This window comes from Amphiura filiformis, chromosome 4, assembly GCF_039555335.1.
Source record: "Amphiura filiformis chromosome 4, Afil_fr2py, whole genome shotgun sequence".
In the NCBI taxonomy this organism is placed as follows: Eukaryota; Metazoa; Echinodermata; class Ophiuroidea; order Amphilepidida; family Amphiuridae; genus Amphiura; species Amphiura filiformis.
In genome coordinates, this window is record NC_092631.1 from 28,255,250 (window position 1) to 28,543,607 (window position 288,358).

The window sequence follows — 288,358 nt, forward strand, 5'->3', positions numbered from 1 at the left end:
TACATGCCGGTGTAACTTTGTGTATCGGAAGCCCCGATTTTAGATACGAAGGATTAGCCACGAATGCTCGAGGCATTCGTGGCTAGTGTTTCTCGAGCAAGCCGATACCGATCTGTGAATCGGAGATCGGTGCCGATATGGACTGCATCGGCCTTGAATCTGAATCGGCAGATGAGCTATCAGCTGCCGATCTAGCTTACCGATCTCTGAACTTGACAGTAATAAAAATAAAAGTACACAACAATTCTTTAAGCTTACCATTACTTTCTTATGTAATATTACTACTATTTAATGCCAATATATTTCCAAAAAACGTTGTTACCACCGCAAGAATCATGTCGTTTCATACTGTATTTTATAATATTATCCACTCAGTGACAACACTCCCGACTGTACAGTGCGTCCCTGGGAAAAATTTGTAAACACTTTAACACTCGACACGCATGCCCTTCAATGTCGGGTTTCCCAAGGTGAATTTGAGGGCATGTTATTTTTAGAATCGCGCACATTAAGCGCTTATTCCTCCTCACACGGACGATTTCATCTCTTAATCTCCGAACACGTGAATTCTTTCTGTAAACAACTCTGCACAACCAATCAGGATGGGAATTCCGCGGTATTCCCCAATACGTCATGCATAAATTATTATAATATCGATGGAGCTGATTTAGCTGCAGGGTCATCGAATCAATTCGCGCAGTGATTCGCCTAACTTGGTACACACGCAAATCAAAGTTGATTCGCGGAGAAGAAAGAAGAATAAAACAATCAAGAGAAATGGATTAATGATTAAACTTCCGACAATCGGAGGCACTGAGTGAGTAACGCTGGGACTTGGGGTGTAAAATGGTATTTTATTTGGGTTGATATTGACATGAAAACCTCTAAAACGGTCATCATATTACATAGTTACAGGTTTGGGGAATTAAGCTTTGACCGTTAACATTACTGGGGCCCGACTTGAATGAACTTGTACTGGTTGTAGAATAACATTTCTGAATCGATCGGATCGGCCCGATCTGCTAATTTTCAGATCGGAGATCGGCAGATCCGATCTTGGGTTGGATCGGCCAACACTAAAACTTACAATAACAAACTTCAATATGTACTTCAATACAGCAGACCAGCTGTTAATTATTACCGATCCTGTAGAATCACTTGCATAATCGTCTATTTCATGGAATCCCGTTGCTCAGAATTGCCAATTTCATTTTTATCTGTCAAATGCGCTGTGGACGTGCTCCATTAAATCACAGGTGTGAAACTGACTTTATAGTACCATTCGCCGCTTTTCGCGAAAAAGCCAGCCTCATGACGCCATCGTGGACGATGCAAAATTTCCGACGGGCGCTTATAACCCGTACAGATTGGTTGCAAAAGCCATTCTTTGAAAACTGTCACGACTGTCACTCTGCTGTGATACTGACTTGACCTGGACCGGTCAAGCACCCTCACATAGCACATACCCGAACGTAAAAATTAAAGGAAGCCATCCATAAGGCTGTATAAAATTAATGTTTTGGTTCTCGTCCAGAAGATTTTCATGAATTATGATGAGGGAGGGAGGTGTTTTTTTTTTTTTTTTTTTTTTTTTTTCAATGTAAAATTAGCATTGTCAGTAGTTTTCGGTCTTCTCCAACAGTGCTCGAGGTGTCGTTGAGGCCCTTTTTTTTTTTTTCAAATGTGAGATTATGAGGATAAACCCCCTAGAGTACCACAAAAAAAGACTTGGAAGTGATGCTTGTTCTCTAATAAACTTATTTATATGTATGAAGATTTCATAAATCATTCCAAAGTCTAAAAAATTGAAAAATCTAAAAAAAAAAAAAAATCTGACAAATCCCAGAAATTGAGGAGGAGGGGCGAGAACCAAAATATTAATTTTACACGGCCTAAATTAGGGTAGTCCGAATAATCAGACCCAGAACAGAATATTAATTTCTGACATGATCGTGTTCTGGGTCTGAAATTTTTCCATTTGAAATCTTGATGCCAAATTGGACAAAAGAAGCACATGGTCCTACTTCACAGTGTTTTAATCCTTTATTCATTATGTTGCGTGAATCACTCTATTGTGGACCATCCTTTTGATACTTTTGACAGGCCTTTTGTCTACCTCTCTGTTTGTAAACAAACAAGGAGGTTGAAATTGTCCTCCTCGGCGAATACGAAAGTCTGCGTAATACTAGTACGGCACTAAAATTAGGGGTTCATTCATATATTTTCATGACTAAACGGTTGTTTATGCCCGAGGGGGCCACTTGCGGCCCGGGGGCATAAACAACCGTTTAGTCATGAAAATATATGAATGAACCGTGTTCATACATATGATACCTGAACATTATGTGATTCTTATTTCATCAAATATAACAAGTAACATCATTAAAAACCATGAATTTCCTCGTTTTCCATACCCCGCAATCGCACATACGGGTCTCCGGGCATAAATGTTGTTTATGCCCCACTCTCGACCAATCATGTGTGCCGTTATATAGCGTGTATGTATGAATGTACGATTTCTGTCAAATATTTATTTTGTTATAAATTGTTTATTTAAAATGTTGTCAAAGTAATAACTGCCAGGAAGGGTTGCTGTCCATTTTAAGCTGAAATAACATGGTAAAGTGAAAGAAATCACACTGGTTATTTTGGCCATTTAACAATAACATGTATGGGAGGACATAAAGTCATATTAAAATAAACGAATGGATTGGCTTGCATCCGGGCCTATCAATTTAAGTAGGGATGACCAATGAACCATCAACTTGATTAGAACACTCCCATAGACATGCATGGAGCTCAACTGTGCACTGCTTGCACAGACATTTCTAAATTGATCTCATTCTTTTATTTTTCAATATTATTCTGTAAAAATTGGGGAAGTTAATGCCAATTATATTTTGTAAAGTTCTATCTTGCAAATTACAGCAACATAACTTATTTCATTTTCCTGTAAGTGCGAGTCAAAATTGGTCCATCGCCACAGTGCGCTTAATTGCCAGTGGCTGAGTTCAGCACTGCTCAAGATAAATGGCACAAAATGAAGATCAATAAGATCAGGTGAAAAACGTGGCCTACTGAGCCAGTACACCTCTATCATACCCTCTGTAAAAAGGTTAAAAAATTGAACAAGTAGATCTCAAGTTACAAATTAAATCACCAGTTTCCCTTTGGAATTTCCATACTCCTTTCGAATCATGTTAAGAAGACACCCTTCTGAACATAAATGTGAAGTTTCGTGCTCATTCGATGTATTTTCTTATATTTAGGCCTATACCATCTACAACTTGCTGCTGGCTATACCTTGTTTAGAACTTTCAAAAGAAGTACCTGAATGTGCAACCATAACTGTTTCAAAATAGCCCGAGAAAGTCATGCAGGTAACTCCGAGTCCAAAGGTCACAAAATGTGCATTGAATTGGTTTGAATGAGGAATACTACGGGAACCAGCGCCTTTTGTTAGAAGTCACACATGAGTGTGGATAACCTCTATTGTTGTGAATGAGTCAATGACCTTCCATGGCACTTAAGATTTTGTTTGCATACACCTGCTAATTGGTCATATTAAACCCAATAACATTGAAATTTTTGGTTGTGAAACAAAAGTTCACTGGACTTAGTGCAATTTTGATTTTGTGCCATATCGGCCATCTTGGATGATTTATGGCAAATGTTCTCTAAATGCATGATTTCAATGCCTCTGTTTCAAAGAATAATTTATGCCATTGACTAAAGTGCCATTTCATAAGAAACCCCTTTGATATACTTTCACATTATGCTTGTTTCATGTTTGCATATATTAAAATAAAGTAATATATAAAGGTAAATATATGTTTATGCCAATTTTGCTCCCAATTGCTATTTTTGGACCTTGTCATTTTATTTCGTTCCAATGACGGGTCAGAATGGGAAACTTTGAAAATTCATAATTCAAAAGTTTTGACCGATTTTGACCATTTAACCACCAAAATACTTCTGTTGATGAGTTCTATCCAGAAAACAATCTTTCGTAGCAATAGGGGCAACATGAAATTTTGATGGTTATCCCTAATTTAAGCTTCCTGAAAACACTAAATGTAACCTTACATAATAATATTAATGAAACCACAAATTTACAAAGTTCAATATCCACTGACATACAAAAAAGGATAGCTGTTAATCTTTACCAATCCTTCAGAAAATTTCACTCTTGCGGCTGTTTAATGCAAAATGTGACTTCCATCTCCGATTTTCTTTTGGGTCCTTTTAAGGTTAAACTACTTAATTGATATTAGCGTCTCAAATATTTTGTGCTTTACTGTATCTACCAAAAAAACGTTGACAACGTAAAGAAATCAGAAAAAAAAAAAAACTCACCTCGGCTCACTTTTTGAAACTTGGTCCCATTTTGTAAAAGGTATTGATTTAAACTTTATCATATTTATATAAATTTAAAACATTTCCAGAAGTGTAGTAGGCTTGTAATCTTGTTGGAAACGCTGTATTCTGTTGAAATAAAATAAAAACACTGATTTGCTGTTGGTATTCAAAATGGGACCAAGTTTCAAAAAGTGAGCCGAGGTGAGTTTTTTAAACTTGTTGATTTCTTTTACGTTGTCAACGCTTTTTTGGTAGATTTCTTTTCTTTTATGAATGTAGCCAAGCAGCCCCCAGCTTGGAAAGTCACCAGGTTACAAAGTGCTCCATAAAACGAATAAAACGAAAAATAGATGTTTGAAGTTGCTGTTATTGATTTATGACAATAAATAATTAAACAAAACTTTATCAGTCGTTTATTTTTAAAACTTGCTCGTCACACGTGACTGAGGCGTACACAATGATCAATATATATTTTAATATACTTTAATTATTCAAGGCAACGTAAATATGCAAAGAAAATGTAAATATGAACAACACACACCCAATGATGACAATGCCAGAGAGACACAGAGAGTAAGTCCGATTACTTCAAGTTGGAACTGGTAAATGCGCATATACATATTTAAGCCTATGCTACGGAAGCGGCTAAATGCCCCGACTGGGTAGGATAATCGTGTTTTAATGTTTGTGGTTCTTTGTAGCCCTGCGGGGCAATCTACTTGGCTATCCCAATTTCATGCGGTTTGTGGTTCTTTGTAGTTCTTCGGGCAACCTAGTTGGATATTCCTATTAAGCGGCGGTTTCGGCGATCTTTCGTGGTTTGTGGTTTTCACCAAGCCCTGCCCTCTATCGGGAGCTCATTTATAGTTTAAGCTTGTTGGATATCCATATTTCGTGGTTTGTGGTTCTTTATAATCTATAGGCCTGCGGGCAATCTAGTGGGATATCCAAATTTCGCCGTTGGTGGTTCTTGGTAGCCCTCCGGGCCAACCTAGTTGGATATGCCTATTAAGCGGCGGTTATCTGCGATCTTTCGTGGTTTGTGGTTTTAATTTCCACTACCAATCGGGAGCTAATTTATAGTTTAAGCTTGTTGAATATCCATATTTTGTGGTTTGTGGTTCTTTGTAGCCCTGTGGGGCAATCTAGTTGCATATCCAAATTTCGCGGTTTGTGGCTCTTCATTTCATTTCATTTCATTTTATCGCGTTTTGTGGTCTTAATTTGTTGGATATCCATATTTCGCGGTTTGTGGTTCTTTATAATCTATAGGCCTGCGGGCAATCTAGTTGAATATACAAATTTCGCGGTTTGTGGTCCTTTGTGGCCCTGCGGGGCAATCTAGTTGGATATCCCTATTAAGCGGCGGTTGTCAGCGATCTTTCGCGGTTTGTGATTTTAATTTCCCTTATCAAGTCCTGCCCTCTATCGGGAGCTATTTTATAGTTTAAGCTTGTTGGATGTCCATATTTCGTGGTGTGTGATTCTTTGTAGCCCTGCGGATATCCACATTTCATGTTTGTGGTTCTTTATAGCCCTGCGGGCTATCTAGTTGGATATAAATATTGAGCGGCAGTTGTTGGCGATCTTTCGCGGTTTGTGATCTTAATTTGTTGGATATCCATATTTCGTGGTTTGTGGTTCTTTATAATCGATAAGCCTGCGGGCAATCCGGTTGGATATCCAAATGTTTGTGGTTCTTTGTAGCCCTGCGGGGTAATCTAGTTGGATATCCCTATTAAGCGGCGGTTGTCATCGATCTTTCGCGGTTTGTGATTTTAATTTCCCTTATCAAGCTAATTTATAGTTTAAGCTTGTTGGATATCCATATTTCGTGGTGTGTGATTTTTTGTAGCCCTGCTGGACAATCTAGTTGGATATCCAAATGTCGCAGTTTGTGGTTCTTTATAGCCCTTCTATTCTTTGTAGCCCTGCGGGATATCCACATTTCGCGGTTTGTGGTTCTTTATAGCCCTGCGGGGCTATCTAGTTGGATATAAATATTGAGCGGCAGTTGTTGGCGATCTTTCGCGGTTTGTGGTCTTAATTTGTTGGATATCCATATTTCGTGGTTTGTGGTTCTTTATAATCGATAAGCCTGCGGGCAATCCGGTTGGATATCCAAATTTCGCGGTTTGTGGTTCTTTGTAGCCCTGCGGGGTAATCTAATTGGATATCCCTATTAAGCGGCGGTTGTCATCGATCTTTCGCGGTTTGTGATTTTAATTTCCCTTATCAAGCTAATTTATAGTTTAAGCTTGTTGGATATCCATATTTCGTGGTGTGTGATTTTTTGTAGCCCTGCTGGACAATCTAGTTGGATATCCAAATGTCGCAGTTTGTGGTTCTTTATAGCCCTGCGGGGGGAAATCTAGTTGATATCAATATTGAGCGGCAGTTGTTGGCGATCTTTCATGTTTGTGATTTTAATTTGTGACAATTTATAATATTTATTACAAATATAATTTCATACAGAGCTGTGAACAGAGCCACTGATAAATGTGTTTTAAATGACGAAGATGTCATGATAGTCAGGCATGGTGAAAGCATCTGGATGGTGAAAGTAGGCCTAGGCCTAAATATGAATAAAAAATCAAACATGTTTGTTTGATGAAAAAAAATATAATATCACAATAGCAATGGATGTTCGAGATGGTGTTATTCTTGATTTATGACAATAAATTGGTTAATAAAACATTAAAAAAGTGGTGGGAAGTTTCAACTTGAGCAAAAAGTCATAAATGGATTAGAAGTCCAGGACCTTCACCGCTTCGCCACGGGACGACATAATGATATAACGACATGTGAAAGTGGAGTATTTATTAATATGAATGTATGCTGTGGTCCGGAAAGAATAAAAGAATTGTGAAAAACTTGATTTTTGGCTTAATGGGATCCAGAATTTGTATGTAGGGTATCCAGGAAAATGCTAGGGTATATTTGAAAGTGAATCTCAAAAAGTAGTGCGACAGTGACAGCCATGTATGGCTGTAGCAGTGACGAAAGATTATGGATATCAGTATGATTAGCTATGATTTTCCACTAATTTTGGCTATGAAATACCGCGTGAAATAAAGCAAGAATGTTTGTTTATTATCAAACAATCGGATTGACTGTAAGATTGGTGTAACTTTTTGAATTAATGAGTTATTAAAATATTACACTTTGGACAGTAAATAAGATTTAGCATGGTTTTAGATATATTTTATACCCAACAAAAAATATCATAGAACAATAGCGTTTTGTTGCGTGTAAATATAGTCCCGCGGTGCATCTGTTTATTCTTCTTTATCAGTCGTTTTTTTAAAAACTTGCTGGTCATGCTACCGTGTGACTCTAATACAAATCAAGAGGTGTGCACTTGGAGGGGGAATATTTGTTATAATTTTTCCTTGCTGACATGTGGGAACCGAGTTTAAGAAATTAGGAAATGGTGAACTAAAATGGGGTTTCTTTGCAATGTGAAGTGAGAATTTGAGCGTTTATTGTTGAAAATTCACTTTTAAAGTACCGTATCATTGGAAATTATATCATTTTGGCTTAAATTCTGACATTTATTATATATTTATCATGTTTGTTATTCTTTTTCCATGTCCAGTTCTTTGTAACATGTGATGTTGTGTCAATCAAAATGCCATCTCAACATGGTAACTTTGTGTGGGGCGAGATAGCATAGGGCGATGCACACACTGTCTCTACACTAAACCAGCACTGGGATCTGAGAAGTCATGGTACTAATGGTAGATTACTGGATTTCAAGCAAGTTACTGCAACCAGGTACAGCGTGTGGGCTATAGGATGTGATCAGAAACTCTATACCTATGTCCACTCTGGAGATGTGCCTATTAGATGCTTGGAATACACTTATGAAAATCAGGTAAGCATCCTTCATTTCATATTTTGTGTTAGAAAATAAATCCTAACATAATCATAACCCTAACCCTAGATCAGGAGCTCTATACATAAACACCTCACATAAAGAAAGTCCCCAGTTATGTAACCTGTCCTACACCAAAACCTGATTTTGCTATGACAATTTGATTGATAAGGTCGTGTGCAGAATCTTGTTAGCTCTATTTGATACCAAATTTGCGACCAAACACTCTAAATTTACAAAGATTGATGCCAGTATATGAAACTTTTCAAAAGTTGCAAATCAAAATGATGTGTCAAGCTTGCTTGCTGGCGATCGGCCCCTGCTGACAGCCTGTAGTCACACTTTAACGACAGGCGATTAGGGACCTAACAAGCGCTCCAAATCGATACCTCTTCATCACACCTAACGCTTTTGGAGAGCCCTCTATTGCCGGATTAGCTGTCACTTAAGTTTATGTTGTATGTAAAACGTTTTTGAAGCTACAATGTGCATGTATATTGAGCACCATAAAATATATAAATTTGTGATTTGACTAGGGGTGGCTATGGGGCATTAAAACAAGCTTAAACTATATATTAGCCCCCCGCCGATAAAGGGCAGGGCCTGAAGAATGAGGGAAATTACGGGGGAAATATTAAGGTTATTAACGGAATATTATAACCCTAATTCCTAACCCAACCCTATAGGCTGAATAGATACCTAATCATCGCTAGCTAACCCTAATAGGCTGAGTAGATACCTACATTATTTGTAATCATCACTAGCTAGCAATAGCCAAGGTGACCTAATGAACGCTAAGAAGCGTTTTTAAGTGTGACAACAGGGTGCTGCTGGGCATCCCAAGTGTTAATTTGAAATGCATGGATGAAGGATGAGAATGAAGGTTTAGCACATCGAAAGGAACAATGCTAGAAAGCAACTTGTTATGATAACGGGGAAAACCCAGTTAAAATAAAGTCCAAGGTAAAGTTTAAATAGCCTTACCCATGTTAGCCAAATTAAAACCATAATGTCCTATAGAAGACATGACCTTGATCTTCCACACAGGGAGTGTGAATTTCAGATAGGGTTACCCGATGAATAGGTGACTCCATTCGAAATTTACCCCCTATGTGTGTGAGATTAGGGCAAGGCATTAGCCAGAGGGGTGTCTTTAAGGTGTCCAAAATGGTCAAAAATACCTTATTCTACAAAATCAGGGTGTCCACTTCCTATTCACTCCATTATAAAAATCAGAATTTTAGGGTGTCCAAATTGAATACAGGGCATCCAAATGACACCCCTCTGGCTAATGCCTTGGATTAGGGTGATGTCTTCCATTAAAGGGGGTGTATGAATTTAAAATAGAATAGCCTTAAAGATCCACTCATAAGTTAACCTCTTACAATGTAACTGTCAACTTGTAAATAATTACCATTTTGACATTTTATGCTGTTCCAGAGGTGGAATCCAGTCCATGGTTTTTCCCACAAATCCCTGCTATTCGCAGACCGTACCCCTTGGAGTGATGAGAAGGGTTTCCATCTCTTCCCCAAGCCTCATGAAATCAAGCTGCCTTCTGAACATTGGGTATGGGAGAGTGACTGGCATGTAGAAGAGAACATTAAAGGACAACCAACTGGAAAAGGTGTAAGTAAACAACACATGTTCATAAGTCCTTGAATAAATTCTTCAGGTCTGTAGTTGATCCATAACATCAAGAATTTTATCACATCAAGACCAGTCAAAACTTATTTTTCTGGATGCTTCATCAACCTTCGATTGATTTCATGAGCAGTGCTACTGTTTTGAAGTGCTGTATGATATTGATCTTGCAACAGGATGGATCAAAGAAGCAATCTGGATCCAGAGGAACAGTGGCAAGCTCCTAAACAGAGATGAGGGGGCTTACCAACTTTCACACCTATACGATCGTGTGTTGTACTGGAACTTTGACGCAGAATGATGCTGTACAAACTCTTGAGGGTTGCTGGATCAATATCACACATCACTTCAAAACAGCAAAACTGCTGTCTGCTGATGTCAACTGATGGTTGATGACTTTTGACTAGTCCTGATCATGTTGATGTGATGAAATTCTTGATGTTTACACATGCTCTTGTTTGGTTAACATTTAACAGAACGTTTCATCAACTGAAGATATATGTTGTAATTAAAAACTTGTCATCTCTTGGATGTTGCGGCCGACATTGCTTTGTGTCGAAAACTGCGCAGTCCGAGAAACGCAAGATTCTTGTTATAATATTCTTGGTATAAGAAATATGACCACTCAAATAAGTGTAGGTGAAACTGGGTGTGGAGACTGACAGAGCACAAGAAAGAAATGGAAAAAGTAACTCATAGTAACGAAACTTTCACTCGCCAAACACGAAAATCGGTCAGTGAACAATCCAAATCGGCGATTGCGGACCATGCCGTTCAACAAAATCATGTTATCAATTGGAAAAGTGCTCAAGAAAGAATGTAATTCAGGATCCCGCCGTATCAGAGAAGCAATCGGGATAAGGAAGAGAGATAAGGAATAGAGCATTGAACACCATGAACAGAGATGAGGGGGCTCCTTATCTTAGTCACATGTGTACAAAAGTTGAATCGAAAGTCATCACTCTGAAGATGTGCTTCGCCCAAGATGGTGGAACTGTCAGGTCAGTAAAATATAATTGGTTTTGACAAGATGAAATTTATATAGTTTGTATAATGATACATGTATATATTTTTGAACATTATTTTTACCCATCAATCAATTCTATTAACAGGGTTGGCAGTACAGTGTTAATTTCAACACAAGAGAAAGCTACACACCAGACAAGAAATGGAACTCTTGTGTGAGGAGAAGGAAATGGATCCGATACAGGAAATATAATGCTACTGATGTCTGGGCTAAGGTAAGCTTATAAAAATGGCCACTCTATGCAGGCAGGGCATTTATATGAAATACGGTACCCATAAACTATTACAGACCATGTATCAACAGTCAAAGTCCCAGTGCATTGTATGCTGTGAATTCTCGCATATTCATGAGGGGGAAGGCCGATTGTTCCATCGTGCAGTGTCTAACAATCACGCCAGTATTGCGTACCTTCGCGTGCGTTGCATGCCTTTGCAATTACGTGATAGACCGTAAAAATATGCAGTAGGTGCATAGCAGTTTCGCCTGTCGCATTTCATGGAAAAGTCGGCCCTCATCGGGTGATGCTGAGACTTTGCCTGCTTGTGCGCAGTCTGTTATATTTTCCATCCATGACTGTACCACATTGAAGCATAATGGCCTCTTCAACATATCACTAAGAATAGCTGCAGGCCAGAAAACTACATTTTTGGTGTGTCCAAAACAGAGCTGTTAGTACTTTAACACCTGTGTGAACGTGTGTCAAAACTTTGCTGTCAGGCAACTTAAATGCCGGACAGGTAGAATTTAAAAAGTACCTCTCAACTGGTGGGTTAAAATTTAATCCTATGGCTGTATTTTTTAGATAACAATTTTTGAAGTGCATTTATGCTACTTTATTTAGAGGATATAGTTTTATAGTAATTAAATAGTTTTAAATAAAAACATTTCTTGAAATTAGGCACACCATACATTGTTTGGCGAAAGAATTTAATTAAATATGATCAAATTCCAGTTGGGCTAGTAACTTTTAACAGTTACCGGCCCAACTGGCTAATACTTAAAAGTTATGGTACCAGTACTGCCCTGTCCATCAGTGTCCAAAAAGTCAATTATGGCCAATAATTCTGGCCATAATTTGTCATATAGTATAGCTATGTGAAGATAATTTAATATTGATTGTTTACAGGTTCCTGGCCTCACTGAAGACCCAATGATGGAACCCTTTATGGACTTGTCTATTGGCGGTTATGAGTTACCGGGGCAACCAGATGGATATCTGTCTGTCTGGGCTATCACAGCACCTGGAAAAGTAAGTTTGGGGTTTTTTTTAGTTTAAAAAAAATTATTTGGATTTGACAACGGGTACATACCGTCAGTCTGAAACACTGTCAGTCCGAACCACCGTCAATCCAAATTTTTAGGGTTAGGGTGCCCTAACCCTAACGCTTACCCTGACCCTAAACCTAACCCTAACCATAACGCTAAAAATTCAAGAAATGAAGGTGTATTGGACAGACGGGGGAGACCCCTTGACACCCCTGGATAACCCAAGAAAGCCTGTACTGAAGCTTATTTCTGTTGGGGTCCATTTGAACACTGTGACAGGTTGGGAACAGTCAGGGGTTTACATCCTACTCTTTTTAAAACTGGCTGCGAGATACCTGTACAGGTTTGGCTCTCTGTACACAGGATCGACATCTTAACATCCCCTCCGATGGACGGAGTACTTTCATGATTCTTTTACCCAATTCTAAATGAACCATGTGAAGAGTGGAAGTTTAAATTTAATCTACAGAGGTTGCCAATTAATTTCAGACATTTTTTCCCAAAGTCAATACCCCAGCAAATCTCCACCGCCGGGAATTGAACCTAGGATCTCATACACTAAAGGCAAGTACCTTAATCATTAGGCCATGCTCACCACTCTGGCATAATTCGGATACCCTGCACACACTTGTGTCCTGATCCCAGTGACCTGTCATTTGTCTATACCTGGTCATGTTGCAAATTGATAGAGTCATGTGCATCAACTTTGTTAGCTCCAATTTACTACCAAAAGCCCTAAATTGACAGAGCTTTATACCAATAAATGAAATTTTGTCCATTATCAAAAGCTAAAGTTGCAAATTATCAGGAACATATAGAAATATTATTGCAGAGCTTGACCATGTCATGACCCGAAACAATCGCTAGGTAATATTGATCGCACCACCAGTCAAGATGATCTATCCTTTCTGCTTTCAAGAAATGTTGGGTTAATCATGCATCTTAAATGAACAATTGAATAAACCATGCTCTGTACGGGCACTTGGGATATTCGACATGGGCTCATAATGGGCAAGCTTGACCACGCCTAGCAGTTTTACGTGATCGTTTTGATGTGCAACTTTTGAAAACACACCCCAATGTCATATACTGGTATCAGTCTTTGTCAATTTAGAGCTTTTGGTAGACTACCCCGTAGTCCACTTGCCCATTGTGCATACTCTGGATATTGTATTTAAGCTTAAAACTCTGATTTAATTAATTTGTGCACAATTGATAGATTTTCACATCTGATCAGTCACCCTACTCCCTCTGTTTGTTAGCTTCCCAAGTGGACTACTGACATTGCCTTGCGGTTAAGATTTTTAACACAGGACTCAATGGATCTGGCCTAACTAAAATTGTCCATGATGTAATGCATCTTTAAATGGATCTGCCTTGTGATTGGTCGCCCATACCTCGCTATGGTTTAAATCGTGTGGGCCCGCGCCATTACCATTAACTACACCGTAAACAACTGTCTGTGGCGCTTTTGTGTTGACGCGAAAGTTAATCTCTCATCAAACATCTAGCGCGTCCATGCTTAGTACTTGTGTTTAATGGACTGATAAACAAGTATGCTTGACAGTGTGTTTTTAGAGAGCAAAGTCCAGGGGGTAAAGTTCTGCTTACAATTCAAAGTTCATAGTCGAATTTTCGGGGTTCGCTCTCAATAAACTGGTAGATTCCAAAATCAGAATTGTTCAGTATTAAAGTGAGCCGTTATAATTATGCAAGATAATGTTGCATTCAATTACTTTTATTGTCACTAATCGTTTTTTTAACTCTTTATGACCATTTTACTATTGAATACTTTAGTTTTAATAAACATCAGTATAATTTTGAGTTCAACGAAATGGGTTCATCATGACTAATAATAACATGTTTTTAATAAAATTCTACTATGGCATAGTCTAAGCTTTTGGTAGTAAAATAATGTGGTATTATTAAAATAGAGCTAACATAATTCTACATATGACCGAATCAGTCAAATTGCTGTCACATGATCTGGTTTAGATTGATGGATCATAGGAGTGAGAACTTTCTTTTTGTGTTGTGTTTAGTTAGTGTGGTGCTCAGGTTTCACCCTTTGTTTTAGGGTTGTAGCTAGTGTAGTGCACAGGGTATTTGCAAATTATTCCAAAAGTTAATTTGATTTTTAATTTGATTTTGCTGATTTGATTATATTTGATTTGATTTGTTTTCCTCAGGTGTATTGTCGAGTTGGTGTTACACGTAAATGCCCCGAGGGCTTGGCATGGAAGAATATGGAAACGCCAGACGGTAAAGCTGTCGTCCAACTATCTGTGGGACCTACAGGAATGGTGTGGACTGTGACATGGGATGGGTGTGTTGCAGTAAGAGCTGGTGTGTCAAGAGATAATCCTGTAGGTATGTTGAAGGAGCTGCATATCGAGGGTTGAGAGTCAGAAATTCCTGAACTCACAAAGGATTCATAAAATACAGGAATGGTAGGCTATGACCAGGGCCGGATTTACCAAAATTGCCTTGTGCATCTTTCTTTTTAGCCCCAAAACACCATGTTTTGGGCCCAAAAAGTATGTTGCAAAAAATGTGCACACTTTGCACGCACTGACTTGCTGACCAGCTTCAATTTGGGCTGAAATAGTCTAAAATTGAAGAAAAAAACCCAATTTGCACGCTTCGCACGCAACTGTCCTAGTCAAATCTATTCTTGTCTCCCTCTAAATTGTAATGCTCCCGCCGACACCGTCCATCTTATACCTAAACCAAAACTTGGCTACTTGAGTGCACATGCCTTCATCACGGTGCGTTGGCCTTCAAATTTTGGCCTGGTCCAGGGCCCCCTTAAAGGTAAATCCGGCCCTGGCTATGACGTTTATTTGATTACTTTAAAGGCCTATTCATTGATTTGTTCATTCAGAAAATTGTAAAAATCATCCAAATTCAGTTTTTTGCACCTTTGTTTAGCATGTAGATGTCCTAATATAGCCTGCTAGTGGTTAAGCCAAAGGTTGTGAATCAAGAAGACAGTTTCGTAATTAGCTACCATGTATTAGAATTGGGCTTCAACTTTGTCAATATTGCTGTTTTCCTTGTCTTTTTGCCAAATTTTTCATATCAAAAATACCTAAAGACAGTTTTAATCCTTCACTTTTAAGCAATTTTTTATACACTTCAACTGGGATCATAGAATGGGCCTTAAAGTTGACTTATTTTATTATCAGTGTTGTAAATGAGTAAATATTTTTTTTTTTTTATTTATTTCACTTTGCAGGTACAGGCTGGGTAGATGTAGAAGCTTTTCCTGGCACTGGACTCAGTAATGTTGTAGTTGGGACTAATGCTGTATGGGCCATCACTAGAAATCACAAGGTGAATAGAATGCTGCAATATCTTATTGGGTGTTAATGCTCTGCATGCTAGCCATAGCCGTCAACATAAAAAGTTCCAAGTTTTGAGATATTTCCTCAAAAAATCAAGAGCTATTTTAAGAACCACTGAACCAATACTAGACTTGTTTGTACTCATTTTGATGCATTTTTCATGCTGATTCCAAATATGGTCATGAAAATGTTCAATTCTGAAATGTTTGAATTTAAAAAAAAATTAAAACTTGTCGTCTGCTTGTTTGTAATCATTTTGATGCATTTTTCATGCAGATTCCAAGTAAGGTCATGGAAATGTTTAATTCTGGAATTTTTGTGTTTAAAAACTTGTTGTCTGCAGTTGACACTCGCGTTGAGAGAGTTCAATTCTTGAATATAATTCTTTTATATCGTTATGAGTTTGGCAGAATGCCGAATATCGATTTGTCATGTTACATATGAATTATCTTGAATTATAGAACAGGGATCAGTCGACGTGGTACCACACCATTGGGCTATTCCAGTTTGAATGCATACACCCCTTATGGAAGACATCACCCTAATCTTCCACATAGGGAGTGTAAATTTCAAATTGGGTTACCTGAATGGTTGATTTCATTTGCAATCTACTTCCCCTGTGTGGAAGATTGAGGTCATGCCTTCCATAGGGGTGTATGGATTCCAACTGGAGTAGTTCAATAACCCTAATGCACAAAGGGCTTTTTGTCAACTGGAAGGGAAGAAGGAAGGAATATAGAGAGAAAACAAAGAAGTTGTTTGCTCTGGGTGGGATTCGAACCTGAGAATCACATACCAAGTACGAGGTTGGGCCAACAAAAGCAGGCCTATATATCACTTGGGGTGATTGCGTCATCACATTTATGTGAGATGCACGCAGGCGCGGTGCATATGCGTGTATGCTGACTTATTTCGCTCATGTCATGCTGAATAATTGATATGCTGCCCTCTGGATCTGTGTCGTCTGCTCCCTGTCCTCAAATACAAGAGAATTATTGCGTAACAAAGCAATGATTCAAAATTCAGCATTTTGTCAAACTCATAACAATTATTTTAGTGTAATGATACCTTTTGCATACCGTATTTCGTCAAATAGTCGCCCCTTCTAATAAACGCCCCCACCACTTTTTTCAACCAAGATGTTTCAAAAATACCGATATTTCCATGCTATCTTGTGTAGTAAGCTTACCAAGTTGCACACATGGTCGATAATAGCATCACTTTTTGGCGAAAATCTGGATTGGAAACCTGGAAGTGAACCAGAAGTCAGTGTTTCTAGTTCATAGTTCGTCATTTTAGCGTGAGTTTTAAGTTTACCTAATAATTTTAATGGGAATTATCGTTCTAAAATTGACCTTGAATAAACGCCCCCCCCCCGGAAAATGTAACGCCCCCGGGGGCGTTTATTTGACGAAATACGGTATATAGGTTAACCCCCTGGAAACAACTGGTCATCTAACAGCATTTCTGATTGGTTAATAACTTGAAATGCTCATTTCAATTGCCAATTATGACTTTGGCTTTAAACTATTTATGGTCAAACTCGCATTTGCAGATGATCTTATTAATACCCTCCGTGATTGGTTCAAAATTGGACCCAATATTCATTTTGGCCAATCGGCAGGTAGTTCTCATAGGGTTTAATGCTTGACAGTGATGAAGGAAAAATTCAGCATTCCATAAGGGACAGACACAGAAAATTATAAATGCTTGTCTTTGCCTGCTGCTGTGACCCAGAGCATAAGTTTTATAGTTTAATTTGGACACAGCTTTGCAGAATCATCTCCCCAGATTTTGTGGGGTAAAGTTTGACACAAAAATCAGTCGGCCAAAAGCTGCTCTTGAGTGACTGAGAATACTAGTCTATTTATGTTGAACCTTTGGCAAATCTTATATCACAGAGTTAACCCCATGAGAACTACCTGCCGATTGGCCAAAAAGAAGTTTTCATTATCAATCGGACCAATCAACAACATTGTTAGAATAATTTCACCATACAAAAAAATCGGGTGAATTATTTGCAAAGCTCCATTCTGATTGGTGATTTGTGAAGATATCATGTAATTGACCAATCAGAGGCAATGTTAGATCGGCAAGTAGTAACAGTTGTGTTTATTGCGCCTTATGTGTCACCATTATGTCATCTTTTATGTCATCATTTGCAGGTTTTATTTCGCAAGGGATTTGAAGCTATCAGAGCATACATAGATGCTAAAGCTTGTACCGGAGAAAGCTGGATTGAAATGATAGGCAAGATGGCAGCTATATCTATAGGTCCTAGTGATCAGGTATAAACAATTATATATGTGGTACACAAATAATAATAATAATAATAATAATGCATTTATAATGCGCCATCTATCTAGACAACCTATTCCGAGGCGCAAACATTGAACAATTAAAAATTAACACACAATTATAAAAAAACAGTCACATATAGAAATCAATTGTCATAAGCAATCTTAAACAGATGAGATTTTAAAGTCTTTTTGAAAATATCAAGTGAATTATATATACGTAGATTTAAAGGAAGCAAGTTCCAAAGAGCAGGTGCACAAGCATAGAAGGCCCGGTCGCCAAATGATGAAGAAGTCCGTGGAACTGAAAGAAGACATTTATCCGATGATCTAAGGTTTCGTGATGGAATATAAAAATTGATAAGTTCACTGATATAAGAAGGTGCCATGTCATGGAGCGCTTTCCAGGTGAGAAGAAGGAGTTTGAAATGAATGCGATACCGAATTGGTAACCAATGCAGACGTTGTAAGACGGGTGAAATATGGTCAAATTTCCTAGTCCTTGTGAGCATGCGTGCAGCAGCATTTTGAGCCTGTTGAAGTTTATTGAGTTGTCGTTCAGTGATTCCATATAATAAAGCATTTCCATTGTCAAGACGTGATGTGACCAAAGCGTGGACAAGTGTTGCAGCAGTATCATAATCGAGCACTTTGCGAATTTCATTAATGTTTCTAATCTGAAAATACGTTGATTTGCACACATTTTTGATGTGGTCGTCCATTGAGAGAATGTTGTCAAATATAATTCCTAGATTGCAGTATTAGAAGAAGCTTGAATGTTGGCAGAATCAATTTGAAGAGAGTTGGAGCGAAGTTTTGATTGATTATATTTGGAGGTGATAATAAGAAGTTCAGTTTTGTCATCATTTAATTTCAATTTATTTACAGTCATCCATGATTTAATGTCCTTGATACATAATTCAATTTATGAACGTGAAGAAAGTTCATCTGATGCACTATCTAAATCAAAAGATAAATAAAGCTGTGTATCGTCATGCGTATGTGAACTTGTAATCCATGATTGCGGGCGATGTTCGCTATTGGAGACGAGTAAATGGTGAAGAATTGAGGTCCTAATACAGATCCTTGGGGACACCGAAAAGGAGTGGAATGAATGATGACAAACAACCATTGATGTTGACAGCCTGCAATCTGTCGGTCAAATAAGAACGGGTCCATTCAAGTGCACTACCTCTAATACCAAAAGAGGAGAGACGCGACAGAAGGACACCATGGTCTATGGTGTCAAGGCAGCAGATAGATCAAGTAATACCAAAAATACACCACGTTTTTTATCCAAATTACATAATATGTCATTTTGAACACGAAGTAATGCTGTTTCACAAACACCCTTCCAAAACCACTATTGGATCCACTTTACATGACCAGAGCTTTTAATATATAATAGTATAGTTTCTGATGAGTGAGGGCCTATTGGCCCTTACGAAACAGCTCTGTAAAACTATGTAGTATCAACCAAATCCAAATTCTTTATGTTTATGCTCCCCTAACGGGTTGAGCACTTTCCTTTTGGATGGTTTCAACTCACCTGAATTTAATTATAACAGATATAGTCTTTTGTTATTTCATTTAGATCCATTTGTGCATTTGGAAGAGGCAGACTTTTTAAAATCTCCAAAAAATGATTGGAGAACAATGCGACTTCTCAGTGCCAGAAGTGGGTAAGTGCAATAGCTGCCCAGTGAACATTTGGCAATTTACACACAGTATATTGTACTCATCTACATATGGCAGCCAAATGGAAGCTATTGTACTTACCAACTTCTGACACTGAGCAGTCAAATCATTTTGATACAGCCTGCACAGTAGTACTGTTCTGAAAGAGGTACATTTGTTTAACCAGTCGGTCCGGGGTGAACACACACTTGGGTCTAGGAACCAGGCTTAAAGGTCCATAAGCGTTGGCCTGGTCAACTGGCAGATTTGTGTGGGAACTAAATACCAACAATTACTAAATGTTTATACTAGGATTTGGGCAGGTAACCTTGTCCTTACATATCACCATGTTCTTTTAGATGGTCAGGACCTTGGCAAGTTAGATACTTTTATTATCATGGATTATGTTATGCCATAAAATGCTGAGCTTGTGTAACACTTTTATGAATAAATCCAGATGTGCTGTTAACCCTTTAAGCAAAATGCTCAAGCCAAGCTTAAAAGCTTATATAAGTATGCTGGCCTGTCTATGAAGCGAAAACTAGAAAGAAACAGATGAAGAAAAAGAGCAAGGGAAAGAAAGTCCACTCCCTCAGCTCTTGGGTCAAGAAAAGAAAATTTTATTTTATTTTGGTTCAATTAGTAGCCGAAGTTCAATAAAACATATCCACTACACCACCATTGCTTCACTTATGACTAAGAAACAAGTAATTTTTTCAACATTGAGTCTCCCAAAAATGTTGGTACTTTGTCCATGGATTATAGGTTAATGCATGCGTATCACTTGTTGGGAGTGAAATTATACAAAATAATGCATACATACTGAGATGTTTAAGCGTCTAATGCTCGAGCCCCGAAGGGGGAGTACATTAGACGTATCAACATCTCAGTACAAGTGCACTATTTTGTACAATTTCTCGAGCAACAAGAGATACGCATTTATTAACCTATTTCATACACAAGAAAAAAATCCTGTGATTGTTGTTATTTTTAAAACAAAATTATCACTAAATATGTTGGAAAATGCATGTAAATATATATGCATCAACCTGCAAGAAAAATGAACACGTACGAAAGCACTGTGTGTACTTCGCTGAATGCGCACCTGTACGTACAATTGTACAACATTTTATGCTCGCCTCATATTTCACTAACGTTTGCTCTGATTGGTTGTCACTATCTGGGCGTATATGAATATGTTTTACTTGAGCTACTAGTTGTAAAACTGTTACCGATCTGACATTGGGCTATACCAGTTGAAATCCATACACCCCCTGTAGAAGACATTCCTTTAATCTTCCACACAGGGGGAGCATACTTCAAATGGAGCCTCGCATTCAGGTAACCCTATTTGAAATTCACACTCCCTGTGGAGGAGATCAAGATTATGTCTTCCACAGGGGGTGTATGGATTTCAACTTGAATAGCCCATATCAGAGTGGCTGATGTCCTTGGGTTGTACACATTACAAAGCTTAGTGTCAATTTATAAATGCACTTCACTCAGCTCCAAGCACTCTAAAAATAGTCCACAATCCTGGAAAAAAATGTTGGCACACTTTGCCCATCTTTTTGTATATCTCTGCCCCACTCCCCCAATTCAATGTTGGACAAATTAAAGCCATGTTGTTGGCAGGTCTGTGAGACCCTCTAACATTGAAAGATGGGGAGTGGGAAGGGTGAAAAACAAAGGGGATTCTGTGCTGCACATATATTCCGTGTCTGTTTTAGACAGTTTTACTCATCTCTCCAATTTTGACAGGGCACACATTTCATTTGTTTAGTATAAGTGTGCCATCTTTTTTTTCCAGGATTGCAGATCTGTGTGTTAATTGACATTTCAAATATTGGACAAATAAATCTGGCATTGTTTTAGTTTGGAACTAGGATTTCGAGTTCTTACACATTTCAATTAATTTCAGGTTTGGGCTATTGGTTACGACGACAGGAAACTATACCTGCGGATCGGCGTGTCGTACATGGAACTGAGTGGTCGAGGCTGGAAACTCATTGATCTACCGAGCAAGAAGCATATAGATGAAGACGTTGAAAGTCTGAGCGAATCACTCTCTAGTATCGAAACAAGTTCAAGTATTCAGCAGAAATCGACTTACGTTACGGACGTTGCAGCCACTTCGCGATCAATAAGAAGCGTGACTATGCCAGGTATGATGCCACCGACTCTCAGGAAGCATAGCGATGATAGCATGGTTGATGATTACGTGCACGAGAGTAACGGAAGAACTATGAGAACTATCGCAATACAGACTGACCCCCCGCAAAGACCGCAATCAGAAATGCCCGCCGGTATGGCGCAGTTACTCTCAGATAGATTAGGAGAATTGAAAGGCTTCCCCACAAATGGAATTAACACGCCAGATATTGTATTAGATGGTAAAAATGCAACTGTACTAGAACCAAATGTACCTGAAGGTAATGGGTTAGATGGTACAGAGAAAACACTACAGAACATAGATACAGAGGGATTGACATTAGAGGAAGTTGAAGCTAATGTAAAAGCGCCCTCTAGATCACGCGAAGGAAGCTGGTCTTCCAATTATTCAGATACTATTGTAAATTTTGTCTTTGATGGCGATGATAGCTTAGAACCAGTGCAATTTTTAGATGCGGAGTGTTGCAAGGGTACACAGACGGACTGGAAGGATGCGGAGCTTCTGCGATGTCAGAAGGAGGAATTGGAACGAATAGCTCAGGAGATTGTGGACAAAAAGAGAAATGAGGATGGACAGGATGCAAGCAATAACCAATGCAATAATAGTAAGCAGGAAAATCTGAACGATAATAATATGCAAAATAACACAACTCAGGACGTCATTGAAACTAGATCCTTGTGTTCGGTAAACAGTAGGATGAACAGCGAGGATAACCTGAGTAGAACTTCTGACGACAGAATAAGAGTTAGCTCTGATCATGTGTCGTTACAATCGGAAGACGACGAAGGTGGTATTGATGACGATGTTTCTTTTTATCAGCATATGACTCTGTGTGATAGTACACCGGTGAGCTACACCAAGCATATACATGGCAATAATACCATCCCTACTACGGGGAATTTGAATAAGTTTAGGATCAGCGGATTATCGGATTCAGGAGTGATCACGTTATCTGATCGCAGATTGAATAGATTGATTGAATCCAGAGTACATAGGAGTGCATCGGAACCTATGATAGGGCCAGAAGAAAGGTAGGTACAGTATTTCCAACATTCAAGATGTTTTAAGGTTGGTCTTAACTCTGGAATTATGGAATTTTTTGTTTGGGCTTCATAACTGCTAAATTGTTGGTCTGAAGTATAGGAAAGTATACATATTTAGAATCACAGGCAGTTTTGGAGAAAATCCTATAAAAATAAAAAATCAATTTTGGACAACATAACAAAATATTCTTCAGGAATCTTTTAATTATTTATTAATCTAGGAACCTGCTTTTGATTTTTCTTAATTTGGACAATTTGGGTGAAAATCATACTTTTTTATGATCTTAACGTCACTGGGCAGGAAAAATCTCACATGTACTTTTTGCCCTTGAACATGGATGAAGCAAACCATTCAATATAAAGTCTACAACTACAAGGCTTTATCCATTTTCAAGGGCCAAAAGTAAATATGAGGCTTTTCCTGCATGTACTTTTGGCCCTTGAACATGGATGAAGCAACCTCCTCAATATAAAGTCTACACCTACAAGGCTTTATCCATGTTCAAGGGTCAAAAGTACATATGTGACATGATCTGGTCCATGGGGGCCAAAGGCGGCAAATTTGAAACAGATAAAGGCAAAAATATGGAGTAAAAAACAATAAAATACATAAGAAAATACACATCACAAAACCTCATAACTTTAGACTCAAGTATGCTAGACCTTTGGTGTTTTCAGTATATGATAGCCTAATGTTACTACGAGGTAATAATTATAGTAACTCAATTTTCAAAATTGCCTCCTTTGGCCCATATGGAGCAGATCATGTCACATATGAGGTTTTCCCGCTCACGTGACGTTAAACAAAATATAGTATTTTTCAACAATTTTTGGTGAATATTTTTCAAAGGTGGTCAAAATTCATACAAATAAAATATGGGTTCCCAGATATTTATATCTAGTTTTTGAGAATTAATAAAACTTCCTTGGGCAGGGAAAAACCTCCTATGTGCTTGTGGCCCCTGAACATGTTTAAAACAAAATTGCCAATGGGTTACATGGGAGGTTTTGCTTTAAACATGTTCAGGGGCCAATGACACATGGAAGGTTTTTCCTGCCCAACAACAAAAAACAAAATGGTGTCTGATTTCAGGTTATCAGCTGAAATGAATACATCCAGTTTAGAGAAGTTAACAGACGAGGAAGGGTTGTCTTCAAGACAGGACAGTGGCATGGAACTCAAGAGTCTTGTAAATGATCCTGAAGAATTGATGTGGCTATCTATTTCAGGGGGAGGATGTAAAGTAAATCCATCAACCTTGCCCAAATGGTTTCATCAAAGTAAGTATATATGTAAAGGGCCTTTGTAAAGAAATGTGAGTCTTTGTAATGAGCTTGAACAATTGATGTGGCTATCAATTTCAGAGGGAGGATGAAGAGTAAATCCATCAACCCTGCCCAAATGATTTTAACAAAGCTGCCTGGTGTCATGTTGTACAAAATAGAATGCGGAAATACTCAATTATAGGTTAATAAACGCGTATAACTTGTTGGGAGTGAAATTGTACAAAGGGGGGAGTGCATTAGATGCATCAACATCTCAGTACAAGTGCATTATTTTGTACAATTTTCTCGAGCAACAAGTGATACGCATTTATTAACCTACTTCTGTCACTAAATATATTGGAAAATGTAAACAAATATAAATGCATCCACCCGCAAGAAAAATGAATGCGTCCGAAAGCATGGCGCGTACTACGCGGAATGCGCCCCCGTGCAATTATACAATATTTATGCATGGCTTGCTCTGATTGGTTCTCACTATCTAGGAGTGTATGAAATGCCTATAATGCAGCTATTCCCTAAGTCCTTAATATGGGTGACGTTGTTTGGTATTGTTATTTAAATTTTTTTACAACATGGCATAACTGGGCATTAACAGCAGAGACAAGAAAGTCATTTAGAAGCTGCTGATGAGAAAGCACCCAGTGGGTGTGGTCTACTTCGCAGACACAAAATCTGATTGGACTAGCACTCGAATTTGGGCGCTATCTATCAGTCCGTAGATGACCCTATGTCATCATAAGTATTGATAACATGTAAGACACTTGTCGAGGCATGCATATGTAGCGCATTGTAGGCATAGTCCTGCATAATACACAAACGTGATCGCTGTACGTAGTGTGTACTGGCTGCACTGGCATCCAATACTCAAAATATTGGACCTGCCTGTTGTCTACCTCACCATAGAGGCCCGGGGGAGGGGGGTACTCAGTACAAATGGCCATATGGGGATGTGCTGCAAACATGGGTAGCATTTTCAGCCTTTTGGTATATCAATGACCTCTAGATCTTTTTCTAGGCCAATTCTGGAATATGGATTGGTCCTTTTATCCAATTTTTTTCAGAAAATGCCCAATTTTGCCTCAATCTAGCCAAAATATTTTTTAATTCGTCCCAATTTTTGGGAAAATGTGCAAAAACTAAGACAATTTGGGTTAAATTCGGCCGAAAATTTCAACTTTTGGTATATAAATGGGTCCAAATTTCTTGAAAACTTGGTATATTGATGGGTCCACTTTCAAATTCTCAGCATCACACCCCTACCAAAACCAAACTTGAGTACACCCCACCCCACGGGTGTAGAACTGATAGAAATACAAAGATTCCTATTGTTTATTCTCTTGTTTTCCACCAGGTACTGTGAATAATAATGTGTCAGCATTGCGGCTTCAGGAAGGCAATTGGAGAGGCATGATTCTTGATCTATTAAAGGAGAGAAGAGAAAGAGAAACAAAGAAATTTGGGCATTATCCTCTTGCTGTTGAAAGGGTAAGCGTAGCCCTAATATGGTAAAATGCTGTCCTTATATGGTGCAAAGGCGTCCTAACATGGTAAAAGGCTGTCCTTATATGGTGCAAAGGTGCCCTAATATGGTAAAATGGTGCCCTAATATGGTAAAATGCTTTCCTTATATTAGGGATGACCATCATAATTTCATGTTGCCCCTTTTGCTACAAAAGATTGTTTTCTGGAAAGAACTCATCAACAGAAGTATTTTGGTGGTTAAATGGTCAAAATCGGTCAAAAACTTTTCGAATTATGAATTTTCAAAGTTTCCCATTCTGCCCGGTCATTGGAACGAAATAAATTGACAAAGTCTAAATATAGCAATGTGAGCAAAATTGGTATAAGCATATATTTACCTTTTATATTTCTTTATTTTAATATTATATGCAAACATGAAACAAGCATATTGTGAAAGTATCAAAGGGTTTCTTATGAAATGGCACTTTACTAGTCAATAGCATTAAGTATTTCTTCAAACCAAGGCACTGAAATCATGCTTTTAGAAAACATTTGCCAAAAATCATCCATAATGGCCAAAGCGGCACAAAATCAAAAGTCCAGGTGAACTTTTTTTCCACAACAATATACACTACACATAAGAAAAATACTAATGTACTACAAGGGATTTTCAACATAGGAATCCAAACAATCAAGTACCAACATGCACAGCTTTATCCTGATATCACTTCTGGGGTTTTAACAAAATGTTTAACCTCTATTGTGATTGGCAGCAGCATAAGGTATCTCTTTGATAGCTGATAATGCCCAGCCATTCAGCAAGTGGCTAATAACAGACCTTGATAGGCTTGAATGAATACTGTCATGTGCTACAAAACCATCACATCCAGGACCCGGTCACTCCATATGCAACAGAGAGCACAGTACTTTAACAATGGAGTGAAAGACTCATTATTGATTAGGCGCGTATTTTAAAAGTACAGCTCCTGTGCGTGTATAGCAGCAAGTCAGTGCAGATGGTATAAATATAAGAAAATGTTTAGGGTTGAGATCAGGTGAATAATACAACAAATGAGCATGAAACTTCACATTTATGTTCAGAAAGGTGTCTATTTAACATGATTCGAAAGGTGTTTGGAAATTCCAAAGGAAAGCTGGTGATTTAATTTTTAACTCGAGATCTACTTGTCCGTTTTTTTCCTTTTTACAGAGGGTATGATAGAGGTAATAACAACAACTCTGCCAAATTACAGCTCACGATCAGTAGGTCAAGGTGTTCACCTGATCTTTTCATCTGAATATTTTGTGCCATTCTGAGCAGTGCTGCACTGGGCCACTGGCAATTAAGCGCACTGTGGCGATTGACCAATTTTGACTCACACTTACAGAAAAACCAAATAAGTTATGATGCTGTAATTTGCAGGATAGTTACAAAACATAATTGGCATTAACATCTCCAATTTTTACAGAAAAATTATGAAAAATAAAGAATGAGCTCAATTTAGAAATGTCTGTGCAAGCAGTGCACAGTTGAGCTCCCTGCATGTCTATGGGAGTGTTCTAATCAAGTTGATGGTTCATTGGTCATCCCTACTTATATGGTGCAAAAGTGCCCTAATATGGTAAAATGGCATCCTTTTATGTGATGCGATCAAGGAAAATCAGTCGGAACTCGGAAATATAAAATATAATATTAAAAAGCATTTACAATGCTGGATTTTGCAGAAAACCATATTTAAATTGAACAACCAGTTTCAAAGATATGAGCAATTAAAGAGTTTCTAAAACAAGGGGAAACAAAAGAAAATATTTCCTTTGTTTGCCCATATCTCAAAATCAATATTGATACTTGTACAATCACACCCCTGTGTATGAATTAGGGGTTCATTCATAGGATTGAGGGCATAAACAGCGATCATGCCCGAAATCCTATGAATGAACCCCGTTCATACATACCCAACATTCTTAGCAATTCAATACAGATGAAAATAACAAGGGTTTACAAGTTTAAATAACATTTCCATACCGTTTTCCTTCATAAATTGGAAGAAAATGAGTAGGCCTACTTGCAGGAAGCAGCTCGGCTCATGAGGTCAACGGCCGGGAGTCAACGTGTTTATCTTTTGCGTCCGCGTGAGATGGGCGCGGTGACATGCGCGTGTACGCAACACTAGCAAATCGTGGATCGTGTTAATTGGGTTCCAACGCTGCGTGACGCAGCTTGTTTATGCCTGCGTACTGGTCATAAATGGTATTTATGACCAGCAAAAAGGGGCCCAAATCCAATCAGAAACATTGTTATATCGTGAGTATGTATGAACGCTGAATATATCTTTTCCCTTCAATTTCAGATGTCCTGGGTGAAGGTTGGTCGTATCCAGTGGTTCTGTGAAGGCAAGAGACGTCAGTGGGTCGACAGCACAGTGGAATTAGAGAAAGGACTGGATAGCAAAGGAATGCATCAAAGTAAATTCACTCTACACTATAGGATGAGTGGAAAACTTAAGGTATGATAGAGTCATTGATAAATTTGTTATCTGCATCACATACTGTTTTATCTCCAAAGGCTGCCTTTTGTGATTATGTTTATTATTGTCATCTAATTGTGTGGAGATAAACTGTAAAATTAATTTTTTATATTAATTTGAAGTATTATCACAATATTACAATCTCCTGTCCATTCATAAAAAGAAGAAGAAGCATGCTGAAATATAAAATAACAATATGAAGGACAACAATGATAATAAAAATCACACAAGGCAGCCTTTTGCGATACGGCATTATGTGATGCAGACAAGGAATTGATATATGAAGAAATCAAGCAAAAGACATCAATAGGTGAATACAGACTGCAAAAGAATTAAGGTACAAGTTATTTTCACCCCTGTATATCCTAAATAAGGAAAGATATGTGATAATTAGAACTATAGAAAAATTATTTAAAGGCCCATTCAGTGATTTGCTCATCCGGACGATCGTAAAAATCATCAAAATTCAGATTTTGGTACCTTTGTAATTGGCATAGATGTGCTAACATAGCCTGCTAGTGGTTCGGTCGAAAGTCGTATTTTAGACAAAATAAAGCATTTGCATGATTCTGGACTTTTGATACTGACAGTACAAAAAGTCTGACTCGAGATCGAAAGAAGCTCACTCTCCACCGTGCACTATGCGCTGCTTGCGTATTGTTTCTACTACTTATTACATCAGTAGCTACTATTTTAAACAAAATACACAATTTTAACTGTTTTTCATATTTGAATTGACCGTTAGTTTGCCTCGATGACCTTTAATTGCTTATTTTGTTTTCTACTACAAAAATTAAGCGTCTGTTACTGTTTTAAATCAATTTAGACTCTACTTCCCCGTGTTAGAAACACTGGACTAGGAAGTTTTTCCAGTCGATTGGTGGCGCACTGTACGAAAATCTCGATTTTCTCGAGTCGATCTGAGTTGAAGTAGAAAACCTTTCTAAAGCTTCTGTTTTTTGACTAATTTGTCGATGCATTCAGGGGAAAAGTGGTTTAATGAAATTCTGTAGACTTATTCTTTATTTCTAAGCAACTCTGACAAATTTCCTTTTTTTTAATGTTCCTGTGAAATCACTGAAAGGGCCTTTAACTTATGTACATCATGGAACATTCAACTACGCTTGTTACTCCGTGACTAATCATGCTAATACACGAGCGTACAACGCTACTCTACGCGTTGCCTTGCAGGGCACTATTCCCAGCAGAGATCTTGAAAGGCATTAATTGACAATAATAATGATCCATGTGATGATGTGACTAGACCTCTCCGTAGTCCACTTGCCCATTATGCATACTCTTAAAACTCTGATTTAATTCATTTGTGCACAATTAATAGATTTTCACATCTGATCTTTTAAGTCACCGTACTCCCTCTGTTTGTTAGCTTCCCAAGTGGACTACTTACTTTCGATTGCGGTTAACATGTTTAACACGGTTGTCTATATGAGATTGTCGGATTTCTGGCCTACTAAAATTGGCCATGATGTAATGTATCTTGGATCTGGCTTGTGATTGGTCGCCCAGATCTCGTTATGGTTTAAATGCTCCGGGCATGTACCATTACCATTGATAACTACATTGTAAACAACTATGCGGCACTTTGTTTACTAGGTGCATGAGCGCGTCTTGTACATACGTGCGGTTAAATTGGATTGATAAACAAGTATGATTGACAGTGTGTGTTAGGGACTAAGTCCCCGGTCAAAGTCCTGTTAAAAGTTCAATGTACATAGTCGATTTTTAACTCGGGCTTTCGCGATTATTAAACTGGTAGATTCTAAAATCAGAACTGTTCAGTATTGAAGTGCCATTATGTTGCAATAAGCCCATTCAATGTTGCATTCAATAAGCCTATGTATACTTTACCCGTACTGTTACTGTCACTAATATAATTATATAAACTTTTTCATAACCAGTATTACTAGTATTTTGATGTAATAAAATAATATCAGTATAATTTTGAGTTCAACTAAATGCGTTCATAATGATCAAATAACATATTTTTTATTTATCAAAAATCGACTATGGTGTAGTCTATGATGTGACATGCCAAAATGATTCACTCCAGATGTTATTATTATTATTTTATTTTTATTATTTTTTATTAGATCTTATTTTGCCTGGGGAACAAACTCAGTGGTCCACACTGATTTCCAGTCTGGCCCAGGGGTCAAACAAAATACATCAAAATACAAATGAAATACATACAAAAGAATTACATACCATGGATTTAACAAATAACATCATATATGAACACACCAAGGAAGCACATCTGTGCAGGTCGGCTGCAGTGCAGCAATGTCGGCAGGCTTCAAAGACAGCCCGCAGACAGAGTCCGCACTGCAGCCGACCATCATGCAACAACCTGAATAATTTAATAATTTAATTGCACATCGCTTTGAAGCGGCCTAGTGTATGAGGTAATGGTACTTTAACCTGGGTTGGCAATGAATTAAAAGAGACCACGCCTCTGGATGTAAATTTTCGCTTAGCCGACCCGCTCTTACTAAGTGGGATGACCAGATTACCTTGTGACCCTGCTCTAGTCAGGTGGTTGTGACTCGAAGCAACTGTGTGGAATATATTGCACAGGGGTGATGGGAGTAGGTTACAAAGGCTTTTGTACACCATTATATTTAGATGGAAATTACGGCGGCAATCCGGTTGATCCCATTTCAGGTTGTTGAGAAGTACTTCGTGGGATATCTGCGTGGGAGCCCCAGAATGATCTTACCAGCTGCATTTTGAAGTTTATCAAGTCTACTGAGGGATGTTTTAGCAGCGCTGCCCTGCACAGTATCACAATAATCAAGTTCTTGCGAATGATGAGCGTTTTATACAAAAGAATGAGAGTTTCCTTGGGCAAGATGTTTCTCAGCCTTCTTAACAAACCATTACGTTTAGAAATGTTATTTTTCCCAAACAGGCTGTACGTGTGCTACTCAGTGAAGTTACATGTGTAATGGTTATTGATAGCCAGGACAAACCCACAATGGGTATCTACACGGCAAAAAGAGTGTTGGAAAGGAAACCTATCAAGCTGAGATATAAACAGGACAACGAACTGTGTGACTGGGTAGGTATAATAGTGTTATCCAATAATAATAATAAAGGGTTCACAAAAAATAACTCCCCCCTAAAATTACAAAACAGTTTTTGGCATAACTTGACATACATTTCGTGGATTTGAAAAATTCAAAAACCTGTGAATAAAGGAATTGGTTTTTTACCCTCCCAATGTTCTTTCGTCTGAAAATCTTTTTGTTTTGGCCAAAAATATTCACGTTTTCTAAAAATGATGCTTTCAGAAAAAGTTGCACTTTTCAACATCCTCATTTATGTCAAAATTAGCTTCAACAAATCATTATTTTGCACTACGTGATGGTTGCATGGGTGACTAAGAGTTGAGAACAAAAAGGTGAAGGAAAAAAACCCAATTAAATCAATCGTAACATTGATACCGAGAAAGTTTGGTACATTACATGTATGGGATGTTGAAAAGCCCAACTTTTTTTTAAGCATCAATTTTGAAAAATGTGATTATTTTTGACCGAAACAAAAAGATTTTGAGAAGGGATAACTTTGGTAGCGTAGCAAAACGATGCCTCTATTCACAGGTTTTTAAATTTTACAAATCAACAAAATGAATGTTAAGTTATGCAAAGAAATGTTTTTTAACTCCTAAATTGATTTTACCATTTTTGAAACACCGGCTCAATAAAATCTTTTAGAAAAACCCTGTACATCTGTACATGTCAATTAGTCATTGTTTTATACTGCAAGATGATTGCATGGGTGACTGGGTAATCGTATACATAAAAATTAAAGAAAACAAAAACACCATTAAATAAATCAAAACATTGATATCGAGAATGTTTTTGTACATTAAATGTATAGGATGTGGAAAAGTGCAACTTTTTCTGAAAGCATCATTTTTGAGAAAATGTGATTATTTTTGGCCAAAACAAACAGATTTTTTAAGGAAAGAACTTTGGGAGGGTAGGAAAATGATTCCTTTATTAACAGGTTTTTAGATTTTTCAATTCAACGAAATGTATGTCAAGTTATGCAAAGAAATGTCTTGTAATTTTAGGGGGGGGGAGTTATTTTTGTGAACCCTTTATAATAATCAAATGGCATTTATTCACGCTTCCTGGATGGTCACATCCCTCAAAGCGCACCACAGGTCAATATGCTGCCAAGCCCCTAAGGGCAGCGCAAGTTGACCTCAATGCTGAGTGTGACAGACAACAGGCCCACCCTAATCCCCTGTTCTTTAACTTGTTCTGCAACTTATACATGTCCAGATATTGCTTGTCTGGTACACGAGACCACCATTTTATGTGACTCTCTGAACCACCTCCCACTGTGGTTTCTCCATGTTTATGGCCACAATGAGTGGGATAGAGGAGAAAATGAGAAGCTGATGATCTTACATGTACAACCTTAGCCTAGCACATCAAACTGCACGACCATCCTCTATCTATACCTCTATCCAAATTCACACTCCCTGTGTGGAAGATTAAGGTCATGTCTTCCATAGGGGGTGTATTGATTTCAACTGGAATAGCCCAATAGCTATTCAGCAAAATCATTAAGATATGACGACACTCCAGATTGAGTAATCCATTTGTGCTAATACCGTGACATTTGTATCTTGCAGATAGCAGCCCTAAGTCTGGCATGCTGTGAAGTAAGGGGCATTTGGGGTGGCCCGTCACCTAGGGCAGCCTGGTGTGTTACTAGTCAAGGGGATGTATTTGTGCATGATGCATCGGCTCACATGGAGACATCTCCATCTTCACAAATGTAAGTAGGTTTATTTCATTTGTCTGTTATAAGTGACCATTTGGGGTGGCCCGTCACCTAGGGCAGCCTGGTGTGTTACTAGTCAAGGGGATGTATTTGTGCATGATGCATCGGCTCACATGGAGACATCTCCATCTTCACAAATGTAAGTAGGTTTATTTCATTTGTCTGTTATAAGTGACCATTTGGCGTGGCCTGTCCCGTAGGACAGCTTGGTGTGTTACTAGTCAAGGGGATGTATTTGTACATGATGCATCGGCTCACATGGAGACCTCCCCATCTTCACAAATGTAAGTAGGTTTATTTCATTTGTCTGTTATAAGTGACCATTTGGCGTGGCCCGTCACCTAGGGCAGCCTGGTGTGTTACTAGTCAAGGGGATGTATTTGTACATGATGCATCGGCTCACATGGAGACATCTCCATCTTCACAAATGTAAGTAGGTTTATTTCATTTGTCTGTTATAAGTGACCATTTGGCGTGGCCTGTCACCTAGGGCAGCCTGGTGTGTTACTAGTCAAGGGGATGTATTTGTACATGATGCATCGGCTCATATGGAGACATCCCCATCATCACAAATGTAAGTAGGTTTATTTCATTTGTCTGTTATAAGTGACCATTTGGGGTGGCCCATCACCTAGGGCAGCCTGGTGTGTTACTAGTCAAGGGGATGTATTTGTACATGATGCATCGGCTCATATGGAGACATCCCCATCATCACAAATGTAAGTAGGTTTATTTCATTTGTCTGTTATAAGTGACCATTTGGGGTGGCCCATCACCTAGGGCAGCCTGGTGTGTTACTAGTCAAGGGGATGTATTTGTACATGATGCATTTGCTCATATGGAGACATCTCCATCTTCACAAATGTAAGTAGGTTTATTTCATTTGTCTGTTATAAGTGACCATTTGGGGTGGCCCGTCCCCTAGGGCAGCCTGGTGTGTTACTAGTCAAGGGGATGTATTTGTACATGATGCATCGGCTCATATGGAGACATCCCCATCATCACAAATGTAAGTAGGTTTATTTCATTTGTCTGTTATAAGGACCATTTGGGGTGGCCCATCCCCTAGGGCAGCCTGGTGTGTTACTAGTCAAGGGGATGTATTTGTACATGATGCATTTGCTCATATGGAGACATCTCCATCTTCACAAATGTAAGTAGGTTTATCTCATTTGTCTGTTATAAGTGACCATTTGGCGTGGCCCATCACCTAGGGCAGCCTGGTGTGTTACTAGTCAAGGGGATGTATTTGTACATGATGCATTTGCTCATATGGAGACATCTCCATCTTCACAAATGTAAGTAGGTTTATTTCATTTGTCTGTTATAAGTGACCATTTGGCGTGGCCTGTCCCCTAGGGCAGCCTGGTGTGTTACTAGTCAAGGGGATGTATTTGTACATGATGCATCGGCTCATATGGAGACATCTCCATCTTCACAGATGTAAGTAGGTTTATTTCATTTGTCTGTTATAAGTGACCATTTGGCGTGGCCCATCCCCTAGGGCAGCCTGGTGTGTTACTAGTCAAGGGGATGTATTTGTACATGATGCATCGGCTCATATGGAGACATCCCCATCATCACAAATGTAAGTAGGTTTATTTCATTTGTCTGTTATAAGTGACCATTTGGCGTGGCCTGTCCCGTAGGACAGCTTATGTTACTGATTAATGGAATGTATACTGTTTACAAAATGTAACCGTACGTTTAAAACAAAAAGCAATTTCTTAAAGACATTAAATCTAAATTACAAAATAAAGTGATTTGGCAAAAAAAAACCTGTTGATGGACGGACTTTTCAAGTAGGGTCAGTCGGTTGTTTGTTTTTTTTGTCGTTTTTCCCTTTTCTGGAGGCTAAAATTACCCTAAAATTTCACCAAAATCTGAAGTTTTTTGAAAACTTTTTTCTAAAAATGTACAGCTAAAATTAATAAATTTTGGCCCAAAAACGACTGATTTGACATGATTTTAGCAAAATTAAAAAAAAATGTAGAACAGGCTTTTTATTTTTTCGTCACCTTATGGAGAATTTTGTTCTGCATACTTTGATACCTCATTTGCCACGATGTGATTTTATTCCACTAAGCTGTACGCATATGAATGGCAAAATTCTACAGCCTAACAGATGAACGCTCACTCCTCTGTGTTCAATATCTGTTTGCTTTGTAATTTTATTAAAGGCATAAAATTGACCAAGGTCTATCCAAGAATACAAAGAAATATTGTTTCTTTCATGATGAGAAATTGCCCCAATTTACATCATAAAGTCCTTGTATGTAAGACTTGGAGGGTCTATATTGTCGTTGGACAGGAAAAACCTCCTATTGCTTGTGGCCCCTGAACATGTTTAAAACAAAACTGCCAATAGGTTACATAAGAGGTTTTACTTTAAACATGTTCAGGGCCAAGGACACATAGAGGTTTTCCTGCCCAACGACGATATATACCATGAATGTTGATCGTGTAGTCATGAGTGCTGGCAACGCAATCTCAGCACCACAGCTACACGATCTCATCACCCAGCACACACCATTGGCAGCCTCCATGCATCAAATTTTGTGATTCGCTGCAGTTTCTTTTCAGGCTCCATAGCGTGCAACTTGGCTGGTCCATGTTTCACAGTCAGGTCTTTGAACTATGAATTTAATTGACTATCTTCTTGAACTTATTTGTGATCATTTCAAAGGAAAAAAGAAAGTTTACAAAGGCTGATTGTAAGTTGCATTGTTTTTTATCTGTTTGATATAGGTACTGGCGTCAAATTGGTGGCCACATGGCAGTAGTAGCTACTTGTCCTGGTGGTATAGTGTGGGGTCTTGGCATGGACCATACACCATGGGTCTATACAGGAGGGTATGGAGGGGGTCTGTTTAAAGGTAAGTCTTATAGACTTCTAGCTAGGGGTGTGTCAGTATGTATGTATGTGTCCTGGGGGTATAGTTTGGGGTTTAGGCATGGACCATACACCATGGGTATATACTGGAGGATATGGAAGAGGGGGGAGGGGGCTCTGTGGACAATGTCTGGATAATTGGGAAGATATGAGCCACTATGATATTTATATGCAAGCATGGGGTGAGGCTGTATGTGTGTATGCTCAATTTCAACGGGACATACACATGAGAAATCACTGTGTAACAATTCGCAAACAGCATAAAAAGGCATTTTAAACAATATCCGCAGTTGAGGTAAAGGGCATGCCCATCCTGGGTTAGATCTTATTCACACTGCCCTCTGTACAAAGGTTTCAATTGAGCTTTCATATCGGCACCGGTACCGTGTATAGAGGTTGTGCATATGACGTATCATACCGTAAATATGGCGGACTACTCAAATGCATTCAACAAAAGCATGATTTCTATTAATATCGACAGTTTGTCTCACACACATAACAAATGCACTACGATCAAAAAGGTTGATGACAACATTTGATTGAATGGACTGCACTGTGCCATGATTACGGTGAAGGACACCGGTTCAAATCCTTGTTTGGAGCCAATCTACAAAAGCATGCAGGGCCTCTATTGTTTATTCCATAACTCTGACCCATCCATGCCCAGACCATCAATTCATTGTTTACCAGCGACCTTACTAAAATCGATACAGTATGCCTTTGCTGCGTGTATACACAGTCTATGTAGGCTTTGCACAGAAGTAGAGGAGACTTGTTTTAATGGTAAATTTGTCAATTTTGTTGCATGATTTCCATTTTTGTTCACTTACATTTTTTTATTTTTTTACTCTATAATTAAACATATATTCGGTAGACATCATAGCATATAGACCCTCTGTATGTATGAATTTACCTAGAAATTAATTGAACTCAAGAAGTTAAAATTTTGAGTTACACTGTTTCGCCATATCAGGACTGATTGATATAATAGGAATGACTAACTTTGCTCATGATTTATACACAGGAATTTATAGCAGTACAACAGGCATCTATCCCCAGACTGACAGCCGTAATATCTACATCTATGAGAACCAAAGATGGAATCCTATTGGTGGATTCAGTGATAGGTAAGAACCAGGAAAATAACTTGTCCTTGGGGGGGGGGGGGTAGCCGTATTATCTACATCTGTGGATTCCTGTGGAGAAATCAGTGTTAGACAAGTCTTGAACCCGGAAAACGACTTGTCCTTTGGAGCCGCATGCCCGTGTGCAAGATTTAATTTGGGGTGCGGGACTTCCAAAAAGTGGACCTTTGTTGAATGATTTTTGTAAAAATGGACCTAAACCCTACTAAAAACTTTATCACCAAAAAGTTGACATTTTGTCAATTATTCTCCTACTTCGGACATTTTTATTGGAAACACATAATAGCAAAATACAAGCATCTGCTGCAAATTACAACTTTTGGTCAATTTTGTCCTGTTTTTTCAAGCCAGGGGGGTCAACTTGCCCCTTGTAGTTATGCCTCTCTGCTACCAGCATGCAGAAGAAAGACAGTGGCAGGCACTACTTTAAAACCTGAGATTGCCATCATTTATAGAAAGAATAGTATGACGATTCCTTATTCTGTATTTCTGTCTTATTATATTCCTAGGCGTTTTCCCATTGATCACTACACATGGACAGATGAGAACGGTAAACAAGAACAAGGCAAGGAAAGTGTTAACCCACCCTCAACTCATTGGCAATGGGTAAGTCTTGTGTGTTTTGGGGTTTTTTTTTGGTAGGGGTGCATGCAGGTGTGGGGTATTTGTCAGGTGTGCTTGCATGTGGAGGTGTTCAGCATTGGGTTTTTTTTGCGTGTGTGTTTGCTGGCAAACGATGACACACACACTTCACATTTAAACCGTGGACCACTCGGCAATGGGGGACCGTGCTTGGTTTCTGGAGGTATGCAAAGGACCGCAAATGCATGTATTTGCGAAATACTTCCTCTGTCGTTATGTTAGATATAACGTTCGCATTCAGTGTTTGTTGTTCTAATCTAGTTAAGAAATGTGTTTCCTTCCTGTAGGTAACTGATTGGCGAATAGATTTCACTGTACACGGCAGTACAGATAAAGATGGCTGGCAGTATGCGAAGGACCATAAGAAGTAAGTATACTGCTCCAAGAAAGCATCCTTACACTTGGAAATATAATCAAAATTTAAAAACTGAACCATATTGGGGTATTATTTTTCCAAGTGTAAGGATACTTTCTTGGTGCAGTATATGTCAAAAATATGTGATGAGATAGGTTCACAAGCAAATTATAGTTCTTGGTAAGGTCCTTTTAGCCAATCAGAACCCTACTAATGTGTTTATGCTGTACCAGGCTATATACATGCTTAACACATGTAGCAAGAAAGCTGCTGGTAAATAGCCTTGTAATAAATGTATAGATTAGATTGTTTTAGATGATTGTTTTACTGTGCTTTATAATTAATATAATTAACCCAATTTTGTGTATGGCACTAACCAGGCCTGCCAACCATTCCGATTTAATCGGATTCGTTCCGATTTTTGAGGTCAAAGGTCACAAAAATCGGGAAAATCCGATTTTTGAAAATGCAAAAAAAAAAAAATTATTTATTTATTTATTTTTTTAAAGTTTTTGGCGACTTTGGCTAACCACAGGACCTATTCTGAAGTGCTACGATCATAAGGATCATTCACAGTTATTTTTGTTTTAAATTGGGAAAAAATTACAGTGTGTTATTTTTAATAAGCAAACCATTAACCAATAGTTACCTCTTCATGTAGCACATATTATAAATGCATGGAAAACCAATGCATCTATAATTATGTGATACATGAAGAGGTAAACACTAGTTAATGGTTTACATATAAAGGATAACAAACTGTAATTTTTTCGGGTTTTTTTTCTTCAAATTACCTGTGAATGATCCTAGCACTTCAGAATAGGTCCAGTGGTTCTCTAAAGTTGCCAAAAACTTTGAATTAAAAAAAAAAAAATTCAAAAAAAAAAAAATTTAATTGTTTTTCCAACCTTGAATAACAAGTAATTTAGGGTCTATAACTTCTTCTGTTTTCCAAAGATCTTGATTTGAAATTGTCTTTTTTTTTTTTTTTTTTATAAACTATACAATATGCAGTGCACTGTTGGAAAAGGTCAATAATTATTGAGGTTGGTCACAGGAGACCATGCACATATATATTAAATTTCACATTTTAACACATTTTGTTCTTCTATTTTTGGAGGTGGGTATTGAGAAAAAATTCTCTAAAGTTGCCAAAAACTTTGAATTAAAAAAAAAAAATTCAAAAAAAAGAAATTCAAAAAAAAAAAAAATTTAATTGTTTTTCCAACCTTGAATAACAAGTAATTTAGGGTCTATAACTTCTTCTGTTTTCCAAAGATCTTGATTTGAAATTGTCTTTTCTATTGAGGAGCCCACAAACTCCACAATATGCAGTGCACTGTTGGAAAAGGTCAATAATTATTGAGGTTGGTCACAGGAGACCATGCACATATATATTAAATTTCACATTTTAACACATTTTGTTCTTCTTTTTTTGGAGGTGGGTATTGAGAAAAAAGAAAATGGCCACAAAAATGCAATAAAAAGATGTTCATTTAAAAAAATTGACTAGTACTTTGCTTTTGTTGCTTTTTTTATGAGACAAACCTTTTAATATGGGGATGGGGATCTGATGTTATATTATAATCCCTATTTAGGACAATGCTTAAGGTCTGATGCTCTTAAACTTGTCCCAAAACTGAAGGATCCTAGGAATAAATAAGCTAAATGCAGTGAAATATTCCTGATTCAGAAATGGCTTGTTTCTTTTTTTAGGTTCCACTTGTTTGACATACCTGTAGTTGTAGCATCATCACTAATGTATGTGGAGGAAAAGAGGAGGATGTATCCACCAAAAAAGTAAATTGTTGTATAACATGGTGGTTGAAGTGCACTAACATTAACTGACTTCTGTCATCATCATTTACTTTGGAGCTCTGCTCCATATATGGCATTGGTTGTACCATATATGGCATTGATTGTACCATATATGGCATTGATTGTACCATATATTATATGGCATTGATTGTGCCATGTGTGGCATTGATTGTGCCATATATGGCATTGATTGTGCCATATATGGCATTGATTGTGCCATGTGTGACAATGATTGTGCCATATATGGCATTGATAGTGCCATATATGGCATTGATTGTGCCATGTGGCATTGATTGTACCATATATGGCATTGATTGTGACATATTGCATTGATTGTGCCATATATTGCATTGATTGTGCCATATATGGAGATTGAAGTGCACTAACTAATAGGATTTCTGTCCTTATCATTTACTTGGGAATTGCATAAGGAGCAACTCTTTTTGTTCTTTGGTGATGGCATTGATGGTGATGTGGTGCAATGGGAAGCTGTTAGGGGTAGTCACAGTCGTACTGATGGACCCTGCGCCACTTGTAGGCTGCAAACGTGGTTCCGACATATTCTAATGACGGCGGAATAAATGTAAAGCGCTTTGAGGCTGTTTACGGCATAAAGCGCTATATAAATTTTTTGATGTTGTCATTGACTACCTGGGTAGGCTGGGTTGCCATTGATATATGGCATTGATTGTGCCATATATGGCATTGATTGTGCCACAGCACTGCACAGCATTGTAGCACCCCACTTACAATATAATAAACATTTCAACTAACTTTCTTAACAAAACTTTAATATATGTTATCTCTGTTGGCCACATTCCATGAAAAATACTTCCATGCTAAAATTGGCTCTAAATTGGGGCAAGCGAGAGATTTCTGCCCCAAGTTTATGGTATGACATTCACATAATTAGGCAACGGCAGGTCTTGGTGGAGTAGTGTGGGTCATCACATTGGGGGGGGGGACACCGACCATGATTGGGAAGCACCAGGTCTGATGGGGAGAGCACAATCCGTTTTTCGGCAATTTTCCTATGGGATTTTAAAAAATTTCAGATCGATTGGGGCGGCACATGCCCCCCCCATACCCCTATGATGCTACGCCACTGGCAGGTCTCGCTATAAAGGTCCTTTGTCACTTGTCAACATTTATGTCCTAATTTTGAGCTTGGAAAGGATGGAGTCAAGCGATGTTACTCGGCTTAATTGCTTCTTAAAATTCAAATAAAAGAAAGTCCGCAGTCATATAACCTGTCCTACACCAAAACCTAATCTTGTTATGACAATTTGTTTGATACGGTCGCGTCCAGAATCTTGTTATTTCCAATTTGATACCAAATTTGCTACCAAACACTCAAAAGTGACAAAGATTGATACCAGTTTATGGTATTTGGTGCATTTTCAAAAGTTGCAAATCAAAACTATGCACACGGTCGAAATTGCTTAGCGTGGCAATGTGGTCAAGCTTGCTTGCCCACGATGGGCCCCTGTCGACTATCCCAAGTGCGCACTTTATTCAATTGTTAATTTAAAACGCATGGATTGCAACAGTGCTTTACTGATGAATACTAGGGCACGATTCGATCGATATAACCTAGCGGTTGTTTCGGGCTATGTCAATGGTTGCGCTCTGCCATTCACCTCTACCAGGTCCGCGTGGTCCGTTTTTTATTTGAACTTTTAAAAATGCACCAAATTTCATATACTGGTATCAATCTCTCTGAATTTAGAGTGTTTGGTAGAAAATTTGGTATCAAATTGGAGCTAACAAAATTCTGCACACGATCTTATCAATTGAATTATCATTACAAGATCAGGTTTTGGTGTAGGACAGGTTACATGACTGCAGACTTTCTTTATTTGAGCAGTTTATATATGACAAGTGTTGGTAATATTTTCAAATTTTGCAAAAAAGCCTGAAAATGTAGTACTTTTCTAGATTTTTAGAGATTTTCGAAAAGTTCCCCCTTCTCTAAACCAGTTTTCTGAAATTTGTGACCCAAATGAAAATGCTACCTGAATCTACTGCACATCCTTGTATCCACCTCCCCCCGCATTATCAGTGGACATTTTCGCGCTACATTTATTTTTGCTCTGTTCACATTCCAAGCAGGTACCGTGAAAATAACAGTGTGTAAATATATTCCTTTTGTGTATAGTTCAATGTATGGCAACTTAGAACTGTGAATTTAAAAATAAGTGAAACAGTTCCAAATTGGCAAAGCACAAAAAAATACAGGCGTGAACATTTCCGACTTTTACAGTATCTGGTACAACCACAGAATTAGAGAAGGAGAACCGGGACTCCCTATACTGCCATATACAATCGCGCCTACAGCTATGGGGAGAAAATTGGGGGTATTCGGGTCCTTGTCGACGGTGTGCGGAGACGAACGAAAAACAATTCTGCGTCTCATCTGAAGCTTCTTGATACTCGCGTGCAGGTCGCATCAAGTGCATCTCTTAAATGCGCCCATTATCCATGTCGCGCTTGCATGACAACGAATGCCTCGAGTGCATTCCGAGGGAAACCGAATACCCCCAATTTTTGCTCCATGCCTGTATCAAGATGGCGGTCGAGTCCTGGTTCTCTGGTTTTAATTCTGTGGGTACAACTTCTTTAACCTCGCACACTTCACAGATGGGCAATGTAATTACCAACTGACCAACTGCATTTGTTTTGATTACAGTAACCAAGCCTTTCATAAGGACAAGAGATGGAATGACTATGTCAGAAGGAGAAGATGGGTCAGGTAAGCCACCACCTTATGCATATAATTAACTCGCTCCATGCGGGGTCGACTGCAGACCGACAAGTTTCAAATTTTGTAAATTGAAAAAATTTCAGAATTGTGCATTTTTATGACTATATTGCCTACATTTTCATTAATCCACTCTGCAGCTTAAACGCAATAACATAGCAACTTCTAATTTGGTATTGTGATAGTATATAGTGGCCTAATGTGCTGTATAGTTTTGTGGCATGTTATTTGCATATTTATGAATATTAATGAGCTTATTTGCATATTATTTTTTATTAACAAACCTTTATTATTTACACACCTTTGTGTGGGGGCCATCTTAATTATGAACTGCGTAATTCTAGTTTGAGAACTCAAAACGTTTTATCTTGAAGCCTATGGCTAGCATGCAGAGCATTAATGACAAATTCTTCTTTCACTATAGGAAATGTCAGTTACTTACCACGGGCCCTTGGAGAGAAGTTCCAAATCTGCCTCTGATAGACTTATCCCTGCAAGTCGACATAGATCAGAAATGGGATGGCCCCATTGCATTGTGGGCCGTAGGTGCTAATGGGGACGTGGTAACTAGAATGGGAGTCACCAGAGACAGTCCGCAGGTAGGTATTTTTTTTTTTAATTTAAAAAAATGTTTAAATTTAAAACAAAAAATTTAAATCCCGAACATGAGACCTTGCAGATTTCATCTGAACTTTACATCAAATTTTAATTGTGATGTTCAGAGTATGGTTTGCAGATTCACTTTTTCAATTCAAGTTTATTACTTGTAGGTTTTACATCATGAAATTTGATTTACATCACCCGAAAATGGGAATTTATTTGATGTGCAGTCTACATGTCAGCGTTATCAAGAACGATTCTGATGATTGGCTGGAGAACCAATATGTGGATATTTACCAATCAAAATGTATTTTACTTTGATGAGTTAGGGATGAGTGTTTCTAAAACTGTCGGTTATTGGATCTTTTACGCATATGATGCCGATATGTTATGATATAGACTTTAAATTTACGTAGTGAATACAGTTGAATCAGACAGTGTAGTGGTATGTCAGGCAGGTCACATTTGTTTTCCTTTTTCAGTCCATTTGTAACCCAAAATTATTTACTTTGATTCTAAAGTGTACATATTGCACTGGGACATATATTTGTGTCCTTTTTTTCTGAAACGGTACTGCATGGATGCAAAAAAGAGCCAAAAATGCACCTCAGAAATTGCTTTTTTAGAGGTTGAGAGAAACTTGTTTACAAATAAAATGCTTTCTATAGGTTCTAAAAGTAATTGCATCACATATGCGCTAACGAGGGCAGTTTATTTTTAAAGAACTTGACATTATTTTTCTTAGTTGCTAAAAAAGGGTAAAAGGTTCATGTCTGCATTTTACAGGCCAGAGTGTCTATCTCTCTTCTGAATCAACTTTGCACTAGACTCCTCTTTGAATAAATTTCTGTGTTTTATATAGCGCTTTTTCCCAGATCTCAGAGGGATTAAAGCACTGTAATTTCGCTGCCATGGTGAATCATTACAATCAGATCGCATCAACTAGGCTGGTTGCAGCCGAACTTGGCGCAAACCTATCCGCACTTAGATTGTAACATCACCAATTATCTATGCAGCTCCCCAAATTCCATTGGGTGAAGGAAGTTTTTGATAACCAAACAACTAATCACCGATTTTTGAAAGTAGGAGGAAACAGGAGATCCTGGAGAAATCTGCAAGAGCGAGCATGGAATCGGGATAAACCAAGTGCATATGAGTCATTGGGCCGCGCCGGGGCTTGAACCTCAGACCTCAGTGGTGCAAGGCGAGGGAATAACCACTGAATAATGTTGTTATCATTAACTCTTCACTTTATTTGAGATCACTAAACAAAATTGTTGAATTTTTTTTTTTTTTGTGACCATATTTGGAATCAGCATGAAAAATGCATTATAATGAGTACAAACAAACCTAATATTGGCTCAGTGGTTCTTGAGATAGCTCATAATATATTGAAAAAATATCTCAAAACTTTGACTTTTTATGTTGAAGCTTATGCCTAACATGCAGAGCATTAATTTGTACCATTTCCTCCAGGGTACATCATGGATTCATGTCCCTACCGACCAGCCATTCATCTCTCTCTCAGTAGGAGGTAATTACCGTGTCTGGGCAATAGCCAAGGACGGATCAGCATTCTATCGTAACGGCGTGTCATCGTGCAACCCCACTGGCGATACATGGTTTCATATAGCGCCACCACCCATTGCGCCTCTCAAGCAGATATCAGCAGGGAAGAATAGTGTATGGGTTATAGATGCATTGTGTAAGTGTGCTTTTTAAATGAAATTATAATCTTAAGACATAATCAAGACAACTATAGTTTGCATCTGACCTCACTGTCAATCAAATTCCCTATGACCCTTGATTGGTTAGCTACGCGTGAAAGGTGCTGATCGGAGAAAAGGAATCGTAGAAAATGTTGAAAAATTACGGTACTTTACAAGGCAAAAAGCAACTTTTCTAAGCATTGTTGACATGGTGCCTTCAAGAATTAAAGTTTCCTATTACTAACAGACCTGAAACTTTTCCTCTTTTTTTATTCCTAAAATGTATGCGTTTTCTTTCATTTTCAGCCCAATTTGAGCCATTTTTACCCCAATTTTATGCTGTTTTACAGCATTTTTTGAGCATTTTCAGCTTTTTTTCCTCTTTTTTTATGAAGACCTTGTTTCAGGTCTGTACTAAGACCTAACTTTAGAGATGGTTATGGAAAGTGTCTTTCTTTAACTATTTGGAAAAGGGTCTTTAACTAATATTGATGCATGATGGGATAATCTATATATTTAGCTGCTGTGGCCTGTACTACTGTTTGTTGTAGCAGTTTTGCAAACAATGATATTGTTTTGGTCATTTCCTTTTTAACAGTAAATCTTTGGATGCGAGAAAACATCACCTCAACTTTTCCAGAAGGAACTAAATGGATTCATGTCAGTCCTAAAGTCAGGAGAGTGTCTGTCGGACCACAGAGTCAGGTATGTACAGGACTTATGTTGTCAATTCTTATGGAATCCTGTCAGTCCTAAAGTCAGGAGTGTCTATTGGACCACTATTGGAGTGTTTATTGGACCTGGGCCTCATGGAAGAACAGAGGATACCTTAAAGGAACACCCCGGCAATCACAACATTAGGCAAAAAAAAAAAGGTTTGTTTGTCCATAGAGGCTTATGAAACAGTTGGGTCGGTAGGTTTGATTTTTTTTTTTTTTACAGATATTGCACTTGAAATTCACAATTTGAAGACTGGTAAATAAGTCAAAACACACGGCACTTTACTGGTTTCACTCTTGAGATGGTTCTGCACGTTATACTGTTCATTTTCTTTACTTTTTCTTTCTTTAAATTTATACTAACGTATAATGTTGTGATTGCCAGACTGTTCCTTTGTAATACATCCACTGCATGAGTAACCCAGGCAAAAGAAGAAATGCAACAAACAAACAACAAACCACAGGGTCAAGTACATACTGGATTTATGTTTGTCTAATTATTACAGTTTGTTTGTCTGTTTCTGTTTTGTTATTTACATGGAGTCCCCCATTCAGATAACCCATTTGAAGTTCACACTCCCTGTGTGGAAGATTAAGGTCATGTCTTCATCAGGGAGTGTATGGATTTTAACTGTAATAACCCATCCAGGATAAATTAATTATCTTTATTTCTTGATTTCTTATTATAGGTGTGGATATTAGCTGAGCATGTTGATGGTGCTAAAGGTGTTATATGCAGACGTGAAGGGATTACATCTAAGAATCCATCAGGAACAGCGTGGGACAAAGGTGCTGGGGTAAGTACAAATTACATTTCCACTACTAGATTGGCGCCATCAGTGGGTCAGCATTGCTGTTGAACGAGGGACAAACTAAATATGTGTAAGGCCAAAAAAATTAAAGGTTTGTCTCAAAGGTCACGAGTGGTTTGAAAACAAATGCGATTATTTTTTTTTTATTCCCGACTTGGTATTTTTATGGTATTTTGAGAAAAAAAAATCTGATTTTTTTTTGAAAAAAAAAAATTCTGCATTTCTTTTTTTTTTTTTTTTCTCGGCGCGATTTTACAAATGCGCGCACAAGCTTTGAGACAAACCTTTTATTCTAATTTCTTTGATGGCCAAAAAGTTAAACTTGTAACTTGTGTCTACATTAGAGGAAGTGTTGATGATGATGATGGCAATGGCACGATGGCAATGATGATGGATGATGGTGATGATAATGATAATGATGATGGTGATGATGATGATGATAATGTTGATGATGATGATGCTAAGGCTGATGGTCATGATGACTATGATGATGATGACAGTGACAGTGATGATTAGGCTGATGATTATGATGATTACAATGATTGATGATGATAATGACATCGACAATGGTGCAGTGATGTTGATGATGACAATGATAATAATGATAAGGCTGGTGATAATAGTGAAGAGGAGGAGGATAGGTGAACAATAACAGTGCTGCCCTTTTATATTGCGATGTTGCCATATTAAATTAACATGGTTTTTTTCCCCACACAGGGTGGAATCATTCATCTGAGTGTCAGGAGCTGTACCAAGGATGAGAATGCTCAGATACCCAAGATGGAGGATGGTGCCATGGCAACCATTCAAGGCAGCACATTCTATGTCAATAGACATGAAGACAATACCACCAACTCACAAGGGAATGCCTTATGTTGACATGACGCATAAGATAAAGGTATCATTGGAATTAATGTGTATTCCCAAAACATTTGGGTGTATTCTCAAGACATCTGGGTGAATTCCTGAGATATTTGGGTGTATTCCCAAAACATTTGGGTGTATTCTCAAAACATTTGGGTGGATTCCTGAGCCATTTTAGGTGTATTTAGAGAAATAAAACTGTATTCTTGTCAAGAGTTCTGAAATTTTGTGATCAAAATTTTATCAACATCGAAAGCTGATGTCTCAAAACTTATTGCAATAACTTATATTAATGTGTTGTATTTTATATGTTGAAACTTTTGATATAATTGGAAGAAACTACTTCCTGAGATTTTAAGCCTCATCCCTAAACCAGTGGACACTATTGCCTTTATTACAGTGCCTGTGATTGATTACTTGCACGATAGAACTATCTGAATGACCAATCAAAATAGATCTCTTAGCACTTTTAAGCTTAATATTCTTCAGCCCTACTGACTATTCTTAGCATATCTCTGATTGGCTCAATATATGATTTTGAGCTCTATTGTAACCTATTAAAATAGTTCTTAGAGGCTGATAAACACCAAGGGTGACTACTGCTTTTTGTACAATGCCCCTGATTGGTTAATTACATGATAGAATCATCTGAATAACCAATCAAAATAGAGGATTTAGATCCCTTAGTTTTTTGGAAGCTTAATCTCCTTCAACCTTACTGGCCATTCTTACCATGTCTCTGATTGGCTCAATATATGATTTACAGCTCATTGTGACCAATCAAAGTAGTTCTTAGAGGATGATAATTTAGCCGGTATCTCCCACTGGGTTAAGAACTTCTGTATATGTTTTCTTGAATGTATTACACATTATCTATGCACTTGTGGTTGGACCAATCTTCATTTTAGTCCATTCCATTCCATGGTCTTTCTCTGATTATACAGGTATATTGTATAAGAATTATTGATACTTTTTCAAAGATATTACTTAATTTGTATTTCTGATGGTCTTCCTATTTTTTGTAGAAATCATTTCAGGAGGAAATACTAATTTGATACAGTAAAACCTCATTATAATGAAATCGGATACAAGAAAAACCCTGTTATAAAGAGGTATTTTTCCAGAACCAAGATACAAAATTCTTTTGTTATTTATTGTTTTTACAACCCTGATATAATGAAATTTGGATATAAAGAACTAATTTCTCTGTCCCTGACAACTTCGTTATAATGAGTTTCCACTGTACCACATAAGGGATTGTATTCACTGATAACTTTATACTGATTACTCAATTATGCTTTACTTCAATATACACATAGGTAGAAATATGCTGAGGATCTGCATTTACTAACCTATTTCATACACAACAAAGAATTGTGCTATTTTTTAAAACAAACAAAATACTAAAAATGTTGGCAAATTTGTCCAATGTTGACCAAGAGAGAGAAATCATAGAACTTAGTAATTCCAGGAAGGTAAGACCTTATAAGGCAAGGTCAGGTCAGAGGTCACAAACAATGATGAGACGAATAACCAACTGGCAACTCTAATATCAGGGCTGGAAAACTATCTAGCATCTGCTGCCAGTTGCAATTGCAGCAAGCAGAATCTTAGACAACTATCCGTTAGACAACTATCCAGTTGCTACCAGACAAAATATAGCAATTCTATCGTGGTAATTTTGTAACTCGGCAAAGATTTGGCTTTCTGCGTTGCAATCACTTGCTGAAACTTACTTGAAAGTAAGTGCAATTTCTGGATCTGATTCAAAGAACTGTGTTTGCCAAATATATTTTTAACATTCACACTATTTTACCATTATGATGCACAAATATATTTATAATGTAATATTTATTTAGTGTATATGCTTGCATAATAATAATGCAGAAGATTTAGTTCTTGTCATACTAAAAAATACAGGTACCGTATTTGTTCCATGCCCCTATAAGCGCCACCCAGTGACTTTAATACAAGCAAATTAGTTTATTAATTGCCCATGCAAATCTGAATCATGGTCTGAAACATGACGCACTGATAATGATAGATGAATATTTTGGGCCTTTTTTACGTCTTGTTGGCCTAAAAAATGTAAAAAATAAGAGCCCACCCAAAATGATTTCGTTAAGCGCCCTGGGCGGTTAATGGAACAAATACGGTAGTATCACCAGGATCCACAACATGTTCATTTATCAGGGCACAGTTCTTTAACCCCAATATATTTGTACATTCATTGAATGACCTTAGAAAATGTGGGTACAAAAACTCATACTCTGCAACTTCAGGTCAAATTTTGCACTATGAGTGTTTAATTGAGGTTATTGAACTATGCCATTGGGTTGAGGCCATTGTGGTCCATAATGTATGATAACTCACTGTTACTCACTGGTTTCTAGTGATTGTGGGGGAGACTACCACATCAGTGATGATATTCAACATGCGCATAACATGCACCTAATATTATTAGGTCATTAAATATGCGCATTGTGGTAATTTCAAAAGGATCGAATGTTGCAGATGGAAAAAGCAGATGTTTCATTAAATTTTGATGTGTACCAATCAGTCTGATACAACTGTTTTACAGTGAGTTAAACTTTATTTGAGATTTTACAAGCAAAACTTGTTTGGTAACTTTTATTATAGCCTAACTATGCTCAATATCATACATATCATACAAAGACTTTTTATTAGGTGCCAAAAAAAGAAACTGTTCTCTGGGCCAGACCAACCCAGATTTTTTTATTTAGCTATATGCAATTGTACTCTGATCAGCTTGTGTAATAGGTAAGACTCATAACATCATGGATTGATATAGAATAGCTTGGCGCACCACCTAAGCGAACCGCACTTTGCGTATTGCTTGACGCAAGCAGTGTTGCCAAAACTTTTCAGCGTCAAGGCGCGGCGCATTGACTCGCCAGGCCGCGGTAAATGATTCTCAAGTAGCCCAATTTTTAAGCATCCAAAAAGCGCCCAATACGGATATTTGGGCGGATTAACCCTAATTTAGAACGCAAAACACCCAATTGGGCGGAAAAGCACTTGACTTTGAAACATCCGGTACTTACTGAGAAGTTACTGACCGATCAATAAATGGTCACAAAACCCATTGTAATTTCAATTTGGAGCTTCAAAGACTCAAAACCTTTATAAATCGGCTAAATCGAAAGGAAAACACATCAAATTAGTGCCGCGGCCTGAGACTGGCAAAAGTAGCCCAATTTTAGACAAGTAGCGGCATGCTTTTTTGAGTAGCGGCAAGTGATCGCCAAGTAGCCCAATTGTGCGCCTAAGGCGCGGCGTTGGCATCACTGGACGCAAGCTTTTGTGATACACACAGGCGTAAGTTGGGACTTTACCTGGGACTTTATTGATGTGCGCAGTTACAAAATCCGAATAATTCTTGCCTATTACAAGCTGTATAAAATCAGTGGGTTGATTTTGCTGAAATATTTTAATTTTTAAGCTTTCAGTGATTTTTTAGGGCCATGATAGCCTCTTCCAGAAAAAAAAATTACCTATTATGAAACTATCCACCAATAGAACAGGTGGTATTGTTGACGCCTTAGTATATACATAGTGTTATGTTAATATTAACTTATATAATATAAATTTTATCCATTTAAGTACAAGTTTTACTAATAACTTTTTATTTATTTTAAACATATTAAGCTTCTAATTAAGTGCAATAATAGACTAAGTGTGCCAAATGTATTTAGAGTAATAATAGGTTGCGCTGTTCCTGTTGAAATCCATACACCCCCTATGGAAGACATGATGTTAATCTTCCACACAGGGAGTGTGAATTTCAAATGGAGCCACAAGGCAATTTCCCAAGCAATGTTGCAGGAACACCCCAGAGCACCTTCTAACGGCAAAATGTGTTTTTAACTTGCAGAGTGAAATTGATACCCTGAGCAAATCTGTTGAAAAGTAGAACATAAGCCTTTTTGAAATATGGCGGGCACAAAAGGAGAGGGCGTGCTTTGAAGTGAGTTATCTTTTGTAAATAAATAGTAAATAAATTTTGGATTTATAAAGCGCCTTTCTCCAGATCTTAGAGGACTCAAAGCGCTGTAATTTTGCTGCAATGGTGAATCATCACAATCAGATCACATCAACTAGGTTGCTGCCGAACGGCGCACACCTATCCGCATTTAGATTGTAATGTAACGTCCACCAATTATCTGTGCAGCTCCCCAAATTCCATTGGGTGAAGGAAGTTTTGATAACCAAACAACTAATCACCGATTTTTTCTGCGATACAGGAGGAAACCAGAGATCCCGGAGAAAACATGTGAGAGCGAGCATGGAATCGGGATAAACCAAGAGTCCTTGGGCCGCACCGGGGCTTGAACCCGGGACCTCAGTGGTGCAAAGCGAGGGAATTACCGCTGCGCTAACTCGCCCTTGTATACTTCTCAGCCGACAAAAGATTACTCACTTCAAAGTACGCCCTCTCCTTTTGTGCCTGCCATATTTCAAAAAGGCTTATTGCTCTACAAATGTACTACCAAGGACTATGAATCTTAATTTAAATTAATGTAAACTGAATAAACAGCACAGCTGAATGTATTATTTATGTCTATCAGTAGGTTCATATGAGCCTGGTCCTATCAACACCCAAGTGTGTCTCCGCACAGAGCGACCGTTTACATAAAGCGCCCTCTATGATTGATGGGCCATGCAAGTTCCAACTGAAATTTCGGAATAACTATAGAATACCCCGCTCAAGGTGCCTAACCCTAACCCTAACCTAACCCTAACCCTGTGTGTTGGGAGGTAGGTGGGTATTCTATAGCTATGCCGAAATCTTTCTTTATGTGAATTGGACAGTAAGTATACCATTGAAAAGGAGGTCAAAAGTTGCATTTTTGTTCTTCAGATAATAATGGATATTGAAATATGAACTTACTGTGTTGGTTCTCACCGTATATAAGGTTTAAACCGAAGAACCACTTGACCTACTGGATTCAGCGTTCATTAGGCCTAGTTGCCGTTTCTTTGATTTGCTCCTAATCAGTATGTCTAATAATTATAGAATTTGGTGTAGATAAAGTTTTTTTTAAATTGAAACACCCTGTATAATTTGAAGAGGAAGCCCCAGCAGAGCAGTTCTTCTGGGGTGAACCAAACCTGCCTGGTTATCATATTAATCAGTGACCAGAGACTTATCTAACGCCTATGTTTATACCATGGAGGTATATAAATCCATGTTTATACCATGTCAGGGTCATTTGTTTGACAACATTTTCTTAACATGATCAAGGACATTTCACTCCCTGAATTTTGGTTCACCCTAGAAGAACTGCTCTGGTGGGACTTCCTCTTTTTAAAAGCTCTGTCAATTGACGAAAAGTAATATATTCATAGTTAGAAACACACAAATCTGTATAACTTTGTCAATAAGATGATGATGCAATAAAGATATATCAACTTATTTATCTTATGGAAATCTTTGAAGTGTGACAATGTAGCTGTTATTGTTCTTACTATTTTCATGAATTGATGAAGGACTTGTTGTTTTTGGGGTTTGTTTGGGTTTTTTTTTTTTGGGGGGTTGTGAGATATGAGGATAACCCCCCCAGTACCTAAAATGACTTGGAAGTGATCCATGTTCTCTAAACTTATTTAAATCTGTATTAAATTTTTTTGGATTGAAAAAATATTGTCCTGTTTTGCCAAATGAAACATAGCTGAACATTAATCCTTTCGTTAGTTCTAACTAGTAATAAAAGGGGATTTCAGGGGAAATGGGGCAAAAGCATGCAATTTTGCATGATTTCTGACAATTTCAGTCACAAAACTCAAAGACTTTGCAGAAGTCTGAGCATTCAAAATTTGTAGTATAGGCTCAAAACTTTAATATTAATTTTCATGGTAATTTTGGTAATTAGTTATAAAAGATAATTATAAGAAAATGTGAATATGAATAGGTTATTGTCCTTTGAGCGCCAGCGAAAGGTATGAGCAATTGAGCATGCCGTGTTGTTGTTGTTGTTGTTATTGGTGTGTTTTTTTTATCATTATTGTTGTTTTTGTTGTCAGTTATATAGTTTACAGGGTTATCATCAACTTATTGTTCAGACATGCGTCATACAACTTGAGCTGATTTGTCATCAGAATGATGTGACTTAGTTGTCATAGCAGCGATACAACTAAACATCCAGTTCAATTTGATTCACCCTTCCCGCGAAAACCTATAAATAAACTTGGTATTTTCTCTAATACACAATGATAATTTAAAGAGCTTGTAACTGTTTCCTATTCGGGAAGCAACTTATTTAAAACAGTCTCAACGCACAGTACTCCCAACATGCTCATCCGTCGCGACAAAGTTGTTTAAACCTAAAATATGTGTACACTCATAGCATGACCTGTGTGAACACGTTGGGTACAAACTAATACTTCACAACTTGAGGTCAAATTTTTCCTAAGCCTTTTAATGCAGGATAACGAACTACGCCGTTGGAATTGACATTGTTGCACAGTGCATGCTTGTGCGATCATTTTTCGTACATCATTTTGTAAAATCGTTTATTTTTAGAAAATCTTTTTTTCCAGTAACTTTTGATTTTTATTTTTGTCCATGTTAAATTACGTAAAACGGAATAAAACAAACATTTACATAAATGGTGCATTTCCGGGGTCTACACTAGCACAGGATAATTAGTAACTTCAAAGATTTTAAACATGGTCATTTTCTTTACAATGAATTATTACAACCTTCCAAAATACAATCCTTCAAATATATCAGAAACAATGTGCAAGCTACCTTAATTCACACTGTTTGCGTGTATCGCTAGCCTACTCTAGGTGTTAAAATTATGCATGATATAAATTGAAATTAATTTTTTGATGACAAATAATGTAAAATGTGTCAAAGCTAAATTAAGACTATAAAAGAGGCCTAATTTTCACTCATTGGTAATTTGAATATGATTAATTGACGACCGTGAGTGCGCTAGTGCTGGTAAAAGCACATTCATCTTCTGGAGATTCTGATAGACCTGTAAGCTGATAAATTATTTGCCATCCCAACAAACAACACGTTTAAAACCTTTTAAACGGTTTATATTTTGGTTTTGGTCAAAACATTTTAAGGGTACATGTAGAGTAGGTATTGTTGGTCGAAGCAGCCAAAAATTGATTTCCATTATCTAAATCTGAATATGTATTTTTGTCATTATCGATCCATTTTGCACTGAATAGCAAAGCCGTATGTGAAGAAATGCATTGTGGGAAATATAAGATATCTACTATGGACCTACTACGTCGCGATGCATGCTGGGCGTAAGTTACTGCTTCCTGTTGAATAAGATAAGTTAATGCTTCCTGAATCAAGCACGGAATAAAAGGAAAGACCAAACTGATAATATTGTTTACTTCTTACTCAGAAAAAACGCATGGTCATACTTTGACACATACAAAATGACCAATAACTATGATAATTGATTGGTTTGTCACGTAATGACGTCAGTTTTAAGCACATCCTATAGTAGTAGACCGACTGAAAACTAAACTATTTCGTATTTGCTTTGGAGAACCACTTTATGGAAGGCTGTTAGCGGTACGTTGAAATGGTGCAGACTGATTTCGTATTTCGGGAGGACCACTTTATGGAAGGCTTATAACGGCACGCTGGTCGTTGAAATGGTGCAGCAGCTCGTGTCATGATGGAGCTGAACTTGTCGCAAACCTGGCGCTTTATTATATTACTATATCATCATTGTCTTCTAAGTTTAATTTTATTTACACACCTCGGATGTTTAGCTCAACATGTGGAGATGTCATATCGTGTAAAACAAACAGAAATATTTGGACCAGTTGTGGAAATTCGTTGTTCATCAGAAATTTTGAGAGGCTTAAATCAAGAAGTTAGATGGGAGTTTGGTGGACGCACATTGGCACAAGGATCTCGGTTGATAGACGCTGATCCTTCTAGATACAATGTGACTCAAGATGGACACATTTTAGTCATTCGCAATGCGATAAAGAACGATGGAGGATTGTACACATGCTACATATATGACAGTACTGACAATACTATTACTAAGTCAATGACAACACATGTTATGGTAGGCACTTATCTACCAGCAACTGACTTTCCTCGGTGTAGCATACATCCAAATTTAACATTCACCAGCGGTGGTAATCTCACGTTTGGTTGTGCTATGGGAGAATCATCTAATGCAGGTATAGAACTGGAGCTTATGCTCAAAAGGAGAGACGGATCATATAAGTCAATTAGTTCTGAAACTCTACAAAGAACAGCTACTCTTGAAGACAGTGGTTCCACTTATATCTGTAAAATGAGGAGTTCAACTTTTCCTACTGCGTTACGTCATTGCATATCTGGTCCCATAATGCTTAAACATAAAAGAAAGGTATCCACTCCGCCAGCGCCTTTACTAAGCAAAATACATGCAGTAGGAACAAGCCACAACGAATCTGAAGATCAATTAGCGTCACCTAAACGGAGCCGGGTTCGTGTATTTTTAACACCAAGACCGCCACAGCCACCGGAGAAAGACCACATGGGTGCTATGTTAGGTGCTGTGTTTGGTGCTATATTTTTGTTTTTCTTAATTATTGTCGTATACTTTTCTGAAGCCGGTGAAATGAAATCTGTCGGGGCTGGACCCAGTGGTGATAACAGGAAGGATGCGCCATTAGAGATAACTATGATATCAGGGTCTAATAATACAGGCTCAAGTGATGGGACACTACTGTATCCGAAAAGTAGTAAAACCAGAAAAACAAATGACAGAACTACAAACACATCTATGGTGTAGGAAGTTATTGATTGAAGGACAACAATTTGATAAAACTCGGTTCTTAGAACTGTAATATTGGGTCATTGTCACGTGACCAACTTGTAATTTGCTTCGTTATTATACCAAGTCAGATCCGAAAAATCACCACTGCAAAAACTGTATTTATAGCCATTGAACATATTCTTGTCTGATTGACTTCACTTTGTAAACCGGCTCCGACTCAAAATCGGAAGGTTGCGGGTTCGAGACCCGGCGACGCCATCGTGTTGTGCCCTTGAGTAAGGCACTTTATCTCGATTACTCCTCTCCACCCAGGTGTATAAATGGGTACCGGCATTCTTAAATGCTGGGATGGTAACAGACTCGCTGTAGAGGAGGTGTAGCGATCCCCCTATAGCAACATTACATGGAGGAGTCTGGCCCAATCGGCAATGAAAGAGAGATGGACACCGCTGTTTATACAGGATCGTCTTCTTTACCTTATTTTAGAGCTAAACATTACGTATCAAATTCCTAAACATCAATTTCAATGGCTAAACATCTTATCCATCAATACTCTAAACAATTTTAGTATTTAAACACGTTTACAACTTGAAGGCAAGAATGTCTTTAGAAAAGTGTTTTTAAAAATGCTAAACACTGTTTTTGCAGTGCATGCTTAGAATTCTAAAGGCAATTGGCAGTTAAGTTATACAGAAATATCAACTTCTAGGCTACGTTTACACCACTACGTACAAACATAATGACATCTTCAATTTGCAACAGGGATGTAGATAATGCTTGTGACATATATGAAGAGTTCTGATTGAAAAACCGATTAATATGCTCTTGCTACTCGATTTTCATTAGCTGAATCAATAAATTATTGAAAAATAACACTCGAAAACTTGCTTAATTTATTGTTGTTAATTAGTTATGTACGTTTTACAAAAGTGTTGTTGTTTCAGCCCTCTTTACAACATAACTCAAGAACCACAGGACCTACAAATGTATATCTGTGATATTTGAATTCTTCTATACGCTCGCTATGAATTGAGCAATGCAATATTTGCTAAAGCTCACTACCATTCGCAAGATGCTGTGAACTACTTTCATGACTGCTTCGACCAACAATACACCGTATACCCTTAACATGGTTATTAAAGGGGATCACGAGCTGTCAGTAATGACAGGAATGAACAAACCAATTAATGCTGTAAGTTGCTGTACTAAGTCTTGATCTATGTGTACTACAACGATGTGTATTTTTATAAAATGTTTCTATTTATGGGCATAAAGGTAATATGTGACTTGCTCCCACAAAATGAGCATAAAGTCGCAAGTTGGAAGTTTCGGGACGTACCAACTGTTGAGTTGATGTTCTTTGCTTGAAGACACCTGTATTGGCAGTGGTATGTCCTTTGTGAATAGGGACAAAATCAAATACATATTATGTCCCCATATTAAGTCACGAAGGGCATACCACTGACTATACAGGTGTCTTCAAGCAAAGAACATCAACTCAACAATTGGAAGGTCTCGAAACCACCAACTTGCGACTATTCGCTCATTTCGTGGGAACATGAAAAAACCTTTGAAATGCAATGACTAATTATCTACACCGGACGAGATTTGAAAATGAATTTGAGAGTATTGACTGATGCGGAAACGTCGTATTTAGGCCTATATGCACTAGAATAACTAGATTGACGACCTTTGCTCGATTATTGCTTGTTTCCAATAACCAAATATAATAAAACACTCCAGTAATGTTGATCTTGATCATTTTTCAATAAGATAAAGGCATGCAGGTATCATGAAACCCGGCATGAAACTTGTGAATGTAAAATGTTTTGTGTAATGAGACACAAACCGGATAACTTCAAATTAATTAAGTTTGGTCTGAACCCTGGAATTATGGAAACTTTCGGGCCTCATAACTTCTAAATTGTTGGTCTAAAGTAAATAAAAGTATACATATTTAAAATGGCAAAGACTTGATAAGTTCATCTGTGAGGTCAAATTTGGGCCAAAATCCCAAAAATAACGGTTTTTGGCCCACTTCTTTTTCGTAAAAAAAAAAAAAAAAATTCTTGGGCCAAATTTTTTTTTTTATTAATTTTTAAAAACTAGATCAAAATATCTAGGACCCGTTTTTTGACCAATGTCACCAAAAATATTTGAAATTTGGGCCAAAATCGGGCTTTAAGATTTTTTTAAAAAAATTCAATAAAAATGAAAAAACGGGTCCTAGATATTTTGATCTAGTTTTTAAAAATTAATTTAAAAAAATCTGACTCAAGAATTTTATTGATACGTGGTACTAAACAATTTGTGCCAATAAACAAAAAAACAAATATGAGCATTTTGGCCCAAATTTGACTTCACAGATGAACTTATCAAGTCTTTGCCACTCTAAATATGTATACTTTTATATACTTTAGACCAACAATTTAGCAGTTATGAGGCCCGAAAGTTTCCATATTTTCAGGGTTCAGACCAACCTTAATATAAATTATTTGGATATAAGTGGTTTAAGGTGGTAGGCCTACTACACCCCCTGATAAAGTATGTGACTAATTTTGCATTTTTCTCAAAAAATAACTACACACTGGTAACAAAAGTTATGTTTATTATAGGGGCAAGGAATCCAATTACCTCACTGAAATTTCAGTGACTCAAGACAAGTGGTTCATTATATATGTTAAGAAATGAGGTACATTCTAGCGGTACCTCTTTTCTTATAAAAAATAACGTACCTCTTATCTTGAGTCACTGAAATTCCAGCGTAGTAACTGAATTCCTAGCCCCTATAATATAAATAACTTTTGTTTCAAGTGTGTTATTGTTTTTTGACAAAAATACAAAAATATTCACAAAGTTGTCAAGGGGTACGTGCCGGTAACTTTATATTATTATTGAATTTAAATTTCTCACAACGCAACATGGATGATTGCCAGTGAAAACAAAATCCACTGATCATCGGTCAGGATTCGAACCCGGGCTTTGATTTACTGGTCAGGAGATATTGTATATTATTCATTCTGGTTTGGAATGATTATTTATGACTGTACCGGGCGTAGTTACTGTGAAGTATTTAATCAGCTAATTAGCACCAACTAAACCTTTTGAATAATTGATTATAGGTCTGATCTGAGGTCTGATGATGAAGTAAATTTTTATTACCCTGTATTATGAAGCTATCATCGAACCCTATATAAAGTATATATTTTCTGGTGGGCCTTTTCAAGCTCTGAATTGTATTGTTGATCTAAGCAGCCAAAAAAAAAATCGATTTTCATTATCTAAATCAATATATTATTGAAAAATATTAATACTTTGATGTTTTGCAAAAGTTCTACAAATCATATACTTTGAAAACTTGCTTGATTTATTGTTGTTAATGAGTTATTTACAAAAGTTTTGTTGTTTCATCAAAAAACTGATTTTCGATAATTACTCATTCAACTAGTAATTAATTCGTCATTAGTCATGCAATTTCTTATTCTTACAAATTTAATATTATAAGTCATGAAAGTATGTTGAAATGATGCAAATTAATGTGAAATGATATTACTGTTAGCATTATAAATACATAATTTCAGCATTATTTTCCTTGAATAAAAAAATTATATCTTGTATGACTAATTTTCAGTTAGTCAAATAAAACCCTTTTTTGACTAATTTATACGTTTACAGTGTACTTATGATTAATATTTTATATGAATTGAAGTAGTGTTTAAGGGGTGGGGTATGAACGTTTGGACAGTATTTATTGTGGGAAATTAGAGCACATCAGACATACCGAATTGCATTCAGAATACGAAGAATGTCCTTCGGATATCAAATAATTTTGATTTTTTGAAATTTGCAATGTAATACACATTTTATGGCAAATGATTAAAAATTGATATTTTGGATATTTAAAAGTACTTGAAGTAAACTTTATAAATCTAATGATTTATACTTAAAATGTATGTAGGTGGGATGAAACGCCGACGATCAATTGAAAATTTTGACCTTTCGTATTGGAGATATGGATTTTTTTTCCCCAAAACACAAAAACATAATTAGGTCTTTTTGGGAAAAAAATCCATATCTTTAATATGAAAGGTCAAAATTTTCAATTGATCGTTGGCTTTTCCTCCCAGCTACATACACTTTAGAATATATCATTAGATTTATAAAATTTACTTCGAGGACTGTTATATATCAAAAATGTGAAAAATATCAAATTTTAATAATTTGTCATAAAATTTGTATTATATATCGTGAATTTCAAAAATTGAAAATTATTTGATATCAGAAAGACATTCTTTGTATTCAGAATGCATTTCGATATGTCTGATGTGCTCTCATGTCCCACAAAAAATACTGTCGAAACGCTCAAAACGCTCATTCCAGATCCCTTAAGAATGAGAAAAAATGTATCGTTTTAGCCGCTGTCGTGCATGTATCGTCTCATATTTCACGAGATATTATTATTTTTTTGCGTAAAACAGCTCGGTTTCGCCTCGATGTTTTACTTAAAATAATGATGTCGCCCGTATAATATGAGACGATAAATGCACGACAGCGGCTAAAAACAATACCTTTATTCTCTAATTGTAGTACATCTCTAAAAAATATGACACCTGATAGCTATTGGGCTATTCCAGAAAATAAGTGCACACCCCCTATTATATTATTATATAGAGGAGTAAATTTTCAATCAAAGAAATGTCCGGATTTCCAAGTCTGCTTTCTGAAAACGACTGGACTTCCAGTTGCCAATGTCACTTGAAAAAAGCTTGGAAATCCAATTAAATGAAGGAAAAATCACGGAAATGTCCAAAATGAGCTCTCAAATTGAGGATTTCTGATTTTGAACTATTTTTCTGCCAGATTTTTTTACCTTTGGACACTTCCTAAAAGTCTAGATTTCCAACAGTCACGATTGGACAAAAAGTCCGGAAATCCGAACTCCTCTTTAGGGGGTGTGCCTCTATTTTCTGGAATAGCCCATTACAGATGTGGGTTTCTTGCACGGACCCTTTGCTAACCTGAAATAAATATTACAGATTGATAATCCATCTTTCGTGTTTTCATTTAGCTGTGTGTAATGTGTATACTGTTTAAAACGCTGTTTAAAACTTTTAAACCATCACAACCATGCACTGAGTACCATGTGAACAACCCGCATGGGTGGGCAGGGCCGGATTTACCATAGGGCCAGATGGGCCCGGGCCCAGGGCCTCCAAATTTTGGGGCCCAAAAAATTGCCCTGTGCAGTGTGCATCTACCATTTTAGTCGAAAAACACCATGTTTTGGGCCAAAATAGGGTACAAAAATTGCAAAATTTTGCGCCCTTCGCGCGCACTAGCCCATTAGGCCTATATGGCAAGATTCAGAGATTCAGTTTGGGCTAAAATATTCTAAAATTGACATTTTTTCGCGCGCTTCGCACACAAGTGTCCTAGTAAATCTAGAAACTTGGCCACTTGAGTGCACATGCTTTCCTCACGGTGCGTTGGGGGGCCTCCAAATTTTGGCCTGGCCCAGGGCCCCAAAAAAGTAAATTCGGCCATGTGGGTGGGTAAGATTTTGGGTAAGAAGTGGACCTGTAAGAGCCCAAATGTTCTTCACAAGAATGAAATCGACTATAACCTTTCGCTCAATATCTCATTACTCCACACATTTTCAACAGGAAGTGATCGCAGATTGGTTATATATGTATATGGCAACCTTCAATATCCGTAAAGAAAGGAGGAAACTCATTACCAAGATAAAAATTCCTTTAAAAAAGGAATGTGGCGCCCAATGTGAACTTGGACGTGATATGGTGAATTCCATGGTGTGTAGATTTGGTATTATAATGATTTTTCAAGGGAAGAGTAGAAGATGATCAAATGCAAGAGAAATGTGTTTGATTGGGGAAGGTGTTCTGACAATCCAAATATAAACTTAGTCCACCTCAATGACCTGTAACAATTTGTGATTGACATTACTTAATTCTCCTCGGATGACTTTGATCTGACATTCAACATTTTCGCGCTTACACCAATCATATCCATAACAATTTAACTCTTACAACTTCCTGTCAACTCTCTAATTTAAAACTCAAAATTTCTGTCCGTTTCCTTTTCTGTCTTATACCATTTAGTACACTACAGTTTGTTACAATTATTAAGATAAGCAAACATTGCTGGGTAGATAACAGGATTTAGTTATTTACTTAATCCAATCATGGAAGTAGTAGCTAGTCAATTTTGGTCTTCAGTGTTTTAAAATACAACAATGTAGAACATGTATAATTAATATGCCGTGTTGTTTGCATACAGTTTGCCGCCCAATTGTGCCACCATATTGCAACTTTGGCAATAACCGGTATATAGATTCTATGGTATAATTAGCAAACAAAAGCCATCAGTTTAAGAGGCCTCGTTAATTGATCTTATCACTATGGACCACAAGAGTCTCATCCCAATGGCACAGTCCAATAACCTCAATTACATAATCATAGTGCAAAATTTGACCTCAAGTTGCAGAGTATGAGTTTGTGTATCCAAATTTTCAAAGGATGAATGTACAAATGTATTAGGGTTTAAGAACTGTTCCCATGATAGATGAGCATGTTGTGGATCCTAGTGTATGGTCAAATGTCACCGTCTATCGGGTTCTAAGGCACACGGTAAACTGGTTGAACGCATACAACTTGAGGTCAGGATTTATTTGGTGTTTTTATAAATCCTAATTTTGTATTTTAAACAAAGAATATACGCTCACCATTTTATCCCGTGCATATCAGAAAACAATAATAAAATAAAATCCAAGCACATTGTGGTTTTATTTCTGAGCTGGGCATAATTTTAGCAAAGCAATTGCGAAGTCAATCTAGCAAGAGTGAAATTAGAAGCTTTTCACAAAGTCATGCCTATATTGTGGCGCCGGCGCGCCTCCGTAGAGGGCGCCACAAAAAAGGTCATCGACTACAAGTTGCAGGAGGAGAAATACATCTTTGAATGGAACTGGAAAACAGATCAGCTGCAAAAAAGAGCTTGCAAAATAGTTCTGGGCAATTTGTATGATGGTTATGATGACGCTCTTAATCTGTGCCAGCCAGACTCTCTAGCTGATAGGAGGGAGGACCATTGTCGTAAGTTGGCCGAAGGGCTTTCTGCTTCTATTCGAACAGAAGATCTCATCCCTCCTACCAGACTGGAGAGTCATGGCAGGGTCATTCGCAATGCAAATCAAATCTCTCAACTTTATGCAAGGACCGATCGTTTCAAAAACAGCGCTATTCCACCTTATCAATTTATTGAATAGCTATTTAGACGCTTTTTATCCTTTTTATAGCGTAAAGATTAGAAGCTGAAAAACATGAAGAGGCTCTTTTTATTTTGTTGTTTTGAGATGTCAACCCCTCTGGTCATCACAAAACACTTCACAAATATACTTCTAATACTATTGTAAAGGCTTATAAGAAGAACTGCAACTTGACAGAAAGATTGCAAAAGAAAAAGAAAAATGCAAAATCTTCAAAAAAGGAAGCGGGAGGGGACGAGAAACATGTTTTTTTGTTTACTTGGCCTTAGTCATTAGGAAAATCAAATCATTCAGAGGAAAGAGGAAGATGGTACCATCATCAATGACAGGGACAGAACAATCAAAAGAGCAGAATTTTACCAAGACTTATATGACAGTAAACCACAGTACTTCATTTATTTATTGCCCGAGAAATGAAAAAAAGTGCCTCGAATTGTCAATATCGGCGCGTTTCAATGATAACACAATTAAATGACCCGAATTCAAATGCATTACTTTTGATTAGTCACCGTGAACGTCGAACGTGGCGATCTTTTGTTTATTTTCTTTCCTTCACACTGAAAACTTACCAATACACCAACATATCATGAGAAAATTGCACACTGAGAAATGGCGATCGCCACGTTGTATCTCCATTTCAGAAACTTCTTACTGTTGTTAATAACATATCTTCTGATTTGTTCCATTTTTGGTTTCATTGACGGTACCACTGCGATTTTTATCAAAGCTGAGCAGCAAAATACAGAATTAGACAATAATATTGGACCAGAGCTGGTCATTAGATGCACAGTTGAATGGCAAACCGTGGAATCCCACAGAGCTCATCGGTGGATCTTCAATGGGAATACAATCAGTGAAAACAACCAATTTGTGCCTGGAATTCCCTCACGGTATCTTTTATCAGGAGACGGTTATAGCCTTAATATTCGAAATATTGTACGATCTGATGAAGGCCAATACAAATGTCAGATTGATTACTCAGAGGGGGCAGGAGTGGTTTTCACTTCAGAAGCAGCAGCTGCAGTCTTAGTATTATTTGAATATCTTCCTCCTCTGAACTACCCACAATGCAGCCTTCTTCCGCCAAGTCCGTTTCTAGTTGGAACTGTACCATTGTTCAGCTGCTCTGTGGAACAGACAAACGCTCAAATCATGACGAGTTTATCTCTTCACAGACAAGATGGGACAGTGATATCTTTGAGCAGTACCTCAGGTTACACTATACCGTTATCGCTAGAAGACAATGGCGCTGAATTCAAGTGTGTTATGAAAAGTCCAACATTTCCTACAGCAATGAGAACATGTTCCGTAGGACCAATTTCAGTTGTGCCGCCACTCACAAGATTTACAACGAATGCAATTGTGATACCTAAAAAGACATCTCCAATAACCAGAACATCACCAGTGAAGACGACATCACCAGTTGTACCTACCACAAGACATACAACGAATGCAATAGTGGTACCTCAAAGAACATCTCCAATAATCAAATCATCACCAGTGAAAACGACATCACCAGTTGTAACTACCACCGAGAAGGTTATTGATAAAAGTCCTGTTTCAACGCCAACTTTATCCAATGATCTACAAACTACTGTTTCAGCAACGTCAAATACACCTATTGTAATTGGAACATCAAGTGCTGGATTTCAAAATTGGCCAATCATTGGCGGCGTTATAGGTGCTTTGTTATTGCTAGTAATGCTCGTAATTGGATTGTTGGTGGTGACTCGACGTCAGCGCAAGACTTCAACACATCAAAAGACTGATATGGGCGGCCAATTGGGTCAAGAGACAATTACAGATAGTCCAAATAAAGTATCGTCACCGCCCAATGTCGGTACCGTGATTGAGATGCGGCGAGATCAGCCGACAGATAATGTCCGCGGATTGTCTTCCAACTACGTGAACATTAACAGGTTGGATGCTCCGACTGAAACGTCATCCGATGATGATAACCTAATCAAGATGCCTCGTATGCCTAAGAATCCACGCTTTGTTTATATAAATGGTGATGATCTTCGTACTGATACATTGTAGACTTGTATAGTATGAAAAGGGCATTCTGTCGAGGGCTCAGAATATGGTTCCAAAGCTTCATCTCCGTGACACTCACTTTCCAAAATTATAAGTTAGTATAACAAAGCCTCACCATCTAAGGTCATGATAAATGTGAGCAAATCTATAAATAATGATATGTTTCTCTAAATTTCAAGGATTTAAAATAAATCCTAAAGGATTGTGATTAGGGATCAATCAAGTATAAATCTTATAGATTTAAAATTAAATCTTTAAAATTTAAAATTAAGTCTTTAAAATTCAAATCTATAAGATTAATTTTAAATCTAAAATTGATTGGTCCCTAATTACAATCCTTGTAATTAGACAGGGCAGCTATGTTGCACTGAGCCCCCGTTGTAATTATCATAACGCGATATCCAGTCTCCCTGCAGAAATACCAGTAATTTCATAATTGTTGCCAAGATGTCGGCATTTTGCCGAAATAAAGTATGGGATGAAATAAAAACTCGACCGGCGGTTGACCGCCGGTTCCGTCCGGTTGCTATTGTCAATGTAAACCGGACAGAACTGGTCAGAGTTGGCCACCCAGAAGTTATTGCCTTTGGCCCATAGAAAACACCAAAATAGGCCAACCTTTTATAACACGTAGCTATGTCACTTCAAAAGACTTGGCTCCCTAGGTATATGTCTTTTGGGGAAAAATGTATAGGCCTATCAACATTTTCAAAAATATCACTTTTTATAATAATTTGCCTTAAAAATGTATTATATTGCGAATTAAAAAAAAATCAAAAATTATTTGATATCATCAGGACATTCCTCGTAGGCCTATTCAGAATGCAGTTTGGTTTGTCTAATGTGCTCTCAGGTCCCACAAAAATACTCTCCAAACGTTGCTACCAGAGCCCTAGACTTCTCCGTAGTCCACTTGCCCATTTTGCATACTCTGGCTATTACAATTAAGTATAAAACTCTGATTTGTATTATTTTGTGTGCAATTGATAGATTTTCACATCTGATATTTTCAGTCACCGTATTCCCTCTGTTTGTTAGCTTCCCAAGGATTTTTAACTCGGGCTTTCGCTATCAATAAACTGGTAGATTCCAAAATATTGACTATTTTACTGTCACTATATAATTTATAAACTCTTTATGAGTATTTTACTATTGAACACATTAATTTGAATAAACATCAGTATAATTTTGAGTTCAACGGAATGCGTTCATCGTGATTAATAATAACATATTTTCATTTATCAAAATTCGACTATGGCATATGTTGCAAGGTTAGGGATTTCTAGTATCCATACTTAGTGATAGATTATCAATATGCTAATGAACCGGCAACACCAATAATAAGGGCTTTTCCAAGATGGCAGCCCGCATGGTTACATGTGTATCACACAGAACATTTAATAAATGTTTATAGTTACAAGATAACACGAACTTGTAAGATGGTGTCAGAAGTGGGATAGTTGTCACACATGCAGTGTATAAAGTTAAGTTGCAGTCCAAGTGTTGAAATTGTTGTTGTTATGTTATTTTTTCTTGAAGAGTCAGAATAATACTCTTCTATCTAGGTGTAGAGCAATCGGATGCACATTGCTCAATCTTCAGAACACAGGATGTGGTTGTCCACCCACATCTCTACATAGCACACATGAAAATGTATTGTAACAGACATAAGAACTTCATAATTTTGTTTTGAATACCAAAATTTTGCGCTAATTAAATGCTGTTGAGGCCTATTGGCTACATTTTATGCTACAAAAGGTAACCCATGAAAGTTCATAATATTGTCTGAAATCAACAAAGCAATTACATGCAACCAAAATGGTGTGTGAAGAAAGAAGATGGAATCAAGCAGTGAGTCACACCATGTAGATCACAAACAAGCTGTGACAAGGGCAGAATAATCCCTTAGCTGTTTGTGCAGATTAAGGAAAGTCTACTCCTTAGTCTGAGAGTTGTAGTTTAAGTTTAAACTCTAATCAGTTAAGAGTTAATGTGTTGTGAGTTACCAAAGTTGAAAGTTTCCAAATTCCAAATTAATCTTAAAGATTTTGAATCTGAAAAGGATACTTAATTTTGGAAATTGTTTTTAGTAAAATTTCAAAGATCATATAGCTATATAGCATATCTTGTAAAGAACATTCAGAGACACTAAAGACAGAGACTATAAAGGAACTCTTTGTTATTTCAATGATGAATCGTTTATTAATCATTTCAAACAAAGTTATAAAAAGGAAAGGATGTTGCAAGGTTAGGGATTTCTAGTATCCATACTTAGTGATAGATTATCAATATGCTAATGAACCGGCAACACCAATAATAAGGGCTTTTCCAAGATGGCAGCCCGCATGGTTACATGTGTATCACACAGAACATTTAATAAATGTTTATAGTTACAAGATAACACGAACTTGTAAGAGCATAGTCTACCAGAGCCCTTAACGACATTACTGTAGTGCATGTATACACGTTTTAAACGTATGCTGAATTCCCTGGGTGATAATTTGGTTCACTAATTCTTTTTATATCATGTTATGAAAGTATAATCATGTAACTTTGACAATCGGTAATAACAATGTTCATGTGTGAATCATATTCTGTTATTGCCTAATAAGGGAAAAAGTGTCTCAAATTGTCATTATCGGCGCGGTTCAATAATATCACAAAATTAAATGACCCGAATCGAAATTTGGGCCATTCCAGTTGCAATTCAAACACCCCATATTGAAGACATGACCTTGATCTCCCACACCGGGGGTGTAGATTTCGAATGGAGTCACCCATTCAGGTAACCCCGTTTGCAATTCACACTCCCTCTGTGGGAGATCAAGGTCATGTCTTCTATACGGGGTGTATGGATTTCATCTGGAATAGCCCAATGCATTCGTTATGGTTATTCACCGTGAACTTGACAATCTTTTGTTTATTTATAGTTTCGTTCACATCGGAAAAGTTACCAAAACATTTATCACTTCATGAGGAAATACAACGAAATTACGATCGCCATGTCGCTCTTTCACCGTCTTAGCTCATTTTCCATCTTATTAACAACTTTTATTCTGGTTTATACAATTTTGGGTTTCATTGACACCACAATTGCAATATTTGTAAGCGCTAAACAGAAATCAACAGAAGTGGACCCTAACATTGGACCAGAACTTGTCGTTGAATGCACAGTTGAATGGCAAATGGTGGAAATACATGTCGCCCACAAGTGGATCTTCGCTGGGATTGTTATCAATGAAAACAACCAACTTCTGAATGGAGTCTCTTCACGGTATGCTCTGGCTTCAGATGGTTATACGCTGAAAGTCCGAAATGTTGTACGATCTGATGAAGGCAGATATACTTGTCAGATTAATTATAATGAAGATGGTGACGCGACACTTTACACAACAGAAGCAGTGGCCGTCGTCTCAGTGTTAGGTGAATATCTTCCTCCTGTAAATTACCCACAATGCGATCTTCTTCCGCCAAGTCCGTTCCTTGTTGGAACAGCACCTTTATTCAGCTGTACTGTGGAACGGAGTCAGACAAATGTTCAAATTGTGACGAGTTTATCTCTTCACAGACAAGATGGGACAGTGATATCTTTAAGCAGTAGGTTACTATACCGTTATCGATAGAAGACAATGGCGCTGAATTCAAGTGTGTTATGAAAAGTCCGACATTTCCTACAGCAATGAGAACATGTTCCGTAGGACCAATTTCAGTTAAGCCCACGTCACCAGCTTTACCACCTACGACGGCGAAGGCTATTGGTAAAAGTCCTTTATCAACGCCAACGTTATCAAATGATCATCAAGTACAAACTACTGTTTCAGCAAATACGTCAATTGTAATTGGAGCATCGAGTGATGGATTTCAAAATTGGCCAATCATTGGCGGCGTTATAGGTGCTTTGTTATTGTTGCTTCTTTTCCTAATTGGAATGTGGATACTGGTAGCACGTCGTAAGCGCAAATCTTCAACAAACCAAGAGGTAGCAGATAATCTTTATGAAAATACGAGATCTTCAACGCCTGATGTAGGTACTGTGATTGAGATGCCACGAGACCAACCAGTTGATAATGTCTACGGATTGTCTCCCAGTTATGTGAACACTAACAGGTCTGATGATCCGGGTGATGCATCATCAGATGATGACTACCCTGTTAAGATGCCGTATATGCCTATGGATCTACGCTTTGGTAATATTAATGGGGCTGGTCCTTCTACTGATACATTGTGATAATGAACTCTCTTGACGCGGGTGTCGACTGCATCAGACGACTATATAGTTTTTTGTTTGTTTTTTAATTAAAAAATTTCAGAATTGTAAATCTTCATGACCATATTTGGAATCTGCATAAAAAAATGCTTTTAAATGAGTACAAACAAGCCATCTCAAAACTTTTTATGTCGAAACCTATTAAAGTTATCACGCAGAATTAAGAAACTGAAACACCCGGTACTCAAATGCTTGCAATTTCAGCTGAACTTCCTTCTGACAAATATCGGTAATTTGTTGAAAATAAAGTTGCCGGCATATGAATGCACACTTTGCTAATAATGGTGCTAGTCCGTCCTGCCGGAATGCCGACACATCTGTATTTTGGTATCTAAATAAATTAAGAGTGTTTTTGATGCAGAAGGACCTGGAATTTAAGTGTTCAAATGGCAACATATTATGTGTTAATTTTCTCAGCTCATCATAGTAAAGATGAATTTATACTCCATCGCTGAGCGATGAGCGATTGGTTTCTAGCCATGAGGTAGGTCCCCCTAGCTCGCTTTTTGTTGTGTTGGGAAAAGCGCGTTACCTCATTGGTCAAATACCAATCGCTCGTCATCAGCGATGGAGTATATAAATTCAGCTTAAGTCGTGATTTAATACTGATTTTTGCTTACTGCTTACTGATGGATACAACATAATATTCGATATCATAACCCGTGCCTCACGCGACTCGCCGGGCGAGGTAGCGACCATAGACAAAAGTGTTTTCACTTCACGTCGCCCTCATTAGCGTTAACTGTCAGTATCATTACATAGGCCGGGTACAAAGGGCGGTTTGTATTTATCTGAGATACGTGAGTATGAAAATAAAACACGCATAGAAATATCTTTTGCCGAAATGCCGAAGATTAACCAAATGCCGGGATTCAGCAGTACCACGAATTCGGCAAATCGTAAATTCGACAACAACTCATTCTCATGGTATTGTTAACGTGTTTAGAACGGATATAAGTGTTTAGGATGCGTTTAGATACTCAAAGTGTGATAACTTGTAAACCAAAATTATTGCTCCAATTCACCGATAATAAACTGCATAACATGGCCATTGTGAAACGCATGTTTAATTTGTAGATATTTGAAAATATTTGAAATTTGAAAGACACTGTTAATTGTGATAACTGAACCGATTTACACAGAGACCAACCATCCCTCTCTGCTTTAGCATTTCAACGGATGGATACTGGTAACTGCGCCGCCAGAGTTTAACGCAAGCATGTGGAAAGTTTGGCAACTCAACTGCAAGCCTAGCCATGCAAGGAAACTGGAACTATATGAGCAGCAAAACAATCCACACTTCTGAGTTTCGGTTTATAATTTTAAGTATTCAATTATTTCTTAGTTTATTTAGTTTATGCTTCCATGGTGTTATGTTGTGTTCAATAATAACAAGCTCACTTATTGGGCTATTCCATTAAATTCCACAGAGGGGCGTTATGTGTGTGGGGGTTGTGGTGGTGGGGTGGGGGGGGGGGGTGGAAGACCACACTTTCGTCCTCATTTGCCGATTTGTTAGTGTGGGGGTGTGTGTGTGACAAAAACCAAGGTTTCGTCCACATTTGTCAATTTTTGTCCCATTTTAAGTCATTTTAATGACACTTGTGACACTTGACATTCCCATTTTATCTTGGAAAATTTTCTGGGGGGGCCTCCCCCCCCCCCCGTAGCTCTGCCCCTGGCTTCGCAACTGAATCCACACTTCACCTGTGGACAATTTAGCTATAGTCTTCCACAGAGGGAGAGTATGGCTTTAAGATAACTAACTCTTGCCAATTTCGTTTCATACACCCTCTATGGAGGATTTTATCCCAATCTTCCACAGGGGGAGAATGGAATTCAAATAGAACAGCCCATTGCGAAGGCGAATGTGGATTTTGATATTGATATGGGCCTTGTTTGGATGTAGTGGTTGGCAGAGATGTGAAATTTGACACGCTATAAGATAAAATAATAAATTTATTATCAAGAAAATGATATTATTTGTGTCAAACATTCTCTTTTTCAAACTTACCCCCTTAATTGTTTCTAAATTGAGACATGTCTTAATTATTGTAGGAATATGAAGGAGGGGTAAGTTGGTGACATGTCTAGCTGCTGAAGGTTGTCATAGGAGGGCAGAGTTTGAAAGACTGGTCTGAATTTATGCGAGGACAAAATATATATTTGAAGATTCAAACTAGTTCTAGATTTCCTAGTATTAAGGCTTCGAATGTGTTAGGGAACAAACCAAAAGTTCGATAATGTCCTATAAATGAAATTCCTTTGGGGGGTCGATTACGTTAAAAAAAACTAGTTAAAATATCGACCAAAGTTGGTCTTTCTGGCTGGAATTGTCTATATTTCATGGGGTCAGGCTCGCCTCCTAATAAAAGCACTTTCGTTTATTGGACGTCATCGAGCTTTTGGTTCGTTCCATTAAGTGATTCGATTGTAGGCCTATAAAGGGCCAAACACTGTGATGTAGGACTACTAGGCCCTAGTAATGTCTAAGGTTTATTGGTGGTATGCACACTCTAAAAAATAAAGGTTCTAAAAGGTTCTAAAGTTGGCCTTCAGGAGACCCCTTAGAGGTTCTCTAAAGAACCAAAAATGGTTCCAAAACCATTGAAAATGGCCTGATGAGATACATTCTCTTTAGAAAACCTTTAAGGGTTCTCCAAAATTTAAAAACAAAAACCTTTTTTAGAGGTTCAAGAGGGAGGGTTCTCATGAGAGGACAAATAAAGGTTCTATCTAGAACCTTTATTTCTTAGAGCGGCAGGTAAAAACACGGGTAATCATGGAGAGTTTGAAACTCTGTAGCTCTGTGAGTTGTACCTTGGCTGACATTGCGAGTTTCAATTTAACCTGTGTTGAACCTATATCCGATTGACCGGACACAGTGAATGAAGATAATATCAGTCTAAAGCATGTTAAAGACAACGCTGGACAATTTATAATGACCATATAATGACTACTTTATCCGCAAAATTCATTACTACAGTCATTATAATCTACTATTGCAGGTCATTAACACTGTAATACCTCACCATTGATCATATTATTAATCTAAGAAATGTTCACTGAAAGACCCAACACGCGCATTTTGTCCAAAGGCGCAAATACATTCTAGATTCGCATAGCGCCTAACTGTACTTTCTGTAAAATTGTAGTGTTGCAGAGGTTGTCCACATTTTATAAGTGCGAACAAACAGTAACACAAAACTACGGAAGCACTGAAGGGACATGTCATGTTGTCATGATGACATGATGATGACATAAATGACGACATAATTGACCACATAATTGCAAGTTGTCACGATAAATGATGACATAATTGACGACATAATTGCGAGTTGTCACGATAATTTACATGATAATTTCGAGTTGTCGAGTTGTCACGATAAATGATGACATAATTGACGATATAATTGCGAGTTGTCACGATAATTTACATGATAATTTCGAGTTGTCGAGTTGTCACGATAAATGACGACATAATTGACGACATAATTGCGAGTTGTCACGATAATTGATGACATAATTGGCGACATAATTGCGAGTTGTCACGATAATTGACATGATAATTTCGAGTTGTCGAGTTGTCACGATAAATGACGACATAATTGACGACATAATTGCGAGTTGTCATGATAATTGATGACATAATTGACGACATAATTGCGAGTTGTCACGATAATTGACATGATAATTTCGAGTTGTCGAGTTGTCACGATAAATGACGACATAATTGACGACATAACTGCGAGTTGTCACGATAAATGATGACATAATTGACGACATAATTGCGAGTTGTCACGATAATTGACATGATAATTTCGAGTTGTCACGATAAATGACGACATAATTGACGACATAATTGCGAGTTGTCACGATAATTGATGACATAATTGACGACATAATTGCGAGTTGTCACGATAATTGACATGATAATTTCGAGTTGTCGAGTTGTCACGATAAATGACGACATAATTGACGACATAACTGCGAGTTGTCACGATAAATGATGACATAATTGGCGACATAATTGCGAGTTGTCACGATAATTGACATGATAATTTCGAGTTGTCGAGTTGTCACGATAAATGACGACATAATTGACAACATAATTGCGAGTTGTCACGATAATTGACATGATAATTTCGAGTTGTCAAGTTGTCACGATAAATGACGACATAATTGACGACATAATTGCGAGTTGTCATGATAAATGATGACATAATTGACGACATAATTGCGAGTTGTCACGATAATTGACATGATAATTTCGAGTTGTCAAGTTGTCACGATAAATGACGACATAATTGACGACATAATTGCGAGTTGTCACGATAATTGATGACATAATTGACGACATAATTGCGAGTTGTCACGATAATTGACATGATAATTTCGAGTTGTCAAGTTGTCACGATAAATGACGACATAATTGACGACATAATTGCGAGTTGTCATGATAAATGATGACATAATTGACGACATAATTGAGAGTTGTCACGATAATTGACATGATAATTTCGAGTTGTCAAGTTGTCACGATAAATGACGACATAATTGACGACATAATTTCGAGTTGAGTTGTCAAGTTGTCACGATAAATGACGACATAATTGACGACATAATTGCGAGTTGTCATGATAAATGATGACATAATTGACGACATAATTGCGAGTTGTCACGATAATTGACATGATAATTTCGAGTTGTCAAGTTGTCACGATAAATGACGACATAATTGACGACATAATTGCGAGTTGTCACGATAATTGACAGATAATTTCGAGTTGTCAAGTTGTCACGATAAATGACGACATAATTGACGACATAATTGCGAGTTGTCATGATAAATGATGACATAATTGACGACATAATTGCGAGTTGTCACGATAATTGACATGATAATTTCGAGTTGTCGAGTTGTCACGATAAATGACGACATAATTGACGACATAATTGCGAGTTGTCACGATAATTGATGACATAATTGACGACATAATTGCGAGTTGTCACGATAATTGACATGATAATTTCGAGTTGTCGAGTTGTCACGATAAATGACGACATAATTGACGACATAATTGCGAGTTGTCACGATAAATGATGACATAATTGACGACATAATTGCGAGTTGTCACGATAATTGACATGATAATTTCGAGTTGTCGAGTTGTCACGATAAATGACGACATAATTGACGACATAATTGCGAGTTGTCACGATAATTGATGACATAATTGACGACATAATTGCGAGTTGTCACGATAATTGACATGATAATTTCGAGTTGTCGAGTTGTCACGATAAATGACGACATAATTGACGACATAACTGCGAGTTGTCACGATAAATGATGACATAATTGACGACATAATTGCGAGTTGTCACGATAATTGACATGATAATTTCGAGTTGTCGAGTTGTCACGATAAATGACGACATAATTGACAACATAATTGCGAGTTGTCACGATAATTGACATGATAATTTCGAGTTGTCAAGTTGTCACGATAAATGACGACATAATTGACGACATAATTGCGAGTTGTCATGATAAATGATGACATAATTGACGACATAATTGCGAGTTGTCACGATAATTGACATGATAATTTCGAGTTGTCAAGTTGTCACGATAAATGACGACATAATTGACGACATAATTGCGAGTTGTCACGATAATTGATGACATAATTGACGACATAATTGCGAGTTGTCACGATAATTGACATGATAATTTCGAGTTGTCAAGTTGTCACGATAAATGACGACATAATTGACGACATAATTGCGAGTTGTCATGATAAATGATGACATAATTGACGACATAATTGCGAGTTGTCACGATAATTGACATGATAATTTCGAGTTGTCAAGTTGTCACGATAAATGACGACATAATTGACGACATAATTGCGAGTTGTCACGATAATTGACATGATAATTTCGAGTTGTCAAGTTGTCACGATAAATGACGACATAATTGACGACATAATTGCGAGTTGTCATGATAAATGATGACATAATTGACGACATAATTGCGAGTTGTCACGATAATTGACATGATAATTTCGAGTTGTCAAGTTGTCACGATAAATGACGACATAATTGACGACATAATTGCGAGTTGTCATGATAAATGATGACATAATTGACGACATAATTGCGAGTTGTCACGATAATTGACATGATAATTTCGAGTTGTCAAGTTGTCACGATAAATGACGACATAATTGACGACATAATTGCGAGTTGTCACGATAATTGATGACATAATTGACGACATAATTGCGAGTTGTCACGATAATTGACATGATAATTTCGAGTTGTCAAGTTGTCACGATAAATGACGACATAATTGACGACATAATTGCGAGTTGTCATGATAAATGATGACATAATTGACGACATAATTGCGAGTTGTCACGATAATTGACATGATAATTTCGAGTTGTCAAGTTGTCACGATAAATGACGACATAATTGACGACATAATTGCGAGTTGTCACGATAATTGACATGATAATTTCGAGTTGTCAAGTTGTCACGATAAATGACGACATAATTGACGACATAATTGCGAGTTGTCATGATAAATGATGACATAATTGACGACATAATTGCGAGTTGTCACGATAATTGACATGATAATTTCGAGTTGTCAAGTTGTCACGATAAATGACGACATAATTGACGACATAATTGCGAGTTGTCACGATAATTGACATGATAATTTCGAGTTGTCAAGTTGTCACGATAAATGACGACATAATTGACGACATAATTGCGAGTTGTCATGATAAATGATGACATAATTGACGACATAATTGCGAGTTGTCACGATAATTGACATGATAATTTCGAGTTGTCGAGTTGTCACGATAAATGACGACATAATTGACGACATAATTGCGAGTTGTCACGATAATTGATGACATAATTGACGACATAATTGCGAGTTGTCACGATAATTGACATGATAATTTCGAGTTGTCGAGTTGTCACGATAAATGACGACATAATTGACGACATAACTGCGAGTTGTCACGATAAATGATGACATAATTGACGACATAATTGCGAGTTGTCACGATAATTGACATGATAATTTCGAGTTGTCGAGTTGTCACGATAAATGACGACATAATTGACGACATAATTGCGAGTTGTCACGATAATTGATGACATAATTGACGACATAATTGCGAGTTGTCACGATAATTGACATGATAATTTCGAGTTGTCGAGTTGTCACGATAAATGACGACATAATTGACGACATAACTGCGAGTTGTCACGATAAATGATGACATAATTGACGACATAATTGCGAGTTGTCACGATAATTGACATGATAATTTCGAGTTGTCGAGTTGTCACGATAAATGACGACATAATTGACAACATAATTGCGAGTTGTCACGATAATTGACATGATAATTTCGAGTTGTCAAGTTGTCACGATAAATGACGACATAATTGACGACATAATTGCGAGTTGTCATGATAAATGATGACATAATTGACGACATAATTGCGAGTTGTCACGATAATTGACATGATAATTTCGAGTTGTCAAGTTGTCACGATAAATGACGACATAATTGACGACATAATTGCGAGTTGTCACGATAATTGATGACATAATTGACGACATAATTGCGAGTTGTCACGATAATTGACATGATAATTTCGAGTTGTCAAGTTGTCACGATAAATGACGACATAATTGACGACATAATTGCGAGTTGTCATGATAAATGATGACATAATTGACGACATAATTGCGAGTTGTCACGATAATTGACATGATAATTTCGAGTTGTCAAGTTGTCACGATAAATGACGACATAATTGACGACATAATTGCGAGTTGTCACGATAATTGACATGATAATTTCGAGTTGTCAAGTTGTCACGATAAATGACGACATAATTGACGACATAATTGCGAGTTGTCATGATAAATGATGACATAATTGACGACATAATTGCGAGTTGTCACGATAATTGACATGATAATTTCGAGTTGTCAAGTTGTCACGATAAATGACGACATAATTGACGACATAATTGCGAGTTGTCACGATAATTGACATGATAATTTCGAGTTGTCAAGTTGTCACGATAAATGACGACATAATTGACGACATAATTGCGAGTTGTCATGATAAATGATGACATAATTGACGACATAATTGCGAGTTGTCACGATAATTGACATGATAATTTCGAGTTGTCAAGTTGTCACGATAAATGACGACATAATTGACGACATAATTGCGAGTTGTCACGATAATTGACATGATAATTTCGAGTTGTCAAGTTGTCACGATAAATGACGACATAATTGACGACATAATTGCGAGTTGTCACGATAAATGATGACATAATTGACGACATAATTGCGAGTTGTCACGATAATTGACATGATAATTTCGAGTTGTCAAGTTGTCACGATAAATGACGACATAATTGACGACATAATTGCGAGTTGTCACGATAAATGATGACATAATTGACGACATAATTGCGAGTTGTCACGATAATTGACATGATAATTTCGAGTTGTCGAGTTGTCACGATAAATGACGACATAATTGACGACATAATTGCGAGTTGTCACGATAAATGATGACATAATTGACGACATAATTGCGAGTTGTCACGATAATTGACATGATAATTTCGAGTTGTCGAGTTGTCACGATACTTGACGATATAATTGCGAGTTGTATGACGAGTTGTCATGATAATTGACGACATAAAGTCATGATAATTTCGTGTTGTCACGATAATTGACATGATAATTTCGAGTTGTCGAGTTGTCACGATACTTGACGATATAATTGCGAGTTGTATGACGAGTTGTCATGATAATTGACGACATAAAGTCATGATAATTTCGTGTTGTCACGATAATTGACATGATAATTTCGAGCTGTCGAGTTGTCACGATACTTGACGATATAATTGCGAGTTGTATGACGAGTTGTCATGATAATTGACGACATAAAGTCATGATAATTTCGTGTTGTCACGATAATTGACATGATAATTTCGAGTTGTCGAGTTGTCACGATACTTGACGATATAATTGCGAGTTGTACCCAGCAAACATTATACAATCGGCCCGATACTGGCTCTATAAAAGCTGCTATAATGGACCAAGAATGGCAGCCTGTATTGGTCCGGTACGGTCGTGCACACGGGCATTCGACTGGCCCAATAGATATTGCCAGCACTGCGCCAAAATGGGTTGAAATTGGCCCAGTACAGGTCCAATTTATTCAATACTGTACTGGGCCAATATAATATTGCCAATATATTCCCATTATGAAACCGTAAGTAAATGGTAATGGTCCAATTTTGGTCCTTTTTATATTATTTTTGGTCCACGTCTAGCTGTGCAGTGTTCTTCTATTCCTCTTTTACCCGGTTCAGGCTTTATTGGTCAGTTTCACCTGTTCAACCAGATATTTCCTTTGAAAAGGAAACTTACTTGCACTCAGCATAATTGAATTTGTATTACCTGATGTGCAAAGTATTAAAGTTTGATAACAAACTAACTTCAAAACTGAGCCATTGATAAATGAAATATATATTCTATGGTGTCATCAGATAACAATTATGCCTTGCTCACGTAGATTCTTTACAAGGCAGTAAATGAAATATTCGGAACAAGCGTAAACTCGCTGCCTCTTCTTTATAATAATAATAACATGTCATTACATGTGGCCCTTCAAAATGAAGATAATAATGATCAAATATTGTATTTTGATAGTAAAAAATGTCAGGGTTTCAAAACCACGCCCACATTAATATAACATTGTGCCAATACAGGGCCGGTACTCTGGGCCTACAAGCCCGGCCAACAAGTTTCTGCCGCAACTGGGCCAGTATGTACATGCCGGCTCGATGCCATATTCAGGTAGTCTTCAATTGGCCCAATAATGGACCAAGTACGGCACAGCTTATCCTAATAAGAAAACGGCGGCCAAACATTAACCAGTATCGGATTTGTACTGGCGTTATTCCGTCAGCCGTGTCCGGTATTGCCAGAAGTAGACCGGTTTAAGCCATTACTGGGCCAATATTACAATGTTTGCTGGGTATGACGAGTTGTCATGATAATTGACGACATAAAGTCATGATAATTTCGTGTTGTCACGATAATTGACATGATAATTTCGAGTTGTCGAGTTGTCACGATACTTGACGATATAATTGCGAGTTGTATGACGTGTTGTCATGATAATTGTCATGATAATTGCGAGTTGTATGACGTGTTGTCATGATACTTGACGACATAAAGTCATGATAATTGACGACATACGCATGATTTATACTACATCGCGAGCGATTTGTTTGACCAATGAGGTGGCGCGTTCTTCCCAACGCAAAAACCCGCTCTATCCCATTGCACGACAGATTTCACCTCTGACCTCGATCAGCTGTGTTTGCGACAGTCATGACAGTAGTGTCCAGTTGCGAAAATCGAATTATTTGCCTCATTTTAACGGCGTGCTTGGATTAGTTTGCAATAGTAATATAAGTATTCAATTCACTTAATATTTAGAGAAGCAAATGACATGATGGATTGAGGACAATTATGTCCACGGACATCGAATAAAACATGACGAGATTTGTCCCATTCACCCGTGCATCACACATGACTGTGCATTGATCATTGCAATACCGTGCAGTGTTTTCCGTGTGTACACCGTCCTCCAGGCTGAGTTGGGTGTGTTGTCTGTACGTACACGACTCTGCAAGGTGAGTTCCTTTTATAACCATTATTTTTTTATGCAAAAGTAAAACTAAACGACACAACATTAATTTTAACTGGCAGTGAGGATTTGTTATTCTGTCGATCGGACATCCGGGCATGAACCGGCTGACAATTTATTTTAGCACTGGACTGAAACAACATTCATACGTACTCGCTATAAACAGCATGCGTGATTGGTCGATAGGCGGGCATAAACAACGTTTATGCCCGGCGTTCGATCATAAACAAGCCGCGCGAGTTGCGCATTTGAGAACTGATGGACGCCGCGAGTAGGATATTACGCGCTTTGTTCGCGAGCTATTTACGCATAAAGCGCGAGTGATGTACGCGATGTTCGCGCGTCCAAGCACGATGGACTAAGCAAGAAAACGTTTTCTTACAATTAGCGTTGGAGAAACTGTTAAAAATGATAAGGAACTGGTAGTTTTTAGTTTAAAATGATGGTATTTTTAGTTTTGGAGGGAAATAACAGCAAGCAGAATGTTGCGTATGTATGAACGGGGTTCATTCATATATTTTCATGACTAAACGTTGTTTATGCCCTCGGCTAAAGCCCTCGGGCACAAACAATCGCTTAGTCATGAAAATATATGAATGAACCCCAATTCGCATTCACTGAACTCGAGACAGCGTCGGAGTGTATCACAAGCTATCACACTATTGTGCCAGGTTCGACTCTCGATCTGCAAATACAAATATGCGATAAGTTGTTTTCACTCCAATGCATGTGATAAATGGATGTGACGTGGCCCCGACCGAGAGAATAGTATAGGAAAACATGATTTGTGACATGATCTGGTCCATGTGGACCAAAGGCGTAAATTTGAAACTGAGATAGGTAAAAATATGGAGTAAAAATAAGAAAATACATAAGAAAATAGACATCAAAAAACTTTAGAACCAAGCATGCTAGACCTTTGTTTATTTCAGTAATGATAGCCTATTGTATGTATAATGTAATGATTACAGTAAAAAAATTTTCAAAATGCCTCCTTTGGCCCCGATGGACCAGATTGTGTCACATTTTCACTTCATCTTCAGTCTCAATCCCAACCCACAGCAAGTGAGCATTAAACATAAAGTTTTGATTTTTGCTGAGTAGGCCTATGTACTATGTTTACAAAGTACATGTACATTGAAATCGTGTAAAAACAGAATTTTGAAAAATATTCAGGGCTTTCTCCTTAGCAAATGTTACAATATATGGCTTTAATTACAATGTCATATTGTTTTGTCTTTCCAGAAACTGGCACAGGATCTAGCAGGAAAAGGTCCATTCTGCAAGGCATATCTTCCAAAAATCTAGACTAACATGCGCTGAAGCAAAGCACCTGCAACCGAACAGCACGGCTTTCCTTAGTGAGGAGGATGTAAGTAATTTCATTTACAAAGTTGTAGCCAAATGGGTGCAGCACACCACACAAAATGCCAATACCTTATTCAGCCTGATCATGACCGAAAATAGTGTAAAATAACAAATTTTTTGCGTACTACGTCCCAATAAAGCCTTTTTAGAAGCTCAAAGACTTTAGACTTGTACCCGAGTCCAGCTCGTCCGAGTCCGAGCCGAGCCGAGTCCGAGCAAAGTCCGAGTCAAACAAAAATATGACCCTAGTCCGGACTCGGTCAGAGTCCATGCCTGGGGTGGGGCACTGAACTTTATATCTAACATGTATGTTTCTATCAGTGAAGTAGGGGCCTAAAAAGTGGGGGTTGGGGCAGTGTTCTTAGTCGGTTAATTAACCTCAATCTTACGGTTAATTAACCGGTTAATTAACCGTTAATTAACCACAGCATCATATTTAACCGGTGGTAAAATAGGTTAATTATGAATCTTGAATTATTCTGACGTTTTTAAGTTTTAACACTTTAATATCACTTCAGTGTTCACTGGAAATATTAAAATAGTATTCTTCTTCTTGCTCTCTAGTCTAGAGTGTCATGCACCACATCATAGACCATATGTGCAGACTATATCATGGTCTATATGTAAAAATCTGTGGAGGGGGTTCTTTGAAAAAATTTGTACGGGATGTGCCCCGCAGACTTTTGGATGCTGACTTCCTCTATACATGTACCTACTTCTAATCAGAATTTGTTTTACAATGTATATCATACGAAAGCTAACACTTTTACTCCCTATACACTTTTCCCCATTACAGTAGGTCAACAGATTTATAATGCAATTCAATGTTATACATTGTAGCAGGTGAATGTGGTAATTACTGGTAATATGTTGAAAACTACCTATCCTTGAAGTCAAAACCTCATGTGTTCCTTATAATATTTTTCAATTTTTATGCCATTTTAAATGAAGAGCACACTATATTGTCCATACATGTATATAGGCCTACTAGCCTCATTTTAATGAGTAATTGCCAATTCTCTTTAAATTTCAAATCTTGTGCAAAAAGTTACTATTTTTGTCTGTTTTGTCATCATACGGTTGTAAATTCAATGATATGACATTGCTAAAGAGTGCCTACAAATTGATATGACCAAAAATGTGCAAATGTTGGCGCTTTTCCCCAAAATTGCTGAAAAGGTACCCCAAAACCGTGGCACATCCCTGTATACCTTCAACCAGGCAGAATGCCCACCACCTGTTGTACAAGTACCCAAAAATCCACAGCAGAGTGAGCAGATTATACCATTTTTGCCCAGGATTGCTTCAATCAATAACTAATGTAAAAAGACAAAGTTGATAAAATTCTAATTGTATAGTCACAGACTTGCGGTATCATTGTGCATCTGTGTCAATGAGTGTAAAATTTTTTAAACAGGTTGAATTGACATTATAAGTTTATATATGAAAATAATTTTTTTTTTTTAATATTTTAAAATGGAATGTTTTAAAGCTAAAGGTGGACAAGAAAACTTCATCTGCTCATGTTAAATGCTTGCGCAGTGTTCTTCAGTATGATGGCATATTGAATTCGAGCTCGGATTTATATATCTTCCAGCCATAATTAACCAATCTTACGGGTTAATTAACGTTAATTAACCGCCGTTTATAATTAACCGGTTAATTAAGAACACTGGGTTGGGGTCATTTACATTTTAAATGATGGGGGTCACAGGTATTAAAAGTTCTCTAGAAACTACATGTATCAGAGAGCAGTAAATGTGGAGATGTTGGCATGTGTGTGTCACATTAGTGACATGTAACTCACAGATGTACACAGGCCACAGGGAATAGGGAAGGGGCACCAGGCTGTGTGCAGCATTTAAATGTACATGGAGAGCAATGTATTCAATGGGGGTGAGATAAATTATAGAAAAATATTATAATGATAACAATATAAATAATAAAATAATAAAATAAATGATAATAATAATCATAATAATAGAAATTCACCCTTCAGAAATATCAAGAAGAAAATTAATGTGTTGAAATGTTTTCCCAGTTTGCCATTTTGATACCAGTATGCAAACAGCTTTACTTTTTACCACATTCATTAAAGCAGGCCTGGAATAACTACACATGTATACAAATCAGTTAGGGGTGGGGTCCATATCCCCCACTTTTAGTCTGACTTCAGTCAGGCAGTGGGGGGATTATGCGTTACCAAACAAAAGTTCAAGTATGTGGTATGCTTTGTACCTGTGATATTAATTTCAAATATCTTTTTAAAACTGAACAAATGTGCAGTGAATAGTGAACACATACAAACTACACATACATGTATTCTCTCGGTCAGGGTTGTTCCATTTAGTGCACTTACCCATTTCTCACATCTGGCAAAGGGGACACCCTTACGACATCCCTACTGGATTGTACAGGGCCTTTGATTTCCAGTCAATTTTCTCCGCATAGAACACATCAATGTGCATTAATTTTCCTTTTGTAATTTATTGGGAGCGTATTCCCCGATAATAAATCAAACTTTTAAATTATTTCACAAAGAGGTATATTTATCATATGACATGTTTTGTGATTTCCCCATTGAGTACAACGATAAGTGTCCCCTGTGTCTGAGGGCGCAAGATGGAACAGCCAAATCTATCGCGAGCGACCAACAGTATGTAAAATACCTATGTAATAACCATACCCATACATGTACATGCATGTAAGGAGCACAAAGTTACTATACACTAGGATGAGCTGCCATGCATACTGCATGGTCCAGTGTGCACTTTTCTCTTTTTCACTGAGTTTCATGAATTAGAAAGTTCCATGAAAGAAGTTTTAGATATTTTTATACAGTATTTATTAAAAAAATTATGCATAATTATTATCAATGCTAACAAGTATGACTATGCTAATTCACAGATATTAACTTAATTAATATGGTGGATATGTAGGATACATGACAGATGACTTATTTGACAGCCCCCAATTTTAGGAAAAAGGGCAAATAAAGTGAAGTCAACAAATTTTAAATCAAATTTTAGATCTATTTTGACATTTTTAGGTATAATCAGTTCACATTTAACATGGAAATTGCATGGACTCGGACCGGACTCGGCTTCGAGTCTTTTTATGTCCGAGTCCGAGCCGAGTCCGAGTCCGACAAAAGTGGACTCGAGTCCGGACTCGAACGATACATCCTGAAAGACATACAATCTCTATGTATTGTATGATGCAACTGTAAGTTTTTTTTTTTTTTTTTTAAGTTTTATTTTGCCCTCCTTACTAAGAAAGATGGATACGCTCATGAAACTATGCACGACAAGTAGACTTAGTAAATTACAGATTAGTGCTTTAAATGTGTCCCCGCTCTCACAGTTCGTAAACATTTTTGTTTAAATTTCAAAATGATTGCAAGTGACTACTTTATGACCTTTGACCTCACACCTATTGAAATAGCAAATCATGACTCTGCTACAATAATTTATCATTTTGGAAGAAAAATCTAAAAATTTAAAAAGATTGTACATTAAGGCTTTAAGGCAAACAAACAGCCTAGATACCATAATCCTGATAATAATGTGTAATAATTAATCATTGGCTATTATTTTATTTTATTTCAATTTCCAGGTGCAGCAGTACTACTGAGGATACTGGTTTTATGGCGCAATTCTTGAAAGACAAAGAGGATCATGGTTTGGAAGTCAACAGCTGGCATCTGTTATCTGGCGCATCACTCGCTAGCCCTACAATATCCGAGAACCGCTAAAACCCACTAACCGCTCCACCCGAAAGGGGGGAATTAGCAGTCTGGGTTTAGCAGTTCTCTGGATATAGCCAGGTTTTCCGATATAGCATGGTTTTGGACCACCACAGTCAAAAGGCCCTATACTAGTAGGGCTATCACTCGCATGCATTGAAAACTTTCCTAAACTAACACATGCATGGTGTACTAGTAAATGTTTGCTCCAATTATCAAAACAATAAGGACCTCAACAAGTGACACTGACATGTGATGTAATCGTAATGCATAGTTCCTTACAGGCTGTAAAAAGTAGCATGGAATTATTGGACATGTTCTAGGCACTTTTCTTTGGTTTGCCTCAAATTCAGCAGTGATATCAATGTCTTTTCATGGCTGCGCCACACGAACCACCTTTTTTTGCTACACAATTAACTATACGCACACAATTCAATACTTCTCCCAACAAAATATGCACCTACGTCACTACTGAACTTGAGGGGAACCAATGTATAGCCAAGGTTCCCTAGTCCAAAAATACGGATCGCTAGTCCGAAAAAATAGGAAATGGTTCACAAGTCCAAAAATAAATAAGGTTTACAAGACCTTAGCAATGGAAAATCTGCAGCCATTAGGACTAGCGACCCTTTTTATCTTGGACTATAGTGACATTTATGACTAGCGCATGTTAGGATTAGCGGATGCAGGATGTAGAATAATTGTAGACCAAATTGTTCAGTAGCTGATCCATAGTGTCAGGGGCACAACAAGGGGGGGTGTACCTCAGGCCCGTAGCCAGCATTGTCAGTCCGGGGGCAAACGTCAGTATCGTCCCTATCTAGTTTTCCCCTCCCCTTCCTCTCCCTCTCCTTCTTTCTTTCTTTTCTCCCAGGCTTCTTCTCGTCCCCGTTTTTCCACTTCTCCATCCCTCCCGCTGGCTACGCTACTGGTTTACCTTCATCCCTGTAAGTATGATGAGTATCCACTAAGCAAGGGTTTAGAACCAAAAGGCCCTAACTGCAATAGCTGTCCCATAGACATCTTGATAATTTATGCATTATGTAGTGTACACATCTCATGAAGATTTTTAAAAATGTCACCTGGCAGCTATTGCAGATAAGGCCCGTTAATGTCTGTTATTTATTAGATAAATAAATAAAAGGTCCTATATACATGTAAACCCTTGACATGAAATTAAAATAAAAGGTCCTACATGTAAACAGGGTTCGCAGGTTTTTGCCACAGGTGGAAAAAACCACGGTTTTAACCGCAATTAAAACCGCTTGGCAAAAACAGTTTTTTAGTGGCAAAAACTAAAAAAGTGATTTATAGTTCAGTTTTTCATCTCAAAACAAATTATTAAGTTACAAAAATAATTTTCTGAGTGTAACAAGGCTAGATTTTGTAATTATAAGTAACATATAAAGAAATTAAAGGTATGCATTTTCATTGCTCAAGTGCATTTAACCCAAATGTGGCGTATATCAAATTTAAAACTTTTTCATTTTAAGGACTTTCATTGAGGCTGTGGCTGTGCATCAATGCATTCACACCAAAGCCTTCAGCAAAGACTAGCCGATGTCAGTCAATGCTAGTCTTTTGTGAAGGCACCATATTAACACACAAGCTGGGCTCGAATTTCAGTCAGGGCCATTGCCTGCAGTTTTTCAGTTTTGGCCGTTGTGCCCCTGATCTTTGTTTAACTTCAAGGTATTCTTCATTCCTTGTTGACAAGTGGTCCCCAATGGCCTTGACAAAGGGTGCCCCCCCCCCCAAAATGAAGGTCTGCACAAAAGCCTTCTCAAAAGACTAGTGGCTGCCAATAGACTGTAAATAAATGGTCTTTTTGCACTCATTATCTCATACTTCATTACTAAATGTATTTTTACACTTGTTTCTCTGGTACATAATTATTAGAAAGACAAGAGTTCATGAAATAAACAAGAATCATTAGAATGCATGGTGAATATGTAGCTTTGATCATTGTTTTATTTTATTTTGAGATCTGTAAGAAAGTGAAGAAATAAAAGCACTATTTTTTCATTAAAAAGTATGAAGAAGGAAGTCCAACAAACCAAAACAGTTGAACACACCTACTTAATAGAGAATAAATGATGGAGATTTTTTTTTACTATGTATGTATCCTCTATTGTGTGATGGAAGATATCCAATATAAAGTCTGTACCAAAAGTAACACAGCTGTTTTAAATACGCCTATAGGTTCAGAACTAGTAATCGTTTCCACAATATTTCTACATAAGAAGGAAGATTTATTTACGCTCATTTGAATACCCCATTTGTCAAATGCCGTTCAATACTGATAACACAGTAGTGCTTTTAAAAAAAAAAACCCAAATTTAAAAGTTGCAATTTACAGCAATCAATGGTTATTATGCAAGCACTGTGACACGTAAAACCCTCCATTTATCTTTGCACTGACTTCAAATCAATACAAATAACTGCAACTTTTCAATTTAGGTATTTTTCTTTAAAAGCACTGCTGTGTTGTTACTATTGAACGAGATTGGACAAATGGGGTATAAAATGCGCGTAGATAAATCATCCTTCTTTCTATGTTGAAATATTGTGAACACAATTATTAGTTCAAACGCTACAGGCGTATTTATAACAGCTAAAGTTACACATTTGTGCAGTCTTTATTTTATAATACAATTCAGCATATTCCTCTAAATTCCTTTAAGATTAAAAATGAGTGATTGTGATCTGGGACAAATCCAAAATTGGATTAAAACATTTAATCAAATTAGATTGAATTCTAATCTATTAGAAATATTCAATCTAATTTGATTTTTAATCTAAAAAATACTTGGATGGATTTAAAAAAATCTTAATTCGAATACATCTACCGGTAATTTGATTTTAATCTAAGGGGTTAAAAATCAATCTAAGCAATTTTAATCCCTTAAATATTAAAATTGAATTAGATTCATTTCTAATCTATTAGATTGAATATTTCTAATAGATCTTAATAATTTTTTACACATTCTGTTACACCTAATTTATGAGTCCCGACTTTCAACACAAGTATTGTTCAATTAGTGATGTTGAAGTGCGTTTCCCGTCATTATTTCAGTCCTTTTATTTCATTTGTTTCATCTGCCTCTGCTGCAAAATGTGACATGAAATGGCTCACAGTGGCATTGGTTAATGGTGACTGGCAGTTGGTTGTTACTTGTACAGTATAGCTCTGATCTTTTAGTAGGCCGGCCTGAAAAAGAAATAGAGGATTTTAGAAAATTTGTCAGGGTACAGCTGGGACAGTGGCACAATCCCCCAGCATGGGGCTGTTACAGCAACTTGGTTTGAAATCCTTGCCGCCCCTTCTCCCAAATGAGCACATGCATCTGTATTCCCCCCAGCACCCCCTCCCTTGGCGGTGGTGGCAGATTTACCCCCAGCTAGCTGTTCCCTTGATTGCAAGTCTAGTTTCGCCACTGGTGCCCCCAAGCTTCTCCCTCATCCGTCGCACACCACAGGCTTCATTTATGTGCCATATTTGGGGCTGTGCAATAATTATGAGCCTGGGGGGTAATAAAATGTCCGAACGACCCACCAAAATCGCTTGCCCCCCCTCTCAGCCTACAAAACATCTCTTTCCTCCCTCTTTTGGCTTGCCAAAAATCTTTGCCCCCCCCACATACACATGCCAAATTTTGGGGATCCCAATTTGCAAACCTTTAAAGGTCTAGATATGTTGCGAGCATGAAAATTTGCATATTTTTTTTACTGTTTTCCTAAGCCTTTTAGAGCGTTTTATTTAAAAGGTGCCCCATATATGTGTGCCAAAATTGCTTGCCCCCCCCCTCGGCTCGCAAAAATTGCTTGCCCCCCCCTTTCGGCTTGCCTATTTTACACTCCTTCCAGGGCTCAAAATTATTGCACAGCTGAGCCCCTTATAGGTATAAGGGGGCTATCATTTTCTTCGGAAGGGGGGGGTCATAGAATTTTGAGACCAAAAATAGGGGGGTTATAATTTTGTAACAATCAAAATAGGGGGGTTATAGAATTATTAAGGACTGACTAAAAAGTTTTGCGCGCCACGCGCATTTTAAACTTTTCTTACACTTTTTTAAAACAAAATGTACACACAATCTTTAGTTATACAATGCAAGATTTTTGCGCTCTCCGTGCGCCTTCTTTACGCTTAGGGCCAAATTTTTAACGCGTTTTGTGCACTCCGCTCTAAAATTTTGATGGAAGGGGGGGGGTCATAAAATTTTTTGACACACGATAGGGGGGTCGTAAAATATTTTAGCCCGCGATGGGGGGGGAGTCATATTCATGACCCCCTGCTGAAGAAAAATGACATCCCCTAAAAGGTGAATTCAAATTTGCCATCAAACACCGCATCATTTTATATCAAATTAAACCCTTGATTAAAGAAAGCCAAATCTGAAAACCGTTTTGTCATAGCACTTTCCGTAGCAAAATTACATCTTGTCAAAGATCCCGGTCAAAGATTGACTTTCATGATCATCAAAACCCGGGTCAAAAACATTCATACTGCAGTTACTGTCCGTTTTCCTATACACAATACACAGTGCTCTTTCCCATTGACGAGTGACCTCTACAAATAGCCCTACGTTAACAGTATGGGGATATGACTAGTTAACGTCGCTGTGTGAAAAATAACCGGCCAATATTAAAAGTACTCTTTTAAGGTTAGCCGAAAGGTTTTTCATGCGCTTGATTTCAGAGGGGCGTAAGTTCATAACAGAAACAGCCATGCAGAAAATGAACAAGCGTACCGGGAGCAAGCCGTTTTCGGCAATTTTCATGAGGATTTTATAAAAATAGAAAATGTGTTGATATTAAATTTATAGAGCCTTGATATCTTTGATGAAATAAATAAATAACATCAACAACAACATCACAAAGCAATTATTATTTGTAAATCGAATTTGGGAATATTCAACAAGACAGACTTAGCAGGCCTACAAATTTCTGAATTATATAAAGTGAAAAACAATCAATCACTGTAGTCAGCGAATTAATCAAATATACAAAAACTATAAAAGAAAGGAGCAAGAAAGAATAAAGAAATAGTGAATAAAAAAAGAAAGAAAGAAAGAAAAAGAGAAAGAAAGAAAAAAGAAATGAAAAAAGAAAAGGAGAAAGAAAAGAGGGAAGAACAGAAGTAAAAATGAGAAAAGAGGAAAAAACGAAATTTCAGCCACACGGGGACTCGAACCCACAAAAATTAATCATAATAGATTCAAAGTCCAACGCTCTATCCGCTCGGCCACACATCACCTTACGCAATTGATTGGCGAAAGGGATATATAATTATAATTTGACGTGATTACAATTGCGTCCGCATAATGGCTCTTAGAATAAACACGCATGTCGCCGCTGAAATTTTGGACAAACCCGATGGAGAAAAACCTCGTTTTTTGCAAAACTAGCTTCAATTTGGAGTGAAAATCAAATGGAATATCAATTGGCAGAATGTTGAGAAATAATGTAGGTATTCAGATGTCTAAATTAACGTCCCGTAATCAAGATATCGATAATTTCACAAACCAGCTTTTTCTCAAGCAAATTCTCCAAAATTTTCCCCAAAAACGGGCTTTTAAAATTTAATCGGTACTGTATTTGGTTCTTCCCCATGGCAACATTATTTCTTTGATCGATTTGTAGTACAATACGAAAAAGAAGAAAACAATCACTCGGCGTGGATTTATACGGGGCGCACATTTGAAAAAAACGTCATGGAACGTGTTTTTGATCTTGTGAACATGGTGCGTAAAAATGCTTTAAACGAAGGATTTTCAAATTTATTCTAAAAATTTGTATATAACACACACAAAAAATGTTAAGCTACATCCAATGCACCAACATTTCACTCGCTGCGACATTTGATTACTGAGAAAACTCTGTTTTAGAGAACAACTTTATACGTCTTTTATACGTTTTTTATACGTTTCTTCGTGTAACCTTAAAGTTCTAGAAAATATAGTTTTTTAACATGTCCTAAATTGTTAGCTAATTTAGATGTTTGGAAATATTCGTACTTTGGTGTTTGTAATAGTACATTGCCTAGTTAACGTCGCTGTGTGAAAAATAACCGGCCAATATTAAAAGTACTCTTCTAAAATTCTAGACAATATAGTTTTGTAACATGTCCTAAATTTTTAGCTAATTTAGGTGTTTGGAGAGGGTCGTACTTTTGTGTTTTAGGAAGGATATGTAAACGACAGATAACACCAAAAATATGAAGAAATTATTTCCAAACCGTGTTAAGTCAACAATCATTATGTTGCTCATTTTCAAGAATGCTGGTTTACAAAAAGCACGCCATTGTCTCATTTCGTGAACAATGGTACACATACCATTGTTTCCTTTCGTTTCCTTTATAATCGGTTACCCAACTGAAGCTTTAATACAAACTTTATTGCGATATCGCACATGAAAACAGTCACATGTGCACAGCCAGAGAAGATCCGATTTAATCAGTTGAGCTGTTTCAATGAGTGTTATCTTGGTTTAATAGCTTTTAATGGGGTTAAGTCCTGCAAAGGTCGAGATGAATTCTACTGTAGACATGACTGCATCATGTCAGCCAACATTAGAAGCATCAATTGCAAAACAAATCAGCATACTCTCATGATAGAGCAGCTTTTCTACGATATAATGTATTGTCCATGTAGAGCCCATTTATTGTCGGATTTCTGTATGTAGAACACGCAGTTAACAACAATTGAGCGCTATTAACACATATTAATGTTTTTAAACAAATAAAATTCCAAAATATGGTACGTTTTCTGTCTTTGCTTGTTACGTGGTAGGCTATGTTGAAGTTGCGATGATATATGTTCAAATAAGTTTCAAGATGGATACCAACAAGTGGCGCTAGGCTCATAGAGTATCCATTGATAGCGGCGCGCCGTGAGTTCGAACCCCACCTCTGCCAAACTTAATTTTTCTTTTTTAAATTTCATATTAGGGAAATGTGGCTGGGAGAATTTATGTATGGAGTGACGAGGAGTGCTGCCCTCATTCGTCAAGCATAACACAGTAGGGTGAAGTGGGGCAATTTGCTTTGCAGATGACACTCGCTAGAAAGCCACAAAAGCTCGGCCCTCTGAAAAGGACTTCTCTAGGGAATATTAAATCCTACTCAAGTTCAAATGTTGTTGAAATGCCTTTACTCTGCATATTCTCAAGCTTTTCGATAGGAATTCATGCCTTTCAGACCAACCAGGCTGCAAAACCTTGCTTATACAATGTGGGTGATTGAAAACCATGGCCGGTTGTGACTGCCACCTTAGTGCAAGAGATTTTAGTTCACATGACTACAATCGTGCAAATCATGTTATAGAGTCGTCATATTTGGCCAATCATGTCAGAGTTGGTATATTTGGCAGAGTAATAGTGCATACAGTGCTGATTAATCTATAGGCCTACATGTAGGCTATGGAGGCATTACAACACTTAGGCCTGTACAAGAGCATACCCCCATTTTAGTGGGAAAAGGTCACTGAACTTTACATAGGGGTCAAGTTCAATTACTCAGACCTGTTCAAAACTCATACCGTCGTGATCCTCTGGCAATGAGGATTCCGAGAAGAAATATACTTTGGTCTAGCTATGGCGTACGGTTATGGAGTTATGGGCAAGAAAGTAACATTGTGACGTCAAAGGTCTATTTTTCTCCCACAGGGGACAAAAAAGAAATTTTTCTTTTGAAAATTATCTCAAAGTAGTTGTCTTGTTGCAAGAAATTAGAAAACTCTATAAGTCTATAACCGTACGTCGGAGATAGGTCAAACTTAACTTTTTCTGAATCCTTATGAGTAGATGAACACATTGTTTGTGTTTTTAACAAAGTCCGAACAATTTTTGAACTTTTTTTCTGTGTAAAAGTTCAACGACCTTTTCCAACCAAATAAGGGTGCTCTTGAAATGCCCCAATAACATATATTATGATTGATTAGCACTTTAAGTACTACATGTATATCTCTGCCCAATACAGCAAATTTAACTAGGATTTGCACGATAGTTACCGGGATTTATTGGACTATCTGGCTTGTTTTTTAGGACGTTTACAGTCTTGATGGTATTAAGATTTACAAGCCCAGCTAAAACTACACCCTGTTGCCAGTTCTCTCAGTCTACTGCAACTTTCCCCGACTTCGGGTCCTGGGAACTTTCGCTCTCCAGCTGCAGTCTCTGTTAAGACATTTTTCTGCTTCTCCATCTAAAGGTTTCTTCAACTACAAAGTTTTCTAAAAGATTCCCTGAATCTCCCAAATATTCTCCCAAAACAGCAAAATAGATTAGCAAGATTTAAGATGGTTACAGATTCTCAGAAATGCAATATATAAAATGGTTATGACTTCTTTTAAAATTATTTATGCAAGATATTCAAAGTAGGCCTATATACCGTATACATTTGGGAGGTGGGAGGGGCACTCAATTGTGCCTGTCAATAGAGGCAAGTTCTTGAGGCAAACTCTACACCCAATAAACCCCATGTAATGTTGCCTTAACTCTAGATAAGGGTCGTAAACCCCAGATAAGGCATCTAAACCCCAGATAAGAGACGTAAACCCCAGATAAGGCAGTCTAAACCCCAGACAAGGCGCCTTAACCCCAGATAAGGAACGTAAACACCAGATAAGGCATCTAAATCCCAGATAAGGTGCCTTAACTTCGGATGAAGGACGTAAACCTAGGATAACACAATCTAAACACCAGATAAGGCATTTATACCCAATATAAGGTGCCTTAACCCCAAATAAGGGGTGTTAACCCTAGATAAGGCAGTCTAAATCCCAGATCTATTCTTTAGGCATCTAAACCCAGATAAGGCACCTTAACCCCAGATAAGGGATGTAAATATAGGATAATGCAGTCTAAACCCCAAATAAGCTGCCTTAACCCCTGATAAGGGACGTTAACTGGGATAACACTGTCTAAACCCCAGATAAGGGACGTAAACCCCAGATAAGACAGTCTAAACTCCAGATAAGACACCTTAACCCCAGATAAGGGATGTAAATATATGATAATGCAGTCTAAACCTCAAATAAGCTGCCTTAACCCCTGATAAGCGCGCAAAATTTTACAATGTTATCATTTTGGAGGCTAAAATAAACATGCATATGGTTAAAATTGGGGGCCCCAAATTTTGGGGGCCCTGGGCCCGGGCCCATCTGGCCCAATGGTAAATCCGGCCCTGGGCTTACGTCTCCTTGCTGGGGCTAAGGCGCCTTGTCTGGGGTTTAGACTGCGTTATCCTTGGTTTACATCCCTTATTTGAGGTTAAGGCACCTTATCTGATGTTAGACTGCCTAATCTGGGGTTTACATTCCTTATCTGCGGTAAAGGTGCCTTATCTTGGGCTTAGATTGTGTTATCATATGTTTACGTCCCTTATCTGGGGTTACGGCGCCTTACCGGGGGTTTAGACTGCGTTATCTCCAGTTAATGTCCTTTATCTGGGCTTAAGCCAGCTTATCTGGGGTTTAGACTGCATTATCCTAGATTCACGTCCCTCATCTGGGGTTAGGGTGCCTTATCTTGGTTTAGTTGCCTTATCTGTGATTTAGACTGCCTTATTTGGGATTTAAACTGCCTTATCTGGAGCTTACGTCCCATATCTGGGGTTTAGATGCCTTATCTGGGGTTTAGACTGTATTTTCCCAGGTTTACGTACATCATCTGAAGTTAAGGCGCCTTATCTGGGATTTAGATGCCTTATCTGGTGTTAACGTTCCTTATCTGGGGTTAAGGCGCCTTATCTGGGGTTTAGACTGCCTTATCTGGGGTTTACGTCTCTTATCTGGGGGTTACGTCTCTTATAGGGTTTAGATGCCTTATCTGGGGTTTACGACCCTTATCTAGAGTTAGGGCACCTTACGTGGGGTTTAGATGCCTTATCTGTGGTTTATGTTCCTTATTTAGGGTTAAGCACCTTATTTGGGGTTTGGCCTGCTTTATCTGGGGTCTACGTCCCCTAATCTGGGGTTACGGCGCCTTATCTGGGGTTTAGATACCTTATCTGGGGTTTAGACTGCGTTATGCTAAGATTAAGGCATCTTAGCCCCAGGTAAGGATCGTAAACCCCTGACAGTGCCGTCTAAACCACAGATAAAGATAAGATATAGGCAAAATTCTGCATTTTAGTGGTGGTTATTTTTCAATTTTGGCGGCCATCTTGGGATTTTAAGGTTCTGTACTGATTATTCTAATGGATTTCTAGACCCTGTAACCATGGGTATAGACACCAGAATCATACTTCTAGGACTTTCTGCACCTGAGATATAGCCAAGTTAAGCGGGCGCAACACTAAATCACTACGCATTTTATGTAAGAACGAAATTCGGGTAATATAGTCCATAGTGAGTACCGTAAAATGGGGTAACTTCGGTAAGCGGGGTAACTTTGGTCGGTCAAATTTTTTTTTTTAAATGGTCATATTTCCGTACAGCAATATAGTTTTTAGTCATATTTGGTCTCAATTTGTAAAGAAATATAATATTTGGAAGAAATAATAGTTGCTCATGTCCAATTTTCTTGAAATTTACGAAAATATCGACATTTTGACCAAAATGAGCATTTTTTACATTTTTTCAGAAAAATTAAAATCGGTATTTGTGAGCAAGGATTTGTGGTTGATTAATTTTGCAAGGGGTTAAATGTCACAAAAACAAAAACTTGCCCATATACAGCGAAGATCAATTTTTAAATTTTTTTTCTTCTTGGAATGTAATACTCTGACCAAAGTTGCCCCAAATGCGGGGTAACATTGGTCAGGCTATTTTTAACCCCTAGGGCACCCTTTCAAAATTATCTAAAAATCTTTTTCAACTTCAAGGTGTAGAAGGGAACCCTAATGTCATAAAAAGAAATAATTAGAAATATAATTGGTTTTGTTTGGAAGCAGTGGTTTAAAAACTCTGAAAAGTGCCCAAAGTTACCCTCATTTTACGGTATGAGATTGTAGCGACCATATCTACCGACATGTTCACTTTAAATCACTCATATGAATTCGACAAGTGTCTTCAATAATAACATGCAGAAAAAACCGGACATTTTATCTCAAAAGCAATTCTCTGTGGCGGATGAAGACAACTTCCGATTTTGAAATGTGAGTGGTGAATTTAGTATATTTTTAGGCCATATTTTTTGCACCGCTAAATAGCGAAAAAGTCAACGGTCATCGATATAATGCCGACAAAAGTTTTGGAATCTACAGAAACAGAGCTTTAATTTGATATACCAAATTTATTTTGCCAAAGTATTGCAGGGACGCCAGGAATGGCGCTCGAAGTAGGCCAAAATCACACGTTAAACTATGGGACGCTGATTTAGTGTTGCGCCCCCTTAATGTTCACTGGCGGCCATTTTGAAATTTTGGCAGCCATCTTGGAATGATAGGTCCTAGGCTGATGTAAATGACTCTATTGGATTCCTTGACCCTGAAAACATGGGTATAGACATCAGAATTGTTCTGTTGGGTGCTTCTCTGACCAAGTTATGGTGATTTTAAGGGAGTTTGGCGGCCATTTTGAAAAACGCCCTCTACCGAGAGTTCCCCACACTTTTAGATGGTACAGACCCCTTCCATTTTATTCAGTGTCCTAAAATCTATTTAAAAAAACACCTTCAAAACGTCTTGTACTCACACCGAGAACGGGACCTCCATTCTGTACCCTACTACAACAACATTTGACAAATTTGGTTAAAATAATTGAAAATATAAATTGCAAAATAGTTTAATCACTTAACAACGTTATGTTAGAATGTTTTGCATCAAGTTTTCTTAATGTTACTAACCTTGGGTAGCATTTTAGGCCTTTAAGTATATCAAGGACCCCTTTTTTTAATGTCAATTTCGGTATTATTTGGATGAGTCTTTTTAGTTCAAGATTTTCTCATTTTTTTAGGAAAATAGCCCAATAGCCAAAAAATGACAGTAGCCAAAATGTTTAAAATTTTTCCACATATTTTGGGACACTGAGTTGTAAAATAAGACAATTTATGCGTTAAGTTTAGCCAAAACGTTTTTCTTTTAAAATTGGCATATATATGGGGTCGCTTTCAAATTCTCCAGCACACCCACGAAACCAAACTTCAGCACCCCTAAATCTCAGTTGGGCCTAAAAGTTCGAATTTTATCATTTGACTGGGTGGCACGGAAAGCAAAGGCCAAGATTGGGGAAATGCGTAATAAATTCAGTATGAAATGGGCCTGCGCATTTATTAATTATTATCACATGTGTCCATATAGTTTAACTGCTAAGCTCCCAAATTTGGTACAATTGTGCACTAAAAGCATGGGAGTTTCCACACATGAAGTACATGGTCCAAAGTTTATTTTAAGATGTCGAAATATTTCAGTTCATTTTAGATGGTAAGTACTAAACAGTATAGTACTTACCATCTAAAATGTACTATTTACTTGTTATTTGCAATGGAATTCAACGATCAACAGGGCCCTTGGCAATGGCATTTGACATTTTTAACCTCTATCTCAGTAGGTTAACACAGTACGATATGCAAAACTATTATTTTTATGATTCATGTCAGCTAAATGGACAATTTGCCATTTCTGTCAAAATCGGAGCAAGTTGAAATTTTACCTTTACTCAAAAATTTGATCAGGCGAATAATTTGGTGATCTGTTGGCAAAATTGGAGCATTTTCATATTTTTACCCCTATGTGACCTCTAGAAGTCACTAGGTGCCAAATCTGAAATGGCTCTACATCTTAAAATAAACTTTGGGCCATGTACTTCCATGTGTGGACACTCTCATGCTTTTATCGCAAAGTGCACAATGATTCAGCTTAGCAGCTATACTGATGCATGATATCACTCAGGGTCCACACCACCCCATACCCAAGTCGGTATATCATTGTGGATGAGTCTTATAAAAATTGATAAGTCTATTGGAATTCAGCAGGCATTCATAGATTTGGACATTTTTTCCAACAACTTGCCCCTCCCCTCATCAGAACTTGAACAAAACTTTCACTGAAAACCAAACTATTTTTGCGAAAATTTTACACCCATTGTTAGTGCAAGGGCTGGGTGAATGTGAAAGATAAAAAAAACATCACAAAAGGAACCAATTAAATTTTGGAGGCAATTTATTAATTCAATTGTTTTTAGCTCAAAAACATGCTCGCTCAACCCTTTCAACTAAAAAAGCTCACCCATTAATTTTGATCAGTCCTTACACCAGTCACCATAAAAACAAACGTATAGATACATTTTAATTCTTATTCATTACCACTTTATTTTTTCTAACACATGGCTGATGACATGATGCACCAGTCATCACAAAAACAAACACATAGATTATATGTAAATTTGTATTTTTATTCATTGTCATTTTATTTTTCTAACACATGACAGGGTGTCAAAACACACACAGTGTATTCCAACATGTGGTCAGCATATGATTCAAACAAAAAATACAATAAGTTGTATGTCACAGTAACACCAACCTAGTAAAACATTTTCACATTTGCTTGGGCCCCTGAACCCCCAGGGCCCATGAATTTGCTATGGATTGTATTGCCACGCCCCTGCTGTCTTTCAAATTACAAGAATTATAATAAAGCAGCCAGCTAAAGCAGGAAATGGCAACATTCAAAGAATTGCACATGTGGCATCATTTTTGAGGGGTCCAATGGCAAATTACAGCAGTGTGTGTGCGTTCATGTGCCATTTTGGCAATTTTCTATAATAAACTTCCAATTTTTTTGTTTAAATCTCTTACTAACATTTCTATAAACAAATTAAAATACCTGAAATTTGGTTCATGACCTTGCAATATTATGAATTTTGCACAAAAATGAGTAAAAAAATCATAATTTTCAGGCGCTTTTTAAGACATATAAAATATGTGTTTATAAAAAAATAAATGCTCATTCCTTCAACATTTTCATTATGTACTTGTTTTTTGCCTCAATTTTCATGTGTACTAAAGATAGATCTTCCATAATAAACTTACTTCTTACATTCAAATTGTATGTTCCCTTCATACCGACTTCATCAAAAATAGGTTTCACCTGTCAACTTTGGTGTCCCCCATTTTCATTTACCATGTGAAATTTCAATTGAATATATTTTCTATAAAATTGGTTGTTTTATTGTTATTTGTTTGTTAAATGTTTGGGCTTTGCATGATTTAAAGGGAAATAAAATAGATTACAAAAATGTGAAGAATTAAAAAATGCATTGGTTTGAAAATTGTTGAAGTGCTTTGGTGTCCCAAAAAATATTTACATTGTGAAAACAAATGTATATATTTCCAAATTAAAGCTCACTGTATTGCTGGAGCAGGGGTTGTAACAGTTACTTTATAAAATTTGGTCAAGTTCTTTCAGAATTTGAGAAAATGCACAAAATGAGCTTGGTGTCCCTTTACGTTGTTCACACAGTAAATATAACTTTCTTAGAATAAAATTCAGTTGAAACAACTGATTCATGATTTATTTGGGTATCTAGATGAGAAAGTGGCCTGGTCACCTGAAATAATAAAATTGACTTAAAACTGCTTTTTAAATTAAATATAGCAATATTCACAATATTTTGCATATGTGTGTAGTTATTTTTTTGTGTTAAAAGTTTCAAAATGTAAAGAGTTTGAAAATAAGCATCTAAATTGAGCTCAAATAAATATAGTTTAAACAGTAAAGACAATTTATGAAATCAGGCCCAAAAAGAACCCACAAAAATGCATGTCCCAAATTATTGGACCACTCACAAATGGAATATGCCAAGTACATTTCACATTCTTAAATTCAGCAAAGGTAGACAAACCTATTACTAGCCAATTTAGGAAATATAAATTCTAAACAAAATTTATTATTTTTCTTGACTAATATTTGACAGGGTCAGTAAGAAAAATATGGACTTTCCACTGATGCTACTGATAAATAAATCTCCATTTTGATGGAGAAAAGTGGAGATGATGCTGTTGATCATACCATCCTCCTTTAATTTCAAGGACTAAAGGAACAAATGAAGATTAAAAAAAATTAAACCATATTAATTTTTTGACCACTATACAAAGGTGAAAAGCATTGGTACTAGTTTAAAACCTATTTCTTAAAAAGTGTGTTCTTAATTTCCAATTACTATAAATTTTGATTTCATTTTCACAATCTACAATTCTGAGCACATTTTCATTAAATTGCCCAATACCGTGCTGATTTACCATTAACAGTGTACACCAGTGGCGTAGATTTCTTTTTTGACATTGGGGGATGGGGTTTGAAAACATTTCTTGAAGTATAGTGAATCCAGCACTTTTAGCAACAGAATAAGTGTATGTTACAAATGTGTATGAAAAAATTTGCCATTTTGAAGCTAAACTGTTGAAATATGGTGCAAAAGTGGAATAAATTTAAGCATAAAGCGCTAATATTTGCACTTTCGGGCCTAAAATGGCCACAAATGAGGTTAATTTGGTCAGAAACCCACATACACCAGCCGTAAACATTGGGGGGGGGGGATGATTGTATGTACCATCCCCACTGGCAAATACCCACATCCCCGGGATCTACGCCTATGGTGTACACTCTTCATAATAGGCACATCATACCTGACCAATAACACTTACATCTCTGCTAGAGCTATAATAGAGGGTATAATTAGAGTTTGTAATAGGTACATACATGTATATAGTTAATAAGGGTAAGGGTGTGGCACAGGTGTGGAGTATTTGTTGACTTTATTTTGTGGTAATATCTGTGGGGGGTTCTTCCTGATTGAAGGTATACATGGATGTACCACGGTAGTTTTTAATGGAGACAAATGTGCACAATTAGGCGCATTTAGGCTAAAATGTCTTAAAACACCTAATTTGGGCAAATTTGGGTGCTTTTTGTGACAAATTAGGTTGCTAAAAAAGTAGACTATAGAGAAAGTCAGCATCCAAGTCTGTGGCACTGGCAGTGGCACATCCCTGTACAAAATGTTTGAAGAATCCCAGCCGGGATAAAAGATCAAATTCTGCAGGTGATGTCTATTGTCTACTAGTGTTCCAAACCTAATTGATAGGTATAAGGTAGGCCCACATGTAGGCCCTACTTGCCATGTTGTTGACAAGTTGCCTTTTTCTATCAATTGCTTTTCCCTCAAATTCAAACTTGATTTACACATCGTCATCACTATCATCATCTCGATCTTTATCTTGCTTTTAGCTTGTTGCTGCAGGTGGTTCCTTCCAGTTCCAGTACAAGTTCAAATTTCATCTGTAAAATAAACCAAAATATCAATTAAAAATATTTAAATTTAATACATTTTTCTTACCAAGATTAAATTGAACAACCTACAGAGCCCACAAAGTGCATGGAAAGAAAGAAATATACTTCGGTCCTGACTTAGTAGTTTGGGCCCTGACTTAGTACCTCGGGCCCTTGGGCCCCAATTTAGTAGAGTAGCACAGGCCCCTGACTTAATAGAGTAGCACGGGCTCCCGACTAAGTAATTAGGGGCCAAGAGTTACTAAGTTGGGACCTGTGTTACTAAATTTGGGCATTGAGTTACTAAGTCGGTGCCCCAAATTACTAAGCCAGGGCCTGTGTAACTAAGTCAGGGCCCTATGTTACTAAATCGAGGCCTAAAGTTATTACCGTACATGTACATGTAAGTCAAGGCCCTGAGTTTCCTGGGATTATTTTTTCTTTCCATGTCACTTCTGGGGCTCTGTAAGAACCTGTGGTAAAAAAGAATGATGAAATTTGAATGCTTTTATGATTCAAAATGTATCATCCAGTAAAGTTGAAATTTGCTCATTTTGTTTTATGCATAGGACTATGTTGAAATGTACACATTTGATTTATGAATTTTAGACCTAAGTACAATCCAGTGCAAGTAGGTAGCTGTAAGTGCAACTTGTGAAAATAAAATTGTTGCGGGGTGGGTGAAAAAATTGAAATGTTCAAAATTGCCCATATTTTCAACCCCTGGAAAAAAAAGCAGCAAATTTAAATCGAAATTGCAGTTACTCCACAGTGTACTGTGCATTCAATGTGATTACATATAGCCTATTATGCTGATGTGTGAATTTTGACTGCCACGGTCCTGCAGCCAGTGGGCTAGTCCAGTTAAAATCCATACACCCCCTAGATGGAGGTCTGACCTCAATCTCGCACACAGGGGTGCAGATATATCAAATGGAGTCACCCATTCAGGTAACTCCATTTGAAATTCACATTCCCTGTGTGGAAGATTAAGGTCATATGTCTTCCATATATGGGGTGTATGGATTTCCCAATGGTTCCTCTCTTGCCCAGTATCAGTATCAAATACAAAATGTCTATGAGGAAATTTGGCTATTTACACTAGCTTCCAGAGAAGTACAGCACTCCCGGGGTTCTTTGAACAATTTTCTACAGGGATTTGCCACGCAGACTATACCGAATTTCCATAAAAAACACCCAAAATGCACTCAAATTTTAAATGGGTCCTTTCAGGTGCCCTTTTGACAAAAAATTGGTCTCCACTGATTGTTTCTTTGACACGTAATCGGCCAATCACCTTACTGGTCTGTTTTATGAAATATCAGATGATTGAATACCAATCACAACCCCACTTCTGTGATTACGCTGTGTGTAAAAATGTAAACAAGTGCCGTTCCTCTCTGCCAGAAAGTGTATTTTACAAGCAAATTAAGGTGCACAAATGCTGAGTGAACATTCCTGCTCACACACTGCCACACTGTAACACATGACTTTTGGCAAGTGGAGCGCGTTAGGGACCGTTCACAAACACTTGTTAGAGGGGGCCTAATGCAAAAAAATTTTATCCTAAAAATTTTTGGGCCCTCCTTTTCAGACCTCAAAATTTCAGGGCCCCCTCTTTTTGACATGAAAATTATGGGTCAACCCCATAGAAAAGCATATAAACTCAATTTTCCCAGGAAAATTTGTGGTCATTATTTTCAGCCACCCCCCACTTAGGAGGTTCAAAACTGTTGAGGACCCATTGTTTGCATCAGACCCCCAACAAGTGTTTGTGAACGGTCCCTTATTAACATCAGTACGACTTCAGTTGAGTGCATCGTGTTGTGCATATTATAATATTAATAAAGTCCATTTGATTTCCTCAAGACAGTAGCGTCCGCGTGTGATATATCGTCAAAGGTACGCATCTGTAGCATGCGCTTTCAGCGAAGTGAACGTGCCGTAGAAATACATCGCCTTTAATTGTGCGTGTACTGTGTACACTACACATGTAGACACTGCTGCCTCCAGCTTGCTAAATGGACTATACCCGGCGTGGGGGGGCACATCAAAAATTTTGGTGGGTATGTTCCCCCGGAACTTTGAGGCGGTGGGTCTTTGGGAGCTGACGGCGTACTGGTAAAAGGGGGTCTTTTGGAGCTGCGAACCGGGCTGCGAACAAGTAAAATGTGGCCTTTTGGAGCTGCGAACAGTCAAAATCAAGGGTCTTTCTTGGCTTTTTGGTTGAAAATCGCCCGAAAATCCAGTCTTTTTAGAGCTGAAATTTCAAAATCAAGGGTCTTTCAGATCTCTATTTTGGTCAAATATTATAGGCCTGTCTTTTGGAGGTGCAAAATCCAAAATGGAGGGTCTTTCGGGAGCATACCCGTATGGTCATTTGTGTTAAGTGCCAGCCCCCGGACTACAGGCCTACATATATCGATCATATTTATAGTTTTCCCCCTGGGGGGGGGGGGGGCACATCATAAACTTTTGGTGAGTATGCTCCCCCGGAATTTTGAGGTGGTGGGTCTTTGGGAGCTGACGGCGTGCACGGTAAAAGGGTCTTTCGGAGCTGCGAACCGGGCTGTGAACAAGTAAAATGGGGTCTTTTGGAGATGCGAAAAGTCAAAATCAAGGGTCTTTCTTGGCTTTTTGGTTGAAAATCGCCTGAAAAAAACAAGAAATATGAGGAATGAGCAATTCTTGGGTCTTTTAGAGCTGAAATTATCAAAATCAAGGGTCTTTCGGAGCTGTATTTTGGTCAAATATAGGGGTCTTTTTCGAGACTGCGAAACCCCAAAACGGGGTCTTTCCGGGGAGCATATCCAGATGGTCATTTGTGTTGAGTGCCCCCGGTTTTCACCATAGAACTTCAGCAGTCTGCCAATTTGGCGCAGTTTATGCCCGAGTTTATGGCGTACATACGGATGTGTGGTTCTGATTGGCTTTATTGAATCACATCATCATCACATCGGGCATTTGCTGGTCAAGCTGTGTAGAAACGCATGACCTAGTTCTTTTTACGCGATAATCAGACAGAGCAGACAAACACCGCTGTAGTAATTTGCTGAATGGTGTAGTAGTACAGCCTTAGGTCTATAGACTCTATACTACGGTATAGCCTGGCCCTGGGAATTCGTTCTGTTCACACTGTCTGTAATGTATGTTGAACTTGAGCGTACGTACATGCAAAGAACACTGACTTAGGGCCTACATTTTATCTTAAAATAAAATGTCATTTCAATATAATAGAAGGCCATGTACATGTGTAATGCGACGTAAATATCAACAACTTACCATGGTGGCATATCATCATGTTGATTAATCATGGCGTCCGAATTCTCAGTGCATACACCAAGGGCAAGGCACTTCTACGTACACGTAGACCTACTTATGTCGCGCTGTTTTACAAACTGCATACATTCAACTTATCATTTGCTATCAATATTTGTTCTGATTGCAGTTTTCATTCAAGCAGTTTGAAAACAGTAGCATATTTTGAATATTAAATTGTGCAATTTCATAAAACCGTAGCCTGATCGAATGTATGGACCAGCTCCAGCTCGTCGTTGTTCGTCGTCTAAACATAGCACTGAATACATCTAAATCTTATACTTATCTACGCTGAGCAAAAGCGATTTGTGTTTAGCTTGTTACCAATGGGATATAGTGCCTTTTGTTGCGTTGGGAAGAACGCGCCACCTCATTGGTCATACAAATCGCTCGCGATGTAGTATAAATCATGCGTATGTCGTCAATTATCATGACTTTATGTCGTCAAGTATCATGACAACACGTCATACAACTCGCAATTATCATGACAATTATCATGACAACACGTCATACAACTCGCAATTATATCGTCAAGTATCGTGACAACTCGACAACTCGAAATTATCATGTCAATTATCGTGACAACACGAAATTATCATGACTTTATGTCGTCAATTATCATGACAACTCGTCATACAACTCGCAATTATATCGTCAAGTATCGTGACAACTCGACAACTCGAAATTATCATGTCAATTATCGTGACAACACGAAATTATCATGACTTTATGTCGTCAATTATCATGACAACTCGTCATACAACTCGCAATTATATCGTCAAGTATCGTGACAACTCGACAACTCGAAATTATCATGTCAATTATCGTGACAACACAAAATTATCATGACTTTATGTCGTCAATTATCATGACAACTCGTCATACAACTCGCAATTATATCATCAAGTATCGTGACAACTCGACAACTCGAAATTATCATGTCAATTATCGTGACAACTCGCAATTATGTCGTCAATTATGTCATCATTTATCGTGACAACTCGCAATTATGTCGTCAATTATGTCGTCATTTATCGTGACAACTTGACAACTCGAAATTATCATGTCAATTATCGTGACAACTCGCAATTATGTCGTCAATTATGTCATCATTTATCGTGACAACTCGCAATTATGTCGTCAATTATGTCGTCATTTATCATGACAACTCGACAACTCGAAATTATCATGTCAATTATCGTGACAACTCGCAATTATGTCGTCAATTATGTCGTCATTTATCGTGACAACTCGACAACTCGAAATTATCATGTCAATTATCGTGACAACTCGCAATTATGTCGTCAATTATGTCATCATTTATCATGACAACTCGCAATTATGTCGTCAATTATGTCGTCATTTATCGTGACAACTTGACAAGTCGAAATTATCATGTCAATTATCGTGACAACTCGCAATTATGTCGTCAATTATGTCGTCATTTATCGTGACAACTTGACAAGTCGAAATTATCATGTCAATTATCGTGACAACTCGCAATTATGTCGTCAATTATGTCATCATTTATCATGACAACTCGCAATTATGTCGTCAATTATGTCGTCATTTATCGTGACAACTCGACAACTCGAAATTATCATGTCAATTATCGTGACAACTCGCAATTATGTCGTCAATTATGTCGTCATTTATCGTGACAACTTGACAAGTCGAAATTATCATGTCAATTATCGTGACAACTCGCAATTATGTCGTCAATTATGTCATCATTTATCATGACAACTCGCAATTATGTCGTCAATTATGTCGTCATTTATCGTGACAACTCGACAACTCGAAATTATCATGTCAATTATCGTGACAACTCGCAATTATGTCGTCAATTATGTCGTCATTTATCGTGACAACTTGACAACTCGAAATTATCATGTCAATTATCGTGACAACTCGCAATTATGTCGTCAATTATGTCATCATTTATCGTGACAACTCGCAATTATGTCGTCAATTATGTCGTCATTTATCGTGACAACTTGACAACTCGAAATTATCATGTCAATTATCGTGACAACTCGCAATTATGTCGTCAATTATGTCGTCATTTATCGTGACAACTTGACAACTCGAAATTATCATGTCAATTATCGTGACAACTCGCAATTATGTCGTCAATTATGTCATCATTTATCGTGACAACTCGCAATTATGTCGTCAATTATGTCGTCATTTATCATGACAACTCGACAACTCGAAATTATCATGTCAATTATCGTGACAACTCGCAATTATGTCGTCAATTATGTCATCATTTATCGTGACAACTCGCAATTATGTCGTCAATTATGTCGTCATTTATCATGACAACTCGACAACTCGAAATTATCATGTCAATTATCGTGACAACTCGCAATTATGTCGTCAATTATGTCGTCATTTATCGTGACAACTCGACAACTCGAAATTATCATGTCAATTATCGTGACAACTCGCAATTATGTCGTCAATTATGTCATCATTTATCATGACAACTCGCAATTATGTCGTCAATTATGTCGTCATTTATCGTGACAACTCGACAACTCGAAATTATCATGTCAATTATCGTGACAACTCGCAATTATGTCGTCAATTATGTCATCATTTATCGTGACAACTCGCAATTATGTCGTCAATTATGTCGTCATTTATCATGACAACTCGACAACTCGAAATTATCATGTCAATTATCGTGACAACTCGCAATTATGTCGTCAATTATGTCGTCATTTATCGTGACAACTCGACAACTCGAAATTATCATGTCAATTATCGTGACAACTCGCAATTATGTCGTCAATTATGTCATCATTTATCATGACAACTCGCAATTATGTCGTCAATTATGTCGTCATTTATCATGACAACTCGACAACTCGAAATTATCATGTCAATTATCGTGACAACTCGCAATTATGTCGTCAATTATGTCATCATTTATCGTGACAACTCGCAATTATGTCGTCAATTATGTCGTCATTTATCATGACAACTCGACAACTCGAAATTATCATGTCAATTATCGTGACAACTCGCAATTATGTCGTCAATTATGTCATCATTTATCGTGACAACTCGCAATTATGTCGTCAATTATGTCGTCATTTATCGTGACAACTTGACAACTCGAAATTATCATGTCAATTATCGTGACAACTCGCAATTATGTCGTCAATTATGTCATCATTTATCGTGACAACTCGCAATTATGTCGTCAATTATGTCGTCATTTATCATGACAACTCGACAACTCGAAATTCTCATGTCAATTATCGTGACAACTCGCAATTATGTCGTCAATTATGTCGTCAATTATGTCGTCATTTATCATGACAACTCGACAACTCGAAATTATCATGTCAATTATCGTGACAACTCGCAATTATGTCGTCAATTATGTCGTCATTTATCGTGACAACTCGACAACTCGAAATTATCATGTCAATTATCGTGACAACTCGCAATTATATCGTCAATTATGTCATCATTTATCGTGACAACTTGCAATTATGTGGTCAATTATGTCGTCATTTATGTCATCATCATGTCATCATGACAACATGACATGTCCCTTCAGTGCTTCCGTACTAAACAGTCTACATCCGCTTGCAAGGCTAGCTTATGGTGCGCTATGGTGCGTCAGTTTACATGAACCTTAACCCTATAGTCCCTACCCCTAATCCGAGCCCTTTACCCTAACACGTCCTACCCTAACTTTCGGACTATAGCGAACCGATAGCGAACCATTTTTATGTAGCGAACTGAAGTATAGTGATGTGGCGTATAGCCAGGGGGGCAGCTGCCCTCTGTAAGAAGTCTTCCCCCCCCTTGCCCAACCCCCTGGGATGCAGCTGCCCTAATATTTAAGATTTGTAGGCCTTTTTGTATCTTTAGCCTATTTTTGACCGTTCCCCCCTTAAAAGTTGTCTTGCCCCCCCCTTTGCCCACCCTCTGAAAAGTGCTGGCTACGCCACTGTGGTCAATGTTATAGAAACCTTTCCGAGTCAGCTGGCGATAGGCTGGGCGATAGGGGATGCCTAAAATGAAATGCTACATGGTACCCATGCAGTTACCTCACTTAACTTAACCTGAAATCCGTGTGAACAATGTGGTCGCTGTATAGCTTACGGGCAAGCGATTTGTTAATTCCGCCCAAAGCAAATGAAGACAAATCTCTCCTAAAGTAAATGATGTATTAAAAGCAGGATTATTTTGTAGAATAATCAATTATAATTCCAGTTCTAAGTGTGATAAAGAAAATGGTATGTTGTCTTAAGGGAATTTGACAAAAAGCGCCGGTATTTGCACTTGCCAATTCCAAATTAAGGTTCATCACTCAAAATTGCAGTTCATTGGATAATTTCATCATTCCAAGAACCATAACAGGATTGATTTGAATATGGTCAATTTAGAAATTATATATCCTTTGCTGCTTTATCCGTGCATACCAACCGTTGTCCAACTTTATTAATTTTAAAGGGGTATGTTCCCCCAGAATTTTGAGGTGGTGGGTCTTTAGGAGCTGATGGCTACCGGTAAGTAAACAAGTAAAATGGGGACTGGATGTTGGAGCAGCGAACAGTCAAAATCAAGGGTCTTTCTTGGCTTTCTGGTTGAAAATCGCCTGAAAAAACCAGACATATGAGGAATGATCAATTTTGGGGGCTTTTAGAGCTGAAATCATCAAAATCATTCGTCTTTTGGAGTTCTGTTTTGGTCAAATATAAAGGGGGTCTTTCGAAGATGCGAAATCCAAAAAAAAAAAAGGGGTCTTTCCGCGGAAATATACCCGTATGGTAATTTGTATTAAGTGCGCGTGTGTGTGTCCTGATCAACAGTCTCATCCCTCAATTTTCTTCATAAAAACTGAGATTTTAGTATCAGAAGAAAGCTCACACTTGTCACATTAACCCAGTAAAATTTAACGCCCGAGATATATTTTGTTACTGAGAATTTGGTATTAGTATGAAGCTCCTATTTTTCTTATTGCCTCATAAAATCTAACGCCCGATAATGTATAATGTATACTCTATCCGACGGGGCATTGTTATTCACGTTTTTGCTTCTCATATCAAAACGGATGAACCAATACCACTCAAAATTTGGAAATAGAGTGTTTATGGTAGGCCTCATTTTACGATAGAAAACAGAATATGAAAAAAATCTGATTACCCACCTTTACGAATTTGTAATTATACCATACCCTTGTTAAAATGTTCAGTACAAAATTAATTCTGATATTAGTGTGGTTCCATTTACAAGTCCATGAAGGTGTTTAATTAAAAAAAAACTTCAATGCAATTTAATCCACCCTATCTAAACACACTTAACATGCTTACAACTACACCATGCTACAGTAACATAAAAAGGTGTTATACAGGATTTAATAACCACAAATTTCCCTTCAGATATTTGCCATGGAAAGTACTGTTCGTATTGTATGTTCGACACAACACAGAAGGTCCTTAAGGCTGTTTTCTCACCACACACCATGATGCTATCACATCCTTATAGAAGATAAAATTTGTGCACATAATTGATATGGCAGTTTCACCCTATTTTATAAAAGTCGTGACTTTTTCCTCCAGCATCATAGGGGTAATTTCGGCTTTATATACCATAATATCTATTGGTCTGCGTATAGCTACTATTATATAGAATTTGATTTAGTAATCATTGCGTTTTGGCTATTTGATGGCCTAGATTTGACCCACTCAGCGCAGTGTCGACTGCAGACGACAAGTTTCAAATATTTTAAAAAATCCAAAAATTTAAAAGTTTTAAATTTTCATGACCATATTTGGAATCAGCATGAAAAATGCATAAAAATGAGTACAAACAAGCCTAGTATTGGTTCAGTGGTTCTTAAAATAGTTCTTGATTTTTATATCACAAATTTGTCTTTTTATGTTGAAGCCTATGGCTAGCACACAGAGTATTAACTCTATCTCGCCCGCGGAACTGAACTCATGAAGCAGATGCTGACGACAGGGCCATTTTCACAGTATTTCAAAAATGTGGTTTTTTAAAATCAATCTACGGTAAATAAAAAATAAGTTAAAACGTGAAAATGAATACAAACACGCCCGTAACCTGATTATTTTGACTCGGAGACGTGTGAGATTGATCTTAGCATTTAAAGGAATTTCGGATGAATGGCAGAATTAGCTCAATTTTTTGAATGATGACGTTTCACCGCAAATTTGCTTCGAACAGGATATTAGAAAGTAAACATATTATGCAGCCTACTGTAAAAGCAAAATTGGAGCTATATATAAGTATGTAATGACTGTTACCCAAACATTTTTATTCAGAACTCCTTTGTTTCAAAAATTCTACAATAAAAAAGGACATACACTCGTTCTTATCCAATAAATGCTGTTTAAAAATCAAACCTCATTAAAAAAATCATTTTCTGCAAGTATTGCATAACAATATGAACCGTATTGTCAGCTGCGGCAGCATTAATGATGTGTTTGCGCAGATAATTGGTTACGGAAGAGAACGTCAGGCAATAAACAGACCGCTGGTAGCCAGCAGCTAAATTATAACATAACATGAAAACACGCTGTAGGTTTTGTGTTCGCCAAGTAATTGCTACTGTGCTCGTAAGGTCCTTATACTCAAATTTCATTTACAGTTTATAATAAAAGGGGGTTCTTACGGGAAATATAGGTACTATGCTGCAGATTTGGGGTGGTATTTTTAAGCTCTTATACTTCAGAAATTTGCTTTTTCGAAATTGTCACCAAAAAGCTGAAAAACCATTTTTCATTTGACATTGGATTTTTTAACAAATTTTCGAAACATTTTTTTGCCAAATTTGGTTTATTTCAGGCCCATGCCTATACGTCCAATCCATAACCAAGAAGCCCGAGAGTTTGTTTCATCTATAATAACCGGCTATGTATTATTATCATAATACCTGTTTGACTATCTAATTATTCTAATACCAAAAATTTGCTTTCAAAATCAAATTTACGTAATAATATGTTCTTGATCATTCATTTACGTTTACATTAATTCATTAGTTTTTCTCATCAGAATGGTAATGCAGAAAAACATGATATTATTATAGCAAAGTGAGTTTTTTTCAGTCGCATCTACATTGTTATAACCAAGAAACAAAAGGTTCGCAGTAATTAATCAACTCGATGCAAACTGATCGCATTCTCACTGATAATATCACATACTATTTTGTATGTGGTTAAACATGTAAGAAAACTGAGAATGGGAAGTTGGAATAGGCCGATATAGGCCTAGTGTTGCTCAAACTTTTCAGTACTAAGGCGCGGCAAAGGTCACGGTGAAATGTTATGATGCAAAATTGAGTTAAGGTCAACCTCGGATCAGCGCTCCTGGAAAACAACTCTAAACTCTAACCCTATGTCTGGCCATACCCCTAAATCCTGGAGCATTAACCATAGCCCTTGTTCCTCAGGAGCGCTATGTGTTTACCAGGCCCGTAGTTAGGATTTATTGGGGGGGGGGTGCTGATTTTGAAAAAAAAAGAACGTTTTTTCTCCAAATTTTGACCTTTTTGGCCTGGGGTAGATATTTAGACATTTTTGGACCAAAAAGGCATACAAAACCTTTTTTTCGAATTTCTCGCTCGCTACGCTCGCAAATGGGACGTTTTGGGTCAAAAATGGGTACCCTTTGGGTCAAAAAACGGGATTTTTTGGCCCTTTTGCATTTGGGGGGAGGGCCCCCTGGCTACGGGCCTGGTGTTTACGATAACTCCGTTTTGTGATGACTCTCATGTAGGCGCGGTAATCGGTCCTCAAGTAGCTCAATTCGGCACCCAAGTCGAGGCGTTGACAACACTGAATGGGATTAATGAATTATTATCCAAATGATTTCTGCTTGCATGCACTTGAAAATGACTCAGACATTTGTCAGATATAATAGGGCCTATATTCCAGTTGAAATTCATACACCCCTTATGGAAGACATGACCTTAAACTCACACACAGGGGGTGTAGATTTCAAACGGAGTCACCCATTCAGGTAGAAATCCATATGCCCTGTGTGGAAGATATTGTCATGTCTTTCATAAGGGGTGTATGGATATCAACTGGTATGGCCCAATAGACCATCCTCCCAACAGCCGACCAACATAATGTATGTCATTAATGTCACAAATGATTCAAATTCATGTTATATTCTACTTCATTATTTCTTTAGATGATTTATAGCGTATTCAGCAGGTCGTAAATACGAAGCGTTAATAATGACATTAAAATCTGACTAGTCGAGTTCGAGCATGAATCATACCTCTTGTTAACACATATAACCGTGGCTTATTATTTGTATATATTATTATACAGCAGATGGTGTTGCCTCATCTTAAAATATCAATTTAGAATATTATTTGGTAATTGTTTATAATTACACCAACTGGCTTGCCATCGTGACATTTACAAATGTTTATTTTTTCATTATATGTAAGTCAAATGCTGCAAAATGGAAGAACGACAGACCGAAAGCTATTTCATCAACACCCATATCAGTAGTAGATAGCTACTTCATCAACACCCATATCAGCAGTAGATAACTACTTCATCAACACCCATATCAGCAGTAGATAACTACTTCATCAACACCCATATAAGCAGTAGATAGCTATTTCATCAACACCGATATCAGCAGTAGATAACTACTTCATCAACACCCATATCAGCAGTAGATAACTACTTCATCAACACCCATATAAGCAGTAGATAGCTACTTCATCAACACCCATATCAGCAGTAGATATCTACTTCATCAACACCCATATCAGCAGTAGATAGCTACTTCATCAACAACCTTATCAGCAGTAGGTAACTACTTCATCAACACCCATATCAGCAGTAGATAGCTACTTCATCAACAACCTTATCAGCAGTAAGTAACTACTTCATCAACACCCATATCAACAATAGATAGCTACTTCATCAACATCCATATCAGCAGTAGATAGCTACTTCATCAACACCCATATCAGCGGTAGATAGCTACTTCATCAACACCCATATCAGCAGTAGGTAACTACTTCATCAACACCCATATCAGCGGTAGATAGCTACTTCATCAACACCCATATCAGCAGTAGGTAACTGCTTCATCAACACCCATATCAGCACTAGATAACTACTTCATCTATATCCGTATCAGCAGTAGATAGCTCCTTCATTCATTATCTGTATCAGCAGTAGATAGCTATTTCATCAACACCCATATCAGCAGTAGATAGCTACTTCATCAACACCCATATCAGCAGTAGGTAAATATTTAATCAACACCCATATCAGCAGTAGATAACTACTTCATTTATATCCGTATTAGCAGTAGATATACTTCATCAACCCTCATATCAGCAGTATAGGTAACTACTTCATCAACACCCATATCAGCGGTAGATAGCTACTTCATCAACACCCATATCAGCAGTAGATAGCTACTTCATCTATATCCGTATCAGCAGTAGATAACTACTTCATTTATATCCGTATCAGCAGTAGATAACTACTTCATCAACACCCATATCAGCAGTAGGTAACTACTTCATCAACACCCATATCAGCAGTAGATAACTACTTCATTTATATCCGTATCAGCAGTAGATAGTTACTTCATCAACACCCATATCAGCAGTAGATAGTTACTTCTTCAACACCCATATCAGCAGTAGATAGCTACTTCATCAACACCCATATCAGCAGTAGATAACTACTTCATCTATATCCTTTTCAGCAGTAGATAGCTACTTCAACAACACTCATATCAGCAGTAGATAACTACTCTATCAATACCTATATCAGCAGTAGATAGCTACTTCAACAACACCCATATCAGCAGTAGATAGCTACTTCATCAACATCCATATCAGCAGTAGATACGGTAGCTACTTCATCAAGACCCATATCAGCAGTAGATAACTACTTCATCAATACCTATATCAGCAGTAGATAGCTACTTCAACAACACTCATATCAGCAGTAGATAACTACTTCATCAATACCCATATCAGCAGTAGATAGCTACTTCATCAACATCCATATCAGCAGTAGATAACTACTTCATCAACATCCATATCAGCAGTAGATAGCTACTTCATCAACACCCATATCAGCAGTAGATAACTACTTCATCAATACCTATATCAGCAGTAGATAGATACTTCAACAACACTCATATCAGCAGTAGATAACTACTTCATCAATACCCATATCAGCAGTAGATAGCTACTTCATCAACACCCATATCAGCAGTAGATAATTACTTCATCAACATCCATATCAGCAGTAGATAACTACTTCATCAACATCCATATCAGCAGTAGATAGCTACTTCATCAACACCCATATCAGCAGTAGATAACTACTTCATCAATACCTTATCAGCAGTAGATAGCTACTTCATCAATACCTTATCAGCAGTAGATAGCTACTTCATCAACACCCATATCAGCAGTAGATAACTACTTCATCAATACCTTATCAGCAGTAGATAGCTACTTCATCAATACCTTATCAGCAGTAGATAGCTACTTCATCAACACCCATATCAGCAGTAGATAACTACTTCATCAATACCTATATCAGCAGTAGATAGATACTTCAACAACACTCATATCAGCAGTAGGTAACTGCTTCATCAACACCCATATCAGCACTAGATAACTACTTCATCTATATCCGTATCAGCAGTAGATAGCTCCTTCATTCATTATCTGTATCAGCAGTAGATAGCTATTTCATCAACACCCATATCAGCAGTAGATAGCTACTTCATCAACACCCATATCAGCAGTAGGTAAATATTTAATCAACACCCATATCAGCAGTAGATAACTACTTCATTTATATCCGTATTAGCAGTAGATATACTTCATCAACCCTCATATCAGCAGTATAGGTAACTACTTCATCAACACCCATATCAGCGGTAGATAGCTACTTCATCAACACCCATATCAGCAGTAGATAGCTACTTCATCTATATCCGTATCAGCAGTAGATAACTACTTCATTTATATCCGTATCAGCAGTAGATAACTACTTCATCAACACCCATATCAGCAGTAGGTAACTACTTCATCAACACCCATATCAGCAGTAGATAACTACTTCATTTATATCCGTATCAGCAGTAGATAGTTACTTCATCAACACCCATATCAGCAGTAGATAACTACTTCATCAACACCCATATCAGCAGTAGATAGTTACTTCTTCAACACCCATATCAGCAGTAGATAGCTACTTCATCAACACCCATATCAGCAGTAGATAACTACTTCATCTATATCCTTTTCAGCAGTAGATAGCTACTTCAACAACACTCATATCAGCAGTAGATAACTACTCTATCAATACCTATATCAGCAGTAGATAGCTACTTCAACAACACCCATATCAGCAGTAGATAGCTACTTCATCAACATCCATATCAGCAGTAGATACGGTAGCTACTTCATCAAGACCCATATCAGCAGTAGATAACTACTTCATCAATACCTATATCAGCAGTAGATAGCTACTTCAACAACACTCATATCAGCAGTAGATAACTACTTCATCAATACCCATATCAGCAGTAGATAGCTACTTCATCAACATCCATATCAGCAGTAGATAACTACTTCATCAACATCCATATCAGCAGTAGATAGCTACTTCATCAACACCCATATCAGCAGTAGATAACTACTTCATCAATACCTATATCAGCAGTAGATAGATACTTCAACAACACTCATATCAGCAGTAGATAACTACTTCATCAATACCCATATCAGCAGTAGATAGCTACTTCATCAACACCCATATCAGCAGTAGATAACTACTTCATCAACATCCATATCAGCAGTAGATAACTACTTCATCAACATCCATATCAGCAGTAGATAGCTACTTCATCAACACCCATATCAGCAGTAGATAACTACTTCATCAATACCTTATCAGCAGTAGATAGCTACTTCATCAATACCTTATCAGCAGTAGATATCTACTTCATCAACACCCATATCAGCAGTAGATAACTACTTCATCAATACCTTATCAGCAGTAGATAGCTACTTCATCAATACCTTATCAGCAGTAGATAGCTACTTCATCAACACCCATATCAGCAGTAGATAGCTACTTCATCCATATCCGTACAGCAGTAGATAGCTGCTTCATAAACATTCATATCATTCCAAAACAAGAAAACCGCCCGGATCAAGTTTTACTTGACTTGATCTCTTGACTGTATCTTTGCTGAAGTAGGTAGGCTTCGGTGTACATGGTGTATGCTACAAAACATATGTTGCACGCTTACGGCAAAATGCGTCATACAGACGAACGGTAAATAATAGGATTATAACTATGTTATTATTCAAATGTCATATTTTAATATGTTATTTGAAGCCAGATAAAGGCAAGTATTACCATATATGGTATGTGATTGTCATTTGGTGAATATTTTAAGAGGTAATAGGTCTTCCAACGAATATAAATGTAAATAATTAGCAGTATTTTGATAAATTGGTTTTTATACGAGTTTTTTCCCGCAAGTATGAAGCCTGTTACGAACCATTCCACTTTCTTACTTCTTAAAACAGATTTTTGAGAATCGTCTATTCTGTTTGGGTCTGTTTGCGATTGATCAATATGTATATTCTTTCTTTTTAATAAAACACAAACTATATTTTTTTAAATAAAGAAAATGTTTGGAAGCAAGTATAATAGATAAACATAAATTATAAATTAATAACGAATTTGAAGAAAAAAAACACTGAAAAACTGTGTCATGGGAAAAGACACAGCTTCATTTAGGTTATGCGTGAACAACAATTATTGTGGGTTTTTTTAATTTAAAAATTATTATTCTTTGTTATAATATCACGACATCTGCTCATTTTTAAATATTATAGGCCTATATCCCATTAATCAGTAGGCTATTGTTTGTATTATTTGAATCGCCTTTCTGGTCTGATGATTATTATTATTCTGTTATTTATTTATTAAATTGGGTTATATTCACACTATTTGACCGAGGTCGTACAAAACCCAATGGTGCAAGAAAGAACGAAACAGAAAAAGAGAACCAAAATGAATTATTCTTATTATGATTATTATTAATATTTTCATTAATATTAGATCATCATCATTATCATCATCATTATCATCATCATCATCATCATCATCATCATCATCATCATCATCATCATCCCCATCATCATCATCATCATCATCATCGTCATCGTCATCGTCATCGTCATCTTCATCATCATCATCATCGTCATCATCATCAACATCATCATCGTCTGACATCATCATCTAGGCTACATCATCATCATCACCATCACATTCATCATCGTCATCATCATCATCGTCGTCATCAGCACCATCATCATCGTCATCGTTGTCGTCATCAGCAGCAGCAACATCGTCGCTATAGTCATCGTTATCTTTACTATGGTTGTTGTTGTTATTGTTATTGTTGTTGTTGTTGTCGTTGTTGTTGTTGTTATTATTGTTGGTGTAGTTGTTCTTATTTTATTCTATTTTATTATGATACAAACTTTTTATGAAAATGTATTACTTTTCATTAAATTATCCACCAAAATATTCACTTTGAATGGAAAGCTTGTATTGGAGAATTCGGTTGTACAATAAATACACGATCTCACATTTTTATGACATGTTTCTTTGTTCATATAAATCTAGCTTGCGTGCAAACTTTGTCATATCATTTGCATTCATTCTTGCATAGGCTACTATTGTTATTCCTGGTTTCCGATTTAAAAAAAACCCGACGCTATAAACATGATAAATTGGCTATTCCCGTTAAAATCCACACACCCCTTATGGAAGACAGGGAGTGTGAATTGCATATGGGGTTATACGTTACCTGAATGGGTGACTCAGTTAATTTTAAAATCTATACCCCCTGTTTGGAAGATTTTAGGTCATGTCTTCCATATAGGGGGGTGATGGATTTCAATTGGAACAGCTCAATGTCAGGATTTTTAAATCCTACCACGCTTTGTCTTGTTTCCCTGTGTGTTGTTTCTAAGCTTGGAGTCAACAAACTATATAGTTCTTAGTCTGGAATTACCCCCATATGATTATTTTTATTGTTGGTAAAATGTTTTGTTTGGTGTTGTTTGCTCATGGAACCGAGACGTAAAGATAAGACCAGAATTATTCTTGCATGTAATACAGCCCAAAGTTACGGAGCCCCCGAAGTGACATGAAAAAAAAAGGTGTTTTTTTTCCTTTCATGTCACTTCGGGGGCTCCGTACAAACTGAACCGAACGGCTTGGTTTTGTCACATATTCACATATTAATTTATCAATGCATCTTTTTTGCTGAACTATGAGGGGTCCATCCTGTACCGAAGCCAGGACATAAAATAATACGAGTCTTACTCGCTTTTTGGTTCTGCACAAAATAGCTTGCAATATAGAAGCTGTATTCTGTTGTTCACTAAATGAGGCAGCCATTTGGATGCTTAAGGTTAGCAACTATTTTGAACTGTTGCGATTTGGTAGTTCACAACATCTTGCGAATGGTAGTGGGCTTTGGCAAAATTTACATTGATCATTTCATAGCAAGCGTGTATAGAATTTAAATATCACTGATATAGGTGTATTTTGTAGGTTCTTTGGTTCTTGAGTTATGTTGTAAAGAGTGCTGAAACAACAACACTTTTGTAAAACGTACATAACTCATTAACAACAATAAATCAAGCAAATTTTCAGAGTATATGATTTGTAGAGAGAACTTTGCAAAATTTCAAAGTATTATTTTTCAATAATATATTGATTTAGATAATAAATTTTTTTGGCTGCTTCGACCAACAGTACCTCGTCTATCCTTAAGGGTAGACTAGGTGTTGTTGGTCGAAGCAGCCAAACACAAAATCGATTTTCATTATCTAAATCAATATGTTATTAAAAAAATAACACTTTGATGTTTTGCAAAAGTTGAACGAAAACATATTATTTTTTGAGAGGTTTTTTTTTTACTTGGATGGTACAAGTAGGCTGTTATTGAAACTTTAACTTGTCGGTCGTTTGATTACTTTTTCAAGCTGATAATTTGCTAAGTTTGCCCAAAGACCTCGCTTAGACAGCTTTAAATAGCATTAGGACCTGAATACGATGCTCGTTTCTCTTTTGTCCAACAAACTGAATTATGATTCATTTGCATGAGAAGGCCTAGCGTTTCTATTCTTTGCTTTTTATCTTCATCTTTATTTTCGCTAACTTTTGCTATTATATCAACATGATTATATCCGGTTTATGTTCATCGCACCGACAATGATAATTCATGATGCTGAACGCTGAACATTGAACATGAATATCTATTATCTATGCCCATACGCTTTCTTGATATTAACTCATTCATCATGTTTTGTTTTGGTAAAATTAATTTGGAATGGTTGAGTGATTCAATTTACACTTCCTGAAAATCCGCATGGTGGAAAGCAGAGCCTCAGAATGTCTATAAAATGTGTTTAAAGGCACGCAACATTCATAATATTGTTTCATGCGAAAAAAAACCACATCACTCTTTCTTTAAATTGAAACACGCCAACAAAGTCATGAATGCATAAAAGAAATATGGCAAAAATATACATGTATGTTCTAATTACTGAAAGGGGGTGTGGCACGTGGACTCTGCCGACTTCTGGCTTTCTCTGTGCCTATTCAGAGGTTTTAACCTCGATATACTTTTAGTCACAAAAAAGCACCCACTTTGGTAAATATTTTGCCCATTTGAGTGGGAAATTGGCAACACCCACATAATTTTTGTACTTTGGGCGCATTAGTCTCTGATGAATAACACACCGTAGGCCTACATTTTCCCGTGAGCTGTACCCAAATTGCTCAAAATGCACCCGAAAATCGTGGTACATGATAAGCTATGATAGTATACCCGTTACGGGGGTACCACACCCCTGTGGCAAATTTGTGACTATTTTTGCATTTTACTCAAAAAATAATAACACACTGGTAACAAAAGTTATGTATATTATTGGGGCAAGGAATCAAATTACTACACTGAAATTTCAGTGACTCAAGACAAGCGGTTCAGTATATATGATAGGAAACGAGGTACATCCTAGCGGTACCTTATTTCTTATCATAAATAACAAACCGCTTGTCTTGGGTCACTGAAATTCCAGTGTAGTAATTGATTCCTTGCCCCTATAATATACATAACTTTTGTTACCACTGTATTATTAGTTTTTGAGAAAAATGCAAAAATAGACACACATTTATCGAGGGGTGTAGTACCCCCTTAAAGCACCATCAAAAGGGAGAATTTGGATTGGCACGATTGAATTACTAGTATTACATGCAACAAACTTGCAGGTGATTAAATTCTAAACCTCAATTATCTTATTATTTACCCTTGTTTTCACCAATTCCGAGACCAATATCGCAACATGCTATGCTACCGATTTTGGGCAACAATGGTGGTAACTACCTCGCCGAATGTATAAACGTTTAATGACAGTTCAAATTCAAAGGCCTCGCTTTGTTAACAAAATGTTAACATTTTGTTAAGTACTTTTCATTATTTGGAGTTATCTCTGGCACAGATCTTGTAAATACAAGATCAAACCAGATAACATCGTATTACATGTATACTGTAAACAACTACCTATAATTTTAATATAAATTTTTCGTGATTTTGTCGGCATTTGTTTCTGACGTTGCCATGTTCATTCACTTTTGCTTAATTGGCCATGGCTAATTACCATCTACCTGTTGAAAAAGATAAATACCGAAAAAGAACGGTCATCATGGTTATACACACGAAGCTGTGAACCTATCGTCCTGGGTTAATGTGGATTGGCATTGGCATTATATGACGCCACACCATGTACCACTATATATGTAGGCTCATGCGCCTGTCACACTACACCGAATAGGTCTTCCGTACAAGAAACGGATGGTATTTTAGTAAATCCGTTGTTGTTCGTCAATGATCGTTTTATGTTCTTTTTATGTCCCGCTATTATCCGCCAAATGCGTTTCGTGTTAGGTGATGTTCGTTAAGTCCGTCGGCAAGTTTTGTGTATGCACAAAACTTGAAACGGAGTGTACCGAATACACATGTTCGGTATTTATCCGATGTGTGTTCGTATGGTGCTGCATATTGCCGGAGTTTGTTTGCTCTCCTTTCGTTCATGTTCGTTCTTTGTTCGTTGCACTCGGCCCGTGTTCGTTGCAAATACGTTCCTGTGAGGCCTTCACCACCGGATAGCATATTTTTGCATTCGGTGATGTACGTTGACCCAGACCGTCTTAGTGTCACACTACACCGGATCGGTCTTCCGTATAAGAAACGGATGGTATTTTAGCAAATCCGTTAGTGTTCGTCAATGTTCGTTTTATGTTCTTCATATGTCCTGCTATTATCCGCCAAATGCGTTTCGTGTTAGGTGATGTTTGTTTAGTCCGTCGACAATACGTTTCAAGTTTTGTGCATGCACAAAACTTGAAACGGAGTGTGCTGAATACACATGTTCGGAAGTTGTCCGATGTGTGTTCGTACTGTTCTGTATATAGGCCCTACCCTGGGTTTGTTCGTTATTCTTTCGTTTATATACCGCAGGTGTTTGCAAGGTTTCGCAGGCGCTTGTGCCGGATGTAGGCCTATGGCGATGTGCATCGATCATGGGGGGGACTTTCTGAAGGGTGACGCAATATCATATTCCCCCAGTACTTTAGTGACTAACAAGTAGAAAAAAGGGGGAAAAGGAGAGAAAAAAGAAAAGAAAGTGAGAACAATTGAAGAGAGAAGAGAAGAGAAAAAGTTAAATTGCACGTAATTTAGTAGGCCTATGCATGTAAGTAGTATTGAGGGAGGGCACTTTCTGAAGGGTAGAGGACGCAATATCAAATTCCTACCAGTTTTAGTGATTGACAAGAAAGAAAAAAGAAGAGAAAACATGGAAAAGGTTAAATTGTACGTTATTGAGTAGGCCCAGGATAGTAGTAAGCCTAAGTATAGGCCTGTGATTATTATAGGCAGTGTTTAAATGTGGTTCCTTGGCCCAAAAGCCTGTGAAAATTACTGCCGGCCCGTCGATATGTAGGGCCCGTGACATTTTGTCACCAAAGTCAGTATTTAAGACGGACTTAGGTCTATTACTGACTTTAACATATCAATCCATGCATGCTAATACCTGAAATAACGAGTCTGAAAAAAAAAATTTGCAAATTCAGTTCGGGCCTTCTTTGTTTTTTGTTTAAGGCAATAATAGTGTAAAAATGATGCACCAAAAACAATTTTCCAAATTTTCCATTTTTAAAACTAAATTTTTACACAATAGGCCTAGGCCTAATAATGTAAATAGGCCCTACAGTCCCCATGCAAATGGCTTCAATTGGACCTTCATTTTGAAAAATGGACAAGTCTTCCTTTTTGCTTCTGCTATGGACATCCACGTGTTATTTTTAAAACAATTGTTTATATTATACAATAATGGTGAAAACTTTTCAATGGCTTCAATTAGGCTTTCGTTTCACCAATTTGCGGCTGTTTCAAACGAAAATAGTACCCAATAATAGTGCTAAAATTGATCCAAAAAATGACAAATGGCTTCAATTGGGCCTTCATTGTCCAAAAGTTTCTCACCTCTATTGCCCCCGGACGCTGGTTGCCCTGATATATCAGATTTGTAGCCCTTTTGTACTTATTAGCCAATATTTGACCATTTTCGTCAAAGTTTTCCCCCTTAAAAGTTGTCTTTCCCCACTTTGTTCACCCTCTGAAAAAGTGCTTGCTACGTCACTGCCTCTAAGGGGTCAAAAACCCTCTCAAACACCCTCTCCTCCCCACTTTTCTGATAGGGTGGACGTCCCTGTTGGTGCCACATGCGACGGATTCGCCGGTCATTTGTTGGACGTTGAACGATTGAATATAAAACGCCTGCAGGATTAATAGCGGCCACAACGCATAGAGAGACGAACGGGAATCGGACCCCCAAATCCGGTCATTTGTCGGACGTTGACCCCCCAAATCCGGTCATTTGTCGGACGTTGAACGATCGAATATAAGACGCCTGCAGGATTATTAGCGGCCACAACGCATAGAGAAACGAACGGGAATCGGACCCCAAATCCGGTCATTTGTCGGACGTTGAACGATCGGATATAAGACGCCTGCAGGATTATTAGCGGCCACAACGCATAGAGAGACGAACGGGAATCGGACCCAAAATCCCACCGAATCTTCTACCGGACTGGTGATTTTTCCACCGAATAAAATATTTTTGTATTCGGTGATGTACGTTGATCCAGTCCGTCGTAGTGTGACAGACCTATCACATGTAAAGTTATATAGCTGACGAAGTGAGAGCAATCGGACCTTTTGAAATTGCCAGCAGTTGCCCAAGTCAAATTGTTGACAAATTTTAGTCTGGCTTGAGCATTTTGTTTGAGCCTGGTCCCATCTGGACTCAAGTGAGTCTCCACACGGAGCGATCCCTTAAACAAACAAACAAACAAACAAACAAACAAACAAACAAACAAACAAACACACAAACAAACAACCAAACAAACAAACAAACGTATAGGGGAATGTAGGCCCTTTATTATGTAGGCCTAAATAGTGGTGTGGACCCACATGCAATCTGTGAAATTCCGACACAGCGACGGTGGCTCATCGGGTCAAAGAGCGTAACGAGTTATAATTATGTCAAAGCCGTGCAAATTCTCTGGTCTAGATTTAAGACAATCTAGATTAAATCTACATTAATATTGTCATGTGGATAGCTATATTTACACTAAACCACGTAACACGTTTCTTGTTTTTCTTATAGATTTCTGCTTGATGACGGCAGAAAGTACATAGGCGATTGTTTTTCTTAAATTGTTAATTGCAAAATAAAGCGGAATTAATTAAATAAATATCAAATTAATAGAAACAATAAGAAAATTTCGAGTCACTGATTTTTAAACAATAAACGGAAGTGATGGTCACAGTGGGTTACAAAGGAATCATTGAACGGGATTCATGCAATTTTTTGCATCGATAGAACAGTCATTTTATGTGCATGATTTCCACAGTGACTCCAAATTTTACCAACTATAGATGTGAATCATTTGGTCAAAATGCACACAATTACGAAATATCTTGAATATTATCAGTTTGTTGCAATTAGCTCTCTCCACAGGGTGTCGACAGACGACAAGATTCAATTTTTCTTTAGAAGTTCATAATTGTACATTTTCATGACCATATTTGGAATCAGCATGAAAAATGCCTTTAAATGAGAACAAACAAGCCTAGTATTGGTTCAGTGGTTCTTGAGATATCTCTTGTCAGCTATTCGTCAGAATGAAAACTTGCGTAAATTCGAAAATATTTTGAGTACGGATTCCTTCTTTTCTTGGGCACCGATATTATCATTAGTAGGCCAGCGCCAACCTACATTTAGCAACTCTGTTCAGAGTTGACAGAGTTGACACGGGGCAACTTAAGAGCTCTTTTCAGAGCCGATATGGGCGCCTTGTTCGAACGGCTCTTTTCAGAGCCACCGTTTCTCAATGGACTATCCCAGTTGAAACCCATACACCCCCATGGAAGACATGACCATAATCTCCCATACAGGGAGTGAAGATTTCAAATGGGGTTACCTCAATTGTGATTCCATTTGAAATACACACTCCCTGTGTGGTAGGACATGTCTCCCATAGGGGGGGGGGTATGGATTTAGAATGGCATATCCCAATCTTATAATTAGACAAGGGGCGGCCAACTATGATCATATGCATGCATAACTCCTGTAATAATTTTGTCCCGAAGAAGTCAGTAATCCTGGCGAAAGCGTAACAGTTTCATACTTATCCAACGCCGAATGGTAAATAAAAGCTGTACAATTGATACTTATACATGAGAAGCAGTCGTCAACAGGTCCATCTGCTGTTGATATTTTGTTCACCGTTTATTTTCCCGCCTTATTACTAAATATAGTTTCTAAATTGGAAGGACCTTGAGTTCAGAATTTTTTCTGCCAGGATAATATCGGACTTAGTTCATTGTACATGTACCTTTATATTCAACCATATTTACCAGCAATAAGTCCAATTATATCAAATATAGTCAATATGTATGACGACAAATTGTCTAAACTCGTTCAAGATATTCCATTCTTTAACACTTAAAATACTTCTACGAGTACAAAGTGTTTCAACTGGTCGGATATTATACTGAAATGTGTAGTTGTGGAAACAATAGATATAAAGGGGATACCCAGTATCAGTTTAATTAAGATATTATATCTATTAGTTTAATTGATATATCTTTTATGTGACTATTAGATGGCATTCCCAGGAGGGGACTATTCTTAGCTTTTGCAGAATGGAACCACTAGGCCCTACAGCTGCGTATTATTTCTGTATTCCCTATCTACCTTAGCTATACCTGACGAACGGACGAAGCTGACTGACGGTCACTCCTCTCTGCGCCAAACTCCAAGTGTTTCTAGAATGCTCATAAAATAAGAAATTTTTAATGCTAATTTATTGCACCTTCTAGGGAAGCTTGATTACCTTTTGGAAATAGCTGAGTGAGGGTTTTCAAGGAAATATTTTGTGTGTGTAAAAACTGAAGTATCCTATGTATAAAAGAATATATGAATATTAACTGTACATCATTTATAACGATTCATGATACCCAAGCGTGCTACAGTTTATGTGGTTTAGGAGGCAAAGATTTTAATTTTAATTTTATTTACACCAAAATATATATTTTCTAAATTAGTGAAAACGAAGACGGAAAATGTTGAAAATTCTATGTAAAAATTACATTAGGCCCCGCCAAAGATTATTGTTTCGTTTTTATGGTAATCTGATCTTTTATTTTCTGTTCTGTATTTGCTGTATCCATGATAGCGGCGCGGCATGGGTTCGAGCCCCACCTCTGCCGTACGTAATTTACTTTTGTTTTTTTAAATTTCATATTAGGGAAATGTGGCTGGGAGAATTTATATATGGCGTAGGAAGGAGTGACTGACGGTATGACCAAAGGCATAATATGTACAAACAAGAAAACAATATACTTGGGTTGCAAAAACACAGTTGATCTGCATCGGGTCGGACGGCACCAGGCCTGCATACACACAGCTATAGAATATCACGTACGATACCATTGACTTTGTTTATTGAAGTGCATGGTACTTTAAATAGACAAATTGTATGGCGTGTGTATGAATAAAAGAAGTATAATATGATATCTTAAAGGAAATACAAGTCATATGACGAGAATAATGGTTTATTGACAATATGATAACCTTGATTTTGGTCACGATATATTTTTTTTGTAGAAAAAGGTAATATTTCATATCGTAAACTTCATAGGCTAATGATAAATCCCGGTATGATAAATACATCAACTAACACAAAAAGTAGGTACTCAATTTTATCAGGCACTATTCTTTGTAAAATTGTAAGTGGTTAAATAAAACAAAAACACAAATGTGCTTTTTATTTAACAGGAATGAAATCAGTAAGTTAACTCCGGGGGAGGGTGGGGCCAGTGGTTCTTCGTAAAATTTTGTACCGGGGTGTGCCACGCAGACTTTCGGATGCTGACTTCTCTATACCTACATTTTGCTGTTTTTGTAACCCATACCAATTTTTCAAAAGCACCCACATTTGCCTAAATTGTGTGCTTTTAAAGATACTTTGTCCAAATGCGCCCAATTGGGCACATTGGTCGCCACTAAAAACCCTATCCATTGATATACCAAAATTGCTGAAAAGGTAACCCAAAACTGTGACACATCCCCGTACACATTCAACCAGGAAGAACCCCCGGGATGATAACCATCTCGTCAAGAGCAACTTTCATATGATTTGGACGGATTTTTCTAGCTCTTAATAATCTCAAATTAAAGAATATATCGTTGGTAACAAAATATATTTCAGATTTTTGTTTTATTGAATGCCTTTCGAGCAATGGCGGTTATACAACGGAGTATTTACTTTTTGTAGGTGTATATGCACGCAAGAAGTCAATTTAGTCAACCTTTACAAAATGTTATGAATCTATTGAATATTCTTGCATTTGTTTGAAAAGGATATGTAAATACCTCACGGATATAGAAGAGAACGCTCAGAGACAGAAAACAATTTCGTCTTGATAAGGGCAACATGTAAAGCATCAAGTACAATTGAAACACATTTCATCATGTTCATTCACAACAATATGTTGTTTGTGGGAGTATACACAAAGTACTCAATTGTCGAAATTTCTTATACAACTGGAATTTTAAAGGAGCATCATTCGCTTCTTATGAGCTATTCCTGTTAAAATCCATACACCCTCAATTGAAGACATGATCTTAATCGTCCACACAGGGGTTATAGATTTCAAGTGGAGTCACATATTCAGGTAACCCCATATGAAATTCACACTCCCTGTGTTGAAGATTAAGGTCACGTCTTCCAAAGAGGGTGTATGGATTTCAACTGGAATAACCCATTTTGGAGCAGACGACACTGAATGGGTGGTTCCGTTTGAAATTCACACTCCCTGTGTTGAAGATTAAGGCCACGTGTTCTAAAGAGGGTGTATGGATCTCAACCGGAATAGCCCAAATAGGTTGTTGCAGCACAAACAATCTACATTGTGCCTTTGGGTTAATACAACGTTCTTGAGTGCCTGCCGAATTTTGAACCACCTAATTTTGAACCCGCCCATCTCTACTTCTCGCCAAAATGAGACCCACCAAAATGCAGTTGGTTTCTCCGTATAAAAGTGCCAAAAATGGTAAAATCATTCACGACGAGCCATAATGGCATCGTTTCCAAGGATATGTTTCATTAGCATCCAACTATGGTAGCTCAAAAGTTAACCTCAAGTGGTAGAGTATGAGTTTTTGTACCCAAAACATTAAAAGGTCATTCTATTATGCACAAATCTATTAGGGTAAAGAACTGTGTTCTGGTGGTGAGGTTGTTTGTTGATTAATCGAGGGATCATCGCTATGATCAAAATGATTGAAAAATGCACCCGTAAGACAAGAGGCATGCCCGCACACATATACTAGAGGGACACCCCGGGGAAGATATAAAGATGCAATTCGGGGATGCAATAGGTATACGCATAAATGAAATGGGTAATTCATTTCTGAAATATCCTGAAATGAATGAATGAAAATGACACAGAGTTAGATTACTTCCAGACCCCAAGCTCTATGTCAACATATATTAATACTCTGTCCCCAGCAGCAGAAACAATCACATTGCTATGAATGATATTGATTGAGGGAAATACGTTTTGAGACTAATTTATCTTCGCTATTTTGATACTGTTTCCCCCTTTCAGTTGAACTAAAAGCTAGCACGCCATTGTGGTACACCCATATCATTTACAACTGCAAGTACAGTATGAAATTATTATACTTAGAATTTAAACTTATACTTAAAAGTAGTTTATCTAGATTTTAAAATAGTAACGTAATATTAAACTGTTTAAATTATTGGGTCAATAAAAATTCCCTTTAAAAGGGAAGGCCAGCCTCAATGCAGAAGAGGTCTTGTAAATAGTTTGGGTCACCGTGAAAGGCATTTTTAGGATCACGCTTACATCCATGTTACATGACAGTTCACCAAACCATCAATGGTGAGAACATGCACACTGAAACAGCAAAAAGCATTAACTCCTATAACTCCTGTCAACTCTTTAATTCATTACTCCAAATTGTTCTGTATTTTTGTCTTTACTGCTTTTTACCCATGCTTATTATTAAAATCAAGAAATTCACTGGAGTTGTTAGTTAATTTGCTATGCAAACTCAACTTACATGCACATTTTATATAAAACTTTAACCTAACAGCCTAATTGTATCAGGATGATCCATAAATGTTGTAAATTGCATACTTTCCAACAAGTACGGTATTTGTATCGCACTAGGATCCACAACATGTTCATCTATCAGGGCACAGTTCTTATCCCAATACATTTGCACATTCATTGAATCACCTCAGAAAATATGGGTACAAAAACTCATACTCTGCAACTTGAGTTCAAAGTTTGCACTCTGAGTGTTTAATTGAGGTTATTGAACTATGTCATTGGGATGAAGCCATTGTGGTCCATAGTGTCAGCACGCTGGCTACAGACTCCTTCATTAATCAACACGGCCACATGTTACCAAAGTTTTGGGGGTAATATAACGCATTCAACCATCGTATAGCCCCAAAATTATTCCAACATGACACCCTTGACACCAACACAGTTGACAACCAATTGCCTCAGAAGAAAGTCACTTTCTGGAGAGCTGGACTGACTAACTGATTCCCCATCTGGACCGACTGGGTCAAAATATGCCATTGGCTGTATGGTAAACTGGTCAATTGTTAACATTTGACAACAAAATGCCTCAGGGAAAGGCACTTTTTGGATAGCTGGACTGACCAACTGATTCCCCATCTGGACCGACTGTGTCATAATGCGCCATTGGTTGTATGGTAAACTGGTCAACTGTTAACATTTGACAACCAAATGCCTCAGGGAAAAGGCACTTTTTGGATAGCTGGACTGACCAACTGATTCCCCATCTGGACCGACTGGGTCATGCAATTGGTTGTATGGTAAATTGGTCAACTGTTAACATTTGACAACCAATTGCCCCAGGGGAAAGTCACTTCCTGGAGAGCTGGACTGACCAACTGATTCCCCATCTGGACCGACTGGGTCATAATGTGTCATTGGCTGTATGGTCAACTGGTCAACTAGAACTGTTAACATTTGACAACTACTTGCCCCAGGGGAAAGTCACTTTCTGGAGAGCTGGACTGACAAATTCCCCATCTGGACCGACTGGGTCATAATGTGTCATTGGCTGTATGGTAAACTGGTCAACTAGAACTGTTAACATTTGACAACTAATTGCCCCAGGGGAAAGTCACTTTCTGGAGAGCTGGCCTGACCAACTGATTCCCCATCTGGACCGACTGGGTCATAATGTGCCATTGGCTGTATGGTAAACTGGTCAACTGTTTTAACCTCTAAGTTCTAACCAATGTTTGATGATGTAAAATCGATAATATATTATACGTAGAATATCTGGTAGAAATACATGATCGATTTTACGTCATCAAACATTCGTTAGAACTTAAATATTACTGGAAATAGAATGGGAATAGCTTTTGAACGTAGATATGTTACATCGAATATTCTACACCCACTAAACAGTAGGGTCATTTTTAAATAGACTACCAATTTGATTGGAACAAAGTTTGTTTAGTTGTTTAAGAATTTACATATCTACGGTAGGTAAAAATCATTACAACTAATACGTGACATGTTTTTTTAATATTTTTCCAAATTCTAAAAACAAAAATCGTTGCAACATGTACATGCCCATATATGATAACCTAATGGATTCTGGTAATGGCATTTCAAAAATACATTGTCTGTTACACTGTGGCTTCTTTTAAAAAATATATATATTTCAACATTAACACTATTACAACACGCTATTACTAAATATTACATAACCTTTTAGTTCAGAAACGGTTTTACACAATGATATTTATTTTTGAGTGCGTAATTTCATGATCTGTACAAGTAGTTTTCATTATCATTTTGTAGCATAATTAATCTGTAGTTTTTGAAATCAGACAAATGCATCTGCAAATGAAATGTGACTTGATTGTAAACGAATTTCAGCAGTTACTATCATGAAATCATATCACGGCCTAGTGGGCTATTCCATTTAAAATCCGCACTCCCCCTGTGTAAGATTTTGGAAATATCTTCCACAGTGGGAGTATGAATTTCAAGTGGAATTAGCACATTCTATTTGAAACTCACCTTCCCTCTGTGGACGATTCAGGTTGAAGCTTTTTCAGAGGGTGTATGCAATTCAAATGGAGCTGCCTAATGTGTTCATTCTATTTGAAATTCATACCCCCCCCCCCCGTGGAAGATATTTCCAAGATCTTCCACAGGGGTGGTTTGGATTTTAAATGGAATAGCCCAATGCTCTGTATGCTTGGCATAGACTTCAAGTTTGAGATATTTTCTTAACATTTCAAGAGCTATCTCAAGAACCACTGAACAAATACTAGGCGTGTTTGTACTCATTTAATGCATTTCTGTAATGTTTGAATTTTTAAATTTTATTTGGTGAGGGTTAAAAAGAAAAGAGAGGCAGAAAGTACATGTATTTTAGAATTGACTACATTGTGCTCGATGTGCTATATCATAACCAAACTCCACTGGAATTCCAATCAAATTCAATACTTTTAGAGATTCCATATCCAACAATCTAACTCCCAACAATAGGGAGCGATGTTACTCTGACTGCAGTCTGAGGGCTAGTAGTAGCATACTCATACTCATATAGCTCATAACTCTCATTTAGCAATCGTAGCTCAAAATATGACCTCCAGTTGTGGAGTAGAGTCGGGAGTAGAGTTCTTTGGTTGTGACATCACCATCTATGTTTTATTTACTGTATACATTGCCCATACTTATTCACAGCTATGTAGAGCCAAGGTGGGGTAGTCACGTGACTTCCATTTGACCTGGGCACTCCCTTTTAAAGGTTTTTTTTTTTTTTATTTCAACCACTGAACTTAAGCTTACCCGCCCTGAAGATACATGTAGTAATCAGCACCGAACATTAATAAGGAACAAAACATTAACAAAATATCACCTACTTGAAGTTTTTTATGTTTAAATCATTCAGATAAAGCTCTGATTGCGTCTGAGAATGTGGGTCAGTTTATGACTTCAGAATCACATTCATGTTTCGTACCCAAATGTAGTCTCAGTTGACCAGCCGTCTATCAATAAGTATAGTTAACACATTCTACGTTCCCGGGAGATTAACATGAACTTGTAAAGCTTTCCAATACATTAAGTATGTCATGTATTTGATAAAACTATTAACGGGTATGTAACACAGCCTTTCAGGTGTTAAATGCGGAGATTTGGGAGCCATTTACTTCTGCTTTGGGGTGATGAATTTGTCATGTTTGTAGAGACGTGATCCGGGGAGGTGATCCGCAACATAATAGAGAGATTGCGATTTCCAAACGCCGTGATCGGACGCACGTCGATCTATTCAAAACCACTCTCTGTATCGAAGCGAGATCGCGTATTTAGCCAGTTTTGAAGATTTTGCCCGTGCGAAATTAATGTAGATACATCGTTGAAAATGCACAGAATTTGTCCATTTTCAAATATGTTAAAGACATGTTAATGAACATAAAACAGGAAAGTCTATCTATAGTATTATGATCCTTTTTGTTTGTAACAAATCATTATAAATAAAGCTGCAGCGATGTGTTAAAAATTGACTCCAGGTGGGAATTGGCCAAAACAAGATGGAAATAATGGATGAAACTAACTCTTCTATTATTAATAAGCTAACTAACTGCAATGGAGGAGTAGACCGGAGTTGAAAAATAGTTCTTTGGATATTTCTCTATTGTGAACACGATTACACCTGTTTAAGTTCATCCATATTTACAAGTCATTATCTGTCAAAACTAATGTTAATGGCTACAAATGTAGACATGAATAAAATGAAATCCCATCGGGCCCACTTACTAAGGATTTATTATGACATGCGAGTTTCGAATTTATTTGCTATCATAGAAATAGATTGACTTTTAACTTCAACAGCATTAATGTAACACAACTAATGAACTACCGTGCACATCATGACCGCCCATTCCACCCTGTTTAATACAATTACACTCTTCATGGTTATTGTACGGTACCCTGGTAATGGCAATGTGACAGAATAAACCTATATATTTGGATCATTTGCGACAATAAAGCTTCATACATCAAACATGTTTTCATGGGTCAATGCAGAGAAAATGCTGCAATGTATAAATAAAATGATCGACACCAATGATGTTGCACCTGTAGTTTAAGTAGCGACTCACAGCTCGGGATGATTGCAATGTTTTTAAGGAGCATACGAACCTATGAAGCACGTGAAAATAGTTAAAATGATGTGTAGTTTTCTAATGAATCCAATCCTTTTGCTCACATGAGTTGCTCATAATGATTCGCTTCAGTAAATGTATCGCAGTTTGCTTCATGATATTCGCTTCAGTAAATTGATCGTATCTTACCTCTGAATTGCAAGTCTGTGTGTGTCTGCTTGTACCCCTGTTACCCCCAGGCTTAAACACCTGTCCCACGCTAGTCCCAATTATCCTATACACTATCGTGAGAACATGAATCGATTTCAGAGTAATGGCCAATAAAGTGGTTCACTGTAGGTTGGATGTGAGCTTGTCAACAAACGGATATACCAAGAGCAAAATAAGAAGCCAACCAAACTTGATATTTGATTTCACAGTTGAGGGCACTCGGATTTGGAAAAGTAAAACAGGGCCAGGTGATTGAAAAATGTATGAAAGGTCATAGAACTATGCCTTCGGGAGATTCGGCAGACGATATTGAAACTTAATAAAGGAAACGAGCAAGATGTTCTTATGTGGTTCCAAATGTGTCACATTATTAAAATATAAACATACATTGTCTGTGTTTGTAACGTCTATATCATATGTGCTTCTATCTTAATAAAAATGACCTTGACAAATTTCTGGCTGAGTATTGTTATTATCGTGGCTTGAAAGATAAAAAATAATGTTCATTAGAATGTCCAATTGCATTTCTAGGGTCTGTCGTCCAATGAGCATACGAGACTCTATTGGTCCACAGACCCTAGAAATGCAATTGGACATTCTAATTGGCATTATTTTTATATTTCAAGCCAAGGTAATAGCAATAATCAGCCAGAAATTCTTCAAGGTCATTTTAATTAAGATAGAAGCACATATGATATCATAGACATATCAAACCCTGACATTGTCTGTTTATGTAATGTGCCACATTTGGGACCACGTTAAAACATCTTTCTTTTTTCTATTATAAAATTTCAATATTGTCTGCCGAATCTCCCGAAGGCAACGTTACGTGACCTCTCATGCATTTGTTAATCATCCTGGCCCTGTTTTATTTTCCAAATCCGAATGCCCTTAAACTGTGAAATCAAATATCAAGTTTGGTTGGCTTCTTATTTTGCTCTTGGTATATCCGTTTGTTGACAAGCTCACATCCAACCTACAGTGAACCACTTTATTGGCCATCACTCTGAAATCGATTCATGTTCTCACGATAGTGTATAGGATAATTTGGACTAGCGTGGGACAGGTGTTAAAGCCTGGGGGTAACAGGGGTACAAGCAAACCCCGGGAAGCAAACACACACAGACTTGCAATTCAGAGGTAAGATACGATCAATTTACTGAAGCGAATATCATGAAGCAAACTGCGATCATTTACTGAAGCGAATCATGTGAGCTAAAAGATTGGATTCATTAGAAAACTACACATCATTTGAACTATTTCACGTTCTTCGTATGCTCCTTAAAAACATTGCAATCATCCCGAGCTGTAAACGGTCGCTACTTAAACTACAGGTGCAACGTCATTGATGTGGTTCATCTTTTTATACATTGCAGCATTTTCTCTGCGTCGACCCATGAAAACATGTTTGATGTATGTAGCTTTATTGTCAAAAATGATCCAAATATATAAGTTTTTCTGTCACATTGCCATTATCAGGGTACCTTACAATAACCAGAAATATTGTAATCGTATTACAAGGGTGGAATGGGCGGTCATAATGTGCACGGTAGTTCCATTAGTTGTGTTACATTAATGCTGTTGAAGTTAAAAGTCAATCCATATCTATGATAGGAAATAAATTCGAAACTTGCATGTCACAATAAATCCTTAGTAAGTGGGCCCGATGGGATTTCATTTTATTCATGTCTATGTTTGCAGCCATTAACATTAGTTTGGACAGATAATGACTTATTATTTTGAACAAGATGAAATAAAAGGGCATGTGTAACACATTTGAGAGTGATTTTGAAAATGTTACGAAACCGTTTTGTGTTGCTGGTATGAACGTTAACATTACTATGTGAATTTAAAGTGTTATAAATTCGCCTCTGTGTGTGTGTCTTCTTGTTTAGTTTTTGCTTGCTTGCCAAAACTAACCAACAAGAACACACACACCCCAGCAGAGTAGCATTCATAATACTTTAAATTCTCATAGCAATGTAAAATTACATTCCCAGCAAATGTCTACATTTGTACCATTTCAAATGGCGCATTAAGTGCCAGAAAATTATTAATTGTCGAGGTATAAAACGTTGTCAAACATTTATGTCTTAGACAAAGTTTGCTCTAGACAAAAGATTTTTTTAATTGTTAGAATTTGTGTAAAGAAATATTTTACAATAATATTTTTAAAACATAAACATCTCTGATAAGAGATATTAACCTGAGATTTGATAACAATACTTTTAAATGTTTCAAACATTATTTTGTTTGTTGGGTAATAACACTCAATAAGAATAGAGGCCGTCAGCGTGACGTCATATGCCGCCATCTTGTGGGTACACGCTGTGATGGTCGTTCGATCTCCATGCGTGAGCAGCAAAATCACCGTGTTGATGCGCGATAACAGCTGCGTGGCAATCTGCGCCCTGCGCGTAGTGTCCGACGCATGAACACACAAATCATTTGTACCCACAAGATGACGATAGGCTGACGGCTTTTATTATGAGTTTTACAACACTCAAATAAGAATATTGAGAAAACATTTAAAAATCTACAAGAAATATTTGTCCCTGTTTTAGGTGCAAACGACCGTGAAGATTATATTTTTCATGACTATCCGAAATTGTATTTTTAATAAGTATGAGATGAACTGAGATGATACTGCAGATTGTAACATCTCCATCATGCCAACATCATGATGAGTCTGTTTTAATCCACGGAATTCATAGAACTAAATAGATAAACATTATGATAAAACTCCAATCCAATGATCTCAATTTTCATAATCTCATTAAATCTAGAAATACCTCAGTGCGCACTGGGTGTAAAATCTAATGATACTATGCTCCAATGCAAAAACTTACTGTGAATGGTTTAGCAAGAAAATGCCATGCCACCATGTTCATACAATCCATACAAGAAGAATATGCTTGGTTTACCTAAGTTAGCTCAGTATTCCTAATGTTTGGAATTGAGATCAGTGTTGCACAAAATTATCCGCCCAAATAGCGGAACAAATCACTGCAAAGTCGCCCAAATCTATCTCTTATCTATTGGTTTATATAGGATATGAAATGAACATGATTAATTCCCTGAGTAGCCTACACTTATGTGATATTTAGTCCGCACCAAACAGTCGTGCGATGCACTCTTTTCATGCTCATTCACCTGTGTAGAAACGGCCTTGAACACGCGAAATTGGGAAAGGTTCTAGCATATAACAAAGAGCAAGCCCTGATATCTAAGTTAAAAGCTACGGAGCGTAACCTGTCTCATTTGCATGACAAGGAACAACTTAAATAAGAGCCAACGCCCTTTTAAGCCATTTAGTTGATACCTGGTTTCTCATGACCGCAAATCGGGGGAGTCAATGTTGAAAACTCGCCAAATATTGAGACACAAAGTTGCAGGAAAAATCTAAAAAGTCGCCCAACTTTGGCTACCATATCGTGGTTTTGTGATAGAGGAATTTAATAGGTGAATAGAGTGTCAGTTGAATGACTCAAAAGTCGAGGGTTTGGGGGCAAAAAGGCCCTAATTGCAGTAGCTCCTCTATAGGCATTTGACCATTTCTGCATTTTATATTGTACACATATGACACATGGCAGCTATAGCAGATGGGACGTTCTTGCCCTTAACCCTGATGATATTCCAAACCACGTCATGTAAACTTAATACCAAGTATCTAATGGTTCATCCGCACATAATGGAATGATGGTAAACATTAATCAGGGCTGTAGCCGAAGCTGTTAAAATGTCGTACATTAAATGACCTTTCTATGGCGCGTAAATGGATTTCAAACTTTCAAATTGCCGCAAAATTTATGACTATTTCACACTTGCAATATTTTATTGACGTTTTCTTTCAAGATATATTAATATAATAGGCTAGGTTGATGTATACGACCTATAATTTCAACATCTCGAGGTATCTCATTTCAGAAATAGGGCCTAAGTGATGTTTTTGTCAATAAATCTGTTATACGAGTATTCGAACTGATAACCTACATGTAGGTATAGATGTGTCGAACATTAATGAGGTATTGAGACATTTTTACACCATTTGACCCGGTTCTTTTTCTAGTTCATTTAGATACACAATATACACGCTGATGGCGGTTGTTTGATGTCATCTTTTCCTGCTTTGTAAAAATTACATTAGGCCCCGCCAAAGATTATTGTTTCGTTTTTATGGTAATCTGATCTTTTATTTTCTGTTCTGTATTTGCTGTATCCATGATAGCGGCGCGGCATGGGTTCGAGCCCCACCTCTGCCGTACGTAATTTACTTTTGTTTTTTAAAATTTCATATTAGGGAAATGTGGCTGGGAGAATTTATGTATGGCGTAGGGTGGAGTGACTAACGGTATGACCAAAGGCATAATAATGTACAAACAAGAAAACAATATACTTGGGTTGCAAAAACACAGTTGATCTGCATCGGGTCGGACGGCACCAGGCCTGCATACACACAGCTATAGAATATCACGTACGATATACCATTGACTTTGTTTATTGAAGTGCATGGTACTTTAAATAGACAAATTGTATGGCGTGTGTATGAATAAAAGAAGTATAATATGCTATCTTAAAGGGAATACAAGTCATATGACGACAATAATGGTTTATTGACAATATGATAGCCTTGATTTTGGTCACGATATTTTTTGAAAAAGGGTAATATTCCTACATATCGTAAACTTCTTGTTATGATAAATTCCGGTGATAGGCTTACAACTAACACAAAAAGTAGGTACTCTATTTTATCAGGCACTATTCTTTGTAAATGGTTAAATAAAACAAAACCCCGAATGTGCATTTTATTTTAATAACAGGAATAATCAGTAAGTTAACTCTGGGGAGGGTGGTGGCCAGTGGTTCGTCGTAAAATTTTGTACGGGGATGTGCCACGCAGACTTTCGGATGCTGACTTTCTCCATACATCTACATTTTGCTGTTTTTGTAACCCATACCAATTTTTCACAACAAGCACAAAGCACCCAACCAAATTTGCCCAAATTGGGTGTTTTTAAAGATTACTTTGCCCAAAATGCGCCCAATTGGGCACATTGGTTGCCACTAAAAACCCTATCCATTGATATATCAAAATTGCTGAAAAGGTAACCCAAAACCGTGACACATCCCCGTACACATTCAACCAGGAAGAACCCCCGGGATGATAACCATCTCGTCAAGAGCAACTTTGATTTGGACGGCTTTTTCTAGCCCTTGATAATCTCAAATTAAAGAATATATCGTTGGTAACAAAATATATTTCAGATTTTTATTTTATTAAATGCCTTTCAAGCAATGGCGGCTTATACAACGGAGTATTTACTTTTTGTAGGTATATATATGCACGCAAGAAGTCAATTTAGTCAACCTTTACAAAATGTTATGAATCTATTGAATATTCTTGCATTTGTTTGAAAAAGAAATGTAAATACCTCACGGATATAGAAGAGAACGCTCCGAGACAGTAAACAATTTCGTCTTGATAAGGGCAACTTGTAAAGCATCAAGTACAATTGAAACACGTTTCATCATGTTCATTCACAACAATATGTTGTTTGTGGGAGTATACACAAAGTACTCAATTGTCGAAATTTCTTATCACGACTGGGTTCTTAAAGGAGCATCATTCGCTTCTTACGAAATGAGCTATTCCTGTTAAAATTCATACACCCCCAATTGAAGACATGATTTTTATTTTCTATATACAGGGTGTATAGATAGCAAATGGAGTCACATATTCAGGTAACCACATATGAAATTCACACTCCCTGTGTTGAAGATTAAGGTTACGTCTTCCAAAGAGGGTGTATGGATTTCAACTGGAATAACCCATTTTGGAGCAGACGACACTGAATGGGTGGTTCCGTTTGAAATTCACACTCCCTGTGTGGAAGATTAAGGCCACGTCTTCTAAAGAGGGTGTATGGATCTCAACCGGAATAGCCCAAATAGGTTGTTGCAGCACAAACAATCTACATTGTGCCTTTGGGTTAATACAACGTTCTTGAGTGCCTGCCGAATTTTGAACCACCGAATTTCGAGCCACCCATCTCAACTTCTCTTCAAAATGAGACCTATCAAAATGCATTTGGTTTCTCCGAATAAAAGTGCCAAAAATGGTAAAATCATTCACGACGAGCCATAATGGCATCGTTTCCAAGGATACAGGCTGAGTCAAAAAGAAGTAAACTCATCTTTGAGGGGCTGTAACTCGAGATCTTTAAGGAATCTGCTAAAAATGAAAACACCACTGGAAAGAGAAAATTCTACACGTCTAAATAAAAACAAGAATTGTTGCAATTACTCACAGCAAACTCAAGTTATACTCATTTGAATACAACCACCCATTTTTGTAGCTGCACACGGTTTCACTTCCCAAGTAGGGGTCTACCTATTATATTGATTGGTAAGGCGCGATATTCAAATGCAAATAAAGTTCTGTGGCAAGTGTGGTTTAGATCAATAATAAAGGGCTCTTTTCAATATGAATTTTACCTCATTGCACTACATTATAATAAAACGGGCCAAATGACAACATGGCACCACAATTTACCGCACGGGAGCGCACGTTTCTGTCGACGAAGTATCATGAAACTAAGAGTCCCACTGAAGTTCAGCATTTTTCGTCTCCAATTTCCTACAGCTAACCGGGTTTCATGTAAGGGAGCAGTATATAAGAATGTGAACAAGCTCAATATGCATGGGACACTATGGAACAGAGTCAACAGACAGCCGGGAGCTTCAGGCAGACCACGAACTGCTAGATCACAAGTGAACATTGCTAGAGTTAGACATGCGTTACAGCAAGACCAAAGATTCTTTACCCAACATTCCCCAATCAAGCTTCTGCTGGATCGTTCGTAAAGACTTGAATTGGTATCCATACAAACTATAGTACCGTCATGGACGTTGTTTAATATTAATTAAAAGCAAAAGTTGTCTTTTCAACAATAAATCCTGTTAGCACTTTGCTGATTCGTCGAAATTTAAATGGATGAAAATCAATCAGCCGTGTGCAGCTACAAAAATGTGTGGTTGTATTCAAACGAGTATAACTTTAGTTTGCTGTGAGCAATTGCAACAATTCCTGTTTTTATTTAGACGTGTTGAATTTGCTCTTTCCAGCGGTATTTTCATTTTTAGCAGATTCCTTGCAGATCTCGAGTTACAGCCCCTCAAACATGAGTTTACTTCTTTTTGACTCAGCCTGTATGTTTCATTAGCATCCAACTATGGTAGCTCAAAAGTTAACCTCAAGTGGTAGAGTATGAGTTTTTGTACCCAAAACATTAAAAGGTCATTCTATTATGCACACATCTATTAGGGTAAAGAACTGTGTTCTGGTGGTGAGGTTGTTTGTTGATTAATCGAGGGATCATCGCTATGATCAAAATGATTGAAAAATGCACCCGTAAGACAAGAGGCATGCCCGCACACATATACTAGAGGGACACCCGGGGAAGATATAAAGATGCAATTCGGGGATGCAATAGGTATACGCATAAATGAAATGGGTAATTCATTTCTGAAATATCCTGAATTGAATGAATGAAAATGACACAGAGTTAGATTACTTCCAGACCCCCAAGCTCTATGTCAACATATATTAATACTCTGTCCCCAGCAGCAGAAACAATCACATTGCTATGAATGATATTGATTGAGGGAAATACGTTTTGAGACTAATTTATCTTCGCTATTTTGATACTGTTTTCATCCTTTCAGTTGAACTAAAAGCTAGCACGCCGTTGTGGTACACCCGTATCATTTACAACTGTAAGTACAGAACGTTATCAACAGTATGAGATTATATATTATTATTATTTAGAATTTAAACTTATACTTAAAATAGTCTATCTGTATCGCACTAGGATCCACAACATGTTCATCTATCAGGTCATAATTCTTTAATCCCGATACATTTGTACATTCATTGAATCACCTCAGAAAATATGGGTACAAAAACTCATACTCTGCAACTTGAGTTCAAAATGTGCACTATGAGTGTTTAATTGAGGTTATTGAACTATGTCATTGGGATGAAGCCATTGTGGTCCATATAGTGTCAGCCATTTACTGTCAGCACGCTGGCTACAGACTCCTTCATTAATCAACACGGCCACATGTTACCAAAGTTTTGGGGGGTAATATAACGCATTCAACCATCGTATAGCCCCAAAATTATTCCAACATGACACCCTTGACACCAACACAGTTGACAACCAATTGCCTCAGACGAAAGTCACTTTCTGGAGAGCTGGACTGACTAACTGATTTCCCATCTGGACCGACTGGGTCAAAATGTGCCAATGTTGGCTGTATGGTAAACTGGTCAACTGTTAACATTTGACAACCAAATGCCTCAGGGAAAAGGCACTTTTTGGATAGCTGGACTGACCAACTGATTCCCCATCTGGACCGACTGTGTCATAATGCGCCATTGGTTGTATGGTAAACTGGTAAACTGGTCAACTGTTAACATTTGACAACCAAATGCCTCAGGGAAAAGGCACTTTTTGGATAGCTGGACTGACCAACTGATTCCCCATCTGGACCGACTGGGTCATGCAATTGGTTGTATGGTAAATTGGTCAACTGTTAACATTTGGCAACCAAATGCCTCAGGGAAAAGGCACTTTCTGGACAGCTGGACAGACCAACAGATTCCCAATCTGGACCGACTGGGTCACAATGTGCCATTGGTTGTATGGTAAATTGGTCAACTGATAACATTTGACAACCAATTGCCCCAGGGGAAAGTCACTTCCTGGAGAGCTGGACTGACCAACTGATTCCCCATCTGGACCGACTGGGTCATAATGTGTCATTGGCTGTATGGTAAACTGGTCAACTAGAACTGTTAACATTTGACAACCAATTGCCCCAGGGGAAAGTCACTTCCTGGAGAGCTGGACTGACCAAATGATTCCCCATCTGGACCGACTGGGTCATAATGTGTCATTGGCTGTATGGTAAACTGGTCAACTAGAACTGTTAACATTTGACAACTAATTGCCCCAGGGGAAAGTCATTCTCTGGAGAGCTGGACTGACTAATTCCCCATCTGGACCGACTGGGTCATAATGTGTCATTGGCTGTATGGTAAACTGGTCAACTAGAACTGTTAACATTTGACAACTAATTGCCCCAGGGGAAAGTCACTTTCTGGAGAGCTGGCCTGACCAACTGATTCCCCATCTGGACCGACTGGGTCATAATGTGCCATTGGCTGTATGGTAAACTGGTCAACTGTTTTAACCTCTAAGTTCTAACCAATGTTTGATGATGTAAAATCGATAATATATTATACGTAGAATATCTGGTAGAAATACATGATCGATTTTACGTCATCAAACATTCGTTAGAACTTAAATATTACTGGAAATAGAATGGGAATAGCTTTTGAACGTAGATATGTTACATCGAATATTCTACACCCACTAAACAGTAGGGTCATTTTTGAATAGACTACCAATTTGATTGGAACAAAGTTTGTTTAGTTGTTTAAGAATTTACATATCTACGGTAGGTAAAAATCATTACAACTAATACGTGACATGTTTTTTAAATATTTTTCCAAATTCTAAAAACAAAAATCGTTGCAACATGTACATGCCCATATATGATAACCTAATGGATTCTGGTAATGGCATTTCAAAAATACATTGTCTGTTACACTGTGGCTTCTTTTAAAAAATATATATATTTCAACATTAACACTATTACAACACGCTATTACTAAATATTACATAACCTTTTAGTTCAGAAACGGTTCTACGCAATGATATTTATTTTTGAGTGCGTAATTTCATGATCTGTACAAGTAGTTTTCATTATCATTTTGTAGCATAATTAATCTGTAGTTTTTGAAATCAGACAAATGCATCTGCAAATGAAATGTGACTTGATTGTAAAAATTTCAGCAGTTACTATCATGAAATCATATCACGGCCTTGTGGGCTATTCCATTTAAAATCCACACCCCCCTGTGGAAGATTTTGGAAATATCTTCCACAGAGGGAGTATGAATTTCAAGTGGAATTAGCACATTAACCAACTCTATTTGAAACTTACCTCCCTCTGTGGACGATTCAGGTTGAAGCTTTCTCAGAGGGCGTATGCAATTCAAATGGAGCGCCTAATGTGTTCATTCTATTTGAAATTCATACCCCCTGTGGAAGATATTTCCAAAATCTTCCACAGGGGTAATATGAATTTTAAATGGAATAATAATATCTATATGCCTGGCATAGACTTCAAGTTTGAGATATTTTCTTAACATTTCAAGAGCTATCTCAAGAACCACTGAATGAATACTAGGCTTGTTTGTACTCATTTTAATGTATTTTTCATGCTGATTCCAAATATGGTCATAACAATGTACATTTCTGTAATGTTTGAATTTTTAAATTTTATTTAGTGAGGGTTAAAAAGAAAAGAGAGACAGAAAGTACATGTATTTTAGAATTGACTACATTGTGCTCGATGTGCTATATCATAACCAAACTCCACTGGAATTCCAATCAAATTCAATACTTTTAGAGATTCCATATCCAACAATCTAACTCCCAACAATAGGGAGCGATGTTACTCTGACTGCAGTCTGAGGGCTAGTAGTAGCATACTCATACTCATATAGCTCATAACTCTCATTTAGCAATCGTAGCTCAAAATCTGACCTCCAGTTGTGGAGTAGAGTCGGGAGTAGAGTTCTTTGGTTGTGTTGTGACATCACCATCTATGTTTTATTTACTGTATACATTGCCCATACTTATTCACAGCTATGTAGAGCCAAGGTGGGGTAGTCACGTGACTTCCATTTGACCTGGGCACTCCCTTTTAAAGGTTTTTTTTATTAACTTCAACCATTGAAATTAAGCTTACCCGCCCTGAAGATACATGTAGTAATCAGCACCGAACATTAATAAGGAAAAAAACATTAACAAAATATCACCTACTTGAAATTTTTTTATGTTTAAATCATTCAGATAAAGCTCTGATTGCGTCTGAGAATGTGGGTCAGTTTATGACTTCAGAATCACATTCATGTTTCGTACCCAATTGTAGTCTCAGTTGACCAGCCGTCTATCAATAAGTATAGTTAACACATTCTACGTTCCCGGGAGATTAACATGAACTTGTAAAGCTTTCCAATACATTAAGTATGTCATGTATTTGATAAAACTATTAACGGGTATGTAACACAGCCTTTCAGGTGTTAAATGTGGCGATTTGGGAGCCATTTACTTCTGCTTTGGGGTGATGAATTTGTCATGTTTGTAGAGACGTGATCCGGGGAGGTGATCCGCAACATAATAGAGAGATTGCGATTTCAAAACGCCGTGATCGGACGCACGTCGATCTATTCAAAACCACTCTCCTGTATTGAAGCAAGGTCGCGTATTTAGCTAGTTGTGAAGATTTTGCAAGTGCTAAATCAACGTAGATACATCGTTGAAAATGCACAGAATTTGTCCATTTCCAAATATGTTAAGGGGGTACTACACCCCTAGCAAATTTTTGCTTATTTTTGCGTTTTTCTCAAAAATTATAGCGCATTGGTGACAAGTAAGATATGTATATTATAGGGGCAAGGACTACAACTACTGCACTGAAAATTCAGCAACCCAAGGCAAGTAGTTATTGATTTATTGATCAAATATTGGTTTTCCCTCATTTTTGACTGTAACTCCACAACTGTTGTCTGTGCTGAAATAAAATTTCCAGTGTAGCAGTTGTAGTCATTGCCCCTATAATATACATATCCTACTTGTCACCAATGCTCTATCATTTTTGAGAAAAATGCAAAAATAGGCACAAAATTGGGCAGGGGTGTAATACCCCCTTAAAAGACAGTCAAGGAACATAAAAAGGAAAGTCTAACTATTATTATGATCCTTTTTGTTTGTAACAAATCATTATAGTAAAGCTGCAGCGATGTGTTAAAAATGGACTAACTCTTCTATTATTATTAAGCTAACTAACTGCAATGGAGGAGTAGACTGGAGTAGAAAAAATCACATACCGTTAATTCTTGGAAAAATAGTTCGTCTTTGGATATTTCTCTATTGTGAACACGATTACACCTGTTTAAGTTCATTATTAACAAGACATTATCTGTCAAAACTAATGTTAATGGCTACAAATGTAGACATGAATAAAATGAAATCCCATCGGGCCCACTTACTAAGGATTTATTATGACATGCGAGTTTCGAATTTATTTCCTATCATAGATATAGATTGACTTTTAACTTCAACAGCATTAATGTAACACAACTAATGAACTACCGTGTACATCATGACCGCCCATTCCACCCTGTTTAATACGATTACACTCGTCCTGGTTATTGTAAGGTACCCTGGTAATGGCAATGTGACAGAAAAACGTATATATTTGGATCACTTTCGACAATTATAAAGATACATACATCAAACATGTTTTCATGGGTCGATGCAGAGAAATTGCTGCAATGTATAAATAAAATGATCGACACCAATGATGTTGCACCTGTAGTTTAAGTAGCGACTTCTACAGCTCGGGATGATTGCAATGTTTTTAAGGAGCATACGAACCTATGAAGCACGTGAAAATAGTTAAAATTATGTGTAGTTTTCTAATGAATCCAATCCTTTTGCTCACATGAGTTGCTCATGTGATTCGCTTCAGTAAATGTATCGCAGCTCGTTTCATGATATTTACTTCAGTAAATTGATCGCATCTTGCTTCTGAATTGCAAGTCTGTGTGTGCCTGATTGTACCCCTGTTACCCCCAGGCTTAAACACCTGTCCCACGCTAGTCCCAATTATCCTATACACTATCGTGAGAACATGAATCGATTTCAGAGTAATGGCCAATAAAGTGGTTCACTGTAGGTTGGATGTGAACTTGTCAACAAACGGATATACCAAGAGCAAAATCAGAAGCCAACCAAACTTGATATTTGATTTCATAGTTTAAGGGCACTCGGATTTGGAAAAGTATAACACGGCCAGGTGATTTACAAATGCATGAGAGGTTAACTTTGCCGTCGGAAGATTCGGCAGACATTATTGAAACTTTATAATGGGAAAAGAGAAAGATGATTTAAAATGGTCCCAAATGTGCCACATTACATAATCAGACACTGCCAGGGTTTGATATGTCTATGATATCATTATGTGCTTCCATCTTAATAAAAATGATTATTGCTTTTATCTTGACTTGAAAAATAAAAATAAAATGCTCATTAAAATGTCCAGTCACATTTTTGGGGTCTGTGATCCGATAGAGTCTCGTGTGCCCGCTACTAAGCAAAGTAGGGAGCATACGAGACTCTATTGGACCACAGACCCTAGAAATTGCATTGGACTTCTGATGAACATTTCATTTTTGTATTTCAATCCTCGATAATCATGATAATAGCAATAATCAGCCAGAAATTTGTCAAGGTCATTTTTATTAAGAGGGAAACACATATTATGATATAGACGTAACAAACACAGACATTGTATGTTTATATTTAATGTGACACATGTGGAACCACATTAGAACATCTTTCTCTTTTCCATTATAAGGTTTCAATGGCGTCTGCCGTATCTCCCGAAGGCATAGTTCTATGACCTTTCATACATTTGTAAATCACCTGTCCCTGTTTTACTTTTCCAAATCCGAGTGCCCTTAAACTGTGAAATCAAATATCAAGTTTGGTTGGCTTCTTATTTTGCTCTTGGTATATCCGTTTGTTGACAACCCAGCAAACACAAAACGTTTTCGACATCATTCGCAAAAGGTTATAAAAGGTTGTCAGAAAACGCCTGTCGGGTTATATAAAGGGTATATTAAGAGTATAAAACGTTTTCATAACCTTAAAAAACATTTTTGATAATCTACTGCTCAGCAAACAAAAATGTTTTACAGAAAACGTTTAAATGTCGGGTTATATAAAGGGTATAAAAACGTTTTAATAACATTCCAAAAACATTCTTGAAAACTTGATAGAAAACATTTTAAACAGAATGTTATTTTGGGGTTGAAAAAATATTTTGTGAAAAATGTTTGCCCACAATATTTTCAATAACATTTTAAAAACGTTTTCATGACCTTTATATAACCCGACATTTAAATGTTATTAAAAGGTTTTGAAAAAAACATTTTAAGAACATTTCTGTTTTTGCTGGGTTCAAATATCTTAACATAATGTAATTTAAGTATTGACACAATATTTGGCAAAAATGTTTGCAAAAATAGTTTACAATAACATTTTTGAAAACATTTAAAAATATTTTTTGTAGTGTGTTTTCATACAAAACGTTTTAAAACGTTATCATGACCTTTATATAACCCGACATTTTAATGTTATTAAAACGTTTTACCTAAACCAAAAGCCAAAATATAACTTATTTAAAACGTTTTTAAAACGTTTTTGTGTTTGCTGGGAAGTTCACATTCAACCTACAGTGAACCACTTTATTGGCCATTACTCTGAAATCGATTCATGTTCTCATGATAGTGTATAGGATAATTGGGACTAGCGTGGGACAGGTGTTAAAGCCTGGGGGTAACAGGGGTACAAGCAGTCACACACAGACTTGCAATTCAGAGGTAAGATACGATCAATTTACTGAAGCGAATATCATGAAGCAAGCTGCGATACATTTACCATGTTTACTGAAGCGAATCATATGAGCAAGTCATCTGAGCAAAAGGATTGGATTCATTAGAAAACTACACATCATTATAACTTTTTCACGTGCTTCGTAGGTTCGCATGCTCCTTAAAAACATTGCAATCATCCCGAGCTGTAACAGTCGCTACTTAAACTACAGGTGCAACGTCATTGATGTATTTTCTCTGCATCGACCCATGAAACCATGTTTGATGTATGTAACTTTATTGTCGCAAATGATCCAAATATATAGGTTTTTCTGTCACATTGCCATTACCAGGGTACCGTACAATAAACCATGAAGAGTGTAATCGTATTAAACCATAGATTAAACAGGGTGGAATGGGCGGTCATGATGTGTTCATTAATAGTTGTGTTACATTAATGTTGTTGAAGTTAAAAGTCAATCCATATCTATGATAGGAAATAAATTCGAAACTTGCATGTCACAATAAATCCTTAGTAAGTGGGCCCGATGGGATTTCATTTTATTCATGTCTACGTTTGCAGCCATTAACATTAGTTTGGACAGATAATGACTTATTATTTTGAACAAGATGAAATAAAAGGGCATGTGTAACACATTTGAGAGTGATTTTGAAAATGTTACGAAACCGTTTTGTGTTGCTGGTATGAACGTTAACATTACTATGTGAATTTAAAGTGTTATAAATTCGCCTCTGTGTGTGTCTTCTTGTTTAGTTTTTGCTTGCTTGCCAAAACTAACCAACAAGAACACACACACCCCAGCAGAGTAGCATTCATAATACTTTAAATTCTCATAGCAATGTAAAATTACATTCCCAGCAAATGTCTACATTTGTACCATTTCAAATGGCGCAATAAGTGCCAGAAAACTATTAATTGTCGAGTTATAAAACGTCAAAACATTTATGTCTTCGATAAAGTTTGGTCTGGACAAAAGATTTTTCTGGACAAAAGACATTTATGTCTTCGATAAAGTTTGGTCTGGACAAAAAAAGACCGTGAAGATTTTTAATTGTTAGAATGTGTGTAAAGAAAACATAAACATCTCTGATAAGAGATATTAACCTGAGATTTGATAACAATACTTTTAAATGTTTCAAACATTATTTTGTTTGTTGGATAATAACACTCAATCATAATTATGAGTTTTACAACACGCAAATAAGAATATTGAGAAAACATTAAAAAAATTTCTAGAAATATTTGCCCCTGTTTCAGGTGCAAACGACCGTGAAGATTATATATATTTTTCATGACTATCCGAAATTGTATTTTTTTTTATTAAGTATGAGATGAACTGAGATGAAACTGCAGATTGTAACATCTCCATCTTGCCAACATCATGATGAGTCTGTTTTAATCCACGGAATTCATAGAACTAAATAGATAAACATTATGATAAAACTCCAATCCAATGATCTCAATTTTCATAATCTCATTAAATCTAGAAATACCTCAGTGCGCACTGGGTGTAAAATCTAATGATACTATGCTCCAATGCAAAAACTTACTGTGAATGGTTTAGCAAGAAAATGCCATGCCACTATGTTCATACAACCTGTACAAGAAGAACATGTTTGGTTAACCTAAAGTTAGCTCAGTATTCCTCTATAATCATGATAATGTTTGGAATTGAGATCAGTGTTGCACAAAATTATCCGCCCAAATAGCGGAACAAATCACTGCAAAGTCGCCCAAATCGATCTCTTATCTATTGGTTTATATATATAGGATATGAAATGAACATGATTACATTCCCTGAGTAGCCTACACTTATGTGATATTTAGTCCGCACCAAACAGTCGTGCGATGCACTCTTTTCATGCTCATTCACCTGTGTAGAAACGGCCTTGAGCACGCGAAATTGGGAAAGGTTCTAGCATAATAAAGAGCAAGCCCTGATATCTAAGTTAAAAGCTACGGAGCGTAACCTGTCTCATTTGCATGACAAGGAACAACTTAAGAGCCAACGCTCTTTTGAGCAATTTAGTTGATACCTGGTTTCTCATGACCGAAAATCGGGGACCAAATATTTTGTCTATACAAAATGATCAAAAGTTGCGGGAAAGATCTAAAAATCCGCCCAATTTGGCCATTTTTCGCGGAGTTTAAAAGGCCCTTTCAGTGATCCCAGCGAAAGTGCAAAAAAATAAAAGTGAAGGATAAGTCATTAAAATTGTCAATATGTATATTTGAAATGAAAAAAAAATTGACAAAAAATCAGGAAAACAGCAGTATTGTCAAAGTTGAAGCCCCGTTCAAATACATGTAGCTGTCAGTATATACATTACAAATTTCATGTAAATGCCTTATTTTGTCTTAAATACACATCTTTCAGCTGAACCACTAGCAGGCTATGTTAGCACATCTATAACAATGACAAATGAACAAAAATCTGAATTTTGATGATTTTTAGGATTGTCCGGATGAGCAAATCACTGAATGGGCCTTTAATAGGTGAATATAGTGTCAGTTGAATGACTCAAAAATCGAGGGTTTGGGGGAAGAAGGCCCTATTTGAAATAGCTGCTCTATAGATATTTAACACTTTCTGCATTCTATATTGTACACATATGACACCTGGCAGCTATTACAGATGGGACGTTCTTGCCCTTAACCCTGACGATATTCAAAACCACGTCATGTAAACTTAATACCAAGTATCTAATGGTTCATCCGTACATAATGGAATGATGGTACACATTAATCAGAACTGTGTAGCCGAAGCTTTTAAAATGTCGTACATTAAATGACCTTTCTATGGCGCGTAAATGGATTTCAAACTTTCAAATTGCCGCAAAATTTATGACTATTTCACACTTGCAATATTTTATTGACGTTTTCTTTCAAGATATATTAATATAATAGGCTAGGTTGATGTATACGACCTATAATTTCAACATCTTGAGGTATCTCATTTCAGAAATAGGGCCTAAGTGATGTTTTTGTCAATAAATCTGTTACACAAGTATTCGAACTGATAACCTACATGTAGGTATAGATGTGTCGAACATTAATGAGCTATTGAGACATTTTTACACCATTTGACCCGGTTCTTTTTCTAGTTCATTTAGATACACAATATACACGCTGATGGCGGTTGTTTGATGTCATCTTTTCCTGCTTTTTTGTAGTAATTTTAATACTGTACATTTGTGTGAAAATTGAGGGCGCTATTTACTTATATTTTAAAGTTAAATTAGCCAAATAATATGAGTTATACCTTTTATTTCATGATAAAAAGTTTTTAAAAATTCCCTTGTCATTTGTTAGTATGTTTGCTGATGTTCTAAACTTTTAATATCATTTTACAAATGTCTACCCCTTGTAAAGATGTAAACAAAATTTTAGATAAATAGCGCCATTTTGGTCAACTTTTCTTTAAAATGAATCAGTTTTAAATGCCTTTAAAGAACCGTGTGCCACCAAAAACAAAACCTATTGTGACGCTTAAATTAGTAAAGAGCTGTTTAATCGTGAAGGAAACCAACTGAAATTTATTATCCGTTGATAAAACACGTTTACAAGTGTTCAAGTCAATTTATGCTATAATTAATATGGTGTTTATGAAATTCGTTTTTTTAATCATTGAAAAATATCCTCCAGTGCAAAGTAGCTTCTTGCATTTTTTATTATCATGGTCATGTAAATCATTCGATCGTGACAAGACACGAGAGGTTTTCCTTAGTACTCAGTATGAGCAGGGTTATACATATATGTGTAGGTATGAGTAAGCATCCAATTGAAACCATTTCATATATCGCGTGCGATGCCAAAATCGTTGGACAACCGTTTATCCGGTTAAACGGAGCTTTATCTGGTTAAACGGAGCTTTACTCGGTTAAACGGATCGACGATAAGTAATTTAAAACGTTAGGTCCAACTCCAATCGTATGTTATGCAATGCACATGAGCAGTGATCATTATGTAAATAGATGGGCGGGGCTCTGCACATAAGTTTCCCGTATACCCTGGAGTTGAGTGACACTTTTTATGAATTACGTAATACGTATTGAATAAGCCCCGTTGGCTTTGTAACTTCCGGTTTTCGCTGAGCAGTTTTGGATCACTTTAAACTCTGATCTATCGGGGAAATTGTTTTAATTATGATTAATACAATTATTATTGTAATAATGTTTTCATGGAAAATATCTTAAATAATTAATTTATGAAATAACCAGCTTTTTAAAAAAATATTTTTTATTTTGTAAAACATTTTGAATAATATTTTGTACGCCCAAGAAACAATTTTCCCGATAGGTCAGAGGGCAAAGTGTCCCAAAACTGCAATTATTATTATTTTAATTAATGCCGATTTGGCTTATTGACAGGACTGTAGGCCTATATACTAACACGGGCGCTAGAATATCAGACACTGTCTGCTCAATGTTACCCGGGTTCGAATCCCCGTAAAAACTGTAAGTAGGCCTATATTCGCACCTGTGATCTGAGGTTTATCTTCAGGTATACATTCTAAAATAAAAGAAGGTAATAATAATAGCCCAACTCGTGTGATAACATACACTTATGTCACATTGTTTCTTGCAAAAATTGCTTTTCACTTGTGTATAACTTGAACTCTTGATTAATGGATTCGACAAACACCGACAGTTTTTACGGTAATGCTTGCGGCTAAACCATTTATTACAATAATAATTTTAATACAATTATAAGATTTGTTTTTAATATGATCTAATACTATGACATGTGAATCTATATATAAAAATATAATGGGAATTAAATTTGTATATGTTCATATCCGGTGGCTTTTCTGATTAAGGTCAAAAGTGTACAAAGAATGTTATTCAATAGTCTGATCATGCTGTTCTGTCACTGTGAGGCAAAGTATAGTTTAGATACTTTGAAACCCGCAAAATCCAGAATAATATGCATCAATAAATGAAAAGAATTATACATGAATCAACACGATTCTTCGGCATTGTCATGCGATGATGCGACTGCAGACGACAAGTTTCAAAATTTCTTTAAAAAAATAAAAAATGTCAGAATTGTACATTTTTATGACCATATTTGGAATCAACATGAAAAATGTATTAAAATGAGTACAAACAAGCCTAGTATTGGTTTTATGGCTTTTGAGATAGCTCTTGATATTTTGAGGAAATATCTCAAAACTTGGACTTAATAATTATGTTGAAGCCTATTCCTTATAGCACCCACTGTAATAAGGGACCGTTCACAAACACTTGTTAGGGGGCCTGATGCAAAAAGTGGTTTTTTTTGCATCAGGACCCCCCTTACAAACAAGCCTAGTATTGGTTTTATGGCTTTTGAGATAGCTCTTGATATTTTGAGGAAATATCTCAAAACTTGGACTTAATAATTATGTTGAAGCCTATTCCTTATAGCACCCACTGTAATAGGGACCGTTCACAAACACTTGTTAGGGGGCCTGATGCAAAAGTGGTTTTTTTTTGCATCAGGCCCCCTTACAAGTGTTTGTGAACGGTCCCTAATGCGGTTAGTGGTGGCATTCGTTCTATCATTCTATCTTCTTACTCACCCTGTATAGAAACTAGCTTATTTTATTTGAAGGTCGTGTCATGTGTGTCGAATTAAGAAGAATTCACATTCAAGTTCAAGTTATGTTCAACCTTTGTTACCTTTTGCTCAAAAAACCACCAAAAATGTATATGCATTCATTCGATCGAGTTGGTTCTATTTATATAGCATTATTTACAGAGACACGCGTCCAGTAGTTATGCTGACTGTACGTGGGTAAAATATTAAAGACCCATAAGTGATCCCAGCGCAAGCGTAAAAAAATTACAATTATTTATGAATATTGCTTATTAAAAAGTGAAAGATAAGTCATCCAAATTGTTATTTTGTATTTTTGAAATGAAAAATTTGGCAAAAAACGAAGAAAACGGCAGTATTGACGAAGATGAAGCCCCATTCAAATACATGTAGCTAATTTATATAGCGTACCGTCAGTATATAAATTACATATTCATAATGCCTCATTTTGTCTTTTAACCCTAACCCAACTAGGACTCACTAAAGCTCACTATTAAAACGCTCTGCGTGCATGCATTCCACGGGACTTGATGACGCAATCAGACCAAGTCATATATACCCAGGGAATCGTTGGCCGGGCCAACGTCACCTGTGTAGCTACATGCTGGGGATCTTCCGCGTGGCATGCGAGGGGTCCCAGGTTCGAATCCCGGGGGTGCCAAGTGACTTTCTTCTTCATCTTCTCTCCTTTTCGTTCCTTCTTTCCCTTCCGATAGCACAAAAACCACGGGTAGGGTTAGGGTTAAGACAAAATATTAAAAAATACATAGCTTTCGGCTGGACCACTAGCAGGCTATGTTAGCATATCTATAATAATGTCAAAGGTACCAAAATCTGAATTTTGTAAAAAAGATCATCCGGATGAACAAATCACTGAATGGGCCTTTAAGGGACTGTCCAATAATTATTTGTCAAATTTAAAAATGGGTTGCCAAAAACTGCTTGTCCCCTTCTTGGCCTGCCAAAAAAACTTGCCCTCCTTGCAATATAATACGAGCGTAGCGAGCAGGAAATTTTGCATATTAGAACATTTCCGTACTGGTTTCTATAGCCTTTTTGCTGGACCATGAAATGGTACCAGCCTATAATAGTAAATGTTACTAGCTTACTAGTTACTATATATTAGAGCGTTCCAAAAAAGGTACCCCATGCATTCCAAAAAATCTCCTGACCTTCCAAAAATCTCTTGCCCTCTCCTTTCCATGACAATTTTCACCCCCACCCTTTTCGAGATGGCGATACCATCATTCCCCGGGAACATGCAGATCATTAAAAAATTGAATTGGTTTCCAGTTTTCAGCAATGAAAATACTCACTATGGACCACAATGGCCTCATTCCAAATTGCATAGTTCAATAACCTCAATTAAACAATCATAGTGCAACAATTTGACCTCGAGTTGCAGGGTATGAGTTTTTGTACCCAAATTTTTAGAGATCATTCAATGAATGAACAGATGTATTGGGGTTAAAGAACCGTGCCCTTGTAGATGGGCATGTTCTGGATCCCAGTGACTTCAATCTCCGTGCAGCAATTGAACCATTAACCTCCACATGTACTTCTAATCGCATCATTACACTTTTTATAGTGTTCAAATTCCACGTTCATCTGTATAATAAACGCTCATTAATACGTGTTCCTTCCAGATATGCCTTTCAAATGTCACAATGCATTTGTAAACACATGTAAAGTTTAAACTACTATTGTTCTGTGGTTTGCGGTTTTTAAAAATGAAATTCGAGCAACTTGAACATGTCAGATGAAAAAAGTATACTATAATAAGTCTGTAAAATGAGTCTGTGAATGAGTCTGCAATTAGCATTGAGCCTACAAACCCAACTTGCTTGATTGGCATAACCCGACATATCCTAAATATACTACCGACCCTGTATACTTAAAACAATATTTTGAAGGAGGAAAAGAAATCAAAAGTCATTTATTAAATGTGATGCTCTAAAAATGGAACGCAGTACTACCGTTTGAAGTTAAAAAGAAGTTACAAATAAAGAAAATGTCGTGTGAATAGATTCACCAGGTTTGTTTAGTAAATAACATTTCGGATTTTTGTTTGACAAAACCATTAAGTGAATATTTAAGTCACTACAATATTTCGTCCTACACATCGGAGGACTTCATCAGATGACTGATATGGTCAATCTAATCCACTTTCTCGGCAAACAAGTTTGAGTGGTTTCCGGGGTTCCTTAGTGTCTTTTGCAGACTTCAGAAGTGGATCGTGGACGTGACTTAAGAAGTATGTGCCCTCCTCTCTGTTTATAGGGTGTTGGTGCCCCGTCTCCTTATTATTCCCACTGCTTAATTCCCGAACTTCTCTAGACCTTTTGTCCTCTCTACAATATTTCGTCCTACACATCGGCCAAATCATCAGCGCCAATCCGGCTTGAAATGGGGGGAGGGGGAGGGGGGACAAGCGGCCAAAATGGTTAAAAAGTGGCAGAAAAGAAAGGTGTATAGGCGGACACGTCACCCTGTCCCACCGGGATTGACGCCCATGTCCCAAAGCCATTTCATCCCACCACCAGCATTCGTCGAAATGTAATTACCAATTCGTTTAATGGGTGAAGTGGTTATTGGTCAAAATGCCTATTGCAGATTGGACGCAGTGGAAATTGAAACAAGTTACAATCGAATCGGGAGAAATCGCTATGGACCAACTGGACCAAAATGGGAACTGGATCAAGTGTACGAAATGGGAATTAGACGAAATGGTTATGGACTAAGTGAATTGGCAACAGATGACAATACATGGACGAAGTGCATGGTTTTAGACAAAATGAGTTAATATTATATTCAATAAATGTTGGATATAAATTGGTTATAAATTGTTCCCATTTGAAGCAGGCTTAGCAACAAAATATCAAAATTGGTGGGTACCGCGACAGACCATTTTGATAGTCTGTGTATAGTCAAGATTTGAATTGAATTTCAGATAATTTTAAGGTGCTTTAACATGTATGTATAGGTCATCAACATTATCAACATTTGTATGTTTTAAAGTACCTTATGTGAAAACATATCAGTTTGTTTTTCAGTGAAATTCGATCACGACCTAATTTTTCGCATGAGAGGACTGTTATGTGGCGAGCGAAGAAAGAAACATGGATAATTTGAGGAATGTTGACATTCATGGAAATATTTTATTTATGGCTATACAAAAATTATTAGTTGAACTTAACATAGATCCTATAAGTATAAACTTAAAATATGAGCTATCCATGGAGGACAAGACTTTTAATCTACACTTCCACTGTGGAAGATTTTGGAAATATTTTCCACAGGGGGAGTATGAATTTCAAGTGGAATTAGCACAATAACCAACTCTATTTGAAACTCACCCTCCCCCATTTGTCCATCTGTGGAAGATTCAGGTTGAATCTTTCTCAGAGGGTGTATGCAGTTCAAATGGAGCTGCTTAACGTGTTCATTCTATTTGAAATTCATTCTCCCCTGTCGAAGATATTTCCAAAATCTTCCACAGGGGGAGTGTGGATATTAAATGGAATAGCTCATTAGGTACGTTACATGACATATCTAAATGATTGATATTGACACCAAACAAAAAACAATTTTACCAAACGCGTCAACAACTCAGTAAACAATGTTCGTTGTATCTGATCCAGAAATGCACTTACTTGTATACGTTTCAGCAAACACTGTTCAGGGGAAAGAAGAATTACGCATCGCACGCTAGCACATTTAAACATGAATTTACAAATGGAAATATGACATGCATAGGCAGATATACCAGAGAAAAAACTCCGGACATACCTGCCTGTGCGGGGACTTGAACCCCAGACCTTTCCAGTGTATGATGCGTAAGCCTCTTCCTCTGTTTGTTCAAACACTGTTGTCAACACTTGATGAGGAGTGACTGCATCTACTGACAACTGACGCTAGAGGGGAGGCTGAAGTCATTGGCACAGAGCAAGATAGATACAAACGCTGGATTAAGGAAACTGTATAGAAATAAGAAGAGGGGCGTACAACTATGAACAGAGATGAAGGACAGTATCAGCTATCTCACATTTTCGATGAATTCCTGCAACAGGGATAAAAAAATCCACAGAAGCAAAACCAACTGGCAACTCAAAAATTGGAATCCCTCTCGTGTGCAGTCATTCATCATTAAGTGTTGACAAAGGCAACAGTGTTTGCTGAAACGTGCACAAGTAAGTGCATTTCTGGATCAGATACAACGAACATGTGTACTGAGTTTATACATATAGTGGAACCATAACTTGTGCTAAATCCAACAAAAATAGTTCAAAATCAGAAATCCTCAATTTGAGAAGCTTTTTCCTGATATTTCTTTTATTGAAAAGCTAATCCTCTATTGGGGTGTGCACTTATTTGCTGAGTATAGTCCAATGAGCTAGATTCGTTAGATTATGTGTTCTTTGTCAGACAGCAAGCCATATACACCAGGCACAAAAAGAAACTTGTCAGTTCTAGTCATCCTTGCTGTTCAACAACATAATAATGAGTTGTTCATTTACACCAGACACAAAAAGAAACACGTCAGTTATAGTCATCCTTGCTGTTCAACAACCTGATAATCTTGGATTATTCTGAAATATAGGCCCTACATTTTGTTAAGTGGCCTTTGCTTTCTCATTTGACATTCGTGAAAATCGAACAAGAATTGACCAAGATATGCGCCTCCAAACCCCCAAATCAAAAGTTGCAATTTAACGATTCAATTGTGCCTGTTACATTGTGTGCTTTATTGATTGGCCCATGGTGCTTGTGTGCAATACAACGATGCGTTCACATTGAAAATCGTTGAAATTGCAACTTTTGATTTTAGGGTTTGACGAGTTTCTTTTTGTGCCTGGTTATTATGTTGTGATTATGATTATGTTGTGTAATAATGCAAGTCAACTTCTCAAGTGAATGCGCCAAACTGAAATGGTAATAATAGCAATTATTTAAGGCCGTGTAAAATTAATATTTTGGTTCTCGTCCCCTCCCTCCTCAATTTCTGGGATTTGTCAGATTTTTTTAATTATAGATTTTTCAATTTTTTTAGACTTTGGAATGATTTATGAAATCTTCATACATATAAATAAGTTTATTAGAGAACAAGCATCACTTCCAAGTCTTTTTGTGGTACTCTAGGGGGTTTATCCCTCAGAATATCACATTTAAAAAAAAAAAGGGTCTCATCGTTTCCTCGAGCACTGTTGGAGAAGACCGAAAACTGACAATGCTAATTTTACATTGGAAAAAAAAAACACAAAAAAACACCTCCCTCCCTCATCAATTCATGAAAATCCTCTGGACGAGAACCAAAACATTAATTTTATACGGCCTTATTTGAGAATTCATAACCGCCATATTGAAAACAAGAGTCTTTTCAACTGAGATTCCAGAAAGTGGTAAACCTACCTTATACCTTGTACGGGTATGTAGCCCTCTGGAAAACACATTAAGTTGGGAGCTGTACAAAGTTTGGTGGTATAGAGGTGAACATTGACTTGATTATATTTTAAGCCTACTTAATTGGGTTGTCCTTGAAAGTTTGCCTGGTCAACTGGATCCCCCTTTAAACAACAAACAATGAATGTTATTATTTCTGAAAAGAAAATGGTTTTGCTCTGCATGCTATAGCCATAGGCCCCTAGCCTTCAACATATCAAAGCCCAAGTTTTGAAATATTTTTTTCAAAATATCGAGAGCTATTTAAGAACCACTGAACTAATACAAGGCTTGTTTGTACTAATTTTTATGCATTATGATTCCAAATTTGGTCATAAATTAAAATGTCTGAAATTGTTTTGAATTTTTAAAACAAAATTTGACACGTTTCGTCTTTAGCAGACGACACTCGCGAAGAGTGAATTCAGAACCGCCATATTAAAAACAAGAGTCTTGTCAACTGAGATTCCAGAAAGTGGTAAACCTACATTACCGGGTATATCTTACGCGCATATACAAAATTCAATGTATATTGTTAAACAATAAAAATGGATTTTTATTTTTGAAAAGAAAATGGATCAAGGGCAATTCCCCGATTTATCAATCATTGTAAAGTGACTTCAGAAAAATTTAGAGATTTTTTTGTCCTCGACGGCCGCCAGATCTGCGAAAGTCCCGAATAATTGCCATGGACTACGAAAAGCAAAAGAAATACAACGCGAATGCTTGGGGATGTGCTTTTAAGGAATAAAAGATCGTGCTTGTAAGGGAGTCCCGGGCAATAAAATCGTGGTTATCGCTGGATGCGTGTAATCAGGGTAGACACGGCGTAATTTAGCCTGGTCAGTTTGCGTTATGTCACGGCTGAAGCCTCTGCGTACTGTTGTCCGGCTCTTTTGCGAAAAAGCTAAAGAAAATGAGTAAATGAACATTTTTATGACAGCAGTTTGACGTATTGTGAAAACTACAAGTACACCTATGTCTAGTATTGGCTTGTTGGGTCATGAGTTAAGCCACTGTTACTATTATATTAAGGAAAGTGGATTTCACATAGATTTGTACAGTGGACAGTGTGCGTATGTAAAAGGTTTTGCAGCCAGGACGCACCTCGCGCTTGTTATGGTTGACTGTCAGGTCTGATGGTAAGCGACAATTAAATTGGCATCACATTCATTATGCAAAACTTGTAATAGCTGTTACGTGTATTTTGGCCGGCTTAGGGCGATGGGTTAGAGAGTGATTAGAGTTTGGGTATACTGCTGTGGTAAAAAATGTCCCTTCAAAATCATCTTTATCGTCGTCCTCTTTTCCCTTATACACACATGACCCCTGTTCACTTACTTCTTAAAGCCAAGTACGATTTCCATCAAATTTAAATTTCGTTATTCTTTACCCAAAATGCTGAAATAATATTAGCAATAACTGTCAGGAAATGTTTCTGCCCATTTTAAGCCGAAAAATTAAACAGGGTAACGTAAAATCCCACTGGATATTATGGACGTTTAACGTAGAGTTCTATGGGGTTGACATTGTGTTAGAAAATCATTGCTCTGTTTACCTGACAAACGCAGCGAATTTGGCTGATTCCATTTAAAGGAGGATTTCGTGATCATAATATCCTCTTTTTTATGACATTTTTTTAGTAGATCCACGAGTAAAGCTTGTTCCCAAAATTTGAGTTGATTCTGATTTTGCGTTTGCGAGTTATGCATGAGTATGTGTATAACACTGCTTCATGGGCCACTTTTGTACTTTCGTTCTCACTGAAAGCCAAACTGGAGTCTAGGTGAGTAAAAGTAGAGTCCAGCCACTCTGCGACTCTATGTCTAAAATGACTCCATATTGGGAGTCATTTGACTCCCTTGAAGAGTCATACATTTCTTGACTTCGCTGAGGAGTCACTGTTGATGACTCTACACAGGAGTCATTTGACTCCCAATATAATGATACACATAGATGTACATCAAATAACGATACACATAGATGTACATCAAGATAAAAACGATTTGCATTGTAAAAAAATAATAAATGATAAATAAAAAGGCCCTCCACTTCCACTTTTTATTTAAAAAAAAAAAAAAAAAATCAAATTATAGACCTACCGGAATATAGGAGACTTTACTCTGAGTTTCACGCCATTGGCGATTGTCAGACGACACGATGGAGAAAATTTGGCTTGACCACCATCCCCTTGGAATGGGAGAATATACATTCCATGTTGTCAAGAGCCAAGCAATTACAGAGTCTGACTCCCTTAAGGAGTCATAAATTTCTTGACTCCGTCGACGACTCTGAATGTTATAGAGTCAATTGACCCCACATGTAGAGTCAACTGACTCTCATGTGATAATCAGGTGACTCCTTTGGAGAGTCACTGCTAGTTTACTCCACTTATAGAGTCACTTGACTCCATTCTGGCTATCAGTGCTGGTATACCAGAACGAAATTCAAATTTTACGATATTTTTGCTAAACGAATTAATCTGCAAGAAATTTTTGGTACATAAATATTATGTAGCCAGAGGTTTCCAGTGGTATAAACATTTCAACTTTTTTTTGAAAAAAGTGGGGGAATGAGGCTGTGGATTACGAAATGCCCTCTAAAGTTGGGACATGTGTAAACACAACAAATATGCCAAAACTCAGGTTTGACAAACAAATTTCAAATGGAATTTGTAATAACAAACTCTAATTGAAACTCATGCACCCTCCCTCTGTGGAAGATTAAGGCATAAGGTTGAATCTTTCTCAGAGGGTGTATGAAATTCATATGGAGCTGCCTAATGTGCCATTCCATTTGATGGTATTTATGAAATTTTTCCACAGAGGGAGTGTGGATTTTAAATGGAATACCCTATTGCTTTCACGCATGCGCTTCAGTAGCACATCTATAAGCTTGTTCCAAAAATATGCAAAAATCAGAATATTGATGAATTTTAGGATATTCAGGTCAGTGGTTTGACTAGTATTAAACTTGGGTTGACCATAGTATTAAATGGACACATTAATTAATTAATGGGTGGGCATAATTCCTGCAGTTGAGTACAACCCTAAATGCGCTGAAGGTGGCTTCTGTGACTCTGCTGACTCGCACCAAATTGCGCAAACTAGATTGATGGGCCAGCGTCAATGGTCATCTCCGTCACACGTCATTTTCATCAAACTGTTATCTCAACCAGAATATCTGTCTTATACGTAAACCAATTTGGCGATTAGTAAGTTGATGCCGGTGAAGATTTTAATATAGCTTACTTGATGATTAGGATTTTTGTTTGAGGAAGAAAATCCAATCATATTTGGATTTTTATAATTTCGTTGAATACTGATTGTTAAAGATGATAACCGTAAGCTAAAACATGCAGGTCTTCTTTTTTTTGTTGAAGTGAAAGCTCTACTCGGGTTGCTTATAGGAAATCTTTAAATCATTTTAATCATGTTTATAAGATATATACAAGCTTTTAAAGTCTAGTCGGAGTCAATATTATCATAACGTCATTCATTACCAAAATTAGTTTCTAATATAATTTTCTAACCATGCTACCAATACCAATATATAGCAAGTGGAAGTTATATAGATTTGAATAAAATGCAGGCAAATGACAAATGGTGATCCGATGGCAAAAATGCGAACGTCATTTCGAAAAGTAGAGACATAATTATATTCTTTTTTAGTTACCTAACCATTTTTACGAGTCAAACGAACTCCAAAATAATTATATGACGGTCATAAAATTAAAACGAATTTTTGACAATACTCAGAGAATAAAGCAGATAAATGATGAATAATTATTGAAAATATATTAATTATACCCTGACCTATACCCTAGTTTACTGCCTGTGAAATTTTGTTGTTTCGGGTCGTTTTCCTCGTCTTATTTAGTGTTTTGTTGTTGTCTATAGTTGTTCTAGTTGACTGGTTTCGATTGGACCTACACCTGCGACTGGCTTTTCCAGTTAATATCCATACACCCTCTATGGAAGACATGACCAGGATGACCTTAATCTCCCACACAGGGAGTGTGAATTTCAAATGGAGTCACCCATTCAGGTATACTCCATTTGAAATTCACACTCCTTGTATGGAAGAGTACGGTTATATGTCTTTCATACTTTCCATAAATTTGATTCAAATTGTCCAAATATTATAACATTTTTTGATCATGATTTAGCATAAAATGAATATCAACAATGTATCAACATGCACAGTTTTGCGAGGGTGGTATAGGCCTGTATACCATTGCTTTCATGCATATCAAGTAGGCCTCATATTCTACATGTTCTACATACCATTATGACATAATTAGCGTAGCGGAAAGACAACATGAGATATAAAATGAGATAAAGCAACTTACTGTAACGCATCGTATGCGTATGTTGCTAATTAGTAGACATGCATTGTTAACCAATATAGAGATAACTTTTGTAGGCTCTCGTCATAATGTATTTTTATTTTTTTTAATTTTGATTTGTTCGGGTTGTGAAAACTCTGAATAACCAAAGAAAGCCCCTATTAGGCCTATATCCATCGGGTTCCATTTGACACCGGGACGGGTTGGGAACAGTCAGGGGTTGACACCCTAGGCCCTACTCTTTTCGAAACTCTCGGCCCCTCCAGAGGACGGAGCCCTTTCATGATTCATTTACCCAATTCTAAATAAATCATGCGGAGAGTAGAGTCTGAATTTAATCTACAGATGTTGCCAATTAAATTGTTTGGCGTATTCAATACTGAGAGCTGTCTTCACTCATATAGGCTTAAAATTTGTTAGGCATCTGTTTAAAAAGTGCAAAATGACATTTCGATATTTTCAATATTAGGGCTACCGGCTATCCATGCTTTATTATGACACATAGCTTTGTGCACTGTTCAACGTGTAGGCATGTAGGCCTAACAAAAAAAAAACACCCCGCAGTATCATATCAAACAAAAACCAACCAATCCTCTATCGCGTGTATTAAAAATTATGCTACAATGTGTAATGTTTCCTGCATTGCTTTGCTCATTGCATGTAATCTAGTACCACAAAGCTGTGTCCTATATCTATCTATAACTATTTTGCCCCAATCTTGAGAATGATGTAGTTTTACCACATATTGCATTACCATTATACAAAATTGTAACTTTCCAACATGGCACTAAACATCATTAAACTATAATTCAAGACCCAATTAAAAAAACTAGTTTGTGTATGCGTCCTGTCAACCAGACCAAAAATGCCGTACTGCGCAGGTCAGCAACCAATCACGCCGCGCCTTTGTCCTGACGTCAGACGCAAATTAGTCTTTTTAATTCGGTCTTGAATTATACTTTGGGGTTTCCACTAACTGGGCTGTTCCATTTGAAATCCATACACCTCCTATGGAACACATGACTTTACTCCTTTCGTTGTCTCTGTTAATCTGACAATATGTGTATGTCACTCTGTCTCTCCCTGTCCCAGTCTCGCACTCTCTCGGATAAAGTCGTTTTACCACTACCTGGAGTACCACTGCCAGTTATTCAATTCTTCTCTGACTCTTTCAATGTCGCATGAAATATAAAAATTTGACTTTTATTGTCAGTTAGTACTAAGATTAAGATTTAGCTATGTTTCATTTGGCAAAAGAGGATAATATTTTTTAATTAAAAACAAATAGTGCTGTATTTTTCTGGAATCTGGAGTAAATTATACATTCGTAGATTAAGAGGTCAAATAAAATAAAGAGGTCAAAAATAACCAAACTTCTGGATTTAATCGCCATAAAAATGTAAATTTATTACGAAGCGCAAACTTCAAAAGGATATGATCAGAATGATAATGTATTTTAGAAATAAAGTCACTGTATTATACTTTTAAAAAAGATCAAAATGGAGATAGTTCAACAATATTTGTAATATTGATCGCTGCTTTCAATGGAAGGTTTTTCTTCTTCACTATTTTACATTTAGCGCGTAGATCATTATAGTAAATTAGAAATGTCATTTCCAATGACATTAAAGAAAAATATTTGTTCAACAAGGGTGGTGCGAAATTCTTGTCTTCTGCGATGAATGAAAATATTGAAAATGATTGATTATTTATTATTGTACTATTTAAACTGGGATAATACTTGTTGGTTGATTTTATCGTATACTTCGCGTGGGCACGTGGTAGCAGAGTCACGATTACCAGCGGCATCCTTTAGATAAAACAGACAATTTGACGTTACTTCCGTCAAAATGCACCAAAATTTGGCTGCGTAGGCTAAAGTTACCAATACCAAGATAATAATGACCTTTATTATCATGATGAGAGTGCAAACGCCTACTACAAGTTCAATCATAACCACGCATGCGTGACATTCTATGACAGTCTAAAATAGACAAACTGACGTCGAGTTGCTAATTAACTATTACCCACAATGCAACAGCTATACTTTGGTAACTTTCGCCAGATTTTCGTGCAAATGCACCCATTGGCATAACACTAGAAATATGATATCGAAATGAATTATGGGAAATGGTGCTTAACCAAATAGCGAATAATTATCAATTCCTTGAGGCAAGTAATTACTCTATACAATGTAATACTAAAGATCAAAAAGTTACAATAAGAAAAACATTTTATCATTGATTCATGTGTTATTTTGGCACGTTTCGCGTGTTTACGATCATAGAGTTAATCTCGTTAAGCTTATACCGACACCATAGGAACCTAATAATATTGATGTTTTTATCTATTTATTTATTTATTGCGAAATTCAATGTTTACACCTAACACCACTAACAGTTTACATCACAAACCACATGTATTCGTACGACTCGTTGTTTTTAAAATCTATATGGTATAACTCGTATTCCACATTAAATTTAATTAATTAATTAGAATAATTAATTAATTAATTATTATTAATTAATTAAAAATTATTTCCCTACCGGGGGTGACACTCCTCATAAGACCCTGGGTCAGCATTCATATTTGGGTCCTTTTTATATCTCAAAAGGAGTGAAATGAAAGAGAGAAAAGTCCCCCTCCCCCTCCCCTCGGCTGAAGCTGCATGATCCAGCTATGGTGCGGTAACCGCTCTAGTTTGGAATAAACCACTGAATAAAATAAAGGTGTCGGGAATTGGGACAAATGGGTCTGAGTAATCGGTAAGCACCAATAAACCTACTTTCGACAATTCTGGTATATTTAAACCCAACATTCCAATTCATAATCCTGATGCTTTGCCCATAGGCTTCGACATAATATTGTCTCAAAACATCAAGAGCTATCCGGCAAAAACCACTGAACCAATATTAGGCTTGTTTGTACTCATTTTAATGCATTTTGCATGCTGATTCCAAATATGGTCATGAAAATGTACAATTCCGCGCGGAAAGAGTTAATGAAATAACCAACAGGTTGTCTTCAATTTCGGAAAAAGGCATTGATCTTATTTTACTCGTATGTCATACTTAGTATTTAAATAATTGGCACATAAACGAGGATGTCATTGCAATTGCAACGATTAATTGCAAACACATAGATTTTAACAAAACGGAATTTTACTCAGCAGTGTATAACGACGATTGGTGTGATCAATGGAATGTTAAATTTATTGAATCGACGTATGAGAACTATGCAAGTTCTGTCAATTAAATAATGATAGTGATCCCAATTGAATTTGAAGTGATGTAATTTGTTTTTAGTTATGAGCTACATCATTCTGACAGTTTTCAATTACCAAAATATTTTGCCCCAATACAAATCGGCCCATCAAACTTAGCACGGGATACACATACCTTGCAAAAATGCGTGTGAGTCCAAACATTGAGTCTGCGATCATAGCTGTCATAACTATTTCCATTCACTTATATTAAAATTATATAATATTTTGTCAACCGGTAGCCTTTTCAATAATATGCATTTATTGTGGATTTATTATTATATAGAATCTACTTGTCTGTTATGTGTTCATAGATCTCATACCCTTCAAGCCATTTAACCTATCTTCATTTTTATCGTCTACAATTTACTACCGGTATCCAATCTTCATTTTTATCGTATCCAATTTACTCCGCAACTTCTCAATATTTGTTATAACGTAGTTTTACCAGTTTCTGGAATACTAAGCATCGTCCCGGGATTGTATTCTTCTTAAAGGACAGGAAATCTCAATGTGTCCACCTTCCTGTCTGTCTGTCTGTCTGTCAGTGTGTATGTGTGTCTGTGTGGGTGCCCATATGGGTGTGTGGGTGTGTGTCGGGGTGTCGGGGTGTGTGTGTGTGTGTGTGGGGGGGGGGTGTCTGTCTGTCTGTATGGGGGGTGGGGGGGTTTGTGTCTGTGTGTCCGTTTGTCTGTCCCTCATTCTGTCTATCTTCCACTATCTATTTTCCTTTATGCATTTTTAATTTCTATAAGCTGGCGAAAAGGTAATATAAATATTTTACATTTATTTTGCAACTTTGCAGGGATTCTTTTGAAAGAGACACCAATACAAAATTATTGTGTGGTGGTAAACACAAATTTCATTTAACCCCATGAGAGCTACCTGCCGATTTGTCTAAATGAATATTGTGTCCAATTTTGAGCCAATCAAGCAGGGTTTCAATAAGATCATCTGCAAATGCAAGTTTGACCATATAGTTTAAAGCCTATAGTCATAATTGGCAATTGAAATGAGATTTTCAAGTTACCAACCAATCAGACATGTACATTTTACTGTTCAAATATGCTTTCCTTGTGTCTTCTTTTGCATGATTTATCTATATTAAGGTTATTAATTATTTTAAACTGTTGTGATTTGGTAGTTCACAGCATCTTACGAATGGTAGTGAGCTTTGGCAAAAACTGCATTGCTCAATTCATAGCGAGCGTGTAGAAGAATTACAATATCACAGATATACTTTTATAGGTGCTGCGGTTCTTGAGTTACGTTGTAAAGAGGGCTGAAACAACAACACTTTTGTAAAACGTACATAACTCATTAACAACAATAAATTAAGCAAGTTTGCAAAGTATACGATTTGTAGAATGAACTTTTGCAAAACATCAAGGTGTTAATTTTCAATAATATATTGATCTAGATAATAGGTTGCTTCGACCAACAATACCTCGTCTACCCTTAAGCAAATATTGATTAAAAGACCTTAAACAACCTATAATATTCCATTTATGCGCATATTAAATCCAAAACAACCATTGATTAAGCAGTTGTATTTCTTAAACAATCCTTAGATAAAATAGAACATATAAATCATTATCTGTTTAGAGTTATTAAGCAAATATTGATTAAAAGACCTTAAACAACCTATAATATTCCATTTATGCGCATATTAAATCCATTACAACCATTGATTAAGCAGTTGTATTTCTTAAACAATCCTTAGATAAAATAGAATATATAAATCATTATCTGTTTAGAGTTATTAAGCAAATATTGATTAAAAGACCTTAAACAACCTATAATATTCCATTTATGCGCATATTAAATCCAATACAACCATTGATTAAGCAGTTGTATTTCTTAAACAATCCTTAGATAAAATAGAACATATAAATCATTATCTGTTTAGAGTTATTAAGCAAATATTGATTAAAAGACCTTAAACTTGAAGCTGGTTAAAGTGCTATATGCATTTATTGGTTAAAAGTTTTAACCAACTATTGATTTGAGCCTTAAACAACAAGAAAATTAAGGGCCCTTAACCAATATTTCGACGAGAGGACCACGTAACTAACACGAGTTTAAGATTGATTAAGATTGTTTAAAACTTTTTTAATTGGCGAAATAAGAGTGCATGCTGTTAGATGACTAGTAGTGTCCAGGGTTTAACTGCTAATTATTACGACTGCAATGGGTGTGCTCAAGAAGTCGGTGCAATGGCCACAAAATGCAATTGAAATGTCTCATTTAACATCTCAATTACGCTTTTATTGTTTGGATTTGTTTTGAGATAATGCCTAGCTTTGATGATTCAAAACGTAATTATTTTTCAAATTTTAAGCCAAGTTTGATCGATTAATATCCAATATTAAATTGGTTGGATTTTGGAAAGCATAATTTATAGTAGGCCTGTAAATGACCACGAATAATGGGACGTATTATAGGTTAGTAGGTATATCTGCAACACACTTAAAATGACCACGAATAATGGGAATAGATATTAGGACATTAGTAGATATATCTGCACCACACTTACAAGATTAACAAAAGACAGGTGCTGAAAATATAAATAAAATGCCGCTATATTCACTTAAAATTACCACCATTAACACGATTAAGGAAATAAATCACAGTTTTATACTTAAAATCAGTTGTCCAGATAATTACCTAATTATAGGATCATTATTGGGAAAGTATTTAACAAAACGTCAATTTACAGGACGTTTAAATGAAGGTTTAGTTTGGTTTATATGGTTTACATGATAAGAACCGCACGTGCAACTACTGATACATTTTCAAACGTGAGAAAAAGAAGTGTCGTGTAGTGTTCCGCTAAGGTAGGTAACTATTATTTTAATGTTATTCATTGCAATGAATAACGTTTAGTGTTCCGTGAAACCTCAAATAGGAAATGATAATAGTTGACATAGTATAGGTGAAAATATCCATGAAATTGAAGCGTTCCACGCACCGTAATGTTATTTACTCTATAAGCATGGAAATAATATGTATATAGTTTTGGGTTTCAATAAAATCCATGTCTTGTTATTTTTGGGTTATGTTCATGAACATAAAATTTTAAATATCATTATGATTATTTATAATGAAAACCCCTCATTGAAATTACCCGGTTTATTCTCTCTAGATGAAATGTTTGGAAAGCGACGTAACACAAATGTTGTGCATATTCTGGTATCTGATCATAGGTTCATGTATTTTTTGTTTAAGGGGGTACTACACCCCTGTGGTAAATTTGTGACTATTTTTGTATTTTTCTCAAAAACTAAAAACACATTGGTAACAAAAGTTATGTACATTATTGGGGCAAGGAATCCAATTACTACACTGAAATTTCAGTGACTCAAGACAAGCGGTTCAGTATATATGATAGGAAACGAGGTACATCCTAGCGGTACCTCATTTCTTATCATAAATAACGAACCGCTGTTCTTGGTCACTGAAATTCCAGTGTAGTAACTGGATTCCTTGCCCTATAATATACATAACTTTTGTTACCAGTGTGTTATTAGTTTTGAGAAAAGTGCAAAAATAGTCACAAATTTATCGAAGCGTGTAGTACCCCCTTAAAGTAATATAACATGAAACAATTAAGCATTATTGTTGTGCACATTCCGGTATCTGATCACATTTTTATGTATTTTGTATTCGTATAGAAAAGGCGCCCATATTCTAGTGTTAATTGATCCGAATCTAATCCATGTCTACACCGACCCAAACCTAACTTTTGCGCAATTGTGTTGCCTAAATTTATATATCGATGCATGGCGTAACGAACATTTTCATGATATTTATTCTCCTCGCATTAATAATCATGTTTCTTCTGTAGTAATACTTGTCGTATTAAAGCCATAATGTACAATGTCATATCTTTACTGAAAATGCTGAAATAATGTTAATAACTGTCAAGAAATGTTTCTGTCCATTTTAAGTCAAAATAACAAGGTTAACTGAAAGAAATACTACGGAATGTTTGTTGAAGAAAAGTCGATACTCGCTTGCGAATGAAAAAAGCAAACAAAACAAAACAAAACAAAACAAAACAAAACAAAACAAAACAAACCAAGACAAAAAAGCAGTGATGGGCGCTACGTACAGGCAAAACACCTATAGACGTTGATCCAGCCTCAGCATACTTTACAGTGTCGCTGACCACTGACTACGGCCCACATCATTCCATAAAACATTTAACAACAACGCAGGGACATTGCAGCACACCCTAGACATTCAACAATTGACCTTCACAACCAGAATCAGCTCCCCGAGTTTCGAATATTAGTTGCAATAAATAATTAACAGTAAGTACCTTGACAAGGGGAATTTCAAGGGGGGGGGGGGGAAAAAGGTTTTTAACATGACAAAATAAAAGGGGGGTCCAGTTAAGCCTTTTTTTTTAAAGCTCAGAGATATGTACACTTTCTCTAACATGTAAACTGGTACGGTATATGTATGTAAAGCAACTGCGATTGTATTTCGTATGTGCCCCGAACCGACATTTTATTCTCCAACACCAAGAAAGCTGGCTACGCCCCTGATACATCCGCGCAATAAGTTTTGAGACATGATTTGAAAGCAATTTATTTGTATTCTATGGTGTCATGAACTTGTGGACAATTTAGGCCTATATACTAGGCCTATATAGACATAATGCCTAAGAGTGACACTGATAAATGATAAGTGTAGTGCAGATCTGATTTAAAAAAAATTGTAATAAGGTTGAAACTGCATTTGTAAATAAGTTTATTATACCTTCATTATGTGTGCGGGTCGGGGTGTTTGGAGGGGGGTAAAAAGTTTTGACATACCGAAATCAAAATTTTCCAGCCCCCTACCAAAACGTTCCCTAACTCAAATTTTCCACGATGCAACTACACAGTATTAGAAAGAAAACGTTAAAAGCCTATAACTGCCTATAATACTCACCAGACACAAACAGAAATCAGTTCCTTATCTTTATATGTGTATTTATTATTAAGGGATACCAAAATATGTTTTGCCTGCATTATTATTTTTTGCCTCAGAAATCTTTAAGGGCTGGTATTTTATTGAGCTTTAAAAGCTTTTTAGATGTTATGATGCTAAACAATCACGGTCAAAATTGACTGCAACTTCTTCAGGGTGTTTATATTGCCTTTTCTGTTTCCTAATCCATGATAACAATGAAGGTAAATTCTTTGTATATACAAATACATGTCAGTCAGCGTATATGCGTATCATTTCAGATGTATATGTATTATAAACATTCATATCCTACGTCAACTGGTGCACTCCACAGAATAGCAACAATTTCTTTGTTATTGTTATAAAAATACCGATAATTTGCACTTAAATAAAATGAACATCATATGTGAATTCACATAGGCTTTTTAGCCTGGCTTGAGTATTATGTTTGAGTCTGGTCCCATCAGGACCCAAGTGTGTCTCCACAAACAAACAAGCAAGCAAGCAAACAAACAAACAAACAAACAAACAAATGTTTGGCAGTCCCACTGGATGAACTGGCCCAGTTTCTATGAATACACTGCAAATACAAAATTACTCAATGTTGAGTAACAAGGAAACAAAATCAGCAACGAAATCAGAGTGAATGATTACATTCAACTCAAATTGAGTAAACATTTATTTGACTCATTTTGTTGCTCTGTTCCCCTTTCACTCAACATTGAGTAATTTCGTCTACTTTTTATTTAGAGTATAGCCACGAGCTCGCGGCACGCGATGAAACTTGTGTCACTTATTACGGACTAACAGGAATGACAAACCTTAATTATTGCATTCGCTGAACCCAAGAGACAATGAAGATACAGATTCAGATATTGCTAATTCATTTGTTACACTCCTATCCGCTATATTTTGGCTTTTAAGATAAGTTACCATTAACATTGTGATATGCGCCTTTATTCCATATATTCACAACCACGAACTGCACGGTTTTTCCCAGCAAAATATTTACTTGTTAGGCTAATACTATTAGTAATAGTGACCGTAAAATGTAGTTTTACATAATAAGCCTATGCAATACTACATATTTGGCAGAAGTATGTGCTTTTGCACAATTATGCACAACCACATATTGGAAAAGTATGTAATTTAGCATACAAAATATCATGCTTTGCAAAAGTATGTGGTTTTGCACGCAGCACCGGGCTCTTTATCTATACACCGTGGTCAGTTTCATCCGAAACCATGTTGTAAGTCAAGTCATATAGAAACTGTCTGTCATCTATAAATACTATTCGTGTTATAACATATGTTTGTATGTTGTCAGCATATTTTGTGGGTAGTAATGACTGCAATATTTACCGGTGTTTACCCTCGCTAGGTAACATTCAAGGGCATGGTCAAAGTACTAATGACATTGACCGTCGACACCAAAGTACACAACAAACATTCAGTCTGCAATAAACGCGGCGGGCCAAATTAGACATGGGCTATCGGTTTCGTACTTCCTTCTGGTATGGTATAATAGGGATTTAGGGCCCACACCATAAATACGATAGTACATTAATACCCTATGTACGTTTACTGTGCTAAGGGTAGACTATAGGTATTGTTGGTCGAAGCAGCCAAAATAAAATCGATTTTCATTATCTAAATCAATATTATTAATAAAAAATAACACTGAAGATGATGTCTTGCAAAACTTCATTCTACAAATACTTTGAAAACTTGCTCGATTTATTGTTATGAATGAGTTAGGTAGGCCTACGTTTTACAATAGTGTTGTTGTTTTAACGTCAACAAGACCCCGGCACAAGACCTACAAAAGTATATCTGTGACACTCGCTATGAAATGATCAATGCAATTTTTTTGCCAAGCACACTACTATTCGCAAGATGCTGTGAACTACGGACAACTTCCATTTGAGAGAAAAAAGCACATAATTTATTTCATCCAATTCACACACTTATGGACTGTGTTACTGTTTATGTCATGAAATGTCTTTGAGCATGGAAATTTGGCCAGTCTCGTTTGCCTATAAATATAAGCAATGGGTCAATCTCTTTAACCAAAGCAGCAGACCCAATTATACCAGACTTTAATCTGTTTATTTAAAAATATTAAAAGAATATTTATAGTTTTCATTTTCGTGATATATTAGTATAGTATTAATGGCATTGACCGGGCCAAGTTTGATAATGACAGTGAGATTTACGACACATTACAACAAGTTAACATGGGCAAGAGGACAAACTATAATTAGCTGATACCCCAATGCTTAATTTACATATAGCCAATCATAGTGCACTGCTGTGTCACTAGTAATGAATAAACAACAGTTGTTGGTTGAGCTATCACGCATTGACCTGATGTGACCCCATGCGAGTAATCAATTTCGTATGTAAATGAGATAGAGAGGATCGCACAGCGCATGCACATCTATCAGACTGCTGTGGCAACGCACAAGCAAATGAGGAGAAACTACAATCATTATTTGGGAGGGTGACGTAATTTGTGATGCCCTCGTCCAGGCCCGCATGTTATTGCAAAACGCAAATAAATGGAATATTTTTTCTTCTTTAATATCTGTTCGTAAATTGTAAAGGCCTACGGAAAAGAAAACCAATAAACAGCATTTCCAAAATACAAAAACTAGGCCTATAAAACCCCGGTATAAAACATCAAGTCCGGCCATTAACATTGTATCGTGTATTACAGTAAATGAATATTTTATTTAGTTTATATTCACAGATTTTATTTCAACGTAATATTTCCCAAATTTTAAAACCTAATTTTGGAATAGGGGGGGCCTACTGATAATAATTCATTAGTCCTAAAGTAAGTCACGATGCACGGAAAAAGAGAATAAAAACCAGGAACAAATTGCTTTAAACTATCAGTGAATATTATAGTACCATTAAAAATTGCACGAAAAGCGATATAAAAGAAACCCCAATTGAAAATGCGTTCACCCAGATCCCATTGTGTATATAATGACGTCATGCCATTCATAACGTAACTATCACGCCCTGCACGGTGGGTCATTAGCATGTTATTTGATGGAATGTTTGAGATCGAAAGATGCCTATGAATATTGGACAGGTACCTATGGTAAAAATATGTCGAATGCCTTGATATTTGGCTCGAATGTGCTTTAGGGTCGACAGGAACTATTGGGCGTGTTACTATGACTTTGGAGTACATGAGTGACACATAAATCGACTCTGGCCGCTGAGGTCTTGCTTCATCGATGGGTAGTTCTCATAGCATGTGTTTTCAATGGAACTTGACCGGAACAGAGGGTGGCGAGTTCTAAAAGTTATAGGTTTCGAAGCAATGGGTACATGCATATTTTTTTCACAAAAGAATACATGTTTGGTATTGATGGTTAGAGGAAATATTGAATTTACATAGGAAACAGTTACTTTATCAAAAAGTTGTTTCTGTTGGGAACAGGAGATTCTCAAAAACGGGGTACATGCATTTAGCCCATACCAAGCTATGCATGAAATACGGCGTGTTATTGACAATGTGTTTTGCATTGAAGGATGTCCATTTACTTGTTGTAATGATTGCCACACTTTAGCACGCGTAATGCAATCACCATATACTATGACCATCTGGATAGATAATTATCATGGGTTTAACATAACGATACTTTATTAATTAATGACAACTGATGATGATTATGAAATCCTAGAAGATGACTTGACGCTCCTCTGTCTCATATATTAATATTCTTAAAATTGACGCCATAATTTGTTCTAGTCTATGTATTTCACATACAAAAAAGTTGCAAAAGCTGTAATTTTGATTAAAGTATAACTTTGTCATCGTAGAGGGACGAGGCGTGCTCGTGTTTAAATATATCCGTTTTAATTTACAACCACAACAACTGGAAAATCCTATATAATATTTATAAAGAGAATTGTGAAATTATAACCATTTTTATATACAAGAGAGCAAAATTAAACTTCTACGCTACTCAAATTTGGTACACTCATCGGAGCGCTTTCACTGGGTCAACCGACGTCTTCAGAGGATGTTATTGCTGACAATCCGTTATCATGGTTATAAGCTGCTATAGGAGAAAATTATAACATCCTCCGAAGACGCCAGTTGACCCGGTGAAAGGGCTCCGGTGAGTGTACCAAATATGAGTAGCGCAGAATTTTAATTTTGCTTTCTACGTTTACCGCTTCGTATATGAATATACTCGTACATTTATAATTTCCATTTAATTCGAATATTTGAAATTTTCAACAACAACAAAGCTATAACTTTATACATAGGAATAAAGTTGTACATGTTTGTGCTTAATATTGTAAAGAAGATATTTTCCGTTGATAGCCTACAATTTTATTTTCGTGTTTTAGCAGCTAAACATGTGATGTTTAGGAATTTGACATGCACGTGAAGTTTGAAATATTCAGTGTGTACCCAGCAATACAAAATGTTTTACAGAAAACGTTTAAATATCGGGTTATAGGTATATATAAACGTTTTAATAATATTCCAAAAACATTTGTGAAAACTTGATGCAAAACATTCTAAACAGAATGTTATTTTGGGGCCCAAAATATTTGCAATAACGTTTTATATAACCCGACATTTTAAAAAAATGTAAGAACATTTCTGTGTTTGCTGGGTATCCTGCTTCGTTGTCAATAACTGTCTCTGTCTGATATCATCGATTTGTTTTTCGATATGTAGTAAAAATACCAGAGTAGAGCCAGAACTACAAACATGACAAACAGTATCCAATTCTGGAACCGCCATACCTTTTAATGAAACAAGATCTAAATAAGTGTGATGCGACGTACATACCATGACCATTTAATATCTATCGGATACCACAACCTTACTATGTTACGTGCATAGTGATGTAAAATTATCACTTGTGGGATAGACCAAATCAATTAATATCTTTAGATATTGGATGTGTATGTAGAGAAAATGGTGTTCTTCTACTTGCATAAATAGCAGGATCCAGTTTTAGCCATTTTCAGTGCCGTAGCCATCAGGGAAGGCCAAAGGCGAAGTTGCTCCCTCCCCCGTGAGAAGCCTTCCCATTACGATTTTAGGCCCTTTTTGTACTTTTTAGCCCATTTAAAGTCAATTTTTGTCAAATGTTGCGCATTTAAGGTTGCTTCCATCCCCTTTGACACCTCCTAATATCAAAGTATGGGATATCCTTTATAGAGCCCATACCATGCATTCCTCTTGTGTGTCAGCCTTATTTGTCTCAATTAATATTTGAGCACAAGTACCGCTTCCCTCCGACCTACCTTACTGAAAATATTAATATTATGGAATTTTTAAGGGTTACCGTGTTGTATGGGCATAAGGAATCGAACAAGACACCTGCGGGTTAGGGTAAATATTTGGGATACAGTTTGCCTGTAAGCATAACGATATTTTATTACTATTTTTATTTATTACATTCGGTAATTTGCGAGGATTTGTCATATTAGGAAGACCTCACCTGTAATAGCTGCCAGTGCCAGGTGTCATGTGTACAATATAGAATGCAAAAACTGTCAAATGTCTATAGAGCAGCTATTGCAGATAGGGACTTCATGCATTAACACCTCAATATCAAGGGTCTTGTGCAATTATTTGTAATAGCTGCCAGGAGTCAGATGTACAATATACAATGCTGAAATTGTCAAATAGTATATGTGGGAGTAAATATGGACGACAAACTGGCAACTTGTACTGTGCAAATACTACAGCTGCTTCTGTCAATAATAATATCGTTGCAACTTCCGCTAATGATCAAATGTGATTACACTAGAGGTCATTAAAATGTCAAAAGTGAAATTAATACAGGGGCGGAAGCGCGTACGCTTCTCGCCCAAAAAGCCTTTCCAAGTATGTATGCTGATGCATTCTATATCTGCTTGTAAAGCCATTGTTGTGACGTTTCTAAGTATTATATTTCAAGAACATTCCCTGCAGACCTAAGTTGTAGCTCAATACTTTAAATATTTATCAATGCGCATCATAATACCTAAACATAAGCAAAGGCATGCACACGAACCACAAACTTCATCAAAAACAACCATGCGTTTCGAATATTAAACTTTCAAACCTTGCAATATCAGATGTGCGTGTTTTAGAATTTAAAGTGAAGATCCTGTTGCAATAGGCTGCACGGTGGTCAGTTCATTGGTGCGAAAAACTTAATTCAATGTTATTGTTATCAGTATCAATATCATCCCAATGTCATGGGAAAACTATACCTACAGATGCTTTGCTCCATAATGCCCGAGCCGCTTCTTTCTGATGTTGAAAAAAGAGAAGCACGATGAATTCACTGAACGTATTTTGTTGCAATTTAAATGTTACTAATGAAAATAACAGTTGCATCACTAGAGTAATTTAGTGTATTGTTTTAAGCTTTGCACGTATGTAATATACCAGTCTCATGACAATGAATAGATACCTTTTATTCTTGACAGAAAGGAGAAAGCGAGAGAGTGGGAAAGAGTAGAGGAGAGGGAGAGAGTGGGAAACGAGAGGAGGAGTGAAGGAGAGATGAAAGAAGAGAGAAGAGGAAAAATGGGGAGAAGAGGAGAGGAGAGGAGGGGAGTACAGGGGAGAGCAGAGCAGAGAAAAGCAGAGCTGAGCAAGGGAGAACAGAGCAGAGCAGAGCATGCAGATGAGAACAGAAGAGAGGAGGAGAGGAGATGAGAGCAGAAGAAAGCAGAGCAGAGGAGAGGACAAAAGAGGAGAGCAGATGACACTAAGGAGAAGGGGGAGAGGAGAAGAGACAGAGATAGGGGAGAGAAAAGGAGAGAAGAGGAGAGGAAGGGGAGAAGGAGAGCAGAGGAGAGGTGAGATCAGTGCGTGTAATATCAATGCGTGTAACGAGAATCATGATAAGGGCAGGACAAAGTGGTCTTACCACTTCTTGCAATACCATTGACAAATGACTATAAAAGACAATAATAATCATCAATACGCACTTTGCGTGTTACATATTATATATGAAAGTACATATCATCACGATATCCTCCCCCGTCTTCAGTGATGTTGTATACTAGTATAAGACCAATCAGAAATATTTTATGTTCAATTAGTGCATTGTGTCTTTACGGAACTTGGTATTGAGGGTTGAGACGATTAACCCTTCATGATGTAAAAAGTAGCGTTACTTACTTAAAATTTAAAGTGTTTAATGGGCATTAACATGTGTCTTTGGGCTGTGACTTCGAAAATCTAAGACAAAAAGCTTCGTTTCACTCATTACCATAATTACAAAGAATTCAGGTTTTACTTTGTTACTACCATACCATTCACAGACATTCCACCTTAACTCTCACCAAGCGGGTGTCGCTTGCAGACGACATGTTTTAATTTTTTTTAAATGCAAAAATGTCAGAATTGTAAATTTTCATGACCATATTTGGAATCAGCATGAAAAATCCATCAAAATGAGTACAAACAAGCCTAGTATGATGATTTTTGAGACAGCTCTTGATATTTTGAGAAAATGTCTCAAAACTTGGACTTCGTATAATGTTGAAGCCTATCGCTAGCACACAGTGTATTAACTAACTTGTATCTTCATCTTCATTTCTTACCCTACAGTTACCCGTCAACACCCGTAGCATTTCCTGTATAGACCTGGGACAATTAACCGTGTTAAGTAGTACTCGTGTCAAGGGGATATCGTATCTGAATTAAGAGAAATTTCCAAACAATGGGGCAATTAGGTATCAATGTAAAACAGTGAGCGAAACATATAGGCATCAACATAAAAAGTCCATGTTTTGTGATATTTTCTCAAAATGACTGAAACCACGAGCCAATAGTCATACATTTTTCATGCCGATTCCAAATATGTTCATGAACATTTACAATTATTACAATATTAACTTGTGTAGCAACATAAATAGGTAGATTACATTGGGGGCAACAACATGTATTCTCTTTCTTCACATGCAGTTCACACAAAATAATTGTCTATTAATATTGTTGATCCAACTTTCGCCAAGGCCCGCCGTGTTTCCGATGTACGCATTCCCATATAGTGTCGTCTTTGTGCGTGCATGACCTTTATACGTTATCTGATCATTTTAACATGAACTTACTGTATACGCATACTTACACCTTTAAAAAATATCAACATTACCTTTCTTTTGCAAAACAGTTAAAAGAGTAATTTTCACTTTGGACCATCCTAAAGATCATGACCTCAAGCAAGTGTCTTGTCGTCGCCCGACATATCGGAGGCTGTATAAACTTTGTACACGTGCGTGTGATGTTTGTACAGTTTGGAAAGTTGATCTGCAGATTGCATTTTTGAGTAACCCCACTTCGTGAACATACATGTATATTTTAAATGCAATATACTTGTGTTCATTCTTTCAAGTTAAAAGTTGCTTAAATGCATGTTGCCTATTCGTAGAAAACTTCTTGTACAACAAACTGACAATAGCAATGAAGGCCAATTGCGGCATTGTAAGTGGTGGGCGGGTGTGTGTCCCGGGTGTGTGTATGTTAGGGGTGGGCGGGTGTGAGGTTGGCTGTTTGTCATAATAATAGATCCAACGTCCTAATCTCACTTAACCGTATAAATTGAAGGTTTGCTATATACTACTCTCTCTGCGTCTGTCAACAAGTATAATTACAAATCAATCGTAACAGCTTTAAAACTTGAGCACGTGACGCGACGCAGTGCGTAACTTAGTGGTGCTCGGTGGTGATGCAATGGAAGAATCGCAATCGGGTCCTCATGAATGCCCATGAATAGGCAAGAAAGACAGATTAATAGAAATCACGGAGACACTGCAAAATTTACGTGGATGTAATATTTTGTGAACAAGCTAAACAATGTTAGCCTAGCTGTGAACTGTTTCCAGGCTATACAATAGCCATGTACCTTCTTTCAAAACAAAAACATCAACATTCTTGAAATTAATATGTTGGGAAATGTGTATGTACAAGATCTAGAGATAAAAACCTAACCTAGTTTTTACTATGGACATATACACCAACTTAACACATATTAATATGTGTTGGCGTTTAAGTACATTTACATGCAAAGGATTCATGTGGCGTGTATAATATGGTGACAGAGTTGAATATGTTGGACTTAAAATGAGACTAAAAGCTTTGAATGGGCAACTTGGCTGGTTCCGATTCACTGCGAGAGTTCAGTCGAGTACCATGTACACAACTGTAGCATGATCAAGCTAAATGAGTTATAAGTCGCACAATATCAACGTATTCCAATTATTGAAAACATAGCCGGTTGAAAATCCACCCCCCCCCCCTAGAAGACATCACCTTATGTTGCACACAGGGAGTGATTTCAGGGAAGTGCCACTGAATGGGTGATGACTCCATTTGCAGTCTACACTTCCTGTGTTTTAGATTAAGTCATGTCTGGAATTTAAATAGAATAGCCCATTGTTTTGTTATTTTACCCTTTGAGAACTAAGCCCCTTCTTACAGCATTTCTGATTAGTTAATTCCGCGATATATTCATCTGAGTAACCAATAAAACACAGCTTCTAAAAATTCTCTTCCTCTTCAGCATCATGGGGTTTATAAGCCTCTTCAGTCCTACCACCACCAGTATTACCATGTTGCTGATTGGCTCAATATATAATAGTCTTCTCGTAACCAATCAGCGGGTAGTTCTCATAGGGTATGTACTGAACCTCTTCAGCCCTACAATATTCTTACCATGTTGCTGATTGGCTCAATAAATCACAATAGTCTTCTTGTAACCCAATCAGCAGGTAGTTCTCATAGAGTTAAACCTCTTCAACCCTACCACCATTCTTACCATGATGCTGATTGGCTCAATAAATCATAATAGTCTTCTTGTAACCAATCAGCAGGTAGTATCTATGGCGTTAAATGTTACTGTCCACATAAATAGGTCCCTATGCTAAACATTTATACTAGTTTTCGAAGTATGATAATATACATATTGCAGAAACGACATCAAAAAACAAAAAAGATCAGTTTTATCGTATTTCAAAACCAATTCCAGCGACAAGTTACTTATTTTACCTAAGTAGCTTGAAGCTCTGCAAGAACTTCGTTCAAGTTGCAATTCCAATTCTGAATACTCTAAATATTTATATATATCAACGTATCTCTAATATATCACAATCCAGCGCCGTATAAATTAAAAACACTAACAGCAACACACAGTTACCAACTGTCACAATACGAAGATAAATATTATACAGAACCCCTACTTAACCCTATAGTTGTTGATATTTAGTTCTCAAAAATATCCTTACCATAATTTATGGTTCAAATGACTAAAAATGCGAAAAATATGCTTGCATTATTCCAATAAAGGGTTTGACCCAAGTTCAGTTCAGTCAAGCGTGGAAATTACCGATATGAATAAAGCCTTTGACACCGTCGACAGTTCCAGCACCATGGTTTCATGGTATGAGAAATTACTGATTTCTACATTTGCCAAAGTAAATCATGCATTGCGCCTTTTATGGTTGTTTACAAAAGGAAGCGAATAAGATGGGACCCATTTATCATTGCAATGTCAATGCCGAACTGATAGTTTATTTACACGAATGCCATTGGGTTCAGAGTGGAATGAAATAATTTGATTTTTAAAATGGTGGACGATGAAAAGATTAGGTAAAATTGTCAGGCTATTGTATGGGTCAATCGTGTTGTGTTGTTGACGTCTAAAATGACCATTTTGGTGAGGATTTATATTGAAAGGAAATGGTTGGCTTGGTATTTACAGGTGTATCGATCATATATAATTATGGAAGTAGAATATAGATACTTACTATATCAGTCCTAGATGCGTATTTATTGTTTGCAACCATAAAATGACGGGCTGCTGCAATAAGCTAACCCTAACCCTAACTATAACCCTAGTCATAACCCTAACTATAACCCTTATCCTAACCCAAACCCCAAACCCAAACCCAAACCCTAACCCTAACCCTAACCCTAACCCTAACCCTAACCCTAACCCTAACCCTAACCCTAACCTTTACCCTAATCCTAATCCTAACACAAACCCTAATCTTTACCCTAACCCAAACTTAACCCTAACCCTAACCGTTACCCTAACCCTATCCTTTACCCTAACCTTAACTTTTACCCTAACCCTAACCTTTACCCTAAACTCTAACTCTAAAGAGTTAGGTGTATTGCGGCCCATTTATGGTTGTTAAAAGAAATTTAGCGTCCCGGATATCAGGCTGCATGTTGGTGTTGCTATATTAGATTTCCATTTAGAGAAGAAGTCATTAATATTAATTTATTGAACAGGTGAAAAAGAGAATATATTATAAGTAATTACAGAACTATAGACATTGCTAATTGCATTATGATGCAAAGGTTGGGTTTTCTGGAAATAGTGCCCTGTCTGTGTGATTATTTAAAAAAACATTTGACAAAGTGACAATGAATTTGAAAATACAAGTGCATGTGGGTGCTAGACCAATAAAAGGAAAGCAAGCTTTTCACAAGTTCGAGAAAATTGAAGTATCGTTGACGACAAGATTGTTATTTTTACGTATAAACAAAGACAGCGACGTAGCAACCTTAAGGCAGGCGGATCGGATCATGGGAGCAATACCTGACAGTGTTTGCACTATAAATATTGAGACAAATAAAGCTGACATACAAGAGGAATGGCATGGGTTCTATATTAAGAGACAACAACAAGGCTTGCATGATAGGATATCATTTTTACCCCATTTGCATGATTTTTCTCGGGAGGGGTAAAAGCCAAAAACGTTCATGTGATATATTATTGGCCTTAATTCAAGAACCATAAGCCGTATATTTATTGGCTTCCTTGACTAATTTCCTATAAGATAAATGTATTAATATTAAGAAGTACACTGCTGTTTTTTAATGGCTAAAACTGGAAAAATATGGTTCCTGCTCTCCCACTCACCGTAAACATGTAAAGCACAATGATTGGGCTATTCCAGAAAATAGATGCACACCCCCTATAGAGGAGTTCGGATATCCAGACTTTTTGTCCAGTCGTGATTGTTGGAAATCCAGACTTTTTAAGTGTCTAAAGGTGAAACAATCCAGCAGAAAAATAGTTCAAAGTAAGAAATCCTGAATTTGAGAGCTCATTTTAGACATTTCCGTGATTTTTCCTTCATTTAATTGGATTTCCAAGCTTTTTCAAGGGACATTGACAACTGGAATTCCAGTTGTTTTCAGAAAGCAGACTTGGAAATCCAGACATTTCTTTGATTAAAAACTTACTCCTCTATAGGGGGTGTGCACTTATTTTCTGGAATAGCCCATTACAAACGTCGCGTCACCAGAAAGGCGATATTCCGGAATTGATTCTCAAATACAATTGCAGGGACAAGTATTGCAATGAACTATTCCAGTTGAAATCCTTACACCCGCTATTGAAGACATAACCATAACCTCCCACATAGGGGGTGTAGATTTCAAATGGACTTATCAATTCAGGTAATCTCATTTAAAATTTTCACTCCCTGTGTCGGAAGATTAAAGTCATGCCTTCCATAGGGGATGTATGGATTTCAACTGGAACAGCCCGATGATCATGACGATTGAAATGCGGTCATAGTCGTAATACATACTATGTTGTTTTGATACATGTATATCTGACGAAAGGTGTCTCAATCATGTATGATGATTATCTCGGTATCGTGGACACAGTTTGGGTTGATTATAATGTTTTCCGACTATAGAAGTTGCTTCTCATACTCGTATCTACGAATGATTTTTTCAAATACATCTGATTTCAGAAATATACTGATACTCGCTACTTCTTGTGATTAAACAAATGATATCCTGCTTTTAGTTGATAAAACATAGCCCTATCATAAGTAACTTCTAATTGTAATATTTAATAAATAGGCCTATTTCTATATATATATATATGACAAAAACATGCAATTTTGTTTTTTTAACATTGCTGTCACAAATCCCAATAACATGAATTTGGTTTGTTTGTTTGTGTATTAGTATACATGCACAAAATTATGCGCAGGTCGTGGATTTTTGAGTGTTTTTTTGTTTCTTAAATTTTGCTACAATTCTTGAGTATTTATTAAACTTGTTAAAATTCATGGTACCCATATTCAAAACCATTGCATTAACAAGAATCGATCAAAAGCTGCATTTTTTTCAAATATAAAAGTAGACTTCAGACCTTTTTCATATCAGTTTTCATATTTGTACCATTGTTGACCATGACCAACAAAAGCACGTGTACACAATGTAAGCTTGAAGTTTGACATAATGTAAACAGGGCGGTTAGTTATTATAAGTTGACACAATTTCAATTCAAGTTCAAATCCATCGCTCCTAGACAGATTTAGAGGCTAAAAGCCCATCATTGTTACCGATTGGTGTACTTAACTTAAAAACCCTCACAACGCGGGTGTCGACTGCAGACTACATATTTCAAATGATTAAAAAACAAATCAGAATGGTACATTGTTATGACCATATAAGTCCATATTTGGAATCAACGTGAAAAATGCATTACAATGAATACAAACAAGCCTAGCATTGGTTTAGTGGTTCTTGAGATAGTTCTTGACATTGTGAGAAAAAATCTCAAAACTTATGTTGAAACTATAGCATGCAAAGCATTAGAACTTCCAAGAGCTTTTGAAAGATTTCATTCTTCGATTGCAGTTCTTATCATAATATTTTGATATAAGTTATAATGCAAATTATAGCTACCGTAAGGTTTTCCGTAGGCGTGATAACAAAATACAACTGCAGTTAGCCTTACAATCAAAAGTTACAAAGCTCGTATACACCAGTAGAATTGGGGCGGCACAAGGCAAATTATGCCAGGACAAACTTGGCATAATTTCTGATAAGAAATAAAGTATAAAAAAAAACACTACCACAATATTGACCCAGTTTTCTTATTAGTCAATGTTAGCAAAAGATAAGAAACGTAAACCATTAATATTGTTACCATTTTTGTTTGTTATGTTAAATGAAAAGGTGAAATTTGACCAATTTTACCATCATATTATTACTTTCCCAGTAATTGCAATATTTTATCGTACTTCTGAACATTGACAGCGTACCCTGGGACAGCGTATCCCTCAAAAAAGCAATTTGATCTTAAGTGATCATTATTTAGGTATCCGTAAATCCCAAAACTATAATAGTCCTAACATAAGGAATATTTGTAGTAACTAACCCCTATAACGAATAATTATGCTAGTATTAGCTTAATCACTGCGTTTTGAGATAAAGAGGGGCAACTCTTAATTCTTAGCATTGCTTAATGCCCGGGCATAAGGAATTCCATGCAAATCCGCATTGCTTAATGCCCGGGCATAAGGAATTCCATGCAAATCCGCATTGCTTAATGCCCGGGCATAAGGAATTCCATGCAAATTCGCATTGCTTAAGGCCCGGGCATAAGGAATTCCATGCAAATCCGCATTGCTTAATGCCCGGGCATAAGGAATTCCATGCAAATCCGCATTGCTTAATGCCCGGGCATAAGGAATTCCATGCAAATCCGCATTGCTTAATGCCCGGGCATAAGGAATTCCATGCAAATCCGCATTGCTTAATGCCCGGGCATAAGGAATTCCATGCAAATCCGCATTGCTTAATGCCCGGGCATAAGGAATTCCATGCAAATCCAAATTCTGCTAATCCAGTTGAAAGCCACACAACCCTGTGCATGATTTTGGAAATATTTTCCGTAGGGGGAGTATGGATGTCAAATGGAATGAACATGTTAGCAGCTCCATTTGAAACCCACCCTCCCTCAATGGAAGATTCAGGTTGAACCTTTCTCAGAGGTGTATGAAATTCAAATGGAGCTGCCTAATGTGTTCATTCCATTTGAAATTTGTACTCCCCTTGAGGAAGATATTTCCAAAATCTCTCAGTGGGGGAATGTGAATTTTAAATGGAATAGCGCGATGTGATCTCAAAGACAAACGTAACCTGTTAGTTTTCTTCATATTTTGTTAACATTTCTGAACAAAAAATGGTTTAATAAGATTTCACTGATTTATCAACAATTTTTAAGCGACCTCGGAAAATGTTACAGATTTTTGTTGGTTCTCGACGGATTGGTAAAAGTCCAAATATTCTGGTAAAGCCAAACACTCCAATTATATTATCATGGCCAATGATCCATGTAATTAAAAGTACTACCATTAAATGTTCAAGCTACTTCTTTATGGATCCAACCATAAACAGGATAACTGGTAGGTACTTGTCTATCAAAAGTATTCAAAATTATGGAATAGAATATAATAGAACACAACTAGCAAAATTCGGCACGGAATATTAGCCTATGAACAAAATGCTACGGAATTGCATAGCGTAATTATATATTACAGAAAGTCGTTTGCCCAAGACACATGCACCTTATAAATAAACCACTTAGCACAATTCAGTGAGAACCCTAGTCAGCCTACAAAATCAAATGTTAAAAAATAAATGTTGGTATTTATACAGCGGCTTTCACATGTGCAAATGTACCAAAGCGCTTTACATTTACTCCGATGTCGTTATATGTCAGCTGCCATACAATGCCCAAGGTATGCTCATACCTTTGGGCGAGGATTCGAACTCGACAACTCGTACTATCAAGCACACGCACCAGAATCTATATATAGCACCTTACCAACAGCGACCACCGATTGAGCTAACTAAACAGGGGTTCGTTTCACTAAACTTAAACTTAAGGAAGCTTCGTAAGTCTCAATAACATGGAATCTTAATAACATGTTGAAACATGGTAAGTCTCAAAATCAATCGTAACTTACAACGCGACGCATTGTAAAATCCATTTCACTAAAATGACTTACGATCGGCACCTTTCGTAAGTACTACAGGGGCCGGCCCCAAAGTTACGTAACTTCCTAACTTACGAACGGTTACATTGAGCTTATGACCGATGGGCAATGCAATTACTACGTACCATAATGATTAAAGGAAGGTGACCTGATATATTTAGAAAAGCAAATTCTTTAAAACTTACATATTTAACATAAAATGTCATCTCTTTCAAGCATTCATGCAAAAAGAACATGGTCTACTTTATATCGACATTTAGAAGTTGGTGACGTAGTGGATGGACGACGTAAACAAATATCTAAAGAAGATGGATGAAAAGCAACATAATACCTGTATGTTGTGTGCATTAGATTTGGCGTATGTAGTCTATATAGAAAATAACATTTACTTATATTTGACAGGCAGGCATCTGACGTTCCCGGGCTGACGTTACCTGTTTGTAATTCTGATACGTTCATGATGTTAATATACAGGGTGTCTCTGAAAGAACTGTACCTGAAACTGTCATTTTTGTATATTTTAATGTTCGAACCAAACAGAACTAAATAGCTATAGAATAAATCAGGTACCTTATATCACATATTTTTCCAATGTTGACTTTAATATTGAACAGCTCTGTTCTTGAATTATAACCATTTGAAAATCACACCTCATTGTTTAATCCATTAATCCATTAAACATACTCGTACTCGTAATATGAACAACAATCGTGACACAAGACAACGACTCATTGGTCCTCCAGATGCAGATCATTGATATTTGAATCCGTGGAATATACGAATTTTACGGAAGTACTTGATTTTCAAGAACAAATTCAAAAAGAATATGAAAGCTGTCTTTATACTGCAGCAAAATTGAAGTATTCGGGTATTAAAGTAAAATTAGTTAAAGTTTCCGACGGCCCAGTTCTTTCAGGGACACACTGTACAAGGTTTATGTCGGTTAAACTTGAGCTACGTCAGATAAAGAGTGAATGTTTCATGTTAAGGCATCATCTCTACTTCCCTAAGAGTGATTCCTTTAAGCCACCTTTACAAAAGACATTCCCAAATTATCGGTTGTGTATCTTCCCCTTGATTGTATCTGACAGGGTGTTTTAGTAGTTGTTGACGGGTATAAGACACTGTTAACATGGGTATGTTACTACGAGCGTGTCACTTAGGGAAGACACACACTTAGGACCCCATTATCAGCTCCTCATGAACAGATTCTGGCATGTTAGCCAAGTAAGCGCTAACAAGGTTTAGTCAATGTTAACTAGGTTAAGTGAGTATTTACTAAGTTTTGTGAGTATTAATCAAGTTAAGAAAGTGTTACCATGATCGTAGATACCCATATTATACCTTATTGTATACTTGTTAACGCGTACAGTGTTTCTCCAAAGCGATTCTGACATCTTACGGACCTGTTGACAACATGGCTTTCCAAACTTGAACTGGGGAGCGGTAGGCAAAGTATGCCAACATTTCTGTGAGCCTAGAAATGAACACTACGAGGATTCGAACTCGTACTGACAAGCACACACGCACTAGAATCTATAGCACCTTATACCAACAGCGGCCACCAATTGGCCTGACTGAACAGGGATCCATTTCACTAAACCTTGGGAAGCTTCGTAAGTCTCAAAATCAATCGTAACCTACGACGCGACGCATCGCAAAATCCATTTCACTAAATTGACTTACGATCGGCGCCTTTCGTAAGTACAACAGGAGCCCCTCGCAAAGTTACGTAACTTTGTAACTTACGAACTGTTACTTGAGTTACGAAAGGTTAAGTGAAATACACCGAGCTTATGACCGATGAGCAATGCAATTGAATACATGAATACAAAAGCCACCTAAGTCCATGCGAAGTTATTTTGAGAGAAAAACCCGTGTATCATTTTAATTCCTTCAGTTAGATTTACCTGGTCAAGTAAGTTTTACGTGCAAATGAGTGGATTAACCTGTATTAGGTATGACGATTAGCTTTTCAGGGACTTCGTGGGGTTCATTTTAAATTTTGGACTTAGGTGGTTTTTTGAATCATATACAAAGACAACAATGTTAGAATGAGATTACCACTAGTAAGATAATACAAAATAAAGCACACAGGTATGTATAAGGTTGATAAGCATTCTGCCATGTAATATAAACCACACACTTTCCTTTATTAAACCCATTTTTGTTCAAAAGTCATTCTCTAGCAATGAATGTGTTACAAGTGGACTTTTATACATACTGGATTTCAATCAATGTGTTACATGACTCAAATCATGGAATTGGGTGATTCTTTCATACATGCTTTTTTCACATGCCCAATAGACACAGAGGATGAATTTGAGTTGTTCTTTCATGCATATGACAGGCCTATGTATAGCAACAATTTCCCATGCTTAACTCAATTTGGCCAAAGTATGGACTTAGGTGGCTTTTGTATTCATATATTCAATTACTACGTACCATAATAATTTAGCTATAAATATATGTCTATCAAAAATCAAATTAATATGGAATATATAAAGTAACTAGAACACAGCAAAGAACCAGCACGAAATATTAAACGACCGCTGAGACGTTGGCCTAAGAACAAATTTAGAACTTCCGAATTGTTGACATTTGCTCCTGTGCTTGTGGGAATCACTTATACCTGATCAACTAGCTTGACTTCATGTACGGGATGTACTTTCAGAAACTATCATATGCAGTAGTATCATTAACAATACCTTATTACCTTGCACGAGGGTATGATACCTATTTTCGAGTATGATGTCTACCGCGTATACCGTAGTCTGTTAGGTCTTCGAAATGTTCATATCCCATTTTAAGAACGATGTAGCACAGACTAGACATGTTTGTACTTATTTGAGTGCATTTTCATACTTATTTTAGAAATTGTTCTTGACATCTTGATTTTTTTTTCAAAAGTTGAAATTTTGAAATGTCGTCTGGTCTCGATCGTCTGCTCAACGTGTCGAGATAGGGTTAAGAATTGCTTGTTTCTAGTAATGACGGTTAAGGTTGCTATTTAGCGTGATATAACCGCGATGACATTGGCCTAGCGGCGACATGTGGGAATTGATATCAAACTATATTAATACTTCTGTCGTTAAACCAGGAGCGATTTGATTATAACTTATATGCATACACCTTTCCTAGTATTTTTGATGAACTGTCTACATCAGTGATCACAAAATGTATCGCTTCATCACAAGCGATTACAGTATAAATACAGTTTTACAGGGAGAAGAATCGACAGAACAAATGCGCAATGGGTGTGCAAACTCATGTCGGCATCCAGGGAGGCCCGTCTATACCTGCCCCGGTGAATTGGGTGGATCTGTTACAACATAATCATCGTGTTGTTATTTTATTCTGGGCTGTACATAAACCTGACCATGGTAATGCATAAACTGTTCTATTACTGTGTTCCATATTTTGTATTTGCTACAACATGAACTTCCTCACATTATGTAGCCTATATAATATGAATTTGATTTCAAACTGAAAATGAAGAGGTCTTTCACATTGCGACCCATAAGAATTCTCGGCTGCCGTAGAAAAATATACATCGTGAATTTGCAAAAGCAATATTTTATAGCAGTCCAGTTTAATATAGCATTTGCCTCCGGTGAATTGGTGTGTAGTAAGGTGTGTTCGAGTCTCGGTGCAGTTCCTGTTAATTGTTCTCGTGGAATAATTTAGCTAACATGAAATTACTCCAGACAAGGAATTGCCTGTTGTCTTAGTTATATTGTACGAGAACTCGGCCGGGGATCTGATCATGGCTGCGATGGTTGTGGTACACATAGGGTGTGCGCTTCTTACCTGGAAGTCCCTAATGTTGCTAAATTGTATGTCTAATAATAATATATGGCAACATGGGTTAGAATAGTCCGGGAAGTGTGTCGAGGCTCGTTGGTTTATCGCACTTGTTAGCGCACTTTAAATCACTGCACTTTTTTCTTTCTCAAACACATCAAGGGTATCTACAATATTAAGTAATAGGTACAGCAATGGGCACCAAACATGCACCCATTACCATGATTATAGCTACATTCTATATAATTAAAAATATCTTTTTATGAACTAAAACTTGGTCACACATGGGTGTGAAGTTATAATAACAATATACATGTACTTTTCTTGATAAATTACACATTCCTATTCAACGGTAACTTACAACATGGACTGTACAGTCTGTAATTCTACAATCAAGTATAAAAGGTACACCAATGGGTATCTAAACATTATTTCATGTATTTATGGCGTATTTTTAGTATATTTTTATGAACAAGTAACCCAAGCCGATACTCCAGCAAGTCGCCATCTCCGCGCGTGGATTGAACCCGGGACCTCTTACCCTATAGTATCACTGCGCCACGCTTATCTCCGATATAGACGAAACATACTACGACTGCAGACGATAAGTTCCAAATTTTCTTTAAAAATTCAATAATGTCATTGCCATGACATTATTTGTAATCAGCATGAAAAATGCATTAAAATGAGTACAAACAAGCCCAGTATTGGTTCAGTGGTAGTGATACCGCTTGATATTTTGAGAAAATAGCTCAAAACCTACTGTAATTTAGTACCAAAGTAATATTGAAATATTTTGTTTATCATTGACTTTTATATAATAAATATTTTTACCGTTGATAGCCATATATTTCAAGCCATCACTTTAAACTATCGATGAAATACTGCGCGTTTAATTTACATTACGCTGTTCATAATTCGTTTTCTTTATGATGCTTTTTGTTGGTAATCTTTCTGCTCGTTATTTAATAATATCGATATCAAGTGATGCTCTAAGGACCAATGTTAGCCAAGTAACAACATGTTGCCCTCAAACACTCGTCAATAATCATATTACATTGCTTAATGTTCTGCATGCTAGCCATAGGCTTCAACATAAAAAGTCCAAGTTTTAAATATTTCCCAAAAATATCAAGAGTTGTCTTAAGAAGCACTGAACCAATACTAGGCTTGTTTGTACTCATTTTAAATCATTTTTCATGCTGATTCCAAATATGGTCTTATTTACAATTCTAAAATTTTTGAATTTTTAAAAAATATTTGAAAATTGTCGTCTGCAGTCGACACTCGCGTGGAGAGAGTTTTAAATTGATCACGTAAGACTACTTTAAGTTAATGTAATAGGATCCCACTAAAGGTGAATGCGTATATAAAGCAATGTAGAGGCCATTATCAGTATCCAAATTACTAAGAATAATACTTTGTATATATTGTTATCATTATTGATGTAAGCTATAGGAGCTAACAGCCTTGTCAGAATCACTCCTGAAGGAGTAGGGATAAATGGGGTACTAAGTGGGTATCTTCGTTAACATGGTTAAGTGATATGAGTATCTTAATACTTACTTTATAATCTAGTGATGAACACTTGCTAAACCTAGTCAGCTAGTGAAGAAATACTAAGTCAAGCTAGCTCAATCGATAAGGCGTTCGACTATGGTGCGAGAAGTTGCGGGTTCGAACCCTGGTGGTGGCTATAAGTACGCTCTCGTGGAAAAAGTGGGTTATCTTGAAATTCCCCTGGACAAGGAACTTACTGCTAATTGTCTCGTTGTAACCCGTACGAAACTCGGGGAGCTGATCCGGGTTGCGATGGTCATTTGTGGAATGTAGGGTATGCGCTCTTGAAGCTGCAAAGTCGCTGTGTTGTTGTTAAATGGTTTGTGGAAATTATGATGTTGGCCGTATTGGTCAGCGACAATCTGTAAAGTGTGCTGAGGCTTGTGGATCAACGTCTAGGCGTTGTGCCTGTGCGTAGCGCACTATAAATCACTGCGCCTTTTTTAAGTGGGTGTCTCCGTTAACATGGTTAAGTAATATGAGTGTCTTAATACTTACTCTATAATCCTAGTTATGAACACTTGGTAAACCTAGTCAGCTGGTGCAGATGTATAGCCACACTGCCGGACAATCTAGCTAATGTTGCTAAACCTGGTAAAGGCTTCTTAAACTTATACCACTCACTAAAATGTGACACAATGGCGGACAAAAGTGTTGGGACACTTTGGATGTTGTGATTGACGCTCATTGATCATGTTGATACCCCGATGAATGTTAATGTTGAATGCTCACAGGTTGCTCACGCATAGTACTTAACATTGATTGTTGGAGCTTGCCGGGATGGAGAGGGTTGGGGGGTTGAAAAGATATTATTAGGCTTGAGACCAAAGACAATCGGCATTTCACTCCGTCTCATTGCGAAAATAATGAGGAATAAAAAATGTCCCAAATATCTTTTGTCTTGGATTGTAGTACATGACATACATGGCTAACGTGCATGTCAGATGCAGAATCGCTTTCTGGAATCACTGTACGCGTTACAAGTAGACAATGAGGTACAATATGGGTATCTACGATCATGGTAACAGTTTCTTAACTTGATTAATACTCACAAAACTTAGTAAATACTCACTTAACCTAGTTAACATTGACTAAACCTTGTTAGCACTTACTTGGCTAACATGTCAGAATCTGTTCATGAGGAGCTGATAATGGGGTCCTAAGTGTGTGTCTTCCCTAAGTGACACGCTCGTAGTAACATACCCATGTTAATGCTCTGCGTGCTAGCCAGTGCGCTTCAACAATCAACGGAAAGAAGTTTTGAAATATTTTCTCAAAGTATTAAGGGCTATCTTAAAAACTACTGGACCAATACTAGGCTTGTTTGTACTCATTTTAATGCATTTTTCATGCTTATTCCAAATATGGTCATGACAATTTACATTACTGAAATTTTGGAATTTTTATTTTTTTTAAAAACTTGTCGTCTGCAGGCACCCACGTGAAGAGAGTTAACAGTGTCTTATACCATGTATACTAAAACAGCCTGTCCGATACAATCAAAGGGACGATGCACAACCGATAATTTGGAAATGTCTTTTGTAAAGGTGGCTTAAAGGAATCACTCTTAGGGAAGTAGAGATGTTGCCTTAACATGTAAAACATTCACTCTTTATCTGACGTAGCTCAAGTTTAATCGACATAAACCTTGTACAGTGTGTCCCTGAAAGAATTGGACCGTCGGAACCTTCAACTAATTTTAACGCCCGATAGCTCCCGATTGCCCGAATACTTTGCAAATTTGCTACAGTAAGACAGCTTTCACATTCTTTTTGAATTTGTTCTTGAAAATAAAGAACTTCCGTAAAATTCGTATATTCCACTAATTCAAATATCAATTAATGATCTGTATCTGGAGATAAAATGAGGCGTCCGTCTTTTGTCACGATTGTTGTTCATATGACTATGTGGAATGGATTAAACAATGAGGTGTGATTTTCAAATGGTTATAGGCCTAATTCAAGAACAGAGCTGTCAATTAATGTCAAAATTGGAAAAGTACAGTTTGTCCACTCTGAAGTACTACAAAGTGACAACATCGTATACATCGCGTTAACAGTGCGTAGTGATGCGTCTCTGTTGCAGGTATGCTTGCCTTAAAAGTCGGCACAATGTGTGCGTCTGCGTCTGTACTTTGTGCTTCAGAGTAGACTGACTGTATGTGATATAGCTGTTTTATTTTATAGCTATATAGGTCTGTTTGGTTCGGACATTAAAGTATACAAAAATGACAGTTTCAGGTGCAGTTCTTTCAGGGACACCCTGTATAACTTCATGAAAATGTTACAAATAGGTAACGTCAGCCCGGGAACGTCGGATGCCTGCCTGTCAAATCTAAGTAAATGTTATTTTCTATCTGGGCTACATACGCCAAATCTAATGCACACAACATACACGTATTATGTTGCTTTGCATCCATCTTCTTTAGATATTTGTTTACGTCGTCCATCCACTATACGTCACCAACGTCTAAATGTCGATATAGTAGACCAAACATTACTTCAGTATGTTCAATCAAGCTTCAAGATAATGATTCCATATTCCAAAAACTCCGTTTCGCGAATTTCGGAATATTGATTGATCTTTCAGAAGACAAAACGGAACCTTATTAATCACTAAAAATATAATACAATTTGTGGCAAACAAGCAGGAAGGAGGATCTACAAAGACGACAAAAAACAAAAACAAAAACACACACACAAAAAAAACCACACCACCACACCAAACAACAACAAACAAACAAAACAAAAAACAATATAATACTATACTACTAATAATTATTATATTATTTTTAAATACAATAGAATAAAGTTAGAATTACAAAAACAAATAAGTTCGGGAAAAGAACATTACGGCTAAATTCTGAGTAATGGACCTTCGTAATAATGGACCTTTAGAACCAGTTTCTTCAAGCATGGCTAGTGGTCAGGCTTCCTATGCCATCAAGCTTAAGACCAATTAGTCCTATATAGAGGGTATGCAATACGACGTCACTCATGACAGAGTCATCCTCATTTAAATATAATTCTGTCCTCCATAAGGTGCCACGGGCAAATCGCATGATAATACATTAAAACAGGTGATAGGTATGAATGGATGTGGAATCGATCTACAGACCTGTCCCTCTGTCATCTTAAGCTATTTTAGAACTGTCCTCCAACATGGCTGCCATCTCAATTGTTATACCGTTCCGGTTGGTTTATTGCATACACTCTATACCAGTACTTTTAATAATTTCACACCTTACATCACATAGATGAATTAATAAAATGGATCTACATAGGTAGCCCGCTGGCTTAGGAAGCCTGACCACTATAGCCACGGTTCGAGAAATCGGACCTAGTACCTGAATCTTTCACTAAATAAAAAAGTGCAAATTATTTGATCAACTTCACTTGCGTGCAAAATTTCGTCTATCGTCTGTTGAAGATAACGTTATTGGCTGTTGATGTGTCGTCTGCTAAACATGGGTGACATTTTACTATTAAAACCATGCCCAAGTAGTTACACTTGTTTGCTAGAAAGACGCTCTTAAGTTGAATTTACACTCAGTCGCTTTGCGATGAATAATTGATTTTTAACCAATCAGGTAACGTGAGTTTTCCTGCTTTAGTTACTGATTGGTTAAAAATCAGTCGCTCAGCGAGCGAACGTACATATCAGGTTTTAGATAATCAGGATACCAATGGTAGCAGAGAAGATGAACAAATCTTTCTCATCTTCTCTGTACTAAGGATGTGTCTTCAGTAATTGAGACTCGTGTTGATTATTTGCCGACTCTGGTGTAAATAGTGTTTATCAAGTAACTATATGCTGAAGACGGAGCCTTTGCTGATTATCTACTATGCATACTATGCAATTGACAGCTATTAACATCAATTGGGAGTGACGTGTATTTGTAGAAGGAATCCTTTAGCTTCGCCGTCTTCCCGCAATTTTGCGAAGGTGACGATTTTCTCGCTATTTGCAAATTTTCTATACTTTCTAATATTTTCTACTTTATAGGATCCACAACAAGCTCATCTATCAGCATGATTATTCTTTAACCCCAATACATTTGTACATTCATTGAATAACCTTTGAAAATTTGAGTACAATAACTCATATACTCTGCAACTTGAGGTCAAATTTGTCACTATGATTTTTCACTATGATTAATTGAGGTTATTGAACTACGCCACTAGTATGAGGCTATTGTGGTCCATAGTGTTCCTTGTGATGAAAGTTAAGGCATATAGGGCCTATGAGGCTATTCCAGTTTAAATCTACCAGTGGCGTAGATTTCTTTTTGACATTGGGGGGGGGGGGGGGAATTGGAAAAAATTCTGAAAGTATAGTAAATGCAGCATCTTTTGGCGACATAATAAGCTTATTGTACAAATGCGCGCGAAGCGCGCGAAAAATTTTGCTATTTTGAAGCTAAACTGATGAAATATGGTGTAAAAGTGGAATAAATGCGCGCGAAGCGCGCGAAAATTTGCACTTTGGGGGCTAAAATGGGCAAATATGAGGTTAATTTGGTCAGAAACCCATTATTAGGCGTCAACATTGGGGGGATGATTGTATGGACCACCCCCTGACAAAATATTGGGGGGGATAAATCCCCCCCATCCCCCCCGGGATCTACGCGTATGAAATCCACACATCCCCGTGGAAGACATGTAATTAATCATCCACACAGGGAGTATGAATTTCAAATGGGGATACCTGAATGGATGTCTCCATTTGAAGTTTACATCCCCTGTGTGGGAATTAAGGTCATGTCTTAAGGGGTTGCATAGGCCTATATTTCAACTGGAATAGGCCATATAATTCCTAGACTTAGAAGATCATAATCATGTCCTGCAAGCAAGTGAATTTTCCCAATTCATCTTCACAGAGAACTGTCAGGAGATGGCTGCTTTGGTGATCTACCAGGCATCAACCGAGCCCTCCACATTTTTTGTAGTGCTTTGAACTCTTTAAGCTTACATGTTAAACAGAGAATTGAACCTGAGCTATTGAACCTAAATTATGCCATTTACCTGACTAATTATACGTACCGCTGATTAATTTTAGTACCACTTTGAACGATACAGATTACTAAACATGCTAACAATATAATCTGGGAACTTACAAACATTGAAACGCGAGGATCTGATTAATATTTTAGTATTTTAAAAAATGTCATGCATATGATTTATGGTTCAGTTACGAGATGAAGTAAGTATACTCTCATAATTATATTTTGCAAAGGTACTAAAATTACTAGTATCCAAAGTAAAACATTTTGCATGAATTTTAAGGGCTGGGGTATGAACGTTTAGACAGTATTTTTTGGAACATGGTGACATAACGAATTACATTCTGAAAACGAAGAATGTCCTTCTGATATCAAATAATTTTGATTTTTGAAATTCGCCATATAGGCCTACACATTTTATGGCAAATGATTACAAATTGATATTTTTGATATTTAACAGTCCACGAAGTAAACTTTCAAAATTATGACTTTTCGTATTGAAGATATGGATTTTTCCCCAAACATAAAAAAAGTCTTTTTGGGGGAAAAATGTGTATCTTCAATATGAAAGGTCAAAATTGTTAATTGATCATCGGCTTTTCATCCCAGCTACATACACTTTAAGTACATATCATTAGATTCATAAAGTTAACTTCGAGGACTGTTATATCAATAATGAAAAAAATATCAAATTTTAATAATTTGTCATAAAATTTGTATCATATATCGAATTTCAAAAAAACCCTAAGAATTAGAATTCAATTCGATATGTTTGATGTACTCTCATGCCCCACAAAAATACTGTCGAAACGTTCATACCAGAGCCCTTAAAGTAAAAAAAACCCTAATAGATACCGTGTAACGCTGAAAAGGGTTAATTGTAAGTTAATCTTTTTGTCGTATTCAAAAGAAAACCCATGTCAATATTTGAACATGTTCAATGTATCATTAGAGTTGTAATAAAGTAGGTTACCGATACAGTTACTAAAAGTGCAGCTGATGCAACATTGTCAATAACCTTGACTCCAAACATACGAAAGAAAATTTTTGTTACAATATTAATTTTGCCAATAGTTTGAAAGGCAATAGCGAGCTCGAATTTCATCAAAATGTGTATTGTAATTAACAGAACTAAGCTAAATAAATAAGAACTTCGACATTTAAAGTATGGGTAGTGAGCTTTAGCAAAAATTGCATTGATCATTTCATAGCGAGTGTGTAGAAGAATTTAAATATCACAGATATAGTTTTGTAGGTTCTGTGGTTCTTTAGTTATGTTGTAAAGAGGGCTGAAACAACAACACTTTTGTAAAACGTTCATTAATCAAGCATATTTTCAAAGTATATGATTTGCAGAAGGAACTTTTACAAAACATCGAAGTGTTATTTTTCAATAATAGCCTATATTGATTAAGATAATGAAGAACAATACCTTGTCTACCCTTAAAAAACACTCACGGTGCCATTTTCACAAATTTACTGGTTTCTACTAAAGTACCGTATTAAATGTTGGTAATCTTTTATTTACCGGTATTTCCAGATATGTCATAATTATACTTATTTTAATGAAATTCCTGTGTAGTATCTCGGTCATTGTCGGGGCATACTGTCAGAAGCGTCAGCTCAGACAATACACATTTTTGCGGTTTTATGCAATGATGTGTCAAAATATTAATTATAAACACGTCAGTATGGTCAGGAGATAATTTTCATTATAAAATCGGACATTTTGAGCCTCATGATCGGCAGCTCAAAGGTGACACCTTTAAATATGCAACAATTAAAACAACAGGATGATTTTGCACCGTGTGCCGGCAATTGTGAATATTTAATTATGGAAAATCCATGACACATTTAGAAGAGACGTTTTTAATTAAAATTTGGGACTTTGGAGCCCTGTACAAAGCTATCGAATCCCATTTTTTTTGTATTGATAATATAATTAAGGAGGTTTGGGTCATTGTTTTGTCTTATGACGCACCTGCACAAACATGTAGGGCTTAAAATTGAAAATTGAGATCAGACTTAACTCTCTCCACACGGGTGTCGACTGCTGACGACAAGTTTCACATTTTCGTTAAAAATTCAACAACTTCAGAATTGTATATTGTGATGACCGTATTTGGAATCAGCATGAAAAATGCATTAAAATGAGCACAAGCAAGCCTAGTATTGGTTCAGTGGTTCTTGAGAGAGTTCATGATATTTTGAGAAAATATTTCAAATTTGGACTTTTTATGTTGAAGCCTATGGCTAGCACACAGAGCATTGAAATTTGAGATCAGGCTTAAGAGCAGATGTGCTGATGATAATAAAGAGTGGATTAAATTCTTCATTCTTGAGTTGTGTCAACGCCTTGGGAACTCCGGTATATGATCAATAAATTTTACAAACTCAAAACATCATTTCTGTCTATGCTATCTACTGAAGATAGCAATGTCACATGCTATCTACTGAAGATAGCAATGTCACATGCTATCTAATGAAGATAGCAATGTCACATGCTATCTACTGAAGATAGCAATGTCACATGCTATCTACTGAAGATAGCAATGTCACATGCTATCTACTGAAGATAGCAATGTCACATGCTATCTAATGAAGATAGCAATGTCACATGCTATCTAATGAAGATAGCAATGTCACATGCTATCTACTGAAGATAGCAATGTCACATGCTATCTACTGAAGATAGCAATGTCACATGCTACCTACTGAAGATAGCAATGTCATAAGCTGCGTCTTGCATGATACAAAGCTGCAAGTTTAACAGAAATATAACTATCTTTATGACAAACATACCATTTACCTGTAACTCAAAATTACTTGAACAACGAAAGAACATAATTATACGACAACAAGATAATTATTTTTCAAATATGCCCTTTTATTGACACCTTGAAGTAACATGATTTAAAAAACGTGATTATATCTTCAAAGGAACAGACAAAATGCTGAAAACAATATTACCTTTATTACATCATTAGATACGTTAACCGCTGATAATGACACAGTTACGACATATCAAACCCGGTTTATCGCTGATAATGACACAGTTAAAACATATCAAACCCGGTTTATCGCTGATAATGACACAGTTAGGACATATCAAACCCGGTTTATCGCTGATAATGACACAGTTAGGACAATCAAACCCGGTCTATATAATAGGACGAGTAATAAAAGGATGTTAATTACACATATTATAGCCTTTATTACTCTCAAACGCAATTCGACCCTTCCCCAAATCCCGAAACGCGGTATATGGGAACAATCCAAAAGTTCACGTCCTATAAACGAAAGTACTTTTGTTTGGAGACTGACATATACTCCCTACCTCGCTGTAATGTATAATTGTGTAATAATTATTGAATATTTCAAATTCAAAAGATCAATGATGTAATAATCAGCTGGTAAGACATGACTTTAATCTCCCACGCAGGGGGTGTAGATTTCAAATTGAGTCACCCATTCAGGTAGCCCCATTTGAAATTCACACTCCCTGTGTGAAACATTAAGGTATTGTATAGGGGGTGTATGTATTTCCCGGGATGTATTTCAACTCAACTGGAATGGCCAAATTGGATAGGCAGAATTCATGAAGCGGCGCCCTTAACACCTTCAGGGCGCCGTGCAGTAGAAATAATTGGTTGCTCACCAAAGCGGTCAAAAGACAAGTTTCACCATTATAGTTGAATACGTAACAAAAACTAATATTATTATTAATGCTTGATTGTTCTTAATGATGAAATCAATAAACGGCTGTATACGTTTGTACAAAGGGTTGGGCGTACATTGATAATCCGGTCAGGCAAATTGTTTTTCTTGTAAATGATAGCCTTAAACAAATGGTCAGTTTTTTCCCGCAGGCGATCTGATAGTACATGTGCCTTTTTAACATTGAACCACCATGGCCACCCTCAGCAAAAATTACCGTGCGATTTTTGTTGTTTTTGATCGAGACAGACACAAAATTACAGGTTCTGCAGGTTGTAAAAGGAATATCAGATACAGTAACATTTGATATTATTACATTATTTTAATCAAAAAATTATATGAAAAATTTAACAATAGGATTAATTGTATTTTACAATGATACGTGAACTTATTCACTGTAAATGCTAATGTTGCAAGAAATAAAATCGAAATGACCAACGAAAATTAAAACTCGTATTGTTTATTATTTTGAACAGGTTTCATGATTCATTAGGATCCACAACATGCTCATCTATCAGGGCACATTTCTTTAACCCCAATACAGTTGATCATTCATTGAACATGTTGAATGACCTTTGAAAATATGGGTACACAAACTCATACTCCGCAACTTGAGGTTAAATTTTGCTTTATGATTGTTTAATCGAGGTAATTGAACTATGGCATTGGGATGAGGCCATTGTGGTCCATTAGTGATTTGTCAAAATGAAACGTAGCATCTAAAAATGTACACAGATTATGTAAAATGTACACGCCTTTTTATATAGGGCCTATAGTAAATGCTTTCATACTTTGACATCAATCGTATACGATGAATCATTATCCATAGGAGCTAATGCACATAAACGTTGAAAAAAACACTAACATCGCATCTGGCCGGATTCGAACCGGCGACCTTCGTAATATATATTAGCACAAACGCTCTAGCCAACGGAGCAACAGAAGCACGCTGGAGAAGAGGGTGATCGAAATCTATACGGATTAGGTTCGAATGGTGTTCGAACTACATATTTATATTATCTTTCACTGGGAATGCATGTGTCGAACATCATTCATTCGAATCTAATACCTATCGATTTCAATCGACCAAATTCAGCGCACCTCTGTTGTTCCGTTGGTTAGAGCTTCGTGCTCATATTAGGAAGGACTCCGGTTCGAATCCGGCAAGATACACTGATTAAAAAAAAAAAACCCTTTATGTGCGCTGGCACATGAATTTGTTCATCCTATCAACCCATAACTAATTATACCATACCGTAAAAACTCGATAGTTAGCATATGTGCTTACTATCAAGCGCTTTTCAAACATGCAAACATTAAGAGCCCCATCCACAAAGGTGTAAAGGGTTTTGAGCAAATCATCGATACACATTATACGAACCAGTAAACCTGCAAATGTGTGTCTCAACCCCATTAGCTCAGTCAGTTGGTAAAGCGCCGGACTTTGGTACAATTTCACGTTTTCAAAAGCGCTCGATAAGTAAGCACATTTAATGCTATCTACAAATGATCGAATTTTTACGGTAATGAATTAATCGTATACTTTTACTAATATTTTATGTAAATTAAAAGATAATATATTATGGCACTTTTACCTATCATCTTAGTTGTAGCATTTCTTACAACAAGGCGACTGCTTATATCTTATAATCTATTTAAAATACTCAGACAAGAAGATGTAGTCAGCATAATTGGATTATAGTTTTACCTAATAATATTTTACCATAATTATTAAGTTATTCTTCCATATATTACCTTGGTAAGAATCATTCCCATCTCGATAACTATTAAATCGAGGATTTGTGTAAGATGGTCCTTTCTGCAATAGCTCCCCTTTAGATATTTGACAATTTCTGCATTCTATATTACACACCTATGACACCTGGCAGCTATTGCAGATAGTGCATTCTTTGCACTAAACCCGTGAAATCATAATGTCCTCTTAAGTAGTATACTTTAGCATTTAGTATACAAAATATAAAATATAGATATGAAATAAACTGTCTCACGGCGTACATTAGTACTGTGTATTTAGTGCTATGCATTAAAACATTATTTTACCGTAATCAACTCAACTTCCACTCGAATTAATTTTATATGAGCAGAAACAATAATGGATTTCTAGCGAAAATGTGCTATTCCAGTTAAAACCCATACCCCATTGATGAAAGGCATGTCCTTAATGGTCCACACAGGGAGTGTAGATTTTAAATGGAATTCCCCATTCAGGTAACTCAATTTGTAATACAGACTCCCTGTTTTGGAGATTAATGTCGCGTCTTTTGTAGGGTGTGTGTGTATTTCAACCGTAACAGCCTAAATAGATAAAGTACTCTCTCGCTGTACGATATAATAGCCGGTTGGGTATAGTAAAAAACAACCAAAAAAGCATAAAAGAGCGCTGATTTTTTGTTTAGTAAGGAATTCTACAATAATTTTTACATTTTTACAGGGTCATGCACGCACATGTTCATCTCCGAGTACCCCACTTTTTCCACACGTTTTAAAAAAAAAAAAAGCTATCGTTTTTATTATCATATCATATAGATTACGTGTGTTGTTCACTGTTGCATGTACCATATTTTGTGTATTCAAAATGTATCTGCCAGCATTGGATTTACTTTGCATAGCAAGTTTTAGCGGCACTTGAACATTATTTTATGTTCTCTTGATATAAGTATATGTTTACATTGTAAAAATTACTATACAAGCTGAAATTTGTGTAGCAGGTTATCCAAAATGGGGAACATTTTGCTCCGTTACACCAGATAAATCCAACGCTGATATCTGCATATATCTTTGAGTACAGATATATTTCTACATTTTCTGCAGCGGGATTTTTAGACGGAAATCCAGGGATCATAGAATTCCCTATTCTGAATATACTGCCTTTGAACATTGTACTTGGATCAAAATCTAAACCTCTCTCCTAGAACTACATATATCTCGATACAGTCGACTATACATCAACTGAATACTGTAATAATCAGTTTATGTATGTCAATCGTTCCCTTAATGTTAACTTGTTTCCTCAACAAAATCCATGGTATTTTATCTATAATTTTAATCATTTTTACACCGATTAGGTAGTAATTTATCCCATCCATCATTGTCATCATCTACATGGTCTGTGGTCACAGTACACCTAAGTGCATTCACAAACCACTATACATTGAAGTACATTAAGATTAATGGACATTTGATGTTCACTTTTATGGTTGAATTTCCCAGTAATAATTAGATTGATTTGAAATTAGCAGCGTAATTACTAATATTAGGTCGCACGGAACAGGTCCCATTATATACCAGCAACGATAGTATAGCAGATGCAGATTGACTTGCAAGCCATTGCTTAGACCACAGACATTGGAACACCGTAGACCAAAATATTAGTATGAAGCATGTATGAAGCCAATTCGGCATTACAGTTACAATGCATTGTGGGACAGTTTTGGTACAGTCGAACTCTGACCTCTGACCTGTTGAACTCTAACCTATCGGGAAAATTGCTTTAATTATTAATAATCCATTTATTATTGTAATAGCGTTGTTATTAAAAATAGTTCAAATTATTAATTTGTGAGATTACAATATATTACTTTTTTTTAAATATTATAGTAAAACATTTTCAACACTATTTTGTAAGCTCAAAAAAGCAATTTCCCTGCAACAGCTGTGCTACAATTTGCCAAAATTGGCCTACAATTATGTAGGCCTATTAAGAATATATAAATGCAATTAAAAATAAAAGTATTGCAGATTTGTCTATTATTTCATGTTTATAAATTCAGATAAAAAATGAAATAAATAAAAAAACAGAACATGTCCAATAACAATTACATAACATTCGCTTTTGTTAGGTTTTTATAGATATTTTGATATATTTGAGATACAATGATGTGACTGCGAAATCAGGTAAAGGTGTCATTTCTTTTTCCACCATTGTGTTACATTACAAGCAAACTATTATATCAGTCTAAAAGCAGTGCGTAACCTGAAAGTAGCTTTTGGTTAAGGGAATTTATTGGATTTTATGATGTTTTGAGACAAAATTCCTTTCAACGTTGCAAACAGATTTAAGCTTTATTAGCTTCCTTAAAACTGTCTGAACGGCTTTTTTTGGCCCCAAATGCTCAATTTTTGACAGTAAAAAATCCTATACCAGCACAACCAGATCGCATGTTGTGCTATTCCAGTTGAAATCAATACACCCCCTATGGAAGACATGATCTAAATATCCTACACAGGGAGTGTGAAATTCAAATGGTATATACCTAAATGGGTTCCATTTGAAATCTTCACCCCGATGTACATGATATACGAGATTAAAATAATGTCTTCCATGGGGTATATGGATTTCAACTGGAATGGCTAAATGGAGATGGTTCTGCATGGAAACAACAGGTGAGAAGAACACACGCGAGAAATTCTGATAACATGACAAGTTTTGAAATTTCGCTCTATTGGCGTGATCACTATAGGCACTCCAACAAGTTCTATTTTGCATTTAGAGAAAAGAAATTCAGATCCCTAACGTACAAGTTTGTGAACCTTTCCTCTATTGGAGTGATCAGTGACTGCAGGCACTCCACAAAAGAGTGGAATTTCTAGTGAGAAGAAAGTCAGACCCTTACGTACAAATTTGTCACTTGCATCCAATTTTCAAAACTAGTTTTGAGACTTTCCGATAGAAAAAAAAGTGCTAGTAAATGCCCCTGGAGTCTGGGAATTAATAGGTTTGGACACGAATGAACTTGTGTGTATGTTTTTTTTAATTATTTTATATTATCATGATTATGTAAAACGACACAACAATGTTGAAAACAATCTTTCATTTGTTCATCGTTCATTTTCTTAGTCAAATTCGTAACATAAAAACGTGATATGTTTAAAATGAAATCTCTTTACACATACTTTAAGTTACAAGTGAAGTGTACACCATACTTAAACCCATGAGAACTACCTGCCGATTGGCCAAAAAGAAGTTTTCATTATCAATTGGACCAATCAGCAACATTGTTAGAATAATTTCACCACGCCAAAAAAATGGGGTGAATTATTTGCAAAGCTCCATTCTGATTGGTGATTAAAGCGAAAATATCATGTAATTGACCAATCAGAGGCAAGGTATTAAGTTAGATCGGCAGGTATTAAGTATTATCATGATCATGAACAGTAACAAAGATAAACACCTTTTCTTAAATATATGTTTAATATAGCGTATGTTACTATGTATAAAATTATGAACGGTTCATTCAATCTGCATAGGAAATGCACGTCTACATTGTACAAAATAATACAACTGTAACTTATCATATGGGTGGGTACCTGCAACCTTCACAATATGCTCATACATCAAGGCACAATTCATTAACCCCAATACATTTGCACATTCATTGAATGACCTTTGAAAAGTTAGGTACAAAAATTCATACTCTGCAACTTGAGGTCAAATTTTGCATTATTATTGTTTGATAGCGGTTATTGAACTATGCCATTGGGATGAGGCCATCGTGGTCCATAGTGCTTTGTAGGTTAGTGCAATAAGAAAGCCCTACCTGTAGCTGTTCTGTCGACACAATTTCTGCATTCTATATTGTACACATCTAAGGGAGCGGTCATTATTTAGGTCGGAGGAATAGGTGATTTAGGAGGGGGGAGACGACATTTTTGTGAATAATAGGGGGATCCGAATTATTATTTTTTGCCAGGAAAGCGGAAAGAATGTAAAATTTTAATCATGTTAATGGAGAAATTAAGGGGAGAATGCAGAATTTCTGAATGGAAGCAAAGGCCGGGAGGGGGCATTTTTTTGTCAAAAATTGAAATCCCCCATTCCCCCTGGCGTAAATAATGACCGGTCCCTAAAACTATAACACCTGACAGCTATAATGCAGATAGGGTCTTAGTTTATGCACTATAACCTCTCTTTGTATTCTTTACGGGTCGTCATAAAATCAAGATTGAAATATATTTACTTTACATATCACCATTAGAATACACTTTGTACAGCATTTGAAGGGTTAGTGAAGGAAGGCCGCATCTGTCATATCTGCCGGGTGCCATTTTGTTGTAGATGTGTACAATATAGAATGCAGATTATTGTCAAATGTCTATAGGGCAGTTATTACAGATAGGACCTTCATGCACCACCTCGGCCTAATTCTAATATTGAATACAGTTGGTCAAAATCCGCAGAAAATAAATTATAATTTCTTAGCTTATGTACTTTATAAAATATTTCCAATATTTACAAAATACTTCAGAGTGTCCAAATCAACTAGAATAACAAGGATATTTTCTTAACACCGGTATTTTAAAAGATCTTGTGAAAAGGCTACGTGCTATGCTTTTATTTATTTATTTATTTATTTATTTATTTATTTATTTAGTTCAAGAACAAATGCTGACACTTATAACATAACTTTAAGCCTGTAAAAAGCCCTTTCGCGCATATTAATCATAGCCCTTTCGCGCACAAAAGTTTAGGGCTGCTCGCTAGGATATTTTCACATGCGCGTTGGTTTTAAAAACACTTTTTTTTTTACTTAAAGCATCGTCACAAACACGTTTTAAATGGCACTATTGTTTGTATAGTTTGTTCATCACTTCCCTGAAACCGAAACATAGCCTGAACGGTATACTATACGGTGCCACACGGGTGTTAAACGTTGATATCAGGAAACTTGTGCACCCGCGTTTACAACAGTACTGCAAATGACGCAGAGATTGTCTTTTTAAAGACATAACTTACATACGCAATCACGCAATTACATACGCAATCATCGGCGACTGCGGTGCGTGTAATTCGTGAATTACCGTAAAAACTCGATAGTTAGCATATGTGCTTACCATCGAGAGCTTTTGAAATCATTATATTGTACCAAAGTCCGGCGCTTTACCAACTGAGCTAATGGGGTTGAGACACGCATTTATTTGCAGGTTTATTTGTTCGTATATAACTATGTGTATCGATGATTTGCTCATAACCCTTTAGACTTTTGTGGAGGGGCTCTTCATGTTTGCATGTTTTAAAAGCGCTCGATAGTAAGCACACATGCTCACTATCGAGTTTTTACGGTATAATAGTAGTATCCGGATTGCATGCCAATTTTGCATTATTTACCGTTGTTAGGCGAATAGACGCACGTGTTATCGAAATTGACATCAACTGACATTAACGTTTTGATAAATCAAATTTTGTAATCTTTTAGCAAATAATATAAATTTACACATACACTTATTACAGGATAAGCAAGGTAAATATGTATTTGGACACTCTATACCATCATTATTTACCATAATATTTGATATCGCCAATGTGAAGTCTTTACACTGTTAATACTATAGGACACTATTCCAGTCAATTTATGGTTTGTTTCAAACAGTCAGCCAGATGCAATTTTTAAATCATTATGAGAAAATACACTTAAATGTATTACATTACATTGTTTTGATGTTAAAGTGTAGGTAAACAAGGTAAACTCTATAAATTTATGTCAAAATTAAACAGACATCTTTCAGAAATAACAAAACAATTAAAACTGAATAGTTCAAAGGCTTCACATATGGTTTATATACTTTATATTATTTATTGCACATAAGTTTCATAAAAATAAATTTGCTACGAGCTGTCGGTTTACAAAGGCAAAGTTCGCTATATATTTATACAATTACTATTGAACTACATTAGATATTACGTCTTACCGCGAACTTATTCCCTGGGATGAGAGTACACCAGGTGGTAGCGTCTATTTAATAAAATAAAAGTACGGTACCAATAAATAGCTTGACATGTACTACATTCCCAAACAACAAAATGTTTAACAATTAAATTTCATATAAACCTAAATATTTTTATTCGTTTTATTGCATGTAAAAACAGGTCAATAACAGATAATACAGAATATGGTCTCTAAATAACTTCCTGAAAGGGCATGTACTTTTAACATGATTATGTGAAAAAAAACAACATGATTAATGGGGTTAACTCATATTATATTGAATGCTTACGAACTTGGCCGTGGTATATAATAGAGTACTGGGGTTATCCGTTTTTGAACGCACTTTCAAATTAGGTCAATGGTATAGAACATTGAGGTTTACCTTAATTTATGGCACATATAGCTTTGGATTCTACAGTCCATGATTTAATGAGCCGAAAGAAGAATACGACAATGTCTACAGATACCCAATACCATTTAATATTAAACTACATACACTACATGTAGGATCCACAACATGCTCATCTACCAAGGCAAAGTTCTTTAACCCCAATACATTTGCACATTCATCGAATGACCTTAGGAAATTTGGGTACAAAAACTCATACCCTGAAACTTGAGGTCAAATTTTGAACTATGATTGTTTAATTGAGGTTATTGAACTATGTCATTGGGATGAGGCCATTGTGGTCCATAGTGCTACATATCAGTATTGAAAGATAATATCAGAATATATTATCATATGAGGGATTACCAACTCTCCATAATCCTTTTCACAGTTCTTGTAATAGATTAATTGCACACGGTCACTGAATCTTAGTCACAATGGGCTATTCCATTTAAAATCCACACTACCCCTGTGGAAGATTTAGCTAAAGTCTTCCACAGAGGGAGTATAAGTTTTGAATAGAATAGGTAAATGGGTAACTTCCATTTGAAATACTCACTCCAGTTGTGGAAGATATAGGTAAAGCCATTATGCAGGGGGAGTATGGGTTTCAAAATGATTAACTCTAACCAATTACATTTGAAAAACATACTCCCCCTGTGGAATATATTTCCAAAATCTTCCACAGGGGTAGTGTGGATTTTAACTGGAATAGCCCAATCACACAAGGTTTATTTTATGATTGGTGGTGATTTGTTTTTATGTTTACTTATTATTTATTTTATTCATAATTCGCCTTTATATTCCGCGCTCTTATTTCAAAAAAGCAATTACGAACAAAGTCAGAGAACTCGACTGAATTTCTGTAGGGAATCCAATGGACGACATTGGATTGAGTTTCTCGACGATATTAAACGGCTGGAAATTAAAACGAAAACCAAGTATATTAAAGGTTTAAGTTACATATTAATATAAAATGTTATCTGTATTGTGACGTCATCACAAAGCGTCAATGTTGTGGAATACCATTTTGTGCTACTCCTTAATTTTGGATCTTGTTATACATTAAAGCTGAATTTATACTCCATCGCTGAGCGGCGAGCGATTGATTCCTGGCCAATGAAGTAGCAGAGTAGGAAAATGGTGCTACCTTATTGGTCAAATACCAACTGCTCGTCGCTCAGCGATGGAGTATAAAGCCAGACTTAATCTAAGCTGATCACGGAAGAAATTAGAATCTGCATGACCTAAAATAAAGTCATGTTGGATGATACAGTGACGCTTGATAAATTAAAGGGACATTTCGTCATCCCCAGTCTCATCCTCTTGAAAGAGATTTTTATTCCATCAGAAACATAAACAATAAAGACTAATAATGTTTGTGTGCATAAACTTTCATGCAGATTCGATCGTTTGACAAAGATCACTAGGATCCACAACATGCTCATCTATCAAGGCACAGTTCTTTAACCCCAACACATTTGTACATTCATTAAATGACCTTTGAAACTGTGAGTACAAAAACTCATACTCTGCAAACTGAGGTCAAATTTTGCACTATGATTGTTTAATTGAGGTTATTGGACTATGCCATTGGGATGAGGCCATTGTGGTCGAACCACACCCTAAAAAGAGGATGCTAAAATCGCGAAATACCCCTTTAACCGTTTATGTCATGTTATGTGGCGGCAAGTTGTTGCGTCAAACCTCATATAGTATTACCCTGATTACTAATCCGGTATGTACGGTAGTAAAAAGCTAACGATAGCTACATCAATCCAATTTTAAAGCAAAGATGAATCTCAACAATCTTAATTTGAATCTCCGGTACTTATTTCGATGACATAAAGCGCAGATGACAAGACCCCAATCATGCCAATGTACATTGTTATATATTTATGTTGACATGAAGTGCGCTATCATTCCTACGTTGACATTAACGCCACGAAATAATCTGTGTTTTGCTGTAAAATTAAAATACAACAACTTTTATCAGCTGTGATTGCTAATCGTCAGAAAGCTATATACGGACCATTCCATTAAATACACATTGGAACACATAGGGCGCATTCTAAAACCCAAATGGAAGTAATAGAAAAGTGGCAACTTTTATAATCCATTGTAATCACTGGCATCATAATATAGCGGCATATATGACACGCTTTCGGCACTTAATAATGCATCCATAACAGCCATATAACAACAAAATGTTAAAACTATAATAATTATGATATTTTAAAATAAGTTTGTAAGACAGGGTAATTTTGAATTAAATGTTGTAATTACGACATAAAAAACCCCATGTATGGCTCTAAATAAAACGGCTGATATATCAGGTGGGCTTTCGAATTATTTCGGCTTAAAATGGACAGAAAATCGACCTGGCAATATGACTAAGGCTAAGTAAAAATAAAAACATGTTTCTCGTCCGGGTTTTTAAAAATTAGGAGGATGAGGGGCTTTTTATTTTCTATTTTTTTATTGGAAAACGACGCTAAATACCTGCATTTGGCACCATATTTTGGGTATTCGACATACAGATTGATATCTGAGAACAAGGAGGAGACCCTTTTTATTTTGTTGTTTTGGGAGGTTGACCCCTCTAGTGATCACATCACTCTTCTTAAATGATGTATAATGCATTTACAAAGCTGTAAAATAAGTTTCAACTTCTGAAACATCTTTTTTGACAAGTTATGACTGAAAGTTTACAAAATAAAAAGAAATTTGAAAAATCTTCAAAAAAGGAGGAGGGCGCGGACGAGAAACATGTATTTTTTTTACTCGGACTAATATCATTTCATCATTTTTGGTAAAGAAAACTAAACAAAATTTGTCATATGGTAGGTAAAGTCATAATTGTCTTTAAACGTCTCACTGAAATCACACCATAACTGTGCAATGAGTTAGAAACGTAATCTGTTTAACTTTACAATATACATAGAGTAAGAATAAATTTAAAATTACCTTACATTAATAAAATAGCGTACATAGTGTTTATAGTCAAAAGCTGACTTACAAGATTGCAAGTTGTACAATTTTATACACCTTTACTTTACAGTCATCATACTTGTATAATAAATTACACATTATACAATATAGGTTGCATAATAAATAAAATATATCAAAATTAGTTTTAATTACAAGCGTACACCATTGGTATAATAAATACATTAAACGAGATAATTATAGCGTGTTTTATTAATACAGATTAACACTCAAGAGACATTATGTATTCACGTAGGAAATCGTACATGACAGAAGATTAATTAAGCTGTTCCAAGTACAAAACGTTCCCCCACTGAAAACGCAGGATTATGCCTGGAAAGTGTGGACTCGATAAAACACCCTTGTTGTAAACATGGTAAAAAAGAGGGAGTGGGGAATAGAAATTCATTTTCAATGACACATTATCTGAACGTACTTTACTAAGTGTAAAAAATCTGGAATTTTGAAATCTTGATTTTTGAAGTTCATGGGTAGTAAATTATCTTTATGTTTTCTCCAGGGGATGGTTTTATTTCCTAGAATAGCTTCTTGAAGACACCCGTTCAATCAATTATGATCCTGATCTTATTGTCATGTTTGTTTCAATCATTAATCATGATTCATGTCGATAGGAATCTTTCGCGATGTATAGGACTAACTTGTGCCTTCAAAATCCAGTGCAAATCTATTCTGATCCAGCAGAGATGTTTAAAGATCCCAAGTGAAGGTTTCTTCATTCAGGAGTGCGATTGGGCACACGTACCAGTATACTTTCTCTATCACCAATGAGTAGTATTAATTGATTGTGTACAGCAGAATCTCCCTTGTGACATGTAAGCAATAATATGCCTCTGCGTTATTAGCATTCAGTCGGTACGGAAAATGCCCAGACATTATTCGGTACATTGAGTACGTTCTGTTTACGAATTCATATATCCGCGTTCCAATAAAATGCCGGTATACAAATTGCCTTTGATCTTTTGGATCCTATAGCATGTCTAGAACGTGTATTTGTTATATACTAGTACTGTATTCTGTAATATCGGTGTACATGTTGGAGATTTAAAAAATCATTAAGAAGATTAATATATTGCATTGGAAACTATTGGAAACTTACACTACAAGACCACTAGTACTATCTTCAGATCTCTAAACAGCAGATTCATGTTGTGCAATCTTTAGCATATATCCACAAGAGCAATATTCTTCTTTGTCAAGGGTACCACTCCTATACCTTGTTGCACAGTGTTTATTCTCGCACATTTTATCCACTGTAGCCTGTCCTGCATTACGTAATTTGGCCCACAGGTAGAAGTTTAAAATCACTGAAACAATAGCAATTATAGTTGGCACCAATATGAAACTTAACTGTGGACATATTTTTGGAGCAGTTTCTTCCACTTGTGGTACAGTTTCATTGTACTTGGCATATCCAGAAAGCTTCGGTACAGTAGGAATAGTTGTTGGTTTGATGGTAGTTGTTGTTGTTGTTGGGAGAGTTGGCGATGGGGTAACGGTTGTTGTTGGGAATACAGTGGGAGCTGGTAGTACATGAACAGGTCCCATAATGCAATTCCCCTCTCCTTGGCCAGAGTCCTTATCAAATTGTGTACATACAAAGATAGCTCCATTAATCTCATCTTCCGCGGTTAATGTAAGAAAATGTATTTCGGTATCTTTGTTTCTGATGTCCATTTCTGGTAGCAAAACGTGGCTACGATCTATATCTTGTCTCATCCATGATAAGGTTACATGTTCATCTACACGAGAAAGACAGCTGAAATTGATTTGTTCACCGCTATAATACGTGTTACTTTTACTAGGATTTTTGCACTGAGGTAGCGGGTTCGACACTTTACGGACTGTAACATCTCTGGAATCTGACGCTGAAGACCACGCATGACTAACATGACTGGCATAATATCTATAGAATATTTGACACGTATATACACCACTGTCATTAGTTGTGGCATTATCTAGTCTTAATGTGTAAGTTATAGAGTCATCCCCATGTTCCCAAGTTGAATAGCTGACACGTTCACTATCAAGCCTCACCAAAGTAACCCCAGTGCTTTGTTTTACACGTACTCCTTTAGTCCAATTCACTTCGTATTGCGACGCAGACGATACTCCAGTAATATCACAATAAAGTATAATAGTCTGTCCCTCCATACAGTTATCGTTGATGTTAAATCCCGCCATTTCCATTTCAATATTAGGCATATTTTGAGCGTAAATCCTTTGAATTCTTGGTAAATACAACGCTAAGAGAAATATCACCATTGTCATAATTGATAATCTGGCCCGCTCCAGAAAGGACCATAACTCAGCCATAGTGCAGGCAGGTACGTGTTAACACTTCGATGTATAGCTCCAATTCTAATGACAATCACAATTGCAACATAGCAACTCTCTCATGTTTACGCAAAAACAATAAAATATGATAATGAATCTTCACCATAATTTCACGATCCAGTAGCGTAACGACCACACCAATTTGCGACACCACCATTCTAAACTATCTAAACTCACTCGATCGCTGCGTTCATGGTGTAAATCTAAATGAAACTGTGGTCAACCAACTCAAGCAACTGACTGTCAACCCACGCACACGCAATACAAATGCAGCTCATTTGTTAACTACTTTTAGTTCAGATATGTACTTGACTTGCGCACTAAAGTATTCTGCGTGAGCGACTTGATTTTATACACCAACGGGCAAAAGTTGATCGTCATTCGCGATTCAGTCACCGATACCGTTAGTTGATGGCATTCAATGCACTCCATCGTCGCCCATTATACTTCTATAGAGGGTGTTCGGCGTATATTTCATAAGACCGACCCAATGACACGTATCTCTTTAGCGTTTTTATTATCAAGCATGCAAGCAAAGCAAGCTTCTTTTATACTCCCCGATGTAGTGAACTTGCTATTCAACCAATAATTTATATGGGGTCCTATGTCTAGAAAGAAGATCCCTAGGGTAGCGACATTGTTATTAGCTGATATTAATATATATGAGCAAAAAGATGCGACGCAGCTATTTATCTACAGAGAAAGACTGAAGCATTCTCTACGAGGAAATGGAAGTGCAAAATTGGTCCGTATTAACAACTGGTTAGATGCCACTAGCGCGATGGATTCAAGAATATACCACGTCAATACCAATATTAAAGCTAACGCCTTCCGTGCGTTTCGAAAATAGAGGTTGCTTCCTTAACTACGAGTTATTATGGCATGGATAACAGCCACTTAATAATATACGTATCTAAATGTGATTTAATCCATACGCTGTGCATTACAAAATACACTACCTTGCTTACATCGAAAATTGAAATCTGTTTTGGAATATAAAAATGAAAATAATGCAACTATATTAAAGTGGAAAGGGTTTGGTATTGATATGGTAATCACGTAAAGATTGATACCTGTGTACCGATTTTAGACGTTTGTAATCAATTAAAGGTTGCATGCTATAGATGAGATTAGGAAGATAGGTCGAACGAAATACCTTAAGTGCTATATTGATATCTAAAAAGGCAGGTTGCCATCACCTTGGGCACTGACCCTTCTTTTTAAGAACCCAACATCTTATGAGATGTCTGGTAGAAATCCGAGACTAAATCCTCCACCACATTACCTTAATTTATTAGTATTTGTCTGTTACATAGAAATACGCGACGTATCGGTTGGATGCGTTAGTGTGAGAGTAGTAATACCTAGCGAGAAGAAAATTTGACACCAACATCAATCATATCTATAGATTTAATTAGAAATAATATAGAATTGCATAGATTTGTCTTCTGTGCTAGGCATTGTGTATTATTGGTCTACATGTACAGTATTACATTAGCAACTAATGACATTGGTATGTATGTTGTTTGACGGATGGTGTGCCAATGTTGTGTTGACTGTAGCTACTACAATATCAAACTAAGCCCCTTTTTTGAGACGGTGGTAATTTTATGTTAAGGGTAACTCGACTGACTCATCTGTTTTGTTTTTCGATTATTCAGTTTTTGTCTTGAAATATGTGTTGAACCTCAAAAAGTACAATTGCTTTCATAAGAACAATTCTTATCAAATGTCTGCAGCAACTATCAGAATGACATTGAGTAAAGAGATATCCATTAGGCTATCACAGTTGAAATGCATACACCCCCTATGGAAGACATGAATTTAATCTGCCCACACTGGGAATGTGAATTTCAAATGGGGTTACCTGAATGGGTGACTCCATTTGAAATCTACACCCCTGTGTGGACTAAGTAACCAGGATATAGACAATGGACTATTTCAGTTGAAGTTCCCTATGGGAGACGTGGATATCAAAAGTGGTTACCTGAATGGGTGACTCTATTTGAAATAAACATCCCCTGTATGGGAGATTAAGGTAATTTCTTCCATAGGGGGTGTATGGATTTTAACTGGAATAACCCAATATTTTAGCCTTTGCTGTAGTTGAAAATAAGTTTGTGAAAGAATCAGCAATAGAAATATTTTTTCCATACCACAGAAGGTAAAAAGGCCATAATTTAGTCTCTGATATTTATTTTGCATGGAAGTGACAAGAACAAAATACTCGTACTGAATATTCAACAAACATTTGTCTGCCTCTTTTGTGTGTAAAGTAAACCAGAGACAATCATGATCTAAAACCAGAGATCATCTTGATGTTGTGTGTAAAATATCATTGACGGGTTAATGTCCTGATGACTTGACAGGATAAAATTAGATGAATTAAAACCCGAGCACTAAATGATTTATGACATGATATTACCTGACGAATTGGCTAATACAAGTATCGATCTGTGCATAAACTGCCTTAATGAAATACATCAATTAATATACAGCCTTAATATTGCTTACCATTACTGCACTCTCTCATATGCAATAACAACACTGTATTGTTTCTTATTGATCATGTTTATATTGTAAATTTGTCACCAGAGAATTCATATATAGGGTCAAAGGAAGGATTAAATCAAGGAGGTCTCGTAGGGCCATGTATGTTTACTTTGTGTTTTTTTAGCAACCCAAACACCTGTTTTAGTTATTCATACACATCATACGTGTCTGTGTGAATGAATGCGAGAAACCTATACTTGAAATAAGACCTGATGGGTGGTGTAAACATTGTACATATTGTAAGCAGAATAATCATGATGATTGGGTGTAAAATAAAACTGACTAGGCATACTGCTGCTGTTGAATTACATAAATCGTATCAGCACGAGCACAATACTTCCGGTATCACCATAATTATTTTGCTATAAAGAAGGTGCGCTTTTCTGACGTATTACAACCTCGTACAGTACTCCGGGACAGTACTTACAGTGTGTTTTTGTTTTTTAGATGCAGTGACGTCAACGCACACCTTACATCCAACTTGTGACACGCATACTGCTGGCCTGGTATCATAAATATTTGAGCGCACACCACGCGATAGTGACGGTATTATAAATCAGTAGATGCCTGCATCGCGTAACATTTCAGCTGTAAAGACGCGCTTATAATAACGTGACTGCTAACCGTTCTCGTAGGGTTCAATCTTTCGTCTTTTATCTGCGCTTCATTTAAACGCGCAGATTGATCGCGTACAGTTAGGTAACATACACCCGCCGTGAACCCGGATGAAAAGTCGTGGGCTATTCCAGTTGAAATCCATACACCCCCTATGCATGGAAGACATTACCTTAATCTCCCATACAGGGGGTGTATATTTCAAATGGAGTCACCCATTCAGGTAACCCCTTTTGATATTCACGTCTGCCATAGTGGCTCTAGCCCATTGTCTAACCTGGTTCAAATCATCCATTTCAAGTACTGCTTTATCTTTACCTCCGGAAATCTAAATTGGAAGACACTGCTGACTGATTACCATTAGTTTCGTTTCTTTAACTCTTTTATTTTATAACATTGCCATCATGCCATGATTTGGTAAGATTGACTGGAATATAGGCCTATAGGTACAAATTATTAATTTAATTCTGGATCATCTTCGCTGTTTACATGTAAAAATTCCTCTATTTCAAGGTCATATTTCAGTAGTTCAAGTTTTCATTTATTGTAGTTCATAATTCGTCCTGCTTTTAATACTGTTGTCTCGTTTATCATGTTTAATGTGACTCATGTGCATATATAATGAATAACATAATCATAAATTTGAATGAGCTGCCTTGCCTTTTGGTGGTTAGTCGCTGTCCACTCATATCAAATTCCTCAGTTGATCATCTTCATCTTGCTACTTGCTACTTGATTGGGATATTCCAGTTAAAATCCATTGCCTATTAGCCTTTTAGAAATGTGGCATACACAAAATGAGTCCGCCATATCTCGAAAAGGCTAATGGAAGACACAACCTTACTTTTCTTTAGGGGAGTAGATTTCAAATGGGGCTACCTGAATGAATGACTCCATTCAACCCCACTGTGTATGAGATTAAGGTCATGTCGTCCATGGAGTGTATAGATTTCAAATGGAAGATCCAATAAACCAAATCGGCATTGGAAGTTTGCAATGCATTGAAGGACAGTTTTTGCAGTTTTGGGACACTTTGTCATTTGACCTTCAGAAATATTGGGTTTTTGTACGTACAAAATATAATCTAAAATGTTTTACAATAATTAAAACAAATATAAAAAATATTAGTATTTTATAAACTAATTATTTTAGTATTTTTAATGATCAACATTACGACAATAATAAGAAAATTAATAATAATTATGTCAATTTTCCCGATATGTCAGAGGTCAAAGTGTCCCAAAACTGCTCTAAAAAAACCGGAAGTTAGAATGGCGATTGGGCTTATTGTGAAGGATTGCCGTCTTGTGTAACCATAGGTGTAACCAAGTTTTTCACAGTATATTCATTCGATAGACAATTTTTACAAGCCAAAACAAAGTGTACAATCACTTTCTATGATTTGTCTGCTACATATTGTATAAAACACTGCTGCAACTTTTAAACATCATCAAATTTCGTTCAATTGTTAAAACTTGTGCATCAATGAATTGTGCACGATTTTTAACACCGAATGTGTATAACTTGTCGACATGCAGCTACCCTTTTCAACTTTAATAATCCATTTAATGATTTATTCAAACATACTATGATAAAAAAATTATTTCCATAGTTTTGTAGACTGTAAATCTTGCATTTGTACATGCAACTGTCCAGGTGGTAATTATGTCGTTCTCCTGTAGTTCCTATTCTTGCCATGCTTACCACGCATATTCCCACAGGAAACAACAATCTTCCCAAACTATAACACATCCCCTGATCTCCTCAAACTTTTCAATAAACAGATAAACATAGTCAAATTTAAATTGTTTTAAACTTATGATAGCATCAACGAATGTGCACGATTTTAACACCGAATACGTACAATCTGTTGATCAGTAACTGGCGTTTTCAATTTTGAAAATCCAAAGAAACGTCAGGTAAAAATCATTTCCATCCATAATTCCATTTTGTAGACTGTAAATCTTACATTTGTACATGTCTAAACTGTGCAGGTGGCAATTATGTCGTTCTCCTAGTTCCTATTCCTCATACCACGCATATTCCCGCAGGAAACAACAATCTTCCCAAACTATAAAATCTTCTCAAACGTTTCAATAAACATAGTCAAATTTAAATTATTTGTAACTTATGATAGCAACAACAAATGTGCACTGATTTTAACACCGAATACGCTGGCGAAGTGATGTAATAATCGAATTGACTACCATAAACAATAGGTGAAAAACAATTTTTGAATACATCGTGCTGCACTAAAAGCAGGTTGCACTTATCACCTGTGTATGTCTGCAATCATAGATTGAATACAATACCGGTCTTTTCACAGATACTAATCTTACAGGTGCGAGTGATTAGCATGATATGGTTCAATGCAGAGGTACCGCGTGGAAGTGCCAGTGCAGTGTAGTTAATCCGATTATTACATCACCTCACCAGTTTATACGTACAACATGTTGATCCGTCACCAGCCTTTTCAATTTTGAAAATCCATCGCCAATTTATTGATTTATTCAAAGAAACGTCAGGTAAAAATCATTTCCATCCATTTTGTAGACTGTAAATCTTGCATTTGTACATGTCTAAACTGTGCAGGTGGCAATTATGTCGTTCTCCTAGTTCCTATTCCTCATACCACGCATATTCCCGCAGGAAACAACAATCTTCTCAAACTACTTTAACCACCCATACACTACTGTTACAGTTTCAGGCAACATGAAATAGTTTCAATGCTATTTGTCGAGTGGAGGGTAAATCTTACTACCAAGATGCTCTAACGTATCCCCGGGTACGATATCAAACAGCAGATTAAAGACGATTTTCTCTATTTCAATATTCTGGTTAATATATTACATTAGGAATAACCATCACTTCTCAAGGTCAAAAGCTACCAAAGATGATTCAAAATGTTTAATTTCACAAACGATATTATAGTAGATCGCCAAATCTCTTTAATTAGTTATGTACATCCTCAAAGATCTTCATTATTCATTAAGAACCGGAATCTGATATAACATGTATAATGTAAAGTTATAAACATGGTAAAGTAAGAGTGGCACATGGCGAGAGCACGGTGGCAAAGCGGAACGGACTCCGACTCATAATTGAAATGTTGCGGGTTCGACCCCCGGCGACGCCACTGTGTAAGGTACTTGAGTAAGGCACTTTATCTCGATTACTCTTCTCCAACCAGGTGTATAAATGGGTACCGGCATTCTTAAATGCTGGGAAGGTAACAGACTCCCTGTGGAGGAGGTGTGGCGATCCCCATAGAATTATTCAATGATGAACTCTGGCCTAATCGCTAATGAAAGAGAGGTGGCACTCCGTCCTTTACTTTACACATGGCGACCCACAGTTCTGGAAAAATGCGGAAATCAAGAACCTACTTCAAGGAAAAATTTGGCATTTCGGAATTTGAGTGTCACTTATTTTTTTTGCAATAAAGAAGTACATTGGAAATATAGTTGCTATCTTAATCAGTTACTGGGGTATTTTTCTGTATATTTCCCTGAGAAAATAAGAATTTTTGTCAGTCCTGAGGCGATTTCCTGATAGTGATTTAAGTGTATAAAGTTGGGTTGGTCTTGCACAAATTTGTTTTATTTTCATAATATTACTTTAATTGAATATGCAAATAGTCTATCTGTTACTCAGCTGGTATGTCGTTGTTCCTTCACTTCCTCTCTGTTTCCCACTACTATGCATGAATGCGAATACACATAGAGGAACAATGCTGCCCCCTCCCTAAACAGGCCAGAAGATATTTTTGTAGCATTACCTTCAAAACGTCGGCATGAACGTCATCATGATTATATCTATAAGAATAATATTTGATCTTATGTTATTTTAAACTTCAAAATACGTTTTTTAAAGATATCATGACTAATTTGCAATGAATAGGCCATACTATGAAAGCCATCTGCTGTTGATACATGTACAATGGAGTGAGTCATATAGTCTAATTCCACAGTGTGGTCTAATTCAGTATGAAATTGAGTCAGATTGACAGTTAGTTTGTATTAACAACCTAAATCGTCAGACAACAACTTGTTGTGATATGGAAAGAGTATTGTTTGTATTACCTATGGCAATACATTTTGCAAAGTGTGTTTACATGTAATAATTTGAATGAATTTCAAAGATTTATGCATCATTCAAGCGGTAAATAGTCATAATTCAGATGAAATTTATTTATGCAATTCTACAATGTATGACAATATGAGAATATCGATTTTATTTAAGTCATGGTTTTAGATATTTCCTGATGAATCCTCCGTTTTTAAGGGTACACAAGGTATTGTTGGTCGAAGCAGCCACAAAATCGATTTTCATTATCTAAATCATTATATTACTGAAAAATAACACCTTGATGTTTTTCAAAAGTTCATTCTACAAATCATATGCTCAGTGAAAACTTCCATGATTCATTGTTGTGAATGAGTTATGTACGTTTTACAAAAGTGTTGTTTGTTTCAGCCCTCTTTACAACATAACTCAAGAACCACAAGACCTACAAAAGTATATCTGTGATATTTGAATTCTTCTACACACTCGGCGCTATGAAGCCAAAGCTCACTACCATTCGCAAGATGCTGTGAACTGCCAAATACCAATAGTTTAAAATAGTTGTTAACCTTAATGTTGTAGGGTTTCTAGTCAACTGTTACGTAATCAAGTACGTGGTACCAGCTGATAATAGATACATGTGTGATTTGAATACAAAGGTACAGTCTTTATAAAGAATTTCGTGAAAATAATCTATAATGGGGGTTAAAGGTCAAGTTTCATTACATCCTATATCCCTATTTGCCAATCAGCACTTTTGAGCGCATAAATAGATGATGTGCTATCTACGTGAGACGAACAATCAAAAGTTGAGACCAATTTTTAGGATATTTTCCTGACGCCGTTTGCTTAATCTGTAAGGTCTTGACTCGATGACATTCTGGTACGAAGCTCTGGAAGGGACATGCTAATCTGTGTGCACATCACATACAATTAAATGTACTCATAGATTTATGTGCGCACATTCAACTTGTCAAGTTAACTGGGGCTCGGGTTATGGTTAGTTTAGTAGCAGTAAAAAAAGCTCTTAGTATGTCCCTTGTCGTGCTGTAGTTGTACCATATTATTCAAGACAGAATTATTTTTAGGACATATTTTTACAGTCACGAAATCATATTTCGTTATTGTTTATCATCTCACGTAGAAAGTACAAATACTGTGACGCTAAAAAGTAGTCTTGGGAAAATATAAACCATTTAAAAAATCTCGGAATTTAATTCCCATTGACACCTGTGCTAGGGTAGAGAATTGGCATTCTTGCATCCTTACTGGAGACATAGTTCTGGCATCACAAAAAGACCGTATTGTCACTAGTCATTTACATTGAATTTATAGCTTACGAACTGCTTTTTAACAATACATGGAAACTGAATTTGATGCCACTGTCTTTAAAATACCAGTACTCTTTCATTTTGACGAAAGAATTTAACGAACGTGATATATCACAGAAAATAGGCTCTAAACAAGCAACTTAGCTCACGTAGAAAGTAAATGGAAGATATCAAACACAAAAAGTAGTTCATGAATAAACTATTCTACCTTTAGACAATGACTGAAAGCATTTTGTCTCGCTAGCTAGTTGTCACAGCCATCTTTGTATGTGACAATGAATGAGACCGTTGTTTCTCGCTTGGGTTTTCTGCAGTTGTCAATGTCAACAAACCCCGCCAAGTGAAGGGTGAAGAGTCAGAAGCAGGGAAACTCGCCCTGGGTAAATCGTGGTTTGCAATGTAAGAAGGTTACTAGTACATGAGCTGCCTTGATAAATGATCGATGAAGGGGTGCATTTTATAATGTGTCGTGGCTGTTCTTGTTTGAGACATATGCAAATATTGTAAAACTCAAATTTGATATCTGAATGTCCCATTAAGGTGATACTGGCTAGCTTACCTGTCCTTATATTTTAAGGTGACACGGAACTAGCGCGTATGCTTTCATTGTAGTAAGACTCAGGGGCGTAGCAAGAGCCTCGGGGTCCATGGACAAGGAGCCGTGCGGGGCCATTTCAACATCTCCTTTGTCAGCCCCATCCTCTCGTCCCTAACCCTAACCCATTTCATTTTCGCTTTCACTCCTCGGGGCCTGTGAATCCTCGGGATCATGGACTTCTTCCATCCTGTCGACCCTGTTGCTACGCCCCGGGTAAGATCTCATTTTCCCTAACGCCGGACCTTACGCTAACTTAAAGAAATCAGCCATCTTCGTTTTAGCTGGATTGAAAAGGGAACAATAACTCATTTCAACTTCTAGCACGACCCCTGTTACCAGCTGTCAACATTTGACTATGCCTCAGGCGAAGGTCACTTTCTGGAAAGCTGGATTATCATGATTATTAGCCTGATATGGTTCAATGCAGAGGTACCGCGTGGAAGTGCCAGTGCAGAGTAGTTAATCCAATTATTACATCACTTCACCAATGTATACGTACAACATGTTGATCCGTAACCAGCTTTTTCAATTTTGAAAATCCATGGTCAATTTATTGATTTATTCAAAGAAACGTTAGGTAAAAATCATTTCAATCCATAATTCCATTTTGTAGATTGTAGCTAAATCTTGCATTCGTACATGTCTAAATCTTGCAGGTGGCAATTATGTCGTTCTCCTAGTTCCTATTCCTCATACGACGCATATTCCCGCAGGAAACAACAATCTTCTCAAACTACTTAAACCACCCATACACTACTGTTACAGTTTCAGGCAACATGAAATAGTTTCAATGCTATTTGTCGAGTGGAGGGTAAAAATCTTACTACCGAGATGCTCTAACGTATCCCCGGGAATGTATCAAACAGCAGATTAAAGACGATTTTCTATATTTCAATATTATACTACATTAGGAATAACCATCATTTCTCAAGGTCAAATAGGCTACTAGAGATGATTCAAAATGTTTAATTTCACAAACGATAATATAGAAAACCGCCAAATCTCTTTAATTAGTTATGTAAATCATTAAAAATATTTATATTCATTGCAGAATCTGAATATGATTTAATGTTAACTTATAAACATGGTAAAGTAAGAGTGGCACATGGCGAGAGCACGGTGGCCAAGTGGAACGGGCTCCGACTCATAATCGGAAGGTTGAGGGTTCGAGCCCCGGTGACGCCACCGTGCTGTTCCCTTGGGTAAGGCACTTTATCTCGATTAGTCTTCTCATCCTAGGTGTATAAATGGGTACAGGCATTCTTAAATGCTGGGAAGGTAACAGACTCGCTGGTGTGGTGATCCCCCATAGCAACATTTCACGGTGGAGTCTGGCCTAATCGCTAAAGAAAGAGAGGTGGCACTCCGTCCTGTAAAATGCAGGTTCGACTCCTTTACTCCTTTACTTTACACATGGTCTGGAAAAATGCGGAAATCAAGAACCTACTTCAAGAAAAAATTTGGCATTTCGGAATTCTTTGCAATAAAGAAGTATATACATACTCTTAATCAGTAATGAAGTATTTTTCTGTATATTTCCCTGAGAAAACAAGAATTTTTGTCAGTCCTCAGGCGATTTCGTGATAGTGATTTAAGTGTCATAAAGTTGGGTTGGTCTTGTACAAAACATTTAGGAGAATTTGTTTTCTTTTCATAATATTACTTTAATTGAATATGCAAATAGTCTATCTGTTACTCAGCTGGTATGTCGTTGTTCCTTCACTTCCTCTCTCTTTCCTCCTACTATGCATGAATGCGAATACACATAGAGGAACAATGCTGCCCCCTCCCAAAACAGGCCAGAAGATATTTTTGTAGCATTACCTTCAAAACGTCGGCATGAACGTCATCATGATTATATCTATAAGAATAATATTTGATCTTATGTTATTTTAAACTTCAAAATACGTTTTTTAAAGATATCATGACTAATTTGCAATGAATAGGCCATACTATGAAAGCCATCTGCTGTTGATACATGTACAACGGAGTGAGTCATATAGTCTAATTCCACAGTGTGGTCTAATTCAGTATGAAATTGAGTCAGATTGACAGTTAGTTTGTATTAACAACCTAAATCGTCAGACAACAACTTGTTGTGATATGGAAAGAGTATGTTTGTGTACCTGTGGCAATACATTTTGCAAAGTGTGTTTACATGTAATAATTTGAATGAATTTCAAAGATATATGCATTATTCAAGCGGTAAATGGTCATAATTCAGATGAAATTTATTTATGCAATGCTATGTAATAAAATATGTATGACAATATGAGAATAACAATTTTATTTTATAGTCATGGTTTTAGATATTTCCCGAATCCTCCGTTTTTAAGGGTAGACTAGGTATTGTTGGTCGAAGCAGCCACACAATCGATTTTCATTATTAAATCAATATATTACTGAAAAAAAGTCATTCTACAAATCATATGCTTTGAAAACTTGCTTGATTCATTGTTGTGAATGAGTTATGTATGTTTTACAAAAGTGTTGTTGTTTCAGCCCTCTTTACAACATAACTCAAGAACCAACGGACCTACAAAAGTGTATCTGTGATATTTGAATTATTCTACACACTCGCTATGAAATGATCAATGCAATCTTTGCCAACTTGCTGACTCCCATTCGCAAGATGATGTGAACTACCAAATCGCAATAGTTTATAGTCAACTGTTACGTAATCAAGCACGTGGTACCAGCTAATCATAGATACATGTGTGATTTGAAATACATCCTATATCCCTATTTGCCAATCAGCACTTTTAAGCATAATAAATAGATGATGTGCTATCTACGTGAGACGAACAATCAAAATTTGAGACCAATTTTTAGGATATTTTCCTGATGCCGTTTGCTTAGTCTGTAAGGTCTTGACTCGATGGCATTCTGGTACGAAACTCTAGAAGGGACATGCTAATCGGTGTGCACATCACATACAATTAAATGTACTCAAGTCATAGATTTATGTGCGCACAGTCTACTTGACAAGTTAACTGGGGCTAGGGTTATGGTTAGTTTAGTAGCAGTAAAAAACCTCTTAGTATGTCCCTTGTCGTGCTGAAGTTGTACCATATTATTCAAGACAAAATTATTTTTAGGACATATTTTTGCAGTCACGAAATCATATTTCGTTATTGTTTATCATCTCACGTAGAAAGTACTGTGACGCTAAAAAGTAGTCCATTGGGAAAATATTAACCATTTAAAAAGCATCGGAATTTAATTCCCATTGACACCTGTGCTAGGGTAGAAAATTGGTATCCTTGCATCCTTATGGAAGACATAGTTCTGGCATCACAAAAAGACCGTATTGTCACTAGTCATTTACATTGAACTTATAGCTTACCGCTTTTTTTTAACAATGCATGGAAGCTGAATTTGATGCCACTGTCTTTAAAATACCAGTACTCTTTCATTTTGACGAAAGAATTTAACGAACGTGATATATCACAGAAAATAGGCTCTAAACAAACAGCTTAGCTCACGTAGAAAGTAAATGGAAGATATCAAACACAAAAAGTAGTTCATGAATAAACTATTCTACCTTTAGACAATGACTGAAAGCATTTTGTCTCGCTACAACCATGGCCAAAATGTGTTGGGACACTTATGGAAAACGTACACTATAGTATGACCTTATTTCCGTTATTATTAACGTGATAAAGTGGAGGTTTCTTTGGTGTCAAGCCTAAACACTTTCCTAACACCCCAACCCTCCCCTTCCCCACCAATCAATGTTGGGTGCCACAAGGCTCGTGTGACCAAAAAGTCGAATTCAACATTGATCGGGGAGTGGGGGCTTATTTACATTACCCTATCAAACCGTCCCAACACTTATGGCCAGCATTGTAGCTAGTTGTCACAGCCATCTTTGCCATGTGACAATGAATGAGACCGTTGTTTCTCGCTTGGGTTTTCTGCAGTTGTCAATGTCAACAAACCCCGCCAAGTGAAGGGTGAAGAGTCAGAAGCAGGAAACTCGCCCTGGGTAAATCGTGGTTTGCAATGTAAGAAGGTTACTAGTACATGAGCTGCCTTGATAAATGATCGATGAAGGGGTGCATTTTATAATGTGTCGTGGCTGTTCTTGTTTGAGACATATGCAAACATTATAACTCAAAGTTGATATCTGAATGTCCCAATAAGGTGATACTGGCTTACCTGTATGTCCTTATATTTTAAGGTGACACGGAATTAGCGCGTATATGCTTTCATTACAGTAAGAGTCATGGGCGTAGCAATAGCCTCGGGGCCCATGGACAAGGAGCGGCGTGCGGGGCCATTTTAACATCTCCTTTGTCAGCCCTATCCCCGTGGCTCTATCCCTAACCATGCCCTAACCCAATTCATTTTCGATTTTGCTCGGGGCCCCTGAATCCTCGGGCCCATGGACTTCGAACACCTTGAAGGCTGAATTAAAAAGACTAGTTTGCGTCTGACGTCAGGGCAAAGGCGCGGTGTGATTGGTTGCTGACCTGCGCAGTACAGCATTGTTGGTCTTGGTCTAGTTGACAGGACGTCAGACGCAAAGTCTTTTTAATTCGGTCTTCAATTATAAGAGCTCATTTTTCTAACGATTGACCTTACGCTACTGACTCCTTTCAGAAATCAGCTTTCTTCGTTTTAGCTGGATTGAAAAGGGAGTAATAACACTTCTAGCATGACTCCTGTTACCAATACCAACTGTCAACATTTGACAAGCAATTGCCTCAGACGAAGGTCACTAACTGGAAAGCTGGACTATCATGATTATTAGCCTAAATCAATATTTTATAATAGTCGTCTTAAACGACGAAACAGAAAAAACTTTTATGCTTAAGTCGCCGAAGTATAGTGCTGCTATACCATGCAGTTTAACCTTCCAATCAGAGCTGGTGTCTATCCTAAAAACTAAAAACTCAAGTTTCACATCATTGGTATAGTATTATAGAGAAAATGTGGAGATGATCAGTAAAAAAACAAAAGCGCCCAAAAACAATATTGTTCAATGTTGCCCCGCAGGGTTACAAAGAAATAATATTCCTCCAAAAACAACACCGATCAAGCTTAAACTACAAATTAGCCCCCGATAGAGGGCAGGGCTATTAAAAATAAACAATAACTTAAGGTTACGCCTTGCTTTCTTGACCTGCGGGGCCATAATATTAAAACGCGTAAATGGGTATCCTGAACTATCACTGATGTCTATTTTTTAAATTTAGGTAACCTTTAAAAATTGGGTTATAATTCAAAAAATCTTGCGTAACCTTAAGTTATTGACACTATTTCTTTGTAAACTTACTTATCAAATTACATGTTTACATATTCTATTGTGTAACATAATAGCTTCAAAACGTTTTTTATACGGTATAAACTTAATAACACCAGATGGCGCTATCACTGCACTAAAATGATTGATATGATCATTTTAGGACCGGTTGTAAAATGATTTATATTTGCCCCTGCCTTTTCTGCTTACGCCCGGACGGGTGTTCTTCCACTCGCTTACTGAACTTTCTTTCCGTTTTATATAGCGTAAATGACATCCGGGGAGTTCATATGATCGCGTTTGTCTTTGAGATAAACTAAGAGAGGAACGGGGTTTCATGTATGTGGCAATGTTATAACTTATGATCGAAAGTTCTTGCGATCAGAGACACCTTCCACGTAATACATGTAATAAGGAATGACGACGAAGCCCCCAGTCTTGTTGTTTTTATCTTTCATGGTGTTTCCTTCTCTTTGGGGGTTTCCACTTATGTTTTGACTCTATCGGTGGTCCAAGGCGGGTACCCACAGGTGTCAAGCGCTTTCTTGATGTTTTCTTCTTCCACTTCCTTATCTTTGTCGTCTGTGATAATCTTGTCTTTTCTATTCATAAGAGTTTTTATCGCGCACAGATGTTGATGCTGAGGATGCAAAATTCAAAATACTGCCGGTGTGTGTGGCCTTACGATACACCAACAGCTTAACAATGACATCCTCCCGACGAACAATCAACGTATCAAGAAAAGGGATTTTCCCATCTTTTTCCTCCTTGAAGGTGAACTTAATTGAGTTGGAGAGCGGTAAAACGGCATGTTTTTTGACTACTTCCAATATGTCATCTACATATCGTTTCCAGAGTTTTGGTTTGCAGTTCATAGGTGCTCTATAGCGATGACGTACTCTTCCAGATGTTCCATGAATATGTCCACGGCTAACGGAGAAACAGGACTGCCCATAGCGGCTCCAAATAACTGTCTGTAGAATTTCGCTCTGAATGTAAAAATGTTGTAGAGAGGACACAGAGACGAGGGGCAATACAGTCTCAGTCATGTGTTTGACGATCTTCTTGGAGCTGGCAACCGCGTTGCTGTGCAATCAGCGTCAGTGGTAAACAGAAGATCATCACAACAAGTGTAGGAAAAGCAGTCTGCAAAGACTTTGAAACGTCCACAGAATAATCCGTTATTATGTTTCAATAACAGTCCTGATTATGTTCAGTAATATTGAATTATATTATACTTTACCAAATGGGAGCTTTAGTGCTCCCAATATCATATTTTACAAACAAAGAGCCTTTTAGTCGTACAGATAGCATAGGTAGTACAAGTTGTACATAGTGGGAATCATACTGAAGCTTATGTTTTGATAAACTATTTCTATACCATTCCATGCTTACGGCATATTATGTGTCTTTTAGTTTGAACTAAAGAAAAGGATCTTGCTGGGCACCACTGTATCTGACCCGGTGTGTTATTGTTATTATTGTATGTGGGAATAAGTCGTGTTATAGCTATGATACATGTACATGGTTCAGGATATTGGTAATGGAATATGAAACATGAAAGTTGACATCTTGCTGTTTTCATTACACAATCAATTTCAAATGTCGATTTTCAAATGACAAGATATATAACAGGGCTGTATTACACCGCCGGGATTTCACTATGCGTACGGTATTTGTAGACATGGTAGATGTGCTTCTAATTCTATTCGCTGTAGAAGTGGCGTATAAATGATCGGATTCACTACCATAGCAATAGACGAATACAATTTTTGACTATATATCGCTCTGCACTATAAACAGGTTGCACTCATCACCTGTGTATATGTCTGCAATCATAGATTGAATACAATACCGCTCTTTTCAAAAATACTAATCTTACAGGTGCGAGTGATCAGCATGATATGAATATTCTAAAGGATTACGGTCTGAGTCGACTCTTTATCCATGTTCTTTGACATCTATGGTTCAATGCACAGGTAACGCGTGAAAGTTGTAGTGCAGGGCGATATAGTCAAACATTGTATTTATCTATTGCTATGGTAGCCTTACGTCACTTCTACAGCAAATACATTATACTTAATCTGGAATTCATTTTTTAGAATTATTTTGTTAATTCAAATAATTCTGAGGTAACTTTCTCTGAAAGTTGTTTAGTCACAAAACCTCACAATGCAGCAAATTTCAGCTTCTTGTTTGACGAAATCTTTCATCGACCACTTACCATACAATCAATATTTACCAATTATTTTAGTGGGTCAGCCTGGACAATATCCATGATTTTCAAGTTCAAAGTCATTACTGGCAATATTTGAATGCCAAAAAGAAATTTCGTGCGACTCAAATTCCAGAAGGAAATTTGTTCGACCATGTTTATTATTTAACAAACCCTGTATGTTGCGGTTTGTATAGTGCAAAATTTGACCTCAAGTTGCAGAGTATGAGTTTTTGTACCCAAATCTTCAAAGTTCATTCAATGAATGTACAAATGTATTGGGCTTTAAGAACTGTTCCCCTGATAGATGAGCATGTTGTGGATCATAGTGAATGACTGATAAAATTCAATAGTCACAGCTCAAACATTGACCTCATGTTAAAATGTATGAGTTTGTGTACCCAATACATTCAGAGGTAAATTATTGAGTGTTTAAGCATAATGGATGAGAACTTTGTCCTGACAGATGCGCTAACTAAATGTGTTCTGAAAAGATCGCAATGGCAAATCATCTGATTTTGTAAGAGCAGAATTTGTAAGATGATAAACATTAGACATCAAATGAGATAGTTTTTCATGGTTAGTTTTGGAAGTCGAAACTGTAAATGTTGTTCTTAAAATAACTCGTAAACTTGAAACATAAATACGCGTCAAAGTTGATACTTCAGTCGCGCTATGCATCAGCGATTGATTTTGGAATGTTGTAATGTTTAACGAACAAAGAGCTAAACTTTTAACACATATCGTAGCGTAAAGTTTAATATGACGTTACAGGTCGTAAGTTTACTATGTTAAAATTACTTACGATGTGTTTCTATCGTAAATGTCCTTAGAGAAACGGAGCAAGTTACGATACATCGTAACTTCCGATCGATTTTGAGACTTACGACGTGTCCAGGCCCATACACGGGGAGTGCGGAAGGTGCGTAAGTAAGTATACCAAATTTACCAAAGTAAGTATACAAAAAGTCCCAAAATGTCACAATTTGTGAACGTTATAGCGAGCAAAACAATTTTCACGTTTTTTTTTGGTCAAAAGGTCCAACCTATGGGTAGAAAGAAATTGCCCCTCCCCCCTTTGAAAAAACAAAAACAGTACTCCCCAAAACACAATCGCATATCGCTGTAGCACTTGAAGTATAAATACAGCTTATAAGTCAAACGTTCTCAGTGATGTACGACCACACGATAGATCTATTTAATTAGTTGTTTTGACATATTCAAGAAGCGCGAAAGGGCCAAAAGGGTGTACTCCCAAAATTATTGTATGTTTACTTTAAAGTACGAAATGTTCAGATGTTATACTAACAAATAAGGAATGGTCTTCATGCTAACAACATGGCACCTTCGGTGTCATCTATACTGGCCTGAAAACATCATTCGCGTAAACCGTTTGAATGAACAATTATTTTGTCAGATGTGTTAACAATATCAATGTAACACCTTCTTAAACCATGTTGTATATATATTCATTATATAAACAGTGTATTTGTAACCTTTCGCAAACATAATGTTACTTTGTGTTTTGCAAAAGTTGTAGGCCTACTTCCTTGTTTAACTGACTTTGCTGTTAACGTCAGCTTGCTATGGTATCTCTTAATACCCCATTGAGATGTTGTTTATTTTTAATGAGCTTAATAAGTATGGATAATTAGTAAGTTGACACGGCACATTGAAGATTCGGTGGCTCTGAAAAGAGCCGTTTAAGTGAATGCCCTCGTTCGCGGAATAATTGGTGGCTCTGAAAAGAGCTACATACTGCCGATATATAAAAGAACAATTATGAAATTTATCCGACTGTGAAGCTGAGAATACCGTTCCTAAAGCTAAAGAAGAATTTACACAAACAAAAATAGATAAACATCATGTTGGTGGAAGTTGTTCATATCTCAAAATTTTTGAGATGGTGAAAAGATAATAATAGAGATTTTGAACAGCTTTCTCACCAAATATCTGACTTACTTGATATTTCATCCCACATCCATGGGATTTCATCAGATAATGATAACAGAATTCTTTTCAAATACTTTAGTTTAGTTTTTAATTCACCGGAAAAAACACCAAGTGATGATAATGCTGCAAGAGTATTAATGGATTTAAAGTTTGAAAATTTTAAAAGTGTAAAATTAATCTAATTAGAGCAAATAAAACGATGCTGCTAACATCTTAAATAATTGTAAATTACTTGAATATGCATGAATTACAAATTTAATAAAATGATTTCACATTTCACTCTTGTCGTTAAAAGTGAGTCTCCTTGTCGCGCATCAAGTGGGCCTGTCAGTAGAATCTCAACATGCTCATCTTATCTATCAGGGCACAGTTCTTTAATGCTCTGCATGCTAGCCATAGGCTTCAATATAAAAAGTCCAAGTTTTGAGATATTTTCTCAAAATATGAGGAGCTATCTTAAGAACCACTGAACCAATACTAGACTTGTTTGTACTCATTTTGATGCATTTTTCATGCTGATTCCAAATATGTTCATAAAAATTAATAATTCTGAAATTGTTTTGAATTAAAAAAAATTGAAACTTGTCGTCTGCAGTTGACAACCTTTCAATATATTGGGTACAAAACATCATACTCCACCACTTGAGGTCAACTTTTGAGCCATGACTCTCAAATGAAGGTAATGAACTTTTCCATTGCGAAGAGGCTATTATTTTTTTTTATCTTGGTGATTCCAATTGAAGTATATGTGAAATTGTTTATTTAATTAAGATGTTATCTGAGATGTGATAATATTATCATAAATTGCATGTTTATTGCATTTTTCTTATGAGTAGGCCTACGACATATCGAGGGTTTGATGCAAGAAAGGCATATCTACAATAGCTGCCCTGTAGATAATTGGACTATTTCTGCATTCTATTTTGTACACATATGACAACTGGCAGCTATTGCAGATAAGCCTTTCTTGCTCTAAACCCCCGATATGATATCAACCAAAATAACCGCAATTGTTTCTTCAAATTTAAAACCCTCTTCACGCGGGTATCGACTGCAGACGACAAGTTTCAAATGTTCTTCAAAATTAAAAAAAATTGTCTATTGTCTCAGTGGTTCTTAAGATAGCTCTTGATATGTTGAGAAAATATCTCAAAACGTAGAATTTTTATGTTGAAGCCTATGGCTAGCATGCAGAGTATTAACACTGCATGCACTACCATAAATACTGAGATCTATGTTACTGATAACTAATTAATAAATTTCTACCCAATAGTTTTGCACCAAACCGGCTAATAACAGTATAATATTTCCAACTTGTCAACAAAATAATAAAATAAATATGCCTTTCGGGTGAGTTTGACCTAAATTACTTTGTCGCGTGTCCAAACAAATCGGCTCACCGGTCTTGAACTTGTGCGGTTGACCATGCAGTAAACCCAATAAACTGTACCAAAATACCATGAGAAAATAACTGAGATAGGCAACTATTTAAATATGACTTCTTTGACTTATATGAACAAAACAAACATAACAATGGTTGATTATAATAATAGGTAAAAATTATTCAACTGTAATTCCGTATCTTTGAAATAGTATTGGGCTGTTACAGTTGAAATCCATCACCCCTATGCATTCTTATACTAGGGTTCTAGGGGTTATACATACATGAGGGTTCTAGTAGTTCTAGGAAATTGCAAGCCCGGATTACAAGAATCCCAAAATGGTTCTTTCTGGCTTTACAGAACCGTTTTCATGTCTAAAATGATTCTTACTAGCCTCTGCAGAACCTTTATAGTTCTCTATAGAGCTATTTAAGGTTCTACATCCAGGACAGCTTAAGAACCTTTTTAGATATATGTACTTGAAACATTTTTTTATAAGAATGTAGATATGACCTGAATTTTCCATCCACAGAGGGAGTGCAGATTTCAAATGGAGTCACCCATTTTAGGTAACCCCATTTGAAATTCTCACTCCCTGTGTGGGAGATTAAGGTTATATCTTCCATAGGGGATACATAGATTTCAACTAGAATAGCCAATTTATTTAAATAAACCCGAATTCCAAGTTAGTTGGTCTTCTCATGACCCCGTTTCTAATAATTTGTTTATTTAAGCGGTCATTGCGAGGTAAGTATACACTATATGGACCACTATGGCCTCATCCCTATGGCATAGTCCAATCACCTCGATTAAACAATCATAGTGCAAAATTTGACCTCAAGTTGAAGAGTATGAGTTTTTGTCCCCAAATTTTCAAAGATTATTCAATGAATGTACAAATGTATTGGGGTTAAAGAACTGTGCCTTGATAGATGAGCATGTTGTGGATCCTATAGAATAGATATTAACTGTGGGTCCGTAAGCTATTATGACTCGTGCCGATATGAGATGGTTTACTCACTCCCATCTTCCCTCGGAACTTGACTCCTATGTCATTGTTTACTCTACAAGAACCACGGTGATTTGTGGAATGCTAGCATTTGTATGTACATGAAGCCTGAAACCATGTACCCCAAAATAAAACAAGAAATGTCTTTAAAAAAGACAATGCCTCAAGAGAATCCAGCGGGAACCATTTGTTATTAGCTTATAAGAGATACTTGAAATGCTAGCATTAAGCCATCTTGCAATGGTAATAATTCTGATGTATTTAATGCAGGAATACCTGCATGCCGGGTGGTAGTCCGAATAATCAGTCCCAAAACAAACTATTCATTTACTGACATGATCGATGGACCCTGCATTTTTCAATACATTGATGCTGTAGCCTTCGTACTGAGGCTACACACAAGGAAACTAGGCTATAATCACGTATCATGATGAGCCCCGGATGCTTATATATAATAGAGGGCCTCCTTCAACTCCCAACTTGTGACCACAGAAATAGCTTAATAACTGTGTAGGAAATACAAACAAATTGAAATTTGGACACCAGAAACTTAAGGTTGAAAGTCAAAAGTGTCAATTGGTACACCTTTATACAGCAGAAGTTATCATACAGTGATAGTAAGATTTTTTCAAATAAAATCTCTTTTCTGTAAAATTGATTGCTGTGCTGAAAAATGTTGCATAATGGGTACTTGCTTTTTTGTACAGGTATTTATTGTAAGGTACCATCAATGATGGTCACAGAATTGGGAAAAATACATTTGCCCATAACTTTGTTAATTTTTTCCCTACAGACATGGTTGACTCCTCATTTTCTAAGTTAAATAATCACCTTTCTAAACAAAACAATTTCAATGTGAAATATCCTACTTGCAGGGTTGTCACCAGGACCAAAAAAGTACTAAAAGGCTACTTCGAAATTTGATGATCATACCTAGCATAGGCCTAGGACAGGCCTAGGCAAAAAACCCTTTTTTTCTAATAATTTCTCCGCAAGCGTCATTTATGTCGACAAATTGTTCACAAATCCACAGCAGGGTTGCAAATATACCGTACCATATGTCACTCGGAGTGCGACAATTTGTACAGATAAATTTATCACAACAGCCTTTCTTGCTCTAAACCCCCGATATGATATCAACCAAAATAACCGCAATTGTTTCTTCAAATTTAAAACCCTCTTCACGCGGGTATCGACTGCAGACGACAAGTTTCAAATGTTCTTCAAAATTAAAAAAAAAATTGTCTATTGTCTCAGTGGTTCTTAAGATAGCTCTTGATATGTTGAGAAAATATCTCAAAACGTAGAATTTTTATGTTGAAGCCTATGGCTAGCATGCAGAGTATTAACACTGCATGCACTACCATAAATACTGAGATCTATGTTACTGATAACTAATTAATAAATTTCTACCCAATAGTTTTGCACCAAACCGGCTAATAACAGTATAATATTTCCAACTTGTCAACAAAATAATAAAATAAATATGCCTTTCGGGTGAGTTTGACCTAAATTACTTTGTCGCGTGTCCAAACAAATCGGCTCACCGGTCTTGAACTTGTGCGGTTGACCATGCAGTAAACCCAATAAACTGTACCAAAATACCATGAGAAAATAACTGAGATAGGCAACTATTTAAATATGACTTCTTTGACTTATATGAACAAAACAAACATAACAATGGTTGATTATAATAATAGGTAAAAATTATTCAACTGTAATTCCGTATCTTTGAAATAGTATTGGGCTGTTACAGTTGAAATCCATCACCCCTATGCATTCTTATACTAGGGTTCTAGGGGTTATACATACATGAGGGTTCTAGTAGTTCTAGGAAATTGCAAGCCCGGATTACAAGAATCCCAAAATGGTTCTTTCTGGCTTTACAGAACCGTTTTCATGTCTAAAATGATTCTTACTAGCCTCTGCAGAACCTTTATAGTTCTCTATAGAGCTATTTAAGGTTCTACATCCAGGACAGCTTAAGAACCTTTTTAGATATATGTACTTGAAACATTTTTTTTATAAGAATGTAGATATGACCTGAATTTTCCATCCACAGAGGGAGTGCAGATTTCAAATGGAGTCACCCATTTTAGGTAACCCCATTTGAAATTCTCACTCCCTGTGTGAAGATTAAGGTTATATCTTCCATAGGGATACATAGATTTCAACTAGAATAGCCAATTTATTTAAATAAACCCGAATTCCAAGTTAGTTGGTCTTCTCATGACCCCGTTTCTAATAATTTGTTTATTTAAGCGGTCATTGCGAGGTAAGTATACACTATATGGACCACTATGGCCTCATCCCTATGGCATAGTCCAATCACCTCGATTAAACAATCATAGTGCAAAATTTGACCTCAAGTTGAAGAGTATGAGTTTTTGTCCCCAAATTTTCAAAGATTATTCAATGAATGTACAAATGTATTGGGGTTAAAGAACTGTGCCTTGATAGATGAGCATGTTGTGGATCCTATAGAATAGATATTAACTGTGGGTCCGTAAGCTATTATGACTCGTGCCGATATGAGATGGTTTACTCACTCCCATCTTCCCTCGGAACTTGACTCCTATGTCATTGTTTACTCTACAAGAACCACGGTGATTTGTGGAATGCTAGCATTTGTATGTACATGAAGCCTGAAACCATGTACCCCAAAATAAAACAAGAAATGTCTTTAAAAAAGACAATGCCTCAAGAGAATCCAGCGGGAACCATTTGTTATTAGCTTATAAGAGATACTTGAAATGCTAGCATTAAGCCATCTTGCAATGGTAATAATTCTGATGTATTTAATGCAGGAATACCTCCATGCCGGGTGGTAGTCCGAATAATCAGTCCCAAAACAAACTATTCATTTACTGACATGATCGATGGACCCTGCATTTTTCAATACATTGATGCTGTAGCCTTCGTACTGAGGCTACACACAAGGAAACTAGGCTATAATCACGTATCATGATGAGCCCCGGATGCTTATATATAATAGAGGGCCTCCTTCAACTCCCAACTTGTGACCACAGAAATAGCTTAATAACTGTGTAGGAAATACAAACAAATTGAAATTTGGACACCAGAAACTTAAGGTTGAAAGTCAAAAAGTGTCAATTGGTACACCTTTATACAGCAGAAGTTATCATACAGTGATAGTAAGATTTTTCAAATAAAATCTCTTTTCTGTAAAATTGATTGCTGTGCTGAAAAATGTTGCATAATGGGTACTTGCTTTTTTGTACAGGTATTTATTGTAAGGTACCATCAATGATGGTCACAGAATTGGGAAAAATACATTTGCCCATAACTTTGTTAATTTTTTCCCTACAGACATGGTTGACTCCTCATTTTCTAAGTTAAATAATCACCTTTCTAAACAAAACAATTTCAATGTGAAATATCCTACTTGCAGGGTTGTCACCAGGACCAAAAAAAGTACTAAAAAGGCTACTTCGAAATTTGATGATCATACCTAGCATAGGCCTAGGACAGGCCTAGGCAAAAAAGCCCTTTTTTCTAATAATTTCTCCGCAAGCGTCATTTATGTCGACAAATTGTTCACAAATCCACAGCAGGGTTGCAAATATACCGTACCATATGTCACTCGGAGTGCGACAATTTGTACAGATAAATTTATCACAACAGGTAATTTGGCCATTCGTCTGCATATTACTACAAATAACGTCATTTATGTCGACAAATTGTTCGCAAATCCACCGGTTAGTTTTAAGGATATAATATATGGCATAAAATATGACAAATCATCAAAATAAATTTATAATGAATGCTTTTGTGGATATTTGCTAATACAATATATACATCTGACATGTGTAGATGATTTATGTCTTCAGTAGGAATTCGGCTGAGGGAATTCCAATTGAATGAACTTTCAATAGCGTGACGAATTTTTGCGTACACTGCGAGATATACGCCAGCGTGTGCGATTGTGTGTGAGTATCGCGGAAGTGAATCCAACCATGCCAACGCACTCATAGACATACCACCTAGACCTATGAGTGCCCATCCCTAACCATTGCAGTAGGTGAAGCCACGTATCCAAGGTGATTTTGGTCGGTTGGTCGGACGCGGAGAAAAAAGCGTTCATATCTGGAGAGAAAGACGCGCTTTGCGTGATTGCTGCGCCATTATCACTCGTGTCAAATGCAACATGTTCTGTACACGCGACTGGAGAGAAAGGCGCGCTGGTTTGTGTGATTCCAGCGCCATTATCGCTCGCATCAAATACAACATGTTCCGTAGACGCGAACATATCTGCTTGCTTGCGCCCAGGTATGCGTCCGTGTCAAAGTCTAGACTGCTGCCCTCAGTCGTCAACCGTCTGGATTGACGACTGAGAAAACTAAGTGGAAAAAAAGTGACGGATTTTGCAACAGGATTCCTGTGGCATAGAGCATGCGCAGTTGTGTCCAAATTGACCTTTTGACCGAGTTTGTTGTTTTTAGACGTTCAGAGCGCGATCTTGTCACAGCGGCGCGGTACAGCGACGCGGTACGCGGGCGCCGCTAGTCAGTCGCGCTACGGCGCACAACCAAAGTCGCATTGAATAGTTTTCAGAAGTCCGTCATGATATTGGCTGTAAGATAATCAGTCGTCACTACGAAGCATACACAGTACATGCGAAGTGTAGACGGCTGATTGGAATTAGTCTAGTCAAAGTCGTTGCTAAGCAGTGTCCGCTTCACTACGCGAGTCAAAGTCACTGGTCTAGGTGCTCGTTTGTCTGGGAATGCACTCGTGATTGGTTAGCATTGTATCCAAGGTCGTGCGTTCGCGTTGTAGTTTGAAATACGCGATATACGATCGCGGTTGGATCGAGTGCAGCTGTTGAAACCTGCGTTCATTCAAAAGTCTCAGCCTCAGGTTGTAGTAAGTAGGTATGCCAGGTGAATTCAAATTTGCCATCAAACTGCATCATTTTATATATCAAATTAAAGCCCTTGAGTAAAGAAAGCCAAAACTGAAAATCTTTTTTTCATAGCACTTTCCATAGTAAAGTTACATCTTGTCAAAGATTGACTTTCATCAAAAAGATTCATCTAGCAAAATTCCCCCAAAAAGCATTTCGGTGGTGTTTCTAGATCTTAGACCTCATGTTGATAGCAGCTTTTTTAATGGAACTGCTATCCAAATCCCTCTAAAATTCCATGTGCGAGTGACTTATCACCATAAAAAATCATATATTTGGGTTAAGTGAAGTATAGACAACATATTTATGTAGGTTTCCTTGACCGGCCAGTTCTTTTATATTTCTATGTAAATATATGTATTGTGTTCTAGGCGAATTTGGCTGACTAGCAAATGTGTTAACTAAGGTTTGCCTGGCATACCTATAGTAACGCTACAAATTTCAAATGTTTGCTTAGGCCTACCCGGGGGTACCTGTATTTTCCCCGGTATTTTCACATCATATTTTGTGGTCAAAATGATTACAAATGTGTAAATTTGCAATCATTTCGTCGTGTGTACGGCGATACTCTCGAAGAGAGGAATGTACTCACCGGTAGAAGAAGAAGAACGTTGTCAGTGCTACTACTTCAATAGTGAAACAGTTGACGCGAATTTCTCCAACATGTCGAATGCTAATTTATGCACCCTTATCAGCAAAAATACAGCTGATTTAGCCAAAGTGAACATGAAGTCATCGGTTATAATATTTTCCTAGCATATTGAGCTAACACCACAGCTACTTGGTTTTTACAATATACTAGTATTAAAATAAAGAAAATCAGTAAAGCTTAACCCATCGAGCGATGCTTTAAAACCGGAGACAGCCTGAGACGAATATACCTAGTATAGGGGAGACCGGGGCAAAGTGGAACACATTTTTTTGTGGCCCAATCAGGATTACGAAGGAAGGCAAGGCAAAATTTAAGGTTTACAAGATACATATTTGGTGCATACGCACCAATATGAACCTCGCGCCAATCGGGCCGTCTTCACGTACCAGAGGTAAAGTTTGACATATCGCACGACTCTGGGATATTTGGTTAAAAGGATAGAGGGTTAAGTGCACAAAGTACAAAAAAGTAACTATATCTCATTAACAATGATCCTATAGATATGCGACCACTGACTTTTTTGTTCCTTATGACCAGAGGAAAAGTTTGACATATCGCACAACTCTGTGGTATATTTGGTTAACAAGATAGAGGGTTAAATGCACAAAGTAGAAAAAAGTGACTATATCTCATCAACCAATGATCCTACAGATATGCGACCACTGACTTGTTTGTTCCTTATGACCAGTGGAAAAGTATGACATATCGCACGACTCTGTGGTATATTTGGTTAAAAAGATAGAGGGCTAAATGCACAAAGTAGAAAAAAGTGACTATATCTCATAAACCAATGATCCTACAGAAATGCGACCACTGACTTTTTTGTTCCTTATGACCAGAGGAAAAGTTTGACATATCGCACGACTCTGTGGTATATTTGGTTAAAAAGATAGAGGGTTAAATGCACAAAGTAGAAAAAGTGACTATATCTCGTTAACCAATGATCCTACAGATATGCGACCACTGACTTTTTTGTTCCTTATGACCAGAGGAAAAGTATGACATATCGCACGACTCTGTGGTATATTTGGTTAAAAAGATAGAGGGCTAAATGCACAAAGTAGAAAAAAAGTGACTATATCTCATAAACCAATGATCCTACAGAAATGCGACCACTGACTTTTGTTCCTTATGACCAGAGGAAAAGTTTGACATATCGCACGACTCTGTGGTATATTTGGTTAAAAAGATAGAGGGTTAAATGCACAAAGTAGAAAAAGTGAATATATCTCGTTAACCAATGATCCTACAGATATGCGACCACTGACTTTTTTGTTCCTTATGACCAGAGGAAAAGTATGACATATCGCACGACTCTGTGGTATATTTGGTTAACAAGATAGAGGGCTAAATGCACAAAGTAGAAAAAAGTGACTATATCTCATAAACCAATGATCCTACAGAGATGTGACCACTGACTTTTTTGTTCTTTATGACCAGAGGAAAAGTTTGACATATCGCACGACTCTGTGGGATATTTGGTTAAAAAGATAGAGGGTTAAGTACACAAAGTACAAAAAAGGATGCAGCCAAAGATAGGAGCTTGTAGTCACCTGCTCCGCAGCCGACTGATGATTCCGCTTTGCCCCGTGTTCCACTTTGCCCCGATCTCCCCTAAATATTCGTCTCAGGCTGAACTATTTAGGTACCGTTCACAAAAAAATTCGACATTTTTGTAAGACGGGGGGTGCAGGCCCTTTAAATATCCCTAAAATCCTTCACAGATACCTTATTTCAGATTAACTTCTTTAAAACAATAAAAACTTTACACATTCAAAGCTTTATATTCTTTTCAAAGTCCAGAATCAAGTCAAACATTTTTATAATCACTCTTCAAGGCAAACATTTTACTACAACCCCGTATAAAGAATTTATGACCGTCCCTGTCATTTTTTTTTCTAATGCATAATTCATTAGCCCGAAATGCAGACTCATTGAGCATTTTGTACTGTAAGAACTTCGTGGCAACATGGAAAACGTAGCCCAAATGTACTTGACAGAATGATTTGTCATGGCAATCCGGCTATTATTTCGCCCAATAGTCGTGTTTCAGGTTAAAATTCGAATACATACTGCTTTCGGCAGAAAAATCAACTATTCAAATTCAAATCAGAATATATGTACGAAATTTTGAGCTAACCGGTGGCATTACGTTTAAGGGATCGGATAGCAACGTTTGCACAGCATTTTTTGTTGGACCTGAGAGCACACCATACTCATCAAATTGCATTCTAAATACGGGGAATGCCCTCCTGATATCAAATCATTTTGATTTTTGAAATTCGCGATATTAATACAAATTTTATGGCAAATTATTAAAAATTGACATTTATGATATTTAACTGGACCCACAGTTATAAATGTGTTATAAACATGTTTTGGTTTTATTCAAAAGGTTATTTAAAACGTTTTAACAACATTTAAATATTTGGTTAGGCCTAGTAGGGGGCCTATAAAGGTAATAAAAGTATTTATCGATGTACGTTCATAAAAACTGATAAGCCATTGCCATTCATCCGTCATTGATTTCAAACCATCAGTAATTAATTATCTGACAAATTATATTCAATTAATTTAATTAATTAAAATCAAAGTTGACAAAACTACGGCGTACCTGGAGGGTTTATTTACCCGGTCAGTCATGAAAACTATTAATAGTGATTAAAGCGTGACTCCAATATTGACGGATGAGTTCTATAAACACGTGTGACAGTACTGACAGCGGTATGTATTTCCTAAATGTTTTCATTGAAAATAAATTTATTCAGTTGTTGAATATGTCAAGCATGGAAACCACCATTGTTTGTTATTTTAACCTTTGACCCTTGTACAAATTGAAAATTTATAACATGTAGAATGTGGTAATCCCATTATTATTTCCTACGATTTGTATTTTCATGAGCAGTGATAAATAGAAAAGTTTAGAAAAACAGAAATTTGGTTTCTGCTGTTTATCCCAAGTTCACTTAGGGTACCAAAACAGTGTACTCCATTCATGTAATCCTCCTTTGGCATGTCGCCATGCATAGTCAAATAAATTGACATGAGAGGACATGATCAAAAATATGTTTTACGTGATCTCAGATTCACGTGCATGACTTTACAATCTGATACCAACGTTTGCATGCCTACAGTATTTTGATTTTTTTTAAAATTCGCGATATAATACAAATTTAATGGTTAATTATTAAAATTTGATTTTTTAAATATTTAACGGTCCGCACCACCCAAATTTGGAAAAGTATACAAAAAGACCCAAAATTGCAGAATTTGCGGGCGTAGCGAGCAAAAAAAAAATCAAACTTGAGCAGCGTAGAAGTATGATACTTTTGCTTTCTATCATGATATACGTGATGTTTTGTGGTGAGTACCAAGTACCAATGACTTACTTGCATTAACTGATAGTTTATTCGCCTTAAACCAGTTATTGACTTCAAGTAATTCTCTACCATCAAGGCCATATTTCCGGGCCATATTTATCTCACGAGGGGATGGGGGGGCAGATTCAACCCTCCTGAGTTTATCCATGTTGCCGTATTAAAACCGCGGGATTAAAACGCACAAACAAACTGCCAAATGGCTCCCGAAATGGCTCTATGTAATAATTGTAATAATAGCGAGAAACAATATGATTTGATCGCTATCATATCGTGAAAGACGGGTAACCGCTAGTATTATATAATATTCAACAATCTGTTATACAGTAACGTAACATAAGGTTTACAAAACATGTAATTTATTCAGCTAAGTCAGACGAGACCTGACATACAAGTTACCGCCATCAACTTTCATTAAATGACTAAAGATACTCCTGAGATATTACACTATATCCACAATAGCCTCATCCCAATGGCATAGTTTAATAACCTCAATCAAACAATTATAGTGCGCAATTTGACCTCAAGTTGCAGAGTATGAGTTTTTGTACCCAATTTTTCAAAGGTCATTCAATGAATGTACAAATGTATTGGGGTTAAAGAATTGTGCCCTGATAGATGAGCATATTGTGGATCCTAGTGTTATGATATCAAGTTGCAAATATATAGATGCAACATAATACATGCAGTCAAATTATCGAAGCTGAGGCGATGGTCTAATATAGGGTGTTCTGATCTGCCTTATATGGTCGTCTTACTTCCGTGAAAGGTCATGGGACGTACATCAGCGATCTCTAAAGGAGCAATCTTATATAACATTGTCTTAAGGGTGTAGTGACGTGAGGAGGCTGAACATCTGTCTTAATTTAAGTACATTCGACGTTTCATCTCATGTATAAATGTTGACCTGTCCCTTAAGGGAATGTGAAGACTTGTTTAGATAAGATTCAATTATGATACAACAAAACAAAGCAACCATAAATAGTATGTGTGTAACTGCATGAGTTTACTTAGTGGCCGATCAAGCAAGCATTGCTCGAAATAAGACAGACCCTCGGGCCAAAATCCTCGTTAAATTCACTGCATATACTCACCAAAAGAAGGTTACACGACATTATGCTGATTTCAGCATCAATCCATGGCATTACTTGTTCATTAGTTTGGGAGTATCAAGTCTTACAAAGTGTCACAAAATGTGGACCAGTTTAACACCAAAAACTACCAAATTTTAACAATTTGAAGTCAGGCCTGTGCAACGAGGGCCCATAAAACTTTCAAACCAAACGGCCCCGCAAATGGCCTTGAACATTTTTAAGAAGATAGAATGATTCACATAATGTAATATATTGAGCTATGTTCAGTAAATAACAACATTCACATAGTGTAATATATCGAGCTATCGAGCTATCTTTAGTAAGATAGCATGATTCACATAATGTAATATATCGAGTTGTCTTCAGTAGATAGCAGCATTCGCATAATTTAATATATTGAGCTATCTTCAGTAGATAGCAGCATTCACACAATGTAATATATTACGCTGTGGATAGCATGATTCACATTAAGTAATATACCGGCATCGAAATATCTTCAGTATATAGCAGCATTTGATATCACCGTCAATATATCGAGCTATCTTCAGTAGATTGCATCATTCACATTAAGTAATATATCGAGCTATCTTCAGTAGATAGCAGCACCCACACAATGTAATATATGCAGCTATCTTCTGTAGATAGCAGCGTTCACACAATATGTGTGAGCTATCTTCTGTAGATAGCAGCATTTGATATAATATATCGAGCTATCTTCAGTAGATAGCATGATTCAAATATATCGACCTATCTTCAGTAGATAGCAGCACCCACACAATGTAATATATTCAGCTATCTTCTGTAGATAGCAGCGTTCACACAATGTAATATGTGTGAGCTATCTTCATTAGATAGCAGCATTTGATATAATATATCGAGCTATCTTCAGTAGATAGCATGATTCACATTAAGTAATATATCGAGCTATCTTCAATAGATAGCAGCACCCACACAATGTAATATATTCAGCTATCTTCTGTAGATAGCAGCGTTCACACAATGTAATATGTTGAGCTATCTTCATTAGATAGCAGCATTTGATATAATATATCGAGCTATCTTCAGTAGATAGCATGATTCACATTAAGTAATATATCAACCTATCTTCTGTAGATAGCAGCACCCACACAATGTAATATATTCAGCTATCTTCTGTAGATAGCAGCGTTCACACAATGTAATATGTTGAGCTATCTTCATTAGATAGCAGCATTTGATATAATATATCGAGCTATCTTCTGTAGCATCATTCACATTAAGTAATATATCGACCTATCTTCAGTAGATAGCATCACCCACACAATGTAATATATTCAGCTATCTTCTGTAGATAGCAGCATTCACACAATGTAATATATTAAGCTATCTTCATTAGATAGCAGCATTTGATATAATATATCGAGCTATAGGGTCCACAACTTATAAGTTCCCCCTAAATACTTTTTAAAATAACTCGAAAAATATTTGACGAAATGCAAACGTGTCAAATGGTATGGGTAGCCTTATTTGTTTTACACATTTGGTCCAAATTATAGCATCACACGTCATTGCGTTTGGTCACAATGGTTCAATATGTAAACAAAAGAGACCGTCTATAACAGTGTTAAAAGTTGCATCTGAGTCCATAGGAGGCAACTCTAAAACATGTGTTTGTTAAAGAAAACTTCATCTTTTTTTTTCACAAATAAAGCAGGTGTTTAAGGGGGTACTACACCCCTGTGGTAAATTTGTGACTATTTTTGCATTTTTCTCAAAAAATAATAACACACTGGTAACAAAAGTTATGTATATTATTGGGGCAAGGAATCCAATTACTACACTGAAATGTCAGTGTCTCAAGACAAGCGGTTCAGTATAATATGATAGGAAATGAGGTACATCCTAGTGGTACGTTATTTCTTATCATAGATAACAATCCGCTTGTCTTGGGTCACTGAAATTCCAGTGTAGTAATTGATTCCTTGCCCTATAATATACCTAACGTTTGTTACCACTGTATTATTAGTTTTTTTTTTTTTTTCAAAAATAGACACAAATTTATCGAGGGGTGTAGTACCCCCTTAATTCTTTTCTCTTTAATGATAAATGGCTGAGTTGGGCGGGATATGTACTGCGGTGAGAATAGACCATACATCGCCAGTATAGTTCATCACATGTGAAAAGTAATTTTAAAAATGCCACGTTTGCCAGATTTCCTTCGCGGTCGACCAGTAGGTTTGCTGGATGAAAATGTACCAGTGAAAGAAATTGCTCGTCGTATAGGAGTTGCGCTCAAATATGCGATTCGAAAATTAAGAACAAAATTTCAGGTGACAGGAGAAGTGAAAAATCAGCCGACAGCACCTCGTGGACGTGTCACGTCTGTTCGTCAGGACATGTCAATAGTGAATTTGGCTGACACCAGCAACGGATCCGGACTTTATAAATAAACAGCATGGGCCGACATGTACTTGTTAACAGTGTATGAGGACACATTTCCTACTGAACATCAAGACTTTCAGTTTTATTTCCATTACAAACACATGTACAGACCTTACATTGCTATATTGTTTGAAAATTGACTCATATGGACCAAGGTGCAACTTTTCAAACTGCCTCTTTTTTACATAATGAACCATTGTGACCGAACGCAATGATGTGTGACAATACAAATTGGTCCAGATTTGTAAAACAAATAAGGTTACTCATAACTTTTTACATTTAGTAGTTTTAGCATACAATTTTACATTTCGTTAAATTGTTTTCGATTTGTTTTAAAAAGCATTAGGGGGAACTTATAAGTTGTGTACCCTATATCTTCAGTATATACCGGTAGCATCATTCACATTAAGTAATATATCGACCTATCTTCAGTAGATAGCAGCACCCACACAATGTAATATATTCAGCTATCTTCTGTAGATAGCAGCGTTCACACAATGTAATATGTTGAGCTATCTTCATTAGATAGCAGCATTTGATAATATATCGAGCTATCTTTAGTAGATAGCATCATTCACATTAAGTAATATGTTGAGCTATCTTCAGTAGATAGCAGCATTTGACATAATATATCGAGCTATCTTCAGTAGATAGCATCATTCACATAATGTAATATACCGGCTCCCCTTATACGCCACTGGGGATTATGACACTATAGCTTAACTACAAGATACAACTGCATGCCTATAGCCTAAACAATGTTACGTACCGAAACAGGTACCCGTACACCATAATGAAACATTTGTTTCTTGAAATCACGTAAGTTTCTTAAAATATCAGAGAAAACGTTTTGTGTGGTCACTTGTTAAGTACGAAAACTTAATTAGCCCAATTGAAACATATATCGTCAATAATGATTGTGGAAGTCATTTTTACCGATAACGCCATCGGTAATGATGTTTTTTTCTGATACTGCACTGAGTCAATCTGATCAATCATCAAATAATGTGCAAATGAGTTCTGAATACAATGATTTCTAATGGTTAAATTGATTTAGAAATTTAGTCTAATAATGTCATTGTCATCATAGTCATTGAAAATAAACGTAACGCGGTATCATTGATCATGGTTAATACGCGATGACTAACATGACTAATATGAAAATTGCGTGACAACATAACAAAGACATTCTAATGTTATTATGTTTGTTCAGACATGTGATATTGAATAAATTGTGCTTCATTTAATGTTAAAAGTAGGATTTTGTCATTAAATACTCGCTTAGTAAATGAGTAACCTACATAAAAAAAACAAGTGTCATTAAAACTGGACCATTCTGACATCACATGCAATGTTATCATCATCATGAGCCAAAATTATAATCTCATTCCAAAGGTATCGTTCATTAACCTCATCTAACAAAATGTGACCTCGGGTAGAAAAGGAATGATTTTTTTCTACCCAGCGCACTCGAAGGTCATTCTGTGCCTGTACAAACATATTGGGGTTAAAGAACTGTGTCGTCGGTACAGATAAGCATATCGACTGCTCAGTGCTAGAAGTGGGTAAGTGCAATGATAGCTGCCCTATGAACATTTGGCAATTTACAACAGTATATTGTACTCATCTATCACATGGCAGCTACACATGGCAGCTATTGCACTTACTCACTTCGGGCACTGAGCAATTGATATTTGAGATAATAATGAGAGTGGCAACTTTGAAAAACTGCATTATTTTGTAATTTTGTAGTTTTTTTTTATGTCAAGCTATATAGGTATTATTAAACAGCTGAAATCGGGGAGATAACGTTGACGAAATTTCCAACCAGCCCAAGTGACTTGATGTAGGCCTAGGGGTCGCCGTAGATTTGCGGGTCGACTCTACCCTGATTGGAACTGACTGTAACGAGGTCTTTATTATGCGGGTTCAATTTGCCTCGTCTTTTCAAGATGAGCTACGGGAGAGCGGATTTGTTTTGGTCCCGCGGAGTTTTGAACCGGGTACCTCTTGCACCAAAGGCAAAAACCTTAACCAGTGTGTCACGCTGCTCCATTAAAACAAGTTGAAGATTCCGCCTTTTCAGTATAGGGTTATAGTGCATTTCCGAACCACATTTCTCATGATGTTAAATTGGTCCACACAATTTGACATATTTGAGTATATTGAGGAGAATCATTTTATATTTTGTTTTTGCAGTAGAGCTGCGATTCAATTAATCATGACTATAATTCACTGGATAAGATGAGCATATTATTTAACAGTTTTCAACAGAGCAGCCAGTGCATAAAATACCACTGCTTCTGACCAAATTCGAACCGGCAACCTTCGTCAGTATTACTAACATGACACTCTAACCAAATGAGCACGTTGGAACAGAGCAAAATTGACCTTAATTGGTTGGAGCGTCGTCCTATCATGCTTACTGTCCTAGTCATACGAAGGTTACCGGTTCGAATCCGGTAAATGAATGGCATTATGTGTAAAAAGTGCTTCACATGGGTTTGCCTATACATCAACAGTACTATAAAAGTGTGATATTCTTCTTTGACAGTGCTATAATGGTCGCATAATGGCATACAAATAATACACTGACATCTGACTCAACGTAGTCATCACTTCAAATTGAGGTCAATCCTAAAATATAATTTTTCATCCATAGGGCCTAGGCATTCCCTTTTAGAAGGTTTTTTATTTAATCTAAAACGGAGCTACCGCGCCACGTCAAATATGTGCCTTTGAATATGAAATATTACCTATTTATTTCCGATACAATCAGTCATTTAAAACCATAAATCGTTTACAAATCGAACTAAATCAAAAACAAGTGCTAAATCTAAAACCAGTCTGGTTATGAAGATGCCTTTGGGATTACACAATGATGCAGGTTTATGTTGGAAACAAATGCACAGACACAGAGCAATACGTGCTCCACGCTATGGTCGGCATATAGAATACTGGACTACTCACAGATTAAATCACTATGATCTCAAACGTGATCTTCTGTTGGAACACAATCCAGGGGACACAGTTCCTTAACCCCAATAGGTTTGTACATAATGTAGATTGACATTTGAAGGAGTTAGGAACGAATCTCGTGCTCCACAACTTGAGGACAAATTGGGAGCAGACTGCAGACGACAAGTTTCGATTTTTGTAGATTAAAAAATTTCTCAATTGTAAATTTTTATGACCATATTTGGAATCAGCATGAAAAATGCATTAAAATGAGTACAAACAGGCCTGTAGTATTGGTTCAGTGGTTCTTAAGATACCGTAAAATTCCGTCTACAAGCATATATATGACTCTAAACGAGGTTCTTTTTAACACAAGAGACAAGAGGCATGCAGCCACTCTCAACAAAAACGTTATTTGGAGTTTGAACAACTATATTACTGATAAAGGCGGCTGTACAAACATGTATATTTGTAAGACCAATCTATTGCAATGTTTTTTGATAAGGGTATTGGCCTTTCATATCTTTCGTTAAAAAAACCCCTCATTTAGAGGCATATATGCTTCTAGACGGAATTCTACGGTACATCTATTTTGAAAAAAAAAATCTCAAAACTTGGACTTATCATGCTTATGTTGAAACCTATGGCTATGTACGTAGAGCATAAGGAACTGTGGCACTGGTTATGAGGCCATTGTGGCCCAATAATGTAAATCACCAGACATTCCTTCGCTGTGGCTCTCTAAGGTCTTATAATTGAATATTATTTGATTGATGATACATTGCTATACAAAAATGTAAAATTATCACAAATTTGACTCATTTTGTGTCAACAATTCAATTCATTTATAACGAAATCATAAGATTGTTTTTAGATGTGATTATTATTTGCATCGAGCCTCAGATACGTTGATCATTTCACCGCTCTATTTTGGTATTTTATGCACGATCTAATACATGACCGATTTCTAAAAGGTGAGTCACAATGTTTTAGTAGAATTTCTTTTTCAGTTTTCATCAAATGTTAACATTGGGTAAGTGCAAATAGCAGAGCAGTCCTAAGCAGAAAACTGCATTTTTAGTCTTAAGTGTATAGCACTTTAAGTTGTGAGCTTGTACATGTGAGTGACCTACATTTGATGCTAATTCGACGATGAAAAAAAAACTGTTCCGAAAGGACCAGGGCTCACACTATGGACCATAATGACCCCTTCCCAATGACACAGTTCTCTAACCTCAATTAAACAATATTAGTGCAAAATTTGACCTCAAGTTGCAGAGTATGAGTTTTTGTACCCACATTTTCAAAGGTCATTCAATGAATGTACAAATGTATTGGGGTTAAAGAACTGCGCCCCTGGTAGATGAGCATGTTGTGGATCCTAGTGTCAGTGAGGGACGTAGCGTGAGTCATCCGATTGAGAGGAGGCCATCGAGCCTGATTGAGTTCCTGGGGTCCGTCGTTTTTCAGCAATTTTTAAATCCTTGTAATTTAGAGTGTACACTCCTCACCTGTGCTTCGCTTTAAGTTCGGTATAGATGTTGATGCGTATTCTGCTAGTCGCAGTATCGAATCGCGAAGTGCGGTTTGTCGGCACACGGCGTGCGACGCAACCGTCAAAAAGCATCGACGTCCCTACCGAACTTTGGGTGAACCACAGAAAAGCAAGCAGTTGTCCAAGCTTACGCAACGCACTGGGACTACCCAATATGGATTCATTTAGGACGGACATTAATTGCCAATATTTTTCCATTACCGAATCAAAAGACGCTATAACATGTCTAAGGTCTTTGGACTAATGTTTGAAATCACTCCATCGGCTCACTTTGTGAACTTAGTTTTGTGATTAAAATTAATATTTTAAAAGTTAAAAGTGGAAAACATCTTTTAAATATTAAGCTTTGAGCACTGCATTATAACGTGCGATCAATCATAATTTGTGTGTGGTAATAATAATGCTATAGTACCGGCAATATGCTTATGCTATATACGTGCTAGCCATATAGGCCTATGTTTCAAGTTTTGAGATATTTTCTCAAAATATCAAGAGCTATCTCAAGAACCACTGAACCAATACCAGGCTTGTTTGTACTCATTGTAATGCATATTTCATGCTGATTCCAAATATGATCATGCAAATTTATAATTCTGAAATTTTTGAATTTTTCAAAAACATTTTTAAACCTTTCGTCTGCAGTTATAGTAACGTCCACATGCAGTTAAGTTTAACCAAAGTATTCTAGCCATATACTTTGGTTTAATATTTCAATACAGCAACAAACCCACAACCCCACATGATATGAAGACACTACTGCTGACATTTGCTTTAAAATAAACATTCAATTTTGAACGCTTGATCAAATAGTGGAATTTAAATGTGCTCTATTGGAAACCAAAACTGTATCAATAAGGTGTTTGCACATAGGTCATGCCCCCTGGGTAACCCGATTACGCGTGTACCCGTCACCCCCAATATATTCTTACAAATTATAGGATTTTGAACCCAAACGCTGCACACTTTGTAACTATTATATAAAGTCAAAATTGTTTTCATCTGAGACCACTGCGAATCGCAGGCGTGCGCCAATTGGGCTCTTGCATTTAAAATCCACACTGCCCCTGTGAAAGATGTTAGATATACTAGCTTGCACAGATATGAGGTGTATATAGACCAGGCGGCGGATGACATGATCGAGCCGGCAACCCGTGAAACCGCCCGGCCGTATAGCATTTTCCATATAGGGCCTACTCGGTTAGTTTTGTGGGGTTCATTATCGAACCCCAACGGTTTTAGCTTGTATTTATATTATTTATCAACATATATAGGCCTATTTGTTTGTGATATTTCAAGCGTTTTAAAATTTCAAAATAATCCCATTCAATTACACGGTTGACGATGAAAATTTACTGAATTTAGGGAATGCACGTCATACACCACCTGGTGTAGACTTGACGCCGATCCTTCTGCACTGGTACATCAATTTAACTCTGGTTGAGTTACCAAACAAGGTGTTAACATGGGACATCGGGCCCTTTGAGGCTACTGTCTGAGCCCCCGTACAGGAAAAAGTTGCTGTCATGGTATTTTTTGTAAACCCCAATGGGTAACAGTTCCACTGCAAAAAGTTTCATCCATGTGTCTCTTCAGCTGAATAAATCAGTTATGGGACATGGGCCCTTTGAGGCTACTGTCTGGGGCCCCGTACAGGAAAAAGTTGCTGTCATTGGTATTTTTGTAAACCCCAATGGGTAATAGTTCCACTGCAAAAAGATTAATCCATGTGTCTCTTCAGCTTAATAAATCATTTATGGGACATGGGCCCTTTGAGGCTACTGTCTGAGCCCCCGTACAGGAAAAAGTTGCTGTCATTGGTATTTTTTGTAAACCCCAATGGGTAATAGTTCCAATGCAAAAAGATTCATCCATGTGTCTCTTCAGCTGAATAACACTGTATGAGCGGGGCTACTGTCTGGGCCCCCGTACAGGCCCAAATCGCTGTCATTGCTATAGGCATGAAAAGTATCCTCCTGGGAGTGATATCCAACAAGTTTTGTCCATGTGTCTCTTGAGCTGAATAAATGCTTTTTTTTTGGCCCCCTTTTTGTAACCCCAGGCTGAACGTACAGGCTGTGACCCGGCAGCAATATGGAATATTGAATCTTGGCCCTATACTATAACCAGGCCATCAAACCTTTTGTGTCTTCTGAGCCTAAATTGTCTGGGCTCCTAGTCTAGAGGTGAAGTTTGTTCGACGTCATGATATAAGGCGAAAATTATTCGGCCTTTGTTAATGCGCGCGCCTATAGTCCCAACTCACATTCGCGTAAATTCACAAAAATGAGCACCAGTCACGCATTTACAACTATAGCGTAACATAGTGCTCAACTGCGTGCAGTGCCGTATCATGGTATAGGGGTTGTGGCACACAGGGCTAATGATACATAATGGCGCGTGGCGCCCCTCCCCAATTCTTGAAACAAGTGCGCTATCACTCATTAATTTTGGTTATAATGAAGTTGAATATCGGTCTTAACTTAATCTTTCAAATGATTTTGTGCTGAAATGCGCGAAAATTTTGACTTTCATATAGCTAGAAGGAGGGGGGGGGGGCGCAGAATCGATACTGAATTGGTCTATTCGGCGCCCCCAAGGGTGGCACCCAGGGCACGTGCCCCCTCTGCCCCCGTCGCTACACCACTGACTGCATGCGCGCCATTTTATTTTTTCACCTTTTTTTAGCCGAACAAAATAAAAATGAACACATTAAAGTTTGTTCGGCTGAAAATTGGCGAAAATTGCGCACCAATTAAATTTCCAACATTTATGCTCGGGTAAATTCACATTTAATGCTCTGCGTGCTAGCCATGCGCCCGGGGCCATGCGCTTCAACAGAAGAAGTTTTAAATTAATATTTCTCAAAATATCAAGAGCTATCTTAAGAACTACTGAACCAATACTAGGCTTGTTTGTACTCATTTTAATGCATTTTTCATGCTGTTTCCAAATATGGTCATGAAAATTTACATTTCTGACATTTTTTAATTTTAAAATTTGTTTTGAAACATGTCGTCTGCAGTCGACACCCGCGTGCGGCAGGCCGAGTTTCCAAGATAGAGTTAGTAAATATGCTAACTCCATTTGAAATTCATACTACCCTGTGAAAGATAGTTTCACAATCTTCCACAGGTGGAGTATGGACTTAAAATTGAATAGCCATTGTCATGATTGTTGCCAAGTTTAAGGAGAGCATTTCTGCATGGTTGGTGTAATGAAGAAGGATTTACAGGGGTTGAACTGTTTTCATTTAATTCGCCATCAACTCGAACAGAAGTTTTCTTACTTTCAGTGGAATCGATAGCCTTTAAGGGAGGATCGTCCGATTTTATCATTATGCTCATATTCCTATTTCACCATGGTTGAATAACACTGACCCATCATCCCACCTGCAAAGTTTCGAGTTACGCTGTTTTTCAATTTTGATGTAACGAAATAAATGGGCATTGATTGAAAGCCACATGAATGATAAATGGATTAACTCATTTTAAACACATTTTGACTGTAAAATTATTATCAAATCTTCATTGTAAAAGAACAATGCTTAAGGAGTCAGTCACCCACCTTTGTGCAGTATTTTTATGGGAACTGAGAGAAGTTCAGACACACCAATTTGCATTCTGAATGTACGAGGAATATTCTTCTAATATCAAATAAATTAAATTAAATTTTTGAAAATGTATGACATTTAACAGTCCTGGAAGTAAACTTTATTGTTTTTACTTCTTTTGATGGTAACGTTTCTTTTTTTCTTCTTTTCGACAGCCATGGTGTTACTGATTTATTCATAGTTTCAAATACACACAATGCAAAATGGCTGATTTTTTTTTTCAAACAACACCAAACCAACAAGGACACACACAAACAACTAAACAACAACACACAAAAACAAAGACAAAAAGCAGCATATCAAAATTAAGTCAACAACTACCAAGATCTTGTACATTGTAACAACCTTAAAATGGTAACGTTTCTTTCTTAAAGGGGTGACTTCCTCTGGCCTTACTGTCATCCCCTCCATAATTCGTGTGTTTGATATTGCCTTTGTTTATTTGTTTTTTTAAATTTATATTTGTGTGATTTCATGTCAATTCATTATCTTATCTTGTAAATCTAATGATATGAACTTAAAGTGTATGTCGACCATCAGTTGAAAATGTTGACCTTTCGTATTGAAGATATACATTTTCCCCAACACAGTCCTAACATTTTGAAGTGGGGGGAAAATGTATATCTTTAATACGAACGGATCGCAATTTTCAAATGGTGGACGGCAATTGACTTCGAGGACTGTTAAAATGTCAAAAATATCAATTTTTAATAATGTGCCATACATTTGGTATTATATCGCGAATTTAAAAAAAATGAAAATCTAAATTATTTAATTTGTCTAATGTACATCGAATACACAACGATCCTGTCTCTTGCTATCAAATTCGGGATTCAATGTTACATGCTCAGTGAGCGGGAAACAACTTTGCCCCTCCCCCAGCTCAGTGCCCCCTTCAACAGAAAATTTTCGCGCGCTTCGCGCGCATTACAACATAAATTGTCATCTGAAAGGCCACAATTCAACTTGATTATACCAAATTAGTGTTATATATGCATATTTTCGTGCGCCCACGCAGCTAGTGAAGAATGTTCAAAAGTAAAGACATTGGACAAGATTTTTTTATTAACATGAAGTTCATTGAAACATGAAACAAAGTTGATCTGAAACACTATTTGTAAGTAACTGTTATTCGTTAGGTACATGTATATATGACTTTCAATACCAAAATTGATTTGCTCTACATCATGCACACTCTTGGTCAGGGGCATCCGATCTACTTTCGCCCCCGGGCACCCTGACCCAAAGTTACGCCACTGCCCCAGCTCGAGTAAAGTAAAATCAAATTTTGCGATTTTCTCAAACCAAAGTATTCTAGCCACTGCTCTGAAACACAATATCGAAATTACTAGCACGAGGAAGGCATACGGAATAAAATTACTAAAATGACATACAATGTGCATGTACCAAAATGATTTTTTTCTCTTCAATATTACCCTATTAGCGGAATTATTACAAAGTGAACTTATTATAGTCCTGGCCCTAGCTAGAACCCGGCCTACACCGGATAGGGTAGAGATTTTGACACTTGATTTGGGTTATTGGACCTTTGAGGTTAACGAATCACAGAGGTGCTTTTGCGAAAGCGGCTGCGAATTCGAGAAATCCAAGATGGTCGCCGGCGGCCATTTTGAAAATTTTAAATTTTAGTTTTCACTCAATATTCATGTGTAATACATCATTCTAAAGGTTTTTGCATACAAGGAATCAATTTCTGACATTATTATTATGATTGAAGGTCAGTATAACATGTTTACATTCAAAATGGCCGCCAAATGGTTGCCAAAAGATGGGGTTTTCATTAAAATGTATTTAGAATTCAATATTTTAACTTATTTGATGTTAAAAATAACCATGGGTTGCTGATATTATGGTCAGTTGTCTATGTCATTTCTATCATCTCCTGGATATGTTTAAAAATCAAAATGGCTGCCAAAATGGCCGCCAAAATCGTCTTTTTCATTAAAATGTGTTACAGGAGTATTATGAAGTACCAGATTTACAATGAAATGGTGCCAAACATTGTGTTCTTTTGTATTCAAAGTATCTCTCTGGTAAAGGGGTAACAATATGACATCAGCATCAATTAATATGATCTCATGGGCATGTAAACATTCAAAATGGCCGCCAAAATGGCTGCAAAAACATGATTTTTTCATTAAAATGATATTTAAAACAGCATTTTAATAGATGTTGTGTTAAATATTTTCATTGAACGCTGATATAATGTTAAAGGAGTATTTCTATCCAAATTTCTTCCTGCTCATGTGTTTTTACATTCATGAAAGAAACCTAAACCCAAATTTTCATGCAAATCGGACATTCAGTTGGCGAATTATGGGCTATAACATATATTTCAATGGTCCATAGGATTGTGTGTGATACTGTCGTTGTCGACAGAATGAAATTCAAAATCGAACATTTCGGCCCGTTTCTCTAGATATAAATTATAAATTTATAAGATAAATTTGCAAGATTCCTTTTGCACATGATCATTATGCACCTAGTAAGGGTGACCGGGGCAGGTTGGCCCCCCTTTTCCCCACTTATCTGGAGAGCTCAGTTTGTGGGTTAGGAGGCTCTCAATTTGATACTTGAGAGCTGTTTACTCTAGGTAAATGCTAACAAATTTATATGGCTATGTGACTTATACAAAAGTTATAGTAGTTGTAGGAGAGAGCGAAAAGAAAATTAACCAGGCCGGGGCAGGTTGGCCCACCAAACAGGGCAGGTTGGCCCTCTATGCACAACCGTGTGTTATTGCCATATTTCTTTCCAATAAAACATTCTAAAGTTACAACTGCGGTAAGATATCACCTATCATAGTTCCAAGATAATCAAAAAATAAAATTCATTTTGCGCCATCATGGGTCATTCTTGAGGAAATAGCTAAAATCAAGGAAATAACGTTAACCAATCATCTTATAAAACCCATAACGAAAAACTGAAAGGCTGTGGATAACAATTGTAATTGACTTTTTTGTTCATTATTAACTATTCTGAGTGATGAATTACTTTTTATGTACAAATTCCCAATTATAAAGAAATATGATATTGAAATATTGCTATTTCCAGTCAAAAAGTGCTCAAATAGGACAACAATATAGATTTTTTTTTTTTTTACTCCGCCTTTACACAATTTTATCCATGGAACTGACTAGTGTTGGTGTGTAAATTGTATTTTGCTTCATTTGACACAAAATGGGTGAAAATGGAGAAAGTATGCATAACTCTTGCCCATAAACACAATGGGGGCAACCTGCCCCAGCACAAGTGGGCCAACCTGCCCCATAGTCTATTTTTTGTTTTCCATCAAATTCCGCAAAACAGAAACAGGATGGAAAGCTTTCAACTATATGGCATTTTAAGCAAGACCCATACCTTCCAGCAACTTACAATTTACATAATGTATTATGTGCAACAATAGTGCTTTCTTTCCTTTCTTTTTTCTCCAAAATGACCATGCAAGTAGTTTTTAAATTGATAATATTATGTCTCAACAACATGTAATTTATCTGATTTTTTAAGGAAATGGTGCCACATGAGTGCTTTCTTCGAGATCCAAAAATATCTTTGTGGCAGAAGGGTAACGTAAAATATGTCATTCAAAATTATCCCATGGGTAAGTTCAAAGAAATAAAAGTGACTCCCAAAATGGCCACCAAAATATTATTTTTTCATCAAAATCTGTTACAGCGACACTAGGTTTTCAAGGGGATGGTGCCATAAAAAGAGAGTATTTTCCCACATAATCATTATAGCATAGCAGTAATAGGAAAACAGCATGGACTTATGGGTAATTGGGCATGTTTAAAATTCAACTTGGCCACCAAAATAATATTTTGGATGTTGGTGTAACAGTCATTTAAAAGAGTATATTATATTCTTTTAAATGACTGTTACACCAACTTTCAAGATACCAGTTTTTACAGGAGATGTCATTTTTTCAGCTTCATGGCATATGGTTAACATTCTGTCGTAAAATGATTCTGCCGGCATGCTCATACCAACGGGACCTCTTATATACTAGGTGCATAATGATCATGTGCAAGAGGAATCTTGCAAATATATTCCCTTTCCAGAGAAACCGGCCAACATGTTCGATTTTGAATTTTATTCTGTCGCCAACGAAAGTATAACACACAATCCTATGGACCATTGAAATATACGGTATGTTATACATGATGCAGTCATGTCTACAGTAGAATTCATCTCGACCTTTGCAGGACTTAACCCCATTAAAAGCTATTAAACCAAGATAACACTCATTGAAACAGCTCAACTGATTAAATCGGATCTTCTCTGGTTGTGCACAAGTGACTGTTTTCATGTGCGATATCGCAATAAAGATGGTATTCATAGCTTCAGTTGGGTAACCGATTATAAAGGAAACGAAAGGAAACAATGTTATGTGTGGCTTTGTTCACGAAATCAGACAATGTCGTGCTTTTTGTAAACCAGCATTCTTGAAAATGAGCAACATAATGATTTTTGACTTAACACGGTTTAGAAATAATTTCTTCATATTTTTGGTGTTATCTGTCGTTTACATATCCTTCCTAAAACACCAAAGTACGAGTATTTCCAAACATCTAAATTTGCTAAAATTTAGGACATGTTACAAAACTATATTGTCTAGAATTTTAGAAGAGTACTTTTAATATTGGCCGGTTATTTTTCACACAGCGACGTTAACTAGGCAATGTACTATTACCTATAACATTAACTAAAACACCAAAGTACGAATATTTCCAAACATCTAAATTAGCTAAAAATTTAGGACATGTTAAAAACTATATTTTCTAGAACTTTAGAAGAGTACTTTTAATATTGGCCGGTTATTTTTCACACAGCGACGTTAACTAGTCATATCCCCATACTGTTAACGTAGGGCTATTTGTAAAGGTCACGCGTCAATGGGAAAGAGCACTGTGTATTGTGTATAGGAAAACGGACAGTAACTGCAGTATGAGTCCATAATTCGCCAACGGAATGTCCGATTTGCATGAAATTTAGGATTTAAGATTCTTTTATGAATGTAAAAACACATGAGCAGGAAGAAATTGGGATAGAAATATCCCTTTAACATTATATCAGCGTTCCATGGAAATATTTAACACAACATCTATTAAAAAATCATGTTTTGCAGCCATTTTGGCGGCCATTTTGAATGTTTACATGCCCATATGAGATAATATTAATTGATGCCGATGTCATATTGTTACCCCTTTACCAGAGGGATACTTTGAATACAAAAGAACACAATGTTTGGCACCATTTCATTGTAAATCTGGTACTTTATAATACTCCTGTAACACATTTTAATGAAAAAAGACTATTTTGGCGGCCATTTTGGCAGCCATTTTGATTTTTAAACATATCCAGGAGATGATAGAAATGACAAAGACGACTTATGCTTTGTTGTCACCATAATATCAGCATCCCATGGTTATTTTTAACATCAAATAAGTTAAAATATTGAATTCTAAATGCATTTTAATGAAAACCCCATCTTTTGGCAACCATTCGGCGCCATTTTGAATGTAAACATGTTATACTGACCTTCAATCATAAAAATAATGTCAGAAATTGATTCCTTGTATGCAAAAACCTATAGGATGATGTATTACACATGAATATTGAGTGAAAACTAAAATTTAAAATTTTCAAAATGGCCGCCGGCGGCCATCTTGGAACTCTCGAATTCGCAGCCGCTTTCGCAAAAGCACCTCCGTGATTCTTTAACCTCAAAGGTCCAATAACCCAAATCAAGTGTCAAAATCTCTACCCTATCCGGTGTAGGCCGGGTTCTAGCTAGGGCCTGGACTATTACTCTAATCCGTCATTTTCATGGTTGTCCAATTACCCATGTTCTTTACAGCAACACATTTACATTTATATACCTAAGCCCAAAATCCACATGATGGCAACCAATTAACCTACCTAAAAACTGACAACAATAACGACTCACCTTTTTCTTGCCAATTATGTGAAATTCCAGCTCAAATATTTCGTCATGGAATATTGAACACAGGTGCTTTATCGGTGATATTCTGAGTAGAAATTTACTCACACCACCCTACACCATACATAGATTCGACTTAGGTTGATTTCCCTTAAATGAACATTTTCAAAAAGAAAAGTAGTTTGGCGGAGGGTCGACTCGAACCCATGCCGCACCTTGCCGTTTTCATCAGATGCATGCTTCAGTTTTTACACAAAAATATTTCATTGGATACCCTCCCACCCGGCTATTTCTAAACAATAACCAGGTTCCCTCAACCTGTGCATTAAATTAGCGTTATTTTATCGTATTCTAAAAACACTTTTAGAAACTTTTCATTATGACGTGCTGTGGTGTGAAATTGACTTTATTTACTGGTATTGTGACTAGATAGGAATAGAGTTGGGGTCATCCCATTGTGACTAATGTAAATGAACCATGAAGAAAATGAATACTTTCGGATATGTATCAAGCTGAACTATTTTGATACCAAATAGGGCCTACATTTTCTATAATCCTGTTTATTTGTTTACTTGGTATGAATGCAAATCTTTACGCGAATACCACGATGAATTACATGCCTCGTGATTTTAATGCTCTGCGTGCTAGGCCTCAACATAAAAAGTTCAAGTTATTTCTCAAAATATCAAGAGCTTTCTCATGAACCACTGAACCAATACTAGGCTTGTTTGTACTTATTTTAATGTATTTTTCATAATGATTCCAAATATGGTCATGACAATGAATAATTCTAAAATGTTTTAATTTTGAATATTTTTTTTTGTCGTCTGCAGTCTGCAGTGGAAAGAGTTAAAATATTGCGAGGTGTCAAAGAAATAATAACCTAAAATAGAAATTGAAAACGTATTTGTTAGTATTCGGCTTTCTTTACTATAATCCTGTTTATTAATACCTGATTTCAAAGCAAAGTAATTTTTGTAACACTAATACCAATAATCACATTATTGGTGCAACGTGTCAAAGAAATAATTATATCGAATTGAATTAGAAGATTTATCGACACACTTTCATAATTCTAGTGTTTATTTACCCGGGATTTTTCTGTATTCGGTTCTTTGCCGAAATGTATGACAAACTTTGATATTTGATGTAGTTTTAGCCACGGTAATCAATACGTACATGAGAATAAGGAGTCGGCTCAACTCTTGCAAACTCGCATCCTATTATATTATAATACAAACCTCCCACACCCAGTCCCTACCCCTTCCTTCACCCGCCCCACCCACATTCATGCAGAATGGTGGGGGAGGGGATAAAACCGGGTTTGCTATAGTTTTATTGTCTTCTTGTACCATGTATGGCGAAGTGGCGGCATTATGATTTGGACGTGGAAGCAAGTGAAATATGAGGGAAATTTGTCCAAAATAGTGGAATTTTGGTGAATGTTTGTTCTGACAGGAGGGCAGCTGGGGAGGGGAGGAGTGGACAGATGGGGTGGGTCCCTATGCCCCTTGGCGCTACTACTGAGCATGTAAAATTTAATCCCGAATTTGATAGCAAGACACAGGATCGTGGTGTATTCAATGTACATTAGACAAATCCTACCAGACATGTTGGTTTCCAATATAAACGCACGTATGAAAATGCAGGTAATAAATTCAAGACGTGCCATTTTGTCATATTTGTGACCTGCTACCACGAAATGAGTGTAAAGTCGCATGTGGGTAGTTTTGAGACATCCTGGCTGCTGAGTGGATGTTCTTTGTTTGCTGTGCATCTGTACAAGCCAGTAGTATGTCCTTCGTGCCCCCATTCACAATCATGACAACGGACATACACATGTACAGACATTTTGGCTTAAACAGGTGGACGTGAAGTAAAGAACACCGACACAGCAGCCAGGACGTCTCGAAACTACCAACTTGCGACTTTACGCTTATTTCGAGGTAGAAGGTCACATTTATTCAGAGACGACTTGATAGATTGTATACCAGTTTGATAAATCACTGTTTTTTTCTGTCTAGAAAATTAACGTTTTGTGTAATTTCAATTTTTTTGTTGACAGACCATTTATGGCAGATAATAGAATTCTATGCCGAATCTTCCGCAATTCTAATCTGTCAGAAGATGGGCCGTGATTATCACAAAATATTTGTGCGTCAAGTATTGTCAAGGTTGGTTTTTAACAAAAGAAAATACAGGAAAACGGAGAACCAATTATTTGCTCACCTTGCAATTGACCTTTTCGGTAAATCCCATAAGCCTTTGCGAGTACACCTGAGATGTCGTCATTTGACGTCACGCTGATCTGCGCCGATTCGCACATCGTTTATTGAATATCGTTACTGCGCATTGGAAGACGGCGTGACGTCAAATGATCACATCTCAGGTGTACTCGCAAAGGATTATGGGATTTACCGAAAAGATCAATTGTTGTATGATAAAGTATCTTATTCGAAGTACATGGATGGTGTATGACCTTGATCTTCGAAAGGAGTGCATTTTCAGGCTAACTTCGGTTTGTAAGTTTCTGAAAACTGGTTTAAAGATCGGGTGTTTTTTTCAAAATGTTCTCCAAAAATCTGAAGAAAGTGCAGATTCTGCGTTGTTGTTGTTTTGGCCAAAATTTCCCAAAATATTCCAGGATTGGGCAATTTTATTGTAATTTTGAACAAAAATAATGGAAAATTATTATATTCGGGTATATTTGGTTCTGCGTTGTTGTTTTGTGCGTTGTTGTTTTTTCTTTTGCCAAAATTTCCCAAAATATTCCAGGATTGGGCAATTTTATCGTAATTTTGAACAAAAATAATGGAAAATTTATATATGTGGGTATATTTTGTGGTATGTTTTTCGGACTCCCAGCATCACATCTCTACGGAATCAAAAACCAAGAATCCACACCCTCGGGGATCACTGAAACGGGAATAACCTCTTTGCTGGAGTCCTCATACATGCCATATACGAGCAGTAGGTGTAGGAATGTACGACAAAGTTACAAAGTTTCTTGATCACTATGTTGAAAACAAGCTATCAAATCGGTCAGTGCCCCATTTAGCATGTTTAGTGAAGGCTGAACATACAGGTATGCAATCTACATAGTGAAACTCCGTTCGGGTTGAAATCAAGTGCAGCGTGTCGGGACACTACTGGAAATGTTCTTCAGAAAATTAGACAAAATTAAAGTGATCAATCATAGCGTGGAAATATTGATGTATGGAAGTGTTTAGAAGACAGGGTCTAAATGAAATTGAATCTTCTGCTTTGGTCTACGTGTTAACAGCAACGGAGGATCATGCTCTTCTAAAAAGGAAGATGCCTCCCCTACCGGCACTTTCTCCCATGTTTACTAGGCATATCTAAAAAACTTCCCCGAAATGACACTTTTAGTAAAAATATTCTCTTTTTTTCTTTACGAAAGGCAAAACCTTATTATGTTCCCAAAGAAAGGTACACTATTCATTGCTCAGTATACTTTCCCATTATGTGACGAATAAGATGACGACCGATGAGAACTGACAGCGAGATCTTTGGCATGTCCTGCAGGGCTTCCCCAATAATGTACGGAGATGTATTTCCCGGCAAGTCCCGCGACCCCTTTTGGAAGAAGCCGCGACCCCCAGAAGAGTCGCGACCCAAGTTTGGGCACCAGTGATATACTGCATCAGACTGAATAGCAGGTATTGAACAGATATTCGTTTTCACCTGAGAAAATTAATATTAACATCACACTTGATTGAGCTGCTATAGACGTGTTCTATAAAAGAGCTAGCCTCACCAGACAGGGTTGGAAATCTAGTCGTAACCGACATCTCTAAAGCCTTTGACTGTATAGATTATACCACAATGAAATACGAAATTCATTCAGGCAGGTATCCGAAGTGATCTCATTCCAATGTTCTATAGATTATAGATTTTCTTGCAGTGCGGCGCCAATGGGTTAGATACCAAAACTTGTGGTATCCCCCAGGGTTCTATGTTTGGGCCTGTTGGTTTCCTTGGCACAGTCAAGAAATGTAAGCAAATGCAAAATATGTTTCAAACGTGATCATGGTGATGCTCCTATTCCACGTGCTCTTGATATTTGTGGCAACACCAAAGAATCAAAGGTTCTCGAAGGATCCACAACATACTCATCTACCAGGGCACAGTTCTTTAACCCCAATACATTTATACATTCATTGAATGACCATAGAAAATTTGGGTACAAAAACTAATTCTCTAGAACTTGAGGTCAAATTATTTTGCACTATGAGTGTTTAATTGAGGTTATTGAACTATGCCATTAGGATGAGGCAATTGTGGTCCATAGTGAACACAGCCTAAAGTTGGAACAAAGTGATAGAAAATGTTTTTCAAAAGGGTTGCTCATTTTTAAGAACCCATTTCTAGAGTTCCAAAGTGCAAGATTTTCAATCGATCTGCATAGACAATATTTAGAACCACTTAAAAGCTTTCCAATATCTTTATTGAAAGGAGCTGGAACAAAATTGATATTTTTAGCATTTCAGTAGGAATGCATCCAGTCCCCGGAACAGCCCAATGTATCTACATTAACTATGTTGTTAACATTGCATTGATATGTTTAGCCATACGTTTTTGACTTCCGCCCTGATTTATGGCGCTATTTTGCTCACATTAAAAGATGCTGTTTGGAAAACAAAATAATAAATTTTATCATCATATGTCATCATTATCAAGTTTTGTCTCTTACGTTAAGTCCATAGAGACAAGCAAACACATCTTAAACTTATGAATGTTTGACCTTTTGTGTATTATTGCGAAAATAACATTACTTTTATACATTCTGAACATTCTCCTCTAGTTTAGATTAGCCTGATTCTAATTATATTGATAAAAAAACATGAAATCGTAATTTATACTCGCCTGAATCGTGATTAAAATGTTATAACACATTTTTTCTCAAAAAGTTCAATCGTTTAAATTGTATAAAATGTCGAGATTAAAGTGTTTTTTAAAAAAGCAAAGCAGGTTTAACACTTCAGTGTGCCTTGGAATTGGTCATTTTTGGCTTTCGGACTTTACATACTTCTATGCCTATACATTCTGTTGTTTTTGTCCCCCTCTGCACACCTTCTGGTCTGTATTTGTTTTGATTTGTTCGGGTTTTGACAACCCTGGATAACCCAAGAAAGCCTCTATTGAAGCTTATTTTCATTGGGGTCCATTTGAACACCGGGACGGTTTGGGAACAGTCAGGGGTTAACACCCTACTCTTTTCGAATCTGACTGCGAGATACATGTACAGGTATAGCTCTCTGTACACGGGACCGACGGCTTAACGTCCCCTCCGAAGGACGGAGTACTTTCATGATTCATTTACCCAATTCTAAATGAATCATGGGGAGAGCGGATGTCTGAATTTAATCTACAGATGTTGCCAATTAATTTCAGACATTTTTTCCAAGGCAATATCCCAGCAGATCTCCACCGCCGGGAATTGAACCCGGGACCTCATGCACTAAAGGCAAGTACCCTAACCATTAGACCACGCTCTCCTACAGGTTGTAGATTCTACTTGTTTCCCCACAACAAGTTGTATTATTGGTGTACCTTGTTCTTCCAGTTCTTCGTATATATTCAAGGTATCACAAAGTTTTGAATTAAATCAAATACTGGAACTTACACTTATTGCAACTTGCTACGTTGCGTCTGAAACCATCAGACTTCATCAGGCAACTGACCCGCAGCGCTGGGCTGGTCAAGTTGCAATAAATGTAAGTTCCAGTATTTGATTTAATTCAAAACTTTGTGATTTTAACGACTGGATGACTGAGAATATTCACTATATATTCAAGGTATCTTCTTGCCATGTGCAGGGGCGTCGCTAGAGGGAGGGGGGGGGTATGGGGATGTGACACCCCAATACACATTTTTTGTCGGCAAATGTAGTAAAAGCTATGATTATCGGCAAATTGCAAGAGTCATAATATCAAAGATTAATGTTTTACGAAATTGTAAGGTAATGGGCCTATTGTTAATGTTATAGTAGTTACTAATTAAAAAATTAAAAAAAACTTGTCTGAAAAAGTGTTGACCGCTACCAAGTTTCAAGAAATCGGACCCATAAGACGAATGGCGTAGTCAGGGATGGCATCTGTCCTGGAACATTTTCCTCCTTCTCTTCCCATCGCCAGGTGAGATACTGGCCACCATGATATTTTATATTTTTAGACTATTTTGACCACAAATAGCTAAAACTACCTCCCTCTCTGAAAGTCGTCTTATCACCATTACCCCACTTTTTTTTTGCTGAACCATAAAATGGTATCAGCCTATATATCATGTATATAAGTGTATGTTACTAGCTTACTTAGTAGTTTTCCTTCCATTATAGATAAATCCTGGCTGTACTGGAATCTTGTTTATAATTAATATTCACCTATAGTTGGTCATGCTAAACAATTTCCGTGTGACTTATTTTATTTTGTCAATATCAATACTATGCAATAATTATCACAACAGAATTCGGAGGAAACAAATTAAGGACCTATCTTGTTTAATATAATTTCCATGTATGAGGCTGCATTAATTGTCAACAAAATTAAAGCATAACGCGATATGAGAAACTGTTCCGTTTCCTGATGAAATGCTTCTTTAATTTCCTTCAATAGTGATAATGCATAAATAATCATTCGGAGCTCTTGACATCCACCTATATTAAAGGGATATTCCAACTGAAATTCATACACCCCATTTAATATAATAAAAATAAATTAAATAAATTTCGGATTTATATAGCGCCTTTTTCCAGCTAGATCTTGAAGGATTCAAAGCGCTGTAATTTCGCTGCCATGGTGAATCATCACAATCAGATCGCATCATCTAGGCCAGTTGCAGCCGAACCTCAGGCGCAGACCTATCCGCACTTAGATTGTAACATCCACCAATTATCCGCGCAGCTCCCCAAATTCCATTGGGTGAAGGAAGTTTTTGATAACCAAACAACTAATCACCGATTTTTTGGAAAGCAGGAGGAAACCGGAGATCCCGGAGAAAACCTGCGAGAGCGAGCATGGAATCGGGATAAACCAAGTGCACATGAGTCCTTGAGCCGCGCCGGGGCTTGAACCCGGGACCTCAGTGGTGCAAAGCGAGGGAACTACCGCTGCGCTAACTCGCCCTCCCTATATATAGAAGACATGTCCACACATTTGTATGGATTTTAACTGGAATAGCCTAATTAATATTTGTAGTACATCGGATTTAAAGCAAAAGTTACGATCAGATGGAATTATTGAATGGAATCATTTCTTGCAAATTCTTTCACTTGGCAAAAATATCGTTAAATTGTATTTATTTATGTTCTGACCCATTCCATGTCAACTCCAGGGATGTGCATCGCAGCACCTCTTCAATTTTTTTCTTTTTCTGTGTGGTGGTAGATATTGATGAGAAAGTAAAATTCCGAAAATTTGAGCTTCATACTCCATTTCGTTTTCCCGTGGCATCAATTTGAAATTTAGGGGGGTCAGCGTAAAAAATGTGTCGCAACGCGAAAGACAACGTTTGGAGGTCCATAAATGTATAAAGGGAACATTTACAACTTTGAAAAGTATGTATTCTGGAGTACTTATTTGTGTAGAATTCACATCTGGCATCAGAAAACTTGTAACTCCTTTATGTACTTTGGAGAAGCAAACCTTACTGATGTGTTGAAGCCCTCAGTCCCAAAGCCAATATTCAGAAATCAGGACCAACTTTTCAACATACCTGAAGTTGATGGTCAAAACTGACAAGGGGGTCAAAATGTACAAAAATGTACAATTGGGGTAATTTTATATGGGTAATATCTCAGCTAAAAATTTCTAATAGGCTCAATATTGGTTAAGAGTACTGTCCTACAAAAGGGCTCTGACTAGTAAAAAAATGGACAATAAAATTATTTTTACTTTTGGAGTTTTGACCCCCCTGGATGGACGAAGTTGACATTTTGAGGGCCCTATATCTTTTATAAAGGAGTTCAGGTTTTCTGATGCCAGATTTGAATTTTACACAACATAAGTACTGAGGATACATACTTTTCAAAGTTGTAAATGGTTCCCTTTATACATCATGGACCTCCAAACATCGTCTTAGCGTTGCGACACATTTTTTCGCATGTATAATGACCCTCTAAATTTCAAATTGATGCCACGGGAAAACGAAATGGAGTATGAAGCTCAAATTTTCGGGATTTTACTTTCTCATCAATATCTACCACCACACAGAAAAAGAAAAAATTGAAGAGGTGCTGCGGTGCACATCCCTGGAGTTGACATGGAATGGGCCTTCTGTGAACAGAACGAAATTACAACATATAAGTATAACTCGAAAACGCAAAATTGGAATCAACTGATATTTTGGGAATAAGCTTTTTTCGGGGATATCGACCGAAACACCATAAAAAGGTGATCATGAAATAATTCCTTTTTATAAAATAACATAATCATAAAATATTATAAAATACTGCAAAGTGAAATAAACGCTATCTACAGCTTTCAAAAAACACGTGATATTTCCATAAACAATTAATACATATTTATTTTATAGGATGCATCTTCATTTCATGTTCGTTTCCTGCGTCGGTTCTCCATATCGTATTGCGTTACCAATAGACAAGACACGTAATAACACTATGGCCATATCCCAGTGGCATAGTCCAATAACCTCAATTATATAATCATATAGCGAAATTTGACCTCAAGTTGTTGATGAGTTTTTGTACCCAAATTTTCAAAGGTCATTCAATGAATGTACAAATGTATTGGGGTTTAAGAACTGTGCCCCTGATAGATGAGCATGTTGTGGATCCTAGTGTAAGACGAGACCAAAACACACCATACACCTATTTATTACAGTTATAGTTTCATTCGAAGCTATGAAGGTTTTTCCCTCTCCCACCACAAAAACAAAAAAACAGTGGCGCAACTTGCCCCCTCCCCCCACCGCCCCCCCCACCTCTCTCTCCAAAGAAATATTATAGGGATGATGGGCACGGCATCCGGCAATGAGTGTCATCAGTGAACATGTTGAATGGAGACGAAAATGTGGCTTTGCTCCATTTGAAATTTACAGGCGTAAACATGACTTCATGATTGATACAATAATACCTGTTTAAAGGGGCTTTTCGTGATCCATAGCCTCATCCCCCACTTTTCTAAAAATAATTAAGATTTTTATACCACTGGAAACCTATGGCTACATAATGTTTATATACAAAATATTTCTTGCAGATTAATTCGTTTGGCAAAGATATCGTCAAATTATCGTAATATAAACAGTGGCCTATGGAACAGTGCAATGCACATAATCATGTATAACTCACAAACGCAAAATCGGGCATTTTTGGAGTAAGCTTTTTTCGTATAGATATCACTGAAAAATGCCATAAAAAGAGGAATAGGGTGCACGAAATACTCCTTTAATACCAGGCCTTAGATTTATATTGATAATAAATGCTTTACTTTATAAATGAACTAATTGTTAAGATTGGACAAACTATCATAAATTGAACTTCGTTATGACGAATGGTGGCGCTAAAACAGAAAGTAAACAGGGTGAAAACATTTTAACTTCATAGAATCAATCATTACATTTTGAAGTTGACATTTTCAAATAAACTGCCCTGCTTAAGCGGTCAGTTTGGAAAATTAATAGTTTGATGGCTAGCTTTGCTTTTAAACATTGTAAAATATTTATGATTTAAGTGTACGTGGACAAGCAAAATGGCTATGTAAAAGCACGTGATGACTTGAAAGTATTGATGCTATAGCCTAATGGCTTTGCGCACTTTGGATTAGGATGAGATGTCCATGCCATGGGACTGATAAACCAAATTGGTTCACGACTAGGGAGCGCTAGCGTCCCAATTTGTAAATGTAGATGTCCAGAGATCTTTTTCTACACATAAAGTGAATTTTAAGTGGTTCACTGTAGCGTAAACGTTACAACTAGGTGTCCTGGACCCCAAGACCCCTTAAAACGCCACCTTGTACACGACAATTGGTCGTATCTTTCGGGTTAGGTTTAGGGTTAGGATTTAGGTTAGGTTTCATTAGGGTTTAGGGTTAGTTAGTAATCTTCCGAGTGTAAGAGACTGATTCAGAGGAATTGAAAGAGAAAAGCGTAAACCAAAAACTATAAAAGTACTAAACTAAATAAAAATAAAGAAAGAAAAAGAAAAGCACTCCCCTTTCATTGGCGTTTATCATGTTTATTAAACACTGCTTCAGCTAATTATCCATGCATGTTCTGTTGCACTGCCCTCTTAATTCGATAGATGAGCACATAGGTCCCCTACTGTGTGTAAATTGCCAAATGTTCACAGGGCAGCTATTGCTTTTACCATTGTCAATGAGCAGTCGTTATGGTAAAAGGGCGTATCTTATAATAACAATTTACTTCCTAATTGTGGATGCGCGTTATGGTATTTACTTCCTTTTGTCATGGGTATTTTCATAGACTAGTATAAAATTAATATTTTTGGCATTTCAGACCTTTTCTATTTGACTACTTTGGAAGAAGGGTTGTAACATGACATGCAGGCCGTCTGTTGCCCATTTGCCATATTAGGGCCGCGGAATAAGTTGAACTCATTATAATTTTAGGGGGTCTATTGTATTTTGTAAAAATGATACTGGATGGTATTCCAGCTACAGTAAAGACTACTTTAGTTCACCCTTAACGTGAGTATGTTACCCGGTATGTTAATGTCTGAATCCGATATGGCCTGCATGTACATTGCTTCGCGTTTTAAGAAATCTAACGCCCTCACGTTGTTTGATGATATTCTAGCCATGGTTATAATAAAGACCATGAGGAGGGCACAATTCAAAGTGTCAGTTAGGGGCCAGGCGGCATAGGACACGCAACACGGACGTACGAGGCTGGCGAAGATACAGGGCTGACATCCCCATTCACAATACACGGTTAGCGATTATAAATGGACAATTAACATACTTGCAGTCGGGTACTTTGCAGAACCCCAACGGTTTTAGAGTAAGATAATTTTGCTTTGACACCACATAACAAATTTAGAATTGTTTGTGAAGATTTCATGATTATGTGTTAATCCAATGGCGACGTCAAAAACAGCGATATCGCATCCACCATCATCTGTTAGGGGCAAGCCTCTATAGGGAGAAGGTGAACTTCATTTACTAAGTAATAAACTTCATTTACTAAGTAATAAACTTCATTTACTAAGTAATAAACTTCATTTACTAAGTAATAAACTTCATTTACTAAGTAATAAACGGAAAGAAAAAGATCAGAAAAACAGCAAGAAACAGATAAGAAAAACAGAAAGAAAAAAAAACGAGAAAAATAAAACCATACCGGTACTTGAAATTTCACCTTTGTATGCGTACCGTTTTTTACTTTTACTCCTTGTGTATTTTTTTTATTTTTTATAGTAGAGGACTATAAAATGTTCATCAAAAACATTCACGAGATAGGCATATATAGATGCTAAAATAGTACATTGTAAAATATTATCGTCGGCACTTTCCCGTAAACTTTACGGTTATTAACCGTAAAAATTACGAACTCAATATCTTTGCTTAGGAATGTCCGATTTCATTGGGACAACTTCGCGTTGTGGAGCAAAATATCTCTATTTTAAAATGAAACGTAAAACACTGCCCAAAAGTGTCTCTTTTTGATATACCACGTTGACGTTACATGCTAATTATACGGTGAAATACTTGTAAAATAATCGTTATACGGTAAAATGCTGACAACTTAGTTGCCAGGTATTTTACCTTAAAATTACAGTGCAGTCATATATTTACAATGTAGCTTTTTGAACACCCAAACAAACATGCCGATCTGCCCCCAACATTGGTATCCCTAGGGTCGGACCACAAAAAGGGGTTACCTTTCCCACAAGAACACAAACGCTCAAAGACTGGGTATCATTACTAGGCCTACTCTCTAACGCACTAACAGAAACCCTATTTTCTGACCAGGCAAACCTGGACAAAGAGGTCCAACATGTGAAACGTGCTCAGAAGTAGAAAGCTTCTTCATCAACATATCAGCAGTAGATAACTACTCCATCAACATATATATCAGCAGTATAGATAACTACTGATCAACATATATATCAGCAGTAGATAATTACTTCATCAACATATACATCAGCAGTAGATAACTACTTCATCCATATCCGTATCAGCAGTAGACAACTACTTCATTACTCCATCTATATCTGTATCAGCATTATATAGCTACTTCATCAACACCCATATCAGTAGTAGATAACTACTTCAACAACATCAATAACAGCAGTATATAGCTACTTCATCAACATCCATATCAGCAGTAGATAACTACTTCATCCATTTCCGTACCAGCAGTAGATAACTACTTCATCAACACCCATATCAGCAGTAGATAGCTATTCCATCTATATCTGTATCAGCAGTATATAGCTACTTCATCAACATCCAGATCAGCAGTAGATAACTACTTCTTCAATACCCATATCAGTAGTAGATAACTACTTCAACAACACCCATATCAGCAGTAGATAGCTATTCCATCTATATCTGTATCAGCAATATATAGCTACTTCATCAACATCCATATCAGCAGTAGATAACTACTTCATCCATTTCCGTACCAGCAGTAGATAACTACTTCATCAACACCCATATCAGCAGTAGATAGCTATTCCATCTATATCTGTATCAGCAGTATATAGCTACTTCATCAACATCCAGATCAGCAGTAGATAACTACTTCTTCAATACCCATATCAGTAGTAGATAACTACTTCAACAACACCCATATCAGCAGTAGATAGCTATTCCATCTATATCTGTACCAGCAGTATATAGCTACTTCATCAACATCCATATCAGCAGTAGATAACTACTTCATCCATTTCCGTACCAGCAGCAGATAACTTCATCAACACCCATATCAGCAGTAGATAGCTATTCCATCTATATCTGTATCAGCAGTATATAGCTACTTCATCAACATCCAGATCAGGGTAGATAACTACTTTTTCAATACCCATATCAGTAGTAGATAACTACTTCAACAACATCAATATCAGCAGTAGATAGGTACTTCATCAACACCCTTATCAGCAGTAGATATGCCTAACTACTTCATCCATATCCTTATCAGCAGTAGATAGGTACTTCATCAACACCCATATCAGCAGTAGATAGCTACTTCATCTAAAGCTGTATCAACAGTAGATAGCTACTTTATCAACACCCATATCAGAAAGTAGATAACTATTTCATCCATATCTGTATTAGCAGTAGATAACTACCTCATTAACATCCATGTCATCAGTAGATAACTACGTCATCCATATCCATATCAGCAGTAGATAACCACGTCATCCATATCCGTATCAGTAGTAGATAACTACTTCATCAACATCCATATCAGCAGTAGATAAATACTTTATCTTTACAAGAACACAAACGCTCGAAGACTGGGTATCATTACTAGGCCTACTCTCTAACGCACTAACAGAAACCCTATTTTCTGACCAGGCAAACCTGGACAAAGAGGTCCAACATGTGAAACGTGCTCAGAAGTAGATAGCTTCTTCATCAACATATCAGCAGTAGATAACTACTCCATCAACATATATATCAGCAGTATAGATAACTACTGATCAACATATATATCAGCAGTAGATAATTACTTCATCAACATATACATCAGCAGTAGATAACTACTTCATCCATATCCGTATCAGCAGTAGACAACTACTTCATTACTCCATCTATATCTGTATCAGTAGTAGATAACTACTTCAACAACACCCATATCAGCAGTAGATAGCTATTCCATCTATATCTGTATCAGCAATATATAGCTACTTCATCAACATCCATATCAGCAGTAGATAACTACTTCATCCATTTCCGTACCAGCAGTAGATAACTACTTCATCAACACCCATATCAGCAGTAGATAGCTATTCCATCTATATCTGTATCAGCAGTATATAGCTACTTCATCAACATCCAGATCAGCAGTAGATAACTACTTCTTCAATACCCATATCAGTAGTAGATAACTACTTCAACAACACCCATATCAGCAGTAGATAGCTATTCCATCTATATCTGTATCAGCAGTATATAGCTACTTCATCAACATCCATATCAGCAGTAGATAACTACTTCATCCATTTCCGTACCAGCAGTAGATAACTACTTCATCAACACCCATATCAGCAGTAGATAGCTATTCCATCTATATCTGTATCAGCAGTATATAGCTACTTCATCAACATCCAGATCAGCAGTAGATAACTACTTCTTCAATACCCATATCAGTAGTAGATAACTACTTCAACAACACCCATATCAGCAGTAGATAGCTATTCCATCTATATCTGTATCAGCAGTATATAGCTACTTCATCAACATCCATATCAGCAGTAGATAACTACTTCATCCATTTCCGTACCAGCAGCAGATAACTTCATCAACACCCATATCAGCAGTAGATAGCTATTCCATCTATATCTGTATCAGCAGTATATAGCTACTTCATCAACATCCAGATCAGGGTAGATAACTACTTCTTCAATACCCATATCAGTAGTAGATAACTACTTCAACAACATCAATATCAGCAGTAGATAGGTACTTCATCGACACCCTTATCAGCAGTAGATATGCCTAACTACTTCATCCATATCCTTATCAGCAGTAGATAGGTACTTCATCAACACCCATATCAGCAGTAGATAGCTACTTCATCTAAAGCTGTATCAACAGTAGATAGCTACTTTATCAACACCCATATCAGAAAGTAGATAACTATTTCATCCACATCTGTATTAGCAGTAGATAACTACCTCATTAACATCCATGTCATCAGTAGATAACTACGTCATCCATATCCATATCAGCAGTAGATAACCACGTCATCCATATCCGTATCAGTAGTAGATAACTACTTCATCAACATCCATATCAGCAGTAGATAAATACTTTATCAACACCATATCAGCAGTAGATAACTACTTCATCTATATCTGTATCAGCAGTAGATAGCTACTTTATCAACATCCATATCAACAGTAGATAACTACTTCATCCATATCTGTACCAGCAGTAGATAACTACTTCATCAACATCCATATCAGCAGTAGATAATTACGTCATCAACACCCATATCAGCAGTAGATGACTACTTCATCAACACTCATATCAGCAGTAGATGACTACTTCATCAACACCCATATCAGCAGTAGATGATTACTTCATCAACACCCATATCAGCAGTAGATGACTACTTCATCAACACCCATATCAGCAGTAGATGACTACTTCATCAACACCCATATCAGCAGTAGATGACTACTTCATCAACACCCATATCAGCAGTAGATAGCAACCTCTTCACCACTAATAATTAACATTATGCAACAAGCCGTTTTACCACTTCCAGACGTGCCTTTTATCTATGCTCATAATTATTATGTATTGTGTAGCTACATCCCGTAACATGTCGTTTTTAGCAATAAGTAAATACACGCTTTGCACAAAGTGTTAAGTGAATCTTATTATGTGAAATAAAATATATATACTTTTCAAAAAGTCACGTATATGTTTTAAACAATGGTTTCTTTTATCTGTTATGACGAATACTACTTTACGCTGCGTTGCATTATTTTCATTTCGCTTGCAAGTAAGCTCGTGTAGCTTCTTATATTAAAAAATAGCCATTTACTTTATAAATAGATTATACCAATAATTGCGTTGACAATACCATGTTTTCATTCTATTGTGATTTTGCTTTAGATAATCGGTTTGTTACATTATGTTAAGACGTTTCCTGATGTTACCGCGCACTGGTTTGATTGGTTTGATCATGGTCAACCATTATTGCACTTCCTACCAAGACCAATACTGAGGGTTAGCAGTGTAAAAAGGTCATATCTGCTATAGCTGCCAGGTGTCATGTTGTATAATATAGAATGCAGAAATTGTCAAATGTCACGAATGTCAATAAGGCAGCTTAGCTAGTGTAGATAGGGACTACTTGCTCTAACACCTCAATATCAAGGGTTTGTGCAACATTGTCCCATCTGTAATATCTGCCAGGTGTCATATGTGTACAATATAGAATGCAGAAATGGTCAAATGTTAATAGGCAGCTATAGCAGATAGGCCTTCTTGCTACACCTCAATATCAAGGGTCTTGTGCAACATTGTCCCATAATGTAATAGCTGCCAGGTGTCATGTGTACAATATACAATACAGAAATGATCAAATGTCTACATAGCAGCTATTACCGGTGTACATCTTTATTGCACCCTCGCTATATTGAACGATTCACACCATCATTGCCAGAACAACGAACTCAAGATTTGTTGACCTGGAAGTAATCTTGATAAAATAAAAAGCATGTGTTTGCAAAACATCCCGGATGTACCCGGGTAAGTCTGGCAGCCAATTTAGTTTAAAGTCGCTCGGTTGGTTAATTTAGAGAATAATGAGAAATATACGAACCGTGGTGTAATACAATCGATATTTTGTTATTATGACAAATTAGGTAGATGAAACAACTAGGCTATTCCAGTTGAAACCCCTACTCCCTTTCCTGGGCTCCCTTTATGGAAAACATGACCTTATCTCCCACACAGGGGGTGTACAATTCAAATGGAGTCACCTAATCAAGTACACAGGTAACCGGAAATTCACACTCCCTGTGTGTGGAAGATTATGGTTATCTCTTTCATAGGGGTGTATGGATTTCAACTGGAACAGCCTAATGACAATGCATTTATTTGTGATGCAGTGGTTTCATTAGAAACGTGGCTTTTAAAAATATGTTCATATAAAAAAATATAAAAATCAAGGTAGTTATTTTCGTCATTTTTCATAATTAATATAAAACTTTTGTGTATATTGTTATAGACGTGTTATTTCCATGTATGTGCATCCAATTTGCATGTATAAGTGCAGACGTGAAATATATTTTTATCGCATTATTTTCTACAAGAATTATGCCAAAATGTAATATTTATTATGCAGTTTACATTTCAATCAGAAAGTGGTCTATTCCAGTTGAAATCCATCCACCCCCATGGAAGACATGACCTTGATATTCCACACAGGGGTTGTAGATTTCAAATGGAGTCACCCATTTAGGTAATCCCATTTGAAATTCACACTCCCTGCGGAAGATTAAGGTCATGTCTTCCACAGGGGGTGTATGGATTTCAACTGGAATTATAACATACGCTTCAAGTACGCCAATACATGTGCTACAAACTAAATCACACAGTTACGTATGAGTTACGCACATGTGTTCGGTTCGATATTGCTGAAAACTAAAACCCCAATAACATAATCTTATATATCAAATATCGAAGAAAGATAGGCGGTCTATGCTTCATCATGGCAAGGCGAAAGACAATGCAAGACACAATTAATTATGCGAAACTCACTTTTCATATTTTCATATCATATATTTTAAAAAAATCACTCGCCATCAGAAAGAATTATGAGCGTCATTGTATTAATCTAGAAGTAACAATTTTCCACATATAGTTCCTGATTTAAACACCATACAAGTCTTTAATTGTTGACTGAAATAATTGTGCATACCAATCAGTTTTCAGCGGCATAATTATGTCTAATTTAGCCTTTAATTCTCTTGTATTAAAGGCTCAATTACACATATGTCAATTTTGTTAAAAAATTCAAAACTGAGTGGCATGAATAATTATTTCAGTCAATAATTAAACAATTTTCTTCTTTAATACACTAAAGTTCCTATATTAATTTGGTGACCTCATGTCATTACGACCAATGGTCGTATTACATCTGTTAATGGTCGCATACCATACGGTATTTAATATGGTAGCAAATACGGAGAAAGGTTATAAATGGTTAATTACAAACATCTGCATAATTAAATTCAAAATACAAATCATATTTTTTAATAATTGTTATTGAATCTGGTGAGTTGTGTATTATTATTATGATCATATTTCCTTATTTTAACAAAATATTGTTTTGTACAGATTACAGGATTGATAACATTAATCATTGATTACACAAAAGAAAGAAAAGCAGTTTTTTTTTATGTATTTCTATTAGACACACAATTTGTCTCATGTTTGATATGACAATGAATGTGATGTAAATAGTAAAGCCTGGGTCATACTTTTTATTCGATGTCGATTTTGTTTAATCTGATGTCAATCGTAGTAAATCGATAATAAATCGATAATCGTATATTTCCACCTGCACCAGATATTATATTTGACATCAAATATAACGGATTTTTCGTCAAATATATTCGTCAGAAGATAAAAATCCATTGAAATAAATTGAATAATGTAGAACGAATAATTGGGCTATTCGAGTTAAAATCCACACTACCCCTGTGCAAGATTTTGGAAATATCTTCCACAGGGGGAGTATGTTTTTAAATGTAATTGGTCAGAGGTAATCATTTTGAAACCCATACTCCCCCTGTAGTATGACTTTACCTATATCGTCCACAACTGGAGTGAGTAATACAAATGGAAGTTACCCAATTATCTATTCTATTCAAAATTGATACTCCCTCTGTGGCAGACTTTAGCTAAATCTTCCACAGGAGTAGTGTGGATTTTAAATGGAATAGCCCATTATTCGACGTCGAATATTCGGAGTATGAATCGGTTCGAAGTGAAAAGTGCTTTGAACTTGTCATCTGCCGTCTATCTCGCCACAATGCTGTACCTGGTGAAAAGAATAAGGAATTATTTTACAACGAGCATTGAATCTGTTGACATTAGAATGTGGTGCGACGAATAAGATGAAGAATATTGATTTTGATGTTGGTAAATTGAATATAGACTGAAACACGTCGATGCTTCTTGTGTTCCATTTTGATGACATTTTGCAGCAAAATAAAGCAATATTTATGTGTAAATTAACATTGTTGAAATCAAACATGAAATACTGGTAGATATTCGACCTAGTTTGCTTGATTAAATCATTCATGTTACTGACAATGACACTAATGGGGAATCTATCGTACACTAGACGTATTTATATGAGAACTCAAAACATTTTAAGGGTTCTGATAGCAACGTTTGGACAGTATTTTTTGTTGGACATGAGAGCAGTAGCGTAGCCAGCGGTGGGGCAGAGTGCCCCCTGACAAAATATGAAAGAAAAAGTGCCCCTCTGACAAAAAATGGAAGATAAAATCAGGAGGGCAAAGGAAAAGAAAAAGGGCAAGGAGCCCCTTTTCTAGCAAAATTCAGGGCCAAAATGGTGTAAAATACAAACAAATTTGCGCTACGCGCGCACATTGTAAAAATAAAGCACGTTTCAGCCGGATAATGGGCGAAAATAGTGTAAAATACCATTTTTTTTCACTCGCACATCATCACAATAAAGCCTTTTTCGAAAAGCTCGAAGACATACAGTCTCTATATGTATCGTATGATGCAACTGCAATTTTTTTCGTCTGTGCCCCAACATTTTTTATTTTGCCCCCCCCCCGACCAAGAAAACTGGCTACGCCCCCGCATGAGAGAGCACATCAGCATGCCTGCCAACCGTTCCGATTTAATCGGATTCGTTCCGATTTTTGAGGTCAAAGGTCACAAAAATCGGAAAAATCCGATTTTTGAAAATGAAAAAAAAATTTTTTTTTTTTTTTTTTAGATTTTTTTCAGTTTTTGGCGATTTTGAGAACCACTGGACCTATTCTGAAGTGCTAGGATCATATTGGATCATTCACAGTTAATTTTTAAAAAAATTGGAAAAAAATTACGAAAAATTACAGTTTGTTATTTTCAATATGCAAACCATTAACCAATATTTACCTCTTCATGTAGCACATAATTATAAATGCATGGAAAACCAATGCATTTATAATATATGATACATGAAAATGTAAACACTAGTTAATAGTTTACATATTAAGGATAACAAACTGTAATTTTTTCGTAATTTTTTTTTTAATTTTTTTCAAATTACCTGTGAATGATCTTAGCACTTCAGAATAGGTCCAGTGGTTCTCTAAAGTTGCCAAAAACTTTGAATTTTAAAAAAAGTAGAAAAAAATTTAATTAAAAAAAAAAAATTTTAATTTTTTTTTCCAACCTTGAATAACAAGTAATTTAGGGTCTATAACTTCTTTTTTCCAAAGTTTTGTTTTGTTTCTCTCTTCACTCTAATTAGACACCAACCTTAGTTCCAAAGGTTGGCAAGTATGCGCTGTTACGGGTGAGCGCGTACTTCGCGCGCCCCGGGTCGCGCTCACCCTGTACAGATTTTTATTTTTACAATGTTGGCAGGTATGCATCAGCCTTATCGAATTGCATTCAGGAATACGGAGAATGTCCTTCTGATATCAAATAATTTGGATTTTTTGAAATTCGCGATATAATACACATTTTATGGCAAATGATTAAAAATTCATATTTTTGATATTTAACCGTCCTCGAAGTAAACTTTATAAATCTAATGATTTTGTCTTTCCAAGCACACCGCAGATGTTTGAATTTGTTTCTACGCGCACCTGTAATGGGTTTGAGCACTTTTAATTCCAAAGTTAGTCACCTGAGAAATAATACTTCTTATAAAACAAATGATACGAGGGTCGGTCAGTATGTAATAAGAGTTGACTTGTGACGCCATATATGGATTGTTTTCATGGCATTTCTCACTGATCACATAAACACTGTACCTTTATCTTTCAAACAACACATGTAAAAATTACATCACACACATGATTACGTAACATCATTAGCATAAAGTCAATAGACTATGGACACTGCCAAATCACGCAAAAAGGCGGGCCTTTTAAATTACAGGAAAGGCACGTGTTTAAAATGTCCGAGAACAGCAAAAATTACAAGGTCCATATGGCTAATTTTAGGCAGGAATAAACACTAGGTCCTCAGTTTGCTTTAAGTAAAATATGAGCCTTGCCATTAAACGTGGGTGGAAATGGGACGTCTGGGAACGTCAACAAGTTTAGGGCTTGAATGGAAGCAACATTATTCTGCAAAAATAAAAAAAGCAGTTATTACAAATGACATTGATTATCTCAAAAATGAAACAGATTAAAATATAATGACTGGTCACGTGTGAGAGCTGGTACAGTACGATGATAACTGGTGCAAATCAAACCACAATCTGCGCATGCGTAGGTGGGATGACCGATACAACATGCTGGAAATGCACAAAAATTGCAAAATTCCATGTAAATAGGGCTTAAAATTTTGCAAAATGCTATGAAAATTTTAATTTTAATATTCATATGAATTTTTATGAATGATCTCAACCTCAAATAAATTGAAAAGTTCTCATTCAAACGATGGCCTCTCTCTCTGTACCACTACTGTTGTATAAATGTAACAATAGTAGAATAATATATTTTAATCACGGATTCAAATATTTTCTATGGAGACTCCCGTTTTAATGTTTGGGGATTAGTCAACAGAACTGGCAAGAAAACTTAAATTTCCACGTTTGCTATTGTTGGCAATGTCAAAGTGTTTATAGAAAGAAGAGCCTTGTTTTTGTCAAAAATAAAACATATTTGACCAAATAAACTAAAATCTTTACAGCCCAACAAACATGGTTTAATGAACTGGAAGTTAGTGTTCTATCCAAAAGGCAGCATTCTCCATACTTTATTTCCCGAGAAAATATAAAATATACAACAATACATCATTTCATAATTCAGCCTCTTATTTCCCTTAACAAAAACGACTCATTTTCAGCAGGTGACTCTAGACCATTGATTTTATGCTAATGCTGTTACGTAATCAGGTGTGTGATAAAATTTTTACATGTGTTGTTTGAAAGACAAAGGTACAGTGTTTATGTAATCATTGAGAAATACCATGAAAACAATCCATATATGGCGTCACAAGTCAACTCTTATTTACATACTGACCGACCCTCGTATGTACTTAAAGTGTATGTAGCTGCCATGAAAAGCCGACGATCAATTAAAATTTTTTGACCTTTCGTATTGAAGATATGGATTTTGTTTCTCAAAAACACCCAAAAAATGTTTATCCGCAATATGAAAGGTCAGAATTGATCATCGGCTTTAGGTTTGTAAAGTTTACTTCAAGGACAGTTAAATATCAAAACATTAAAAAATATCAAATTTTGACAATTTGCCATAAAATTTGTATTATATCGCGATTAAAAAAAAAAAAATCAAAATTATTTGATATCAGAAGGACATTCCTCGTATTCAGAATGCAATTCGATATGTCTGGTGTACTCTCAGCTCCCGCAAAAAATACTGTGCAAACGTAAATATCCGATTCCTTAATTGATGTTAATTTTTCGCTATTAAATGACATTTTCTACGTGAACAATCTTCATTTAATTATTACAGTTACAAAGTGTTCCACTGGGAAATATTTAGAAACGTTGGATTTGACCAAGGCCAAGGTTAAGGCAAACAATGGATGATACGAGTTGGATGGCTACCATCTCGACATATGAGTCATATTAAATTATTTGTAGTAAATAAATCTTATATTGTGGCATTTCATATGGATCGAGCATGTTTTGTTCACGAATTTCGTTCTATTAAAACTGTACATTTTGAACATTTTGTTGATAGCAAAAATCAGCGCAACCCAAGTTTGAAATGATGCAGTACATGTCAAGTACAGGGTGTATCAAAATGATTGGTACCCATCAGTTTCCAGTTATTCTGGACAATACCACCACAACATAATGGACATTTCAAGGGGATTCAATGTTGTATATTGAAGAAACAGGCTGCAATAAACACCAATAACTGATGGGTACCAAACATTTTGATACAGCCTGTATACCGGCAAAATGTATCATACTGTACTATTATTGAAAATATAATTTGTCGATTTAATATCCAAGAATCATTGGAACGTTTCTTGAAATAATTAGTCTTACCAAACATTCCGCATGCAGATGTAATCATTTTGCTATAATTAGCATTGTTACTGTTTGAGTTGTACACATATTTTTCTTTTTAAACATTCGAATAAGAATAAAGTCTGTCATAGAATGAATAAAAATAATATATACATCTTTTACAAATTGCACTTAATATTCATGATTTTTTTTTGTCAGAAAACGGATGATTCTACTATGTAGAACCAATTTTACCCGTATATTTTCTGCTGAGAAATTGTGCACGTGTTGGTAAAACAGATGTTTATGTAACATATTCCCTTGTACAAAATTGATTTCATTATGAAGACTGTGCTAATTTGTTTACATTACTTGCTGCATAATTTTAGTACTAAAAATTTCAAAACTTACCTCGATTGCAAGTCAGTTCAATATATAAATAAAATAAATTGATTACGCTAACGTCATCATTTGCATAGTGTTTCGTACATGTGCGTCAAAAAAAACCATGACGTATTAAAAACGCTTACTGCCCATGCAAAAATTTAGGCATGAGTCATGCCCATGAACATGCCAAGATCTTGCCATGAACATGCCAAGAACATGCCCTAATTTCGCTAGCAACGGGCATGAATTTTCATGAATTTGGGAAATTTTGATGGGTTGTTCATGCTTACCCATGAATATTCATGCCCTTGCATGCTTTTTTTGTCATGCGTGTAGTCAGAGCCTTGACATGTTCAGGGCAACTCATGGGCATGAATCGCGGTCAATGTCAAATTCTCTCTACTTTCATGCCCATCAATTTCTTATTCATGGGTAACTCATGGCATGAATCATGGTCAATGTCAAATTTTCTCTACTTCCCTGCCCATTAATTTTAAGTCAAGGGCGTCAATTACAATTTTAATGGGTTCAAAATTAACGACCCATGAATCCTTGATAGAGGATTTTCATGCCATATACAAAACAAAAGAATCAGAATGTCTTGCCATGTTCATGGCATGAACATGCCATGTTTATGGCATGATTTGCATAGCAACCAGTAGCGAATTTTGGGAATACCCATGAATTATTTTTGCCTGGGTGAGACACAATGTTAGGGGCTCAATACCATTAATTGCCTATTATACAGTTATCAATAGAAATATTGCTAATTTGGGGCGGCATTTTCTCATAGAAGCGAAGCAGAAACATTCAATTACGTTGGGCAAATATTTACGATGCCGTGCGGATGAATTTTTGGTAATATTTCAACAAAAGTGTCACATAATAAGAGAAAATATACCATTTCAAAGCATCGAAATCACAGTGATTGAAACCCAAAATGTACTTTTTTTGCTATATAACTTGGTCAATTTCAGTGATTTTAAAGCAGCCTTTTCAGATGGCCCACAAACAAATAGTTCCTCGTCGTATTTTCATGCATTTGCCAGTGGTATTTAAGTAGTTCAAGATCAATGCATTTGCAACATCTTGCTACAGAGTCATGTTAAACATCAAGCGTGTGGATCGGATTCCAAACGAAACCATCTACAACCTGACCAACACCACTCCACTGGTTGCCAGAGTCAAGATTCATCAACTCAAATTTCTCGGCCATATACTGCGTCTTGAAGATGGCGAGCCTGTGAAAGAATATGCGCTTTATATTCCACCACATGGGAAGAGGAAACCGGGACGGCCGCGCACACTGTACTTACAGTATGTCCAGCACCTCCTGGGAGATACTGAAGGGATGCTGCAGCCAAACAAAATTGTTTCGCTTGCCCAAGATCGCATTAGTTGGAGAAAGCTTGTAGTCGCCTGCTCCGCAGCCGACTGATGATGATGATGATTTAAGTAGTTACTACATAATGAATACTGTCATCTGAGCTAACCAATTCTAAACACCTTTACTATCTTAAGACCAACTGACCATTACCTCAACAGGAAGAATATCATACAGTGAGACAATAACCTCATTTTCCTGTTCAGGCTATACTAGTATAGGAGGTGATTAGTTCGATTTAAACTACAATTGTTTGGTTAGTGCAGCTACAAGTATCTAACCCCGGGGACTCCAACTTTGGAGGTGACGCGTATGTAGGGCTGTTAAGACCCCCTTTTCAGCATCGCTGTCACCCAAAGACCCCATATTTTTTTACGAACACATGCTCTGTCACCCAAAGACCCCTTATTTTTCCATTTGATCTGTCACCCAAAGACCCATACAAGTTCAATTTGAACAGCTATCCTTTTTCACTGATTTTGTTACTTATTTTGAAAAAACTACGAAATTTGAAGCCATTTAGAACTAGAAATTCAATTTTCGAGGTTTCTGTGGCGCCGCGCTGTTTCGGCTCTCACCCAAAGATCAAATTAAAAAAAAAGGTAATGT

At 36.8% G+C, this 288,358-nt stretch overlaps 2 protein-coding genes and 1 long non-coding RNA gene across 3 annotated transcripts; all 3 read left to right on the plus strand.

Moving 5' to 3' along the window:
• Window positions 1–8,047: 8,047 nt before the first annotated feature.
• Window positions 8,048–50,069, plus strand: LOC140150772 (tectonin beta-propeller repeat-containing protein 1-like; the record flags this gene model as incomplete). Its single annotated transcript, XM_072172876.1, has 23 exons — window positions 8,048–8,236; window positions 9,677–9,865; window positions 10,993–11,121; window positions 12,034–12,156; window positions 14,363–14,543; window positions 15,412–15,509; window positions 17,686–17,808; window positions 21,416–22,698; window positions 23,804–23,991; window positions 25,349–25,482; window positions 27,810–27,965; window positions 30,916–31,065; window positions 32,653–32,798; window positions 35,553–35,680; window positions 36,722–36,824; window positions 37,352–37,448; window positions 37,772–37,851; window positions 42,347–42,409; window positions 42,843–43,017; window positions 44,495–44,723; window positions 45,326–45,432; window positions 46,136–46,243; window positions 46,976–50,069. Coding segments are annotated over 23 exons (4,341 nt in total), but the record flags the coding sequence as incomplete, so codon positions are not given.
• Window positions 50,070–54,429: 4,360 nt separating this feature from the next.
• On the plus strand, window positions 54,430–226,030 carry LOC140150774 (uncharacterized). Its single transcript, XM_072172877.1, has 2 exons — window positions 54,430–56,211; window positions 225,995–226,030. The coding sequence occupies exon 1, from the start codon at window positions 54,793–54,795 to the stop codon at window positions 55,912–55,914; it is 1,122 nt and encodes a 373-aa protein (XP_072028978.1). The 5' UTR covers window positions 54,430–54,792; the 3' UTR covers window positions 55,915–56,211; window positions 225,995–226,030.
• On the plus strand, window positions 79,923–86,200 carry LOC140150773 (uncharacterized). The gene is made up of 3 exons (XR_011858843.1): window positions 79,923–80,264; window positions 81,524–81,650; window positions 85,262–86,200. It is a non-coding gene; the product is annotated as an uncharacterized lncRNA (long non-coding RNA).
• Window positions 226,031–288,358: the final 62,328 nt, after the last annotated feature.

Bases quoted from the DNA above. Each gene is read 5' to 3' on its own strand.
- LOC140150774 (XM_072172877.1), top strand. From the start codon at position 54,793: ATGATGGAGCTGAACTTGTCGCAAACCTGGCGCTTTATTATATTACTA.